Source organism: Mustela lutreola, chromosome 9 (assembly GCF_030435805.1).
Source record: "Mustela lutreola isolate mMusLut2 chromosome 9, mMusLut2.pri, whole genome shotgun sequence".
Lineage (NCBI taxonomy): Eukaryota > Metazoa > Chordata > Mammalia > Carnivora > Mustelidae > Mustela > Mustela lutreola.
In genome coordinates this window covers 38,128,171-38,416,528 of record NC_081298.1, presented here as the reverse complement: position 1 = coordinate 38,416,528, position 288,358 = coordinate 38,128,171, and the positions used below count along the sequence as shown (strand labels likewise).

General features: G+C 41.4%; 2 protein-coding genes and 1 pseudogene across 3 annotated transcripts; 1 reads left to right on the top strand and 2 right to left on the bottom strand.

Annotated features, from left to right (window-relative positions):
- Window positions 1–3,650: 3,650 nt before the first annotated feature.
- ISM1 (isthmin 1) lies at window positions 3,651–77,225 on the bottom strand. 2 transcript variants are annotated; one of them, XM_059134051.1, is made up of 6 exons: window positions 77,005–77,225; window positions 31,311–31,550; window positions 22,196–22,460; window positions 14,455–14,598; window positions 9,689–9,778; window positions 3,651–6,150 (listed from the first exon to the last, which is right to left on the bottom strand). In XM_059134051.1, the coding sequence occupies exons 1-6, from the start codon at window positions 77,140–77,142 to the stop codon at window positions 5,633–5,635; spliced, it is 1,395 nt and encodes a 464-aa protein (XP_058990034.1). In that variant the 5' UTR covers window positions 77,143–77,225; the 3' UTR covers window positions 3,651–5,632. The 2 variants fall into 2 exon arrangements, with proteins under 2 accessions (XP_058990034.1, XP_058990035.1); XM_059134052.1 differs by lacking the exon at window positions 77,005–77,225 and adding an exon at window positions 76,780–76,919.
- Window positions 77,226–88,773: 11,548 nt separating this feature from the next.
- On the top strand, window positions 88,774–88,844 carry LOC131808627 (U4 spliceosomal RNA; annotated as a pseudogene).
- A 32,510-nt stretch (window positions 88,845–121,354) lies between these two features.
- On the bottom strand, window positions 121,355–259,425 carry SPTLC3 (serine palmitoyltransferase long chain base subunit 3). Its single transcript, XM_059134050.1, has 12 exons — window positions 258,982–259,425; window positions 226,396–226,581; window positions 210,411–210,565; window positions 209,630–209,778; window positions 191,872–191,996; window positions 189,811–189,904; window positions 176,394–176,499; window positions 167,916–168,135; window positions 159,729–159,855; window positions 133,512–133,647; window positions 128,457–128,586; window positions 121,355–124,988 (listed from the first exon to the last, which is right to left on the bottom strand). Exons 1-12 carry the CDS (start codon window positions 259,096–259,098, stop codon window positions 124,875–124,877), a joined length of 1,659 nt encoding a protein of 552 aa, XP_058990033.1. The 5' UTR covers window positions 259,099–259,425; the 3' UTR covers window positions 121,355–124,874.
- Window positions 259,426–288,358: the final 28,933 nt, after the last annotated feature.

The following is a 288,358-nucleotide window of genomic DNA, read 5'->3' as shown; positions in this document are numbered from 1 at the left end:
CATGGATGTATGTTCCTGGGTATACCCACCCAGTAATTACCATGGCAAGCCTTTAATTAGTCTGAAATAGTGCAGGCATAATGGTGACAACCCACACATTTTTCCATTGGAAATTGTAAGTGGATGACAAAGGGAGAACCCCATCCCCACACATAACTTCCTGTGAAGCTTTTTCATGATTTTGTATGTCAGGTTGGAATCCCTGCTCATGGGGGTACTGATCAGTGTCAGTCGATTAGAACAGGGCTACTCAACGGGTGGGCTGTGGAGCAGTGCTGGTTTGGAGTCAGCAAGGAGATCAATTAAAAAACGAGGAGAAGGTGTTCAGCAATTTTTAGAGGGATCTGGCAGGGTCATTCTTCTGTCTGTTGAATCTAATTATAAAAACTGGGGACTTATCACTTTGTTTTGTAAAAGCTTGAAAATCTGGTAGAGTGCCAATCTCTGGTTCGAATGAGATTGGATTTTCTTTCTTGGTAGAGCTATCACCAACAGCAAAACCTCCTCTCCACGAGAGCATGATGAAAATAAGAGTGAGCTTATATTTGAATGGCCACTCACTAAGTATCAAAGCATAAACTTATGTCTTGGTTTGGGACTCCCGTGGAAGAAAATCCAGAGAGAACGATCTGAGTAGATAGCACACTGGAGAGATGATCCCAGTGAGCCACAGAAGGGGAGTGGCGGAAGAAACATGGGGATAGAAAGGAAGCCAATAAATGGCGTGTTAGCAAGCAAGTTACCTCTGTGGGTGCCTGGAGCTCAGCCCCTCTGGGAGCTCCGAGGAAAGTGCAAAATATGCTTCAGAATTGCCCTAGTGGAGGGTGAGGAGGCTAGGACATTCATCCACACAGCTCCTTTCAGTCAGCTGTTAAATGTTCCTGAGGGGGACTGTGAACTCCCTGGTACTTCACTCTGTTCCTTGTGCAAGCCAAGGGGCCCCACTGCCCAGAGAAAGTGATGAAGCTAAGGCTTGTCGCAACTTCCAGTTGAGAATTGGGCTGGTGGACACAGATGTTTAGGAAGTGTGGTAAGTGCCAAGCGGGGTACGACAATGAGTAGGTAAGACAGGTGGCCTTATCCAGTTGATAGCTAGTAAACCGACGTCTAGTTTAGCACTATAAAACAATGTGGAAGATAGTGAGGGGCTGGGAAACCCCTCTCTTCTTTGGTCACCTACTTTGGGCCCATCCAGAGTCCCTTGCGCTGGCTCTCATAACCAGGTGGTCTACCTCCGTGGCAGACACTGGCTGAGTGCTCACATAGCCTATCTTGGCTTCCCACACCCCCAATCCCTCAACTAAACTCTATTTCCCCATCATCCTCGTAGAAGAGTGTGGCATGGAACAGAGCCCCAGAGAAGGAGTGGACATGATGTATAGTACATCTCTGCTTGACCTAACCTTTATGCTCATCCTGACCGCTCTCTACTCTTTAAGCAGGCTGGAATAGAAATGACTCCCAGGTCGTCTTAGAGAGTCCCAGCTTGAAGGTGGCCATGCCACATCATGGAAGGAGTCTGGACCCCTGGGTCATCACTTAGAGGAGAGACACTTGGCCAGAAACAAATCCTAGGTTTTACAGTGTTAAGTCGCTGTGATTTTGAGAATTATTACAGCAACTAAGTATTGCAACAAATAATGCAACATACGTGTGTGATCAAATAATTTGTTTCTCTTTATATCACTTAAATCATTATCTCAATACTTATTTATTTTTCGGCTGTCTGCCCTCCAACAGGAAGACATGGATTTGTATACTGTCATATCTCCACGTCCGCTTACAGAATGACAGAGCTGTGCAGAATATGTGGAAATAAAGCCAGGCCCTCTGCGCCCAATATGAGACACTGTAAGGGTTGATGTAGGGACATTTGGCAGATCTGAACAATCTGAGTAAAAGCAGGGTGAGTTAGAGAAAAACAAACAAACAAAAACCAAACTGATCCTGTGAGTGTCGGGAAGACTTGGGAGAAAGGCGTAGAACAAAGAGGAAGGTTACGAATGTTGGCTTGGTGGTTAGAAAGGACTGGCTTCAACCAGCTCTGCCATTTATGGAGCATTATGAGTTTGGGCAAGTTCGTTAACCTTGTTGGGCTTCTTTTTCCTCATCTGTAAAATGAATGTGATGTACTCTGCCTGCCTCCCATGGTGAAGGGAAGAGCACCGAGTCACAAAGTGTGAGCTCAGGAAAGAGTGGCAAGGATAGTACTATTCATTGATCCCTGATGTTAGTGAGGCTGGAGAACTCTAACCTCCTGGCTGCTGAGCTACCCAGGGAGAAACACTGCGAAGACTATAATCATGGTGGACGGTTGTACTGGGGCCAAAGAGAAAGCTCGGTGTGTCCAAGTCCTCTTCCTCAACTTTCCCATGTGCGGCCACTAGAGGGCCTTGGGCATCTCTGTTCTCTCCTATTGGCTCACTTAACGCGGGGGACCCAAGAGGCCCAGTGCATTAGAAAAGGAGCTCTTTTCTTCAGGGAGAATGGAAAGAGCAAAAATTTGATGAGAGGCTTTTGTGGAGTACTTGCTGAGGGGTCATAGGTGCTAAAGGTGAGGGTGCAGGCTCTGCATTCTGCTACAGGCGAAATTGGCCCTTGAGCATGTGATCTATTTGCAAGAAGGGAATTCCTTGGGGTTACCCTGGGCCTGGCTTGAGACCCTGTGCTGAAAATAAGATGAGACTGCATTGTCTTATCAGATACCCAAACAGAGGGGTTCTGGTTTTCTGAGCACCACTCACTGGCTTCAGGACTGAAAACTAACTTATCCTGATAGAGGCAAACCATAGTTCAGCAAATTTCCAGAGGTGTGGCACTAACCTGGTCAGGTATGGGAGACTAGGGATGTATTCAGTAGGCAAAGAGCCCAGGGGCTCTCCCCTGCCCCCAATCCACCTCATCTTCCAACTTTCATATTACTAGGTCAGCAAGGTTTGAGAAGAAAAAGGCAAAGAGCCTGTTGAAAATATTGCTTATATCAGTCATTCTCACTTTAGCAGGAAAGAGCTCTGTTCCTTGATAAATCCTTAATAAAGATACCTTAGATATAACTCCAAAACTTACCACTCTTATTCCTCTGCTCATCACTTTAAATATACTGGCCTTCAGAAAAACCCAAGCTCATTCTTAGTTCCTTGTTTTTATTCTTACTTTTTTCTAACCCATCCACTTCCCCCTCCTGTTCCCTGCTTTATGAAATACCAATCTTCCATTAGTTCCAATAGGTACTTCCTTGATTCCTGCCTGTTTTCCCATAGTACTTTGCACTTATCCTTAAAAAAACATTTATCAGAGGGTGTTATCGCACATTTTTCCCCCTCTCTCTCATCACTCAATTTATCTTCTCATGTGCTTCATCTCATCACTGCTTGAATATCTGTCCCAACAGGGACTCACCACCTCAAAGGCAATGCAATCTGTTGCAACCAACTATCTTTGCAAAAATAGTTTTCTTATTATTAGTAACCAAATCTGCTTCCCTGATACATAGATGTATTCATTCTCTCCCTATCAGTTCATTTGCTTAAAACCCCTTTAGATGTTGATAAGGCTTCTCATGACCTAATTGGAAATGTCTTAAATATAGATATTCTGAGAAGGGAAATACAGGGGTAATTAATTCTAAAGTGTAAATGATTGATAAGAACTTTTCCAAAAGAACAGATTTTATTAGGGGAACTTAAGAGTGGGATCAAGAATACCCAAGACACCACCAGGACATCAACAATTTGATATAGTAGAAAGAGCATTAGGCTAGGAAATGAAAGATAGGTCTAGTGTGATACATTTTTTCCCCTGGGTTTTGGTTTTCTTATCTGGAAAAAGAATAATCTGCATGATGAATAGTTCTGCTTACTTCTATCATTGCACAATTTTGTCTGGAAGCAAAAATCTGGATCGTCCTTTCTTCTTCTTTTTCTTTATTTTATTTTATTTTATTTTATTTTATTTTTTGAAAGGCATAGATGGGGGGAAGGTAGCGGAGGGGCAGAGAAAGGGGGAGAAAGAGAACCTTAGGCAGGCTTCAAGCCCAGCATGGAGCCTGACATGGGGCTCGATCTCATGACCCTGAGATCACGATCTGCGCCAAAATTGAGTTGGATGCTTAACCAACTGAACCACCTAGACATCCCTCCTCTGGACTGTCTTATGCCTTTGCTCTAGTCTGTTTTTCTTAGTTCTTTCTTAGCTCTGAGTGGGCAAAAACTTATCTGTGTGTCAGTGAGTTCAGCCTCCTGAGGACTGGCCTGACATTCTTGGTGCCAAAGGTGTTGTGAGTTTTACCACCCACCATCAAGTCAATCAATGAGCCTTTTATTCCCACCTGGTCTGAACCTCCCTCTCTCCTGCCTCGACGCCCTGGGCTTGTTCTTTACAGTATTTGCATCATAAATATTTTCAGGTAACACATTTATTGCGGGTAACTCATTTTATTATGATTTTATGATATATTCTCTTTTCCTGGAGTTTTGCAAGTAAAGATTGCATAAGAACAAACTCTTTGTTTGTTCTAAGTTCCACACTACATAACCAGGTCATATTACAATTGCTTGATGCACAAGACTCAATGACTCAATAAATACTTTACAAAAATAACGTAGTTTTTTCCCCCTTTCTTAAAACATAAAAAATTAGAAATTTTATAGATTTGATTCCCCCTACTCTTTTTATATGTATTTACTGGTAATATATTGGTGGAGAAAAAAAATTGTTACGACAGTATTAGAATAAAATAGATGAAATGAGGTCCATGTTCTTTTCCCATCTATTTTGCTTTTGTTTTTCCTTCTGCAAAAGTGCTATTACCTATATTTATGTCTGACCTTCCCCCACCTTCTGAACCTCCCACTAAGGCATGAGCAGCACTTCTGCCACTCTGTAGCCTTTTAGTAGAATTAGAGCATTATGCTAACATTGGCCTTTTAGTTTAAAGCCTATTTAAAACCAGTCCTCAGATTTGCCCCTAAAATCCCCATGTGCCCTCCTCCTTCTATCCAATCTTAGGCAAGGATATTCTGGAAGTCAAGACTCCAGCAGGGTGCCTCAGGACTAAAGAACATTTGGTTTAAGGTGGGATTTTCTTGTTTTTCAGACACTTCTGTTGAGTTATTTAGTTTAAAAGAAAAAATTACTCCCAAATTCCCTTCTCTTCCACCTCCTTGAGCCCCTGTCTGAACTCTCACAGAAGTGATTAAACAGTTTCACAACTCCAGCGAAAAGGTTATGCTTAAGTCACATTCATATTAAATAAGTTATATATAAAAACTGCTTATAACGTTTACAACCCCGTCTTTCCCTCTTTGCTCCTCCAGGAAACGCAGGATCTGGGTGTGCACTGAATCCCACCCACGATGGCTTCCAGGTTCTTCTTCTGGCTCCTTTGTCCCCATCCTCCTGCCAACATCACCCCTCGGAGGAATTCCAAGGAGCTCTGTGGGCATTTCGGATGGCAAGGTGGCTTCAGACAGCCGTCACCCGGGGCAGGTGCGCACCCCTAGGGTGATTTATGAAACATACCCTCGTAGTGTATACAAATATCTACGGGATGTGGATAAGTCCGGCCCCACCCTGCCCCGGCGGCAGATCCGCGCACTGCGTTTGTGTCACAAATACCGGAGGGGACATCTCCTTAGTACTCCCTGGCCTCTTGGAACTGCTTGATGTAATCTTCGTCTGAGGGGCTCTCAGTGCACTTCTGTCCGTTGTTGGGAGGCCTGGCCTCGTTGTACCTGCTCCAGTCGCCCTTGCAGATAATCCAGGGGAGGACGTCCACCTTGTAGTGGAGCTCGGCTGAGAACTCGGTGCTGATGAGGTTGGGGGTCCCCGCGCCTTTGCCCCTGGTGATGAGCTGCATGTTGTCGCCATAGCAACAGTGCTGGGCGGCCAGCGTGGTGCTCTCCAGGGACAGCATGGAGCGAATGCAGTACCGGGCCGTGGGCTTGTAGATCTCCAGCTTCTCCTTGGGCCCACTGGCGTCCTTCCAGCGGAAGTCCTTGCGCTTGATGCGGTCGAAGATGTCCGCCGTGCTGTAGGCCACCTCGGTGGGGTAGGAGCAGGGGCAGCTGGGCAGGTCGTTGATGACCTTGTGCATGTACTTCTTTAAGAACTCACTTTTGCAGCCCATCCAACGCTCGCAGCTGTCGGTGTCTGAGAAAGACCAGAGAATCCCTCTCACCATATGCAACAGGGGTGGCAGATTCACACTGACCTCAGCCCCTCCCCTCCCAGGGGGAATCCCTGCGGTCCCCTGGAACCACCAGCCCTCGCTTTGGTCATGCTCACCCCTCTTGGCCTTGGGAAATTTATTTGCAAGGCAACCTCCTCCCCATGTATACCATGAAAAATTTCAGACACAGAAAAGTAGAGAGATGAAACTCCAGCAGTGACTCCCTGTCTGCCATCACCTAGATTTAACCATTACAATTGCTTCGTCTGTCTTATTTCTTGAAAATATATGATATGATTGTCCCTGAATTTTAGGAGGCATCTGAGGAAGAAAGGGAGGTTGCAGGATAACTCTGATAACACCTATAACAAAATGAACACTAATTCAGGGGGCAATTTTGAATCTCCCCTTTAAGTATCAGGTAACAAGGTGGAAAGTGCCTCAAAGGAGAACTGGTAGTGCCTGGTTTTATTTGTGCCACTCACTGACTGGATTAAGCTAGAGCTGGTGGCCTCATCTCTTAACCACAGGCACCAAAGAGTGACAATCCTTGTAAGCAAATCCATATGATGATATGTCTTAAAGAGGAAGGGAGGTGGCCCCTGCTTTTAGGGAACTTAACAGTAAGGCCCAGAGGCCATTGCCCTCTAGGCTTCCAGCAAGAACCTGCCCCTGGAAGTTGTTGTATTTGGGCTTTGTAGTATTAAAATATGTCGGCTTCATTGTCAATTAATTAATTAATCATTGAACTCATTTAAGACTGAGGTGGTTCTAGTTTGTTAATGTGGATTCCTGGCTTTATACGGAAAACCAAGATATGTTTGTGTGGGTCCTGCCCTGCCCATGGGAATGACTGGCCCCAGGAACAGGCCACTCGCATATGCCAAGGTTGAACACAACAAAATTTGCTGGGGTTTTCTGGGACTGGGGAACACGTTTGGTGTCACTGGAACGGAAGCTATAGGGCAGGAAGTCTGTTGGTGTCAGATCGCGGGACTCTTCTGCGCAGTTTAGGCTTGTTCCGAGGGCACTGGGGAACTACTGAAAGTTTTGGAGTGACAGCTACTAGCTGAGTAAGAAGGAAGAGGAAGAAGATCTGAGGAAGAAGATACATTCAGTGCTGGTATCTGTTGCCAGAGTCTGAGTGGGAAAGGACTGAACAGGAGGGATCAAGTGAGCTCAGAGAGTAGGGCTGCTGGGCCTGGGTGGGCTTGAGGGAAAAGGAGGAGAGACATTAGGTGTGACTCCCTGCTCCGACCCAGATGCCTACGAGGCTGGTGGTGTCCTAAGAAGGAATCAAGTGGCCAGGATGGGGGCGGGGTTGAGGGCAGGTTGGAGGAGGGCACAGGCTTCTCTCAGTAGAATGAAGAAGAGAGAGAGGGGGCATCTCTCAAGCACTCAGAAAGGCCTGGCCTAAGAGGAAGAGCGTGGGATCTTGTGTTCAGTTGTCTGTGATCAAAATCTAGCTCTACCGTCTACTAGCACACGCCCTTGTGCAGGTATAGTCTCCCTCCCTGTGCCTCAGTATCCTTCTCTCCAAACTGGGGATGAAAAGGATGCCCATCTCTTAAGGCACAGTGAAGATTAAGCTGGAGGAATGCAGGGAGCCTGCAGGCCCAGGGTCCTGCCAGAGGGGATGTGCCAAGGCTCACTTTGGGCCTGAGCTCTAAGATTCCAGCCCTGTGAGCCCCCGACTGAACAGCAGTGAGAGAATGCAGGCTCCCTCCTGGGAAATGTGTGTCTGCAAAGCCAGGGCAGGCCTCCTCCATTGGACAGGGTGTTCAGAAGCAATATTCAGTGAGGCTCTAGAAAATGGCTTGGTTATCATAATTCATGTACCCACAGAACATACAATGACTTATTTTTATCTGTCAAACTTGGTAGGTGTTCAGTGTGATGGTCACGTTCTAAATGCTCTGCCAATATGAACTCATTTAATTCTACAATAACTCCATAAGGGGGCCCTGTGACCTCCTACCATTCGACAGATCAGCTAACTGAGGTGCTACCAGGTATGGCAAATGACCTTGTGCAGATCAAGCTGTATCCCACCTCAGTGAGGCATCTTCTGTTTGGTCTTCTCTCTTCCCATTCCATGTTTTCCCTCCCCCTGGAAGGTTGTCCTTGTGGACTCTATCGGTGGACCCCTAGATCCCTGACTGCTCTTTGGGTTGAGCCAAAGGGCGGACCTGGTCAGAGACCAGGGCGAGAGAGGAGAGTGAGACAATGTATTTGTCCCCGTGGTTCCTCCTTCACCGTTGCAGGTTGGCTATACCCTTCTGCGAACCCAGAATGGTGGTGGGTAGTAGCTCTCTGCACACAGCTACCCTTGTCCCTTCAGGCCAAGGGGCGGTTAGGGCCCCCCATTGTTCTGTCCAACCCCTTCTTGGTGTCCAATCTACCCTGCTCATCAGACCCTCATTGAATGCTCCTCAATTACCTGATTCCAGTGTGTCGTGTTTGTTCCTGCCCAGAACCTGACTGATACCCATCCCTACTCATCTCTGTGTGTCTTTAGTCCCACCTCAGGTGTGGCTTTGTCCAACTGGACCTATCCTCCGCAAAAAAGCAAGCAGCTGCCTGTCTGTAGGGTATACAATAGGAAGAGACCCGAGAAGCTCTCTGCCCTCAAGAGACAGCTATTGTTGCTCTACCTCTTAGTGTAAATTTCCTGCATTTAGTCTCTAATTTCTTTCAGGGGTATGTGTGGTGGTGGGGGGGGGGGTAGTAAAAGCATTGTGTTTGCAGAAGGCTCCTGCTAAAGGTAGTTTGTGTGTGTGAAGGACTGAAGTGGAAGCCCTGGGTCACAGAGAATTTCAAACTGCCTCCTGTTTGGCCGAGGTCGACGAAGTTTCGAGTGGCACGCGGTAATGTGGTATTAGGAGTCTCACCTCTCTGCAATACAGAATTGCATCCCGAAGCACATGAAGCTATTTTTAAAAAGGAAGTTTTCGCCTTGCACCTAGCTGTCACTTGTCATTTGGCTTGGTTCATGCAGACTGTGTTTGGCCTAGCGCTTTTGAGCAGATGAGTAGCAGAGTATGCCAAAGGTTTACGAAAAAATACATGTGGTAGAGGGAGGCAGGCATAATACGGAGAAAGCTCCTTTTCTCTCCTTCCTTCCTTTTGCTACAGAACCAAGACCAGCATTTCCTCACTTTTTGGGGACACTCCATGAAGGCTGTCAGAAGGGGCGTGAGGCCCCCCTGGAGATTGAATCCATACTGAGGGGAGAGCTGTCCCACTCCTGTCCCACTTATTGTGGAAGCTGGGTGGCAAGCAAGGCAGACACAGAGGGCGCTCTGTCCGGCCCAGCCTGCTGCAGGAGGCCTGGGACGGCTCTCTCTTGCTTAGAGTATATTCGGTGAGCGAGAAATTCGCTGGGAGTACTGGACCCCGTAAGAGGAAAATGAAACACTTAAATGGATCCTAGGACGGGATGGCACTGCAAAAGCAAAAGGAATTTCCAAAATATTAAATCAATATTTGGATAAAAAATGGGGACAAAGGTCTCCTTACCGACTTCAAACAGTTTGGTGGCATTAAACTCCTCGCTTCCCGCCAGCAGACTCACTTCGGTTGCGGCTGTCCTGAAGGTGTCTTCAATTCCTAAACACAGACAGGAGCTCATTTTTCCCTAGTTATATGGAAAAAGTTACCCCCCACCTCCCGAGCAAATCAAGAAACAAATACACCTGAACAAAGCCTTTTTTGTATTCATGACTACTCATGGGCAGGAACTTGCCAGCAGAGGAAAGAGTAAAAAGCAGGTAGTAGAGCATAAAATATATTAAAACCCCAGATACCATTTGCAGCATGAAATCAGATCCAAATGTGCCTGAATGGGTCTTAAGGAACTCATTCACTAGGCCCAGAATGGGGTTTGGGGCAGTAAGGGACACATGTCCATCTGCAAGTCTACCTGTCTGGCGGTGTCTGGGCGACAAACTGGATTAGAAGCAGGGGTTAATATTTTGTCTAGTGGTCCATACCAGTTTTAAGGAATGACTGACAGAGTTCAGATCGTTACTAGCCTGTAACCCTGATCAAGCCACTTAAACCTTCAAGTGCCTCAGCTTTCACATCTGTAAAATGGGGAGATATAAGCACCCCACCTCATAGAGTTAAATGCACTCAAGGAATCATGTGTAAAGAAAGAACTTACAGAACTAAGTGGTAAGTGTTAGCTGATAATTTTCCCAGGATTACTTTGAGGATATAGTAGTCCCGATATAAAGAGCAGATATATCTCACCTTCTAGGATGTCCAGCACCGCCTATGATGCTTCAAAGAGAGTAAGCCGGGCTTGTCATTACTGGCTTGGAGGGGCTGAATCCAGTTTGTCTCATGCTTCCCGGTTCCCCTTTCCTTCCCCAAACTACCACTCCCATCCAGCCTTCCCTTACAAACAGGCATGCTGTGTTAGCTGAGACATCTGAGGAGGCTGGAACATGGAACATGGTAGTCTATGTTGGTGGAGAGCCTTAGTGGCCTGGGAGGCATGACTTGATTTCTTTGAGAGGCGCTCTCTGGCTTTACATGAAGCTCCTTGAACTTATTTATAGGGTTGACCTAGGGGACAGACTTTTACAGTGTAATCACTGCCAGGCCAGGGACACTGCCTGCTCCATGACTCTTTCCAGTAATGCTGAGAATCAACAAAACAAATAAAGAAAGAGATCCTGTTTTTTTTTTTTTAAAAAAAAAAAAAAAAAAAGTCCTTCATGTTCAAAGGAGCCCTGAAAAAGACTGGGAGGCCCAGGAACTGAGAGGCAGAAAGGATGGAAGAAGGGCAAGGTCAGAAGAGAAGAAAATGCAGGAGCAGGCCTGCTGGGCACGTTGCTCTAGGTGGTGAGAGAAAACAAGAAGGCAACATTCAAAATGGTGGCAGAGAAATATTCAGAATGGCGGTCGCCAGTGGGTAGACTTGGATCTGGTATCAGTTCAGAAAAAGAAAACAGCAGCAAGCCCCCAAGCCCAGACACTGAATGCTGTCTGTATCCATGAGTGGCTGAACCCTGTATCTTTCCTCCTGGTGGCAATGGACCAGATTTTTGTTTTTTGTTTTAAACTTTTTTTTTAAGATTTTATTTATTTATTTGACAGAGAGAGAGATCACAAATAGGCAGAGAGACAGACAAGAGAGAGAGATGAGGAGAAGCAGGCTCCCTGCTGAGCAGAGAGCCCAATGCGGGACTTGATCCCAGGCCCCTGGGATCATGACCTGAGCCGAAGGCAGAGGCTTAACCCACTGAGCCACCCAGGCGCCCTGGTAATGGACCAGTTTAATCATTAAGAATATGGATCTTGGAATCAGACTGCCTGAATTCAGATTTAAGACTGACCTCTTGCTGTTTGTGTGACTCATGCAAGTTAACCCTGTGCCTGTTTCTACAGCTGTCGAGTGGGCACAATAATAAACATCCACTTCATGAGGCTATTGCAGGAACTAAATGAAATAAGGTACATGAAGGCCTCAGAAATCTGCTTGATACTTAAGTCCTCAAAAATATCCTATTCTCCATCATCTTATCATCTTTTCTTCTTCTTCATACTGTCTTTCTCTTCCTTCTTCATTGTTTTCTTGTCTTCTTTCTCATCTCTCATATTATTATTATTTATGGGTTTATTTCCACCTATCTAAATCCTATCACGTCAGACATCCAACTCAACTTCATTACGATTAACATGAGAAAGATCTGGAAAATCATCTTGATGGTTGCTCCACTTCCTGAAATCCACCCACATGGCTGACATAGGGCCAAAATTTAACAAATTTGTTAAATTTTGGCCCCATTTTCTATATATGCTGCTTTGCTAACATATGCATGCCTAATCTGATCCTTCCTCTCTACCCCCAGAAACCCTCTGCTCTTTCACTTTTTTTTTTTTTTTTAAAGATTTCACTTATTTATTTGAGAGAGAGAGCCCAAGAAGGGGAGAGGGTCAGAGGGAGAAGCAGATTCTCCACTGAGCAGGGAGCCCGACACAGGACTCGATTCTGAGACTCTAGGATCATGATCTGAGCTGAAGGCAGTCACTCAACTGACTGAGCCACCCAGGTGCCCACCTCCACTTCTTTTTTGTTTCAAATATCAGCTTTATGGTCTAACGACTGAGTTGTAGGAGTAGAAAGAGGAAGTCTGGGGGCATCCGGTTGGCTCAGTCTGTTATGCGCCATACTCCTGATTTTGGCTCAGGTCATGATCTGAGGGTTGTGAGATTGAGCCCCTGAATCAGGTTCTGTGTTGAGTGTGGAGCTTCTTGAGATTCTCTTTTTCCCCCTCTGCCACATTCCACTCACTTGTATTCTCTCTCTCAATCTTAAAATAAAATAAAATAAAATAAAATAAAATAAAATAAAATAGTAAAAAAAAAATAAAAGGAAGTCTGTATCAACCTCAACACCCAAACAACAAATAATCCAAGTCAAGAAATGGGTGGGAGACATGAACAGACACTTCTCCAAAGAAGACATACACATGGCCAACAGACACATGAAAAAATGCTCCATATCACTTGGCATCAGGGAACCACAAATCAAAACCATAATGAGATACCACCTTATACCAGTCAGAATGGCTAAAATTAATAAGACAGGAAACAACAAATGTTGGCAAGGATGTAGAGAAAGGGGAACCTTCTTACTTGGTTGGTGGGAATGCAAGCTGGTACAACCACTCTGGAAAGCAGTACAGAGTTTCCTCAAGGAGTTAAAAATAGAGCTACCTTATGACCCAGCAAACGCACTACTGGGTATTTACCCCAAAGATACAGATGTAGTGAAAAGAAGGGGCACCTGCACTCCAATGTTCATAGCAGCACTGTCCACAATAGCCGAACTGTGTAAGGAGCCCAGATGTCCTTCAACAGATGAGTGGATAAAGGAGATGTGGTATATATATATATATATAATGAAACATTACTCAGCCAACTGAGGACTGTTGGAGGGGTGGTGCTGGGGGGATGGGGTAACTGGGTGATGGGCATTAAGGAGGGCACATGAAGTGATGAGCACTGGGTATTATATGCAACTGATGAATGACTAAACACTACATCAGAAACTAATAATGTACTATACGTTGGCTAACTGAATTTAAATTAAAAAAAAAGAAAGTAAAAGGAAGTTTGGCCGTGTGGGGATCAAACTTTCTGTCTCTGAACTATCTTTCAGATGAGGCCATTCAGAATGTGCTGTTTGTTAGAAGAATCTGAGATCTTATTTTAAGCTGTGTTCTACCTGGTAATGGGAACACATGTAAATGCAAAACCACAGGCCAGGAGTTGGTAAATTGCTTTGTAAAGGGTCAGAGAATAAATATTTTAGGCCTTGTGAGTCACATGTGGTTTTGGTTGCATATTTCTTCCCCCTCCTCCCTTGTCTTTTCCTTCTCCTTTTCCGTTTTCTTGACCCTCTAAAAATGTGTATGCTATAGAACAACAGGGCACACTTTGCTACCCAATTGCTACCGACACAATTATTTTTTACCCCCAATACGGCCTCTCACCAAGTTTACAATTAGTTTAGTTTTCAAAACCCTGACAATGCAGTTTATTTTTTTTTAATTTCATTTTTTGCTTCTGAATCTCTGGATTTTAATGCATTTGCCCAGAGTAGGCAATGCAGTTTAAAGTAATAATTAACTGGTGGCCCTGGGGGGCTCAAGGTGTTAAGGGATTGACTCTTATTTTCAGTGCGGGTCAGCATCTCAGAGTCCTAGGACTGACCCCAGCAGGGAGTCTGCTTTAGGATTCTCTGTCTCCCTCTGCCCCTCCCTCTCTCTCTCTCTCTCTCAAGTAAATAAATAAATCTTTTAAAAAAAATAAAAGTAATAAGCAACTGCCAAGGGTCCTCGGTTTCCTCAGATCCTTCAGTAACTCTCGCTGACAGAGCTACCTGCGAGGTTTTCCCGTAAGCAAGCATCCTGAAGCCTCTCATCCTGGCTTCCTTATCGGACTATGAATGCCTCTCAGCATGTGTCTCTTCAAGGCAAAACAAATCCCGCATCAAAGGCCCAAGTTAACCAGAGTCCCTCCTTGAAATTGCACAAGTACGCTGTGGCACTAAGCTCTACATCATGACTACTGCAATTGTGCCGAAGACTCAGGAAACCCATCCTTTTGCATCCATTCAGCTCATTACTCATCTCTTACTGTTTCAGTTTGGTCAGAATCCTTGTTAGGGAAATGGCTGTCCTTTAAAAAGTGATTTTCTTTAAGGTTTAAATATAAATGAAAAACTCTTGCTTGAACTTGGAGCCACTCCCCTGCATAAATAAACCCACCTGGGCAGTTTGGACGGTCACATGTCCTAGATTCTGTCGCGGTACATGCGTAGCCACAAGACCTGGTCCGTTTCTGGTTGCCGTTCCCACAGGTGACACTGCAGACAGACCAGAGACTCCAGTCGCCCTCGCCATCTGTGGAATCTGGAAGGGAGCCAGGGATATGGTCACCAGCTGCCGCCCAAAGAGTCCCCAAATCCCCCTTGTCAAGCAGTCTTCCAGTTGTCTTATTCCATCGTTCTCGCCATTGGAGGGGACCAGATGCCAGCTGGAGTCAAAAGGCTTGCGGCTCCGGAGTTCATTTTAGGGATTAGCTTGGTGAGAGCAGGGACTCTGTCTGAGGTTTTGAGTACCGTGGTGGTCAGCACGTTGCTGGGGCCTGACCCTTAGAAGGTTCCCAGTAAGTGCCTACTGAGAATGCATGCATTTGTAGAGTATGGGATCATGCAATACTATGTTATGTAGTTTCCAAAGATAACCACCATCACTTCCTTCCCTCCCCATACATACATTCATTGAGAGAGCAAGAGTGAGGGAGCGAGCAAGAGAGTCTATTTCCCCTTCCCTAAAATCTGAGCTGACTTCCGCCCTACGAGCCAGGCAGCTTCCAACATTCACTCTGGGCAATCCAGTCGCTGTGAAAGAAGCTGAGGCTAAACTTGTATATTATGGGTCGCAAGATACTATACATGTGAGTGAAGCCTTGTTGAACCTTCTAGCCCTTTCTAGTAGACAGCTGAATAGATGCATGAGGAGCATAGCAACTGCTTTGTGGGGCCCGATCTCCGGAGCCAAAGAATCATGAGAGATAATAAACTGGTGTTATCTTAAGTCACTGAGTTTTGGGATGGTTTGTTACACAGCAGTAGATAACCACTACATAATGGTAAAGCTAGAAATGACCCTTCAAGGTCATCATTTAATATCTATCCAATGAATATTTATTGGATAGCCCCTATTATATGCCAGGCTTAATTCTAGGTATATGGGAAATACCATTAAATAAAACTTCCAAGATTTTTGTCCTGATGGAACTAATATTTTAGTAAGAAGAGTCACGCAATAATTAAACAAAAAATGAGTAAGTTATACAGTACATTAGAAGCCAATAAATGGTATGGAAAAAAGGAGAAGCAGACCAAGTGAGGCAGGGGGTGGGGGGGCTTGGGAGTGTGAGGGGTGTGAGGAAGGTCGGTATATTATCAAGACTAGTTTCTCTTTTTAAAAGTAAAGAAACTAAGTCCTAGTGTGACTGGTGGTTGGGGGTGGGAGGACTTATCCAACGTAGTAAGGGTAACAGAAAGGAAAGCTGGGGTCCCAGTGCCTAGTCTTTGATCTCTACAGCATGACTGTCTCTGCAGCATCTCTACTCTGTAGTAATTTTCTCCTGGTTTATCCAGATCTTCCTACAGCCTTGAGGCCTCTGCCAGTGCCAAGCTTGGGGCAAGAGGCATGTGCTCTGTTGGAAAGGGGTCCTCTTGGTTTATAACAGGTCGTGGTGATCCTTATTATGTAAGCCCAGCAGGAATGTAGTCCACACATGTTTCTACCTGCAGTGTGGGCTCTGTGCCAGCCTCCCAGGCTGTTGTTTACATGGCGCTCACTCAGAACACTCCTTAGGCAAACACAGAGCTGCTGAGTCTCCTCAGTCCATTAAACAGAGTTGGGGGGGGGGGTAGTGGTTGTTCATGGTTGTGTCCTCAGCCCTAACCCAGAGCAGAGAGTTTGCCCACACCTTGATTGCCCCCAGGGCCCCTGTCCATCTCTTCTCTTTCCCCAGAAGGAATCTTTTTCTATTTTGATCTTCTTTTAAGAAATGGTTTTCCAGCAACACAGCCAAGCCAGATGTTTGAAACGACTGCCTCATGTGAAGGAGTTGGGCCTGTTTGCCCAGTGTGAGTGTCTTCATCTCTCCCATCTCTTAGTAGGCATCAACAGGTAGAACTGGAGAGGCAAGCTACTTCCAGGGGGAGAAGCACTGGGTGCTCCCTCTAAGACATCTGTGGTCTGGTGCCTCTTGGTCATCTCCCCAAGAATGTCAGAGATATGCCTGGAACAACTGTGACATCACACTGTCGTCAGGAAGAACATTCAGGTGCAATGGGTAACAGACATACATGAACACACTCAACCACGTCCTACATATACCACCAAGACTAGCTTTGTTGAAGGGAACAGCAACAACAAAAAGTCACAAATAAAGATTGTAATGTCATTAGACTCATAAGGGGGGTGATGGGCCAGTCAGAATATGTTTACCGAGTACATAGGTAGAGTTCCTGTCACTTTTATGGTGGGTACATAATGCAGTGATGCCAAATGGTGTTCCTGCTTGGCTTAGCAGAAGCAATAGGACTGCAACCATTTAGAAATCTCTTGCAACCTTTCCTTCCTGTGGCAGTAACATGGAGAGAGAGTTTTTGGAAATGTCCTTGAATTTTGAGATTTCAGCATTAACCTGCCATGAGGCTTCTACTGGAATCTTTGCACAAAGTAATTTCTTGTCTTGGTTTCTTGGAACTAAATTACTGAATGTTAATAGTGTGTCAGATTACGTGAAAAATGACTTCTATAATTCCTCTCCTCGTATCTACCCTGTGGTTACTGTCCTCTGCTGACCCCAGCCTGGGCCCTGTGACTTGCCATGGCCAATGGAAAAATAGCAAATATGATGCAAACAAGAGGCTGGAAATGTGTTCGTGCATTAGTGTTTGCCCTCTTGCTGTAGAGAACTCATCCAATACTATGGGAAAAGCCGGGGCTGGCTACCTGGAAGGTGAGGGACAGCTGGAGATAGACCCTAGCCAGCCACCTGTCCAGCTGCGGCCCCATTGCTGAGGGAAGCCATCCTAGACCTCCAGCCCCAGTCAGTCCAGCCCAGAGCTGAAGAAAAGTCCAGGCAAATTGCGGATTCTTAAGAGAGAACCCATTTGTTCTTTTAAGCCACTACATTTGGGGGGTGGTTTCTTGAGCAGCAAAAGTTAACTGTTAAAAATATACCATAAAATTCTCCCTAAAATATGCTTTCTAGATGGCTCGTGGACTCTGGAACAATGAAGGGCTTATTATTCCAATAAGTGGCTTTCTTCAGGCTTTTATTTTAAATGCTCCCAAAGCCCTTTATTTTCCAAACTTAAAATGTGGTCCCTCCAAATCAGGCACCGAACAGTTCCGTCACCACGTGGCTGGTCATTTCTGTTAGGCTAGTGACGAAGGGCTAAGCGTGCATGTCAGCTCACCACCCTGAAGGCTCCATAGCCGACTGTCTTAGACGCATGTCCCAGGAAAGACCCTCCTCTTGGGGAATCTCTATTTGTTTAATGTGTGCGAAGGACAGAAGACTTTGAGGGCAGTGTTCCTTTCTGCTCTAATAAAACAATTCTGTTCTCATTTGCTCACCTGCCAGGGAACATGGCTCAGAGCAGAAAATGAATGTGAGCAGCGGTAATTGCTGAGGTGACAACAACGACAGTAAAAAGCAGTCCTTGTGACATCAAAGAGCTCAGTGAGGGAAGAATACAATGCAGTGTACTGGACTGAGAGCTGGGTTTCAGCCATGTCGTTTGAAATTTTAAGGTAGTGATTAAGCAGTTTGAGCGCACTAGAGACCTGTGGGTCGGTTAGCGTCTGGGCAACTGGGGTGATTTGGTCTTGACTGGGTCACGGGCAAGCCTCCACTGCTAATCTTAGAGGAGAGTGGCTACCAATTACTGAGGGTCTGCTTTAACCAGCTTCTCTGTCTAAACATAATGATTAAGCTCTGATAATAATCCTGTGGGTAGGTGGAAACATCCTTTTTTCATGGATAAGGAAACTGAGGCTCAGAGAGGTTAAGGGTCTTCCTAACATCACACAGCTTAGACCTGGCAGAGCTGGGACGAGAGGTGAGGTCTCTCTGCTTCTGCCCTATGCTCTTTATACCCTGGTACCCCTGCAGCTTTAATTCTGGCCCATATTGGCCTCTCTTTTTTAAGACACCCACTCATGTGGCCATAATTCAACATTACAAAGAAAAAGCCTTGACAAAAATCACTAGGAACTCTATTAACAGAGGCCTCTGACCAGTCAGAGAATTGTAAGGAACAGAGTCCCAAACCCAGGTTACCGTAAGCAATTGCCTATCTGGTTTCATTTTGCAGGTTATTCAGAACAGTTCTGGGAATGGTATACCGCTATTTGACAGAAAAATATTTCTCTGGACTCTTCCTTTGTCCCTGATGATACCTTAAGTATCTCTACAGAAGGCATTTCAAGTGGAGCATCTCAAATACAGTCCAAAGCAGAGCCATTGTGTTCCCACAGTCAGCAATAGGTCTAACCAGCTTCCGTCGTGTGTTTTATAACATATTCTAAAGATGCCATTCTAGTCTATTTTTTTTTCCTACCTGGTTTTTTTTTTTGAAGTACTCTTTGGCCACCAACATTTAAAGTCTGACTAAAGATGCTACCTTTAAAAATCTGAAATCAACATCCTCCACAAAGACCAGTTCCTGTGGCAGGTTTAGCATGCCTGAGAAAAGCCAGCACACCCTTGCAGTGGGTCTGGAACCCCAGGAAGTTTGCGCTGCCGGAACCCTGCCTTTCCAGGCCTTCTCTCCCTGGATCCTTCACAGCACCAGACCTAGGGACAAATACTTAGAAATTGTTTAATAGTTTCTTGTTGATTGCAAAAAAGAGTATTCAGCTTTTCTGATGCTACAGAGAATTCTGGAAACCACATGATCCTTGTGAACCCGTCAGAGAAGCAGCCATTCCTTCACTCACAGGGCCTGCTGCTAAGCATTTGCCACACAGAGTCGTGCTATTCAAAGTGTGGTCCGAAGACCAGCAGTGCCGGCCTCAGCCACTGGATCAGAAGCTACACTAGAAAAGACCTCCAGGTGATTTGCATTCATGTTAAAATCTGAGAAGGATTCCTTTAGGGGTATTATAAGGGACAAGATTTTTTTGATAAAGTAGCTGTCCTGGGATCTACTCCAACGATGAGGGAGTTACTAAGAGATAGTCCTAAACCATAAAAGATGGGAGTTTCTCCATGGCCCTGAGCTGCTGTCAGATCCAGATGCAAGACCTCCACAGGGATTCTAGGCCTAGAAAGTTATGGTAAAGGTAGCTGAGGCAGCCACAGTCATGGTCCCAGTAGAACTGAATTCTATCCTCAAGATAGAAATGGACGATGTTCTTCATGTTCATGAATTCACCAGAGTGTATTCTGTAAGGGCTTTAGATGCAAAAGTTGTTTCTAGTCATGGTCTGCAAACTCTGGTGAGCCTGAGAATCATCAGGGGATGCTGGTTGCAAAAAGAAAGAAACAAAAAAGCAATGAAAGACCGGCTCCAGGTCTCACTCCTGGACATTCTAGTTCAGCAGAAGGATAGCAGTGTCTCTTAAGCTGGGCTTCACGCCCACTTAAGAGCATACTCACAGAGCTCTTAAAACCTGATGCTTGGGCTGTACCCGCCAGAGATCCCAATTTAACTGAACTGAAGTCTGGGCATTGGGATCTAAAAAATTGCTCGGATGAGTATAAGGAACAAGCAAGACTGAGGACCGTCACTCTGGAATAGTGGGCTCAGGGCACCAGAGCCCCCTGGAGGGCTTGTTCTAAGACAGATTTGGGGGATCCAGCCCAGAGTGGCTGGTTCAATAGGCCTGGGGTTGGGGCCTGAAAATTTGCATTCCTATCACAGTCTCGGGCCATGTCGATGCGGCTGATTTGGGGTTCACATCTTGAGGACTATTAGTATAAAGGGAAGGGGCTGAGGCCAGGATTGGTAGCTCTTAATTATGTAGTCAGGGATTCTGATGGGGAGGGTCTGAGCTCTAGTCTTCAAAACAATGTCCCCTGTGTTCTGGGCAAATAATTAAGTCAGAAACTTGTGACATGTTGGCCTGGCACCCAGGGATCCTCTGCGTTTCCCTTGCTTAACACCATAGGACTTTCCTCTCATTTCTGTCTTCCCAGTTAAGCATGCATTTCCATAATCACTCTGCTGTCATAAAGGATATGATTATTTTTGTTCCCCAGAGAGGCAGGATAAAAAAGTGGTTAGGAGAACAGACTCTGGGCTCAGACTGCCTGAGAGGTATCAGACTTGCCTCAAGGTCAAGTTGCTTCGCTTCTCTAGGCTTCAGTTTTCCCATCTGTAAAATGGGGTATCTGCCTCAGAGAGCTGATTAAATAAGTTAATATATGTGAGATGCCATGAAGAGGGACTAGTGCTTGGGAAGTGCTATATAAATGTTGGTAATTATCCCTAGTTCTTTTCTCTTGGAAAATAGGTAAACTCTTACTTCTTCTGGAAAAGGGGAGGTTTTACAAGCCTCCTAGCTAGGAGTGTCGGAGTTCCCTTTCTGCTTCCCTAGCCTGTGATGTGTATTTCTACCCTGGCAGTGTTTTCCTCTATCACTCAACTTTTCTCCCTTGTCCATGGACAAGTGAGATCCCCTTTAAGGAAGACCAGTGTCTTTCTAATTTTTGGATTCCCGGAGCCTAGCATGGTGCCAGCCATAAGACATGCTTTTAGAAAAAGGTCTCCCTGTTTTGGAAGTTGCTTAGTATTGTCTATTAGTGGCAGAAATGACTCTCTAGCACAAAGCTGGTCTTTTTACTGAGAGATGGAGGTAAGGGGGAGAGTATAATGGTGCGAGACAGGTCATTCCCGTCATATAACCATTGTTCCTAAGACTGCTGGTGGTGAAGCCGCAAGAACACTGTCATGATGGAGGCATACATATGACCTCAAATATTCTTATAACACAAGGCAGGCTTCCCGATTCCCCATGAAGCCTTGCCAGGTTTCTTCCTTCTTGCACAACCAGGATGTGTTTCCCAGCTTCCTTTGCATCTTGGTGGGGGCTATATCACTGGTGCCATCAACAGAGTCTGAGTGGATGTGGTGTGTACCATTTCCAGCCCGAGATGGTTAAGAGCATGTGTGCCTTTTCCAGGCTCTACCTGTCTGTCTCCTTGGCTGCCAACCAGATGTAGAGCATTCAGTGCATAACTCAGGCCCTGGAAGTTGGTGGAACTCTAAGAGGGAAGGAGCCTGGATCCCTGAATGATGGATTGGAGTTGAGTTTCCCCCACTCTGTCTCCCATCCCAACTGAAAAACAGTTTTTATTATTTAACTCACTGAATTTGTAAGGTGCTTGTTACCTTCCCTCCCCTTCTCTAAAAACTTGGGAAACTAGAAATCCCAACTTGGCATCTTGAAATTTATTGTCTTGAAGCCTTCCATTGACAGCCTTCCATTAAGCACACGTTCCTGTGGGTTCCCAAGGGCTGCTCTACTGCCCATGTCAAAGTAACATGGCTGCCTGCTCAAAAGAAGGAGCTAGATACCTATCTTTGGACTAAATTGATTTTCAGTATGAATTTTTACACTAAAATACATCAGGAAGTAGATTTGGTGATTTCCTCATTTTTAGAAATAAAACTAAAGCTTCGGGGTGTGTGTGTGTGTGTGAGGCAGAACCTCAAATATCCCTAACTAAAAAAAAAAAAAATTCTCTCCTAGGATAATTGATATGATTTAAAAATTATAGTCTTTCCAGAAAAATGTGGCTGCTGGTGCCTTCTTGGGGCTTCTGTGGAACAAAGTCTTTATGAGGTATGCCTCATAGAAGACCCAAAACCACGTACTGTAAACTGGGTTTTGCTTGGCTCCATGTCCATTAGATCTCAACATCCTCATTTATTCTCCCCACCAATTTTATATCACTGGGTGGTAAACTCACCATATTCTGGCTGCTCTTTGGTTTCAAAAGTCCGGTGGCCTGGGGCTGGACGGTCCCACCCCCTGGGGGGGTTGAGGAAGTTGCTGTCATCTGAGGTACTCTCGTACTTATAGTCTTGGTCCCCGCTGTTGGCCCTCGTCAAGGACAAGGACCTCTGCCACCAGGCCCTCCAGTCGGGGGATGGGACTGACCAGCTGGGCTTATTCTCTGGATGCTGATCCTTATCTGCTTCAGAGTCAGGACCGTCCACCACCTCTATGGTGACCTGAAGAATTCAGAACAGGCCAGAGTCAATGAGGAGTCTATATCCTCCAAACTAGGTACCCTCGGAAGAAATAGGAGAGCAGAGAAAAATGATGGATGTGTCTCTCATGGAGGAATGCTGAGACTACATGGTGATACAGGATGGAAAAAGCCCAGAGATGGCACAATGGGCCCCATGACCAAATAGGACTGATGTACATGGGCCTCAGGCTGGAAGGATACTGGGGTTCCTGATTTACCAATGATTATGTAGCTGGGAAGTCTTCAATTCAAGCAGTAAACATGTACTATATGTGTCCCTGAAGTAACACAAGAGTAATTATAATAAAACCAAACACTTATTGAGCACTAAGTCTGTACTAGGCACTGTTGTAAATGGTCTACATATATTAATTTATTATATGTATTATATGTATAAAGTTGGTACTGTTAATTGGCCCCTATGGTTGACTCTCTGCAAAGATGGCCCCAGTAATTTATCCCATCCTTGCAGGTGTGTGCTACATCTCCCATTAAGAAGGGATTTCCTCTCTCTTTCATTCTGGCCCGGTCTTGTGACTTACTTTGTGCAATAGAATATGGTAGGAGTGACACCATGACAAGGCTTATGAGGTCTTACAGCTTCCATTCTCATTCCATGGGAATGTTCCCACCACTAGGGGTAAGGAAGCCTTAAACATAGAGACCAGGTGAACAGAGAGGCCACCTGGTGGAGAACTGAGGTACCTCAGGCAAGTGGCCCGCTCCAGGGCCCGAGTCATGTGAGCTGGGACCACCTTGGATGCTTTAGCCCAGCTGGGTTACCAAAGCTAATACCATGTGGACCAGAGACCAGCTCTACTGGTGGAGCCCTGTTCAAATTCCTAACCTCCACAACCATGAGCAATCCAATGGTCATGGCTTCAAGCTGTTAAGTTTTGGTAGCTGGGCAGCAACAGGTTAGCTTTTCACAGAGAAGTGAACAATCTGCCTAAGGTCACACAGCTGGTAAGTGGCAGATGTGGATGCCTAGCCCCAGAGCCCATGTTCTTAACAACTGCCACACGGCCTCTCAAAAAGCCACAGAAATACCATCCCCTCATGCAAGCAAGGGCCATGAAGGCCACAGGGGCTGACGGGGGCTGGTGCCACCACATGTGTGGAGGTGTGAGCACAAGGTCCTCAAAGTCCACAGCTGTGACTTTCACTCATCCCATATCCGGACCCCATGAGCACACTCCTCAATCGACCCTCAGGGTCAGAACAGAGAATTCCAAAGCCAAGGTTAGAACTTGCTTTCAGATTCACAGAGCTTCGTTTTGAAGTCACGGGGCTGGAAGAGTGCAGTTTCTTGGCTCCGAGAGACAATCAATGCTGAGAAACTTGTTTAAAAAATATAATAAGAGACTCACTGGGTTCCTTTGGCCATCACATAGCCCTTGCAACACCCCCTGGATGAGTTGTGTGCAAATGAATCAGAAACACGTGCTCTGAGTAATCAGCGCAAGCTGTACTGGGCAGATGCGTTTCCAGTATTGCCCTAGGCCGACATCTGAGAGAGTTGCTGGGATGCTCTGCCAAGTTGCACCAGGCTGTGCCCATCCCTGAGACCAATAGCCCCTTCCTTGTGGGCTAGGAACAGGGAGACTGGAATTCTCCTTGCTTTGACCTTCCAAGGAAGTTGCTGGGCCAATGCTGGGCCTGGGCTGTGGCCTTGTGTAGTCCATATGCAAGGTCAAGATACTGCCATCCATCCCAGAGAGTCCCCGGGCTGCAGCCAGTCACGTGAATCTTTTTTTCTGGTGTGGGATGCCTAGTAGGGCATCCCTGGCTTTATTCCCCACCACCACAATTCTCCCCTCTTGTAAGCATCCCTTGCGTATTTATAAATAATCACGAAACTTTTAGTAATCTTTCAAAAAAGAGAAAAAGGAATCATTGGTCTTGATTCACTGCCATTTGTTGGAATGGCTGGTTGCTGGAAAGTGGCTGGGACCCCCACACAGCTCTGGAAGGACAAGTGTTGCAGGAGTGTGCAGCTGGGTGGTGACAGGGCAATACTGAGCCTTTGGAGACATAATCTTTCTCCTCCGCAGTCCGGTCTCCCTCTGCCTACAGATGGAACAACTGAGAGGCAGCAACCATCTGTAAGGCTATTAAGGGTCTCGGAGGTGAGACGCTGCCAAAGCCAGGCAAGCCTGCAATTATGGTAATGAAATCAGTCTCTGGGTAGAAGATAAGGGGAACATGCCCAGCAGTTTTGGTATTCCATTTGTATTCAGACTGGAGTCAAAGGGATTGCCTAAGCAAGACGTGCCCTACAATTTCTCCAAGCCGGGAATAAAAACAATTTCATGTTTTAAGCTATTACCGTCAATACGATTTCTTTTTCCAAAACCGTTGCTCGGATCCAAACAAAATAGACTTGTTGCCTGGCCAGGCAAGGAGTAGCAAAATACTAATTTACTCCAAAAACTATATCGATGACTAAATCTCAACAGCTCAGAGGTTTTTTTTTTTTTTTTCCCCCTTTAATTTCTGGCCACTGCCCCAATTGAATTAAACACAAAACAAAACAAAACCCGCCAAAAACAAAAAAACACACAAACCTTAGAATCCACCCTTCCCTACAATTAATAATGTGGAAATCTTATACTGATATCAAAAGAAGAACTCTAATCCTGAACCTGAAGTTTTATAGGCATCCAATTAAAGAAACTTAATGAGCATGATCAGTGGCTTCTTGGAAGGCGGGGATTAGTTTTACAGGTCCTGTTGCTCTCATTCTGTTTACATGTTCGTTAGCATCAAAGAATGGGTTGATAAAGATGCCTTAAACAATAATCGATGTGATGAGCTCAAGGTGTGGGAGTGAATACAGCAGATTTCCAAGCCGATAAAGATGCTAGACCTTACCATCTTTTCTCTTCCTTCATACACATAACTAAGGTGTCTCAGCATATTTATTTCTTCTGGACTTTTCCATACCATGAATCAAGATAGCACAAGCAAGAGAATGCTTTCAAAAGACCCGAGTCCAACTTCTGGCAGGATCTTCTCAGTGCCAAAAAAAAAAAAAAAAAAAAAAAAAAAAAAAAAAAAAAAGAGAGAGAGAGAGAGAAAGAGAGTCCAAAATACATGCCAATTGGGGGGAATTCTGTCCAAAATTGGAAATGAGAATAAGATCCTATGAAGTGTTACTAGCTTCCTTCCTTCTCTTGATAGTTAAGACATTTCTTAGAAACAAACTCCTTACACTTAATCTGAAGAGTCTACCGGTTAATCAACTAATGACTTAGAGAAAACAGAAGTCTTAACCTTCTCAGCTCAGGAGAATCTTCTAGAATCTTTTAGCTTGGCCCTCTAAGCCTTGAAAGCTATGGTGACTAGGAAGGCATGGGTCAGTATTTCCCAGACAGGAATGTGAGCCCTAAGGTGAAGTGATTTCCTCAGGAGCGCAGAGCACCCAGGGACAAGAAAACAACCTCCAGTGAAAGGCCAAGATTACGCTCCCCCTTCCTTCCTTGACAATTGCTGCAGAAAGATAATCCCCTCCTCTCAGACTCACTGATGCCCCAGAAACAACTATGGCAACCCAGCTGACGGAGATTAGTGCTCTGGGACTCGCAGCGTGCTGGCCCAGACATTCTTGCTTGTTCTCCACAAGTTATATTTGAAATTTAGGCACAGAAACCGGTGTGGAGAATTTACGTTCCTGAGGTGAAGAGAGCAAGGAAGACACAGAGCTGTCCCAACACAAGTTCTTGTGATTCCCCATTATTTTATACACGTTTCCTCTGTCATCTCAATCCATGGTCATCACCAACCTGCACCTACTTGTTTGGGGAAGCTTCCCATATACCTGTCCCTCTTGCTAGGGGCTTCACATGGATGCTCTTACTTCATCCTCACCACAACCCCCGCTTCTGTGCAGTATTGTAGGACAGAGGTACTCATGTATAGTATTACCATCCCCATTTTACAGACAAGGAAACTGAGGCATAGAGAGGTCCAGTAACTTGCAGGAAGCTGTCTATCATGGCCAAGCCCTCAGGACATTTGATCCCAAGCACAGGTCAGTGGGCTCTGTTGTTCATATTCTGGACAATATACCCCCGTAAGAATCTCCACCATATAGGCTTGTCCCCAGAGTTGTGTGTGAGGTCATGTTTTGGGCACAAAGACTCCCTGGTTCTTGGTTGGTCACAGTTGCCATTCTGAAAGTATTTTAGAGAGAAAGGAGAAAGGGAATAAAAAGTACAAGCACATACATTTGTAGGCCTGGGGCCAAGCCATCTGATTGTATCTTGTGGCCCTCCAGAGGCTGGTGGCCATGTAAATAAGTCTGTGCAAGGGGAAAAAAAAGATCTCTAGGTGACTATTTTAAGTCTCCCTCAGTGGGAAAAGAAGAAATCGGTATATTGGTTGAAATAAATCCTGATCTCGATCCAGGAAAGAAATAATTGGTTGTGAACAGCTACTGTGGTAAGGAATTGATGGAGAAAGCCTAATAATGAGTTTATTTTAGAGACTTTTGTCTTTGTTATCTGACCATCAGCTGCAGACGGAAAACCCAGCCAACAAGTCTCAAGTTCGAGTCTAACTTTTCCTGGGAGAATTTCCTTTCTTTTCTGAATGACTGATTTATTTATTTTTAATGAAATCCGACTTCTACTATTGTTTCAAATTTAATACGGAGATTGGGTTCAGGACTTTGAGGCTGTGTCTTTCTAACTTGTGCCTTGTCTTTTCCCCACTCGCTTCCACGGCCCTAAGCGGGTCCTGCCTGGCTTAGAGGGAAGGGGGGTTTAAAAAAGCCCCCCCCCCCCAAGCTGGGCTTTTTAAAGCACTTCCCTTCCCCAAAGTTAAGAGGTCTAAGAGGGAGGTGACCCCTTGCCCGGGCTTGGCAGTGTCACGTTGGAAAGGTATGGGTTATTTGGCGGGAGGGACAGCAGACCCCAGACCCAGAGCGTGGGAAACTCTTTCAGACACTGGAGGGGATGGGGTGGGGGTGTTCAGAGAGAAGGTATTAAATTCCTGTTCAGCTCCCCAGCTTCAGTGAAGGACAGCTAGGTGGGGGCAAGGGGCAGGTTGCCAAGGGACGGGGGGAGACAAGGCCAGGGGCCCTGGCAGTGGAAGCCCCGTCACCTGTCTTCGCTCTGCTCCCCAGGGAGAGAAAATGCTTTCACGGCCCCGGAGGATCACTGGAGCTGTCTGCTTGGCTGAACCGCCCCGTGTCAAACGAGTGCATTTCAACAAAAGAGCAGTGCTGTAAGGAAGGGGTAAGGGCTGCCAAAACAGAACCCATCACCCCCTTTTAGAAAGCACCTCATCTTTTAAAGGACCACCAGGGAACTGGTTTACTCAAGTGCATTGGTGCATGGGGCTGTGGCGGCCAGTGCTGTGTGTGTGTGTGTGTGTGTGTGTGCGCTTGTATGTAAGCATGCGTTCTTGTGTACGCACACTCACACACACTCACACACTGGCCTAGGCTGTGGCTCTCAGGGAGAGCAGCTGCTTCCTTCTTTCTCTGAACATCTTTCCAAGTGACTTTTGTGGTCTTGCAGAAAGAGAAGGCCAGAAACACAGCTCAATTTTCTTTTCTTTAGGGCCAACAGATCATAAGATCAATAAAACCTAGGCTGCTCCTGCCCCTCTCAATGGCCTGCGGGAGGCTAAACGGCCATGGGGATTGTGCAGAGCAGGAGTGGAGTGGCTTGTCTAGACAGTGGGCAGAAAGGTGGTCGTACCTTAGACTTCATGGGCTTTGCACGATATTCTGATATTTGCAGCTATGGGGAAACCTAAGCTCTTGGGAGCTATGGGGATCTTTGCTGTCCAAAGGCCAACTCAGGAAAGGAACAAGGACATCCAGGAGCGCCCCTGTTCTCTTCCCGCCCTGTGCTCCAAGGTCTCCCTTTCTGAACCTGTACCTGAAGGTGAACTTTTGGTTCCCGTGCTGGGCAGGTGAGGTGGGGTGGTGGTTAGACAGAGTGAGAACAAAGCACTGACTGTTACTTTGCCCCTGTTGTAAGTCTATGTAAACATGTCTCAGAGGGGACACGGCAAAGAATTTCCACTTGTATCATCTCCGCAGTCATGCCTTACTGACAGTGCACAGGGAAGCTGCCTTCGATAAAAGTCCAAGAGGCTTTGCCAGACTTTCGTGTGGGACCTTCTCATAACTCACCTCCATTTAATTTCTGCCCTTTTGGCTCATTCTAGTTCTCTCCATATCCACCAACTCCAACAGCCCCTTGCTCTCAGGAAGCCAGGTGGAACTGTTCCAGAGCATTCTTTACTTCCCATCCAGCTAAACCACACAGATGAGGATGATTTAAAATGACCTGGAACCCTGGGTGCTCTACTGACCTCATGCACAGATTGATCCATTGTGTGGGCTGTAGAAGGCCCAGACTTTACGGGTGCCCTGCCCTTTTTGGAAAAGGAATCTGGGTTTCTTAGGTCTGAGGATCTCAACCACTGTTCTTTCCTGACATTTAGGTCTATGTTTTAAAAAGGCCCAAGTGAGGTCTGGGGATTCCTAGGCTCACAGAATTATCTGGGAGAGAGACAGGGGATTCTGAGAAATTCTGCTCCAAATTTGGTTCTTAGGTAGAGCCCCATGTACTTAGTAACTTTCCAATGAGAGGACACTCCCTGCAACCTTCAGTTCCCCTGCATCCAGGCATTTTCTTGTAACTTTACATAAGAAATTCCTTTTTTTTTTTAAAGGTTGTATTTATTTATTTGACAGTGAGAGAGAGAGAGAACACAAGCAGGGGGAGCAACAGGCAGAAGGAGAAGGAGAGGGAAAAGCAGGCTCCCCACAGAGCAGAGAGCCTCATGCGGGACTCGATCCCAGAACCCTGGGATCATGACCTGAGCTGAAGGCAGACGCTTAATGACTGAACCACCCAGGAGTCCCTACATTCTTAAATCTACTACTTTAATAGCTCAATACTCAGCATTAAATCCCACAGTGACATTTCCCACCTGTGGGGGAAAAATGTGAGCCAGAGCAAGCCTAAAATTGCTTTGGACATGGCCTAAGCTCCCTTGGAGTGAAAGTGGCCTGGTCTCAAAACCATATAATCTATAAAGAAGGGGGGAAAAATCACTTCCTGCAGGTAAAGACCCAAGGGGGAGCACTGTCGAGTAACAGTAAGGAGAGGTCTGCACCTTTTTTTGCCAGTCCGCACCTCCCCCAAGTGGATCCTTTGTTCTTTAGCAGAGAGCCATGTAACCACTTCCTGGAGAAAGAACAGTGGAGTGAAAGGCCTGTTTTTCCATTTAATCAATTAGAACAATGCAAGACTCTCTGGAAATGTTAACAGGTGCATGCAGTGATTTCTGCGCAAGGGTCGTCAAAAAGTGACTTCTGGAACATTTTTCATATCTAGACCCTTACCAGTATCCTGTTCTATTTCTTCCTGTCTATTCATACCTGTTCACAATGGAACAGAGCATTTTTCCCTCCTCTGTCTCCATGTTCCCTTTGGCACTGTCTTGGGTGGTAGCCGGGACCTTCATATCTATGTCATTCTTGGATGGAGAAGGTCATACATTTCTTACCTTCTCATAACCCTAACACAGTATTTTATACACAGTAGGGGCTGGTCAACATTCTAACTGGGGCGTATTCTCAGTGACATTTGTTAGCCGCTATGACACTGGCGTGATGAGCAGAACTCTGACCAACGAAATCTGATCTGGAAGGTGTCATGCAGAGAATGTTAGTCTTGAGAGAGGGAGAGTTAACTTAATTAAGGATCAACTGCTCTGAGGTCAGGTTCAGGAACTTTTGGCCTTGTAAGCTAATTGGAATTTGAAGCAGAGAGGAAGAATGAGAAAATGCTGCCCTTCCCCAAATGCAAAGAATGGAGAAGAAAGTTCAAGGTGGACAGGAGCTACCATAGAGATGAGATTGCCTTGTTGACTAGTCCTCTTCCTTGGCTATCATGGGCACCATCTCTGGGAAGACACAGAGGGAAGTACAAGCAAAATTCAAAATCAAGAGTTTGTCTGTGAAACATGGATTGATAGGGTGAGTATTCTCAGGACGACCAGGAGCCTAGATTTGAACTTCTTAAGTACCTGCTGCATTACTGATTATGGAAAAAGGATGTGGGCTTCATCTCCTTCATGAGGGTGTTTGGAGTCAAACCAGATCAACATTTGCTTTGTAAAGCATATCTATTTCAGCATAGAGGAGGGCTGTTATTTTTAATCCCAGGTACCCTTTTCCCTAACCACCTATTTCCTTCAGCTTCATTCCAGCCCATCTTAGCGGTACAGACTCATGTCTCCCCCAGCTACTTCTGTTCTCACGTCCCTTCCTCTCACCCAACTTTCTGAATCAGACCTTTACATTTTAGAGCAATGAAGTGTTGTCACCTCCTGAAGGAATTGCTGGTGTCCAGGGTAAGCTAAGTGGGATTTGAGAGTGTGCCTTCCCCAGTACCTCTGAAATCATACTGTACTTTGCCAAGTGAGCTTCCATGTTAAATTGGCCCTTCTCTATAGCTACCCTATTTTGTTAATTTCAGGGCATATAATTTTGTTTTGTGTGGGCATATCAACATCTCTGAGAGTAGGATGTATTGTAATCATTGCATTACATTGCATTACATTGCATTCAGTGTCATACTTGAATTATCAGTGTTTTCTTTCTTTAGTAGTGCATCAAATAATGGTGCATCTCCCAATGAAGGCTGTCACACAGATGCAATAAAACACTCGTCCTACAGAGATAATCTGATTGTCAACCAGAATCATAAGGGGCTAAGAATACAAGTGCGGTAAGGCAGTGGTTGCTTTGACATCAGATCAGGACACAAAGAAATAGGTTCTTTCAACTCTCAAGCATTACCTGGATATTTGGATTCTGCCCATTGATGTCAGCTTTGGAAAGATCTGGAAAGTTTGGGAGATCAAGGAGAAAGGATCTGGGGCCATCTCTTTGCAGTGAAGGGTGCCCAGGCTCTTGCCGGAATCGCTGTCTGGGGAAGGGCTGGTGTGCAGCCTGGTGGTCCAGATGTTCCCCGGCTGCTTCTTTGGAGAAAGGAAAGCTCGTTTCTGATGCAGAGTCACTTTCCATGTGGAGGTTATTCTAAAACAAATAAACAAGCAAAGGAACAAATAAACAGGAGGCACGTGATTTGAGAATACCCCCTCCCTTAACAGTCCATTAAATTCAAGAGCAAAGACAATGCTAGTGGCTGGAATTAAACCAGGATGGTATTCCCAATTCATCTTCATTTCCCTTGGTTTAATTACTCCATCTTCAAAAAGCCAAACCATCAGGGAACTTTTCCCAGCCTGCTGCTCTGGAATTTTCTAAGAGCTAAAGTGTTATGGGATATTTATTAAACATTGAAGCACATCAACACAAAAGTGCTATTTTGAAGGAGAATGGGTATTCATTCAGAACTGGAATCAGAGGATGATTTCCTTTTCATAGCTTCAATTAATTAATCACTCTGGCATTAGTTACAGCCTCAATGTCCAGAGTTTGTTTCTGTGGTGCATGTCATGGAACAAAAGATCTGACCAAACTGGATAAAATGTTTGAGCCAAATCATTGACTATAACCAACCAACCATCCATCCATCCATCCATCCATCCATCCATCGGGTCAACAAGTGTCAACCACATTCTAGGCATAGGAGATAGAGCCACGGACAAGACCTGGGCCCTATTCTCTTAATACTTACAACTAATTGAGGGAACAAAATAATAAATATGACAAAATCAGATCAGAAATTGGTGACCAGTAAGAAGAAAGAACATGATGGAGAATGGCCAGGGACGACCTTAGACAGGTTGCTGGGAAAACCTCTTTGGGAAGGCAAGACCTGAACACCTGCTGCAACCTCGGGAGGAACATTTTCACAGAAGAAACAGCAAGTAAGACAGTCCTGAGCTGGGGATGAATTTGGTCCCTTTGTGGGATGGAAAGAAGGCCATTGAGACCGGTATGGAGTGAAGGAGGGAAGATAATATGTGATGAAGGAAAAGACGGGGATAGCCAAAGAAAGAGTGACAAGAAGGCATTTTGAAATTTAATGCCTTTATTCTGAAAAGTTCAAGGCTGTTGTTTTTCCCAGCTAGTAAAAAATGTCTCTATTTAGTTGTCATTCGGGGAAAAATTTTGTAGTGATTGAAGAGTGTAGAAGTTGCTGGACCTTTTTCCCAAACCAGCCCTTCTCCTCCTCTTGTTCTCCCTGGACCTCTCTTTGGAGCTTTCCTCCATCCCTTCAGGGATGGCATTTTCATGTTTACTGGAGAAGGGAGATGTAGAGATAGAATTTCACCAGCGTTTGGGTCAGTGGTTAATGCTCTTGTTATTCTTGGGCATGTTTCGGGGTTTCGGAGTGTATATTCTAGCACACTGTCTCCACATGCACTCCCTGCCCCCACCGCGGTGCCTCTGACCCAGCCAAAGGGTTACATCTAGTATCAAAACACTCCTGACTCCAAGTACCAAAGGTCAAGAACGGCCAGAGAATGAAACACATGCAGTAGATAAATATCTTCTTAGTTAATCTGAAGGCATGGATCTTTCCTATATCCTTTAAACAGAAATGCTGAGGAACAAAAGTGCTGGTGCAGAGACCACCTCCGCTGAAGATGCCAAGAGGGCAAGGGACCACCAGTCTGCACACCAACCCTTCCTCAGCGATTCCAGCAAGAGGCTGGGGCACCCTTCCTGGCAAGTGCAAGACAAAGATAGCCTGTCTGCTCTTTCCTCTTTAAAGCATGCAGTTAGAGAGTTACACGGCGGGGAGAAGCTGAATGTTCGTCATCGTGTTTTTGCTTGCCCTTGGTTTTTGCTAAAGAAATGTGGCCAAGGGCAGTGCCTTTGTTCACCTTTCCAGCCACCTCTCTGCCATGGTTTTTGTCTCCTGGCACATCCTCGTAAAGGGAGTTGCCCTGGCATTCCCTGGGCATTGCTCAACGCAATGAGGGCCAAATGTATTATGCTGAGACTGAGCCCAGCACAGGGAGGGGGGAGGGGAGGAGAGCAGGGGAAGGAGAGAGAGAGAGAAAGGAACATGCTAAATCTTCTCTCAACCTAAGAGTTCTGTCTATCATAGTCCAAGGGGAGAGAACTGAAGGCAATTGCTGTCTTCTTCTTCTTGCTGGATCCCCAACTTTAAAACATCTCCAGCAGCATTAGTGAGCATAGTTGGATTCTCATGGAGAACTTCTTGCAGAGAAATTTGTGAGTGCAACTCTCGGAAGGGGACCAAGGCTTGCTTGCCAATTGCTTCAGGGATTTCCTGCAAATCCAACCCTAACTTCGTTGTAGTAACTGGGACACAATGCTTACCTGGGTTAAAAATGGAGTTCTCCTTCCTTTACCTGTGGTGACATAAACTTTCTACTCTTAAAACTCACATTTTAGGAGAAGAGATAGGAAATGTTATTTGGCATTTTGTTTAGATGGCTGAAAAACCAAAGACAATCTGATTGGTTTCTTGGTCTGACTCTGGAATTTCTCAGTAGGAGATTGACCACCACGGAGTGATCCTGGCTTAGCCATGAACCAAGAAAACCCATTAAACTCTCTGTGGCTCAACAATCCTCCATGTAAAACAGCAGATAATAAGGAGAGTCCCATGTTGTCCCAGCAGGATGGTCAAGACAACTCAGTTGGGTTATCTCTACACATAAAAAAAAAGAGAGAGAGAGAGAGAGAGAGAGAGAGAGAGAAGTGTAGAGTTAGGGCAATCAGCTGGTCAGCTCAGGCCACAAGCTGCTCTGCCGGGAATAGACTGGGGCTAAAGTATGTTTTGGCTTGAGTTCTGCACACAATTGTGGCATTTCTCCATCTTTTCCCAATCCCCCCCACCCATGTCCCAAACAAGCTTTGGGTTCACAAAGCATTTGGAAGATGGGAAGTAATAAAGAAACACTAATCACAATCTCTGAATATCTGAATTCCTCTTGCATCTTTATCAAAACATATTTAACTGGAAACCTTGGCTCCCTGCAGTGGCATGGCCCCAAATTTCCAGAAACTGGACACCCTAGGATAGGGGAAGGATGTCTTACAACATCTCATATAAAATGAAACTCCACTTTATTCAACCAATAACAAGATCTGGGAGTAGCCATTATTTTGAAATCTCGATTTTACATCTTGGGTGATAGGCAGCAGACAGGATCTGCTAACAATGAAGGAGAAAGCCTTTTCTTAATCTTTCTCTTGGAGCACACCAAGGCTTGCTTGCAGAGAATCCCCCTCACCCCCCCTTGCAGAGAATCCCCCTCACCCCCCCCCCCAGGTCTTGGTTGATGGCCATCCCTCCATCTAGATCAACGAGTTCACCCGCCGAGTGTCCTATTTAAGTTATGCTACCAGAGTGAAGATTCTCAGGAAGGGTGGGTCGCAAAACGAAGATCTTCCAATAGTTTGCGTTTTGTTCAGAAAAGTAAATGCCCCTTCTGGAAGGCACTCTTTTGGGAAAGTCCAGGAGCTGAAGACAGGAAACCTCACCATATTTTCTGAGGTGCTGCACAATTCATTTTGTCTCAATTCACATGACATGAGGAGGTCGGCTTAGCTTGAGAAAGCATTTCTTCACCCACCATGTGTGTTTGAGGGGATCATCAATCAGTGCTGCAGCTCTGGCCGCACTGTTCTCTCTGGAGTTGGGATTACCAATAAAAAGAGGAGCCGAAGCACTAACACTGTTCTATGGTTTACATACAAACTCTGCTCAACAGCTGAGGCAGGCATCTACAGTGGCCGAATGATTGAGCTACTGCTTAACACTCCCCATCCTTGTGCGTACAGCCTGTCCCGTCCCTCTGTTATTTTACTACTGTTTTTATCTAAAATGGGGGGGGGGGAGGTAATAATAAAATGTTAGCAACAATGATAAAATAGTAAAATGGGATGGGGCGCCTGGGTGGCTCAGGTCATGATCTCAGGGTCCTACGATGGAGCCCCGCACTGGGCTCTCTGCCTACTTGGGATCTCTCTTTCTCTGTCAAATAAATAAATAAAATCTTTAAAAAAAATAATAAAGTGGGAACCGTGTATTTTGCCTTAGATGGGAGTATTGTGGCAGATATTGCAAATATGCCTACCCAAAATGCAAAAATGCCTACCCAATTCTATTCCCCTATTTTATTTAATTATTTTTACTCGGTATTTGTTTCAGGTGGCAAGGTAGTGGGCTAAAACTACATTTCCCAGCATCCACTGCAGCTGGGAGCGACCACGTGATACAGTTCCACCCAATGAGATGCACATAGACGATGCTGGATGGGACCCCTGAGTGGGAGGTGGTCAGTTTACCTTTTTGGCCTTTCTCTCTCCTACTTTCTCTCACCTGGAGTACAGATACCAGGGCTTCAAGTGAAACGAGGCTGCTGGCATGCGTGAGGTTGAAGGCTAGTCTCTAAAACTGACTGAACGGAAGGATAGGGGAGCCTGGGTCTGGGATGGCATGGTAGAGCCGTCATAGGAATCCTGGACGGGTGACCTCAGAACTTCTTTTACCGAAACCCCAAGTATTAATGTTACCGTTGACAACGCTGCAGCACGAGTGGCAATATTCCCTGTTGTGACTCTAATATTAGAGCTGTGACTACCAATGGAAAGGGAAATGCCCTGTTCAGTGAAGTGACTCAAAGCTGGGCGCTCTGTTCTGGGCAATGAACACAACCCACAGGGCAGGGCAGTTAGTGAGTCAATCATGGCAGACTCGACAGCGGCAGTCAGGTTACATATGCAGCTCTGCCATCTCTGCCCACCCCCAGACCTTTACAGAGTCTTCTCATTGTTTCAGCATCTATGTATTATATTTCTCAAATGTATTACTCCCTGTATAATGTAACATTCCTTTTATTTGTTTAAAACGCTATCATTAAATTTCAAGAAGTTTGCTCTCACTCAAGGAAACCAGAGCTCCTTGGACAAATGGCCAGCTGACTGCAGAGCTTGGGCAGGGAAGTAAGTATACGTGAGTTTGGGATACTTTGATGCACTGGAAGATGGGGACGCTTTAGTGGTGAATGGTGTCCTCTGAAAAGAACACAGGAGCCAGCATGAAGGGTCCTCACTGCACAAAGATTAAACAATTTGGGTGTCAAAACAAAGTTTGTCATTCACAATGCACATAGAATCTATGTAAATCCATGAACTTAGGATGATACTCACAAAAGAAAGCACGAAAAACTATTACAACCATTTGAGGTAGAGATTATAAAACTCCTTACTTGAAACCTTGGTGTTAAAGAAAAAGTTTGCCTGAAGAAATGATGTTTGAGCCGAGACTGTAGAGGCAAGCAAAAGTGAAGTGGGTGAAGCAGGTGCAGAGCACAGAGCAGAGGGGGAGGTGGGTTAGCAGACACCGCAATCCTGGCAAAGCAAATGGGTACAGACTCCCCGGCGCGTGGAGGGGCCTGGCAGAGAGACCCAAAGGGCATCCAAGCTGCCAAGGGACCACTCTACAGTCTCAGTAAGACATTGCGGAATTAAAGAATATAAATGTCAGGTCCAGCACAGAGATCTCAACCCCTTAGCCTTTGGTCTGAAAGCTTTCTGTTATAGTGCTGTGATTTTCCGCCAGGCCACCACTTCCCTGGTGGCATTTTCTGGGTCATTTGGAGGCTTCTGAAGCTATGTGGTGCCGGGATCTGCTCCCTCCTCCCAACTCTCAGCAGCTGGTCCTGAATGCCCCTGGGAAAGTTCTACCAACATGAACGGAGAAGAAAAAATGTCTCTCATCTGTAGACTGGGGACAGTTTCTAAGATGATAAGCCCAGATGCTTTATCATTTGCGTCCTTTCTTCCCAGGACATCACTCCCCCAACCACTGCCTCTGGCCATGGCATGGCAGGAGCCGCTCATTCTGGCCATCCTCGTGATGAACAAGGCTTGTCACAGCCACAACAAGGTCAAAGTGGTCACAACATTCAGAGTTTCCAGCTGGCTATTTGGCACAGGCAGAGGGAGAGGGACACAGAGCAAATGAGGGTGTTCAGCTCAAGGGGAGGCAATCAAGGAGTGGAAATGGGGGATGGGTCCACCTTTGGGAAAAGCCTGCTAAGCATTATTGTCCCAGTCTGTAAATAGGCACCTGCCCTATCCTGCAAACATCTCCCAAAGGCTGGTATGTGGGAGGAAAAATGGCTTATCTGACCATTTCCAGAACTTCCAGAAGAGGCACAAATTGGTGGCTGGCTAGAAGAGTTTTAGTGCTTTTTTTTTTTTTTTTTTTTTCCTCCTTTAAAAGGCTGTGGTAACCATTCCCAGATTAACACAACCAGGCAGACTTCTTGGAGGCAGACGGGATGGCAAATTTCTGGAGGGCAAAGCACACGCATATCTGCGATCTCAAAGCCCACACCCTCCAATTCCACAAGCTCAGGGGGCACCCAATAAGTACCAGTTGATGATAATGATGGCTACGGGCCTAGTTAGATTTCATTTTAATTAGGCTCAGGCTACAGGCCTCATTACCCCTACTGTGGCTTTTATGTGGGATTCTGAAGAAAAAAACAATCTAGGCATCGTCTATTGAAGATATTAAAGAAGATATTATTAGCAATGCTTTTGGTCTCATAGACTTTGAACAACAAACAACAGAGATTATAATTAATGTCGCTGCAGCCTCTCTCCTGAAAACATACTAACAATATAGCTAATTAGCAATATGTCCTCATTTGGGGCTGGACATCTGCATATTATTATCGACAATGCTTGTTTCCTTTTTCCAGATTAAAGGAAGCCATACTGCACCCAGGCACATGGCCATGCTCCTTTCACATGAAAACACTCCGTTTTTCTTCTACCCACGATAAACATACTCAGAGCTTTATCTGCACTAGGCATCGATTTTTGTCTGGAACGCTTCCATGCATCTAAAAATAAGTTCAAGAATGCCACTGGTGGTATTTCAAAGGGAAGAGCAAAAGTTCCCTGTTTGGGGAGATAAAAGAAAAAAAAAGGGCACCGTGATTATCGTTACACATGATTGGGGAGCAAGCGCTTCTAGGAAGAGAAAACCAGAATAAGCAGAACGAGTTTCAGGCAGCGAAGTAGGCTTTCTCAGGGGGGTGCACGTGCTCTTAGAGCTCGGGCAGACCATTGTAGGGGTGGCAGGAGGGGGTGATGGAGGGTCATTCTGTGAAGCGCCGGGAAGAAGTCAGCAGGACCCACGGGTGAAGATGCAGATGACCAGGCTGACCACCTTTCTGCTCTCTCTCTGTTCGGGTGTGATGGTCATCGCTCCCCTTCAGGCAGCAGGAGCAGAGACAACATCAGTGGCTTTCTTTAACAGCAAGCATGAAAAGGGAACTTCCTGGCAAAGGGGAAAGGGCCAGCAGTCTGCTTCATTCTTGGCTGTGGCAGCCTGCAGATGACCCTGGGAGCGAGTGACACAGGTACACCACGTTTCAAGAATGCAGGGGTGTAGCATCTCGGTTGGGAATGGAGCCTTCTGTTGAAAGCCTGACGAATGGCTGAGGAATCTTACATTACAGGGGCAGAATGTATCGCAAGAATGTTTATTTTAGGGCTTGGGAATGACCCAGCCGATGATTTCAGGCGAGGCTTTAGAAAGCATGAAGAACGGTCAACTAGTTGCATTTGAGCAATGGTTCCACGGGGGATGGGGCCATCCACCCACCCCTGTGCTTCTTCCTTAATGGAAGGCTCTTGGGGCTGGCTGGTAAAATGGATGTCAACACCCCACTGGCTTGTCTCCGATACTTGTATAAACAGCTTTGATCTTGGAAATGTGTGTGTTATTTGTGATTTTTCAAGTTGTGTTTTCTCCATTGCTGGCCAAGAAAACAGAGTGGGAACTATCCAGGACCCATTCCCTTTATGTCCTGTGAGGCTAAAGAATGAATAGAAATGAAACACAAATTATTCTTTCAAGTCTAAGAAAACATGTAAGAAGTAGAGCTCAAGGATTTGAAGCCAATTTGCCCAAAAGAAACCTACACCCATCATCTAAAACATCTCTGCGAATGTAGGGGATGGAGAAACTATATTTTCCAGAACCTTCCTCAGAGGGAATGGTGGAACTGTGTAGAAGGCCCACTTTGATGAGTCCCTTTTGGTGTGAGACAAAACCTACTTAAGGCTAAGATAACGGGAGGTTTTATCTGCTGAGAGAGCTGTCGCAATTTGAGGGCAGAGCTAACCTTCTCAGAGCTGCAGAGAACAGGCCAAGGGTGGCCACCAGGGGGCCCTTTGGCCACGTGGGGGCTTAGCTTCCCCTCTGTGTCAAATTTTGAGCAAATTTTTCATAAGTCTGGATTACTGAGGGGTTTTCAAGTTGTGATTTCTCCATTTGTAGCAAAGAAAACAGAGTGGGAAGTGTCCAGGGCCCATGTCCCAGCACCCAATTTGAAGAGGCACCAAATTATTAACGTGCCTAAATGGCCCAACTATCTAAGTCGTCCCTTGACCAAAGTGGGAGGTTGTCAACCAGGACAAGAAGATGCGTGGAACAGGGAGCTTCCAAGGCCCAGGTCAAGGCTGGTGTTCTGCTGTTGAGAGACAGAACCAATGTTAAGAAGCCAGCCTGGGGTTGGAGTGACCCTGGGGACCCTTGCCTAGATTATTATTTTAAGCAAGATGGGTTTCTTTTAACACCCAAAGTCAAGACCCTTCGCTGAACCCTACCATAGATCTCTGCTCCAAGTACCTCCAAAATAGGTTTTAAAGGGAATTGGAACTTTACCTCAAAATCCTGGAAAAGGGTTCATGGTATTGTGGGAGGAGCCTGGGCCTGGAGGTACGAGGCCTGGTTCTGTGTCCTAGCATTGCCCCTATCTGGTTTTGTAAGCTTAGGAAGGTCACTGTACCTTTGTGCCTGTGGTTTGCAAAAATGTCTGCAAATACTTTCTTAATATCCAGGCCTTGGGTAGCTGCTTCCCACACTGTTGTTGTGCGTGGCCACGTGATTTACTTTGGCCAATGAAAAGTGCTTGTGTATTGGGGCTTGTCTATTTTTGTTACTCTTTGTAATCCCAAAACCACCGTGTGAAGAGGCCTGGGCTAAACTGATGATGAGATACATGTGGAATGGAGACAATCCACCCCAATTAGCCAGCCAATGACCAGCCACTCAGATGGAGACTATCCTAGACCACCCAGCCCTAGGTGAGTCAACCCACAGACTCATGAAAAAGCATCACTGTTTGCAGTTTTAGGCTAATGAATTCAGAGTGGCTTGTTATACAGCAAAAGCTAATAATTTAGGGCCTCAGTTATTTCTTCAACAAAGTGGGCATGGTAAGGTAGGGTGGAAACTCCAAAAAAACAAAACAAAACAAAACAAAAACAAAAAACACAATCCTCCATCTATCCAGTTCTGACATCATTGGAATGGAACCCTCAAGAGACACTAGTTCTGGAGAAAAGAATTTTCCAACAATGTAAAACAAACAAACAAACAAACAAACATGTTATACCAAGTGCTTGAAAACATCAAATTGACATGGGCAGATGAAACAAAAATCTGATGGTTTCAAATATCTAAAATGTAACTACTATCTCCAGTTGCTAGAACACCTTCACCTTCTCCACCTGCTGAAGCCAAGCCTGGTGAAATCTGTTGGAAAACAACCCCCTGCCTACTGCTTCCGTCAATTACGTGTGCGGCTTTGTTAACGGGCCTAATGCCAGTTTTTCAAAGATTTGGACCTGAGATTTAACAGTTCTCCCCTCTCACTTTCATGATGCACCTGTATAGCTCTGTGGGCTGCCAGAAACTAGCAAATGTCCATTTATTAGGGAACCCCTACTGACACTATAAAACAATTACAGAGCTATCATAGACCAACTGCAGCCTGAGGTGCAGAGAAAGCTGCACGCCATCAGGACTGGCTCCCTTTCCCACCTGCCCATACAGATTGTTCTTATTTGGGCTGCTGGTCTGTTCTCCCAGGGAAACTGTTTGATCCCTAGGCGGAGAGCTGGCAGACCAGGCGATTGTGGTCCCTCGGCTTAGCTTGGCTAACCTTTCTCTATAAATGGTTGGGGTGTTTGTTCCTTTCGTGGATTTGCTCAAGAACACTTGCTGGGCACCTACTTTGTGCCCGGTACTCTTTGGGCGGTGAGGCAATTCAGTAGCCCATCGCTTGTGAAGGACAAATTATCCAAAGCTTGGAAATAAAGCAAGAGGATGTCTGCAGGTCTCTTGGTTCCTATCAGGGCTCAGTATGACAGGCCCGTTCAAGAAGATCTAATTCTCTAGGCCAAGGTAGCTTTGTTTCACCTATTATTTACTACTGACTAGGGCCCAGACTGAATATTACATGGTAACTTGTACATTTTCACCCTGTAGAAATACAAATAGGTATTTTTGTTTGTTTGTTTTGGGGTGTTTTTTTTTTGGCCCGGTAGAAAGAACTCATTAAAAATTCTCATCATGGGGTGCCTGGGTGGCTGAGTGGGTTAGACCACTGCCTTCGGCTCAGGTTGTGATCTTAGGTCCTGGGATTGAGCCCCACATTGGGCTCTCTGCTCAGCAGGGAGCCTGCTTCCCTTCCTCTCTCTGTCTGCCTCTCTGCCTACTTGTGATCTCTGTCTGTCAAATAAATAAGTGAAATCTTCAAAAAAAAAATAAAAGTTCTCATCATAAGAAAAAAAACTATAACTATGTGAGGTGACGGATATTAACCAAACTTATTGTGGTGATCATTTCACAATATAACCATATATCAAATCATTGTGTTGTGCACTTTCAACTTATGCAATGTTATATGGCAATTGTGTATAAATAAGACTAGCAAAAAAAAAAAAAAAGGAAACAATAACTGAAAGCTGAAAGCTTATTGATTTATTGCCCTATGGGACATTAACCAGTTTTATTTCTAATTTACAAATTTACATCCTTATGATTTTCTTAAGGAATGTTTTAAATATGTTTTCCTCAAGTCCTCTGACCTGGCCTTAGCAACTGACTTCCCTTATTAATTAGTTAAATTAATTTTTGACATGTATTCCTTTCATATTTGTATTGGACTCATGTTTTTAACATTATAAAAACCATATTCAGACAGTCTTATTTCTTCAAGGACTCTAGACTCTATTGGGGAAGTTAAGAAATGCTTATGCACACGCACAGAAATGCAAAGTGGAAGTGGAAAATTCCTTAGGAGTGGAAGCTTTCAATGTGAGGAAGTAAAAGGATCCAGACTCTTACTAAACACTTCAACTCACCATGTATTGACCCTTTTACATCACCATATTATGTTCTTTTACTATCTCTGAAAGACCCATACGGGTCCCATGCAGCAGGAAGCTGAAATGAGTATGGAGAAGCATGGTTTGTGACCAGGACTTCTCTTGGGATTTCTCCTCTGAGGAAGGGCCAGGGACAGAGCGGAGGTGGGGGTGGAGGGTTGGGAGGTGGAGGGGGGTGGGGAGATGGGGATGGGGTGGGGGTGGAAGTTCACGTGCCAATGGGCACCCACACTAATTTCAACCATTTTATTACCTCCCTGCACCCATAAAATTTCCTACTCTGACCCTAGAGAAAGAAGGCAACACCCAATATTGTTCTTGATAAAGACAATTCTCTCAGTAGAATTCACTCAGGGAGGTGAGGTTCAGGAAAAGAGGACAGCAAGGTTCTCAGCTTTCTTTCGGGGGACAGTCATGAAGGGGGCGGTTTGCAACAGAGAACATGCTTCCAGGTTTACTGCCCTCTCCAGTATAAACACCATGATGTATCAGTCTGAATCTGGGCAGGAAATGGATGGCACTGAGATACTGGGTGGCCAGGGAGAGCTTAATATAGGAACAATTTACAGATGTCTGATCAAAGACACTGGAAACCGCCAATGATACTGCAGTACCCAGGGCCAGTAAACCCAGGGTGATCTTATAGCCTCAGGCCTGAAGAGGTGAGGAAAGAGAGAGGTCACCATTATCCAAAGTAGGAGGAAGAGCGTTGTGTGTGGGTGTGTGGGGGCCGACGGGGCTTGCTAAATACGGCCATTTCCCTCTCCTCTTCCCCTCATCCGCTGCCCCAGAGCAAGGGAGCCTGTTGCTGTAATACACGCAGCTCAAGGACCCGAGGCCTAAATTGGGATGGAGGAGGGCAAACCTGGGTCTACAGATAGACGAGAACATATAGGGCACACGGGACATGTCTGGGAAAACCAGGTGATCACTTGTACCAGGCATTGGATGTTAAACTGAATCTTCACAACATCCATTTGAAGTAGCCATGAGTACCCGAATTCCAGAGATGAGGAAGGGGAGTCAGAAAGGTCCCTAGCTGGTAAGTAGGTTCCACAGCCCTGTCCCTCCCACTGACGTTCTGCTGTCCTAATTCTGCAACCCCCTTCCCCAGAAGGTGCTCTGGAGACTAAGAGGCTCTGCAGCCCCTTGAAGTCCCCATCCCCCCCCACTGAGGCTTGTCCAGGGGTAACGAGGGGTAGGGGTTCCCAGGGGGCTGGCTCACAGCTGACCTACAGCACACTATTGATTTCATCCTCAACTCGGCTCCCCCACTTTGTTTGGTGGGGTGTCCTGGACTCCTTTTCTTAGGAAAACTCATACTAGCCCATTGCCCTTTGACTTGGGCAGTCTGATTTTATACATTAAGAGATATGTAATATATACTTATAAATATATATTATGTATAAATTGTATTTCTAAACATGTTAAATATTACATATAAAATTTATATTTATAAATTAAAAATATATTTATAAATATATACATTGATATATAAATAATATTTTATGTATAATATAAATATATTTATAAATATAAACATAATATTTATATTTATATATAATATATTTATATATTTATAAAATAAGATTTATATTTATAAAGAAATATACATATAAATACACACACACATATATACATACACATACACTGCACAAGTTGAGAAAGAATGGGCTAGTATGAGTTTTCCTAGGAAAATAAGTCCAGGACTCCCCCTACTAAACAAAGTATATATTTAAATATATATATATATTCATATATAAAATTATATGTATATATATATATATATAGAGAGAGAGAGAGAGAGAGAGGAGATAAAGTAAGAATGGAAGGCACATGGGGCTCCTGGGTGTCTCAGTCGGTGAAGCATCTGACTCTTGGTTTTGGCTCAGGTCACCACTTCAGGGTTGTGGGATCTGCCTCCCATGTCAGGTTGTGCACTCAGTGGATAGTCAACTTAAGGTTCTCTCACTCTCCCTCCGACCCTCCCCCTTTGCTCTCCTCTCTAAAAAAAAAAAAAAAAAAAAGAGAGAGAGAGAGAGAGAGAGAGAATGGAATGGTGCATGGTACTTTATGCAAACATTGTGGCAGCTCTTCAGGGGGCCAGATGAAGCAAAGAACAGACAAAACAGGTCACCAAGAGCCCAGCCTCAAACATGTGTTGCATTGGATATTAGTGTCTGGTGCCACTGCATTCTTCCTCCTGCCTGCTAAACATTTAGGATGAACTTTGAACGTGGCAGGGGCCCCATGACTGGCCATCCACAGTAGAACGTCTAAGGAAAATGCAGGCATAAAACAGTCACAGAACGAAACACGACAGAAGCAAGAAGAATGAACCGAGTACAGCCATACCTAAGAACATGGATGAAGCTCACAAACATGGTAGCAAGCAAGTCAGATACCAAATACACAAAACATACGATTGTATTTATAGAAAGCTAAAATGCAGGCAGAATGGACTGGTGCTGTTAGAAGTTAGGACAGCTAGTGACCAGAAGGGAGTCCATGCTTTTTGGGGGGATGGGCTATGCTCTACTTCTTGGTCTGGGAGTTGGTCACGCAGTATGTTCACTTTGTGAAAATTGATTGAGATGTGCTCCCGATGTGTGATCTGTGCTCCCTCTGGTGTGTAGGTGACTTAGATGCAAAACTTACATAACCACCAAAAAGCCAAAAGAAAAGAAGACAGAGAAGGAATCATGGGAGAAATGGCCATTGGCAAGATCAAGGATATTTTTTAAAGATGCAGCGCTTCTGTATTATTGCTATTTTCTGAATAATAAAGGGTGCAGGAAAATCCAGCTTTTGCAAAAAGAGGGACTTTGCCTTGCCAGCAAAGTCTTCCTCTTAACACTTCCCTGTGACTCAGTTTTCTCACCTGTGAAATGGGGAGCATCTCTGTGGTAAACACGGGTCTTTTCTCCCCTTCGTGACTCCTTTTCCTCATTAACCTTTCTAGTATCACAGGTATCTATCTTTTCTCTCGATGGTTCCTGCTCAGGCTCAGCTCCTATCTTCCCTAGTTGTAAGCACTCCTCCTCCTCTGCCGCCTTTTCAGCAATGCCTTCTCTGTGCTAGCCTTGTCCAAACAGTCAACTCAGGGCCTCCCAAAGCTCCCCACCAGCTGGGTACAAGCTTTCTGCCTCAACTGTATGGATGAGAAAATGGAGTGGAGAATGTCACCAAAGTCACTTGGCTCATAAAGGGTCCAGCTGGGGCTTACGCACCTGTGAACCCAGCTGAAGGTGTTAATGCTGGATGGTGGACACAGGAGATGGCAGCCTGCTGTTGGCTGAAGCCACGGGGAAGGACATTAACCACCCCGGTGCATAAGGAGACGGATCAGGACACGGAGAGAGAACCTAGAACCTAGAACCAGGCTGCAGCCTCTCCAAAGATGCCTACCCTTCAGAAACAAGGGAGTGGTCTGTCCTTTAGTCTTTTGAATTTTAAAGCCATTTTATCTCCCCAAGCCCCTCTTAACACAGTCTGTCCTGAGAATCATCACACCAGACCTTCCTGGCAAGAGTGGGGCACAAGACAGGTCTGGGGATTTGGCTCCCTGTGTTGATGGAACATGATCCTGGGGATCCTTGGGGAGGAGGTGGCATGTAAAAGGGCTTCTAGCCTGGGCCTAGCGTATGGGATTTCAGACTCCCAGCCTGGGGCTCTTCCTATTCAATTGGCTGCTTCTGTGGCATTGCTCTTGTCCAACACAGTTTTCCATGACAGAATCACAAAAAGTTAGCCTTTTCCTTTAAAACTGCCGTCTTACCAAAAAAATCTGGAAAGAGCCTCTGAATAAGTGGATGGAGGGGTTAGATGGACGGATGAATGAACAGGATGGATTTCAAAGCCCCATAGGCGTGGGCATAGCTGAATCACCCTACCTCCTTGAGAATATGTTATGGTCCTGGGATGTTGGGGGAATGAACAGAGGCTCTGGCAGAGGTGGGGAAAGTTTTCCCTGCCTCAGTTCCTGATTTGGTCTCCACTTGCGAGGCGACCCCGAGTTCTGCCCAACATGACACGGCAGAGGCCCATGCCTCCCAGTGACATCACGAGGAGTGCCTGGCTTTACTCTCTGCCCCAACAGAGAATCTAGACACGGCACTGGAGGGACCAAGGGGGACAGCCACCTGGGCATGACAGAGCCACCATGCAATACCCAGTGAGTGTAGCAAGCAACGTGGGGCAGGAGGGGCTTGGGAAACAGGGACAGAAAGAAGACTGAAGGAGTCTTCAGAGGGGTAGGAGCCCAAGTATTTTGTTCTCCCGCATTCAGTTCTGATTCTGGACAATTTCAGAATCTACTTGCTTCTCTTCAATGTCAAATAAGAAGATGATACATAAGTATGTCTACATATGCACTGATTTGCAGATATACATATTTATTTTTTTAATATTTAATTTTTTAAAGATTTTATTTATTTATTTATTTGACAGACAGAGATCACAAGTAGGCAGAGAGGCAGGCAGAGAGAGAGGGGCTCGATCCCAGGACCCTGAGATCATGACCTGAGACGATGGCAGAGGCTTAACCCACTGATCTACCCAGGCGCCCCAGATACACATATTTATAAGTACGGTTACGTAAGCGTATACACGTGTTCACCAAGCTCACGGAAAGCTGATAATAAGCTGAGTTATCACTTTAACTTACTTGTTCTCAAAGTGTGGTCCCAGGGTTAGCATTACTCATTAACATGAAAAATGCTGAGTCTCAGGCGCCACCCTGCAGAATCAGCCTCTGGTGGGCTGGGGGGTGGGTAGCAGCTTATGTTTTAACTGGCCCTTCCAGTAATTTGGACGCAGGCTGACATCTGAGATCCTTGGCTCTCACCAGGAGAATATGAGGAACAGGTGGCTGAGTAGTAGTTATGGAGCTATTATTCTGACGGTCACTTTAGCAAAGGAAAGACTCTCAGGAAATGAAGGCCTCTCAAATGGCTGGTGTATTTTTCCTGGGGAAATGTAATCAGGTGAGTAGCCAATGAGCCCCAAGGCACCCAGTCCAGCTTGGGGAGACCCTCTGAGCTGTCACCCACTCTTCAGGGTTTTGTCCCCCAAACCCCCAGGGATGACACCCAGTGCAGAGCTCCTCACTCTGCTGGTCGCTGGGTCTCCTGGGTCGGTGAAGAAGCTGCTGCTGAGTCAGGTGACATTAGAAGCCAATACAGGGGTGAAAAGATAGGACCTTGAGGGTGGAGAGTGTCCTGGAAGATTTGACTCGCTTCCCACATATCCCCAGCATCAGTATGTTCTAGCCTTGTCCTGCTTGCTTAGGTAGCACATGTCCCGAATGGGGCAGCACAGGGTTTCTAACGGACATCCTCTTCACTGCGTCTTTATCTCTGAATAAGCTATACGGGTCCACGGGGAGGGACAGGCTTGGGCCCTGACTGGCTACTAGATCAACTTTTCCAGCTCAGAGGGCTGGCAGACTCAACAAGGCCCATGAAGGGGCCCTCAGGAAGGCCAAAGAGAAATTATCCATCAGTATATGAAAGATGAGGGAAGACAGAGGAAAGAATTAGACCAAGAATTTCCTTCAGGTGCCCCAAATGCCAAGGGCCTATTACCGTGGTTTGGGGGTGGCCCCTCTTCAAACCAGAGAGCTCCCCTTTGCCCTAAAAGGGTCACACAACACACCCAACAGCTCGGATAAATCCCAAACTGTCCGACAGCTAACCTGCGATTTTCCAGGAAATTGCAGAAGGACTCAGGTATGAAGTTGGAGAAGCAAATCTATCTGTTCCCATCCTATCCTCAGGAGTCACCATGAAAACCCAAAGTTCCCCATTTCAAAGGGAATCACCCCTGAGGAGCATTCCTTTACCAGCAACCCTGCACACTTAAGGATATTAAGGAATAAGGATATTCCTCCAGGGAGACCTTCTGGAACATAGAAGCCTGATGGATAAATCCAACCCAAGAGGACGCTGTCTTCAGACAACCTCCACAGGCCCCCACCAGAAAGGGCTCATGCAGCAACAAGAGATTTGCTCTCCTCCAGCAAATTTTAACCTCATTCTGTGAAAATGCCATTTGTTGGCTTCAGCTCAGACTCTCACCTTCACTCTCCAAGTCTGCAGATGGAAAGACTGGTTTTTAGGTAGAGCAAAATCCATTTTTAACCAAGTTGTGAGTAGTCAGTCACTAAAAGGCCCACATGCTCGCCCTCCCCAGCAGTCAAAAGAAAAGGCAGACACTACACAGAAACTTGTCCCACAACTTCTGAATGACTTTCAACACCTGACTTTTGAAAGCAGACCCTAGAAGGTCAGAAGATAGACTTTGTGACAAGTGGATCTGTTCATAATCTGACCAAAGGAAATCAGTTTCTTGCTTTTCAGAAGACAAAGAAAGCATCTTATGACCCCTCTCTCCCGCACACCACGGCTGGTTCCCTCACTCCCTGGCTGGGATCTCGGGTCTCAAGCCCAGCTAACAGAAGATCCTGTTCCCTGGAATTCCTGCCCCTCCCCGAGGGAACTGCTTCTGTCCCAGGTCTTGAACAAAGATTCCACGACGCATGTTTGATCTGTTCACGCTCCATTTTCATTAGTCCTTCACACTCTCCATCACTTGGAAAAATACAAACAGCATGGTTCAGTTTTAAGGTTAAGAACTGACAGTCTCCATAAACATTTTTACAATGGAAGCTGACTTATCCACTGCCAGGATTCGGTGTCTGCGGGAGGGGGTGAGGTGGGATGAAGGCACAGTGGGTAGTAGAAGCCTTCAGCGTCCGAACGAGAGAACAAGAACTGTGCATTAAGTGGGTGAAAGGGGCTCTTGTGAATTTGCTGGCAAAGAACTGGGTTATCCATCTCTGCATCATTAAGGCATCTTGGGGAGGGACGGGGAAACCCGAGGTGCAGGATACCCCAGGTATACATTCCTGACTTCCAGAAAATACAAAGCAATCAGCGGTCTTGAGTTGGGACACTATCATGCCATGAATATTAAAAGTGACCTAGGAAGAGCTTCTAAAATCATTCTCAGGATGTCTGAAGAAGAGAGACAGGGGATAATATAGACGGAGGCGAGGAAGACCCAGAACTTAATCCACTCTCCACCCTAAACCACCTCAAGTACTTAAGAGCTGAAATCGTCTGATGAGAGCTGGAATTCACTTCAAATGGCATGTAGGCAGATGAACTTCAGGACTTTTATTCATTTACTCACTCAACATGTAATTATTGAGAGTCAATGACTCGATCCCAAGCACTGGGAATACAATGATGAAAAGACAGACACCATTCTTGCTTTCAGGGAGTTTCCAGTTTCTAGCAGGGTTCCCAAACTTTGCTGCACCTCCCAGTGCCCAAACCGTTTAAATCAGGGTGTCAGGAATGGGACTCGGGTACCTGTACTTTTCAAAGATCTTGGGGTTTCCGTGGTGTCACCAAATTTGGGAATCACTTAGGATTCTTAGCTGTGCTGCCACGATTTGCCTGATCTACGAACACCAAAACGTTGACTATCTCTCGTTCCAGCAGCCCCTGCTCTGCTTTCTGAAGCTCCATATGTCCACAGGACTTCATCCTAATAATGTCTTCCAAACAAGTGCAAAATTCTGTGTCGCTCCCAGGGGAGTTTCTGGACTTCAAGTACAGCCACATTTTTAAACACTGGTAGGAATACCTCCTATTCCAAACCCTAAATCAGAACACATTAGCCAGTACCTAATCTGATAATGGTATAAAGTATATGAGACCCAGGCCATCCCAGAAACTCTAAGTCTCCGGCTACCATATCTACAAGGTCATTTCATGGCATAAATCCTGGGAGTAGATTCCCAGCAGGTTTAAATCACCCGATGTCTTTGTTAAGGTAGAAAAGGAGAACTTGCTTGATAAGCCCTTACCCTCTGTTCTCTCTGAGCTTTTTTATATCCAGTTCCCCTTCAAACGATCAATGGAAATCCATTATAGACTTTCTTGGACCTGCTCCTGGATTTTCATCAATTTAGAAAGGAAACATTACATTAAGTCTTTTTCTGGAAGGCCCCAGGAATGTTCAAAAATGAGAATAAAAGAAAAGAAAAAGGAAAAAGGAGCCTGCTTTGAAGTTGCAATGAATGTGCCAGAAGAAACAAAACAAAACAAAACCAAACTACAAAACAAGACACAAAACACCCAAAACCCAAACGATGGATCCTGAGAAAAATGTTGCAGAAGAAGGACTTCCCCTGCTTCCCGTTGTGCATTCTTAAGGGTGAAGTGGTCCCCACTCCAACCGCCAGAGCCTGCCAGTTGGCCAATGCAGCGGCATTCCACTAGAGAGATTAAAACCAACTTTATGATTGTGGTGCAAATAATAAACAGCCTGGCAGGGTTTCCTTCCAAAATGAAAGCTCATTTATTTTCCGAGGTGTATAATTTGGTTGTAAATGTTTCCTTTGGGCCAAAACATCCCAGATTGGGTTTTTGCCTGGAACGCATCACTGCTTTGCTGGAGAAGAATGGACTCCGTGTGGTCCTAACTCATCCCTCCACTCAGGGCACGGAGGGGCTCAAGTTGGCCTGCTCATGCTTCCCGTCTGGAGGCAGCAGTCTACTGGGCAGAACCAGAGGTGAGGAGGCAGGAGGCCCCGGGGCCCGGACTGGCTGCCCCACCTCTGAAGTCCTGGTCCACCTGTGAGGTGGACAGCTTCGCTGCTGGCTGTCACTCATGCCTGTTTCTGCACCTCTGGATGGTGGCAAGAATGGAAGATTAGGAGCCCTGTTCCCCACAAGTGTTGGCTTTTCTTCCAGGTCTTTGTGTCCTCATTTTATTTATCTTTTCAAAAATCATCCTACAAAAATCCACCCAGCAATGACTAATATTTGGAGAAAGGCAAAGTCAGATTCTTTCCAGGGCTCGTGGGCTGACCACACGTACTTGGGGCCAGAATTTGGCTCGTGGTGCATAGCCAGTCGCACCCAAATGCAAACAGCTTTCTCTTCCTATATAAGCAGCTTCAGAAATAACAGCCTCTTTCTACCAGTTTCGTGCTATCACCTCTCTTCCTTACATCATCTACTTTCACCCTGTCTCCCGGTCGTATCTTCTTAGAAAATTCAAAGCCAGTGCTATGCTTTGTAGATAAAAAGATATTTACTGCACTTCCCCCACCACTGTTCCAAACATCTTGTGGGATCAGAGGAAAGGCATCAAAGCCATCATACGACATAAATTCCTTCAGGATCTCTGAAGTTGTCACTCTCACACAGGGTTCGGAGTACAGGAAGGGGGAAGACGTGTGCCGAAAAGAGCAACAAAATTAGTGCAGTTTGTCCTAGGGGACATGAGAGGAACGCGGTAGAAATTCGTGTTAAGGAACCTGGCTCAAGTGGCGAAGTTCAGTGGTCTCACGTATTATGAAGTCACCTGCTGGGAAATGATGAAGCAAGCTTTGGCTAAACCTAAGACCCTTCTGAGACTGACCCTGAAGCACGATGTCAGGCAAAATGTTACATAAAAAGAGCTTCCTACGAAGTGCAGACACCTCACTGCTAAGATGAATGGCCCACCAACTTGGCAAAATTATATCAAATTTTCTAGTAGAACCTGGCCTGAGTCAGATCATGCACACCAGCCACAGGCAGGTCACACTCAGCTTTTTGGATAATCACCTGCTGCTGGACATCAGGCTGCTAATTCAAGTGGAGAAACAAGAAATGTTTTTAAAGGAGAATCAAGGGATTAAGTGCTAGCCTTCTGACAATCCAAGCACAAAGAAACATAGTAATATGAATGGGGCACGACAGTTTTAGCCTCCAGGAACCCTGTAGCTAATTCCTTCAGCACTTTTTGCTGCTGCCAGCAACTGCATGGCCCACCTGGCACCTGGGAAATCAGGTTCATATGGTCTTTGGAAACCATAATACTGATGCGGTATGGACAAGCCATAGAGAAAATTCTGTCTTTCCTCTGTATCAGACTCACCAAAGCAAGGGATTCCGAAAGGACTGCTGCATGAACGTCACGTTTGCACTGTGGTTAGAGGGCTTTATTCTACGACACATGCATCATACAGAGACAAAGGAGAAACCAAGATCTGACTTTTTGAAAACTCTAATTCTTTCCTACTTCCCTACCTTATGTCAATACATCTGAGCCTCTGGGGCTATAAGTCACTTCCTGTCATGGTCAAGTTACATCTCCTTTATGAAGCTTTCAAGACTTTTCACAGTTCCCAGGTGCAAACATGACTTGTCTGAAAATCATTTTGAATTCAGAATATTGCCTACAGAGGCCTGGACAGTGGGTTTTGAGAGATAATTACCCTTCATGAGGTTCACGCGCGCGCGCACACACACACACACACACACACACACACCATATACAACACTTTCCTGACAGAAATGCCCCTGGTTCCAATGAAGGCATCTGGTGAAAGTGTCCTGGGTCACTAGAAACCTCTTGACCTGCGAGGCTACAAGCTCCATGATAACTTACTTCATCAGATGGTTAGAAGTGAGTCAGGGGACAGCAACACACATACACAAGGTAACATTTAATAGCAGGATGTTTCCTGATGCTACTTTTTTTGGGTAAGCTGGAAAGGTTAATTCACAAAGGAACAGAAAACTGCAGATTCAGGCCCCCCTTCTGCCCCCGACGGTCTTTTATTTATTTATTAAAAAAAAAAAAAATCTCTGTATCTCTGTTCTACTCCCTTTTTTACCCTGGGATGGTTAAAAAAAAAAAAAAAGATCAAAAGAGTGGAACATTTATTACAATGCAGGGGTTGTTGAGTGACTATGAATCACTCCACTAGAAAATCAGGTTAAGTTCAGCAGGTTTACATTTAAAAGAAAAATACAAGGTATGAGTGGAGAAGCCCAAATTAGTCACTCCCTAGTCAGGGTGTTGGAACTCGAGAAACTAATGGGGGCTCTGTCATTGTCAGCTGTCGGCCAGGAGGTCAATTTTCTGGACTCCGTTTTCAAATCTCTACAATGAATGAAGGAATAGCCACTCGTCTTCCCAGGTCTAGTGAAGGCATTTTGGGAAGCACTAACTAACGGAGCACATTTCACTGAGCATGCGCCGTATATATGCAGGGCTTTACACCACATGTACCATGGGGTATAAAAGAGAAGCGCTACCATCTCTGCTCCCAAAACCCTTTCGCTGTTTTGGCAGGCGGGCGGGGGAGGGGGTAGTGGGGATGTCTCACACCCTCCGATAATTATGTATGAGGAACGATGGAATCCTCACTTAGTGGATGCACAATGCTACGAGGGTTCAGAAATGGCCCGTTTCCACCTTGACAGTTCATAGGAAAAAACAGTTTCATGATTCGTCCAGAATTTTCGCAGATGGAAAATGGGAGCAAGGCAGTATTAGCCAAGTGAATGGTCTGAGCAGAGACGCAAAAGAGCATGGGGAGGGCACGAGGAGGAATAGGAGTCCACTTTGGCTGCAAATACAGACTATAAAGCAAAGGGCGAGAAAAGTTGATTAGTTCCAGATACCTCCAGATTCCTCGATACCTGTTCTGAGACAAGTAATAGGAAGGGACTCTGGAGGTTCTTAAGCAAGACAGGACAATCATTTTTAAGGAACTTAATGTATTCTATTTTGAATAGACAAGAGAAACCGGAATTAAAAGTAAGGCGATCTAGGGAAGTGAGGACCCAGTTCACCATGCCTGACAGGGAAGGGGAATGGTCCCCCAGGACAAATCAGAATGGGCAGGGACCCATTTACACGTGGAGCCAAGTACAGAAGGCAGCTTCAGAAGGGTCCTCAATGGTCGCTCTCCTGCAATTCACACTTTCCTGCAATCCCCTTCCTTTGAGTGTGGGATGGAGGAAGGAACTTGCTTCTAACAAACAAGATATGACCAAAGTGACGGGACGTCACAGAGATTAGGTTACAAAGACCATGGATTTCGTCTTGCTCACGCTCTCTTCCTGGCTTTACTCATTTGCTTACTCTGAGGAAGCGAGTTGCCATATTTGAGCTGCCCGATGGACAGGCCCCCATGGCAAGGAGTGCTGGGCGCCCTCTGCTAACAGGCCCGAAGAACCCGAATCTTGCCAGGAAGAAAGCCAGAAACCTGGAAGCCAGTCCTCCCCCAGCCATGCCTTGATATTGTCCTGTCTGATAAACTCGATTGCAACCCAAGCTGTATCCAAATCTCTGACCCACAGAAAATGTGAGATAATAAATTGTCCTTTTTAAAGCCACTAAGTTTTGGAACAAGAGATAACTTGTTATGATATATAATACATCTGTCACATACATATAATACGTACATATTATAGTGTATAATACAGGGAGCAAGATACTTAACTGGCATGGAAATGGTGGGGACAACTGCTCTTTGAGATTAAAATCCCAGCCTCATGGCCCAAAGTTGTGCATACTCTTTTTTTCTAGGCTTTGTTGATTTTAAAACTTTTCATAAAAAGAAACCTCTCCACCACCCCCTTCTTTCACTGTTTCCTAGAGCTGATTAAAGAAACATGACTTGATTTTCAATTTCAAGCAACTCAGGGGGGCATTCCAATAGAAAAACCGGCAGGAAATTAATGCCATACACTCCAGACAAGGCAGATGCTTCTAAATCTGACATTTAGGTAAAACACACCTTTCCTTTTGCCTTCTTTTGATTTTGCACTGGTAGTTTTTTTTTTTTTTTTTTTTAGGAGCCTGGGAAGGGGAAATTATTCTCTCAATATAAAAGGCTGTCACCGCACATTAGTGCCACCAAAACACTCAAATGATAGTTCACAAAAAACTCGGCCAAGGGATGTTGAAGAAACCAAATTATTCCCTCGCTTATGTTTGAATTACTGTAGTATCTGACAAAGCGAATATCATTCCTGTGAACTATGTAATAAACTTCCATGTTAGACCTTCTAAATGTGTGTGTGTGTGTGTTTATGAAATGTGATTACTTGTAATTAAATTCTTTTCACTGGTGTTCTTGTGAGAAAAACAAATTATAAAACTGCCTTACCACAAAGCTTGCAGGACATAAGGACATAAAATGTCCAAACAAGTAACCACATTCTGTTTTTATTAGTTAAGGCTGTATGCTCCCCCCCCCCCCCCAATAATGACATCTTCCAGAGTAGTGGGAAACAGAGACTCTGTACTTGAACTTGACACCTTGGTGAGACCTGTGGTCATCACAGTGGTGAGGGACTGCTACTTGCAAATTGGTTCTAGATGAGCTGTTCTGAGTCAGTTCTCCTGCTCATGCACACTTTTCATTCAAAAGCAAAACAAAACAAAACAAACCCCAAAACCAAAACAAACAAACAAAAATACTATGAGTTCTGCATTTAGTACAAGATTGAGGTATATTTTCTTTCTGTGTCAGTTTACTTCTCCTGTCCGTATGTGAAGGGGCAGACAGCATGCAGTGTGGGTTTGTCCATGGCTGTGACCTTTCTCTTTCTCTCTCTGTCTCTCTCTCTTTCTCTCCCCTACAGGTGGGTCAGCACCTTCTCCACTGCAGCTGGGTAACAAAGGAACATTCCCTTCTGCAAACATCATGAGCACTGAGGCTCATCTCCATTCCACTAAAGGAAACACATTATCTGAAAAAGTAAACACATCATCTGTGAAAGTAAGTCCATCTTCCTTTCAAACATCTATTCCAGGGAAACAGTACCTGCTACTCTAACTGCAGAAATACTGTGAATTCTAAGTCCTGTATTCCTAAACAATGGGTTATAGCAACTTCTACCCAAACTATGTTTTGCTGATTGGTAGCCAGATACATATTCATGGTGCAAAGAGATGCTTAGAGGTGATGAATATGGCTTGAAACTGGGGGCATCCTTTATTTCTTCCTTAGGTTTTGGTGCTGGGGAAGGACTCAGTTTTTTCTTGACTACATGTCCTACATTCTGTGAAGTGATGGGTTTCATGAATTAATGATCAGTTGTCAGTCATGCAATGAGACACAGCTAAAGAGGAGGCAGGAAGAAGACAAAAAGCTGAGAGCACAGGCTCAAGTGTGGTACCCAGAAGTGGATACCGGTAGTCCTGGAAGCAAAAGTAATTTCTATCTCTCATCTGATGCCCTTACATCAAATTAATCAGAGGAACAAGAGCCCAGAGGCCACCATTGAGATTAGAGTGTCACCTCCAGTAAAGAGAAGCTCAAAACCATTCCCATCATGGTTTCTCTAGGTTATCCATGACCATAGGCTCTCCATCCCACACTGCTTTGAAGATCTCTTAAATGGACTCAACCTGACCCTGCCACCCTTCCAAGCCCTCCTTCTAGGACTTTCATTCTATGATAAACCATCTCTTCTAATTTTCAACTTCTTCTCTGACTATTCCTTCAACCTTCTCCTAGATCTTCATGGTTCCCATAGCTGCTTCCTGACCATTTTTCCCCCTGCTTTCTGAAAAAACAAAACCAAAAATGCATAAGCATTTCAAGATGATGACTATCCCAGCTGCTATGTGGTGCCTCTAATCATTCTTCATTTGTTGAAAATGTAACCTTCCGGCTCAGTCTTCTTCACCAATCTCATCTGTCATCCTATTTGGTAATTTCAACATCTATGTAAATGGCTGTCCCAGCTCCTTGACTTCCCACCATCAATACTTTCCTCTACTGCATCTCAGCTCCCCTCTGCCCTAGACCTTCTGTCAGCAAATCTACACAAAGATGCTTTCTGTCCTATTAGCTCATTTCCCTAGATTAACTCACTGAGATCTCTGGTCCTCTGCCATTATCTCACCATCCTGTAGCTTTCTCTTTAATTTTCCTTCTTATTTAGCACATGTTCCTTCGTATAACCATTTCTTTGTAACTCCCCTCAACACTCCTTGCCTCCTTCTCTCCCTATGATCTATTTTACCGGCAAAACTTCCGTTCTGATTGAATCCAGTGATCCAACTTGTCTATGTTAGAAGCCAAGCAGATGGACAATGTGAAAAATAAAATAGCCCAACCTGAAAACCTACTCTGTTTTCCATGTTCTTAAACCTCAAATAAGTACTCAGCACTGTTCCAAAATCAATGGCCCTTCCCTCACAATCTTGTCTTCTCTGGCATCCAAGACGATTATTTCACATCTGCTCCATCCAAATCTCCTACTCTTCCTCATTGTTCTCACTGCATATTGCATTGAAGGAAGAGGAGCCATCCATGGTTAATTCTTCATGACAGTTGTATAGTTGACGTTTGTATTCTCACACTAGTTCTATACTCCCATCTGCATAGCTCCTCCTTCTTCTCAACTATTGCATGGAATGGTCATCCCTGCTTCTATCAAAGGCCAATTTCCACACATGTATTCTTGCTTTCTTGATCAATTTACCTCTCAGCTCTCCCCTCTCAATCTGTCATTATTAATTTTCTCCTTTCTATTGGCTTGATCTCAGCATCAGTGATACCATGGTACCTCTGATCTCAAAACAAATGAACCAAATACTCGCCCTCGACCCCTTGTCCACATGTTTCCCCTTCATATTAAAGCTTCTCTAAGACTTACTTCTTCACCTTCTGTTTGTTACTTCACCCAGCAGAGGTTGTCATCTGTTCCCATAATGCCTCTTAAACTGAATTCAGTATTAAGAATTTCAGCAATGGCCATGCTGCCCAGTTGAATGGGCACTTCTCTGTCTTCATCTTCTTTGCTCTGACAGTAATATTCAAAAGGACTCTTGCCTTAAGGTAGTCTCCTCCCTTGGTGTCCATGACATAACTCTTGGCTCTCCTTCTACCACTTTGATCATGACATCTTAGTCTCAATTCCCAGTGCATTTAACCATTTCCTTGCTCAAAATCTTCACTTGGATGTCCCAATAGGCATCTCAAATTCCATATGTCCAATATAGATCCACTGATATGTATGCCTCCCCCCCCACATAAAACTGGAAGTTATCTCTGACTTGTCAATTTTTCCACTCTGAAATATGATCCATCAGCCCGTCCTATTGGCTCTGTGTCTGCATGGTGTCTTGCAACCATCTACTCCTCCCCACTCTGGTCTATGTCTCTTCTTCTGCTGGATTATTTTATTATAGAAGCTCCTAACATGTTTGCACCCCTCCAGCCCATTCTCCACAAACCAGACAGAGTTATCATCCAAAATCTCTTTAATGGTTCCTTCCTTGCTGATCTCAGAACAGCTACACCCTTTATCACGACCTAGAAGGCTCCACCCTCTTCTGCAAGTTCTCAAACCAGTTTCTCCATTATACTCACTCCTTTTCTCCAGTCTCTTTTCTATCCCTTAGTCAAGCCAAAGTTTCCCACCTCAAGGCTTTGGTGCTCATGATTACATTTGTCTGAATGGCTCTCTCCAACTAGTTTTTGCAAAGATGGCCCTGTCTTATTCTTCAGTTCCAGTCTTCAGTGCCACTTTTCCAGCAAGTCCTTCCCTGGCCATACCCTTTTAGTAGGTATCCCCAGGTATTCTCTATCTTTGCTTCCTGTCCATGTCCATTATAATCCATAATAATTACTTTACTTATTAATTAATTATTTGCAAAACCCTTTTCCAGAGCAGAAGCTTGTACTCTTGAATCTCCAGCATCTAGCACAGTGCCTGCACATAATAGGCAATATGTAAGTGTTAAATAAATGAATGTGTAAGTGTTAAATAAATGAATGGGACCATGGAATGCTTACTGTATAGTTGGGCCATGCTCTATAGTATATGTACATCATGTCCTTTACCTGACTGCAACCTGGTCTCTGAAATAAAACAGCCATAATTCATGGTTATTTAATTTCCTTTCAGTTCTCATAACAACCTAAAAGTAACTGTACTATCAGAGCCTGGGAATTTTAGATGTGCATTTGCTCCAATTCTCTCCAGTAAAACAAAACCATGTTAAGGATGTCCAGGAATGGGAGGCTGTGTGGCTTCACAAAAGAGGACTGGCTTGGGAGTCAGCCAACCTAGAATGAGCAGTCTGGTCTTGAGAGAGTTCTTTCATTTCTCTGGGTTTGGGATTCCTCATGTAAGAAATGAGAAGTTGGGACTCAGTTTTCCAGGTGTCTTGCCAACAACAAAATTCTAGGGTTTGGTGAAAGCCTGTGACCCACCTTCTAAGTAGAGCGCCTCATCTTGGTTGGGGAGTGTGTCCGTGTGTGTGTGGTGTGTGGCACAGAGCTTGGAAGAAGGGCAGGGACCTTGCCTGCACTGGGTGCATATGCAAGCACCAGTCATTTGCCCATGGATCTTGCAGCACAAAAAACACTTCACTTAGATTGTTAGAACCAAGACACAGAACGTTCTGGGGGCATAGCCAGAGCAATTCTCCTGCCAGCATTCACCTTTCCTTGAATCTCAAGGGGAGTCCACAGATGGCTCCCTGACATTGCTCCAGGCTGAACAGTTGGGATTTTGTAGGTGCTGAGTTTTTCTTTTAAAGGGAGTCTATGTGGCCAACAGACAGCCCTGGTCACTTTGGCAAGCTCCATCTCTGGCAAATTTCCATGGCACTTCCACTTCCACTGTAACCTAAGTGGCAGGAAGAACCCCAACCCCAAGAGTAGTAGACACACACAGCAGCCTTCAAAGTAAAGCAAGTTGAGTTAATGGCTTAAGCTATCTTGGAGCAACAAGCATACAGAGACCCAGAGAAGAGCTGCAGGTAGGCTCCTTGATAAGAGGGTAGCTCTTTAAAGCTGTGATTCTGTCTCTTAGTTTTCCCTGTGTTTGCATCCCTGTCCTTCGTTCACTTTAGGAAGGTGGGAACGGTGCTCTTCTTGGCTCCACAACACACACTGGCTTATTTGGGGCCATATCTTTCTGTACTTGAGTTTTCTGGATCTAGGCAGGCCCTCTTCCCTTTTCTTCTTCCCTCCTTTCCCCATTTATGAACACATTAGGGCCAAGGACACTGATGTTCATTTTTGGGTTATCCCAGAGCTTTGCATGGGTCCAGGCCTCGGAGAAAAAGCAGTGGGAGAGGCATGGTGGGCCACAGACACCACACTGGACTGTACTTCAGGGCGACAAGGCCAGTGGCAAGAACTTGGAACAGAAAGGTCACAGGTGCCTTCTGAAAGCCTGGCTCTCATTATTTCCACCTGCGGCTCAACAGTTAGAGTCACTCTCCTTAGGGATGCCATGGCCTTTCCAAATATTTCCAGTTCCTTCCCTCTGATGTTTATTCTTATTTCAGGTGAGATTTACCTCATTTCATAGGTGTCTTGTGAATTGTTTTGCCTCAAAATCTCCCTGGGAAAACTGCAACTGTTTCACATGGTCAGTGTGTCTTCCTGAAGGATGCCAGTAAGCAGAGCAGAAAGAAAGGACCTAGTCAGGAGTTAGCCTTTTTCTAGCCAAGTGTGGCCTGCTGAACCTTTTCAAGAGTAATGCATTAAACAGAAGTGGAAGCTTCAAGCCAGGGGCACTTGGTCACTCCTGAAAATGTGTTATCCCTTCTGGAAAGTTTCACTGCTGTAATAAGTGATCGCAGATTGAAAGGATCGTTCTGGATTGTTTGGTTTTGAGCGAGCTGGCAATTGTGACTGCAGAAGCCTCTTCCTCCACCACTGGAGTCAGACCCCAAGTAACGCCGAAGACATCCTGTACGTTGTCAGTAATTTTACTTGCATACTGGAGAACCGATTTCCCTCTTAGAAAGGTTCTCGTAGTCATAAGAACAACTCTGTTCTTTTCTCACTCAGTTCTAGTATCTGTAGATGCTATTAAGCCCTAAGGGATTTCCACATTTAGGGCTGTGTGAAGGAATGCTGTCCACGTGGGACCTGGAGGGCTGCACAGAACCGACCCAGGCTTATTCTTAAACAAATGTGTACTCCACAAAGGGAAACTTCAAATAAGTTAATGAGTAATGGGATATGGACTTTGCCATTTTGCCTGATTTTGGTGAGGTGGCCCTCTGGTTCAAAGTTGGTCACCCCTCATTAAGGACTTTCCCAAGACCTTGCAGAGCCTAGGGAAAGGGCTGGAGCATAAAAATATAACCCAATTAGTCAAAAAAAAAAAAAAGTCACCACGTTGAATAGAAGGCTGTCAGACCCATGACTAGACTTTTAGGAGTGTTTGGGCACACGTAACCACAGTGATGGAATGTTCATCTCACATGGCTCTCAAAGGTATTCTTTTTCTAAAATTTTAAGTTATTGCTTCTCTTTATTGTACACAGTGTCCTATAAAGAAGATATATGCCCACAATTGAGCTTTGAAAGAGGACCACGGGGCCAGTTCCTTTTAAAGGGAATGAAGTCAAGCAGTAAATTTGCTGGTCATTCTTTTCATATGGACTGTATCTTAGCCAGCAGTTGGTCTTTGATGTCCTAACAATAGCGTGGGGCCATGGAAGCAGGAGAGGATCCCCATTACACCGAAATGCATCCACACTCATTACAATTTGGAGACCAGTCTGCAGGGTACGGCCCATCAGGGAACACAGGGAGTGAGCACTGGGGCTTGTGGGCTGCCCTTCCCATTGAAAAACGGCCATCTCTTCGGTACTGTCCACCTCGCCTGTTGCATTCTTCACTGTATTTTTCACTGAAGTATGATACACATACAGAAAAATGCACACAGATAATGATAGAGCTCTGTGAGATTCCATAAACCGAATGGGTCTGTGTAAACAGCACTCACATTATGAAACAGAACATTAGCAGCACCCAGACAGCCCCTGGTGCCCCCTTCTAGTCATTTCCTTGATCAAGGCAACCAGGGTCCTCTCTTCTGCCAGCACAGATTTGTGTTTCCTGGTTGTTTTCCATAAACAGCATCAGCCAGCACACTCTGTGCCCGGCTTCTTTGAGTCAGCATTACGTGTGTGAAGCTGTACGGCTTCTGTTTGTGCGCTCTCAGTGTGTGCACTTACTGATGATCTGCTCTACTGATGATGGGCATTTCGCTGGTTCCAGTTTGGAGCTATTTAAATAGTACTGCTCTTGGGATGCCTGGGTGGCTCAAGTCGGTTAACCGTCTTGACTTTGGCTCAGGTCATGATCTCAGGGTCCTGGCATCGAGCCCCGCGTCAGGCTCCCTGCTCACCGGGAGTCTGCTTCTCCCTTTGTCCTTCATTCAACTTGTGCTCTCTCTTTCTCTCTCTCAAATAAATAAATAAATCTTAAAAAAAAAATAGTGCTGCTCTGAGCATTCTTTCTCAGATCTTTGAGAGCACGGATGAATACATTTCTGTGGGGTATATATCCAGGCTAGGACAGGTGGGCCAGGGAGTACATACATATTAGTTCAGCAGTTTGGAAAGCCAATTTTCCAAAGTGTTTGTATTAGTTCATATTCCCTATAGATGCTCTCCATTCTTGCCAACATTTGGTGTCATCAGTTGTTTGTTTGTTTCCTTTTAGCCTTTCTGGTGGGATAGTATAGTGATTTCATATCATAGTGATTTCATATTTTCAGTAGTCATGTATTTTTTTTTTTTACCATTAAGCTGTATACCCAATGTTCAATTCTGTGATGATCAACAAATTAATAAACTATTAAGATAGTTGAAAGGAGATTTATCCCAATTCAACATTTGGGATGCAAAGGGAGAAGAAAGAGGTCACTGCAGAACATACTGGACGTATGAGAAACAGCCTACCAAAACCAAAACAAAACAGAGGGTAAAGTAAATATACTGGGAATTCAGGGCAGTAAGGGGCTTGCGAGAAACAACCGAAAAAGATCTGGAACCAGAGTGGCCCACAAACTGACTAGATATTAACAATGTAATACCATAGCTAAAAAAGGGAATCTGATATTACTGTCAACTATGGGAAACATTTTAAAAACTGACTACTTGTTCTTCAGAAGACCTTGAGGAAACGGAATTTGTGACACACTGAAGAGAGGGAAAACTGGATTAGTTGCAAGGAAGAAATTCTTCTGGCCAGCCATAATCACTTAAAAGCAGAATATATAGCTCATGGAGCCTGTGGAAATTCTGTCCTCCAGGCACATCCCGTTTCTCTTGTTATGTCTGGGAAAGGAAGGTAGGAAAGGGTGTCCCTTCTTCAGGGAAGTGGTTGCAGGCTTAAATGGTTAAGGCTCTGTGAGTGATGAAGAACATATTTGCGGGCACGGTTCCATCCCTACCATGGAGCACACGATTTTTAAGCAATGAGACTGCACAAGGAAGGGCATTCAGAAGGAAGGCAGAAAGAGATGGACGTGCGTTGCTTGACTCAGAAACAACCTTTGGTGGGCGGAATCCTGTGCTGACAGAAATCCACAGCCTTTTCCAGTTCTAATTTCTCAGAGGCAGGCTCCTTCGGGCCTGAGGCTGGCCCAGAGCCAGGCTGAGCTGATCCACGCACACAGCCCTAGCTGATGGCTAGGTCCCACTGGAGATGCTCATCACATCCCTCCGGCATCTGCTTTGGGACGTGGCCGCGTGGTGGGTCGGGTGGGGAGGGGGCCTCCGTTGAAGCAGGAGGCCAGCTGTGTTCCCAGTCTCTTCTCTCAAGCTGTCCCTGCTCTTGCTTTCCCTTCCTGTTCCCACATGGGAGAAGAAGCCGAGAATAGCCTTTTCAGAAGCATCACTGATTGGCATGAGGTAGAATGTGTCGGCCACATGGAACGGCCTGGACTGCCTCAGTTCTGTGCGACCTTGCTCTCCACAGGAGGCGCTCTGAGCAACCAGATGTCACACCTTGATTTCCTCACAGCGCTTTGCCTCCGCTTCTTCAGCTGCAAAATAGAAATAGTCCCCATTGGGCCACTTTGCGAATTGAAGGGGTAAAGATATAGTCCTGATGGCAGTGCCTGGCACAGAGGAGAGGCTTCCGGTTAGCTTTTGTATCAACATCACCTGTCCTGAAGATGAAGTCCCGAAGTTAGAATGATCCCATGAGGATGTCTATTCGTTGATAAAGCAAATGAAATGCAGAGAACTAAAGCAACTTACCCTAAATCACACAGCTCTATCATACCAATACGCATGAGTTAAACCATTCTGGGACATCCAGCATGGTCCATGCAACATGATGAGGTCCTAGTGATGGAGCTATTACTATTATCCCATTTTACTGAACAGGATGTGGAGGCATGGGGAAGAGCACAACTTCTGCCTATGGATGCGTATGTTAGTGAAAAGCAGAAGTGGACCTGAAACACATCCAAAGCCTGTGACTTGGGTCACTCTGTCGGGCCTGGTGACGAGTTTGTGCTGAAGGAATGGTGAGGCCCCAACAAGGGCTGAAGCGTGCTTGTTGTCTCTGCCTTACCGAGCATCTTCATCATGAGAGGACAGTGGCAGGTAGGCGGCTGGTTGTAGGAGTATGGGAGACACGTGGAAGACACCCAAACCCAGTCCACAGCTTGGCTCCTGGCCTGCCTAGATCTACTGAGCCCCAGAAGAACTGCAGGGCTGTGAACATGAGAATACATGCTTATTGTCGCAGCCACTGAGTTTGTGGGTGGGGGTCCTCTGTCATGCAACATAATTGGGAAAGAGCTGAATAATGCCTAACCTGTATTCAATGTTTTCTGGGACTTGCAATTTGCAAGATAAGCTTCTAAAATGGTGCTTCTGGAGCGCCTGGGTGGCTCAGTGGGTTAAAGCCTCGGCCTTTGGCTCAGGTCATGATCCCAGGGTCCGGGGATCAAGCCCCACATCAGCTCTCTGTTCCATGGAGAGCCTGCTTCCTCCTCTCTCTCTCTGCCTGCCTCTCTGCCTACTTGTGATCTCTGTCTGCCAAATAAATAAATAAATAAAATCTTTTTTTAAAAAAATGGTGCTTCTTAAACTGTACTGTGTGTATGATTAGCATGGGGCTCTTATTAAAACGGAGGTCCTAACTCTGTTGTTTTGGGGGCGGGCTGAGATTTTTAGTTCCCCGAGGAGATCCCAGGAGATACCACAGCTGTTCTAACACTCTGGGTGCAAAGGCAGAGCCGTCATCCCAAGCCTCTGCTCTGTCTCTGAGCCACAGCTGTGCCTGGTGAACATCAGGGCAGCGGATGGGTGAGGGAGGGCCAGTCCCTGTCCTCCAATGAGCACTCTAAGTGGGTTTCTAACCCTGAGCCCTCGCTCCTAACGTTTAGCATAGCCAGGAGGCCAGCTCATGTTAACATTTCCTTCAGCCCGCTTCATGGGTTAGGGATTAGAATCTCCTAATGAGATCTCCCCTTTTTTACTTTTTGCCCTTTCTACTTCCTGGAATCTGAAGGTTCCCAGCAATAAAACTGGCTTCCAATTCATTTGGGGCTCATAACCAATACCAGATTTCCAAGTCACAATGTAATTGAGTCCCCAGGCAAGAGATAGAAAATCTATTTCTGGTTGTCTTAATTTCTAGTCAGGGAGGGCAAGGGGACAGGAAGATGAAGGGAGCAATGGACAGCAGCTTCCAGAGGAAGACAAGCCTTTTGCTGGGACATCTCTGCAACCTGTTTTTTTTTTTTTTTTTGTCTAGTACCTAACTCTTCTTTCTACCACCATTATCTGGAGAATTGAGCCCTGTGAAATTTTTGTCCTTTGGGCATCCTGGAAAAATAGAAGAGTTCTCTCCAAGGAGACAATATCTTCTCTCCTTTCTTCAACTTTCATCGTGTAGTTGACTCTTGAACAACTGGGGTCCAAACTGCATGGGTCCACTTAACATGGATTTTCCTTGATTTTATTGATAAATACAGTATGATGCTGTAAATGTATTTTCTCTTCCTTAAGATTTTCTTAATGACATTATCTTTTCTCTAGCTTACTTGATTGTAAGGATACAGTATACATTATGTATAACAGACAAAACATGTGTTAATCAACTGCTTATGTTTGCAGTAAGGCTTCTGGTCAACAGCAGGCTATTGGTAGTTAAGTTTCTGGGAAGTCAAAAGTGATACGACTGTGTGGAGAGGGGGGTGGATGTCCCTAACCCCTGCATTGCTTAAGCCTTAACAGTATATTGTAGATCACAATCTACAAATGTTTTAACTGTAGGAAGATCTCATCCTGAGACTCAACTTCCCAATATTCTGAAGGTTTCCAGTGGTGTCTCTGGATTGTTATAGATCTTAAACATGTTTTATGAGTGCCTTAGAAAGATTGCCACAATTTCCTAATTAAGCTAAAGATACACCTATCATGTGACCAACCTGTTTGGCTCCTAAGTATTCACAGGAGAAATGAAAGCATATGTTCATGCAAAGACTTATACCTGAATATTCATAGCATTTTTACTTTAAGAGGCCCAGATTGGAAACAGCCTAAATGTCCTTCAGTGAATGAATGGATAAGCCTATTGTATGCAGACAGTGGAATACTAATTGGCAATAAAAAGGATCAAATGCTTTTGCATAAAACAACATGGATGAGTCTCAAAATCATTTTGGTAAGCAAAGAAGCTTGCTGCATTGTACATCCTGTATGATTCTACTTATATAAAAATCTAGGAAACGTAAAAACCAATCTCTGGTGACAGAAGGCAGCTCAGTAGTCTGGAGACTGCTGGAGAACGCGGGAGGACTCACAAAGGAGCACAAAGAAACTCTTGGAGATGACAGACTTACTCATCATCTTGATGGTTTCACAGGTGTCAAAACTCATCGGATTGTTCCCTTTAAATATGCATGGTTCACTGTACATCTATTACACCTCAATAAAGCTGTATTTTAAAAAATAATAACACAGTTGCCATTCCTCCCCACTCCCCTTCCCCCCATTTTCTCTCCATCCCTATCTCTGAGAGGTAGTTGGGAGCCAAGACATGTTTTTCATTTGTTTTATTGGCACTGGCATGAATATTTTATCTAGATGCCCGTGGGAGTAAGTTAACACCTGGGTGGCCTATGACATCATTTCCAGCTTCCCTGGATCCTTCATATAGATTCTGTCCACACCTTGTTATTTTTGAAAATAGAGATGTGGTGTCCGGGGAGAAGTGGCCTATTGCCTTCACAGTCTGTTTTCCGTGTTCCAGGTCACTTATGTGAACATCTGGGGATTAGGGTGCCCCAAACTGTGAGTCTGGCAGCCCGGGGCCCCAAACATGAAGCCAGAAACTCTCCTTCCTATTCTGTTGGCCCCACAGCACTGTCCCTGCCAGGGGGTCAGGGGATATCACTCTCTTACAGGGGTATATCAGTCACAGACAGGGCTCTGTGCAAGTTGACTTGGTTTACTCAAATGTGCACAGGTCAGGCCAACAGGAAGAAGGAGTAGTTAACCTACTGTTTTTACTTCTACTCAGTTTACAGAAACAACTTTCAGTGATGCATGCTGGTCGGCACTTGGGGAGTTGATGAGCAGCTGCATTTATCAAGGCCCTTGGCATCTGCCTTTTTTAGGCATTAGATGACAATCCTGTGCACCTCTGAGGACTTTCTACCACCGCTTATCCTCCTACCTACAATCGCAACCAAGCAGGGAATCAGGCTCTGAGAAAAAAGACCAATTATCTCTTTAAACGCTAGCAGTCTGAGGGTTCACCTGGCCCTGATCTTCCTCATTCCTACTATTTTGGAATTCCCCTCCTCCCAGCTGCTCTGGGAGCGCATGGCGTAGCCAGATTCTGTTGCTGCCCACAGCATGCGCCTTTCTGAGACTAACAGGCTTCAGCTTTGTTAATGACAGCAAGAAGCAGCAAGTGCCTCATGGAAACTTCCCTGTACACTTCTTATACCATCACTACCGTCCCCATGGCCCAGTGCACGAGTAGTGTTTTGTTTAGTTTGGGTTCTCCCACAAGGAAACTCTGAAACGAAGAGCAAGTAGTATATTTGGGAGATGACCCCAGGAAGCTTTGGTGGGGGAAGAGGAAAGAAGGCAGAGAAGGAAAGAAGCCACAAGGTTACGTGATCAAGCCAGTGATCACAGTGGGCAGTGAGTGGAACACTGGGCACTAGCATGTTGACTTTATTAGCATTGTATTCCATCTAACCTCTGGACTCATCAGCCACAGAAAGAAGTTAAGTTTTATCTTTTATGTTCACAGCCTCTTATGAAGCTTCTATGGAGTACAGAAATGATTTAAATAAAATCCAAAATGAGATCTGTTTCTTAATAGCACACTCCTTTGCAATTTCTTAAACTCACTGGGTATCATCCTGGGTATTCAATCGACACCGCATCGCATCCCCTGAAGAATCTTCTGTCTTTTAGGAAGCGAATACAGACAAAGGAACACTCTTAGCTGTCACCGAATAAAGAGGCTTCCTCACCATTTCTTTTTTTAAAAATCAAAAAGTCCTGAGCCAAGGGTTGCAGAAGAAAGATGTTCTCTGAAGATGAGAGAGAAATAAGAGGACCACAGAAACCATTAAACACTATAAACTAAGACCAATGCAGATAATTGAATCTGGAGAAGATAGAGAAACTATTAAAATAACAGTCTTCAAGGGGCGCCTGGGTGGCTCAGTGGGTTAAAGCCTCTGCCTTCGCTCAGGTCATGATCCCAGGGTCCTGGGATCGAGCCCTGCATTGGGCTCTCTGCTCAGCAGGGAGCCAGCTTCCTCCTCTCTCTCTGCCTGCCTCTCTGCCTACTTGTGATCTCTGTCTGTCAAATAAATAAAATCTTTAAAAAAAATAATAGTCTTCAAGTCCTGCATGAGACACTTTTTTGAAAAGTGAGTGAATGGTGGTAAAAAAATAGCAAACACAAAACTAAGATGTAGCATAAAAGATTTAAAGGACACATCAGATGGACAATATTATAACATTGAAGGTTGTTAAAAGAAATACTTGTATGACATATGGAAGATTGTGGGATTCTTTCTTTTGGAGGCTTTAAAACCAAAATAGACTCTTCTTTACTGAGTGGGTAGTTCTCATGAACTGCACAGGGTATGGTTCCATCTGTATGAAGATCTAGAGTGGACAAACTGATCTATGATGACAGGAGTGAGACACTGGTTGCCTTCAGCAGGAGTGAATTGCCTATGAATATTCACTAGAAGACTTTCTGGGATGATGAAGACATTCTATATCATAATCTTGATGGTGGCTAAATGGGCATATACAATTGTCAAAAATGGAACTGAACTTTTAAGACTCATTTATTTTATTGTATATAAATTATATTCATTATTAAAAAACTAAAAATGCTGAGAGAGAAAAAAGAGAGTGAAGAGGAAGAGGAGGGGAGGAGGAGAGAGGGAGAAGGGAAGAAGAAAAAGAAGGGAAAGGAGAGAAGAGGCAAGGCTATAGAAGCTAGGAGAAAAAGGTGAGAAAAAAACTGATTAAAGAGTGAATAAGCAAGAAATTACTCAACAAGAATTCTTAAGATGAAGAGAAGCATGGAGCTTCAGATTAAAAGTGTCCAGTGGTGCTAACCAGAACTACCTAACTAAAGCCTTAAATCTAAACACAACATGATGACATTTCTGAAAGTTATGAATAAAGTGAAAAATCCTAAAAGCTTCTAGTTAAAACAAAAAAAGTCATCTACAAAGACATAGTATCATGTTTTTGAGTGAAACATGAATAAAATGGGATTTTATCTTCAAAATTCTGAGGAAAAACAACATGGAACACAGCCAACTACCAAATTAACATTTAAGTATGAGAACCAAATAAAGATATGTTAAAGCATTTAGGATCTCAGTGAGTTTAGCCTTTGATAAAACCCTCTCTAAAATAAATTTCTGAGAATGTTTTCTAGCAAAATAAAAGATGAAATATGAGATTTGAGTAGCAGCAAAAACAGATGAAGAAATAAGTAAATTTTACAGTTATATCTAAATAATTATTGGGAACATAAATGAAACTCCTAAGAAATTATTCCTAAGACAGTTATAATGAAAAAGAAAGAAAGAAAGAAAAAAGAAACAGAAAGAAAGAGGAATAATCGGGATTAAATATTCATATAATGTGATTAAAAGTTGAGAGATACATAGAAAGAGAAAAGGCATGCCAGATTCTTATGTGGGGGGGAGATTTAGTTATAAATACGGATTGATTTTCAGCACTGATAGAAAAGTGTAAATTCAAATCTGTTAAAATGTTAAGAGTAACAGCAACAGGATATTTTCAAAACTTGAGCAAAAATGAACATGGTAAATAATATTTAAATACTTATTGAATGTTCATGTGCTAATAAAGTACTTAACATGCATTCAGTGATTTAATTTTTACAACAGCACTAGGAAATAGTTATATATCTAATTTCCAGAGGAGGAAATTAGGATATAGGCTAACTCTCTTGCCAAAGGTGACACAGAAAATTGGAAGGTACAAGGCAAAATGAGAAAAATTATGGAAATTTGAGAATACTACATAAAATGGGAAAAATATCTTCAAATCTACCCATAATCACAGTAAATATAAATGAGTTAAATTTATTGATGTATTGCATGGAAAAAGAAATTTAGCTATTGGTTATTAATAAGAGAGATATTTAAAAGACACTCAACAAATCCCAGGAGGAAAAAAAAAAAGGAAAACAAAAAAGGTATTCAAGACAAAAACTAATAAAATGATAAATAAGGAATTTCATCTTGATAAAATATAACCACCAGAAAGGATATTTTATGTCCCAACATCATGGATTCTAAACAAGTAAAGCAAAAATTAATGGGATTATGAGAAATAGACAAATCCACAACAGTAGGATAAAAATGAAATTAATTTCCTTGAGGAATCAGTAGATAAGTAAAAAATAAATAAATCAAGAGTTGGAGGTTTTTCATAATATAATTAACAATCTTAATCTGATAGGTCTTACAAAGAGATGTAAGATTGTACAGCATAAAAATATACAGTCATGAAATATTTGCAAAATATTTCTATGTACAATATACATAGAAAGCTAGGAGAAATATATTTGTACAATATAATATGTACAAAATATTACTATGTACAAACTTTAAACTGAGAAAGTCTAATTTATCAGTATGTAAAAATATATGATATTCTGGAAAATGTAATTTATCAAAATTGATTAAAGAAAAGTTACATTATTTGAATAGACTACTGACCATGGAATAACATGGAATGTTAATCAGAGATCTCAAGCAAAGAGGTACCAAGGCCAAAAGGGTTTTATGAATAAATTTTAACCATCTCATAATCTTATTTAAAGTGCTAAGGTGAAAAAAAATGAAGATTTTCAACTCATCCCATGATGAATATTGATGAGTATTGAAATAGATACTTCTAGTTTTCATGCACACACCAGGAAAACTAAGTATATACTTTTATAGCTTTCCTAGATTCCAGAACTAACAAATTAGAAACTATAACAATAAGAAATAAAACCTTATCAAAATAGCAATCAAACCTAGGTATGATAGGACAAGTAGTGGCTATTCATTTGGACAAAAAACAGAGTTATATCTTGCTATATCTTTATCTTAAACCTTAAACCCACAATAAATAAGTAAATGGACCTTAAACCCACAAATAACACCAAAGTAAATTGTAGTTCTAAACAACAGCAACATCGACAACAATGAAAACTATAGAACTGTTAGAACAAAATCTGTTTAAAGATTTTGACAATCTCTATTTGAGGAACTCTTTCTTAAGTAAGGCAAGAAAACCAAAAGTCATAGGGGAGATGATTCAGAGTTGTTTATATTTAAAACAGAAAGTTTTTGCATGGCCAAAGGCAGTGGAAACAATATTAAAAGATGAGTGCAAGATTGGTCTAAACATTTACAAACCCTATGAGACAAAAGATCAATATGGTAGAGATTTTGCAAAAGATGGCCACAATAATTCCTCCCAGCCCCATACACGTGCTCCTTTACAATGTTATTTTGTTGGTCTTCCAGTTAAGAAGAGTCTATTTCCCGTCCCCTAGACTCTGAACTAACCCATTGATTTGTTTGGCCAACAGAATGTAGATGAAGTTGTACAAGTTCATCAAGAGGTCTTGTAATTTCTGCTTTTACTCTCTTGTGGCCACCATGTAAAGCCATGAAAGCTAGCTTCCTTGAAGATGAAAGACCTGAGAGAGAGCCTAGGTGACAGCCAGCATCAACCATCAGACATATGAGTGACATCATCTTGGACTATCAAGCTCATGTCAAGCCAACACAAGGCTACAGCCACAGCTATAATTCTGGGTAAGTTCAGTAGAACTACCCTGCTGAGCCCAGAGCAAGTTGCTGACACACAAACCGATGAACTAATAAAATAATGCTCGTTTTTAGCCACTAAACATTGGGGTGGTTTGTTATGTATAATAGCTAAGTGGGACAGTCATCTATAGTTTATAAAGAATTCCAGGGATAAGAGCAAATACCCTGGTTGGAATATGGGCAGGCAAGTCACAAAACAAGAAAGACAATGCTTGTTGACCTGAATCAGAGCTGGGAGTCCTGCTGAGGAACTGGAAAAGGAACGTGGGCTCCACAATCCACCTGCCTGCGTCTGAATCCTGGCCCTGTTCACAGCTGCGTGGCCTTGGGCAAGTTACACAAATCTCTCCAGGCCTCAATTTCCTCACCTATGAAAAGGCTATAGAAAAACTGTCAATCCCACAGAACCATTGCAAGGAAACTTACTTGTATTAAGTACAAATAAATGTGCCTTTTGCTTCTACTGCTATAAATAGCTCAGGTGACCTCTTGCATCAGAAGCAGTGATGCAAGCAGTAGGGATGCCCGGTGCCTCAGAGGGTTAAAAGCCTCTGACTTTGGCTTGGGCCCTGATCCCAGGGAAGCAGGGAGCCTGCTTCTCTCCCTCTCTCTGCCTGCCTCTCTGCCTACTTGTGATCTCTGTCAAATAAATAAATAAAATCTTAAAAAAAAAAAAAAGCAGTGAGAAGCTAAGCTGTTTTATTGAAGGCAAGTAGAGGGATAAAGGAAGAAAGCTCTTAAAGATGGTAGTTAGGATGCAGAGAACAAAGACATTGAATTACATTTCAGAGCTTGGTTTGCCATTATGATATTATAAAAATATCAATTTTGTGGTTTATAATACTTGCTTCTATCTCACTGTCTTAACAAATTTTAGCTTTATTATTTAAAATTGGCAGAAATTCATGGTTTTAAATTTGACTGAGATTAGTAGAGAGGCAGCCATAAAGAGGTATAATAATAATATCATATTATTATTTTATTATATTATATTATAATTATTATTATATTATAGTAATAATTATTATTGTTGTGGATTCTATATTTTAGAATGCTCTATCTTCCAGACTGCTTTCATTATATGTAATTGTTTTATTACTATTATCAATTAAAGACATGAAAGAACTAATCTGAGTTTCTGATTAACATGACACACTCATTTCAATGGAGATAAGATTTTATTCAAAAGTGAAAAAAGTTAAAGTTTTTTGTGCATTTTTATGCAGCTGTTGCAGACAACTGGACAATTTCTTATAAGATATTTTAAAATACTGAAAGCAGTACGCAGACTGACATTGTTTTCATGAGCCACATTATGGCATGCTCAAAGCATTTTACTGCCACCTCCTAACAGCGTACCTACAGTATGGGGATAGTCACAGAGCTAAAAAAAAGAATGTATCCTCTAGTATGTTGAAACTACCCCCCAGATCGTGTTAGATCATGTTTATATATATGTGTGAGTATGTATATATAATGTTATCAATGTATGTGTATATATATATAAATATGTATATTCCTATTTAACACAATAAGACTGTCAAGATGTGTTTGAAAATTTAAATTGTTAAAAGGCCTTCTCTGTCTTACAGCCAGCATGACGACTTTGCTAAGAACTTGGAATACAAATATCTTCAAAGATTTTTCACTATAAAGTAACAAAAACAAATTAAGCAGCTTCTAGCTGTGCACCCCTGGACAAGTTACCTAACATCAATGTTTTCATTTGAATCTGGGATAGCGATAGTGCCTGATTCACAAGACTTTTGTTGATATACGTAAAGTGTTAAGAACAGTGCCTGACACATAAAAGACACTTGAGAAATCTTAGCTATTATTGTTGTTATTCTTACTACTATTTTATTGGGTGTCCTTGATATGTCCAAACCACCAGATCTTAAATAAGGGAGTATCTCTTTTAAAAGATCCCAAATACCCTACTGTTGGGTAAATAAACCAACCATTGTGCATTTCTAACTGCAACCTTGTATTTTAGAATATTTTAAGCGGTAATAACAAATAAATAAGGTAGTATAAGGATTGGTTAACTTCCAGGCTACAAAAAATGAGTTTAGCAACTCAAAATATCACAGAGCCAAAATAAAATAAAATAAAAATTAAATAAAATATCCCAGAGCCAACAAACTCAAATGGGACTTAATATGGGTTAAATATGCCCAATAAACAGGAAGAATATAGTGTCCCCAGTTTTGTTTTTAAATGCACCTGCTAGTAGTGAATTACATTTCCAGGGCTGAAAACAACATACTAATAAATGTCTTTTGCAGACCTTCTCACTTGGTGGAACATACTCTCTTTCTCCATTTGAATCGTAGTATCTTTAGAGAGCCAAAGAAATAACTTTAGTCAGGAAGAATATAAAACTTTTATAATAACAAATTACAAAAGAGAATAAAGTTATGAACCAAACTGTTAAACTCATCATTCTGCCTGGATCAGTGCATAGAGTAGACCAAATAACCAAACACTATTACAAGATAAGCTGAAACGGGGGATTAGCAGCTCCTTGGGACCCAAGATATTCCTAGGACCATTACTCCTTCTAGATCCCCCATTTCTTTTGCCCTCTTGGGGAAGTTCTTCAGCCAAAGGCCCTTTTGAGAATTTAATCCACTTCCCCTTTGCAGTTGCCACTTCCACCAGCTGCTTCTCTCATTACCTTACTGTTCAGGCAGAAAAGGCCAACCCCAGGTTATTCTAATGATAGCAAACACCTCATAAAGAAATCTGCCAAATTTACTTTTCCATAGAACACCATTTTTACAGCTTTTCATGAGCCCATGAGGAAAGAAAGCATCATGTATAAAATATGACTTCCAGAAATCTTGAAAATATTAAGAATGATGTCTACAGTGTTAGACTGCTAGATGTACCATAGTCTAAAGAATAGGCATCTCTTCTCTTCAGTTTCCCCAGAGGAATCCTATCAGCCTGTCATTGTTCCTGTTGGCCCATGGGAATTGACATTTTCAGAAATGTCCCCAATTTTTAAAAGAACTGCAAGCTCTGGGGTGTATGTTTTTCCACTCCTGGTTTGGCATTTGCGTGCAAGGATCACCTTGCTTTAGTCTATGACACCCTGGCAGAGAGAAAACTTGGTATAATTTAATCAAGAATTTGGAGTGTATGAATGTTGGCAAATTTCCTAATCTCTTTTGTGCCTCAGTTTTTGCATCTGCAAAGGGGGCATATTTACAGGATAGAACTTCATTAAATCATTGAAATTCTATAAAGCGCTTAATGCAGTGGCACACAGTAAGCACTATGGAACTATTTAAGTGAATTCTCTCTTTAACAGAACTCTTCACAAAAATTACACAAAACGTAAAAAAAAAGGAATTAGTTGGGGCAATGATTGTAAAGCCCTTGGGAACAATGAATAATACTTATCTGGACATTGCAGAGTAAAGAGTTTTGGAGAGGCTGGTTTGAGGAAGAGATTTTAGGAGTCAGAAAATTCCCACTGCTTCTTGGGAAAATCCTTTTTGATTTCTACCCATGTCCCAAGTTGACAACTGCTAACACCCTTAGACTCAAGGAAAAGCGTCTTCCAAGACAGCGGCAGGAAATTCCTACCTGAGCAATCCTTCATTCGGAAGCGATAATTGACCTTGTGTCTGAAGCCCCTTCTCCCCTCCCTAAAGGCGACCCCCACCTCCTCCACCGTCGCCCTTCCTTGGAGCTGAACGGATCATCAGAATCCCGTTCCTAAAGCGACCCTCAACAGGAGCAGAACGCTGGAAGGCTTTACTAGACATCTGAAAGCCCCAGGTGACCCGGCCCCAAGCACGACAGGTGGCTTGACTCCGCGCCCTCTGAAAGGCTGGGGACGTACACGGGAGGCACGTGGACTGCCTGGGCAGACAGAGGGTGTCTGGCCATTCTCCTCGGGAAATTAGTTCCTGATCTTTGGCGTTACTTTCCCAAAGGGCGGACTCACTGAGGTTCTTCCTCTCAAACCTACGTTGGGGATATTACCCTTAGTTAAGCCTCTCCAACCCTGTCGTCCCCTCTCCCCCAGAGTAACATTAATCAGCCTCTAAAGGGCAACCAGAGACTGGCAGCCCCCTAACGCCAACACACACACACTCCACACCTCCTCTGCGCATCCCAAGCCTCGCCCCCCAGGTACCCGACCTGTGACAGACCTGAAGGAGAGCGTCTGCCAGACCTCGACGCAGGGTTCAGCCTCCAGGCACTTACCCCCGCTCTGCCTCTGCCTGAGACAGGTTGCCCCCGCCCGGCTGCTGCCCAAACATTTGCTCTTTGGTGAGGCGGGGGACCCGCCTCCACGCATGCAGCGGGTGCTAACTCAGCACCCCGCCACCCTGGGCCCCGCAGCCACGCGCGCCCCTCTCTGGCGGCGCACTCACCTGCAGCTGGGTCCGGCTGGCGTTGCCCGCGGCCGCGTCCGGCCCGTCAGCGGCTCCCGAACCGCGCAGCACAGTGATGTGCAGCGTAAGCAGCAGCAGCCCCAGCAGCAGCAGCAGCTCCGCTGCCAGGCGCACCATCCTCTTAAGACGCGCGGCTTTAGGACCCGGCGCGGCGGGCGGCGGCGGCAGCGGCGGCGGCGGCGGCGGCGCCGGGGGAGGAGGAGTTGGAGCCCGGGAGCCCGGCAGCGCGGCTCCCGCCTCGGCCCCTGCCGGGGCCCCGCTCCCCGGGCCCGCGGGGCTGGCGCTAGGCTCAGCGGGGCGCGCCGGGCCGGGGGAGCAGGAGCCACCGCCACCGCCGCCGCCGCCGCCGCCGCCGCACCACGGCGGAGCCACCGCGGGGCCGGGGGCGTCCAAGCCGGCTGCGGAGCAAACCCCGGCGCTCCCCGGTGGCGGCGGCGACGGCGGCGGCGGGGACGGGGGGCAGCCCGGGACCCGGGCTGGGCCGGGGACCACCCTGCGAGCAGGGGGCAGCGGGGGCAGCGGGGGCGGCGGCGGGGCGGGCGCAGCCGAGCCCCCGAGCGCACATGGGCGCCCCAGATGTGGCCGCGGCGCCGCAGCTGGAGCGGGAGCGGCCGCCAGAGGAGCGCGGGGAGGAGGAGGAGGAGGAGAAGGAGGAGGAGGAGGAGAATGAGGAGGAGGGCTTCAGTGGCGGCCCGGAGTTACCTCCACGCTTGGCTCCCCCGCCCTTGCCGCCCGGAGCCACTCACCCGACGAGCCACCTCCCCTCCTCCCCGCGCTCCTTCGGGCCGCGGGCCACGCCGCCCAGCCGCCAAGTCCTAGGGTGAGCCGACTCCAGATGGGGGCCCCGCGTGCACAGGGGCTGTCACTGTTTGGAGGTGACCCGGGTGCCCCTCCGGGGTCGGCGTCCGCCTGCCGGGCTGCGCCAAGTGCGCGCACTGCTGCCGAGGTCGCTGTAGCGGGCGAGGGCAGACCTTGTGCGTACTGAGGCTCGGGGCTGTGGGTGGGTGGGGTGCCTGGGCGAGTTTGGAAATCTTTATTGACAAAGTGGAGTTAGGAGTTGTGGTGATGGAGAACCGAGAGGGTGAAGGACAAGCCAGGTGTCTGCCACTGTGCGCCCCTTGCCAAGAAACTGCCGTGCGTGTGTACGAGGGGAATAATAAAGTGTCGTTCCAGAAGGGTCTTGACACTTGGTCCTGGACTGGGGGCCGCAACTCCCTGAGCAGCTCTTCACGCGCCCGCGGCGCCGGGTAGAGCTTGGGAAGTGAGACGTGGGTGTGGGTCCGGTCGAGCGCGCAGGTGGCTCGGCTGGAAGCTTCTGGAGCCAGGAACGCGCGGCTCAGGCGCGCAGGACGTAGTTGGGGCACTAGGGGTCAATCTCAGCTCAGGCAGTCACGCGTCGAGGGGCTCATCCCGGAGGCGCTGCTCCCGGAGGGGACCTAGGGGCTGCCGTCGCACAGCCGCAGCTCCCGGGCCACCGCCTCATGACCGCGCTGCAGCCTCGGGCTCCCGCGCGCCGTTCATGCCTTGCTGGGGGCCTTGGGCGAGTGGAAGGGCTCCAGGGTTGAGCAGAGGGCGCGGAGTCCTAGCCTCGGATGCGAGATCGAAGTGGGTCCGGTGGCAGGCTCGGATAACCGCAGTGGCAGCGCGCTTTTCCCTCCCTTTCGATCAGGGTCTGGCTCCCGCCTTCCCGAGTGGCTCAGAGTGGTGAGCGCAATGCACGGCTGGGGCCTTTTATATCCCGCTTCCCCCGCCTCCTACCGGGTTTCCTCCTTCCCTCCTTCCCTGTGCCCGCCCAGCCGGTCCCTCCCAGTGTGTGGAGCCCTCCGCCTAGGCGTTCGCACACGTACGTTTTGCAAATTTCCAAACCTACCTCGCTTCTGAGGCTCCGGTTCCCTGGGGCTGATCCTCCCGAATCTAGCTTAGGTGACCAAAATTAAATAAACCTTTTTCGCCCGCACGCCTTTCTCTCCGCCCTACAAACTTAAGATTCTAAAGTCAACTACCTTCCGACTTCACATCTTTACGCAAGGCACGTCAGCGGAGTCTTACCCAAATTAAGACAAGAAACCCTTCATCAGTCCAAAAAGTTCCTCAGGTCACCGTGACATTTTGCAGAATTTAAATAGCAGTGGTCAAGATAGGGTGTAATGGTTGCGTTTTAATCTGTGTCCGGGAAAGGAAGGGCTGAGGCTAGTTGCCGCTTAGGAGATGCTGTGAGCATTTTCAAAATTCTAACCAGCCCTAACATTTTATTAATGAATTGGCAGCTGTTTATAAAGCACTCGGTATCTTTCCCTTTTCTGTACTTTGGGGAAGGGTTGCAGGGGGAGAAAGGGGAGATGTTTGGAGGGAGTGCTTGCTTTGGATTTTTAGGCGACCAGTCCCGTCAGGCATCTCATTGAAATCTCTGGGCTCTGAAATGTCAAATAATTGTCAGCCAAAGCTCTGGGGGAGAATTTGAAACAATAGACCGTCCGCAGTTCAGATGGGAGATCAAAGAGGGGATCCCAGCAGTTTTCAGACCCCACAAGGATCCTCCTGTGTGTTTTCTAATTAGAGTCACTTGGAAAGGGGTGGAGGGCGGGAGAATCAGCACAATGATGAAATATATAAATTAAGATGGCAAACTAGAATCCTGAAGGCAAAGAGAGTTTAAGCCTGGCTCTAAACCCCAGTTGTGCCATATTATATGATGTGGGTGCACAGGGACAAATGACTTTCCTATTGCCTGAGGCAGGCTGGTCTAAATTAGAATCCAGGCTGCTGTGTCCTGTATTTCCATCACATACAGTCCCCACATGTGAGCCTCAATTGCCTCTCCTCTCGTCTAAAATTAACATTTTTGGATCCTAAGGAAAAATAACTTTAAAAAAAATTCTGGAAAGAAATCCTTGCAGTGAGTGTACATTCTTGTAAATTTGTAAAGGGCGAGTTGGAGATCAAAGCCTTTGTGAAATGTTGTAAAAATTGTAAATTGAATTTTGGGGACAGAAGTCTTTATAAAATGTTGAACAAATGTATGAATGAATCCTATTAAAACCCTTTCACGCTGTGAGATCCAAATTCCAGGTGAGTTTATGTTCTAGTAATGGCACATAATCAGTATTGATGAAAGTCCATACTCTGTGACTAAAGTTGCCAAGCCAGGCTGCATTTTAGGGGTTAGGGAAAACTGGATTATAATTTTTGTGGAAAAGGAATTAGAAATTTAATAGCCAAAACAAATTTGGTTGCAAGCACTTTTATGGAATTGGACCAATTGCTAATGAAAGTTTTTAAAAATCCTACCTCCTTTTTCAGAGAACAATTTATTCATATCTTGTTGTTATTATTATTATTACTATTATAATAGATTTTCTTTATTTGAGAGAGAGAAAGAGAGTGTGAGTGGGGGGAAGGACAGATGGAGAGGGAGAGAGAATCTGAAGCAGACTGCGCTGAACAAGAGCCCAACTCGTGGCCTCATCTCACAACCCTGAGATCATGACCTGAGCCAAAATCAGGAGTTGGCTGCTTAACCGACCAAGATACCCCATACCTTTATTATCGATCTACTTTGCCCTAGTAGAATGTGTCTGTTTGCATATCTGCTTTCTCACCAGACCTGGATCACCATCTTTAGTAGAACATTTCAGAGCACATGTCCCCTCCCCACTTCCAGCATACAGTTCTCTTTCTGGGTTCACAGAGAACATGTTCAAGCGACATTGGGTCCAGGTGGGCTGTGAAGAGCTCTGGTATTTCCAGGTCTGGCCCTAGAATGTCTATACACACTCTATTTTTCCTTTCTACATAAAAAAAGGACTCTAGGTGGAAGGAGCCCAAATCTCTGAGTTACTGTTCAAAAGGGAGGTATGGGACCAAAGGTGTCTGCATTTAACTGTGCATAATGAGAAGTAAAACTTTGTTGTTCAAAACCATTGTGACTTAGGGATGTTTGCTATAGCAACTTATATTAGCTGCAAGACAGGGACATCTGTCTCATGATCATTATATTTCCAGACCTGAGCATAATGCTTTGCATGGAGTAGTTGCTCCACCAGTGTTCGTTTAATGACTGTAATAAATGTGGTCTTTATATAGACTTTACTTAATAAGTTCACTCTCCTTAAAGTATTCCTACTATAGGCGGCTGACCTATAAATATGAACTCTTCTGTCTTTTGATTGTACTACTTTCTCATAGATTTCATCTTGTATTCTTGGTCTGTTTCTTTTGCAGACAAGCTTATTTGACTGGAATATTTGGAGAAAATAAGAGAAATCAACAACAAGCCAGAACACCTTGCAAATATTGTTGAGGAGAATCTTGTGGTTTATTGTGACAGGATTTTATTGTTGTTCCTTTTTTTTTTTCCTTACTGAAAACTGTTGCAAGACAGTAAAGAAATGTATTAGTAATTTTTTTTAAAAGAGCTATTTATTTATTTGACAGAGAGAGAGAGAGAGACAGCGAGAGAGGGAACACAAGCTGGGGGGTGTGGGAGAGGGAGAAGCAGGCTTCCCACAGAGCAGGGAACCCAATTTGGGGCTCGATCCCAGGACCCTGGGATCATGACCGGAGCCGAAGGCAGACACTTAACGATTGAGCCACCCAGGCGCCTCTTGTATTAGTAATCTTAAAAATAATGTTTTTCTTAGGGAAAAACTTAAATATATACAAGAGTAAAGAGAATAATACAATGAATCCTTGCATACCCAGAACCCCACTTCAACAAAACTCATGGCCAATCTTATTTCATTTTATATTTTCATGTACTTCGTCCCTCTCAGATTATTCTGAAGCAAATCCATGACACCGTATCATTTCACTGACACTTTACATCTTTCAGTTTGTAGCTCAGAAAGGTAAGGGCTCACTTAAAAAGAAATGAAGCACATGCATACTGAGAGAAGTCAAAACCAGAGACTTACTGGGTGTAAGAATGATTAGCATTTAGGGATTGCAGTGGAAGCTATTAGGTGTTTACCAAAATTGTTTCTTTTCAAATATACCAGTAGACTACATTTCCCACTATCCTCTGGACTCAGATTCAGTCACATGACTGAATTCTGGCCAATAGAATGTGGAAGTGATGTGTGAGCTTCTTCCATGTTTAGCCCATAGAAGTCTCCTATGCAAGATCCTGTCTCTTTTTCCTGGCCTGCTGGCTGAATGTGTCTGCCCAGGATGATCTTAGAATAATGATCAGCCTGGATCCCTGGAGCAGAGCCCTTACCCCACCCCTGACTATGCCCAGAACACCCTGGCTAGGCTTTTATGTGACTGAAAAATAAAATTGAAAAAATGTGTTAAACCACTAAAATATGGGGGTTTGTTACAGGAGTTTTTACTATCTTCACTAATAAAGGGGTGGGGGAAAATCATTCCTTTCAAGGGCTAGATAACAAACTTTGTAGGCTATACGATTTCTGTTGCAACTACTCAAACCTCCTGTTGTAGTAGGAGAGCAGCCAAAGAAAGTCCATGAACAAATGGGTGTGGCTGTGTTTTCGTGAAACTTGGTGCACACAACAGACAGCTGGACCACATGACTTGGTTTGCCAATCCCTGTTATGAGAGATTGGAACATCGCACCACCTCCTCTCAGGTGCTGTTGATGAAGGAATCACAGCAAGGTGGGGGCAGATGGATTCTTCTAGCCGTGTAACCTCTTGGGCAAGTTATTATACTTCCCTGAGTCTCAGTTTCCCTCATCTGTAATTTGGAGCTGAGAATGGCTGCTCTAGGGATGTTGCGAAGTTCAACGATCACTTCCACAGCAGGGCAGGGTGAATAGTCCCAGGTCTCTCTCTCTCCTAGATGAAGGACAGCATATTATGTCCATAAGAGCAGAGAGCTTCTCTGTGTCACTCACTTCCCAATTTACATCACAGATGCTCCATAAATATTTGTTCAATGGATGTAGCTTTTAGAAAACTGCTGAAATTTGTAACTAGCTGAAAGGCTCTGAGGTAAACCCTAAGCTCTCAAGGAAACACAAACAAACGAAAAGTGCAAAGTGTTGTTCCATTAGAGTCCTTTGAACTATGAGGGGGTCACAGTGCTCAAAAGTGAGAAAATCACCACCCTCAGAGGCTCAGAGGGACCCCCAGGGCCTCCACTCCCTGAAGCAACAGCTAGGCTTATGGGACACCTGGACCTCTGGCAACATTCTGCTTCCTGATGCTCCAACACACACACAAGCACGCAAAACATGTCAAGACTGAGGGTATTCTTGTGGCGCTCTCTACTTCACCCCAAGAGCCCCTAAATGTACAAAGAACCTGAGACTACTGAGTGCATGACCTTTTGAGGAAGCCCAGAAACTGCATTCCCAAGTGAGGGCTGTCCTTCCCAGGCATGAGCTAGAGCAGTGGGGAGATTGGATTGGCTTTTTGAAAAGGTTTATGATGGTTCTTCCTTATGTGGCAGGGTCAGTCCTTTATTGCATTCCTAGTGTGCTACTAAAGTATGACATCTTCCGCAAAATAGTGAGCCCTTGTAGCTCTCATCTGTGTTTTTAAAAGACCCATTTATTGCCTTTGCTTTGCTATAATTATTTCTGTGCAAATTCTGGGAGGCAAAATAAAATCTCAGGGACATGCTATACCTGGAAGAGAAAAGGGCTTCAGTATTATAAGGAGGGGTGTGTGTGTGTGTGTGTATTTAATATTTATATCTAATATATACATTATATGTTATATAATATCATATATAATAATATATTTAATAATTTAATATATATTAAATAAATGTTTATTTAAATAAATGTATATTAAATTTATATAATATATATTATATATAAGTTAAATAATATTTAACATATATTATATACAATATATTATTTATTTATAATATATAATATAATATATTTAATAATTTAATATATATTAAATAAATATTTATTTATAAACATTATTTATATAAATATTATGATTTATTATTATTTATATAAATATTATTTATAAATAAATATTTATTTAATATATATTAAATCATTATATTATACTTATAAGTATATACTTATATACTTATAATATATATTAAATTTATATATAATTTATTAATATCTATTATAAATTATATATAAATTTAATATATATTATATTACATATATCATACATATATTACATATATTATATTACATATAATATATATTAAACACATATATTATATATTTAAATATATATAAATTAAATAAGTATATATTAAATAAATAAAAAATAATATAAATAAATAATATAAATATATTTAAATATATTTTTAAATATATATATATATATATATTTAAACTTCTGACAATTTCTGAGCAGGAAGTGAGTGATTCAGAGCTGAATCTCAGAGTCTGGATGTTGGAAGGGGAGCTTAGAATTCAGTATCCAGCTTCCTTTTCTAGATGAGGAAACTGAGGTCCAGAGAATTAAGTAGACATTGTCAATACTGCAAAGAGACTTGGTGGCAGAATTAGGGTCCATGGCCCTAAGACCAATGTTCTGTTTTTCAAAGGAAACTTTAAAAAATGAAAGTATGACATACACATAGAAGAGAGTACATATCCTAAGTGTATAGCTCAGGGGAATTATTACTACCCAGATCAAGAAACAGTCGATTACCAACACCCCAGAGGCTGATTACCCAAATGTTACCAGTGTTCTGACTTTTATCACCATACATTTGAATTGCCTTTGAAACATTAATACAAATTGAATTTTACAACATATTTTCTTTGGGATCTGGCTTCTTGTGCTATCTTCTATCCCTCTCCTCAACTTTTTATTTTGAAAAATTTCAAACGTCTAGAAAAGTTTACATGTATAATTGAATGAACACCAGACATCCATGTGGTAAATTGCACAGATGATCAGTTTTTCCTTCACTGTACCCAGGCCCTTCACAATACGACTTTGTAGCTTCTCCCATCACAATGTGGAGACATCTTCCCTCCACCATGCTGGCCCTGTGATTGGTGTTGAGTAACTAGCAGCTACTGGGGGTGGCGGGGGGGGGGGAGTACGGGGTGGAGGGGTGGTGACAGGTGTTGTGCTAGGTCTCTGGTTGGACCTCAAGAAGACTCATATGCTTCCTCTCTCTTGGTGTCTGTCTTGGAGCTTTATCACTGCCATGTGAAAAAAAAAGGATTAGGCTGCTGGAGGAAAAGAGAAAGGGTCCTAGTCACCCCACCCAACACCCAGCATATCCCCAGAAGCAGAGCCACGTAACTGACCTGTCACTGATCGTACACACACGTAAGGGGACCCAATGAAGATAACAGGAAGCATGCATCTGAGCCCAGCCTAAACAGAATAATGAGCTAAATAAATAGTTGCTGTTGTGTGGCAGTTTTGTAATATAGAAAAAGCTGTCGGACATAATCCTTCACCCTAAACATGTCAGCATATATCTCCTAAAAATGAAGAGATTTTCTGCTACATCATCACAGTATAATTTTGCTTAGGACATTTACCACTGATACAATCATCTTATCTAATTTGCAATCCTTATTCAACATTTTCTTACTGTCCCTACCATATCATTTATACGTTTTTTTTTTTTTTTTTTTTTTTTGATCCAGGATTCAGGTGAGAATTGCTCACTGCATTTCATTGCCATTGTCATGTCTCTTTACATCTGTCTTGAACAGTCCCCAGTCCCCTTTTCTTTTGGTCTTTCGGGTCATTAACACATTTAAAAAGGCTAGGCCAATTGACTTTACCAAATGACCTTCAGTTTATACTTGCCTGATTGGTTTTCAAAAATTAATTTTAGATTATGCACTTTGGGCAGGAAAACTTACCTGGATGGTGTGTTCTTAGCACATTACACCACAGGGCCCATAAAGACCATGAAGCCCATGAAGTGCATTTGCCCAGTTTGGGAATCTCTTCCAAGGTGCAAAGATCTCGAAACAGTTTTGTGAGGTTAAGTGAGATTAATTCTTGACTGAGGATATGTTGGTGGGTTCTATTTTTTTTAATGTGGAAAGAGAGAAAATATACAAATTTATCTGATCTCCCAGGAACCTATGGCATTTGTTCTAAGTTGTTTGTCAGCCTTGTCCAGTCACCACTGGGCAGTGGGCTGCGAACATATTAGAGGGTGACTTTCTTGTATGAATCAGTTATTTTTTTGTTTGGGCTTATCAGAAGTCATTATCAATTCATTTGTAAACGTTTCACTTCAATCTCTTTTGGGGGGAGGGGTGTAGCAAGCCAGACCTGGTGTAAGACAAAAGCAAAATACATTTTTATTACTCACAACTGATTTCAGTGATTTAAAAATAATAAATACATTAACTTTTGTGTCACATTTTTTTTCAAATGCAAAGAGAGGTTAAAAAGAGCTCAGTCATATGAAGAAAAAACCCAACAGGCTAGAAATATACTCTCTCTCTTTTTTTTTTAAACAATTGAGGAGTTTTGGAAATAATCTTTTCAACAATCCCCGGTGAAGTTATACCTGAAAGAAAGTTAAAACTGGTAAATTTGCATTTAGAAAGGAATGAGACAGCTGGTCCTCAGCAGAGAAAGAGCAGACTGACAGCTTTAAGATGCCACATCAGAGATGTCTCCATGCAAAACAGCTTTAAGACCGACTGCTTCTCACATCTTTACTAATAAACACAAGATCTCATCACCAAGGCTTATGGCAAGGATTTCACAATATTTGGGGGTGTGGTGCCTCATTTGTGAGCCAGATGTGTCTAAGCTGAAATCTGAAGATTCTCATTTGGTAAACTCTAAACAGGATGATGAAAGTTAGATGAGAAATAGCCCCTTGGAAGAATAAGCATGAAAGAGCTTGTTTATATATTTCTGGAGCTCAAATTTGGGATGACTGTTATTTTACAAAGGTCGGGATTTTCCTTTATTTACCTGGTGTCTAACTTAGTTCTGAAACTGTAGTTGTCTTATCCACGAGTGATGAACAGAAAGTAGTGTTTGGGAATAAAGATTTTATTTGTTGGGGATGTGACAATCAAATAATACTTTAAAGGGATGTTTTGATTACTCACAAAGCCTGAAGGATAAACTGTTCTCACTCTTTCATGTGTGTGTGTGTGCATGTGTGTGTTTGTAAACAATATGCGATGGTGATATCTGGCACAACAATATTGAAAAATTTCCTATAGATGTATTAGTCAGGGCAAGTAACACCAGCTCCTATAACAAACATTCCCTTCCCTGAAGTTCAGTGACTTAACACAAAAAAAGTGATTGCTTACTTAAACCACAACACTTTGGTATTAAAGAGCAAACTTCCTTTGAGTAAGGGAGTCAGACACCTTCTGTTCAGTGGCTATGCATTTTCTAGAACCTTTATCCAGTGAAAAGAGAAAAGAAAAAATTTATATGGAACTTTGCTCAGAAAGCCATTGGCCAGAGCTCATTCCGGGCCCTACCCAACTGCAAAACAGCTGGGAAATAGAGAACTCCTAGTTTAAAAGGAAAACAAAATGGGTATGTTGAGGATTTAGTGCTGTTTTCACATAGAATTATCTTTGCCAAAATACCACTTGTTTTCAGTAGTATGTAAACAAAAACTTATGGTGTCACAGATGGGCTAGAAAGAGCAGGTATCAATACATTTTTCTATAAAGGGTTAGAGAGTAAACATTTTTCAGCTTTGTGGGACAAGAAGAAAAATTAAGGACATTACATATATACTTTTTTTAAAAAAAAGATTTTATTTATTTATTTGACAGAGAGAGATCACAAGTAGATGGAGAGGCAGGCAGAGAGAGAAAGAGAGAGAAGGAAGCAGGCTCCCTGCTGAGCAGAGAGCCCGATGCTGGACTCGATCCCAGGGACCTGAGATCATGACCTGAGCTGAAGGCAGCAGCTTAACCCACTGAGCCACCCAGGCACCCCAACGTATGTACTTTTAAAATTATTTAAAGTATACCTGTTTAAAAATGTAAAAAACATTCTTAGACAGGGAACATACAAAAAAAGAGAAAGTAGACCAGCCTGGCTGTAATTTGCTAACCCTTGGACTAGAGAGATTTTAAAAGGAAATATTTGGAGCTGAAGGATTTTCTGTTTCTCGGATTCCTTTTTTGCTTGAGATTTTTCAGATGATTTCTTGTGCCAAATTACATGAGAATGTAGGTTTAATTGAGGTCATGAAGATCTTTCTGCATAAGACATTTACATTCTTAGAAGGTAATATTTAAAATAAAAAATATTTACTGTAAGTCGAATAGTAAATAAATATTAGGTCATATTTTGAAACATAGTAAGCCTATATGTCATTATAAAAGAGTTCATTTCTGCAACATAATGCACAATTACAACATGATAAATTATAATATTAATTTTCTAGGTACTTTATAATGATTTATTTATTAAGATTCATCTGGTACTTCTAGTATATCAATGAAGCCCTAAGATATTGCCTTCTCCTTGCTCTTCTTTCTCTCTTGTGTTAGAATGGTTGCTTTTCCTGGTTATTGTACAATTAGATAATAATATTAATGAGAAGCTGGATTCATGGGATAGTCTAGGCAGAATCACATAGGAGGATGTTGGCTTGGCCTGACCATACCAATCCCAACTCATTAGCAGTAGTGGTAGGGGTAAGATTTTATATATCATTTAGGTTAAGTAAATATATTAATTTTTTGAAAGTATTGCAAAAAATGTAATATAAGATTTATATTCTAAGATTTTACTAATGAGTAGATTTGTTACTTTCAATTTTTTATTAAGCACTTTTGTAATTTGAAGAGTCATATATTTTTGCTGTTGAAAATGTGGAAAATTATATAGCTTTGCGCAGTGGCAGTATCGTAGCCAATGAGGTTTATCCGAGGCGCGATTATTGCTAATTGAAAATGTGGAAAATTATAAAAAAGGAAAATCAATTATATACACTTCTATACACTAAATCAATTATATACACTTCTATCACCTAAAAATCACTGTTTGCCTTCTGATACAGTTCTTTCCTGTTTATACACACCAAACACATACATATATATGTACATGCAAACACACATAGCCTACATACCTATTTAGATGCTTTTATATAGTTTGGAGACATAATTGAAACCATGTTTAATATGTCCATTAAAACTCATCTAAAAGAAAACTTTTAATGACTGCAGTGTATTATCTTGTATGATTCTATCAGAATGCACTCAGCCAACCTCTATTCTTGAATACTTATATCACAGAAATACTACTTGAAATATCACTAAGAGAGATACATGCAATAGAATCACAGAAAAACATATGTGTGAAGATATTCATAGCAGCTTTATTCCTAATAGTCCACAGCTGGGAACAATCCAAATGTCTATCAGTTTTAGAATGGGTAAACAGTATTTGAAATAGGCACACAATGGAATATTAATCATCAATGGAAAAGAGCTGATGGCTGCCTGCTGTATGTAACAATAGAGAAACTTTTCACAGACATAATGTTTAATGGAAAAATAGATACCAAAGAGCACGTTCTCTATGATTCTATTCATATGAAACTCAAGAAGAGGTACAACAAATCCAAGGGTCTGGGATGTCAGAATCGTGCCTTGGACAGGGTGTAGACAGGGATGGGGCATGAGGAGAACACCAGCATACTGGAGGTGGTCGATATTTTGGTCTGGTAATTGCATACGACATTAATATGTAAAAATTACTTGAGCTGTATGTTTCATACTTGTGCACTCTGTAAGTTACCCTAATCAGTAAAAATAAGAATAAAAAAATAGTCTGTAGATACAGCTTAGAAAAGGTTTTGACTAGATTTCTTATAAATTCCTCAGTATAATCTTATATGCTCTAAAAAGATGTTATTTTGAACTAAAGAGCATATTATTTTGTAAAAACCTAGGATCTCTTTTCTATTACAGCACTCTCATAAGCTAGACAAAGGACAGCATTTTTTTCAGATAATGCTACTAGTGCTCAGATTTGCCAAAGAGTACTAATAAATCAGTTGGTGGAATTAGGACTAGAACCCTTCTTTAGACTTCATGTAAATCTCAATTTAATCCAGCACTGAATATAAGAAATCTGAATTCAGGAGCACCTCGCTGTCTCAGTTGGAAGACCATGCAATTCTTGATCTTGGGATCATGAGTTCAAGCCCCACACTGGGTGTAGAGATGACTAAAAAACCAATAAATACACTTTAAAAAAACACAAAATCTAAATTCAAAAGTCAGTTTAATTAAAGATGTTGCTCCATGAACTGCATTTTACAAAAAGAATTCAAAATAGGATTCTTTGTCTTGTAAAATTTCCTAGTACTATCCAGTTAGTATATAACTAATAAACAACTGTTTTATGTTTTCAAGGATGTTGCTATTTCATAGAGTAAGATCATAGGTATCCTAGAGTATAATAACTTAGTAACAAATATTTTAATTTACACTGACAAATCTGCAGATCAGCTGTGGTTTCACTGGTCATGGCTGGTCCAGGATGGAGTATTGGTTTTGAGTAAGTTTCTCTCTCTCTTTCTTTCTTTCTTCCTTCCTTCCCTTTCTTTCTGATTTTATTTATTTGACAGAGAGAGAGAGAGAGAGAGAGAGAGAGTATATGTGTGTGTGTGTGTGTGTACAAGCAGGGGGAGCAGCAAGCAGAGGGAGAGGCAGACTCCCCGCTGAGCAGGGAGCCCAATGTGGGACTGAGATCATGACCTGAGCCAAAGGCAAGTCAGGCTGCCTTAACTGGCTGAGCCACACAGGTGCATTCCTTTTTTATTTTTTTTTTTCTTTTTTAAAGATTTTATTGATTTGACAGAGAGAGAGAGAGCACAAGCAGGGGGACCAGGAGTGGGTGAGGAGAAGCAGACTGCCTGCCAAGCAGGGAGCCTGATGTGGGGCTCGATCCCAGGAACCTGGGATCATAACCTGAACCCAAGGCAGAGGCTTAACCAACTGAGCCACCCACGTGCCCCTTGAGTCAGTTTCAAGTCTGTTCCCTACGCCTGTATTCCAGGACTCAAGCCAAAGGAACAAGAAAGTCCTGGCCCTTACATCCACTTACATTCCATTAAACAAGGCACCATGGCCAAGTCCAACATCAGGTATTGGGGAAGGGGAAACACTGGGTTGACTACCGTCCATCTGTATCAGTAAATACTGCTGCCTTGTTAACAACTTCCAAATTCAGTGCCTTAAAAGAATGATTTATTATTTCTCAACAGTCAATGAATTGGTTGAGGTGTTTTTGGTAAGCTGGCGGCTCTCATGCATCGGTGGGCTGAGGACTGGTCCCTCCACGGTCGCCTCAGCAGGGGTAACACAGCTCTCTTCCATGTGGTATCTCATACTTAGCCAGCCTGCTGGAATTTGTGCTTTTAATGTTGACAGGGTCTGAGAAAGAATGGAAGATTCCAAGGCTAGCTCAGCCTTTGGAACTTGTATGGCATCATTTCTGCTGTATTCTGTTATCTACAGTAAGTAACAAGATGGTACAGATTCAGAGTGTGAACAAATAGACTCCAATATCTGATGGGAAGAGCTGCAAAGGCACATTGTGCGGTGTTCTTTTCTCTAACAGAGATGCCACATGAGGGGAAAAAAACCCCACACTGGCTTGCTGATCTTGAGATCCTACTGGGTGCTGTCCAGACCCATGAAGACATCACCAGGTAATGGATATTTTTTTCTCCGCAAAGGGCTTGAGGCTCCCAGAGACCTTGAGGAAGCTGTTTATTAGCACCTTATGAAAGCAGAGGAAGGGGACATATTATATTTGGTCTAATTTGACTCTCTATATGTTCAGCATTTATCATTCGATTAACTGCAGTAAGAAACTACATGATCAGAGGAACTGATAACAGACTAAATTTGGGTAATGAGTAAAATTATGCAAATAAGCTGTGAATTTTATTCTCATCCTCCCCTTCTTTTCTCCCCAGGATCTCTCATTCCTCCTATGGATATCTTTGTGGGGACCCGTGGTGGATTGTACTATTTTTTCCATTTCTTCAGTGGAGTGTATTTTCCTGCCCCATTGATATGAGGCTTAAACATGTGACTTGGTTTGGGGCCTGTGGGTAGAGGCAATGGGATGTCAGTTCTGAAGCTGCATCTTACAAGACACCATTTCTTCTTATGTGTTTTGCTTCTATCCTGGGGCAACTACAGTTCTAAGGAAGATGTGAGATGTACGGAGCAGACGTGGACCTAGTCCACAGCCTCGGCCAAGGCCAACTGAGCCCAGATGAGGTCATCTGACCCCACCTCCTCTGCAGACAGGTGGATAAATTATTATCATTTTAAGCTAATGAGTTTTAGGGTGATTGTGACTTTAGGGTGACTTATAGCATTATTGCAGAATTAGCTAACTGGTTCCTAAAATTCCCAGGGAAATGAGCCAAATCATCTATGTCTAAGGTTCACATTTCACATTTATCCACACAAAACTTGAACAAATTCTTTATAAAATTGTATAGTTGGAAGACACATCCTACATCTGTAATTTGCCACATCTGCACAACTCCTCCCCTATCGTGAACCCAATCTTTCTTTGACTTAATTTGAAATCAGTCATTTAAATCAACATTTCCACCCCTATGCAAGCAATAATATCCATGAAATCAAAAGTCTGGTGTGTTGTTGTATTTTTCCCATCCATCTCTGTATCTCTGTGTATCTGTAGGCACATACGTACCGTGGTAGTGATCATTCTATGTGCGCATCACCAAGCCTCATTTGCTATTTTCCTGGGCACATAGAAAGATCACCTTTCCAAGTTAGGTGGGACCATGTGGCCACATTCTGGACAAGACTGGTTAGATCAAGAATGGTCAGAATCAGTGTAATGATTTACTCATTTCTAGATCTGGTTCCTGAAATCTCCTGTGCTATCTATCCCCCTCTCTCTTTCCTTGTCTACTGGCTAGAGGCAAAGAACACAGTTTAGGACTCCAGGTTCTTTGAAAGTGGCAGAGTCAGTTGAGGGAAGGAGCCTTGATATTTAAATTATCTTATATATCTTATAAATTATCTTATATATCTTATATAAGGACTGAGCCCCTCCTTACCCACCTACACCCCCTCTCTTGACTCCTTCCCTTTTCCTCTCATTTCCTCCCTCATGAGAGGAGGCAGAGAACTTGAGAGAAGACATCTCTGAGGAGCTGGCCTCTAAAGAGAGACCTGAATGTCCTGTGGGGACATGCTAGGACAGTTTCAAGTGAAAAATCACCATTTAAAACATCTCTGGAGGTGGGAGAGGGCTTGACACGTCCAAGGCATAAAAATGAAGCTTGCGTGGCTGCTGCAAGGGGGTGAAGGGCATGTGTGTGTGGCTGGGGTTGGGGGGGGAGGGCTCTTAGAGAGGTGATCATGGGCCAGCTAAGGATTTTTTTTTTTTAAGATTTTATGTATTTATTTAAGAGAGGGAGAGAGAGCATGCATGAGAGCATGAGATGGGGGAGGGTCAGAGGGAGAAGCAGACTCCCTGCTGAACAAAGAACCCCATGTAGGACTTAATCCTGGGACTCCAGGATCATGACCTGAGCCAAAGGCAGTTGCCTAACCAACTGAGACACCCAGGCGCCCCAGGCAAAGGGTCTTAAGCAGAGGAGCCATTCAATCAGATTTGTTTCTGGAGTTCAAGTAATAGACTTTCCCAAGAAAATTCAGGGACTAAGGCATTGGTGCTTTTTGGCAAGAGACAGTATACGTGCTCAATGAGGTTCAGCTGTGAGCTCCATCTTGGAGGGGAGGCCAGGCCTGGTGGAGTCCAGTGTCTCTGTGCATAGTGACCAACGCCTGCCCTCTGCTTTCCCTTTTCACCATGATCTGTTCTGTCTGTTCTTCCTTCCAGTCAGAAAGGTCAGGTAGAGGTGGCCCTGAGCAGAGAGTGTGTGTGTGTGTGTGTGTGTGTGTGTGTGTGTGTGTGAAGATACCCCCACTGCTTTCTAAACTGACATCTTGGGCCCTAGTCTGTCTTCAGCCCTTAAACTACAAGCTACCTCATGCTAAATTCAGAGTGGAGTTAATTCAGCTGGCACGATTAAACAGGCGTTTCCTCCTGCACTTTGCCCCGCGCGGAATAAACATCTTTTTGTACCACAGCCTGTTAAAATTATTAAAGGAGGCTCCAACAATATTTCCATGCCCAGGGGAAGAATTCTATTACAGTGCTGGGCAAACTGGGCCCTTGAAAACTCCAACAAGGGATTCTGGAAATGGCGGGGAAGATTGGGAGCTGTAGATGTAAAGTAAAGGACTAAAAATGGCCCAGACAGGCAGAACAACTCAGCCCGCTGAGGGGAGTCTCTGTCATCCTGTTTCCCTTCAAGGTGGGGAAGTTTGTTGTGAAGGCTAATTAGGTTGTTTGAGACTTGGAACTGAGGGGTCTCAAAATTAAAATAAAACTACGGAAATCCAAAACCAGTCAATGCTCAAAAGACTGATTAAGTCTGTCTTTAAACGTATAGAGGCTTGACTAATATTATTTGAGTTATTATATTCATGAGGATTCTGAGAACCCTTACAGTGTTATTAAGTTTTATGCGAAAGAAAGGATTTTGCTAATCTGTTTTTGGTGGGAACCAAGGTGACAAGCACTTGGATAAACAGTTTTTTTCCTCGGAGAGGCACATGTACTGTGGTTTTAAAATGGATTTAAAGAGTTGGGTCAGAAATTGTTTTAAAAGGTGAGTTTATCCTCGAGGGTTTTACATTTCTTAGTCTGAAGCCCCCAGGCCCCAGCTCCATTCTGAAGTTTAAAAAAATGATTTGATAGTACAAATTACTTTCTTTCTTTGTTTTCCATCTGTAACACAGTTTGTATTTTTTAATAGGCATATATACTATTTTTATAATTTAAATCTCTACAAAACGGGGCAAGAAGAGAAGTAGTCAAGGACTATAAAAATGTGTGATAAGTCTCTGCTAATTAAAAATGCAAGTATTGACCATGTTAACTGAGTCAAGTAATTGTTGTTGTTGTTTTTTTAATACTATCACTTAACTTAATTCTCTTTTTTATCCATAAAGGCTCATCTTATTAAAATAGACTGTTGGGGCGTCTGGGTGGCTCAGTGGGTTAAAGCCTCTGCCTTCAGCTCGGATCATGAGCCCAGGGTCCTGGGATAGAGCCCCACATCGGGCTCTCTGCTCAGCAGGGAGCCTGCTTCCCCTCCCCTCCCCCACCTGCCTCTCTGCCTGCTTGTCATCTCTGTCAAATAAATAAATGCAATTCCTATCAAAGTACCATCCATCTTTTTCAAAGAAATGGAACAAATAATTCTAAAATTTATATGGAACCAGAAAAGACCTCGAATAGCCAAAGGGATATTGAAAAAGAAAGCCAACGTTGGTGGCATCACAATTCCGGACTTCAAGCTCTATTACAAAGCTGTCATCATCAAGACAGCATGGTACTGGCACAAAAACAGACCCATAGATCAATGGAACAGAATAGAGAGCCCAGAAATAGACCCTCAACTCTACAGTCAACTAATCTTCGACAAAGCAGGAAAGAATGTCCAATGGAAAAAAGACAGCCTCTTCAATAAATGGTGCTGGGAAAATTGGACAGCCACATGCAGAAAAATGAAATTGGACCATTTCCTTACACCACACACAAAAATAGACTCAAAATGGATGAAGGACCTCAATGTGCGAAAGGAATCCATCAAAATCCTTGAGGAGAACACAGGCAGCAACCTCTTCGACCTCAGCCGCAGCAACATCTTCCTAGGAACAACGCCAAAGGCAAGGGAAGCAAGGGCAAAAATGAACTATTGGGATTTCATCAAGATCAAAAGCTTTTGCACAGCAAAGGAAACAGTTAACAAAATCAAAAGACAACTGACAGAATGGGAGAAGATATTTGCAAACGACATATCAGATAAAGGACTAGTGTCCAGAATCTATAAAGAACTTAGCAAACTCAACACCCAAAGAACAAATAATCCAATCAAGAAATGGGCAGAGGACATGAACAGACATTTCTGCAAAGAAGACATCCAGATGGCCAACAGACACATGAAAAAGTGCTCCATATCACTCAGCATCAGGGAAATACAAATCAAAACTACAATGAGATATCACCTCACACCAGTCAGAATGGCTAAAATCAACAAGTCAGGAAATGACAGATGCTGGCGAGGATGCGGAGAAAGGGGAACCCTCCTACACTGTTGGTGGGAATGCAAGCTGGTGCAGCCACTCTGGAAAACAGCATGGAGGTTCCTCAAAATGTTGAAAATAGAACTGCCCTATGACCCAGCAATTGCACTATTGGGTATTTACCCTAAAGATACAAACGTAGTGATCCAAAGGGGCACGTGCACCTGAATGTTTATAGCAGCAATGTCCACAATAGCCAAACTATGGAAAGAACCTAGATGTCCATCAACAGATGAATGGATCAAGAAGATGTGGTATATATACACAATGGAATACTATGCAGCCATCAAAAGAAATGAAATCTTGCCATTTGCGACAACATGGATGGAACTAGAGTGTATCATGCTTAGCGAAATAAGTCAAGCAGAGAAAGACAACTATCATATGATCTCCCTGATATGAGGAAGTGGTGATGCAACATGGGGGCTTAAGTGGGTAGGAGAAGAATCAATGAAAGAAGATGGGATTGGGACGGAGACAAACCATAAGTGACTCTTAATCTCACAAAACAAACTGAGGGTTGCTGGGGGGAGGGGGTTTGGGAGAAGGGGGTGGGATTATGGACATTGGGGAGGGTATGTGCTTTGGTGAGTGCTGTGAAGTGTGTAAACCTGGTGATTCACAGACCTGTACCCCTGGGGATAAAAATATATGTTTATAAAAAATAAAAAATTAAAAAAAATCTTAAAAAAAATAATAAAATAAAATAGACTGTTATCTCAAGTGCATGGGGGTCCTTAAAAATACAAAAAAACACTTCCAGTACCTGAACAAGATATGAAAGTTTGACCTGTGGACATAAAGTTGAGTATTTGCAGATGAAAAAGATGCATATTCACATGGCTCTTCCTGGGATTGCTGAAGGAGAGATTTGACTTCATTGTTCCCTCTTTAACTTTAGAGAGAGGGTTCAAATCATTACCTTATCAATCTGCCCACTCTCTGTGCACCAATATTTCTCCAGAAATAGGAATAATAATGCGAGCTACTTGTAGGGCTATTGCAGGTATTAATTCCATTAATAAAGATTCTAGGACAGTGACTGGTGCACAGTAACTTTCCGTACATGATATTTCTTTCCCCTAGTCCCTAGCACCCAGTTATTGAGCATGTAGATAATGCTTAGCAACTACTTCCTAATGAGTATTCTGGTGAGGGAGACCTTTTCTAGAATTGGATTGATAGGACAGATATTCCCATTCGCTCAGGGAGGCCAGTGAAGCTCACTGATCTTCCATCACGAGCCCATATCCTGTGCTACATGGAACCATCAGTGGTGTGCTGAAGAAAGGCAGACAGGCTTATGAGAGCCAAATGTTAAATTTCCGGGAATTCTGTAAGCTGCTTTTAAACATGACCATTATTAAGAATTAAATGACGTAAATGTGCACGTAAATAAATTATACCAAAAGCAAGGTAATACTCAAAATTTAACATTTCCTCATGATTTTCCATTTTACGATGACCTCTGCTCTTGAATTTATTCATATCTGTCATAGTTATGTGGTGGGAAAACTGTATAATGCTGTGTTTTTACACATCTCCTCCTGACTCTGTGTTCAGTGATGGTACTTCACGTTTGTAGATTGAAATCAGGCACGGAGTGAATATTTATACCATAGAAACCAGCAAATGCTACAAATCAGGGCTCCCCTACTTCCCAAGTGCCCCCTTCCCCCACCCCAAGCTACTCTTTATCAGCACACCTCTGACTTTGCTCAGCCTGGAGTGGGGGATGGGGTTGGGGGTGGCAGAGATTAGAAGGGATGGAGATCTTCAAAAAGTTTATCATTTGACAAAACTTACAATTTTTTGCTGCTTCATCCCCAATTTTTCTTCATGTTAAGGTTTTCATGGGTCATTATATCAGAGTGAAAATCTGCATTTTCCTCTTCTCATTTTCTTTCTTTGCACATAAGCATTTAGAGAAGTAACTTTTGGTAGCATAGAAGTAGCAGTTTATGCTACTGCTGGCTCTGTACCCCCAAAATACATTTGGAGTTCACCAAGCTGTCACCCCCAGATCCAGCCATTCAGCCAGGCTTTCTTCAGGCGCCAAGGCCCCTCCAACAGCCTTGACCTTCTCATTGTCACTCTGGTCTTTCAATCTGTTTTTCCACATAGCAGTAGCGAGGATTCCCCGCCCCCCCCAGAATACATTAACTTTACATTTCCCTATTCTTTAAAAAAAAAAAAAATCACTTTATTGGGGTATGCTTGACATACAAAAAGCTGTCTATATTTAATGTATACAAGTTGATGAGTTTGGAGATAACTATACATTTGTGAACCCATTAGCATAATCTATGCCATTAACATACCCATAACCTCCAGAAGTTTTCTCCTGTTCTTTTCATTATTGTTATGATTATTATTATCATTTTTGTGATAGGAAAACTCTTGTGATCTAGGATTTTAGCAAATTTTCAAGTCTATGGTATAATTTAACTGACTATAGGCACTGTTATATAGTAGATCTCTAGGATTTAGTCATAGGAATAATCCATGAGACATGTGAGCCAGGTCACGTCACTCCCATCTGAAAACCTATCCAGAGTTGTGCTCTGCACTTAGGATAAGATGCAAACTCCTTGTCACAGCCCGTAAGCATCTACAAGATCTGGTCTTTGCCTGTTTGCTCACTTTGTCTTCTCATTGTTTCTCTGTCAGTGCCTGGATCATACCCATTTTTTTTTTTTTCTGTGTCTGGGTCTTTGCATAATGGCTCTGCTGTCTGGACCATCCCCGTACTTCCCTGTTCCCTAAAGTCTAGCTGCTTTTTGTCTTTCAGGTTTGAGCTGAAGTGTCACCTCTCAGCGAGGTCTTCTTTGGTCTTACTATATAAAATACAGTAAGACCTCCTCTTATATCTATCTTCACCATGGGTCTGTATCTCTTTCATTTATTGCGTTTTTCATCATTTGTAAATGTGTATTATTAGTTTACTTGCTCTTCTTTTGGCTGGTTCCCCAACAAGACAGGGAGGTTTAAGAACTAGGGCCTGGGTCTGTCTTGTTTCATCAGAGCATGACCAAAGCCTAGCACAGTGTCAGACACAGTTACATTTAATGAATAAAAGATATGAAGATAATCTTACAGCCCAGAGTTAACATTTTGCTACAGCTACTAGTTTCAAATGAAAATAGCACTCATGGGGTGCCTGGGTGCCTCAGTCAGTTAAGAGTCTGCCTTTGGCTCTGGTCATAATCCTGGGGTCCTGGGATTGAGCCACATGTTGGGCTCCCTGCTCAGTGAGGAGTCTGCTTCTCCCTCTCCCTTTGCCCCTCCCCCTGACTTGTTCTCTCCTCTCTCACTCTCAAATAAATAAAAATCTTAAGAAAAAATAGCACTCATTTTGCTTTTTTCTCTTTTGATAGGATAACAAAAAAGTTGTTTCTTAACACTCTTGTGTATTTCTTCTCGCTTTTCTGCCTTTACTTGTCTGTTCCCCCTGCCCCCCATACCTGCTGCCCCTCCGTCCCTTGTTGTCCTTGAGGTCTCATCTCAAAGGCTACTCCCCCAGAGCTTTCCTCTGCTCTTCTTGGATATGCCCTTTATTCAACCTTCTTCCTTCCCTCTTGTGCCTTCCTAAAGGCTCTTACCTTGCTGAATGTCACTGTAAAGGAGACTATAAACTTTTCCAGAACCCATACAAATGCATATCCCCGAGGAACCTAACAGCATGCTTTATAGACAACGCTGTCCTCAGTAAAAGTTGCTCAATTAGTTTATGATGAAAAAAAAAAAAAAAAAAGGAGTTAATTACCCAAATGTTTCCAAATAGGAAAAAAGAAAACTTTGAATGACTGATTAAACATCTTCTTTTTCATCTCTGTGGTTTAGAATTGTTTAAACGCAATCCCATGGTTTGTTTCTTATCAGCTAAGCCATGTTCTCTCCTTTGCTCCAATAGTGCAAATTTGCCTTCGCCTAGTGTTTTCTCTTTAGAAAAAAAAATCTTAAAAAACTTGGAGTTTCCTCTTTAAGGAAAGGCTGAGAAACACTAAAAATACTAATAGGATAATAAATATCATGAGGTGAAATTCCTTTGTGCATTTTGTAGGAAAAGCCAAGGCAGACCTGCTCAAAGTCCTGGCAGTCCCTCTTGCCTGGGATCAAAGGGCAAGTGACCTAGATTCTAGCCTGATGTTTGCAGCATAATGTGTTTGCAGCTTTGCCTCCAAATTCCAAAGAAGGTCACAGTGAAATGGGTGGGGCTGATGGTGACTCCATTTTCTGAACTTAAGAGGCTTAAGAAAGTAATGTGCCACTCATTTGCAAAGTTAATGAAGATCTTGTTTCTACTGTGACCTTGTCCAGATTTATTTTATAACCTAGCTACACAAAATGGAGGATGTGGACTTTCTGGGTGATGTCAATGATCTCTATCTTTATAGGGGTGTGGATTACCCAGGAGCATTTTTGTTAGAATTCCTAGTACCAAGCACTTAAGGCTTGTGTCTTTCTCCCTGTAGATATTAGACCACAATTTTAAAAGGAAAAAGTAAAACGTAAGACATGGGCATTGAAAAACAATCCAAGTAGTACAGAATTGGATAAAGAAAAAGATTCACAATAAAAAAACGACCCAGGCAATCACGACACAATGTGGTTGATGGCCAGCAGTATCCTTCAGCGTCACCTGAGACCTTGTTTAGAAGTGAAGACCCTCAGATGTCACCAGGGCCCTCAGTCAAGGCCCATAGTTTAGCCAGGTGGCCTAGGCCAGTTGTCTCCAGTTAAAGCTTGGGAACCTCTGCCTTGAAAAAAGCTCTTGTGTCTGGGGGCACAGTTATCTTCTCCCCATCGAGGTCCCTTTTACCATCTATGCGGTACTGTTAGCCGGTTTCTTTGATTAAAATCTAGCCATTTCTTACTTTCCCCCACTTTACAGAATCCCCCCCTTTCCTTCCTGTGCCCCCTGCCCCTGCCTGTGCCCGGCAGTGGAAGCTGTCATCCCGATTTTGTTGTTCCTAGCCACACAGTGATTGGGTGAACTGAGCCTAGTGGAAACCACTTAACTTCCCGCATGTCTGTTTATGCTTCTTTACAAAAGACATAATGGCCCTGGACTACTCAGAGCTTAAATTAATTAATGTTTATAGAGCACTTCAAGCCTTGGGGATAAAAGCCTCTTTGAAAGTGTGTGTAATTATTATTATGGCTAATGAAGCTGGCTGCTAGCCCCTCCCCCTCACTGGGGAGGGGTGAGGCGAGGGGAGCTGCTCTGGGTAACAAAATCCAGAGAAGGTGGAAATTTAACTCAAGTGTCATTTTCCTTCTTTGCTTACTCTATTGGTATTTTTAGGGTCTTTCTTTCTTTCTTTCTTTCTTTCTTTCTCCTTTCTTTCTTCATACTGCATTGCGTATAGATGAATTAAGTCAAGTGGGTTTATGATAAAATAAGCAAAACACATTCTAAATACAGCGCTTTTCTCCGGCCTCATACACTGCACTCTTCTTGTTCCCTTGGTAGGGAAGTGAGATCCAAAGAGCCTCAGAGAGAGAGAAGATTTTTACTAGAAGGTGCCTTAGAGTTTATAGTGATGTTTCTCAAGATGTTGAGGTTTATTATTTAGTCTTGGGATTAACCAACTTCTAGGAACATAAAATTTAATGCTAATTGCAGTAATACGAAGACATTCTGCATAGGTCTCTGCTCTAGGAAAATGACAGTTTAAAGTACCGATGCATCTCCAAGAGGAAAATGCAGAGCCCACAGTGTTCCAAGGGAGACCTGTTTACCCAACTCAGATCGTTGCACAAAGGGCATTTGGCTTTGACAATCTCAACTTACTCTTCATTCATTTCTGTGGTGTAAGTCTCAGATTGTCTCTGTTGGCTTGATTTCAGAGATTATGAAAGAAGTAAATGCAAAAAGTCAATAAAGTTGCCCCAGTGCCTTTTGGGGCCTCATTGTACAATGATCTATTATTTGATTTTTAGGAAATCAACTCATATGTATATGTACTATGAGTACATAGTACTTTATCTATTTGGAATCATTTTGAAGCGAGAAACTTCAGTATGAAACGATCTTTTAAAGATAAATTCACGTTTGTTAACTGGGTTTTATCGCAGCTAGATAAAGGTATCCAAGTAAGAGTTCCTGCATCAGTCCTCACAACTGGTCTTGCAGGAGTGAAGTCAACACTGTTGGTTGAGGGAGTTGATCTATAGGAGGGGCCACCATTGGAAGAGGAAGTATCACTGAAACTGAAGTTTAAGCAAAGGCTTGACAGGACTGTCTAGATATGGGTGCCATCTTGGCAGCTTTTTCAGGACAGCCTCCACTCCCTTCACTTCTTTTGTATTCTCCACATTCCCCCCCGCCACCCCAAAGGTTTAAGACCCTGATTGGGAGATGGTGGACAACTATTTACTGAAAACTTGAATCTGAGTCCTATAGGCAAATACACCAAGTCAGTTATGAACATAAATATCAAATTCACTTAGGGGACAGCAGTCAATTAAGAGGCATTCCTGGGAATCTCCTTTGTCCTACAATGTGAAAAGTGTTTCCTGCCTTCAAGGGGCTCGTGAGATACCTATAGAGACAAGCAAAACAGATTTGTATTTGTCTCTTCCTCTGGAGGAGCTTTATGAGGGCTGGACCCGGGTCTGTTTTACTCACTGTTTAAGTTTTGGTTCATAGTAGAAAAGCAATACATGTGTGTGCTTTTTTAAAGGTTTATTTATTTATTCAAGAGAGAGAGAGAGAAGAGGGACGGGCAGAAGGAGAGTGAGAGAATCTTCACGCAGACTGCACTGAGCATGGAGCCCTACCACAGGTTCCATCTCCAGACCCTGAGAGCATGACCTGAGTGGAAATCTAGAGTAGGAGACTTGCTGACTGAGACTCACAGGTGTCCCCCGCCCCCATAGATGATTTTTAAATGCATGGAAGGAGAAGGATGGAAGAAAGGAAGGATGAAATGTAGGAAAGAAGTGAAATAAACTATGCATGTTGCTTATTATTCAAATAGAAGTCAATTACTATGTACAAGTTTCAGGGAGGAGGAAGGCATTGAACAGGGATCCAATCGTAGTAAGGGCTTGGAGAAACATGTGGGAAAAGGAAGACGTTCCAGTGGAGGCAAAGAATGAGAGCAAGGATGAAAATGAGTATATCTGTGGCTTGAGGTGAGAATTAATAGTTTAAAAAAAAAAGGATGAATGGAGAGAGTGGAGACAGCTTATAGGCATTTAGGTATAAGTTAGAAAGACAAAGTTGCTCTTTACCAGGTGATGTGCCCATGATAATGAAAATTGATTAAAAGTAAAAAGTTTAGTTAATAATCCAGGAATTTCCTGAATAAATAACTGAACATTTGTGTTATCTGGAAAAGAGTATTGAAATATGAATTAGGTTTACATTTTCCAGGCTTTTGACAAAGACCAGTAAAGAATCCCAGAAAGACTTTGTTATTTATATATTAATGCTGATGATAAGTTTTTGATTATTTTGGAATAATTTGTGTCTTAGAAAAGGCAAAATTATAATAGTAAATGCATGAAAATGAAGCCTTTCTCTTTTTTTAATGGAAACTAAATTATTTCCCAGACGTATCCAAAATCAGGAAACAGAACAGAAAGGGATTGAAAATTTGTTTAAAACCTTTCTAAATAATTGGCCAGGATACAACTTGAACCCTAGGCTCTCTGGACGTGAGTTGAAAATGACATACTTACTTCGTTCTTTGAAGATAGAGTTTTCTATTCTAAAATAATAAGGGGGGAAAAATACAATTTTTCACATAACTTACAAAGCACCATGATTGCTTAAGCCTAGACTCTTGACATTTTAGACAGAATTGAGCCAATTCAGTGAGTGAAGTATAACTGTGTTTTGACTTGGTCTGGACAAAGTCTTTGAGTGTTCAGACAGGCAAATCTAAGAATAATAGTAATGAGTGGAGTGTGAACTTTCCCATTCATCTTAATGGGGTTGTCAACTATGAAGTTTAATTATATCACTGTTAGCCATTTGATGGCAGTTTTGAGACTCAGAGGCCAGCAATTAGTGGTGACTTCTAGCCCAACGAAGTACCTCCACTTTCTTGATTGTTGTAATGAATGTCCACTAAGGAGAAGGTCAGTTACAGTCTTTTTGATCCCAGTCAATCGCCTTAGTTACTGAGTCATTAGCTGCCTAATAACTGGCAAATCCTTCTGGTCAGCTAGATCTGTCTTAGGTGTGTTGGTCATTCTTGCCAGATGAACCAAATTGTCTTTCATTTCTGATTATGATTTCCTAAAGAAAACCACAAAATATAATTAAGAAATGGCCAGTGAGCAAGTTCTATTTCTTTTGTGTGACTGCCCCTGCTGTCCCTCTAGGGGGATCTAGTCCACCTCATTAACCTGTTGAATACTCAGTGTGGTTGAGTTACAATTGACAGGGGGAGCCTACAAGGAGAAAGAGCTCATGGTCTGTTCATTCCTATATTCTTCTATTTATTCATTTTGTGAAGTATGTTTTCAACTCTACTATGTGCCAGACACTGGTTTAGAGTAAGCTTGGACAACAAGATCTGTAGGGCTTATGGTATACTAGAAAACATTTTGGAATTGACTTGTGTAATTCCAGTACATAGTAAATAGATTAGAATTTATTTTAAGAGTGATAAAGTACTATGAAGACAAGAAAGCAGGGTGCTGCGGGTCATGTGGACATTGCTCTAGATCAGCACTGAACAATAGAAATACCATGTGAGCCAAAATATGAGCAACATATGTCATTTTAAATTTTCCTATAATCACATTAAGAAAAATTTTAAAAAGCACAATTTTAATATGTTTTTTAACTCAATATATCCAAAATAAAATTTCAACATGTAATCAATATAAAAATGATTGAGATGTTTTACATTCTGTTTTTCCCATGCTAAATCTTTGAACTTTAGTGTATATTTTACATATGGAGTACCTCTGAAACGTTCAACACCCACATATGTCTAGTAACTACTATATTGGACAGCACAGCACAGTTTGAGATAGTGGATGGAGAAGGAATTTCCACTACTCTAATAGTGAAAAAGAACCTCCATTGTGAGATATGCCTTCCAGACACAGGGACTGCTAAGTGCAAAGGCACTGAGGCAGGTTAAGTTTTTAACCAAGTTTGAGTTCAACTGTAAAATTAGAAAACAAATATAACTTGACATTCAATTTATAATACTCATATGTAGCCCTGCTAAATGGTCAAAACCAAATTATCTTTTCAAGGTGCTCATATAATCCAACAGGTCATAGTTTCTTATGAGCTTAAATGAAATGACCTGTTCAGCTCAGTTTAATAGCTTGGTTGTAAGAGAAAGAAGTCTGGGTAAAACAAAACTTTTAAAAAAGATAATGGCTAAGTGAAGGCATCTTGAACATATTTTTTTTTTCCTTTTGTCTTTGAACGTGCAAATTCATCACAGTCTAATGTGTATTTTACTGATAAATATGCTAATTGTAGATTCTGGGTTCTAATAGCTTTATCTATCTTCAGGACAGGACTTTGTGAAAAATACATCTGTGTACCATTGCTTGTGTTTTATCTTTCTCTAGAGGCAGGCCGTGTTTGACCCCTCCGTTAGCCCAGCAACATAATGAATCAATTAAAAACAAAGGTTTGCTACATAGAAAATGAGAACTCACACAGAAATCACCCAAAAAGAGTCATGAATGTATTTTAAAAATAAAACGTCTGGAATAAGGTTTTCATGTCAAATAAGCATTCTCATATTTGCCTATTAGTTTGATGTAGGTCTTCATTTGGATTCCTTCAGAACTGACCCCAAGAGAAGGCTATGAATATAAGGACTTTATCTGAGGGGCAATTCAGGATGCAGGGGTAGGCACGGGGAATGAGACAGGGAAGCCAAAACAAGACACATTCAGAAGCCAGGCACCATGGTGGGAGATACTGGAGCCTACTCAAGCAACACTACTCTGAAATTCATGTAGAACATGCTCCAGTATTATTTCCCTTCCGGGCTAATACATTTATTTCCCAACTCTGTCTCCAGGGTTGGGGGAGGAGGACATGAAATCCCTTGTAACCTGACTCCCACGCTCATGGAGAGGGCTCCAGTGCCCAGGGAAAAACCTCAGCGGAGGGATATGGGTGTCAGCAATTAGACGTTGGGAAAGGCCAAGTGAATCTGGTAGATCATGGATGGTAGCCAGCCCATGTGTATAATGGAAGTTCATCCAGAAGTTTACCTTTAGCACTTAATAACTTAAATGTACCTTATTTCATCCAGCACTTTACAGTTTTCAGAGGACCTTCATTTACATGATCTTACTCAGTCCTCACAGGGACCCTGAAGGGTGTGTTGAACAGGGTTTACTTCTCATATGTCGGAGAGGATGGATTCATGGGACCTTAACCATCCCAGATGGTTAAGGAGGAATGCAAGGATTTGGCTTTTGTGGAAATCCTGTTGCCTCCCCATCACCCTCATCTATTGTCTCTCTCCCCTATGCAACTATACTTGGCCCTTGGCACTGGGCATGAGATTGACCCCATCCCCACCTACAGGAATTGGCCTCGATTGGCCAATCAGATCTGTGTGTTCTTACCAATAAGGTGATTGGTGCAGTTCAGTCTGAGCAGAGTGAAGGACTGTACTAAACTAAATAGCTGGGATAAAAGAAAGATATATTTTTATCTCTTTTTTTATTTACAAGTGTATGTGTATGAGACAACAGGTAGCCCTGTAGTTGTTGGCAGTCTTCATGAAAGTGTGAGACAACCCAGTCTTAGGAGGAAGCCAGTGTCACTGATGGCAGAAAAGACAGATGAAGAAAACACACACAAAAAAAACCCCAAAACCAAAAACAGGGTCCTTTGTAATATTGTTGACCCACTGGATAAAATCCTGCTGAAGCTGAGAAAACCCTTTGAATTTTTATGCAAACCATCTGGGGTAGGATTTTCAAATACTTGCAGTTGAGAATATTTTTATCTGACTCCTGACTTGGTGCTTATAACAAATGCCCCACATCCTCCAAGAATGAAGTAACTTGAAGCTCCTATATGCAAAATTTAGAGGATTTTATATGTCATCTCTATGACATGTTCACATAAATTCTATCTTATCATTTGAAGTGTGTGTCAAAATCCATGTGAGCATACAGTCCCGGTTATAGCTTGGAGACCAGCTCCATGTCAGGAATGGCAGCAAAGGTGTTAAGTAGACAAAGAAGAAAGACTTGCTTCAGTTTTAAGTGGACTTGTGGCTAATATAGAGAATATTCTATGAAAAAAAATTTTTTTTTGAGAAATCGTAAATTTAGACAACAAAGGAAGAATAGGTAAAACAAATGATATCTGGAAAATCAGATTGTCTCTTTTTGGGGGTGGGGTATACAACTGTTGCCACTATAAGGGGTTTGTCTACTTTCTTCTCCCTCACCTACCTCACTTCTATAGATTAGAAAAGTGAAATACTCATTTTCTTAGCCCTATCTTGTTGCAGTTATGAATGGCTAAGGAATATAGTTCCAGCCAATAAGATTCAAACAGGTCGTGATCTGGGGAAATTTCAGGGAAAGAATTTGTTTTCCTGATAAAATGGGACATATAATACTATTATGCCTCTTTCTTCTTTCCTTGGTTTGAATGATGATGTGAAGCCCAGAACTACTGTGGGCATTTTGAGGTAATGAGGAGACAGATGGAGTGAAAAGACAGAAATAATCTGGCTGGCCCTGCTGAGCAGTGGAACTCATGCTTCAAACAGATGTCTCTGACCTTTCCTAACTGGTATATGCAACAACCTTAACAGCTTTTTGAATATTTAAGGTTATTTTAGATTTTTGCTTTATTTAGTTTTTTTTTTGTTGTTGTTTTGTTTTGTTTTTAGGTTTTGATGGTTGTAACTTAATTCAGGAGATATTCATATGTCAAACATGTAAGTGACTAAGTCTTTTTAAAAAAAATTATTTAATAAAGGAAACACCCACTTGCTCTGGTAAAGCAGGAGGAGCCTCTATTATGGTTTCAGATAGTTTGGGGAGCATGTCTGAGTTCTTCCCACTAAACACCTCTTTGATTTTTCATCTACTTGGGCAATTTCTCTCATAACTGGTTTGTTTAGGCCTTTCATATTTAAAATGATTATTGATATAATTAGATTATAATTAATCTGCTTGTCTCTCTCCCTCTTCCTCTGCACCTTCCCCAGCTCATGCTCTTTTTCTCTCTCTCAAATAAATAAATAAATTCTTTTAAAAAGAAGTGAATCTAAGTCCATCTTCAAATAACATTATAATACTTAATATGAAGTTTAGGTATCTTTTGGGAATATATTCCCAATTCATCTCTCTTACCCCTTGTGACATTAATGTCCTTTTTTCACTTATCCATATGTATACTCACTGCAATATATTATTAATTATTATTTTGTAAGTTACCATATAAGTTGAAAATAATAAAAATAAAATATTTTGTTTTACCTCTACTTATTCCTTCTCTGGCACTTTTTTTGTTCTTTATGTAGATCAAAGTTTCTGACCTGTATTATTTTTCTTCTGCTTGAAGAACTTCTTTTATCTTCTTGCAGAACAGGTCTACTTGTGATGAATTCCCTCAGTTTTTGTTTGTCAGAGGAAGTCTTTATTTCTCTTTCAACTTTTTAAAAAGATTTTATTGTTCAGTCATCTCTACGCCCACCATGGGGCTTGAACTCACAACCCTAAGATCAAGAGTTGCATGCTTCACTGAATAAGCCAGCCAGGTGCCTCTCTCTTTCCATTTTGAAGGATTATTTCATTGGATATAGAATTCTAGGTTGATGGTTTTTTCTTTAACACTTCAAATATTTTACTTCATTCTCCTTTTACTGGCAGTTTCTGATGAGAAGTCCACTGTAATCCTTTTTCTTATTCTTTAGGGAGGGTGTTATTTCCCTGTGGCTTCTTTCAAGATTTTCTTTTTGTCTTTTTCTGCAGTTTGAATATGATATGTCTAGGGTTTCTGGTTTTCGTTTGTTTGTTTGTTTGTTTATTTATCCTTTTAGGGTTCCCTGAGCCTCCTGGATCTACGATGTTTTCGTACTCATCAGTAGTTTTGGAAAGGTCTCAGCCATTATTACTTCAAACATTTCTTCTGCTTCATCATTTCTTTCTTCTTCTGGTACTCCAATTACTTTTATGTTACACCTTTCAAAATTGACTACAGTTCTTGGATCTTCTGCTCTGGGAAGTTTCTATAGCTTGAAGATAGCTTAAACCTGTCTTTTAGCTATCTCTCCTCTGTCATGTCAAATCTACTGATAAGCCCATCAAAGGAATTCTTCATTTGAATTACAGTGTTTTTTAAATTTTTAACATCCCCTTTTGATTCTTAGAGTTTTTATCTCTCTACTTAACCCCATGTTTTTGCATGTTGTCTACACTTTCCATTAGTTGATTGATATATTAATTATAGTTATCTTAAATTCCTTGTCTTATAATTCAAACTTCAGTTTCATATCTGAGTCAGGTCCTGATGATTGCTTTGTGTCTTCAGACTATATATACTTTTTCTGCTGTATATTGTATGTTGTATTAGGTAATAAGCACTGGGGTAAATAGAATTTATGTTTGTCTGGTTAAGAGTATGCCTTTGTTTTTAACACTTGCTGCAGCTATGGGGGCAGGAATTTAGAATTCCTTAGTGTCCTTGTTTTTTTTTTTTTTTTTTTTTTACTTTGGACTTCCCTATGTATTCCTTATCAGGGAGAATCTGGTCAGCATTTTTAGCTATGGTCCCCTATTGTTATACTGGAGTACTGTTAGTATTATGATAAGATGATGGGGACGGAGTATGCTCTATAGACTTTCAATTAAATCTCTGTTTTGTAAGCCTGTGTCTTTGGGCTGTGACCTTCAGAAGTGGTTCACTGGTAGTTTATAGCTATTTTCTCTTCTGCTCCCTACTTCCTGTCCTGGCTGCAGTGTCCCAATCTATTTCCTTGGAACCTTGTCCCATGTTGACTGTAGTCCCCAATCCCTTCCTCATAAGATGAAACAAGAAGGCTAGAGTGGACTGAACTGGATTGCATGCCCCTTTCCCTGGTGAGATAAGGCTCGGGTAATGTTTTTTTCTTTGGAGAGTATGTATTTCTTATGGAAATATTCTAAACATATTTTTATAAGGTGTACTCCCCTCCTGATCAGGGGCCTCTTCACCATGAGAACTTGATGGATTTCCTGGAGGTAAACCCCATGAGAATTTGCTCCCCACCCCTCTTCCAAGCCCAAGGCCCTAAGGAGTTTCTTACTGTCATGCTAGTTCACACTTAGCTTCCAGAAATTCATCAGAATTATTTTTGAGTGCCCCTATTACTTTATGGCTCTAGCAGCTTCTGTTCTAGGTAAGCAGTCATAACTGTCACTTTTGGATGGCCAAGTATCTCCAAATTTCTAAGCAGTTTTTTGCACACCTCAGTTTTTTGATGGGTCTAAGAAAGTAATTGATTTTTAGTTTGTTTAGTAATTTCTTGCTGTAAGGATGGGAGTGGCACTTTCAAGCTCTTTACACATTAGAACTAAACCCAAAGTCCCCTTACCTCCTCTTTGTCTCTCTCTTTCCTTACCCATAAAAATGCTATTGCATAGCACAAAAATGCAATAGCATAAAAATGCTATTAGCATTATTTTATGAGGCAATAATCTGTGAAAAAGTAATCTAATACCAATAGCAGGTGGTAAATGAAATGCAATTCTATATTTACATTTTACAGGGAATTCCATTATAAAGAAGGGAAGTAGATTTGAATTTGATACATTTACATTGCATGAAATCAAGTTGATGTGCTCAAAACAAAAATTAATAGAGAGAAAATGATTTATTTATTTATTTTAAAGATTTTATTTTATTTATTTATTTGACACAGAGAGATCACAAGTAGGCAGAGAGGCAGGTAGAGAGAGAGAGGAGGAAGCAGGCTCCCTGCTGAGCAGAGAGCCCGATGCAGGACTCAATCCCAGGACCCCTGAGATCATGATCTGAGCCGAAGGCAGCGGCTTAACCCACTGAGCCACCCAGGCGCCCCGAGAGAAAATGAGTAGCTCTTCCTGTCAATCCATAGTAAAGTTATGTCAATTAGCAGAAAAGAGCATTAAAAAGTTGGGGAGTGGGGCTGAGGAGGAGAAGGAATAAAAACTTCCAAGCAGGAGGAATAATGAATGGAAAGTGCCTGGGTCAGGAAGAAGCTAAGAACATTTAAGAAATGTGGGAGTGGAAGAACACCAGAGTGGTGTAGTCAGTTAAATGTCTGACTCTTGGTTTCAGCTCAGGTCCTGATCTCAGGATCATGAGATCAAGCCTCACAAAAGACTCCAGCACAGCACAGTGTCTGCTTGAGATTCTATCTCCCTCTGTCTCCCCCACCATGCTCTATCTCTCTAAAATAAATAAATAAATATTTTAAAAAAGAGAAATATGAGAGGGGAACTGAAGGGGAAGAGAAGTGGAGATAATGCTGGAGGGGAGGCCTAGTGATCATTGCAGAGTGCTTGGACTCTGTTTTAAGAGTACTGGATTCATTTCTCCAAAACTCAGTTTCTATCATTCATTTATTTAATAGGTAGAAAATTAGAAATGGTGCCTTACTATGGATTTATTTTGTATTTCTTTCTATTGCTATCTGAAGTCAATATTCTTCTTTATGTATTTATGTGAAATTTCATGTCTTATTTATATTTAAATTTATTTTTAATTATTATTGGTTCTTTTACTGTTAAAAATTATAAAATATTATTTTTTTAATCTTTCATATTTGGGGGAAAATAATATCCCCAAACTTTTGTTTTTCTTTTATTTTAGTTATTGCCACCTTAAAACATATGGTTCTTCCCATCTGTTAATGTGATATTTCAGTGGCTTATAATGATAACCATTTATTTCTCACTCATGTGTCTGTAGGTTAGCTGAAATTCAGCAGCACTAGACTGGGCCCTATCTACATAGCTGGCGATTTTGTTTTTGTTTTTGTTTGTTTGTTTATTTGCAGGATGATTTTATAAATATATCAATGTTTGGTTTCTTGGAGCAGGTTACAAGAATGCTATAGTTGGGCAAGTTCTTGTGACTCCATTGACTAGAGGCCTCAAGGTTAGATGTTTGTAGGTGAAAGGGAAAGGTGTCTTTTTGCTTGGGTTTAACCAACAGCGGAGCCAGGTATAAGGATTTGGGTGCCAGAAATTAGTATATTTGGGAGATGAGTCCAGAAGCATAGTGAGAGAGTGAGAAAAGGAGACAAGAAATAAAAAACAGTCAGTAAATTGTTCATTGATGAGCAGGTTACCACCATGGGCAGCTGGAGCCCTAACTTGATGAGGACACTTTGAGAAACTACTTAGAACATACCTTCAAATTATACTCCCCAACTTCAAAGAGGTGCACCCACCTGCCAACTTCCATCATTCACTGGGGAGGGCTGCTCCTGGATAGCAATTTTTGCTTTGTGTGAACAGGGGGTTACTAAGTACAGAGAAAACCCTTAGGGTGCAGGAAAATGTCCACCAGGCTGCAGGTAGCCTCCAGGGTGGGCCAAGAGGACATAGGCAGAACATCTGCCAAAAGAAGGTACTGGAATGCAGAGACCAAAATAAGCCTTAGGATCTCATGCCTTTTTCCATTAATTACTACTGCAAACTCAGCTGGCCTTCAGTAAACACTTGTTATATTTAACTAGACCATTGGGTTCATTTACCAGAATGTGAACACCTTGCATGTAGGGACAGAGTGGTTGTCTTCCTTTCCCAACATCTAATTCAGAGCCTGAAATACCATTACTCAACAAATGATGGTGTAGGGAGGCAGTTTAGGAGAGTAGAGGGAGCTTGACCTTTGGGGCTAGACAGAGAGTGTAGGCTCTTGTGGCTTGATGATTTATGTCATTGTATTCCAGTGGGCAAGCTACTTGCTTCTCTTATTCTCTTTCTGCATTTTCAACATTGAAATAATGATACTGGAGTCAAATATTATTGCAAGAAGCAAATGAGTTAAAAGTTCACAGCAGGGGCTGCTCTAGAATTTTTCTAATAGGGGAATTTAGAGCAGACAGCAATCTAGAGGGAAGGGAAAACAGGGCTAGGTACTTTGTAGAAGATTGAGAATATATCATCAGCTGGGCAAGAACTCCATCCAAACACCTGCTTGGTGCTGTCACAGTGTTTGTCAGGTCCTTAGATGAGAGCTTAGCAGGTTACAGGCATTTAACTTAATGAAGATGTTACTATCAGGCTATTGTGCATAAGATTGTCCTTGTTTGGAAATGTTGTTGTGTTGGGAGTATATTGATAGTGTTGATATCTTGTGATACATAACTGTTATTACAATATAATGATGTGACCCCTGAAGTGGAAGCTTATAGTTCAAGGTAGAGGGTATTCTTGAAATTGTCACTTTTTCCTTAGATTTCTCTTGTGTGAGTATCTGAGTCCATGTGAGTGACTGTCCATCTCAGGACAGGTCAGGGTCCATACCCTGAATATTGAGAATGGCCAACTCTTCCCCAAAGAGTATAAACTATGTAGCATAGGGAGCCTTAGTGGGTGGTGATGTTGGGGAAATCAACAAATTCATCCTATACAACAGGATGGGGTCCAACTCTGTCATTTTGCTTACCGTGTTTGCTAGGTAGGCAGTGGGTGGGTGTCTTGAAAAACTTGTAATAGGCTCCTCAGAGTACGTGACTATGGGGGATAAGGGCCATGGTGGCTAGAAGTTGACTCCGAGTGATGAATTCCATATCTGAGATCTAGGTTTCACTCTGCATGGATCCTAAGAGACCTCTCCATTCTTTTGTCTCTGAATGCAGAGCCATAAACCTGTAAGCAGCCTTGACTAGTATCTTGAGGGCCTAGTAACCACAGCAGGGACTTCAAATCAAGATAGGAGAAAAAAAAAAAAAAGAATTGTTAACCCAAAGAGTAATGTTCTGAGCTATTCTAGTATATTGGTACTTTTCCACTAAATTCAGTGTTTTTATTTTCTAATTGTAGAAGATCACACTCCCCCCCATCAAACACTCCTAATCTTTATCCACAGAAAATGGCGTATAGTCTTCCAGATCTTTTCTTAATGCCTTATATAAATACGTTTCAAATGTTTGACTAGTTTTATAAAAAATTTATGCTTCCAATATCAATGGATACATTTTTTCAGTATCATTTAACCTTGAGTTCATTAAACTTAAGTAAATCTTAAAAAAATCTTTAGAAAATTTAATAAATCTCCTATTTATGGACAGTTATGTTATTTCCAACATTTAGATGTTATAAACAATACTTTGATCCTTGTTGCTAAATATTTGTGACATACTTAATTTGTTCTTAAGCTCTCTTTCATATTTATATGTGTGTATATATATACTTATTATTATTTTTTAAATATTTTATTTATTTATTTGACAGAGAGAGAGAGAGATCACAAGTAGGCAGAGAGGCAGGCAGAGAGACAGGGAGGAAGCAGGCTCCTTGCTGAGCAGAGAGCCCGATGCGGGACTCGATCCCAGGACCCTGAGATCATGACCCAAACCGAAGGCAGAGGCTTAACCCACTGAGCCACCCAGGCTCCCCTACTTATTACTTTTTTAATCTCAATCTTGCTGGGTCACATTCTGAAAAGTTTTCTTGCTTACAGTTTATTAATACAGTCTCTTAACCCTTGTCTATTTAACCCTACTATTGAGATTTTATTTTCAATTGTATTTTGACATTCCTAAAAGTTCCTTTTTCCAAATCTGTCCCCTCCTTCTGACATTTTCTGTTCATTTTTCAAAACTGTCTTTCTTTAATCATTTAAACATGATTTTGGGGGGCACCTGGGTGGCTCAGCAGGTTAGGCCTTTGCCTTAGGCTCAAGTCATAGTGGCAGGGTCCTGGGATTGAGATCCGCATTGAGCTTTCTGCTCGGTGGGGAACCTGCTTCTCCCTCTCTCTGCCTGTATCTCTGCCTACTTGTGATATCTCTCTCTGTCAAATAAATAAATAAATAATTCTTTTAAAAAAACATGATTTTTTTTTTTAATGGAGTCTCCTGTCTTTGTTTCTGATATCAACTTCTTGTGCTCTTTTTTATAGTGGATGTTTTCCCCATGAGTTTTGCAGTTTTGGGCCATGAGCTCATCTTCTGTGGGACCTCATTATGAATCCTGGTGTAAGACTATGTCCCTTGAGAGAGATATTACTCTGGTAGCTTCTGCCAGGCACGCAATGGATATTAGAAACTCAGAACATGTTTTATGTTAAGTTATAGACATGAGAATTCTAGTGTAAATCTGAATGCCAAGTCCATGAAGCTGATCAGACCTATGATTATGAATTCTCAAAGTAGACCATTTCTTTTCCTCTATCTAGATCCTAGACAGCAAAACATCATTGTCATCTCTCTCTGCCTTTGGGTGGATTGTTCTAGTTCAACTTCTCACCTCTCACTGATCAGAGTCCTTATCTGTGTTCCCTGCATGGTCCCTGCTTGTGTTTTAAACACAAGCCTTGACGTTATGAGACCAGAAAACGCCCATAGAACTTCTAGAGTTTTAGCTTAGGTGTTACAGCTTAATATCCCAGATTCCTCTTCTTCTTTTTTTCTTTTATGCCAAATGACTTCCTTAACTTCCCTGCAAGGCTCAGATCTGCATCTAAAAGGATTTTACATTTTCCCTGGTATTTCCACATTGTAGTGACAGAGTTTCTGGTTGTTTAGACTGAAATGTTACCAGAAACTAAAGGTCTTCAGTATTTCTGCAGTCTAAATTCTCAGAGGAAGAATTTCAAATTTAAGAGGCATGCACATTTTAAATGTATCTTATACAGTAACATTTGATAAATAATACACAATGCGGAAAACAATTTGACATTGGAATATCTTATGAGTATAACTCAAAAGCACAACGATGAACATGGGACAGCTTTAAAATAAGTTCTTAGCTCTTTCATTAATTCAATCTGTCACCTTGTTTCTCTTTCATATTAAGCATCAAAACTTTATTTTTTTTTCAAGAAGCAAAAAAAGCAAGTGGCCACGTGTGAAACTTGGATTTTTTATTTCTGGTACTTTTCCCCTTTAGTAGAACATTTGTCTCATCATGAACTTTGGAAATAGAAATCCTAAATGCCTGAACAGGAATGCTCATGGAATTCTGATGAACAAAAAGCATGTCCCCAGATTCTTATTTCTGCAAGGTGAAGACCTCCTATATATAAATTCTGTGTTCACATCAGTTACATCTATATATACGGTTGGATGGTTAAAACAGAGGAAGACACTACATAGGGAAGGGGCAGGAATGAATTAGTGCACAAGCCGTTATTTTTAGTGGCTACCTTGCCTAGTCCTTAAACTGTCACTGAAGAGTAGCTTTGAACAAGCTGCACACCCCCTAAAGGTCATAACCCAGGAGAGGAGAGACTCTAGGAACATGCACCAGGGAAGATGCAGATGGATAAACAAGCCATAAAGTGCACCATATTTTCTCTTTCCCAACATTCACTGAAGAGTTGACCTCAGGCTATTACCCTGTGAAAGTGGAATTTTAAGAGTCAACCCCAAACAAACCTGTACCAATCCCTGGGTGGCTGGCTTTCCCCATCGCTAATGAAACCCAGGAGGGTCCCGAAGGAAGGTGTGACAATTTGAGAGGCAGAGTGAAGATCACAGAAGTGAGAAAACTATCACCTCGTTTTCCCCATCCTGAGGAGCATACGGGCCAGACTCAGCATGCCCGAAGTTCTTGTGGCCTGGACAAAGGTCTCCCTGCCTGAGAGCTGCATGGGAATGGACACCCACCCTGAGATAGCCTCTCCTCTAGCTGGCTCAGCTCAGCCTTCTCGAAGGTGCCTTAGCTGAGGAGGGCATTCAGATGTGACAGCCCCTGCGCATGTCATTTTTGAGGAACCAGGTGAATGCATTCACATGGAAGGAGGTGATGAGAACAAAAAATGGTGTAAATGACTGCTTGACCTGTAGGCCAGCTGGCTGTGGGGTCATGACTCTGGCCTCCATCACAGGAGGAGGGATAGAGCTTGTAAGTTCCCATCTATCTGACAGAGGAAAATAGGATGGTGTTGGAGCAGCTGGGTCTCCAGGAGGTGGGGAGGAGGCTGGGTCTATAGGAACTGAGATACCAGGGTGTTATCTGCCTCAAATCTTCTTATTGATCTCCCGATTACTCCCTTGGGTGGTAGAATCAGGCTCCGCCACACTCCTCAGAAGGTGTTGGAAGAGTCAGAGTTAAGTCACTCATCAGACAGTAATAAGAGGTGGGCTTCCTCCACACTCATTTTTCCTTTCTCACTTGTGGAAATCTAGAGCCTCAACCACACATGAAATTATTATCTATGAAATGATTATATCTTAAGACTTTATTGAGCCACAGGTGGTAAAATAGCCTGGGTCCTTGAAACACTGTGTGGAGGAATGTGCTTGCCAACCCCAGACATTAATTTTGACTTATATCTATATGAGCAAAAAAAAAAAAAAAAAAGGAAAAGAAAAGAAAGAAAAAGAAACTCATCACCTCGTGTTAGGAAAGTTTAATGTACTTTAACAAATAAATTATCATTCTGAGACTTCTTTGCATGGTACTCCTAGATAAATTCTGATCTTTTCTGGATGCCATGTCTTCCTCTAGTTTGGAGGTATTTATTTTTGAGGATTAGTCAAATAATTTTTTAAAGAAAGATTACTGAGGAAATAATCTTTCTGGATTTTGGCCTTTCTTAATTAGGTAGATTTTTTTTAGATATAGAATTTTAGATTTAAAGCTATTTTCCCTCTAAATCTGAAGGCATTGCTTCATTGTCTTTTTGAGTCCAGTAATGCTAATAAGACTTCATAATAGAAAAAGTATCAGGGGGTACAAACAACATATGGACAAAAGACCAACATAAATAGCCAATCCACACACAAACTAGAATGAATTACTAGTAAATGGGAATCAGACATTAATGAGAATCCATTTTCTTCCATCAAATTGACAAAGATTATAAAAATGGTAATACTCAGCATGGGCACAGATTAGAAAAATGAGTATTTGTGTACACTACTGATGGATCTGATACTGGAACAAAATTTCTGGAGAACACATTTATTTTTTTATCTTGTTTTTATTTTTTGAAAGAGTGAGAGATAGAGAGAGAGAATGAGCGCTGGAGGTGAGGGGTGGGGTAGAGAGAGGAGTAGAAGGAGAGAGAGAATCCCAAACAGGCTTCACTCCCAGCACAGAGCCTGATGCAGGACTGATCTCATGAACCTGAAATCATGACCTGAGCCAAAATCAAGAGTGGGATGTCCAACTGACTGAGCCACCCAGGCTCCCTGGAGGGCACATTTATAATACTCAGAAATAAAATCATTACTTTTACCTTTGTAGGTGAGGGCTTTTTTTTTGTTGTTTTTTTGTTTTTGTTTTTTTGTTTTTGTTTGTTTTCAGCTGGAAACTTTTTAGTTCTTCTCTTTTATCTTTGGGGTAGCAAAGTTTCATAAACATGTGTTTAGGTGAAAAGCTATTTTTATTTAGCAGCTCAACACTTACTGGGCCATTTCTACCTTTTATTTTGTTTCAGGCTCAGGGAAATAGTTCTTTTATTTCTTTGAATTTTTTCCCCCCTGCCTTTCATTTTCCTGATTTTTTTCTTTCTCAAGTTATTATTAGATGGATATTTCTCCTCTCATATGGGTCTATTATAGCTTTTAAATTTTGCCTCATGTCATTTTTTGTCCTTTGCTTTGTATTCTTTTTTACTCTCTCTCTCTCTCTCTCTCTTTTTTTTTTTTTGCAGGGGCTGAGGTGGGATGCCTGGTCACTCAGTCACTTAAGCATCTGTCTTTGGCTCAGGTCATGATCCCAGGGACCTGGGATCAAGCCCCACATTGGGATCCCTGCTTCCTGGAGAGTCTGCTTCTCCCTCTCCCCCTTCCCCTGTTTGTGTTCCGTCTCTATCTGTGTTTCTGTCAAATAAATAAGTAAAAACTTTAAAAAAAAAGTATATGAAATTGGTATGGACATTATTAAGATAGCTGCATGACTTAACTATAATTATTTACAAAATAGACACATTATGGGAAAAACCATGTATTCTTGGCAAAAAAGATTATTTTTCTTTTTAAAAATACTCCTAGGCTGATTGGCTACATCATTCTGGTAAAAAATTTTCATTCAAAAGATGCCAAGATCTTTTTCCATGATCTCACATTGCTACCCATTCACTTTTCACACACGGAGCCTTGTTCCTGCTGGGGCTCACAGTTAAATTGTAGGCTACATTGATCTCATCACAGTGAAGCCATTACACTTCTGGTCTTCCTTACACATTTGCTCCATGCATGCTTAAAATCTGGGAAAAACATACTCATGGGCTGGTGAAACAAAGAAGCAGCAATTTCCTTGCCTTATTCCTTGGCTTGTGATGAAGTAGAGAGCATGATGTGGTGATTGGAGCCAGACCTAACCCTGACCATGGGCATTGCAGCCGACCCAAACCTAATTAAGAAAGATCCTGAATAAACTTGGGTGAGAGCCAAAATCACTAGCCTCTTCAATCAATATTTTTGATATAAAAATTAGCATCGGGGCTGAGTAAAAGGGAGCACTGTTTCATGTCACAGCAGGAAAAAAAAAAAAACCTCTCCTGCTTCTACCCTGACTTCCTGATGTTGGCTATTTGATTGATTTGTGTCTGTGATAATTTTCAGAGCAGGTGACTTACTCATGTCAAGTTCTGTCCTAAGCTATGTCACAGGAATCAGCCATTTCCAAACAGGTAAGTTGGTCTCACTTGTTCTCTTATTCCTGGAAAGAAATTCCTGGAAAAGAATACAGTATTCTCAGAAAAATAAAGCCAGGCCCTGTTGGAGCTTTGGAAGTCCTCTTTACACACTGCTAATCCCCTTTAACACACTGGCCTTCCAAGATGAGTCTACTCTTAATCTCTACAAGAGTGTCCAGAGGATAATGTATGTCGGAGTTCTTAGTAGAGTGTCTGGCGCATGATAAGTGTCCAAAAAATGATTGACTTGCTGTCATTCAAGACACCACATACCTGCTTTAGAAATAATTCCTAGTCTTGATCCAGGAAATTTGCAGATAGAGTATGAGATAACGAACAAAAAGATTAATATTTGACTCATGTCCATGCCTTTGTTATCCTAAAGACTACTCTTAATGAGGTTGAGACAAATTCAAGGGACCATTGAAGACATATCTACCTTTTAGAGAGATTCAGTGAAATATTTCCCAATAAAATCCAAGATTTCTGGGGCTTACTTTGAAATAAACTCTGAGTGGGGGAAATAGATGAAAATGACTAGCCATGGACAGATAATGTTTGAAGCTAGGTGACAGATGCAATTGGGTTCATTATACTATTTTCTCCTTCTTACTCTATGTTTACAATTTTCCGTTTTAAAACCTTTTTAATGGAGATGGATTAGGAATAGTTATTTTTAAGTGGATGGACTGCTATCAGTTCATAGCTGAGTCCCTCCCACAAGAAGGGCCTTTGGCTGAATGGAATTGTCTTGGCAAGGTAATGCCCTCCCCCACGCTTCTACCTTGGTAACCTGTATCGCATGATTAGTTGATGGCAAAAAGGACATAGAAGCCTGACTCCATTGCTTCACTTTGAGATAATTCTAAAGGGCCTGACTCCATTGCTTCACTTTGAGATAATTCTAAAGGGCCATCTCCCCATGGAGATGACTAAGACCTTTCTATGATGAAATCATAGTTAGGCTTCTTCCTTTTCTAATCCTGTCTCATCACTCTATCTTACCTCTGGTTCCATTGTGTGTGGTCTCAGTGGTGTGCTGGTAAAGGTTTAACAGATGGCTCTTCAGATCCTGAATGTGTAGGGTTTGCCAATATCTGTGGTGTAAATGCTTCCAGCATGGCCAATTTCAAGCTACCAAAGTGATGTTACAGAAGGAGGAGTTGGGAACAGATGAACACAATTGGTTCTTGTGACCGAGTTCAAGCCAGTGCCAGCCACCCTTGCCCATTTTCCTTAATGAAATTCTTAAATCCAAATCTCTGAGTCTCTATTTAGGGTAATCCAAACTAACACAGAGCCATCAATTATTTTTTATATTATCTATTTTGGTGATTTGACTATTAAAGAAACTAATATTTCACAGAAAAAATGAAATGAAATTGGTCACCTCAAATGTTTCAGTGAAACACAGACACACACACACACACACACACACACACACACACACAATACTTGTAAGACAATGTCCCATAATAATTGCTTAGATACATTTTAAAATACAGTCGCCTTTTAATTTCCAAATATTACACAGCTGCATAAAGTGTTCTGAGAAAATAGACTTCAAATATGTTGTTTATATGGAGACCAGGAAAAATGGCCATGAAATCACTAGAGAAGTTTAGAGTATAATTGTTATTACTGCCGTAAATCCAAATACAGGAAAGTTAAGGTTTTCTCATCAAAAATTTTAAGTCAGAGTAAGCCATTTGTACTATTTGCTATCTCTGAAGAAAATACAGAGGAGCACTGCATGTGTGAAGAACCGTTAAGACTTTCACCCTATTTGAGAGCTGTTGTTGGAATAAGTAAACAATCACAGATTATTCTTAATATTCTATTTTGTAAAAAGAGAAGGTACCTCGAAAATGGGAAGAAAATATCCCACTGAGGAGAAAAGGTTGGAATAATTCTCTTTAAGCACTCTTGATTATCAACAGAGAATGAGCACAAAATTTCTGTTATGCTACTAGAGACAATTGAGCTATGCAAATAAAAGCTCCAACAGTGGTTCTCAAATTAGGACATGGATTAGAAGCACCTGAGGAGGCTGTTGAAATGTAAATTTCTAGGCACAACAGCTATTCTTACTCAGTGGAAGTCTGGCTGCAGTCCCCAGGGACCTGCATTTTGATAAGCTTCTAGCAAATTCTCAAGCCCATGGTGTCTGTCAAACCAAAACAGCTGAAAGGCAATATAACCGAACATCCACGATAACACAATTCATAATGGGATTAGGGACATAACTCACCATTTCCCTGTTAAGCAAATATATCCTCCCTACGAATATTAGTCTGAATCCTTTATCTTCTGTTTCACTGAAGGCCACTTTTAAAACATCTCCCATCTAGCTGTTAACCAGCCAGAGTCTCACCTGTGTATCTTTACATTCTTGCTTGCTCTTAAAGGAAGGGTAAAGTGTGTATATGTGTGTGTGCACGCGTGTGCATATGTGCTTGTGCGTGAATGAGGGGAGGGTTGGGGAACATAACAGAGTTTTCTTAGGAAATTCTCTTAACAGAACCCACCGAAGAGACATTTTGAACTGTGGTATATTTATTGAGACTCAATAATCCCTATTGATTTAAAATTGTGGTTTTATAACCTAGCAGTAGGTATTTTCTTATAAAAAGTAAAAATTCTCATGATTACCCTCTTAAACAACCTCATTCTATATATGACATATACTCTTCTATTACCAGCCCTATGAGATCTGGGTCTCTCCTAATGTTCTCAGGAAGCATTGCATTTGGTTTATAGTTGTTCTCCTAAGTGATTCCCTCTGACAGAGATAGTTTTTCATTTTTTTTTTTCATTAAATCTTGCACATGAGAATGTAATAAATTGTTCTAAGACTCTGGGATCTTGATGAAGCAGTAGTAATGCCCCCCCCCCCTGTTCTTCAGGCCAGGTGGATAAATAAATATTTTCCTATCATGAGTTAGACTCAGGATCCCCCATAAAAGTCATAAAGATGGACAAATATAGCAGCTCACAAAGACACCCCTCTAAATGCTTAAAATTGAAAGGGTAGTTGTGAAGGTGTATATGAAGATCATGGACATCTAGAACGGAAGGGGAGGTTTTTTTGCTTGCTATACCTCAGTAAGGTCCTCTTTGTCTACTGTTCCTTTTATAGGACTGAAGACATTTATGCATTTTTGGACAACTAACTAGAATCAATTTCATTTAAATGCACATTTTCAAGAGAAAAGACCTTTTTGGGGACATGGATACCACATGTATTTTCTTTACATAGTTACTGGTGCACCGATGCATTGGAAAGAATTAGAATTTAGTTACCAGAATTAGTCGCTGGAGGGGGAAACTGCATAGTGAGAACTCACTTCCTCTCCTCTTCCATGGATAGTGATCCTTACAAATGTGTGTAAGAAACCTTATTGTTGTGATCTACTTTTAAACTGATATACCTAATAGGGGTTATACTCTCCCTATAAACAGCTTTCCACACTGCTCGCCTTTATCCTTTAATCAGTTGTGAGCATCAGGCGTGTTGCTCTCTTCAACACCAGTGTGCCTGGCTGGGCTTCTGTCTCTGGGTACGGCATGAAAGCTTGGGTCCATCTGTGTCACAAGTCAAGCCTTTCTTGAAATGATTTGTTTATACTGTCATTTGATGGAGTGGAATGTTCTGTAACTCATTCGAACTAGTATAGAAGCTTTGCTAAAAGGTCACAACTGCTCTTTAGAGTTTCCAAATCTGGGAACCATATGGGAGCTTGTTAAAGATAAGGTTTTCCACTGGCTTTTTCCATACCAACCAGAGCCAATTAGCAAAAAGGCACTATTCCAGATAAATTTGTGTTCACATTTAGAAAGACAGACAGACAGACAGACAGACAGAGGAAGAGAGAGAGACAGAGAGAACTCAAGGAAATTACAGTTCTTTGCTCAATAGTGTGTAAGCCCATTTTATACCAAAATTGGATTGCGTGTGCCAGCAGACAGTAAGGACTATTTGATAGGCCTGAATGGGGGTGTCAGTCTTGAACAAGTTGAATAGAATTTGCTTTTAATGTCATTTTTGGATCAATACGTTCAAGTATATTCTTGCGAGTCAACTCTAAAGGAAACTACATCTCACCATTTACTCAAAATTTAATAGGAAAATGACAACTCATTCTTTAAAGTAATAAGGGTTATGTATGCAAGCTAATCATTCACTCACATGGCACCAACAACCTTCCAGTTGTCATAACATTACAGTTTGAATCTAAGCCTACAATTGGCTTGTGTTTGCTTTCTGCCCCCTTCCTTATGAAACAAAAGTCTTGAGTTTTCCAAACCTCAAAAGCTCAGCTGTAAAACTGTAGGAGACCAGCAAGAGGAAAAGGAAAGTTTCCTTCAAAGACGTCTGGAGTCACTGCTGGCCAGTCCTGCTCTCTCCCTCCAAACATTAACTATGGCTTTTGACACTCGTCCTTGGAAAAGGTCCAAATGTGGCAAATGGTAGAAGCAACATTTCTTTACCCTCCTGCCTGGAGCTCCCCACAATACGGAAGAGTTCTAGCGGGGGCATTCATGGGTGAAACAAGGAGGTCAGCTACTGTCTACCACGCTTACTCACGTCTGCAGATGAAATAAATACACCCATAATGAGATCTACTGAATTAAAAATCAAAACCCTCTCATTTGGTTGGAATGCCTGAAAGAGTCTGGACCAGAGAGTCTGCACAGTAGCAGTGAAAACACAGGCTCATTGCCATTAAAAATGTTCTAGGAAGTGTGTGTGTGTGTGATGTATTTGTAGCAGGATACTGGGAAAGGAGAAAATTTTTTAAATCTGGAACCATATTTTTGTCTCTGCCGTCCCAAGCTGGAGACATTAAAAACACAACATTTCCAACATTTCCTTCAGTTCAATTACGCTGGTTTGGAAACCAAAATTGTCCTTAGAAAAGGGGGAGAAATCCATTTATATTCCTTTTGAGGCAAAAAGGGGGGGTTTTCTGGCAAAGTCTTTAGGTACAATTCAGGATCAGGAAACTTAATCATCCAGTTCAAAGCTTGTCTCATCGTAGAGTTCGGGGCGCGCTGACTTCCTGTGCCGAGAATACTTCAGTTGTAGGAGATCACCCATTTCATCCAGGTTTTCCAAAACCTGCAAAAAAATTGCCTTCCATCAGTTATTCTTTAAACCCCCTACACCCCACGGAGATATAATCTTCTATTGCCAACTTCCTTGATTTTAAAGAAAAGGAGAAGATCCAAATCACTAAGGTGTGGCTTATAAACCAGCCCTCGAGGAATGTTATATGCTAATTCATTTTATTTCATATCCTTTAATAGTCTACCCCACATTACAAATATTTAACTTATTTTTGGGGTGTGAGGAGAGGAATAAAAGCATTGGACCCATGCTTACCCTTTCAGGCTTTATTTTAAAGTTTAATGACTTACATATATGTTTTAAAAGATTTTCTTTATTTATTTGATAGAGAGAGAGGGAGAGAGAGACAGTGAGAGAGGGAACCCAAGCAGGGGGGAGTGGGAGAGAAATGGGTTTCCCACAGAGCAGGGATCCTGATGTGGGGCTCAATCCCAGGACCCTGGGATCATGACCTGAGCCCAAGGCAGGCGCTTAACGACTGAGCCACCCAGGTATTCTTAATGACTTATATTTAAACTTGTGGAAGAAAGAGGTAAGGTTGCAGATTATATTTGGGTTTATGTCCTCATGACACAGCAAATCAGTCTGGTCAGGGGCAAAATGGAACATTGCAGCAGCTGGTTAGTGTCCTCTTTTCCCTCCGATACTGCCCCAACCCCAGCGCTTAAACACTCATCTCTATGTTCCATCGAATTGTAGGACTTAAAACCATAAGGGACCGAGAACTCTTCTGTTTCAGTTTTCTCCATTCAGACAGATAAATGTATCCCCAATTTTCCAAAGCAACTACTGAGATGGAGAATAGACAAGTGTTATTTTCCCATCTAGTATATCACTGATCTTATGGTATTAGGCATGCCTTTTAAAACGTGTTAGGCCATCTTGACCTGTCAGATGAGGAGGACAACATTAGGACTTAATGTTTTGAAAAAGGTGCAGATGTCTGTTAATTCTGGAATGAATGACTAGTGGGACTAGTGAGCTTTCCTCTTTGGGAAGTCTTTCAAATGTATCAAGTTTGATATCCACCAACATATGAAGAGTCTTTTCTTTCTGGGTGGTAGCATTATAGGTGGTTAAAATGTTCTTTTACTTCAATGTACTTCTTAACTTTTTACATCAAATCTAAGCACTAAGACAAAGTAACAAAAGTTATATTTAAATTACATCAAACTAGGATAGTGTCTATTGCTCTTGGCTGAAGGTGGGGATGGAGTAGCTCAGAGTGGGGCATCTGCACGCTTGGAGGAGATGAGAGACAACTCATGAAGGTGTGGGAGAACATAGGATTTCTAGTCGTTTTAATTTGTCTTTTTAACTTCCATTTTGGTATCTGCTATAAAATGTACACAATATCTTGACAGTGTTTATACAACTTATAAGTGGATTTATGTTGAAGCCCACTGATCAGATGACCCAGAGGACACCTGTACTCAAAAAAGGCAGGCATGAATTACAGAAGAAGCATCTTAGTAAGAGGGAGCTGGGAAGGGCTTCTTCCCACATTTGAGCTTGTGCTCGAGATGACTTTAAGGAAGCAGGGACCAGTCGGGGTTGATGTTGTTCTGAGTGGGTGAAGTTCAGAGATTGGTCCTATGCAGAATTCTTATGGGGCAGGTGGGATGACTAAGATGAGGTCATTTGTAAAGGAGCAGCCATCACTCATGTTAGAAGAAGGAAATTCTAAGCCATTTTGTGTATGTAGAGTGGCCTCATCTCTGCCTTGGTCCAAACATGGTTATAGAAGGAACTTGTCTACTATATGCATTTTCTGTGAGTGTTATGTTCAGTTAGCTACTTCAACGTCTTGTTTATTCAAGGGTCATCTTACACTTACCCATATGTGCATATTAAGGAATATGCTCACAATTTTTTATTGATATAGGTGCCTGATTTCAAAAGTTTTGAGGCATCTGTCTAGATGATGTCTCCGTGCTCCTTCCTAGCCAACCATTCAACAGGATTAAGAACGTTTGAAGAAAATCCTGAGGTCTGATGTCTCCCGAACTGGGTATCCATGAATACCTCAATGCTGTTGGGGTCACAAAAAATATAAACTCCCCACTGCTGTCTACCCCCTCTTGTCATCTCTGGGAGCATGCTCCCGGTCATGTCCTTTCCTCTCCTATGCCTACTGTCTCTCATTACTTTTTTCCTCTCTTCATGTGTAAACATGCCCAGGTCTTTCAAGGGCTTTTATAAACCTATTTTTCTTTCTTTTGAGGTCAAGCTTCTTGAAATATCTGTCTACTTTTTTTTTTTTTTTTAAAGAAACAACTTGTTAAAACTAATTACTAGAAATATATACACATTTTGGAGAACCTAGACAACATAGAAAGCTATAAGGAACCATGCAACAAAGTTCACCCATCATCTCAAAATCTAGAATTAACTCAGTTATTAGTATGTCATGCAAGAAGTTATTATTATGTATGCACTTTGTAGTGGACACTGGTTTAAGTCCTAAGAATGTAATGGTGAAGCAGAAAGAAAATACACTGTGTATATAATTTATTATTTGAACTCGAAGTATTCACTTTTTTATTCTTTGTATTACTATCTCCTAGTGTATGTATATATACATATATACTACATATACACGCACATACAACAATCCATAATACATGTTATATGTGCATGTATATTACACATATACACATAATTCATTCCATCTTCATGTAGAATAACTCAGTCATATATAATGAATGACTTCATACAATCCCATATATAATTCCCACCTTCATGTTCCACAGTTGTCTATATTTCTTTTCCAAAATGAATTTATATTATCTGTTATCACTAGTCACTTATTTATTAGTATCTCCTCTTAAGAGTTTTTGCCCCTGGGTTTTGCACAATAGTAGACACTCAATATGTTTGCTGAATTGCTTGACACTAGGAGACAGTTCCATTGACTCCAAACTGACTGAGATGGCTTAGTTGTCTTCTCTCACTCATTTCCATAAAGATCAAAACCAAAGGACAATGAAATGTGGTTTTGAAATCATTAAAACCCAGTGTACGTCTGGATGATATGATGGACCTGTCTTTGCCAATATGTTGGTTAGTTGGGTCGTATTTTCATACGATGGGCTTGGTGGCTCTAAAAGGGTCAGTTTGTGAGTGATTGCGGCTAAAATAGCACATCAGATTAGCTTTTGCATTTAAGATCAAGTAAATAGCACAACATATGGCTACTCAGTCAGTCTTTTTTATGAAATCAAAACACTGCCTTGAGTTAAGTTCTGCACTAACCTCATTTTTCTTTCCTATCCACTGAGTTGATCACATTGTTGGGCATTGTTGGCAACCCTTTGTTTTTCCGCAGTGAGTTTTATGAGTGTTGCTTTTCTAAACCACCAATAGAAACTCAGGGAGCCCCAAGCTAGCTCAATAAAAGAAGCTGCTCACAATGCAAAGTGCCAGTACCAGAGGTTCTGTTGGCCTGTGGGTACTCACTGTGTCTAGCATCTCCCGGGTATGTGCTGCTGAAACACAAAACCGAGCCCGAGCTTCTGCGAGGGGAGTAGCTGGAAATCCAACGACCACCACCCCGATTTTTCTATTTAATAGATGCCTTGCAAAAGCCCTACGGGAAAGGTAAAAGAGAAGGTTAGCTGAGAGATGACAAAATTATGTGGCAGGAAAAAGAGTGTGGTTAATCGACTTTTCTGATAACAACAAATAGAAGATGATTAAAATTACTAAACTTCTGTTACGTGTAATTAATTGACAAGGAAATGGGGACAGTGTCTTGATGGCACCCAGAGCTGAGGGTGCATATGATAGGGCCTGGCACACCCATTAGAGCATTGTGAGTACTGAGTCTTTGACACTGAGCAGAAAATGCTGATGTACACGACTCTGGTATAAGGAGTCAGCACTGATATACAAATTCTTTGTCTGCAGGGTTCCTAGGAACAGAAGCCCCAAAGCTAACCAAATGCAATTGCATAAAGAAAGAACGTATAATAAGTGCAAACTTGTATGTTTTAAAAATCCAATACCAATAACAGAGTATGAAAATTTCAAGAAGCCTATACTTAGTGACTCTTATTTAAGTACCAGGATCTGAGGGTCTGCCAGGAGATAGTCCCGAGCTGTATTATCACTCCAGAGCCATATTTTTCCCCCATTAAACCAGAGGTGAAAAATAGTAAGGGTCTCCTCATTTTTTATTGTGTGACTAAATCCACCCCCGTATGTTCAAGGATGATAAACCCATTGACTGAGTTAAAGGGGGAACAGGTAAGAGGGATTCAGGGAAGAAATGTGTACACACAGAGAGGCTGGCCCGTGGATGCAAACTGTAGAATGTAGGTCATAACTATAAAGCTTTCTGATACAGGGTGTTACAGATTAGAGGGTGTAATGTTTCTCCGTGGCGATTCCTTCCCTTTATCTTCTTCTAGACTTTTTCTTATTCAGAGCTAATCTCAGTGACGATTCTGGACTATCAAACTCTCAAAAGTCTAGATTTTTTTTGTGCTAAGATCCAAGGTCAGACAAAAAGGCATGTGCCCCTACGTGAATCTTGCCCCACTTTATGCTCTGTTGCTCTCTGCAGGAAACCTTGCTTACTAAATGTCTCTGCCCATAAGCAAGGTAAATGCCTCAGATCTGTTCTTAGCATTAAGAGGCTCCGGGTGTCCTTTTTAAGGCTGGAAGATGAAAGCAGCACCACAAAAACCTTCCAGTCGTAACTTAGGAAGAATTCTTGAACCAGACATGGAGAACTAGCCTGTCCATTTATTTATTCCTCTTGCCATGGAGCTGTCTGTCTTTTTGGTTGCCTCATGGAGAATGCATGTTATCAATGGAGTGGTGGAGATTGCAAGGTCTAGGGAACACAGTGTCTCTGGCCCTTGGCCCAGCTAAGGCAAGAGTCACCTCTGATTTGGATAGGGAAGATTAACAAGAAGATGAAGCTTTCTGAGAAAGTTAGAAAAACAGAGGCTGTGCTTTTTCTTGTTCACCGTATGGAAGGCTGCCCATGGAAGGGCACACGATGAGAGCTCATAATTATCTGAGAAACAAGGCAAGTGCTTTTATTGCTAAACTACAAACCACCTGACCCATGATCTCAAGCTAATTTTCGGGACTCCCCAAAGACCATTTTCGCTGTCTGCATGTTTCTCTTTGTACCAGAGGAAGTGAGTTTTGCCAAAGAATGTAGAGCAAAATATAGGACTGTTGATTCATTCTAATCTGAGGCCTCCCTGGAGCACTTTCAGCCTTAAAATTTACACTACTAATCCTGGCCTCCTTCGGTTAATGTGTCTGATTGCCCTGATCATTTTATATAATGAGCCTCTGGGTTTGTACTCCCCAAAACAAACGAGAGCCTGTAGTGTGAGCTGAAAGAAGCTGGGCTACATAGATAATAATAATAATAAGTGGTTAGCAATGCATTACGGGCATCATCATTGTACTGCGTATCCTATCATCCTGAAAGAGTATGACGAAGCCCATGGAAGGAGAATGTAAACTCTGTATCAGAGACTAAATATAATATATTCCTGATTATTCAAATGAATGTTTTATGGGTGAAATCACATGATACCAAATGTTGCAGAAGATTCCAGTGGTTGAGTCGCAATGAAACTTTGCTCTAAAAGATACCTTGCTGGAGAGGATATTTCATTTTGCAGTAGACGGACAGGTGGAGACATCACAGTGCTTCAATAATATCAAAGGGTTGAAAATAAGCAAATGAAGGAAGTGCTCATACACTGACTTATACAATTAACTCCTTGTCTCAAAAGCTTTTCTCCATATAAACTTTCTGTTGAAGGAATATCTGAGAAGAAAACAAGGCCAGGGGGCAAAGAAACTTTTGGCAGCAACTCCTGCCAACAAGAGAGGACATTACCTTTGCTCACTGACCTATTCTAAGTTTCCTTAGACAACTCAAGCAACTAGAGTGTTTTGTTTTGTTTTTCCCATTCACTGGGTTTGAGGCCTTTTGATTCATCAAAGATGACATTGAGAGTTAAACTCATACTATGTGTTTGCCTTAATGAGATGTGTTTCCCTCTGCTGTGGACAAAAGCTTCAGAGGCTGTGCTATGCACTGAGAAGAACTCTGGTTCAGGAGGCAAGCAGAACTGGCTCTGAATTCTGGGCTTTGCTGCCTATAAGCTGAGTGACCCTCAGTAAGCAATTTCACTTTTGTAGGTCTTGGTGTCTTTGTTTATAAATTAAGGCCAAGCATCCACCTTTGGTGGGTGATCACTGGATTGGACAGTCTTCCTTAGCATAGAACCAGCATTTAGCCACATCCACTCCTCCTTAAATAACATCATCATTGGAAGGCAATAGATGGTTTGACATATCATCTAGGCTCTAACATGGCATATTTGATTCACACAATAGCAGGATCTCCACCTACTATTTTCCTGAAAGTTCTATTTTTATTAATGCAACCAAAGATTGCAATAATTATTTTTGGAGAGCCATGCAACCACGGTGACTCAATCTTACACTCAGTTGAAACTAATAATAATAATCATTGTACTAGTAGAAGTCCTAGTAGTAGTAATAATAACTACCACTGATGAAGTACTGATAGTATACCAAGTACTATGTTAAGTGCCTTATATACATTAACAATTAAAACTACTAATAATAACAGATCCCACCTAGTAGCTCCTATATGAGACAACAGGCTGCATGCGGACAGACCTCATCTTGTTTAACTGAAAGAACTATGAAATAGGTCTTATTGCATCCTGTCGTAAAAATGAGAAAACTGAGGCTTTAGAAAGTTGGGCAACTTGTCAAAGATCTCCCAGCTAGCAAGAGACAGAGTCAAATTCTTCTTCATTCCGAAATCCTCACTACACCAAGGAACACAATTCTTACACATAACAGCCTCTGATCTCATTTTTTCACATTAGCTTTTGTCCAGTTAGGACTCCCAGCATTTAAAGGAACAGAAGTACTCCCTCTCTCTTTCTGTTATTGCAAAGGTAAATTCCTGAATTCAAATGCGTTTGCTTTAACTCTTCATGTACTCTTCCCACGGCATGGATTCATACTACTTTTCTAGTTCCAGCCTCCCCCACCAAAGTCAGAACTATCCGGCACGCTCCCCACGACCACCCTCCAGCATTGTGCACTTTAGATGATCAATAATAAGACAAATTTATTGTTGATGTCTTCATGTGAGCTAATGATAACATATGAGATGGACATGGGTTAAGTGTGGAATATTTCTTCCAAAACATACCATTTTGCTAACCATTCTGAACAAATGTAGGTTTTCATTTTGCCTCCCCAAATCAGATGTTTAGGATCATATGCTACTTTGAATCCCTGTTGCCAACCCTTCCTGCCCTAAGTACCGAGCAGCATCCTGTGGGACCTCTCTGTAGCTCAGTATCCTCTTGACCACTCCATACACTGTTAGCCTGACCCAGTTTTGTGAACAAAGGGCCCACTGGTGGTAATGGTATGGCCTGCAAATTAACTCCTGTGTGGTTTTAACTGCTTGTTATTTTGCTGTGGTGAAATGATAGAAGAATGTACTCTGAAGAATTAATCAGTTCTATCCACCATGAGTTCTCAACTGATAATCCCAGAATCTCTTCTCTACTCTTGAAATACTCTACCAATCTTTTCACTCTTAGAGAGTCAAGCAGAAATTTCCAACAATGGAGTTATGTTGCAGGAGAGTTAGGACTTCTAGAATCTTATAAATATGTATTAACTATTACTTTCTACTGTGCACATGGTCAGACACCCAAATAAACATTTTATATTTATAAAGGACCCTAATTAACTTCTTTTTAATAACAGAGGTAGTTAGTCTGTGGCAGGTTGGAGAATGGCTCATGTATCAAACTGTCTATGCCATATTGAGGAAAAGTCACTTTCTTTTTATGTAGTTGTTCTCATGCTTAATTTCAGAATTGCAGTCAATGGGAAACAACTCCACATAGGTTTATAGGAGAGGCATTAAAATTTAGTGTTAAGATTGTGAGCCTAAGTTTGGGTTTGCCTCTTGATAGTCTCTTGATTTTATTACTGCTCAACTTGTATGACTTTGGGCAACTATTTAATTGTCTGCAGCCTCAGTTTCCTCCACACTTGAAATAAGGCTGCCTTCTTCTGAGGATGGGCATGAAAGTCAGTGGAGAAAGCACAGAGTCTGGTAATGTTGTTTTCAAATGTTGAGAGATATGGTCTCCAGAAGTTCTCCCGGAAAGAGGCTGTGGGACAGAAGTAGGCATGGATCATCCTTAATTTACAGTTGAAACCTAGATGGTGACACCCAAATTCAAAGGGCTTGAAAGTGGTGGACACTTGATTCTCTTCTTAGAGGACCTGTGAAAAGGCCCAGCTGATGGGCTGGCAGGTGGCTTCCAAGAAGCTGTGCAAGCGAATTCTGAACTCGGCACCCCATTCCAACTACATAAGCATTGCCTATGCAGGAAGAGAGTAGAGTCAGAAGCACTGTCTTAGATCACCCTGGGGCTTCGGGGTTATTCTGAAAGCCCATTGAATACTCACGCTACTTTGGCAGGCATGTAAAGGAGCAGAGGGATGACGGGAGACTCCTCATTGCCATAGATAATGAATCCCATTTCATTCAGTCTCTGTCTGAAGTATCTTGTGTTTTTTGCAAGTTGCCGTACTCTCTGCAACCCTGAAAGGAGACAGACATGAAATACATCAATTCCCACCAGGAAGAGAGAAGCAAAGGTCAAACTGACTTAGCAAGTACCTATGTCTTTCTGCAGGCCTGCATCATTAGCTGGGAGGGGGTCAAAATAGGGTGGGGAAATACCTCTTGGTGAGCAGGTATGGGCACTGATGTCTGAGAGCTGTTCTGAGTCTGGAAGCCAGGATCCAGTGGGGTATGGTGCTGTTAGGTTCTGCTAGCAAGTAAGGGCAGGCTAGCCTATGGGGTGGGGTGGGCAGAGAGCGTGTCTAGTGAGAAGGAAGGAGACAAGCTATCATTTACTAGGTACCTGCTGTGTATGGATCTGTGATAGGTGCTTTATTTTATTTATTTGTCATTCTTTTAATTTTTATTTTTATTATTTTTAAAATTAACATATAATATGTTATTTGTTTCAGAGGTGTGTTAAGTACTTTAAAGACATTAACCCAGGGGAAGGGAATGTGACAAGGAGAGACACACACTCAGACACAGACACACAGACACAGACACAGACACAGACACACACCACACCTGTTGTTGGTAGAAGCTTTTCAGCCACACTGGGCTGGCCCTTTAAGTTGGTTCTCATCCAAGTCTCTAATCGAAGAGCACTTCACCTAACCTGAGCTTGAAGAGGAAACACATCCCTGGACAAAGATAGGGCCTGCTGAGACCAGAACTGTTTTGTGAGGCATTTGGTAGTGGTACAGTAATAGAGGGAAAGGAATTGAGTGAATGGAAGAAGGGGACCTCTGTTTTCCCCAAACTCGAAAAATGACAGCATGGGCTCCAAACAGAAGGTCAAAGAAGGTAACATGTGTCCCTTTCCAGGTTATTGTTGCTTCAGCTCAAAAGCTTACAAAAGCTTAGCCTCTGTCCTCCCTGTATGTCCTGGAGGTAGGTTACACATACGTGATGGCAAAGACAATTAAAGAGTGGAAAGAGTTCTGAAGACATCTGTCTACTCCATTACCATCTCCAGTGAAGCAAGTGAGCAAACCAGCCAAATCCAGAATGTGTGGATTTAACAGAATTGGATGTTTAAGTCCCCTAGAAATCAGTCCAACATTTGCATCTAATGCAAAGTGGCTGTTGAGCAGGAACAGCTGCTATAGCTGACTTCCATTATGATTGGTTGGGGTTTTATTCAAACTGATTAGTCTTTGCTTTACTGGTTTTTCAATATTCAGAACATCACTCCTGGGTGTCTGCAACTCTGCAGATGGAAAATGGTTAACATGTCAGTAAATATGTCAATCACAGTTCTCCAGTTCCTTCTTGGAGAAATGGCCTCAGATTGTGTCTTGACAGAGGGTTGAACAGTGGACATTTCCCGCTCAACATCCTTCCTCCAGGGGGCCATGATGTTCAGACAGAGTTGGGCATGACTTTCCTCTTTTCTACAAGGTTATCATATGACCAAGGCCTAGCCAATTGGAATAATACATCCCTGTAATTATTGGTTCAATAATGATGAACTATAATGTGGGCTTATCAGAGTCTTTCCGATCTGTTGAAGAAGTATATAAGTGAGGTGATCTGAAGCTACATGTTTGTCGTCATATGGAGGAAACCTGCTTGAGAATGATGTTAATGCAGAAAGCCAAGGTATAAGACAGTAAGAGTCCTGATGGCATCATTGTAACCTAAGGCCTAGCCATGCCTAAGTGAGACTGTTTTTTGGACTATCCCAGTATGTTTCTTTTTCTTAAGCTATTCTGAGTTGCATTATACAACCTATAACCAAATGTGTTCTGAGTAACACAGGTGGCCACTTTATTGAATGAGGTTACCTCTAAAGGACAATGCTAATATCAACCACAATAGTACTTGCAACTCACATAATATCACATAAAGCACTTGACAATAATTTATTTAGTCTTCGCAACAACTGTGTTGAACTAGATGCTATATTCTCATTTACACATGAAAAGAAGTCAAGTGACTCACCCAAGTTCACATAGTTGGTAGGTAGCAGAGTCTGAATTTGAATCCAGGTAATTGAGTTCTAGAATCTGTGCCATTTACCTCTACATTATGCCCAAGAGTAGCAATGGATGATGTCTATCCAGGTAATGGATGATAGCCAACTCTTTACTAGAGACTCAATAAAATGTATCTCTTCCAGCTGTTAGAATCATTGTTATACCAAGTTTTTCTAGTAGAGGCAGTTCAGATGTTAAGGACTGAGCAGTCTTTCAACAGCCTCATGTTGTAGAGAAAAGGAGTAGGACATCAAAGACTAGAGGCCTGCCCCAGGGGAAGACTAGCGAACTCCCTTCACTTTAGTTGGGGGGCCTGATGGGCTACTCCTGAAAAGCAAGGGTGAATCAGAAGTAGATAGGTCCCCAAAGGGCACATTCTTCATCCAATCATCTGACATTTTTCAGTAGGCTCTATCACTCCCAAAACACTTCAGCTCTTCCCTGAGAGTTTTGCTTACCAGACCCAAATCTACTTGACTTCTCTGGCATCTTAAATGTGTTAACAATATTTGCAAAAGAACAGAAATTTAGTTGAGGAGAACACCAACCAAGAAGGAGGGGTGTTGAATGATCCAGTTGCCTCTGCTTGTTTTCTGTTACTATACTTCACTTAAGCCCGGTTTTCAAGGAAGACTCCTCTCTGACTCTGCCAGCAGGTTATGATGGAGAAAGCATCTGGATTTCCCTTCAGGAAAGCTGATGTCTCAATTCTACCATGCTGGCCACAGCTAATGGATGCGCGACACTTTTGATTGAAGGCCAGTCTACTTGGGTGTTGGCCAGAGAGCCATGAATTGGTCTATCATGAAAACTTTACCAAATAGATAATAAATATGAATTAAACCAATAAGGTCCTCTTGCTGGTAGAGAAAGAATGTGAAAAATTTAGAGAAAACCAACAATTGGCATTAAGACCTGAAATGGAGAGACACAGAGAGAAAAGCTTATAATCAGAATCTATAAGACACAGGAAGCCGCTGGTCAGTGGCTGTGATGATAAATCATAAAAAAAAGAAGTGGGCAGTGCAAGGTTAGTCAGTAGCAACTGGAAGATAAACAGAAATAGGGAAGAGCATTTAGTCTAGTGGGCAGACAGATATGACATCTACAAATAGATGGAAAATTGCAACTCTAATGAGTGCTGTGAAGAATACTATATGACTAGAAGTCAGTACATGTTTAGTGAGTTGAGACTGAAAGGGTAGACAGATGTTAACAGGCAAAAAACCAGAGGGGAACATTTCAGGTATAGGAAACAGGAGCAGTGGTGTGTGGAAGAAAAGAGTGGTTGAAAACAAGGTAAGATGTGGTTAAATGCGGGGCAAGAAATAGGCTGGAATGATGGGTAGATTTTCTTAAAAAAAAAAAAAAAAGAGGACAGGGATAGAAGAATTCAACATTTTGTGGCTGGGAAGAGAAAGAACTTACAAGGGAGACAAACAGAGCAATTAGTGAGGAAGAAGACAAATCAGGAGATAAAATAGTGTTTACCGAGTTTATCAACATGGCAGTCATTGATAACCTTTATTTTGGGGTCCCTGGTTGGGACTTTGGTTTTCAAGAAACAGGTAGCTGCAAATATGGTTTAGTTTAATGCATATATGCTTTTATTTTCCCGCCCACCTCCTTCAAAAAGGGAAAGATAAGCCCTCAATCCCCAAATTCCAGATTTATATAAATGTTGCTGCATAGAAAAACCTCCTGGGGGCTTAAAAATGAATTGCTTTGTAACATGCCGAAGTGATCCTTGGAAACTTGTATATGTACAGAAAGCACCTCTTTGAAGGCCAGAACTAGAGACAAGGAGGAGAATATTTGTTTTTACTTAAAAAGAAAAAATTTCATCTATACCCCGAAATAAAGAAAATTTCATCTATACCCCGAAACTAGGCATTTAGGGGAGTATAAGGAGTAGGGGGAGATTGTGGAAGAAGAAGGAAAAGAAGAAGAGGGCTGGAGTAAGACTTGTTTTAAAGGTGATTCAAATGAAGTCACAGATCTACATCCCAGCCACCAAAATGTATTCCATATGTCCTGTCGCCTTGTACATTTAGTTCTTTTGTTGATCGTTAGCTGCACAATGAATAGATGACTTCATCAGGCTTGGTCTGATGATTCCTAAATGCTCCCCCTCAAAGACTAGAAGGATTTCCTGGCCCGGAACTGCATGAATGACTTAAATTGTTTTCCCAGTGGCATTATCTATGCGCTTGCCCATAATGACTCATCTATCATTGGGCTGCCCAGCTACTTAATTGGCCCCGTCTGTCCCCTTTGCCTTGATTAACCCAAGTAACTGGATCATCAGCTAATGCCATTACTTTACTGCTTGTAGATTCTTTGGAGAGTTGACCAAATAGATCAGAATATGGATCCCAAGGGTAGCTGACTCTAAAGAATTGCCCTGTCTTTTCTATCTTTGAATCATTTAGCCATTTAGCACAACATGGCTGACAAGCCATTATGATACACTTCGTGGTCACCATGTTTTCTTATATAGATCACTATTAACGCCTTTGAGGTCCTTTGCATCGGCCAAGATACAGCTCCTTTCAATTACTCTATTGCTCACTCTTTAAAATTGGAAACATTCTACTCCTGTAGGGCCTAGGGGAAGAGAGGAATTTATGCAAATAACATGCTACTCATCTAGACAGGATATGGGTGATTTTATTAATTGTGGTGTGCTTTGAGATCCTTGCTTGAAGAGTGCTTTGTAAGTGTAGGAGGAAATTTTTAGCACTTGTCTTTTTGCACAGGGATGGCCAAGTAAGGGTGGCATGGATACCAGGCATTGCTCAATTAGAGACTCTAATTCAACCCTTTCTGGTTCTTCTTTCACACATCATGTAAAAGACAGGGCGGTCTCTGTTCAGATAATTAAGTAAATGAGCTGATCCCTTATGTAGGGTTCCAGAGAGTTTATAGGACTGTTTATTTTGCTATATTGTGGGTTCTCTGTAAAAGGAAGAGTCTTTAGAGTTAAATGGACTAAAAAAACAAAACAAAACAAAACAAAAAAACACCGAACTCCCTCTGGACAATATATTGTTTGATACCTCAGGTTTACCTGTAAAATACAGATAAATAAGCTCAACGCCCGAAAGGTTGGTGGAAATAGAGGGGTTAATGCAGAAACATGCTTCATACTGTGCCTGGCACACAGTAGGTATTTGGAAGTCTAATTACCCTTTTTTCCATAGGGCAGTAGTTCCTAGCAACCTTAATAGCACCTCAGAATCATCTGGAGAGCCTGGCAAAGCCCCGGTCGCACTCCAGATCAACTGAATGAGTATTAAATCAATATAAATCAGGATGGGACAAGGCATGAATTTTGGTTTCCAGGAGGCATAGCCATGGAGACTCGGATGTCTCAGAAACGGCCTCCATTGCCAGTCGAAGCCCACAACCATGCCTGTTGGCAATAAGTGCCTGACTGTGTCCTGGCTGTGTCCTTGGTAGTGGAAAATAGAAGATAGGCATATGTCCTGGCCTCTTCTTTGGCACGATTACCTCCCAGCAGTTAACCAGTGCTTGGATGCGTGAAGAGTATGTTTTGTGGGGCTGACCTACTCCCCTGACAGCTATCTGCTCTGACTCGAGATCACCCCAACTATCAACACCCCCACCGCCCCCCTCTGCCATCCAGGAAGCTGGATAAAAATCCAGCTGACCTGTACGTTGCTGTTCTACCCATTCAGATTTCTAGCTCTGCCAACTTGAGAGATGGTCTAGGTTACCGGAGGCCACAAATACTTTAACCTTCTCTCCAATGCTGTTAAAACAAAAACAGCTGGGGCAGGGGAAGGAAAACAAATAAAACACAAAGCATCCCACTACAAAGCTTTGCAGTCCCCTAATAAAAACAATCGTCTGTGGCGTTTCCAAAAATATGCTTGGGAGAACTCAACCTCCAGAGGGCCAGAAGGCATTGCAGACAGTGGAGACTCCCGGAATGACCTGTCAAAAGCTGAAGAAGGAAAATTTGTTGTCTGCTAAACCGTCGGCATGCAAAAAAACAGAGAGGCATTTCCCTCTGAAGGACTAAGTGGGAGAGGCGGATTTCATGAGCTTGTGAGCCAACCCGGGTGCCGCTCTCTATTTTCTGCAGGTTTGCAAGCTCACTTGTTAATAGAGGAAACATGAATGTGCCCAGATGCCACAGAGGGACTAATTTTATTATTTTCCAGGCTTAAAAGTGCACATAAAGAAATACATGCCGCTATCTTTCCCTAAATTGTTTAGCACGCCGCCATGACAGTCGGAATTCAGACTGGACAACCTCGAAGAGGCTCTTAGGCAGCCTTGCTTGGAAAACGTTGTCTTTTTTTTTTTTTTTTTAGAGATGGGAAGAGCCTTCCCATAAAACATCTCTTAAAATTTAAGAAGTCGATCTTTCTAAAAAATCACATTGATATTAAAGAATACCTAAATGATTTAAGAATGCCTCATCTCCTTGCCTCTTGCCTCTTCTTTGTCCATTCACTCAAGGCTCCTCCCCCTGGCATGGCGGGGCATGGTCTCTGTGGTGAGATGGGGGGTGGGGAGTGGACAGGACGGACCTTGGAGTAAAGTGTCAGTGTGACAGCAGGAACCCAGCGGTCTGTTATTTTAAGCTCTGGAGCTCAGACAGGACATTTTGTTTGCAACACGCTTAGGAGCAAAGTGATCTCAGCTAAGATCAAGAAGCTACAGGGCAGGAAGAATCATAAGAATCACATTAGCAGTGACAAGCTTCCCAGTGGGATGGAGAAAACTGTTTGGAGTGGTTTGCTGAGAGGAACACACATTTTTATCAGGCACTGAAGCTCTCCCTTTTGATGTCTGGATTCCAAGGTTACAGCATGTTTTATAGTCACATACACATGTTCCTGGGACTCTTCAGGCCACTTAGTCACACCCCCGGGGAATGCACATAGGAGCAGGGAGGCCGGACATCCAGGGTGGACAGCTGTTTGCACCCTGCCTCCACCTCCCTACCCGTGACTCACACACACCATCAGGAGTTTCACCCACGAGAAGAGAATGGATAGGTCTTGCGTATCTATTATTATGCACCAGAAACCGTGTTTGGGGGCCCTCTTCACAGATACCGAAACTGAGGCTGGGAGATCATTAATGCGTTACCCAGCTGACCTGGAAACGGGCCGTACCTCCTGGGCTAATCAAAGTCTGCTCTTTGGAGAGAAGCTGGTAAACTTATTTCTGATGAGGTGTGAATTCCATGATTCATGGATTCACAAGTTTTGCAAACGAAAAGCACTCACTATGTTCAGGAGCCAGACCAGCTGGGAAGGTGAAGTAGAAGATGTGAACATTCTGAGACGGTTTGCAAGGAAATGTTTGCATGGAAGACAGGGCAGATAGCAGACAATATACAACTGAGCAGAAGAGACTTAAGAAAGGTGGAGACAGAGTTGGCAGGCTTTTCACACAGTAGGGCTTCCTGAATATTTACAGAACGAATGACAAGATTTAATGGTAATTTGCATTTCAACAGAGAGCAGTGTCTTCGCAAGTCACAAATTGTGGAAGTTTGCACATTTAATGGGGTAATTTGGAAGGCTAGGGGCCATCTGGGAACTTTGTAAATTAGTGATTCTTAAGCACAGGAACACACCAGAGTCTCTTGGGAATCTATCTTTTTCTAGAATACATACAAGAAAGTCCCCCTGTCCCCCACCCCCCACCCCCGGGATTCTGCTCCAGAAAGACTCCTGGGGTAACTGTGTCGCCTCCAGTTGAGAATCATTGCTTGAAGTCATGACTGCTATTGTGGGTGTTGATTCTACAAAGATATTAGGGCTGATCCCAACCGAAGACACCAGAAAGCAATTTCGTTTCGCAATATTTTGTACTCCATCTACAGATCTGTATGTAAGATTCCACCTGCCCTTCCCTTTTTCTTTTTTCTTATTTATTTATTTTTAAATTTTTTTTTATTTTTTAATTTTTTTTAAAGATTTTATTTATTAATTTGACAGAGAGAAATCACAAGTAGACAGAGAGGCAGCCAGAGAAAGAGAGAGAGAGCGAAGCAGGCTCCCTGCTGAGCAGAGAGCCCGATGCGGGACTCGATCCCAGGACCCTGAGATCATGACCTGAGCCGAAGGCAGCGGCTTAACCCACTGAGCCACCCAGGTGCCCCCCTTTTTCTTTTTTAAATGAAGATGAGCAAGTGACTCATCAACTCTGAGCCTTCATTTACTGATCTGTTAAATAGGGAGGATAGCAGTAACTGCCTCACCTACTGGAATGCACCATGGAAGAAATGCTTTGGAATTTTGGAGCAAAGAGCTAGAGGTGGTAAGTGAACATTGTGTGTATCTAAGTTTGGAGGTGGGGAGGCACCTGGAAATGGGTAACTCACTTGCCATAACATTTGCATCACAGTCATGAGAAAGATCAGTGGAGTCAGACCACAGAGAGTTCTGAAGGGCACCCCAGGATTTGGTAGGTTTTGGTGGGTAGTAGGGAGCCATGGCAGCATCATGAGCAAGACATGCCATGTTCTGAGGGGGTTTAGGAAGAGGAAGCACATGGTGTATAGCACATGGTTGACGATGAGGGAAAAAATGGAGTTGGCAAGACAAGTAGGAGGCCAGAGTGGCAGCAAACTCTGAAGCAGGTGAAGGGGTGCACGTCCTCAGCTTATTGGGATCTGTGGCAGGAAGGCAAAGGAGGCAGCAAAGGACAGGTCCTGGGCTAAGCGACTGGGTTCATGGGGTCCCCTGAAAGGTCTCTGTGAGCCCATGCAAGTCAACGTGGCCACCAGGAAGTCCCATCGAGGCAGCTGCCTACATGATTCCACCCTCTGGCTTTGAAAGTGTCCACTGGGAGTGCACGGGTGAAGCCGCAGAGAGGCGGCATGGGGGGACATTGAGGGAACCCTCAGCAGAAGGCTGATCAGACTGCCCTGCCCCCACTACAACAATAGCATCAAGGACAAGAACTCAAAAAGTATGAGCCCCGTTTCCTGGGTCCCATGTCAGCTTTACCGTCTGGGGCAAGGTACTTCATCTTTCTGTAACTCAGGCTCGTCACCTATAAAACGGGACTAATGACAATGTAATAATAATAATATCCATTCCATTCCATTCTGCACATTAAATGTTAAGCACTTGGAAGAGTGTCTGCACACAATAAGTCCCTATGAGTACTGTAAAATTTAAAAACTATTTATATCTGATAATATGGATGCTCATATACATTTCATTTGAAAAAAAATTCTGTAGTTCAAAAATATTGAAAACTATTCATTTGAACCAAAGACCAGACCGACTGACTTGGATTTGCCCTATAGGGCTGTGTCCCTGAGCTCAGTGGAGGTTAGGAGGTTATCTGTGGCACCTGCACCCAATCTGGCTGTTCCTGGTCCCTTCTCAGGTTTTTGTTTTTCTGTTTTTTTGTTTTTTCTTTTGTGGGATTTTTTTCAGTGTCTAGGACATGTCCTCCAATCGCTTCTTACCCACCAGAATCAAATGTTCACTGGGACAATTTTCAGTTTCAGTATTCAAGTTGAAGAATCAGACTATATACAGTCCTCCTATTTTAGAAGAGTAAAATAAATTTTAGGGACATTAACCTATACCTGAGGCCTGATCAGGTGAGCCCTTAGAAGGGACTGGGCTCTCCCTGAAGAAAGAGATTCAGGAAGAGAGGGGGGAGATTCCCAAAGATTCAAGAAGGAGATTCCCCATTGCTGGCTTTGAGGCAGAGGGAGGGGCTGGATGGTAAGAAGTTCCAGCAGTCTCTAGGAGCAGAGAGGGGCCAGCACGCAGCTGGCAAGGAAATGGGGACCTTACCCTTGCACCCCCAAAACTGGATTCTGCCACTAACACGTGAGCTTGGGAGAAGAGCCTGAGCTCCAGAAGAGAAGCCAGCCATAGATACCTTGATTTGGCCTTGAGCTCAGAACAGACTATGCCCAGACTCCCGACCCAAGGAGAGCATGAGATAATAAATGATGTTGTTTTAAGCTGCTTAATTTGTGGTAATTTGTTATGCAGAAATAGAAAACCAATACATTCGTTCTCTCTAGCCCAGAGCACACGCCGGGCTTCTCCAGGCACAAATCCACCTGCTTAATCCTCCCCAGCTGCGGCCTCGTGTAGCTGGTTTTCTCCACAACTTGTCCAGAAAAGAATGGGGCTGGGGCAAGGCACCCATGGCATTTGGGGTTTTTGCTGCTTAGCTGAACATGAACCAGTGATGGGAAAAACACAGGTCAGTATGAAACAGTGGCTTCCCTTCACCCTCTGTGACGCTACAGCTGGAACCGCGTTCTTTCCTTCTCTAGCTGTACTGAGCCAACATGAGTTCCACATGTGTTCCATTACGGACTCGCCCATCTCTGCGTCCCTCGACACAGAGGACAAAAGCCAAGAGGAAGCTTCTGGAGGGACTCATGGTGTAAAAGGATATCTTGTTTGCAGGGCGGTGGACGGAAGTGGCCACACTAACCTTTTGCCCCAGTGCCATCTAAAAGACAAACAGATCCTCTTTACCCTCCTGCTAAGGAAATTTTGTAAGGCCTTAAAGCAAGTGCAGAATTTACGGAGCTGCCCTAAACCTCCACCTTTGCCTAACCCTCACGGCGAAACAAATGAAGGGACGGAACATCTGGCGAGCCAGTTCTGCACAACCAGACCAGCTTCCCCTCCTCGCAGGGGTTCAGTTTGCCGGCTCCTTCTGTGTTTATGGGATAAACCCAAGCCATCCTATGTGCACAGAAATGGCAACAGGGCAGAGAAGCAATGTCTGTCACTCGGCTGGCTCAGCCCTGCCTGCGGTCCACACATACAAAAAAAGAGCCAGGTAGGACTTTCCACCCCCACCCCCCAGCATAGGTGATTAATCACTACGGAGGTAGTCCCTCAGTTGAAAGCCAGCGGAGCGTAGTGCCCGGCCATCTGTTTTGTATTAGCTGTTGCCGAAATGCCAGTGGCCTGAAACCTTTGGAAAGACCACAAAGCCCCGAGCGTCTTTCTCTGCCTCTGTCTGGTCCCCAGCGGGTAGCCAAGCACAGATCTTCAGGAAGAAGCAGCGAATGCCTCCCTCAACAGTGCCTGGGCCCTCACAGGGCCCGATTCAGGTGGGGTGCTCTGTGGACCCCGCTCGTACTCTCTAAGGTACTTCCAAGGGGCAGAACGGAACAGAAAAGAAACTGTAGGAAGCTGATCTTGGATCTGCTCTCTGCCGAGGTAGGTGCTAAGAAACATGAGAACTTTTAAAATCACATATCTATTATTGAGTTTCTTTGCCCCAACCAGGGTTTTTTGGGTGTTCACTGCTTTTTTCCTCCCTTTGCAGAGGACACAGAATTCCCCGGGGGAAGAGTAGATGATGAACAAGGACAGCTCTAGAAAAGCTCAGTGATGCGGATGGATTAAGGTATCTATAGCTCCCACAAGCACTGAAAAAAGGCAACAGCTTCTGAGGGAAGTTTGTGACTGTATCTCATGTCTAATACAAACAGTAAGAAAGTGAGAAAATTCGACTGGAGAGCAAATTGCTGTCACCCTGCGTATTCCTCCCTCATCCCCTCCCCCACCTCAGGCCCTAAATCTTCCCAGTTACTCACTGCTATTTTTAAACCTATCAAACTCAAGTGTAAAAATATGCGTGCCCTGTTCCAGGACCCAGAGCAAAGGTCCAAGGTCACAGCTGGAAGGCACTGGTGCCACTTTCTCCAAGTCCACGTCGGGTTAGAAGCGGGGTCAACACCTCACCTGCCAATCTCATGATAAAAGTTCACAAATGACTGGGATGAATGAAATAATCCATACAAAATGATTTAAAGATGAGGCATGCTTGTATTTTCCAGTTTGAATGAATTATATTTTAAGTCTCACTCTTTTTTTTTTCTTTTACCCTTAGATTTTCTCTCCCGAGGGTTAAAAAAAAAAAAGGAAAATGATGGAGATTCATAAGTTGATGGAAGTTCCTTGAAACACCTTGCCATTGTATTCCGCTCTTTCTCTTAATAACTGAATAAAAAAACAGATTAAGCCTTCAAAAAATCTGTTTGGCAAATCTCAAATACAGCAGGAACGATCTGGAGAGAGCTTGCCCATTTAGGCATAACGGAAACAAACAGTGCTTCTCAAAGTCGATGAAATGCTTCAAGCAATGTGGGGCAGGGTCATAGCTTCATGTGATCTTGATCTTGGCACAAACTCTCGTTTTAGTTCTCTCTCTGGTGCAGAGTGATGAGTCACCTTGACTAATCACCTGCTGGGTGCTGGTGTGATAAACGTCAGAGGTTCAATCCTTGTTCAAGTCTCTTAGCCTCCTTTAAGTCCACGGTCCCCAAAGAACCCAAGGGTGGCTGAATGTGAGGTTTGGGTTGATTCAAAACCAGCCCCTCCATTTCAGATAACTAGCCTAAATGTGCTTGTTTATAAATTGCACGTTTTAAATTGCAATGTTCTATGTTCTGTCCCATCATGTTCCCCCTTCCAGAAAAAAAGTCTGACTTGTCTGAGAGTACACTACTATTTCCAAAATATACGTGCTTCCCTGATCTGGCCTGACTTCTAGAGCTGTCCTAATTTCATGTCATTTTAATGTCTTCTGGAGAAGCATCATGCCCAGGGTCCATTTTTCTGCCTTCAAAGAGTGCACGGTGTTGGGGAATTTAGCAACAAAGCAATGATAATGATCTTAATACCTGCCGTGGCCTAGGACTAGGTTCTGTGCAAAAGAAGCAGAAATGGTTGTAGTAAAATCCAGAGTAGGACCCCCGAGAGTCCCTACAAAAGGAAGAGAGATTTATCTTCAGTCCTTTGGATTTTGTTTTTCGTTTTCTCTTAGCTACTTTTATTCTGTCTCAGGTCAAGAGATTTAATCAGTCAACAGGGCAAAATTGGGAAACTGTCTAAAATATACAGTGTCTTCCTACAGTATACATCCATCAAAAGTCTAGGAAAGAATGTCCCGGACTGAGGTTAAAGACTGTGGCAAAGCCTGGCTAGCTACTCACTGAACCCATTTCCTTCTAGGCAGACAGTTACTTCATTTCCCTGGCTCCTCTGTGGTCAGGTAAGGTCATGGGGCTGAGTTATGGTCAATAGAATGTGGGCAGAAATGAAATGTACCTTTCCAGTTCCAGCCCGTGAAAAGATTGCCTATTTCATCCCCTCTGTTCCTCCTTCCTTCAGTGGCAAGCTTGGAAGCTATATATTGAAGCTTGGAAGTTGAAGCTACAAGTTGGAAGGAGGTTGGATTCCTGGAAGAGAACTGCCTATGCAAAAAGAGCAACCATTCTGGACTTTGTATGACCAAAAAGTATTTTTTTTTATTATGTTAAGTCACTAATAATATATTGTCTGCTACAGCAACTTATAACCTTAACTAATACCAGCCTTATAAGACTGTGTATATCATGAAAACTTTCAAGGGTTTAAAACCCTAATGCCTTTCTATGTTTCATTGGCTAAATGGTATAAAGGGAAACTGTAATTTTTGTGTGAGAATTTTAGTTTCTCAACCTCTCATTACTAGTCACCAAGTAATGTCATGAAAACCTGAAGTTTCTTGATTGAAAAAGATCCTAAGTGCAAATCATCATTAAGATAGAGTAGGGGAGAGAAGAAGGCCCCCCCTCCAGTGTATTTAGTGGGAAATACCATTGTGGATGCCTCAGAATCAACCTATTCTCCTCTATTTTAGATACATACTTTGCCTCGGACAGAGGATTAGCTGGTGGCCAGTCCTTGCTGATTACTGTGTATAAAAAAGTCACATGCACTTTTGGGCTTTGGATGTCTCCATGGGAAACGTTAAGTAAGGGATTCAGCTAACTGCTTAGATAATTAAAGGAAAAACTCCATTTGTGTTCCTGCTATTTGGGTAGCATTGGCTTGAATTACCCAGCTTACTCACCTCTGTATTAGATGGTGTCTAGACAGAGCCTTAGTATATGTGATAATATAAAACCACTCATTTATCAAAAGAATAGGAAAGGGACCCTAGATTTTGGACTGTACAGGTATCAATCAAAGGAAGTGATTCTAACTCCAGTGTTTGAACCAAAATAATTCTCTAGGTAATTTCTAAAGAAACCATAATTGTTTATAGGTAGTGATTAGGTTCTAAGCCTTGTCCAGGAAATCTATTTGGCCCCAAATCTGGTCAGTGAGCATTCATTTACATAGTTGATGCTTAAGACACAATTAATTAACCAAACGCTATCTATTCGGAAGGCTGGGTTGGGGGCCTGTGGCTAACATAGGAGGGATAAATTGAAGGAGATGGAGGAGGGAGGCAGTATTTTCTGAATGCAGTCATTGAGATGGGGCTTCGAAGGCTAAATGGGGATTAGGAGATAGAGAATAGGTATAAATGCAGGGCACCTGGGTAGCTCAGTCAGTTAAAGCATCTGATTTCGGTTTAGGTTATGATCTCAGAGTCTTGGGACCAAGCCTCACATCGGGCTCCATGCTTAGCAGGGAGTCTGCTTGGCACTCTCTCCCTTTCTCCATCTTCCCCTCCTTCTGCCCCTCTCCCCACTCATGTTTGCTCTCTTTCTCCCTCAAATAAATAAATACAATCTTAAGAAAAATAGGTATAAATGGGTTGTGGGAAGAGATGAAGGCCTTCCAGATGGAGGAGATATCCTGAGCATCCATAAGGGAGGGACCAATGCCTGGTGAACAGTTGATGGGATATGGCCAAAGCTCCCGTTGAACGGGGTCATACATCCCATCAACATATATTGCTTGGGGTTGGGGACAGGGTCGTATCCTCACGGTATTTGTATTCTACTGAGGGAGACAGACAATAACCAAGGAAGCAAGTATATAATTCCAGGTGGTGGTGAGTACTGTGAAGAAAAATGGTGCGGAACAGGGGAGTAGAGAGAGTTACCCACAAAGAAATGGGTGATATTTTAGAAAGGGGGTTAGTGTTGGTGGCAGGAGTTAGAAGGGTCATTCCCGCATGAATTCCCATTCTAAGATGTTCTGAGTCCAAAGTTCATCTGGGCCCTGAGTTTGGTTCTGAACCAGTTCTGAGAGATGAGTGGGTGGCAGAAAGTAAAAGGGTATTTGTGTCTGTCTGGGGTCAGGAGCAAGGAAGGTCTTATGTGGGGGTCAAGGGATCAAAACAGGGAAAGGATGCAAGCTTCTGGGGAACCAGAGAAAGTTCTAATTGTTTTCTTTCAATTTGAAGATAGATTCTTTCCTTGTTGATGAGGCTAAGAAAAATTTTATCAGTGCCAATTTTTGAATTATCTGATGATTTTAAACTTGATCACATTTTAAAATTTTATCAGTGCCAATTTTTGAATTATCTGGTGATTTTAAACATGATCTTAACTTGTTCAATGAACAATACATGCCCCCTTCCATTAATTGTTCCGTTTTGCACAGAAACCAGTCATCTTCAGCCCCTCAGATATTCTCAGTGAATAGAATCAGGGATTTTCCAACGATGGGACAGAACACTCAGTTTTAATTTTAGGATAGGCGATGTTGCCGTGAAATAGTGACACCATAATATAAGCAAATTTTGATTTAAAAGAAATCACTTCCTCACTTCAGGGATGGAGAGCCTCTCAGAGGCATAGAGGAGAGGGATCCCATTCCCCGAGAGCCTTCATTCCCCAGCTCTGCCAAAGGCAGCACGGGATGTGTAAACAGAGTTCTGGGGCCCAGGTAAGGAAGGACGTCTTTCCAGATGGAATGTTTTGAGTATTTCCCAAGTCAAGCAGGAAATAAAATCTCAGAAAGATTTAGTGCGAGCAGGCCCTCTGTTGGGGAGTGTGTCTATTTAATACTTCCTCCTCAGATCCTGGCCCATCAGTTTTGATTTGCCAGCAGGCAAAGGAAGCCAGGCTGAGGAAGAATTCCTTGTACTGGCACAATGGCTGAGGGTACTTAGCTTCCATTTGCATACTCAGTTTCCCCATCCGCCCTAAGCTTTCGTGCTCAAGTTCACCAAAACCAAAGTTTCCAGGCTCTCTTAGGCTTGTTAAGCTTTTTCTTCATCTTGAAAGTGGAGAGTTGAGGCAATTATTTGGATAATATCTAAGTTTGATGGGTAATATCTAAAATGACTGAGGAAGGATCCTAGTAATACTGTGCTTATTTGTTTTGTCCTTTGGTAGCAATAATCTCTGCCCACAACCTTCAGAAAACATTAAATTAATAAGATAAAACACCCTATTGTTTCATCCTGTCAAATTGTCCAGCTTTGAGGACCCTTTGTAGTGAATTGCTTTATTTCCAGGAAAAACACAATTCATTATTTCATCTTATTTTTTTAAAAGACTTTTATTTATTTGTCAGAGAGAGAGAGAGAGAGCGCACAAGCAGGTACAGTGGTAGACAGAGGCAGAGAGAGAAGCAGGCACCCTGTTGAGGAAGAATCCCGATGCGGGACTCGATCCCAGGACCCTGGGATCATGACCTGAGCTGAAGGCAGCAGCTTAACCAACTGAGCCACCCAGGTGTCCCCATCATTTCATTTTAATTTTACCTTTAGTTTTTCCTCTATGGCCATAATATCCAGACACATCCCCCACTACTACTCATAAACTCCCTGTTAAAGGGTGAAGAGGGACAAATGTGACTTTGAATAAAAATAGAGGATTTCATTTTTCTTAACTTCATTGCATAAGACTGGGAGACTTTATTAGCAGTGATGAAGGTTTAGGATACTTAAATTGAGTATTATACATTAGGAATTGCAATTCTGTATACATCTTCTCTTGCAAGTACATTCTCACTACTGTTTTCATTTCTAGGGATACTTCTGGCCACTCAATTATAAACATCAAATATTTCCATGCATATGATAGCAAAAAAGAGGCTTTTTTTTTTTTTTAATTAAGAAAGTTGGTGATCATCCCACCAGCCTAGCATGGAAGTGACAAAAGGGAGAAGGATGGTTAAATCACAGATATGATGATTTTTTTAATAAAGCCATTTTGGTAAAATAAGAAATGAGTTAGCCAGTGGAGTCATTCAAATGTAAGTACTGACCTATTAATTATAGTCAGATTTTTTCCAAAGCTATTCCTGTCTCTGATAAAATTTCATTTCTAAAAAAACTGATGTTACACAAAAAAATTAAAAATATCATACGTCCAGGGTACCTGGGTGGCTCAGATGGTTAAACATCTGCCTTCAGCTCAGATCATTATCCCAGGGTCCTGGGATCAAGTCCCACATCGGGCTCCTTGCTTCTTGGGGAGCCTGCTTCTCCCTCTGTCTCTTTCTTTCTCCATCTCTTATGACTAAAGAAATAAAATCTTTAAAAAATTACATGTCCAGATTAAGCTTAGATATTCAAATAAAGGGGTCTGTAGATTGCATGTTGGCAAAGAGGTAAGTGTTTTTTTTTTCCCCCAAGATTTTTTATTTATTCATTTGACAGAGAGAGAGAGAAAGACAGGGAGAGAGGAAACACAAGTAGAGGGAGTGGGAGAGGGAGAAGGCGGCTCCCCACGGAGCAGGGAGCTCAATTCGGAGCTCAATCCCAGGACCCTGGTATCATGATCTGAGCCAAAGGTAGATGCTTAAAGACTGAGCCACCCAGGCGCCCAAGGAGGCAAGTGCTTGGTAAAGTGTATAGTTGCTGTTTCATCCTCATGGGAAATTGAAAGTATTATAAAATCTTAGCATCTGATATTCAAAAGGTGTATTGGATTGAGCAGACCATCTTTTCTAAGAAAAGTGCCAGTGTCATTTCTACACCATATCAACAAAATTGTAACAATCACAGCAGGAAAATGAGTAGCCAATAGGAGGCTGATAATTACAGTGCAAAGTCACGCAGACCCCACACAGTAAACGGAAAAGCCATTCTTCCCAAGTTATGGATATGAAAGACTTGGTTGTAGTTTATTTTAACTTACTCAACTTCCTTCTTCATAATTTAATTTAAACTTAGCAGTTGCCCATTGGGGATCTCCTTTCTCACTGAATGGAGTTCACCTATTACAGATGCTCTGAAAAACTGAAGTATTTATTATACCCTGTCCATCCCAAGAGACACAGGTTACTAGAGAAATGGCAGTCCCTGGGTATGATGTCTCCTTTCAAATCAAATAATATAATCAGTTCTGTGATAATGAACTCCTAATGACTCTCTGTACTTCAAAAAGGTTATATAGAAGGGCAGGTTGAAGGGAGAGGCTGTTGTGAACACAGGTACTTTGTGAGGGTATGGAACATTTGGCTATCAGGCACCTGTGGGCTGTGAATTTCTAATGAATATAGAGACCCATCATGTTCCCATCACCAGTGGTAAGCACAGTGTCTGACACCTAGTAGGTCTCTGATATACATTTTCCAAATTGAATTAAAAAGAAACATTCTAAGTCCCAATTATGCACTGAGTATAATACAGGTACTGATAACATATCTGTTCTGGGCCATCTTTTCCTCCAAAGGATGGAGCAGAACCTCTGAAAACTTAATACTGGCCATCTCAGCATTGAGCTTGGCCACAGTCAACCTCTTTCTTGGGATTCTTGCCCTATGTCTGTGTCTAGTTTTGCTCTTACATTTATATGCTAATTTTAGTGCCACCAATGTCTGAAAAAGTTGCTCACGTGTCCCCAGTCATCACTTCATGTCTCACGGAGTGATGGGAAAACCTGATGGGAGGGAGGAAACTGAAGTGACTACAGATCATCACACACCTGTGATTCTCAGTCTGGTCCCTGGGGCAGCAGCTTCAGCATCACCTGGGAGCTTATGAGATGTGCAACAAGCATTTCTTAGCCCAGAGCTGTCAGCAGCCTGTTTCACCATCCCCCCAGGTGATTCTGATACAGGCTCAAATCTGAGAATCATGTCTCTACATAAGGGAAAGGATAAGGGGTGTATATGTGTGTGTGTGTCGTCGGCGGGGGGCGGGGGGCGGTGTGCCTGTACAGAGGGAATTTGAAAAGGAACCGAAGATCGAATTTTGGTAAGTGCAGGCAGGCATGCAGACCTCACAGAAATGGGGAGTAAGAACAGACAGAAAAGAACCAGAAAAGAAGAGCATCTCCATAATTAAGAGAAGACTTCAAAGAGAGGAAGAGGTGGAGAGGTCAGTCAAATCTAGGACAAGAAGACAGGCAGCAAACGCCACCGTTTCAGGAAAATCTGCAGCCACGGAAGAGACGCAACTCGTTCGTTGGCTGGTTGAAGAGGATGAAGGGGTAAGGGAAAGCTAAAAAGGATGCAGGAAGAGAACAGTTCATCACTGAGAAAAGGGGCTGTGCCTGCAGCAGGTGGGAATGGAGAGAATCAAGCACAGGGCAGTGACGGACAAGGGTCATTTCTTTGTGGAGCAAAGAGGGAAAGAGAAGATTCTGTCTTTCCACAAGCATTTGCTGAGCACCTGTAACTGCCTGGCACTGTTCTCAGTGTAATGAATAAAACAAGACAAAGTGTTTGTTCACCTGGAGTTTACCGTTCTAAGGAAGGAAAACAAAAAGCAAGGCGATATCTACCGCATTTGTCAGGTGCCATGAAGACAAATGCCATGAAGACAAGAGCGAGGTAAGGAGAACGAGAGGGACAAGGAGGGAGCGTGGTTTAATATAGGGCCACTCCCCTAACAGGCTAATGTTAGGTAAAGACGCTAGGGACGCGCGGGAGGGGCCACACAGATACTGGTCAGCAATGCTGAGCTGGAGAGGCCGGCAAGGGCACAGTGCCTCTGCAGGCATCGTTCCCTGCATTCTAGGAAGAGCAAGGAAGCCAGCTTCTTGGAGTAGATGAAGCGAGGGAAAGATGGTGGGAAAACAGAAGACCTTATCATGAGAAGACCTGAAGGCCATGGTCTGGGCTTCACACTCAGCAGGATGGGAAGTGGTGAAACGTTCTGCGAGGGGGGTATTCCGAGTTACACTTTAAAAAAAAAAAAATTACTTTGGCTTCTGTATGGAAAACAAGTCCTATAAAAGAAAAGAGTGGAAGTGGAGAGGCTATCCCGGAGGCCACTCCGGTAACATGCGTGGAGCTGACCCAGGGAGAGCTGAGGCTCGCAAGAAGAGACCAGATTCTGGACCTAAAGCAAAGGACGTGTTGTGGGATTTGCTGGTGGAGCAGGTACAGGTCTGAGAGAAAGGCAGAGCTCTCCAGTGAGTAAAAACTTGACAATCTGGAGAAGGGCAGAAAGCAGATGATTTAAAATAATAGTAATAATGGGGGCACCTGGGTGGCTCAGTCCGTTAAGCGGTTGCCTTTGGCTCAGGTCATGATCCCAGAGTCCTGGGATTGAGCCCCGCATTGGCTTCCTGCTCAGTGGAGAGCCTGATTCGCCCTCTTCCTCTGCCTGCTGCTCTGCCTATTTGAACTCTCTCTGTCAACTAAATAAATAAAATTTTTTCATGGGGTGCCTGGGTGGCTCAGTGGGTTAAAGCCTCTGCCTTCGGATCAGGTCATGATCCCGGGGTCCTGGGATTGAGTCCCGCATCGGGCTCTCTGCTCAGCAGGGAGCCTGCTTCCCCCCCTCTCTCTGCCTGCCTCTCTGCCTACTTGTGATCTCTGTCTGTCAAATAAATAAATAAAATCTTTTTTAAAAATAATAATAATGGTAACTGTTAGGTTTATTGAGTATTTCCTATTTATCAAGTGTCGCACTAAGTCTGTTACCTGTATGATGTCATTTATTCCTACGGACAACCCCCATTAAAATTAAGAGATGGAGGCTAAGCAAGGGTAAGCAGTTTGCCCATCATGGAGCGAAGGCACTTAGGGACTGGGCCCCTTGCCACCTGGCTGCAGAGAACATACCCTTAATCCTCCCTGAGATACAAAAGGGAGAGTGGGGAAGGAAGGTCAAATTGGCATTTCAAAAAGAATATTGACGGATGCATTGAAAAACATGCATGCAAGATTTAAGTAAATAATAACAAGACACCTGTTGCTGGTGCTTTCCTTAGGAGGGTTGCTATGATTTGGGGCCCAGCCCTGTCTTCTGTTTGTGCCAAGTGGAGGCGAAGCAAATGACAGAGCTGCAGTCTTCCTGGACCTCTTCAAAAGTGATGTCAGTTACAGAAGGTCCCCAGTACTAAGTGATCCCTTCAGCTGCCTCATGGGTGTGGAACACACTTCTGGCCTTCACTCCTCTGAGATAAGCATTCCCTTGACCTGGTTTAGCAGAAACTCTGACCTGAAACGGAATAGGCCAGCAAGATGGAAGTTGAATCGTGATGTATTTATTAAGCCGAGCACTGGGTTTGACACTCAGGCACAACAGATTAATTCAAGAAGACACATTTCTTGCCCTTAAGGGGCTTACAGCCCCTTAAGATTTGGCTTAGGGACCATGAGGATGGAGAAACCAAATCTCCACTCTGGGCTCATTGCACTGCATGATGGGACAAGTTGATTAGAAGATTAGAAGGAGATTAGAAGGGCCCTGGTGCACGTGGAATGAATGCCTGCACGGCCCGCAGCTTCTCAGCCTGTGTGCCCGAGCTCCACAAGCAGCCCGGCTGCAGAGGGAAGGTGGCTGTTTGTGCATAAACGTTGTCATTTCACAGAGACTGCTATTTCATCTTTGAACCTTGGCTTCAAAGGAACCCTGACCTTATTCCTGTGGCTTGCCTTTCTTTGAAGCCTATGGCTTTGCATTGCAGATTAAAGTGAAGATATTCATCAAGGGACAGATCTGGCCAACTGCTCTCCAAACTCAACCCGAAACAAAGCCTTGAAAGGCTGCAATCACAGTTGCAGTGGAGTGGGCTAAACATGAAGGCTTGGAGCCGTGCTCTCTTTCTCAGATCCTGTAAGGCAGCTCCGGAATGACACAGTGTGCCCCTTTGAGCTCCAGACAACTTTACCCCGAGAATCCGTATATCTCGGCAGAGACGGGTGAGTTAATGCAATGTTCTCAACCTGTCCTATTCATTTTATTTAAAGCAGAAATTGTCGTCAATGAGACCAGCATGAACACTCATTGGTGCCTTTGAATTCTTCAAAAGATGTGTCAGAGAGAAGCATCTGAAACTTGGCAGATGATTCAGTCAATTTTCTCTTCTACTACTTTCTTTTGTTGGCCCCTTCAAAAAGAAATTGTCCTATCTTTCCCCCGGGTTCGCCCATCTTGACTCTAAGGCAACAGGCTTCATACATTGCCTTCTCTGTTCTTTCTTTCTCTCTTTTCCCTATTAAGATGGCAAGAGGAGGAAAGTGAGAAACTTTAAGTGGGAGGTAAACAAAAAATAATAAGCAAGTCATTCTTTAATTATTAGGTGAAAAGAGAGAACCAAAGGAGATATCGGCCACCTCAGAGGAAGAAAAATGGATGATAGATGACTATCAAAGAATAAATGATCATCTCTTCCAATGTCATTTTTCTGCAGATTTTTAGCTGCGATCAGATAAATGAAGTGAGTTCTGTCTGTGATGAAGTGGGAAACCAATCCAGAGGAGAGAAGGGAATGATTGTCAGGTTGACTCCACATAAATCAACTGCTTCTGACAGCATATACACTAAAGGGCTTAAGAAACCAATGATCCTTGGGGCGCCTGGGTGGCTGAGTGGGTTAAAGCCTCTGCCTTCGGCTTGGGTCATGATCCTGGGGCCTGGGATGGAGCCCCACATTGGGATCTCTGCTCAGCAGCCACCCTGATCCCCCCTCTCTCTCTGCCTGCCTCTCTGCCTACTTGTGATCTCTGTCTGTCAAATAAATAAATAAAATCTTAAAAAAAAAAAAAAAAAAAAGAAACCCGTGATCCTTACTGAGACATAGGCTAATTCTCAGGTAACTTTCCTGGTTATTTTTCTTTAAGATAAGACCAAAAAAAAATTCTGGTCATTGTAGGACAATTCATTTAACTTGTGTTTTAACTTAAATCTTAAATAATCGTTTTCCATTAAGAAAAGTGTGGAGTACAATGAGATACAACCTTATACCAGTTAGGATGACAAAAATTAACAAGACAGGAAACAAGAAATGTTGGCAAGGATGTGGAGAAAGGGCAACCTTCTTACACTGTCAGTGGGAATACAAGCTGGTACAGCCATTCTGAAAAACAGTATGGAGGTTCCTCAAGAAGTTAAAAATGGAGCTACCATACAACCTAGCAATTACACTACTAGATATTTACCCCAAAGATACAGATGTAGTGAAAAGAAGGGGCACAGATACCCCAATGCTCATAGCAGCAATGTCCACAATGGCCAAACTGTGGAAGGACCCAAGATGCCCTTCAACAGATAAATAAATAAAGAAGATGTGGTCCATATATACAATGGAATATTACTCTGCCATCAGAAAGGATGAATACCCACCATTTTCATCGACATGGATGGAACTGGAGGGGATTAGGCTAATTGAAATAAACCAAGCTGAGAAAGAAAATTATCATATGGCTTCACTCATATGTGGAACATAAGGAATAGCACAGAGGACCATAGGGGAAGGGAGAGAAAACTGAAGGGGAAGAAATCAGAGAAGGAGACAAACCATGAAAGATTCTGGACTCTGGGAAACAAACTGAGGGTTACAGAAGGGAGGGGGGAGGAGGGATGAGGTACCAGGTGATGGATATTAAGGAGGGCACCTGTTGTGATGAGCACTGAGTGTTACATGCAATTAATGAATCCTTGAATACTACATCAATCAATTAATGAATCCTTGAATACTACATCAAAAAATAATGATGTACTGTATATTAGTTAATTCAACATTGAAAAAAGAAAAAGAAAAAAAGAAATGCACAAAGTTTAGGGTCCCTGTGTGGCTAAGTGTCTGCCTTCTGTGGGTCATGATCCCAGGGTATGGGCTCCCTGCTCAGTGGGGTCATCTTCTTCTCCCTCTGCCCCTCCCACTGCTCATGCTCTTTCTCAAATAAATAAAATAAAATTTTAAAAAAGGAGAAATGAATAAATTTCAATAAGATCATTAATAATGGCTTTGTGAGCAGCCACTGGTTCCAGACTAATTTTTTCATACAATCAGACAGTTCATGTGGGCACAGATGCAGCTTTATTTCCAGCTTCAGGTTTAACAGGTTGAAAGATTTCTGCTTATCCATATCCACATCCTTTAAGTTACCAGCTCCTCCCACAAATCGGGGTCTGGTCATATGCCTGGTTTTGACCAAAGGACTATAAGCAAGTGGTGTCACTTCCAGTCTGAAGTTTCTCTGTTCCCTGCCACGGGGACCGTAGAGGCTAGAAGTAGGCTTAATTGGTGCTTCTTTGGAGGACAGCTGTGCGGAGAGTTATCTAATTTGTGTTAGACTTGGTGTGAGCAAAATAAAACTCAGTTCTGTTAAGCCATAGAGATTTTCAGGGTTTGTTTGTTATGGTAGCAACTTTGCTTATCCTGACTAATCCAGGGCCTTGGAGGACACCCAGTCTTACCTGACTTCCATCATAAGAATCTTTCCTACAGCATCCCAGAGATGTAGTCCAAATACTTCTTCCCTGAGAACTAAACATCTCAATAATAGTAGCAAATAATGGCAGCAAACAATTATATGATGCTTACTAAATACTTGTTTCCAGACATAATTTTAAGTATTTTGTATAACTTAATTTACTTGATTCTCACAAAAGCATGAGCTCGTCAGTATTATTTTCCTCATTTTATAGCTGGATGAATTGAAGCACAAGGAAGTCACTTGCCCAGAGCTGAACAGATAAGTTAAATCACTTGCCTGGGGCCACAGAGCCATAGGATTCCAGTTTACTTTCAGTTTCTGCTCCTAACCATTGCACCACGTGGCCTCCCTAGATTGGATTTCCATTTCCTTTTCACACCAACTATTCAACAAGAGACAGAATAATAAAACTCCAAAGACGAGGTTGGAAGAGGCTTTGGAAAACCATTAATTACTGTGTTTTACATGAAGGAACAAAATCACTTTGCAAGCCATTTTCCTGCGGTTTTCAAACTGGTGTCCTGGGGGGCGCTAGGCTTCAGGAGAAGGGCCTCAGGGGCTGTCAGTACTGAGGTAGGTGTACATGCTACTTCAAAGAGCCCAGTCCTGTTATAATCTGTCTTAGATAGTAGACTTTTGGATAAAATTTGCATGTGAGTGAAGTATACTGCTGCTTTAATAAAATTGGGAAATGGATCTCCCCACACTTATACTGAAATAGTAGGCTTGGAAGATGGCAGTAAACAGTGGAGGGCTTCCCACAAGCTGGGAGTTCGGGTGGAGTACATAGATTCTATGGTCCCTTCACCAGTCCTGGGGCTGGGAGATTTTGCTACTTCCATAAATGCACATAGATTCTATGGTCCCTTCACCAGTCCTGGGGCTGGGAGATTTTGCTACTTCCATAAATGCACATAGATTCTATGGTCCCTTCACCAGTCCTGGGGCTGGGAGATTTTTGCTACTTCCATAAATGCACATAGATTCTATGGTCCCTTCACCAGTCCTGGGGCTGGGAGATTTTGCTACTTCCATAAATGCACTCTGGAGATTGCACTCTGCAGTGGCAAGACCTGCCTTATTCACCATTGTATCCCCACTGTGACATGTAGTAGAAGTCCTATAAACTACATCTAGAAGATAGAAGGCAAGTTCCAAAAGGCTTCCCTGAAACAATTTTTCAAAAAGATTAAGCTCATTTGGGTTGAACACAGTAGCACACTTTGGCTGTAGTGACCAAATGCAAAAAAAAAAAGGAAATGGAAAAGAAAAGTTATTGTTCGTGTTTTGTCCACCTATCCTCAAATGGGAAGTGGTCCTACTGTGTGCCCAGGGAAACACAAGTGACGGCCCCAAGCAAGTGCAGGCAAATACACATAACTGTTTGCTTCATTTTAACGCAACTGATTACACAAAATTATCCAGATTAGCTGATCACATTAAGGAAATTAGAAAGTTTTCTTTGCTTTAAAAAGGCATTTCTCTCTCTCTCTCTGTGTGTGTGTGTGTGTGTGTGTGTGTGTGTGTGTTGGCAGCAGTTCTAGTACATTTTTGTACTATGTATGATTATATATCATGTACAAATTGGGCTTATATACAAATTGATTAACAAATTGGGTTTCATCAAGAAAAGGTGTATATCTGAGAAGGGGGCAGACTGATGAAGCAGAAGGAAGGTAGAGAGAAGTCTAAGAAAGGATTTGTGGGAGTTGTCGCCCACTGCAGACTCTCTTACCTTGTGTGGTCCCATCCAGTCCCATGATGAATTTCATTGATCTGATGATTTGCTCTGCTACTGGGGGGCTCATGGATGTAGCATAAACAGCACTGTGTGAGTGAACTCGTAAATAATCCACAAGGTCCTTTAATAAAAGAGGAAACCAAAACAGAAAGCAAGTAAGTCTTAGTGTTGGTGGTGAGAATTGTATCTAGTTTCCTCCCATCCACCAATGCACAAGACATTTGATTCTTGAATGTGGTCTACATTTTCAAGGGGCATCACCAAAATGTTTATTTTTTCTATCTCTTCTTCTTAGTATCTCCCTCAAAAACCTAGGAGGTATACAGAAGTGGGATGCTAAGAATTTGGAGTTGAGGTCTGTAAGGCAAAACCATAGGTACAAAGGAGAATGATTTCCCAAATGTTTGTTGAATATCTAGCATGCACAAACACTGGTTTAGTATTTAGGAATATCCAGGAATATAGGATGTGGTTCTTGCCCTTAAGCATCTAACATTAGATTGTGCCTGTGGAAAAGTAATAGGAGGAAAAGTAATAGGATACACAGACCAGTATATGCAACAGGGCTATAAGATTGCAGATGAAGGAGAGGGGTATTGCTGGCTGGAGCAGACAGGGAAGGCATCAGTGAGGAAGTAGAATTGTCTTAAAGAATGAAGACAGATAAAGAGGAAAAGAAAACTTGGGGTGGGGTAGGAAGTGGCAGAAGGGAGAGGTGGGAAATTAAACCAGAGTGCAGGTTAGGACCAAGTAAACTCTGGTTTTGTCTTTGACAGTAGAGAGCTATTGGATTTTTGTGCAGCACTGCTTGGAGTGTTGACTCGCTGCTGGTCTTCGGGTGGTAGGAACGATTCTTCACTTGCATACCTGACTCCCAAGGCCGAATATAAGGTCCCAGGTAAGCCTGCTGAAAACCTTAAGATGTTCCAATAACTCAAGGCCCAGTGGGGAGGGTTGCACTGGAGGTGCTCAGCCATCTACCGGCTGAGCAGACCATCCACTGGCTCACCTGCTCTGGCTCATGGCTTGGGACCCTGGGGACCCTCTGCAGAAAAGCTAATGGGCTAATGCTAGCTCTCTGCGTTAGCAGTGAGTCTATTAAGGATCAGCCACCTTCTCTTCAAGAACAGGGGGACAGTTAAGAATCCCTCTGAGAGGTCTTCTCTGATCATTCCATCTTAAAGCTGACTGGGAGGAGCCTTACTTTGCGCAGGCGCATCTCCTCCTAAACCCCTCTCATTGGCTACCTCCCAGCCTGGGGCTGTGCCCACCCTTCACTTTCCCACGTCTCTTGGGGGAATGGATGGCATGGTCATTCACAAGCATTTTAAACATTCTTAGCTCGTTTTCCTCAGTAAAGTGAATGTTCTGTCTCACAGGTGGTTGGTGATGTGATGCATCTATCTGGCCCACAGAAGGGCCTGGCCAGACCAGGTCCTGACCTCTCTCCCTCCTGCCTCCTTCAATGTGACCTTCATTCTGAATCCCCTCTTCCATGCATTCTTCTTCCCCAACTTCCTTTCTCCCTATTGTCCTTCATTTCACACTCTTCATTTCTTTCTTTTCTTCCTTTTCTTCTACTCTGATTTCCTATTTCCCTCTTTTGTTTCAAATTCATTTAAATATTTTTTTCTCTCCATTCCTAAGCATTTTCTTCTCTTCACCTCCTCTCCCAACCTCCTCCCCTCTCCTCCCTCCGCTTTCCTTCCCTTCTTTCTCTCCCTCTCCTTTTTCTCTTCTCTCCCTACTCCTGGGCCTTCTTCCCTGCTTTCATTTTTTCCTTCCAGCACGTTTGTACAAGGACTTGCTCCAGGCTCTGTTCTAGATGTGGGAGTCTAAGAAGAGAAGGAAAGGCCAGTCCCTGGCGGCCATCATCTACTTACATTAAAATTAAAATTAAATTTCTATCTCTTCATTTGTTTAGTGAATCTCATATAAGCAGTTGGGTGGGTTTTCACTATATCTGAAGCGTATATGCAGGATGATGGCCTGACGTAAGTCACTGGTCACACAGTATTTGGAAAGCTCACTCTGGAGGAGGCAGAGAGGGGAGCACCTAAAGAGAGAACGGCATTTTCCAGAGTAGTTGCAGATAGGCTCTTCTTCCCAGCTCTATGCTCAGTGTTGCTCTAGGAGCAGCAACAAGGGTTTTCTTTGTTTGTTGAGAGTTGATGCCTCCTGATAATGGTGGGGAAGCCAAGTGGAAGAGAGTGAGTAGGACGCCGGTGACACTATGATGGGGGCTCATGCGGACCGGGGCTGGAAAAGGGCTGTTTCAAGGAGGTTATCTGGCCTTGAAGGATGGGAAGATCTGATAAGATGGAGAGGAGGGGAGAGGCATGGACCTGTGCTAAAATTGGGAATGAGGAAGGCATCTTATCATCAAAGAATGGAGGCGTCAATTGGGAGTAGAGCGAGAAGCCAGTACTTCCAAGACAAGGTTATCACCGCGAAGGGAAACGTGACTGAAGAGTTACAGGACAAGCTCTGGAAATGGGCTGCTTGGGTTCAAATCCTGGCTCTCCCACTTACTGATACGTGACCACCGGCAAGTTACTAAACCTTAGAGCTGGGCGCATGGGTTGGGAGGAGGGGACCCAAACACAAAAACTCTTCCAAGTGTCTATGCCAGTCCTCTTGTTTGGCCGAGGGCAATGTTCTAAGTTTAGGGAACTACACATTGGGACACCCAGCAAAACAAAGGTTTTCTGCCCAGCTCTTCCTGCATCCTCATTGGGGTAGTAAAGGATGGAGAAGAAAAGAAAGGAGAAGAGCGTTTTAAAGTAAAGAGAACCCAGATTTGATGACAATTGGCAAGGCCCCGAAAACGTAATAGGGCTCGAACCTAAGACCATAGCTGATATTCCTTGGCCACTTGAGGCGTCAGTGTAAGAATTTTACATGGGTTAATCTGCCCAATCAGTCTATTTTTATCTCCCTTTTATAGTTGGGATGCCTGAATCATGGAACAGATCAGAAAATTATCCAACCAAAGCATGGTTGGCTAACAAGGATTTGGACCCTAAGAGCCTGACTCTGGAGTCCCTGCCCTTAGCACCACACTATAATCCTTCTCCAGCGAGCTGGCTTGGCCTGCGCAGAGGGGGGGGGGGGGGGGGGGGATGGATTGCATCAGTATCAAAATGCTTTGGGGTTATGGCTCTTATTTCTTGAAAGTGAGTGAGACCCCCTTGAGAGCAGGGACGGAGTTACACAGTCTTCTGAAATCCACAGCAGCATGTACCTAGCAGGCTAGCAGGCGCCTGGTAAATACTGATGATCTAATGAAAAGCAGAGGGGTTTTTAGAGACTGAGGAAGGATGGTGAGGGTCCCTGAAGTATATAGAGAACTGCTAAGTTGCATTCTTAGGAACAAGAACAGAAATATTCTCTTAGTCTTGGGGCATCGCTGGCAAAGATCAGACAAAGAAACAAAACAAAGCTTCCTTGGGCTCCTCAAGGGCTCTTCCCAATGTCCCCAACCCGTAATCTTCCTTTCCAAATTGGGAAATTTCATAAAGCCAAGGTCACCTGCATTCTTACTTTGAATAAATGCCTCATCAGGGCAGTTATCCTTCCCTTTTAACATTAAGACTCTCTTGCTCACAGTCTTATCTCTTTTAGATTGGGTCCCCTTCCTCGGAGGGTCTGTTTGTGGACGGGGTTAATTTTTTTGCATGCTTCAGAAGGTGGAGCTCCTTAGGTAACTTCTGCAGAACCCCGATCCTGATTCACTTCTCGCATTCCGCCACTGGGCACTGGGAGCCATGAATTAAGAGTTGGCTTTGGTCTCTTCGAGGCAAGTCTGGGTTATGTCTTCCTTCAGAGTGGGTTAGAGGTCTCCTCCTACTGAGGTTTCCAAGTCCATTTGTAAGTTCAAAACCCTGATTATTTTCTCTACCCATAGGCCTGGAGTTCAAGGGCAAGGGTGGTTTGCTGAGGAAATCAACAGGAGGCTCTTAGAATAAACATCTTGGTGTTCATACCGTGACCCCCATTTACTTCAAAGGGCTGTTAAATGCAGCCGGAGCTGAGGCTGGCTCCTGCGAGGGGCCTGGCTTTGTCTGGCGCCCAAGCTTCTGGGGCTGATGCTCACCCCAAACTTGGCTGCCCTGTCTGACTTCCCTCCTCCAGCATTCCAGCCCCGCGGCCTATCAGTCATGAAGGCTACCTTTGCTCCACTCGTTTGCAGGTCTCTGCTCAGCTTGGGGAGGCTATGAAAGCCAGTGGTTAGCAGCAGGCATGCAAAGGGACATAGGATACATGCCTGAGAAACATTTGGTCTCTGCAAAGCAGGGTCTTTACAAAATACCTTCTCTGCCACTGGACTGACACAAAGTATAAAATAAACATAAATCTAGCTTCATCAATTCAGGTTTCTTCTAAAGAAGACATTCATGGCATGGAGCTCTTGTCAGGTAGAGAGAAGTAATGACCTCAGAGGTCTTGAAAGGACAGAGCGTTCCAAGTTGGGTTGTTCACAGATCATCTACAGTAGCTCCAGACTCAAAGTGAACAAAATTGCAAACTCTTGCTGGCTCTGGAGAGACAGTTTTGCCGGTTTCCCTAAGGTGGGGAGAGAAGGTCAAGGCCAGGGCAATAAATTCCAACAAGCAGAAATGACTTTGTTGGACATTCTGTGACAGGCAGCCCAAGGCCAAGACAAAATCTCTACTCTCTGAGATACTATCTTAGCAAATCAACGTTTTCTCCCCTTGTTTGTTTCTGAACACTTCTCCTTTTGTGACCTGTCTGGTTGTTAATATACACATTCCTGACCTCGACTAGCTCGAGAAGACTTCTAGAGCCTCCTAGAACCTGTTATTAGGAATATAGTTCCTCTACTACTAATGCTAACATTGACATATAAAAAGAGAGCCAGACAGTTTTATCTTTTTCTAGATTTTTGGACCCAAGTAACTATTTTCAAATTTCAAGATTTACTAAGATCTGCATGAACATAGTAAAATTGAAATTATTAGGGTTTCAGGAAAATGTAAAGTCCCAGTGTGTGTGCTTTTACATTTTTATGGTTCATTTTGTTGCTTTTGTACCGATTGGTTAGAATCCTGGATATTTTGCAGTTATCACCCCCCCATCACACAAATTGAGATATACATTCTAAAATAACCAAGAAAAAAATATGATAAAATGATATAAAAACTGTACTCTAAATATTTAAATAATCAAGAAGAAAGATTTCTTTCAAATTAAAACTGTTAGCATTTGTCCAATCCTCTGTCCTTTCAGTGAAAAAGCATAGTTTAAAACAAACTCAAAGTCAAATTTTTTTTTGCAAAAGTAATTCAAAATCCAGGGGAATAAAAACTATGACTTATATGGAAACTACACATAATTTGAAATTAACATAACTTAAAAAGATAAAGGTACAGATGAGCAGATGCAAAAATTCCATTAACTCTTGGGCTTATCAAGTCAGAAGGAAACTCATCAAAACCGTTCCAGATAGGTGTGCATTTGACTGATTTTGAAATCAGGGAACGATGCATATAAACACTTTCCCAAGTGGCCTCCAGTCTCTGGCTCATCCTTCGTGTCTTGAAACTGCCCTATGTTTTCCAGGTTTTGTATCTATCTTGCTGTTTGAGGGCAGTTAAAGCTCTCTTTGGTTAATGGCCCTCTGCCAAAGACTCTAATTCTTGCTGCCATCTAGTGGTAAATTTGGAGACTGCAGCGTAGTATGGAGGGGGAAGAGAAGACAAAGGCTCCTGGAAAGGGAACGGGAGGAGGAGGCGTAGGGATGATGAAGTTCTTTGCATCCAAGCATGTAGAAAATGAATATTTTATTTATTTATTTTTTTTTTTTTAAAGATTTTATTTATTTGACAGAGAGAGATCACAAGTAGGCAGAGAGGCAGGCAGAGAGAGAGGAGGAAGCAGGCACCCTGCTGAGCAAAGAGCCCAATGTGGGACTCGATCCCAGGACCCTGAGATCATGACCTGAGCCGAAGGCAGCGGCTTAACCCACTGAGCCACCCAGGCGCCCCAGAAAATGAATATTTTAAAGAGCAAGGAAATAGATCTACACATTTTTCTGAATTGTGATTAATGTGAGTAATGATTTTCCACGATTGCAGTATCTACCCCAAATGAATACAAGTTACATAGACAAGAATAAATACACTTTTAAAACAGTCCTAGTGTCTTGAGGATGGATAGGAAGAGGGAGCCAGAGTGAGCTGGTCCTAACTTCAGACCAGTCATGAGCCTTTGTTTAAAGTGGATATCCGATGAAGGAACTCCAAGGGGAAAATATGACATGTACCAAATTTGACAACACTTTAAGGATCCGCTCACTTTAGTTTATTCAGGTGCCCTTGGTTCAGGAAACAGAGTTACGCTTGGTTAAAAATTTTGTAGTTTAGAACTGCTGCTAAAGTAATCACAAAACCACAAGCTCACAAAGCCATGTAGCCCGGATAAGGGACCTCCTAAATTTGAGAACCTCTGATCCCTCTGCTTCCACCGCTGAGGAAGGAACATTTAACCTTTCACCAGATTCAGCTTAATTTTGTAGGATCCTAAGCATTCCCGATGTTTTTAGCATTACGCAGCTAATTCCCACAGGCCAGTGGAGGGAGGATGGAAAACAGTGCTTTGAGCTCAGAAGAAAGTAATGCTTGTTGAAGGGTCAAGACCACTGTAAACCCTGAACATTTGAAGCATTTGTGCCTCTCATGGTCACAGTGAAATCTGTTGTTTCAAATCATAGGATTTCAATTGGCCAGACTGTCTCCTGCTGCAGTCCCTGATTTGTCTAACTGGTTTATCAGGAGTCTGAACTCTTGTTCCTGCTGGTAAAAATGAGTAAGGAATCGGGAACTTTGGATAAGCTGTGATGCCACCTGCATGGTGTGGATTTGGGTCTGGTGTGTCTCCTTGGTGGAACCAACATCAGTGTCACAAGTCACTTTGGGACAGGTGTAAATCTGTGTGAGATAGCTATTAGGATTTGGATATAGGGCAGACCACTGGCTTCTTTACCCCTCAAAGCCAGGATTGAATTTTTCATTTTCTTTTTCTCCCTGGCTCTTCCCTCCTTTCTTTAGTTTCTTTTAAACATTTATTGATTTATATGGGCAACCCCTTTGATGATATTGGCTCAAAATGACTGGGACAACACTCAATAGTCTGATCCCATCAGATCAGAATTTTAAGTCCTATAGATGAGATATGAGAGGGGCATCTGGCTGGCTCGGTTGGCCCAGCATGTGATTCTTGATCTCAGGGGTCATGAGTTTGAGCCCTACACTGGGGGGTTGAGATTACTTAAAGGAAGAGAAAGAGAAAGAAAGAAGGAAGGAAGGAAGGAAGGAGGGAAGAAATCTTAAAAAAAGGTATTAGAGGGTGACCCAATTTGATCTATGGCTTATCCAACATGCAGAAAGAATTATTTTGCACAGAAAAACTCTTAAAAGGGCATTTCTGATCTTGCCACGATTTTGATGAAAACTCTTAAAACCCAGAACCTGTAGCAGAGTCAACCTCATTTTTTGCCCACTGTTGCTGTTATCTACTTTATGTTTTTCATGCCCCCAAAACCAAACTACTGACAGCTCGGTAACCTTCCCTTATCATTTCTGGGGTTTGGTATACATTATTACCTCTTTTTAAAATATACCCTCCCTCCATCTTCTGCCTTTGAGAATGATATTTATTCTAAGACTCCTTAGCTACTACCTGCAGAGTTAACTATCTCTCTCCTTGTATCAAGTCTTTGCGTAGGTACACTGCTGGTGTTGTCATTTTATTATAATGTGATTATGTATCACACTCTTCCCTTCGCCATTAGAGGGCGAGTTCTTTGCCATTCTGGACATATTTGGCCTTGGACCCACTGTATCCAGGCTGCCATGATCTACTGAGGTGTGCTGAACTGAGCTGAAGCTCTCAGACTATGTCCCCAGAGCTTTCAGATTTTATTTTATTTTTTAAAAGATTTTTATTTACTTATTTGACAGAGATCACAAGTAGGCGGAGAGGCAGGCAGAGAGGGGCGGAGAAGCAGGCTCCCTGCTGAGCAGAGAACCCGATGCAGGACTCGATCCCAGGATCCTGGGATCATAACCTGAGCCGAAGGCAAAGGCTTTAACCCACTGAGCCACCCAGGCATCCCAAAGCTTTTAAGATTTTAAATAGACACAGGGATCCCTGGCTTACCTTCCTTCCAGCTATGTAACCTCCTGAGGCTCCAAAGCTTTTGGTGAATGTGCCCATAAGCACATCAACATCTCGAGGGTCCAGTCCAAAGAATTCTACAACACCCCGGCCAGTTGGGCCCACGGACCCAATACTGTGAGCTTCGTCTATGTAGAGGTATGCCTTGTATTTCTTCTTTAGAGCCACAATCTGAGGCAGACGCACGATGGAACCTTCCATGCTAGGGCAGAAGGAGAAATGCTTGTCACTTGTGTGCACTTTCCTGGGAAGCCCCGTGATGGTCTTCCTTCCAATCCTTCTCAGACAACCTGTCCTGACACCAGTCAGTGGTGACAGGGACACACAATTCCTTTCTTCCTAAGGCATAACTTAGTTGGTTAAAACAACCCTCTCAATCTTGTAAAGCTGCTCTGGCATTATTTTACTTGGGAAAAAAAAAAAATTACGTTCGATGGATTAAAGTGCTCCAAGTTGTTATAGCTAATTCCCAATGAACAATGACCTTACTGTGTTGTTGATCAATTTATTTGTAAAGTCAACTAGTGTAACTAGACTGACCATTTTGGATTCTAGGTATTTTGCTAGTTTTAATGAAATTGCTTTATGTAATCTGTCTTTGTCAGCCTGCTGTTGTCTATTTGACCAGTTCTATCTGACAGAGACTCATGCTTGAATTGCCAAAGATTAAAGGTAAGAATTAAAAACACACAAAAGAACTTTGCTTAAGACACATAGTATTAGTGAAAGCACAAGAGAAAGTTCTTAGGATCTCTCGTTCACTGCTCATTGGAAGTCAAAGGCTATTTTGAGGCATCTGGTAATGTCCCCTCTTTCTGTTCATTTAGGGGAAATTGTTCTCATTCTTGAGTGAGCATCCAAATCCCCTGGATAGTTTGTTAAAACACAGATTACTGCTTCCCCTCTACCCTGCTCCTGAGTTTTTGATTTGGAAGTTCTGGGCTGGGGTGGGGGGGGGGGTGCTACGAACTTGTATTTCTACCAAGCTCCCCGGAGACATCGTACTGTTGGCTGGGGACAACACTTTGAGAACCACTGCCATAGAGGAACCTTTTTGTTTTAGCCCTGAGTGCTTAATTTTTCATGGTATTGTAAATTGCAAAAACACTTCAAGTCCTCCAAAAAAGGGAAAAATATGAAGGAAATAAATAAGTAAAACTCACATTTACATGGCACCTTTGGAATTCGATGGATTTAAAAGGACTTTCAGCTTTCATCAGTTCTCACAACACTTTGTGGGCTGTGTCTACACCACACACAGTTTTGACTTCCCTGACAGGCGAATTCTATGAAAACACACAGACTCTCACCCTCACCATGTAAAGGAGCTTGTCAGACAGCTCAAGCAGTTTATTTCAAGAACTAATCAATTGACGCCAATTGAACTTTGAACTTCTCCCTTCTTCCTAATTAATTTATTTATTAAATTTAATGCATTATAAAAATAAACTTAAGTGTTAGGTCAATCCAGTCAAAATAGTCCGGCTGGTCGTGCAGTGACTCAGGCCAAGAGGTGTTGGTTTGGAGGGAGCAGACTAGCCAACAGCGTAGCATTTGTATTTTTGGCTTCTTTAAAGGAATTTATTTTAAAAAAAAGGGGGGGGACTTTGTTCTTGAAAGCAGTTTTAAGGTCACTGCAAAACTGAGCAGAAGGTAAAGATTTCCCATATACTCCCTGCCCCACATACACATACACATCATCACCCCTATAACCAACATTCCCAAGAGCAGTCCATTTGTTACAAATGCACCTATACCAACACATCATTGTCACCCAAAGTCCATAGTTACCATGAGGGCTGCCTCTTGGTGATGTGCATTCTATAAGCTTGGACAAATGTATGACAACATGTAGCCATCCTTATGATACCCTACAGACTATTTCTACTGCCCTACAAATCCATTATTCATTCCTCGCCCCACCCAACCCCTGGCAACTACGATCTTTCCATGGTTTCCATAGTTTTGTATTTTCCAGAATGCCATGTAGTTGAAATTATGCACCGTATAGCCTTTTGGGATTGCCTTCTTTCACTTAATAATATGCATTTAGTTTTTTTCCGTGTCTTTTCATGGCTTGAGAGCTCATTTCTTTTTAGTACTGAATAGTGTTCCATCGTCTGGATGCCCCACAGTTTACTTAGTCATTCACTGACTAAAGGATACTTTGGCTGCTTCCAACATTTGGCAATTATGAATGAAGATGCTATAAACATCCATGTGCAGGGTGTTGTGTGGACACAAGTTTTCACCAGTTTGGGGAAATACCAAGGAACATGCTTGCTGGGTTGTATGGTAAGAGTATGTTTAGCTTGGTAAGAAACCACCAAACTGTCCTCCAAAGTGATTGTGTCATTTTGCATTCCCACCACTAATATATGAATCTTTTTTTTTTTTTTTTAAGATTTTATTTATTTATTTGACAGAGAGAGATCACAAGTAGGTAGAGGGGCAGACAGAGAGAGAGAGAGGAGGAAGCAGGCTCCCTGTTGGACAGAGAGCCCAATGTGGGGCTCGATCCCAGGACCCTGAGATCATGACCTAGCAGAAGGCAGAGGCTTTAACCCACTGAGCCACCCAGGCGCCCCCCCAATATATGAATCTTTCTGTTGCTGCATATCCTCTCCAGTCTTCCAGATTTTGGCATCCTAACTGGCATGTGGTGGTATCTTATTGCTTTAATTTACATTTCCCCCATGACATATGATGTGAAACATCTTTCTGTATGTGTATTTCCATTTACATACCTTCTTGGGTGGGGTGTCTGCTAAGGTCTTTTCGATCAGATTGTTAGCTTTCTTACTGTTGAGTTTTAAGAGTTCTTTTGTACATTTTAGATCACAGTCCTTTATCAATGTATCCTTTGCAAATGTTTTCTCCCAGTCTGTAGCTTGTCTTCTTATTCGCTTGGCATGGTCTTCCGCAAAGCCCAAGTTGTTAATTTTAATGAAGTCCAGCTTATTGCCTTTGTGTTTCTCACAAAGTCATTCTGAATGGTTGGTTTCAGATTTTAATGAAATGGAAACCAAAGACACTCATCTTCTCTTATATAAGTTTGTGAGTTAACTCCAGTATTTTCTTAGATTAATTGTTTGTTAACATGGTTTCCAATGAGGGGAGAAGGTACAGCCATCTGACTGGCCTTAGAGTGTAGCCACACCACTTACCAACCGAGGGCTTGGGCAACTTACACGGTGTTCTCTGCCTCCATTTTCTCAGATGTAAAGAAAGCATGATGATGAAACCCTCCTCATAAGGTCTTTCTAGAAATAATGTTTGTAAAGTGTCTGATGCATAACAAGCACTCACTAGGTTGTTCTTTTTCTTAGGAGGAGCATAGGAGGAAATGTTTGGAGTGAGGCCTGACTTGAGAAATGGGGAGCCCTTAACAATGCTCGGTGTTGAATCTTCCAGGAAAGAGGCATATGGGTGTCGTACAGAATAAATGGCTATATGCCCTCAAAATTCTAGGATCTACTTCTCATCTTTAACATGTTAGAAGTTGGTAACACAACTATGCTGAAAACCTGACATGTCACAAATAACCATTCTTTGTTCTGGAACTGAATTTGGCAGGAACCAGAGTTAATGCTGAACAGTTTGCAGACACTCGAGGCAGCTAATTAGCCATCCTTTGCTGGGGCTGGTCTAGCTGATGTTAGGAGTCTGCCCACCTGGTTTATATTTCTTCCTCTAAGATTAATGACTCTACAGTACTGTTGATTTCTGGAGTTACTACAGGGCACGCATGAGTCCTGGGTAGAACTCAACTTTTATAAAGAGTTATATTCACCTGAGCTAAGTTTTCATTTTCTTAATGTGAACACATTTGAATTGAACCCTTTCCTACAGTGGGATATTGAGATTGGTGCATGCGTAGAAAAGGGATTTCTATGTTATTCCTGTAAATTGCTGTCAAAAACACAGTGCCAGAAATGAAAAAGAAAACAAGGATGGTGTTTTATTTTTTTTCTTCCTGAATGGCAAGTTGTGTTTTCTTTTGACTTCAATGAAAGAAAAACAACTAAAATACAACTGTAGGTAGAGATAATTCCATTATTTAATTTGAAGCTCTGTGCAAGAATTTGAATTAGTCTCGAAGCACAAGCTGATGAATAATTTCTTTATATCGTTTCTGTTACATAATGTATTAGCTAAGTGGCAAGACTCTTTTGAAATTTCCCTCTCACCACCTTCCCCTCCACATAGAAAGCATATTATCCGTTGGCAGGACTGGAATTAAACCACTGGTCTGCCAACTTACATGGTGGAAAAAATCTCCTTGGTGGGCCCCAAGTATAATCCAGGGAATAAAAGAGGGTAAAAAGAGAAAAAGAAGAGAGCTAAGACTAATTAAAAATAAAGTACTTTCTTAATCTCACAAAACAAACTGAGGGTTGCTGGGGGGAGGGGGTTTGGGAGAAGGGGGTGGGGTTATGGACATTGGGGAGGGTATGTGCTTTGGTGAGTGCTGTGAAGTGTGTAAACCTGGCGATTCACAGACCAGTACCCCTGGGGATAAAAATATATGTTTATAAAAAATAAAAAATATATATATAAAAATAAAGTGCTTTCTTTTCCTTTTTTCCTGTATGTATTTAAATCATAGGCTAAAGTTCTCAATCCTTAAACTTCCATTATTTTGGGGAGAAGGGTTTACACCCTTAGAGAGAACGGCATTCTGAGATTTAAAGATTTATTTACGTATGTGTTTCTTGGAAGGGCTGGTCACTATTTCTCACTACTTTTGATTTTGAACGTTTGAGCTCTAGTCATGCTGCTTTCATCTCCCAGGCTATTTGGGACCCCCTGCCCTTCTCTAGTATATTTTTGAATAATTTCGAGACTTCTTGACCACCATGAATCCACCAACTAGACTCTTCAGAGACACAAAACTAGAAAAGTCTGACTTTAAAGTAATACTTAAAAGAAAATGCAGATGAGAACACTATAATAGTATGATTGTAATTTTAAGCCCCCGACCATGAACTCACGGAACTTTGGATCTCAAGTCTCACTCTCCCCATTTTTACAGATGAAGAAACTGAGCCCTGAGTAGGTAAATGGTGAAGGCCACCTGGAGGACTGTTACAGTTTCCATGTTTATTTCATGGGATGGGGGCACATGGGTGGAGTCTTCTGTTGATACTGGAGCTCTGTTCCAGTGGGGCTCCCTGGTTTGAACCTTGGCTTTATTTCATCTCAGTTATCTGTCCTGGGTTAAGTGTCTTCCTCTTCACAGTAACCTCAAAGAGAATGGGGAGGTTTCCTCAAGATTACACATGGGAAGCAAGAAGCAGACACAGAGAAAATGCAAGCTTCTTCCCCTGACATCCATCCTTCAGTTGGGTGGAGAAAACAGCTTCACTATGCAGAGAGCTTATTGTTTTCCATGTTGCAACCTCCTCCACTGAAAAGAAATTTAATGATCCAGACAGCTTCCCTTGGTTGTGGGTTTACCACAGACTGGGCTTCTGCCAAGAACGGGGTTCTATGATCTTATTTAATACTTATAAAAGAACCTTATGAAGGGCACAGAACCGTAAGTGACAACACTGGGATTTGAGCCCTGATCCCAGGCCTCTCTCCAGATCCAGGATCCTCCATATTCTCTCTCTATATAATGAGACCAAGACGGTTTATGGATGGTGACCCTATTATTGTTATTATTGTTAGTATAATTATCATTATCATAACTGCTTTTGTGGAACTGATGGATTTCTTAGACTTGGTATTTGCTTTTTCTATCTTGATACCTGCCTGAAACTGTCTGATTAGGCTGACTCTTTTTTTTTAGGAATTATGAAAAATTGATTTATATGAGGCATTTGTGGTGGGGGGTAGGGGGGGACTTTGCCCATGGTGACAAACCACAGCCATAGATTTAAAAAAAAATACAGGAGTGAAAATTCAAAGGAGGCTTTGTGTTGATGTTAACAGGGTATGTGTCCATAGCACTTTGTTAACAAGTAGAAGTGCATTTGTGAACTGTTGATTTCACATTATTAACCTTGGCCTTTTAGAAAATTCTGTGGGAAGTAATTTCATTTTTTGGTGACAGCAACAAATGAGAACATCCACTATGTTCCAGAACTCCAGTTTTGGTTAGCCTTATTCTGAAGATGAGGAAACTGAGGCCCCAGGAAGTACCAAGCCTTTTTTAGAGGTACCCTGTTTCCTAGCTATGTATGGGCCTTTGGAGGTCGCAGTTTCACTTTCACATAAAGACAAGATTCCGTCTGATGAGATAAAAGGAAGCTCTCTATGAAGGAAATCCAAGGAAAGTGGAGGTTTCCTCATACAAATAAATGCAACACCTGTCTCTGCTGTCCTCCTGAGATCATGGTGGTAGGACACAGGCCCAGCCATGAACAAGCCCAGCTGCTGGAGTGAGTTCTCTGTGTAACTGATGGGACTAGTTGACAGTAAAATGCTGGTGGTCCGGTCCACTTAATTTCAGCTATAATCAAAGTACTTCAAACACAACTTTCCTTTAGTGGAACCAAGTTCTGTTTACTTGCCATTGGATTCTGTCAATTCTGGTTAAAGGAGATGCCCAGTCTGCTCTCCCTCAGCTGATCCATGCTCCCACATGTCCAGGCCTGAATGACATGTGTTTAGATAAAGGCTCTCTTCCCAGACTGGCAGCTGGCACAGATCACACCGGGAGAAAGATCTGGGCTTGAGGTTATGACAGCCCAGAGTCAATAAGATTATTTCTGAAAAGTAGCAAGTTCAAGGATAGTGAGTAAACTATTCATAAAATTGAATTATTAATTGAATGACTCTATAGTAGGGTCTTTCAGTCTTGGCACTGTTGACACTTTGAGCAGGTGGATTCTCTGCGGTGGGGGCCTGTCCCATGCATTGTAGGATGCTTAGCAGTATCCCTGGCCTCTGCCTACTAGAGGCCAATAGTACTCTGTGGCTGTTGTGCCAACTGAAAATTGTCCAAATTCTCCAAGATAGGGGCGGGTTGTGGAAGGGAATCACCTTGATTGAGAATACTCCTCCAGGGTGACCCCAAAGACTTCATAAATAGGGTATCATCTGGGGGCTGACCCGAGGAGTTATTGATGGGGATACATAACGTGGGCTGCTGGAAACTGGCAATGCCATCTTTGCAACTCTACAGTAGCACTAGGGACATCCAGAACACCAGGCACTAGGACAGTGAGGCTGAGGGAAAAAAACAAGATAGTACCTGGCTCATTATTATTACTATTACTGTCACTATCATTAATAGTATTATTTTAAATCGAGAGAACGCACTTCTTTTTCCCAAGAAGGGTGGAGACACGTTTCTTCTGCTGCTTGTTATCCATTCATGGAATGGAAATGATGCACACTCCGGCTGAGTGGAAAGTCCCATCAGATCTAAGTCTCCTTTGCGAGCATACCTCTCCTTGTAGGGAGGCTAAGCTTTCAGTCCCTTCCATCTAATATTGTTCACTTTTCCATAATTATAAGAAAAAACTCCCTCAATTCTTTGAATGTGAAGATTGTTTGAGAACTGATTTAAGGAGGGAGCACTCCGAGATGATGTTTCCTTGGCTCAGGGACAAGGGCATTTGACAGAAGAATGGCCTGGAGGCAATTTCCATTTCGGTAGTGATAACCAATTCAGACAGAGAATGAAACCAGTTCCATCACAACGGGCCTTGTACAAGCTCTCAGTGGCTTAGTGGGTGTTTTGTCTGCATGGCTTCAAAGCCGTGGGAAACTGAGCACACCTTCAGATGCTAAGTCTAGCAGCTCCCAGCTCCAGATCAAGAATTGTCTTTGAGATTAGTCTTAACCTTGTGGAAAATGGGCTGGCTTTTTGTATTCTAATGCCAACAACTGGCCCAGTTCAGCAGGCAACTTGTGTTTGGGTGCACTCTCCAATTAGAAGCATTGCCTACCAGCAATGCCATGAAGGCAAGAAGCATTCCTTTTCTCGAGTGGGGGGCTGGAAAGGGACAAAGAGAGAGGGAAAGTAGAGAATCTTAAGCAGGCTCCTTGCTCAGTGTGGAGCTTAATTCAGGGCTCCATCTTGTGACCCTGAGATCATGACCTGAGCAGAAATCAAGAATCTGATGCGTAACCCACTGAGCAACTCACACACCCCAGGCAAGAAGCGTTCTGATGTTGAGTGACCCAGCACCTCTAGGTCTTTGAAATTGTGGGCAGTCAACGGTAGTGGAGAGAATCAATGCAAGTTATCAGTGCTCTGGGAGGAATTTCTGAGGATACCTTCACAAGAATCCAGCCTCTGAAGCGTTCTGTCATATGCAGAGACATTGAAAAGCCAGGTGACCCAAGGCCTGACAGCTCACATGAACAGCTCTGGCTTCAGTCCCTTCATAATACCTTACATCCAATTCATTTTCCCATGGAGCTAGGAGAGGTCAGACTTTCCTCAGTTGTCAGCTCGCTGTGGGCCCCGATGCCTTAACATGTCTCTGGTTATTTCCATACCTGTAGATGCCCTCCACTAGGATGAGAATCTTCTTCCAGGCTCTGCGGATTCGAGGCTGGCCATAGATTACAGCATCTCTCAGGAGCTTCTCAAGGCTTTGCATGTCTTTAAATAATACCAAAAAAGAAACTGAGTCATGAGAAGGTTTTTCTATCCTCCCTCATTTTCTTTTTTAAGACATCGTCAGATTTCTTGGGCTCAGGCTCAGACCTGAGCTTTTCCGCGAGCAAAATTGGAATCAGAGAACATTTGGGGGGGAGAGAAGGGCTTACATTTTAGTACAACTTAACTCTGACAAGATGACTCGTGGGGTTTATATAACAGGCAGAATCAACCCCCACTGGAGGCACATTGTTTCATAAGCTCTTAAAGGCTCTCCTCTCCTGCTTCAACAGAGATAGAAATGCTACATTACATGCATCCCTGGGACTTCAGCTTTGTTACCAGGTTAAAATGAACTCACAGAGATATCATAAACTATAGAGTTAGTTGAGTTTGTACAGAGTGGTGGCCTTGCTGGCAGGTTCTCACTATCTGTACTTTGAGACCTGACCTTCGACATCCTCCATCTTTGGAGGTTTCAGAACTCCAAGTCAGGGGAACCATCCGCACTCCTTGCAAATTACTTGGAAACATCTGGACACATTAATAGGTGCTCCCCATTATTGAGCCCTGTCTGCATTCCAGGTATCCTTCCAGGCGTATTTTTTGTAAGAACTCTTCTAATCCTTACCATGACCCTACAGAGGAGGCACCTTCATTTTATGTTTCAGGAAACCAGGGCACAGGGAAGTCTGGTGAGTCTCCTGAGGTCATGATCACAGCCAGCAAAGCCATTTGAACCCGTGCAGTCTTGTACTATGACCCACATCCGGAACCACTACCTTCGACTGCCTTAAATGAGAGTTGTTGTCCCTTCTTCAAGCCCCATGGTCATGTAGAACAAGGAAGGGTGGATGTCTGTTAGAATATTCTTCTTAACTTGTGGCATCAAATATAATTAATAGTGACTTTTTATTTACCTGCAATCACATGTAGATGACCGGGCTTTGGTTGAGAGAACACTGGGAAAAATGGGTCTACATTTCAGCTGCGTGTATGTGTGTGTGTGTGTGTGTGTGTGTGTGTGTGTGTGTGTTTAACCTGCAAAGCCCAGAGAGACAGATAAAAGGCAGAGGCTTATGGGCTTGTTTTTTTAGACTCCTTGTATTTCTACTGTGTAGTTTTTTTTTTTTTTTTTTTTTGAACCTCTTTGAGCCCTCCCTTTTTGAGAATCTGAAACCAATACCGATGTATCTTAGTCTGGAATCTGATTGTAATTTGGAAAGACGGAGATGCTACTAAACAGCTGACCTGTTACATAATGTCCTCCAGGAATTAGAGACCCCATTAAAAATGCTCATAGAATAAACTTAGTAGAGATAAATCTAAAACGGCACAGTCTCAATATGGGTTTTGGTTACTGCAACAAGAAGCAGATGTGCCAAAGAAACAGCTATTCGTTGGGTTGTCACTGGTCTAAGCTCAAGTTAGCTGAGGTTCTTGGTTTCAATGGAACGCCCTGAAACTTTCCCTTTAGTTCCCAGTCTGTGGATCTGCCTTAGGGCTTCCTTGCAGCGTTCGTCCGAGTGCACAATATTAGTGCCAAATCAATGATCATTCAATCGGTTGCCTTCCCATGGAAAAAGGAAGGAGAATAACACATTGGATCTAAATAGAAGTTATGAGAAAGAATAATTACCTCATGTCTGCAATAATATTTCTTTAATTACCTGTGTTTGGGGGGTTTGTTTTAAAGACAGGCAGACATCTGTCTTCACAGAGGTCATGTGTTTTAGTGACATGACATCATTACCCACTAGATGGCAGCCAAGGAAATGAAAAGCAGCTCTTCGAGAATTTCCAGGATAATAAACCTTCGCCTGTATGGACATTTTTCTTTAGGCTGGGTTCCTAAGATGTTGAAGGAGCCCCTGTGATTGAGGGAGACAGCTCCTTTTTCTATAATCTACTGCAGGCCTCTTAGTCTCTGAACGGAATGAAGAGATGATGAATAAAATCATTCCTGTTTAAAGAGTGTTTTTCCTTCTGGGAGTTGGAATTTATAAGTTTTGTTTGGTACAGAAAGGACACATGATCAGTGTGGTCCCAATGCCATAGTAATAAAAACAAACCCAAGTGAACGAAACTACCAGCCATTTAAAAAATGACTGTTCAAATATATGTTTATTAAAAAAAAAAAAAAAAAAGACTGTTCTGGGGCACCTGGGTGGCTCAGGGGGTTAAAGCCTCTGCCTTCGGTTCAGGTCATGATCTCAGGGTCCTGGGATTGAGCCCCATATCGGGCTCTCTGCTCGGCGGGGAGCCTGCTTCCCCTTCTCTCTCTGCCTGCCTCTCTGCCTACTTGTGATCTCTGTCTGTCAAACAAATAAATAAAATCTTTTAAAAAAATAAAAAAAATAAAAAATGACTATTCTAAGATTTTGAAAAATATGTATAGGCAGAGATTATTCTATTGTTTATGCAATCAAATAGATCCCATACATATTATAGGCTTAGCCTGGGATTAGGTTTAAAATAAACACCACTAAAGAAACACAGAAGGTTCTCCCCATTCTTTTAATAATAAGCAGGACAGAGAACAAGCCTTTCAATGGCCATGAAGTGTTTCATGCATTTTGCTAATGGAAGCGAGAGGAATCATGGTCCCTTCTATGGCAGGGACCTGTTCCACTCGAATAGAGAGTTCCACGGGGCTGGGCTTTGGTGAAACATCACACAGCTGCTGGTGTCCACACACTGGGATTCTTGAGCAGGGTGAAAATCAATAAGCCTTATTTCCCACCTTATTTCCAGTAAGCAGGAACTCACCAGCCCCTTAGAAACAGAGAAGCTGGGCAGAAAAAGGGATGACTTCACTCAGTGTGGGATTCCAGACCCACATTAGTGTCTGGCAGCTTCTCTTTGGTTCTTAGGGTCTTGCTCTATTAATGCTAAGAGCTTGTGTGGGTGACAGACCCGCAGGATTTAGGGCTTTGTGGTTTATGTTCTGCAGGCCTTGTGAGAGTGTACTATTTCATCAAGCCACACGCTAACATCTGCAAGGGATTTTTAAATAATGATGCTTAATAAAGCACTTATATTTGCATTAAGTTAATTCTCATGACACCTCTAAGAAGTCGGAAAGAATGATTAGGTTTTTGCTTTCTCTGATGAACAAACCAATGCCAGAAGGTTTGTAAAACCAATCACCCAAAACCAAACCCAAACAAACCAGTTTCTTGTTGATGTATAAAGAAAGGTCTGAGAGATGGAAAATTAAAATAAAAAATAAATTTGATGCCCTCGAGGCACACACACACAATACTATAATATCGTTCTGAACTTATTGCACACTATGGACTCGTAATTGGACCTCAAGTCTGGGTATCATCAATGCCTTCAGCATCATTCGCCACTGTCTGGCTCACTGAGGTGATTTCCTTTGGTTTGTGAAGGGCTGAGAGGAGCGAGCTGGCATGATGCGGGAGGAACTGTTAGCTATCAAAAAATGAAGGCATGGAGGCCACATTCTGGTGATCCGTGCAAAGCAAGCCCTGGTTTGTCACAGGTATGGTGAATCAGATTACCGAATTGCTAAATACTTGGAATCATCTAGTGATGTGCCAGAAACTACCATCAGGCTTATGTGACAAATACCCTTTGAGGGCTTGTTCCTGAGCCTGTCCTTAAATTCAAAGCCCCGATAATACCAGCACGGCTCTGGGTCCAGGGCCAGTCATGTGGTTGCGATGATTATCAGCTCTGTTTTCCTACGCTGCCCAGTGTGGCTGATGGTTCTTCCCTTGTCCTTCAGAGCTCCATGAAAACCACCTCGAGGTGCATTTAGCTACACCCTCCGCTTCCCTGTTCTGTGGGCTCCTCACCAAAAATATTATCATGCCTACGCGTGACAGGCATTCATCAGCTGTCTCTTAAGTGAAAAGACGGTTGGATGATGAAGGAACACTACTGGTTACTCTAAGTCCTTGCTCTCCATCCGTCCTCCATTCTTCTTGTTCTTTGGGAGATGCTCAGTTTCATCCTTGAACATTGAACTGAAGTGCGAACTGTGAAGCAATATTACTCAAGTGGCTGGGAACAATGATAAATAAATTATATGTACTTTTTAGATGATGATGGGGGACATGTACCTTGTTTAGCCTTTGGGGGAAAGCATAATCATAATGGCTAACTTTGGTAAGCAACGTAAATGTTTTTGAGATTTATGGGGGAATTTCTCATGCTTGGAAAATTTGGTACATTAAGTTTTGCAGTTTGGGTAAATAGTTTGGTTCAGATTTTCTTGATAGCCCTGTGCGTATGTGGAGAGGTGTTGCGGGGCCTTCCGGCAGGCCTGCAAGAAGCAAGGTGATCTCCTTGCAAGGGCACCAAGGCAACTGGGAGTAAAGGATCAAGCTGATTTGAAGGTGAGGCGGGTGCTAGGGGCAGGGCTTGTGTACCAGAGGGGAGGATCGTACAAACAACTTGACCATTGAAGTCAATGCAGGAAGGTCAGATATGACTTGGGAAATGATGTGGGAGCTCAGAAGTCAGTGCTGGGGTCTTGCGTCTCAGGTCAAGGCCAACCAGCGTGAACCGTGGCTGCATCTGCCTAGCCCAACTGCCCTGCTCACGGAGAGTTGCATGGGAGAAGGAGAGGGAGGCTCCTGCCCTTCACCAGCCAGGGAGAGGCAGCTTGAAAAGGAGGTAAAAGTACATTATGCTTAAGAATGGGAACTAGAGTCAGTTCTCCTTGGTGTACATTCCAGCTCTGCTCTTATTAGCTCTGTGTCTCCTTCCCACTTTGTGCCCCTGTTTCTTCGTGTAAAAAAGGGAATAATCCTAGCAGGGGCCTTGTGTTTATGAGGCTCAAATGAGTTAGTACATGTAAAAGGCTCATTACAGCAAAGGTTCAGTACTGTTGGTTGTTGTTAGAGCATATTGAGGCGATCGCTGTATTTATTAATATGGAGCGCATGTATGGCCTGGAGCACTGGGTGTGGTGCATAAACAATGAATTCTGTTACATTGAAAAGAAATTTTTTAAAAATCCAAAAAAAAAAAAAAAAAAAAAAAAAGAAAGAAAGAAAGAAAAAAGAAAACAATCCAGTTCAGGAGTCCAAGTCAGACCTTAAGATCTAAAATGTTGTGGCTCATAAAAAGTAGTCTTGGTGCTGTTTCTAGGTTTGAACTTCCACGGAAACAACACTGTTGAGCCCTCAGAGGCAGAACCCAAGAGTTCCCCCTACAAACATTGCACTCATTCTTCTGTCTCCTCTTTTAAATGCCTTTAGGCAGAACCTTGGTTCTGTTTCTCCACCTTTTCAAAAAAATTAATTAACTAACTAATTAATGTTAATTAATTTATACCGACTTCTCCAAATTCTTGGCGTGCCCAGGGCTCTGACCCCATGGCAACTCTCCTAGCTGAAAAGACTGCTTCTCCTCTCCAAGACTAGTTCAAGAAGCCCTTTGTGATGCCCTTGAGGACAGAGATTACCTTTACTCTTGCTAAGTGTGGTACCACACCAGCACTGTTGGCGTTACCTGGGAGACTGGCAGAAATGCTGAAGCTCAGTCCTCACCCCAGATCTACTGCATCCGTGTCTGTCTTTTAACAAAATCCCTCTAGTGAATTTAGTGTAGGTTAAAATCTAAGAAACATTATTCCAGAATCTAGGTCCCATGTCATTATCAGTAAAGTGAGTAAATTCAGAGAAAAAAAAAAAACACTTCAGTCCCGAGTTTCCAAATCTCTGGAAGAAGTTGTCAGTTTTTCCAGAGAGTTAAAATTTATCCAGGGCTTGATGTCCTGGAAAGCCAGGGTGTTAATTCTCAGCCTGGAGGATGTGTTTACCCAGGGCATCCAAATGCCCCAAGGGGCTGTGGACCACTTCCTCAAAATGTACCAGAATCATGATGGAGAACAGACTTATGGGTCCCGGCTTGGAGCTGACCCTTAGCTTTGGTTATGAAATGTCTGAAGAGTCTGATTTGTGACACCTGAGGAGTCGTGAAGGCAACCTAAAGATTGGCTAGTTCACTGAAGCTGCCCAAAGGAAAAAACAGGAGATATCCTTGGCACTTCCAGAGGAATCCAAATTCCAGAGGAATTTAGAGGTCAAACTTTAGGATTCTGAGTTAAAATTTGGACAACTAACAAGATAAGCTGTCACACTAAACTGATTTTTACACAGAAGCCCTACCTCTCTGTGTCCTACATTCACTCTGCCAGTAGCTGAACTTAACTTAGTGGGTCAGAGCATTAGCAAATGCTGTACAAGCCCTGCCTACATCTCCCAGCCCATCTCTTATTGCAAACACAGGCCATTCTTTGTCCAAGGGCTTTTTTTTTCCCTGACTGTGGGGGCCATACTCAGTCTGAGCAGGAACAGCCTCCAGTTACCCACAAGTGGGAATTGGTGTATAAATAATGCAGCTTCCTCACACCTCAAGTGGGATAACACTGAGGTATGTCTACACTGGCATTAAGAGGTTCTTAGTAGGATTGAGCTTCAGTTGTCTATTGTGGTAGCTTGCTTGACAACATGCCCTTTGTTGACTGCCTTTCCTTCTCTGTCTCCATTCCCTACTCATCTGCTGGTGCTTCCTGGTGTTCTCATCCTAAATCAATCACTTATACTCAAACCCTTGCCTCAGGCTCTGCTCCTGGGAGAAATGAACCAAGAGAAGAGCAACACACTTGGGTTTGAATTTTGACTCTGGCCCTTTATCATATGTGATGTTAGGCAGGTCATTCAATCACTCTGAGAATCAATTTCCTCATAACAATGGAGAGATAATGGAGAAAACTATGAATATGGGATTTTGTTAAAATTAAATGAACTGATTATATAAAGGGCTTAACAGAGAGTTTGGCACCAGGGAATGAAGAATAAATGATAGGTAGGGTCTCAGTAATTGTCCATATTCATTATCTAGGAAGAACTAATCTATTGGTGATAAAGAAATCTGATAGCAACTTTGAATTTAGTACCACTGAAAATGTTCTTTTGAGTCCTTGGAGAGTTTCCTTGGAAACTAGCCTTCGCATGTTCTGATTTTGTTCCCTTTCAGAATTTTCCTTCTGTTTGGTCTCCTTTGATCCTTATTCTGATTTTGTGGGAAATTGAAAGAGAAATGAGGAATAGCTTCAAGTTAGTCATCAAGCTTGTTCAAATAGGATTTGAAGCTTGCAATGGTCTGAACAGGTTTAACTGTTCTTAGGTAGAATTACCCATGCATAATTCAGAAATTCAAGGGTCCAGAATTCTGATTTATACACAGTTGCTATAAATAGCAAAGGGGATTCTCTAGTACTGATTTGTATAAAATAGGACCGCCTCTCCTCCACAAGTCAGGGGAGTATCCTCAACATGTAAGCAGAGGACACAGGCAGAGGAGAGCCCTGGAGAGCAGAAGCAGAGAGTCGTACGAAATCCCATCATCATGGTGTTTAAGAACATTGGGTCGAGGTGGCCATTCTTAAGAACCTGTCTCACAAGTTACTAGCTTTGGTCTGGGCTCATACACACACAGGAAGGCAATTTAGTATCTTCTCCATCTTCTTTACATTATCATTCCAATCTGCGTGGATGCATATTAAGGATTAAAGCATCACCGTTTACTGAGAAATGTAGTGTTCTCCTGGGAATGGCAATGCAAGAAAGACAGCCAGCAGCAACTGAAGCCTTATGTATTGTGACCTCATTTAATTCTTTCCCCTCCATATACCATTCCACTTCTCTCACCTCTCGAGGAACAAGTCATTCAAAGGACCCCAGAGGTACCCCAGCTCCCGGAAGTGGCTGTTTTCGTGCTATGAACACAATAGCTGGGAAAGTACGCCCATTTGCAAAAGTAGTAAGCATGCCAGTGAGTGGGAACAAGGGCTTTGTGTGTCTGGGAATGAAAGTGTATTAGTTTCCTTCTAGGCTGGGAGAAATTAGCACAGACATGGTCAAAAACAACATAGATTTGTTATCTTACAGTTCCGGAGGCCAGAAATCTGAAATCCTCTCCCTGGGCTCAAATCAAGGTATAGGCTGGGTTGCTCTCCTGGAAACTCTAGGGGAAAATCCATTTTCCGGCTTTCAGGGGTTTCTGGCACTGCTTGGTGTGTGACCTTTGCCCACTTCAAAGCCAGCAGCATCTTTCTTACATGGCATCACTCTGACACTCACGCTCCTGCTTCCCTTTCCTACATTTAAGGACCCTTTGATTACACTGGAACTGTGCGGACAATCTCTATGTTAATGTTCACTGTTAAGCAACCTGAATTCCGTCTGCAACTTCAATTCCCCTTTATCACATAATATAATATATTCACAGGCTTTGGGGATTAGGACACAGAACCCTCCCCCACCCCCCCCCCACCCCCGCCAAGTAGGCTCCATACCCAGCATGAAGCCCAACAAAGGTTCCTGAGATCAAGACCTGAGCTGTGGTTCAGACGCTTATTCGAATGAGCCACCCAGCCCGCAGGACATGGACATCTTTAAAGGCCATTATCCTACCTACAACAGAAAAGAGCAACGGCAGCTCATACAGGAGAGAATTTTCATTAGATGATGGAGTTTGAACCCTTGCTGCGCCCAGCTCTCCGTTAGTTGGAAGGGGCGGAATTTACACAGACAGCTTCTGGCTTTCCCCTTGAGCAGTTGTAGGATCTTGGACAAAGCCCACATCTCCTCATTGGTAAATCAGCACCTGCTTCATGGGGTCGTCCATGAGATTAAGTAAGTACATAAGAGAAGGCCACTAGCTCAGCATCTGCCGCAGCGTAAATTCTCAGTGAGTGCTGGTTGCTGATATAAAATAACCACAGTTAACATTCATTATAGAGATGTAAATGAGAGCTATTCTCTCCGTTCTGCGAGGACTAAGGGAAGGCACGAGGAATAAGTTACTAAATGTTTTGAGAGCTTTGTAAAATTGGAAGATAAAATGAAATTCTTGAATTAGAATTTGAGCAAAGGATTAAGGAATTAAAATGGTATTTTGAAAGTAATAGCAAACCTAATAAAAAAAATTGCAAGAATAAGAGTACTACAAAGAACACCTACATACCCTTTGATCTAGATCCATCTATTAACATTTTATTCCATTTAACTGATCACTTTCACCTGTCTATCTATTGATTGATCAACTGATTGATCTATCTATCTATTTTTATCTCATACAGTCTTTTACTGAACTGAGACTACTTTGCATATATAATGGTATTTCTGTAGCGTCTTCCCTAAGAATAAGGGTATATCCTCTTATGAGAATACAGCAAGGGCCAGAAAACTTTTTCTGTAGAGGACCAGAGAGTAATACTTCAGCTTTTGTGGTCACACATTCTTGTCTGTACTTTATACAGTCTTTTAAGAATGTGAAATCTATTCTTGGCTCCCAGGCCACAGCTTGTTTACCCTGGATGACAGAGGAGCTATCGGCTTCAGTACATTTAACATTGATACCATAGTCTTATTTAGTAATATCTAACCCTTGGCAAGTTCCAGTTTTGTGAACGACTCAGGAATGTCCTTCATAGTGCCTCCTTGTCTCTTTCCGAACCCAGAGCCTCACATCGGGCTTCCTTTTCAGTGGGGTGTCTGCTTCTCTCTCTCCCTCTGCCTGCCACTCCCCCTGCTGGTGCTCTCTTCTTTCACTGTGTCAAATAAGCAAATAAGATCTTTTTTAAAAAAGAAAAGAAAAGAAAAAGAAGAACCCAGTCCAGAGTCAGGGACTGTATTTAGTTATCACAGCACTTTGGTATCCTTTAATCTGGATCATCTCCTCAGCCTTTCTTTGTCTTTTACGATATTTGTGTTATGTGGCGAATCCCTTCCTTTTCCACCCCCCCCCCCCCCGGTTTCTTTTCAATAGAACATTTCTACTTTGGTGCTGCATTCTGAAAGGCAATATTCTCATCTGAATACTATGTAAGTCATGTTGAGTCCTTCTCGGGGTATTGTATCTGGGGGATACACACTGTCCCTCTGCCCCTCATCAATGATGTCAGTTTTTACCTGCTGTCCAGATGGTGTCAGATTTCTTCCTGATGTAGTTACTATGCTTCCTTTTGGATGTATTTTCACTGGAATTGTTATCCTGAGCTGGAATCTGAAGTAGAAGATAAGATACAGCTAGCTGCCTAGGGTGTTATGGGCTGGACCAGGAGAAGCCAGTTGAATAATTATGGAGCAGTTGGAACTAATGGAAAGATTCAATCCGTGACTGAACTGCATCACTTATTTGAATATTTAAAATAAGGTTGTCTTATAGTGGTCTGTTTAGAAGTTTTCCCATTATACTGTTTCTGCTAAAGTGTGTGTGTGTGTGTGTGTGTACAAAAATGTGGAAATAATCTTCACTGATGTGTTCCTGTGGTTGGCATCTATTCTATATATGCAAGAATAAGAGCAGTATTTTTTGGTACCTATTTGTGGGACTGGAATACAGGTGATGATTATCCCCTTCTCTTCATATTTCAACCTCAGCCAACAGGCAAAGAATCAATTCAAACCATCCCCTGCCCCACCCCCCTCAAAAGAAGGGTTGTTAACATAGGGGGGTCAGGGCTTGACATTCCTTTGCCATGTGGGCCATAGGAAACTATCTCAAGAAGCATTAGTCAAACCCTAGTTCACTTCCTGACCTATGTCCTATAGGCTTTCAAGTTTCTTGCCTCCATGAAGACCAAGAATAGTTTGTCCTCCAAGTTTTCCCATTTTGGCTTCTTCACCAGTGACGAGGGGTGTAAAGTAGCTGGGTGAAAGGACTCAGGGTCTGCTAAGTCGTTTTAGATTCAGAGGAGGAAGAAGTGGGAAATCATGCATGGGTGTCCAGCTCCTGCCACAGCAATGGTGGTTAGAGAAGCTGTGTTAGTTATCTATGGCTATGTCACAAATTACCCCCAAACAACAAACACCTATTATCCACAGATTCTGTAGGTTAGGAATCTGGGAACCTTAGGTGGGTGTTCTGGCTCAAGAAAGTTGTAAGCTGCAGCCAGGATGTTGGAGCTACAGTCATCTGAAGACTTGAGGGAGGCCAGAGGATCCCCAAAGATATCCCATTCACAGGGCTGGTGGCAAGAGGCCTCAGCTCTTCTGCACAGGCTGCTTAAGTGCGCCCCCTAGTGATCCCAGAGGGAGGAACAGGCAAAAGCCGTAATGCCTCTAAAAAACTAGCCTTAAGAATGACATATCATCACTTCTACTGTGTTCTTTTGACTACATAAGCCAACCCTGAGACAATGATGGAAGGGGCTACCCAAAAGCATAAATGCCGGGAGGTGGGGAAGTCACTGGAGAACCACAACCGTAGGTCCTAGGTTGGAGAGTAGGAAATTCTTTTTTTTATTTTTTTTTTAAATCTATTTATTTGACAGAGAAAGACACAGTGCGAGAGAGTGAACACAAGCAGGGGGAGTGGGAGAAGGAGAAGCAGGCTTCCTGCTCAGCAGGGAGCCCGATGTGGGGCTCGATCCCAGGACCCTGGTAGAGAGAATGGTAGAGTTTGGGCTAAATTCCATATAACAACACACAGAGAAGGTGTACAACAACTGTTCTGGGGACAGCTGACCTTCACTCTCCATACGCATATTGTCTTTTCCACCTGATTCTGTTCAAAGCTTTAACTTAACTCAAAGCTTGTATCTCTGTTTTCACTGCCACTAGACATGGTGGTGGGGGGGGGAGGTTACTAAATGCTTTGAGCAAATACTGTTCATCCAGAGAACAGCACAGAATGAAGCAGAACTATCCGAACACTTTTTGTTGCTTCTTCAAGTACATATATCTTAGTTTGTATATATATTTTAGTGGCTCTACCCTAACTGGCTAGGACCTTTTTTTCAGGCTCTTCTCCAGTAGTTCAGCTTCACGCTAGAGCTTTTGCTGCTCTTAACACACTCCAGATTATTCTATTTGAAATACCCTTTCCCTTATCTCTGATCAGAATTCTCTTAATCCTCCAAAGTCTTTGGCAGATACTATCATTTTCATGCAATCCCCAAAGTGAATCCCCTGTGCATTCCCTCTGCATTCTTCTGGGTCTTCATAATGTTTTCTACAGTCCTCTAGTGGCACTGGCAATGAAAATGATGAGGATAATAATAACCTAAAAACAGCAGATACAAGCAACTCAGAAGTTTCCATTGCCAGGCTTCATATTAAGCAAGAAGTTTATGTGCCTTTTCCAACATATTGTGAAACAGGCATTGTAATTACCCTCATTTTTGTAACAGGTAAATTGAGATCTGAGAAGTTTAAGTAATTTGCCAAGGATCACATGCTAATAAGCTATAGACCAAGGACACAGATGCTTGGGCCAAAGCCTATATGTTTTTCTTTTCAATACCAAAGATATTGTATGATAACAATTATATTTTAGGAAAACTTATTTACAAGGAAAGTGACAGAGTTTAAATGTAGAATTCAATGAATTTTAATAAGAATGTACACATCAATCCAATCAAAATAACAAACATTTCTATCATCCCAGAAAGTTCCTTTATTCCTCTTCTCTCCAAGTTCCTCCCCCAAAATCAGGGGAAAACATCGTTATGATTTCTATCACCATAGATCAGTTTTACCTAAAAGTTTCTTTTATTTACTACAAATAAACTCATATAGTATATACCGTTTTATGTCAGTTTATTTCATTAAAAATAATTTTTCTTGAGAATCATCCATGGTGTGTGTATCAGTAATGTATTTCTTTTTTTATCAGAGGGTCATATTTTATTACATAAATACCGCACAGATCTTTTCCATTCTCCTGCTGATAGAAATTTGGGTTGTTTCCAGTCTTGGCTATAATGACTAAAGCTTCTATGGACATTCTTGTACAAGCCTTTGGGTGGACATACACTGGAAATTCCAAGATGAGGAATTTATGGGTCATAGTATAGGGACATATCTGCTTCTCTTACTAGATTGTAAGCATGTGCTGGGTGGGGAGAGTGAAAGCAGGCATTATTTTAAGGAAGAGCATAACTTTTTTACCTGACTGTAGCATAGAACTTAAGTCTTAAAACTTTCCAAAGGCAGAATTATAGAAAAGGAAGAGTTATAACACTTCTGATCATCGAACGTCAGTCTCCTACGAGATCAGTCATGTCTACAGAGGCTACATTGCAAGGCCACTAATAACAGTGACATTAATGTGTTTGGGTTACACTTAGCAATCTGGGTGTTTAAAGCACTTCAACCATTTGTTTCAGGTCAGCAGAGGTTAACAAGCCAGTAGTGAATATAAACATAATTGTGTTTCATGAGGCTAAATTCCCAGTTGGAAGAGCAAGGACAAAGCCCCATCAATAATCTTTACTATCCTCTAGAAGCAAGCAGTAAATGTTGGGATAAATTGATTGATACTCACTGTTGTGTTTGAAGATCCTTATGGTTGCACCTGAGAGTCGGGCCCCAAGTACAAGAGATGCATGATTTAACTCATCACTTAAAATGAGGCATCCCTGTTCAGAAAGCAAGCACACAAAACACACAAAAAAGTAAATAAAATTAAAGAAAAACAACATGTGGGAACAGAAAGAAACTTAAAGACCTGTAACATACATCCACCAAATCCTCTTTAATTTTAAAAGGACAAGTTTCGCCTGATGTCTATGTGTATAACAGCCTGTAGACAATTAGCTGATAAAGATGGGGATTATTTTAAGGGATTACATCTTTAACCATTTGCATTTGAAAAGATCGTTCAAGACCTTGGTTAAATGCCAGTTACCATTTTCTAAAGAGTTGATCTTTGACGGGAGAGTGGATATACTTTGGGTGGGTTATGGTTTGCTGGGGTTCTTCCATGTTGTGTTGGATTATTTGAGACAGTTTTGGTGTATTCCCTCTGGAGGGCAGGGGTCCTTTCTGCAAGGCCTTTCAAGCCCTTGTTTTCCTATTCTCATTCTCTTCTGTATTGACATCCTTGTAGACAAAAGCGTCACTGCTTTCCAGCTAAAAAGTTGCATTTGGAAAAGTGTGGATGGCAACTCAGTCTGGGGTGAGTGATAAAGATCAATCGAATTTACTGCATATAAATTATAATCATGAAATTCATTTTCTTTTTTAAATTTGAATATTTCTAAATTTTAAAATTGCTCAAGTGAACCAAAAAGGCAGAGACAAATTCTGGTGGCCATTTGTGGCCACCCAGAATCTTTGAGGTCTTGCTCATATTTTGGAAACTTCACACGTGACATGTTTTAAGTTTGGGGGGCAAGAGTCAGCAATATTCTCATACCTCCATACTCTAGATGTGTGTGTGTGAGTATTTAAAATTTTTTTAGTGAGCATTTGACAGTTATTTGTAAACCTCATGATACCTCACCCCTAAATTCTTCATCATGTATTTACTAAGAACAAGGACATTCTCTGGCTAAATCACGGTACAATGATCATACCCAAGAAATCCAAAATTCATAAAGTGCTATCACCTAAGATACAGCCTGAATTCACATTTCTCCCACTGTCCTAATGGTGTCAGTGTCTTATTTTATAGATGTTTTATTTCCTTCTATTTTTCTTCAATGCAGAATCTAATCCAAGATCATATATTGCATTTAGTTGTCATAAATCAGATTTTTTTAAACCTAAATCTGGTTCTGACACTTGCTTACTTAAACTGAGCCAACCAAATTCCCACTTTTCCTCAGAAAGAATTTCCAGTACTCAAGCATGACTATATATGAGGCGTTTTCCAACTTGCCTTCATCTCTGGTCTCTTCCTCATCGACAACCTTGCATTTTAGTTCGTCCAAAGCTCAGTGCTTCATGCATGCTGCTCCCTCTTCCTTATCTTACAGTAAAAACTCAACAGGTGAGTAACAGATTCAGTCTCATGTCACGCACTTTGCACAGGCATCTCAGCCTTTCGCAAGAAGAGCTTGGAAGCAACTCTTTTGCCCTTCTCAATGGATGCGCATGGCTTTTCTGTGGTATTCATCCCATTTTATTTGGTGCATTGTTTCCCCCATTAGACTGTAAATGACATACATCTATAAGGCACAGGTCTTATTCATCTTTTTATGCCCTGTATCTTGCTTTATATGTGGACAAAGTTGTTTCTCAATAAGTGATCTGTTAAATCAATAAATGGAATGAGTGGCATGTGCAAAATGTTCAAATAAATGCCCGATAAGCATTTTCTACATTGTAAGTGAGGACATGAGAGCCTTAAAATCTCATTGATCTTGCTGAACAATCATCAAAGATGACATTTGACCCATATCTAGGACTGTCATTCTATAAACAGAATATCATTATAAACAGATTTGTTGGACTAAGCTGCTACATTAATTTAAAAAGCTGGACATTCAATCAGCTTTTCCTAGAAAAAGGACCTTCGCCATACTTCTAATGAAGGACTTGCTCGGAGTTGTAATTCTTAGGGGTAACACAGCAGAAGACAATTATATTGACAGATTCTCACCTTTCCGACTAATGCAGGGATATTCATTGAGTTAGTTGCAAATCCCATCCCAAAGACCATAGCTGCTTCTACATTCAGGAACTTAGCCACAAGGTTCTCCAATTCTTCATGCTTATCCAAGGTTCCTGCATGTGAAGTCATGGGATGAGTGAGTCTTCTCTTCTCAACAAGTTTGGAAACTCAAAATCCAGTGAATACCCATCTCCAAAAGACGTGTAAGAGTGTATGGAGCAGATATATTTGCCACAGCTGCCATCAAGAAACAACCCACATGTCCACATACTGTAGAATGGACAAACTAAATACCTTGTGGAGGTATTTACACAGTGGCATTAAACACTGTAGTGAAAAGGAAGAGTCTATTACACTATACAACAAAATGAAAAAAAATCTCACAAATATGTTGTTGAGTGCAAGAAGTCAGACACTTATACACTCATATAGGCTGGGTCCATTTATATTAAGTTTATAAATGGACAAACCTACCCTATAGTGTTAGCCACCAGTATGGTTAATTTTAAGTTAATTTTGTTGCGAGCACAATGAGAGCTTTGAGATTCTCTCAATGTTTTGTTTCTAGATTTGGGTGCTGGTTACACAGGTATGTTTGCTTTGTGAAAATCTTTTGAGCTGTATAGTTAGGATTGGCATGTTTTTCTATGTAAATACTGATAAATGCAATAAAGTCTACCAAAAATACTATAATTTATCTCTCCTCTCATCCTACCTCCCTCAGGTGATTAATTAAATTATAACCCCTTCCGAGGGGTCCTGTACATAAATCCAAACAGATCCCATGATTTCTATAGATATTAGTAAATTTAGTTACAACTTAGCAAACCTTTGGAATGTGCTAGATTTCAAAGCCCACTATTTAGGTTATCTCATTTAATCTTAAAAGCGCCATAAAGCAGATATCATTACTTTACAGATTAGAGAGCTGAGGTATAAAGAGGTCACCGATGAAAACCAACAGAGATAATCTGGTCTAACTCCAAAGTTCATGTTTTTACCACTCTGCTACCTTTTATATGCTTATGCTCTGATTCCTTCTCATACATTACCTCTATGCCTTACTAAGAGTAAATGTTAATGAGCCTCATATTTTTCTTTTGGTCATCACTTTAACTTCTAAATCTGCTGTGTCCAATATAGTAGCCAATAGCTACATCTGGTTAGTGCAAGAGTTTTAAATTGCATTTAATTTTAGTTAACTTTATTTAAGCTTACAAATGGAAGCACTGTGGGGTGCCTGGGTGGCTTAAGTGGGTTAAGCCTCTGCCTTCAACTCAGGTCATGATCTCAGGGTCCTGGGATCGAGTCCCACGTTGGGCTCCCTGCTCAGCAGGGACCTTGCTTCCCACTTGCCTCTCTGCCTACTTGTGATCTCTGTCTGTCAAATAAATAAATAAAATTTTTAAAAAGAAATGGAAGTACTGTAAAATATTTTCCACTGAGCACAACTTTATTATTCACGTAGGATTATATTCTACTTATTTCACTTTAAACAATGAAAATTTAGTGTCCGAATTGAGATATCCAGTAAGAGTAAAATATACATTATTTTTTGAATGCTTAGTACAACAACAACAATAAAATAATGTAAAACAGTTCATCAATATTTTTATATTGATTACTTCTTATTTTATATTAATTTTTAAATTTATTTGATAGACAGATCACAAGCAGACAGAGAGGCAGGCAGAGAGAAGAGGAAGCAGGCTCTCCGCTGAGCAGAGAGCCCGATGCAGAGCTCGATCCCAGGACCCTGGGATCATGACCTGAGCCGAAGGCAAAGGTTTTAACCCACTAAGCCACCCAGGTGCCCTATATTGATTACTTCTTTAAATGATACCATTTTGGATATTTTAGGTCAAACAAAACATATTATGAAATTAAGTTTACCTCTTTTCTTTAAATTTTTTTTAATGTGGCTACTAGAAATTTTATTTATTATTTATTATTTATTTTATTTTTTAAAAAGATCTTATTTATTTATTTATTTGACAGAAAGAAAGATCACAAGTAGGCAGAGAGGCAGGAAGAGAGAGAGAGAGAGGGAGAAGCAGGTTCCCTGCTGAGCAGAGAGTCCAATGCGGGGCTCAGTTCGAGGACCCTAAGATCATGACCTGAGCTAAATGCAGAGGCCTAACCCACTGAGCCATCCAGGTGCCCCAGCTACTAGAAATTTTACATTCCACATGTGTCTTGCATTATACTTTTATTGGACAGTGCTGCTTTACATGATACACTTGACAGAACATAAAAATGTACAAGTGGAAAGATGTTGTAATTTGCAACCACAGAACGTAGAAGCAGATTTAACTCAGATTTAAGTTAGAGGAATATTGTTAGCATATTTGGGCCTACTATAAACTTGCTTTATTCAGCCTAAGGATCAACATATTTTACTATACACAGTGTGATACCAGAATTTTATTAAATTGGTAAATTATCTTGCTTACTGTGCTAACATGGTGAAGAGTTAAACTTAAGAAGGCATGGATTAGTGAGTTCAGAGTTATTTTGCATTTAATATGAAAGAGGACATTTCATGGATCATCTCTGTCCTTCCTGAATGGTCACATTGTCATACAACAGATGGCTGATGGCCTCTTCTTGATCTAAAATTCATTTACCCCCAAATTGTCAGAAACCATAGTAAAACAACTATTCTAGCAGAATCAATTTTGGGGAGTAGGGAGTTAAAAATCCAAACTGTCATTTAAAACTTTATTAACAAAGATACAGAGAGAAAAGAAATACTAAAATTTAAAGATAAAACATGGGCACATAATCATCAGATTTGTTTTTATCTAAGGGATACTGTATCTCAAGGGAAATGGCCCCAAAGATATGTAGTGAAAAGACCATTGGTCTGGGCATGAGAGCCTCGGGTTCTGGCTTAAGCTCTTCCACACTAAAATGTTGAGTGGCCTCTGGTTACCTCTCCTCGAAATTTCCAGAGAGGTTGGGAGAGGTGCTGTTTTAGGCTTCCCTGATGTTGGGAATGATCTTTCCTCCACATAATGGTCTTCTTGTAGATCCCACTCATTATTTGATGTCCACCACATATGATGTCTTTTCTTGGATGCTGTTCTTAGTTTCCCTAGGCAAATTTGGTCATTTTCTTCTGAGATCACATAAGTTTCATCACATAATGATTATAGCACTAACTAAGTTGAACATTCATGAGTTCATCTTCTCTACTACAGAAAGAGCCATTGGGTGCCAATACTGTGTGTTGAATGTTCATCTTGGCAGCCACAGAGTACTGACACAGTATAGTACAGCACTGGTACATAGTAGGAGCTTGTTGAATTGCATGCTGTCTTTTGATGGAGAATAACCCCAGAATAGGGGATGTCACAGGGAAGAAGGTCAAGAGGACACATGATGCTAGGGCAACAAGGTGATGAGGTAATGAGCTCCACCTTGAAAACAACCATAACCGAAGAAGGCCTCCAGCAAGGATGGAGGGTGCCCAAACATTGCCACCTTGGTAAATTTCCCCTTTCCTTTCTAGAGAGTCAGGTGACAACTGTGTCCCGGCCCAGTAACCCAGAAATAATGAGTAGAACTTCACGGTGAGTCTCTGTGATGTCTTCCTCCACTTTCATCTTCCCCAAGTCTGCCATCCAGGGGTTTATAACAGATGCATCACTGGAAGTCCTTAGGATAATGTTGAATGTTTTGTAAGCAATGAAACAGCCAAGCAACTACTAAAAGTGGGTATATCCAAGAACATCCTGAGAAAGTGCCCTCTGTGAGTCTTCATCATTAGCCCTGGCTTGTGCAGAGGAAGAAGAGAGGAAATGCAAGTATCCATATTAGGTCTCCAGATCCCATCTTCTTGTGGATTTCCAGTGATCAAGCAGAGAGTAAACTAATATTCAAATATACCTATTCTTATGACCACATGTCTCACAGCTGAGTTACAAGTGGTTTTGCATTTAGGGGCTTACCTTCATTTGTGGAAAATAACAATTTCCACTCCCAATTCCCATTTTTATAGAATATCTCTGTTTGGTGCTCACAGATCAAACTTAATAAACAATTATAAGAGAGTCTCAGAATGTCTGGATGTTTTCTACATCAGGAAGCCATGTCTCTCAAAGTTAGGCTGGGCTGTCTGGATGGGGTGTTCATTAAGGAATACTGAAAGAATGGCTCATGTGTATTAATCGAGTGCTGCTTTCCTCCTGCTCTTCACAATGAAGAACTAAAATGTAAGAAGACCTTGGGGAAACAAAGCAGTCACAAAAACTGGATGAGCTTGCTTCCTGCAAACATTCAGACCAGATCCTGATTGGGTGGAGATGTCTGAGTCATGTCAAGTTGAAGTTGGTGGTCTGAGTACTTGAGCGGTTCTAATAATTATAGTCAACATTTTGTCTTTGTTATGTAAATATAGGAAGTGTTTTTAACCCCTGAAAGTAGGGCTTACCCAAGGTACAGATAAATTCATGGTGATTTTTATTTCTTTCTCTCTGACTTTAGTGTTTTTTTAGTCTCTGTAGGTCAACCACAGTCACAAATTGGCAATGGATCTCCAAATTGCTATGTTGTGCATATATTGACACTTGTTCTCATCCTGAAGGTTTATTTGCCCAATGGGATACTGAAAGCCTGCTTTGTGAATAAAAGAATAAATACAAGTTGGATGTCTCCTCTTCCCAGCTCTCTCAATGGTATCTCCATGTGCCAAACACTGGGCTTGCCGCCATCAGTCAAATCAATAAAAATCAGACACAGGAGAAAATACCAGTATTATGTTTATGGACAGTGTACTTCTGCTGGATTTTTACTGATACTGACTGGCTCATACTTTTTAGTCAGAACATAAAGACTGCTGGCTTTTAAACGGATGCTGAGTAATAGTAAAGAGTGTGGGTGTTATTAATAAGCCTATTTCACCACCACCAATTCTTCCTGTGCAGTACATATGAAGACTATTTCCCAAACTGAGTGTAGTCCCTTTTTGTCCTGTTTGTAGATTGTTTCTTAGACTTGATTTAGAAGAAAGTTGGCCTTTGTCGTGACAACCTGTCAGCAGGCTCACCTGGCTGTTCCAAATGTGCCATGGATATCATCCCAATCTGAGCCGCTGCACTTGAACTGGGGATATGGATGTGGGAAGTTAGGGGCAGATATTGACAATGCCTTTGGTCTTCCTCAAGTTGGTATCAGTGGTTATAAAGGATATACATAGGTGCTGATGTCAATGAAAGATAATCTGTATCCTCAATGTATTTGGATGTAACAGGATTTCTTGTCTAAATGAAGTAAAAAGAGACAAACTTTGATGTACATTGATGTGCCTTGGATTTGGAAATCTGGACAATTGTTAATAAATCTAGAGGATTCTTCTTCCCAAGTTGCCATGAGGGCAGGTGCTTATCTACAACAGCAAACATGTTATGGAGGGCCAGAGAGAAAATAGTTTGGACTTTGTGGGCCAGATGGTCTCTGTTACAACTATTCCACCCTGTTATTGTAAAGTGCAAGCACCCATAGACAATACACAAAGGAATGACTTTGGGTGTGTACCAATAAAACTTTATTTGTGGATACCAAAATTTGAATTCTATGTAATTTCACAAGTTGCAAAATAGTATTTTTATTTTTTCAACCACTTAAAAGCATAAAAACTACTTGTGACCTGCAGGCAATACAAAAGCAGGAGGCAGCTAGAATAGTCTGGTGACTCTCAATGCAGATGGTCTCCGATTTTAGCTATGAACAGTATGGGGTAGTGTCAAGAGTTCTTCAGTGGGACTCAGGAGAACTGGTCTCTACTTTTGACTTTCAACCTACCGACCGCAAGAACATTGATTGGCAGCCTATTAAAAAACCCTAGGCTTCATGTATCTCATTTTATGTTATTTGTGTGGGTGGAGAGAAGATGGTGAAAAAGCCACATATTCTGAAATTCTATGAGTTTCAACTTTGTTCAGTCAACCCAGGTATTACCTCTCTGGCAAGTATTTTACTTACATAAAATTATTGGGATATCTTGTTGAGTTGTTACGCCTGCCTGGCTTTGTTGACTTAAAAAGCCAAATCTACACTTGCAGAAAAATCTTTGCTAGTTGCAATTTGGTTGTGCTGTTATTTCTGTCATTGTCAAGAGAAGGGCAATTACCTTGTCAGAACTATAACAGGTATCAGGAAATTGCCCAAAGACTTTCAGAAACCAAGAGATACTTTCATTTTCCTACTCTCAAACAATTCCTCCGAGAGTCTGTTTCCAGTTACAAATACTCTTAAAGGAAAATAAAGAGGCTTGAGAGAAATAGAATGAAATCTCATTAATCAGAATTTACAATAACTTCATCAGAGAGGAATCGGCACTGTTTATGAAGAAGAGTTTTGCTGTTGTAAATTAAGAAGCTGAAACTCATTGATGTGGGGATGTTTACAGCTTATTTAATCAAATGCACAGTTTTAGAGCATTGGTTTGCGTAAAACTGTGTTAATTACAATTGCTTTTTTTTTTTTTTTTTAAAAGAAAACAAAATCTCTACTTGGTAGCAATTTGTTAGAAGCTGCTTATTTGCATAGGAACTTGAAGGCCATAAGATGATATTTATTTGAAATTGATTTAATTTAGACAGTGTACACACTCAGGCTGGCCCCTTTTTCAATAGTTCAGACTAATGAGACATTTCCTGGATCTAGACACAAATATTTGAGAAAGAAACACAGAAAGAGCCTTGCAAATTTGAATGAGATGCTAGCAGAAAGCTTTAGGAAGATAAAGAGGGAGACGAACTATCAAGGGATTTAGGACCATGTTCTCAAGCTGAGAAATAGAAATTTCAGCAAGTTGGTACATTACAACTAGCATAAAAATCACACGTCAAACTTGAAAATGAAAAGTGATTTCCCAATATAGCCAGTCATATTGATTCCTGAGTTAATGCGTCCTCTCTGGTGTCTTTAAGATGAAAATATTTGAAGGCTACTTCTTAAAAGTTGTAACTATAATTTGAATGAATATTCTCCACCAAGCAGTTTTGAGGTGTACTTAGTCTTCAAGTTTCCCTGTTGAGCTGAATCAAGCACAAGGCTTTCCTTCTCAAAGGAAGAAGTCTCCTAGCAGAGATGAGCGTTCCTTGTGGCATTCCACGAATTTGTTTTCTTAGAAGGAACCTTTGACTACCAGTTGCTCCAGCACAAAGGATTTACAGAACATAGACTTCCAAATAATATTCTGTTACAAAGTATCTGCTCTTAACCAGGGAAAGAAAGACCAAGAAACTAAATACCCTTGTAGAATAAAAGTGGGGGTAGGCAGAAGAAAGGAAACAAAAGTTTCTGTTCAGTTTGCCAGACTTTAACCTTTCCTGGATTTGGAAATCTAGAGCAGCAGTGTGTGGCACAATGTCCTCAGCTATCGAAACTAACTTGCTGCATTGATTTTCTGGCTTGTCTTTTACCTACTTTCCAGTTTTTATTTATAGACCTCATCCCCCGGCCACGTGTGGTACTCTACTCCACATAAAGTAAAAGACCTTTGCATTCTGGAAGAGATTTGACTAATTTGGTCAAGAAAGTCAGCCATGCTAGATAGTATCCATTGATTCCCAAAGTGTAGTCTCCAGAGCAGCAACATGGGCAATGCCTGGGAAGTCATTGGAAATGTGAGATCTTGGGTTCTACTCCAACAGGGCTAAACCAGAAACTCTGTAGGTAGGGCCAATAACCTGTATTTTTCCAAGCCTTGCAGGTGATATCTGATGTAAGCTAAAGCTTAAGAACCACTGGCATAAACTCAAGAATCCACACAGCCCATAGTGGGGTCCCTTCAGGAGACTGGGACATTTGGTCAGTCTGATTCAGTGGGCAAGTCTTGGAAATGCCAGAACGATTTTCATAAGTCTGGGCCTTCATTTTAGACTCCTGTTGACTTTTTAGGAAATCATTAACTGGGGAAATGTGAGCTCATTGTGGAAAAATCAGGAGATACTACAAAATAAAATATAATCATCTTTATCAATGCAAATATTCAAGTAAAATATATGTTTAAAGATGGATTCATAGTAAACATACTCTTCTGTAACTTGTTTTATTCTCTTAACAATGTATTTTCTGTTTTCAGAATATTGAGGACTGGGAAGTCATAGAGTTTATCTCAGGCCCTAGCTGGTTAAAACGGAGAATGAGGATTTGAATCCAAGCAAACTAATTCCAAAGCCTTTGCTCGCAACCACCCTGCTAAGAAACTGCATTGTAATTTTGCATGGTTAAATAGCATTATGTTCAACAGATCTTTGAAGTATATTTAATCAATTTCCTATTGTTGGAAACTCACTTATTTCCCCCAAATTTTACTATTATTAAGCATATTACATTGATTATTCTAGATCACACATCTTAGAACACTTATTCAAAAAATTTAAGGCAAATTTTCTTGAAACAAAATTGCTGAGTTAAATGGCTTTCTGTTGAAATATTTTTAAATTGCCTTCCAATGTACTCTATCGACAGTATGTAAGGGTGTCCTTTTCTTTATTCCTTTGAAACTATGGGATATTATTATTTTTTAAAGATTTTATTTATTTATTTGAGTGAGAGAGAGAGCACCAGGAGGGGAGGGACCAAAGAAGAAGGAGAAGCAGATTCCTTCCTGAGCAGGGATCCTGATGCAGGGCTGTAACTCAGGACCCTGGGATCATCACCTGAGCCTAAGGCAGACGCTTAACCGACTAAGCCACCCAGGTGGCTCTAATGGGATATTACCTTTTTTTTTTTTTTAACTTTTGTCAATTATGTGGAAAATGGTAACTCTGTCTTAATCAGTCTTTGACTATTAATGGGACAGAGTATTTTCCACACTTTCATTGGCTACTTATATTTCCTTTTTTCCTTAATTGCCATTTTGTGTACTGGATCTGCTTTTTAATGTAAAATTTTCATTACACTATAACATACTTGTAGAAAAGAAAACGAATTTTAAGTATCAAGCCCTATGAGGTTTCAAAAAGTGAACACACACATATTACTGCATAAAAAATCCTCAAAAATGGTATAGACTGCACCCAAGAAGTCCCATCGTGCCCCCTTCTGGTCACCATCTACTTCCCCTGAAGGGTAATTACTATCCTATGCATTGTCAACAGCTATGAAATTGGTCCCAAAGGGTTGACAATCTGTTCTTGGAGGAAGGACAGATAACTTACTCTATGTATAAGGCGCAGATATCCATGACCTATATTGCAGATATACTATATCTGCAATAATATACTAATATATACTAATATTACAGATATAGTATATCTGATATATTAAAATATCAGAAGAGAGAGTGATAAAAAAATCTTGAGAAACATTACAGAATTTGGACTGCGCATGTTTTACCTCTTGACTTTTCCAAAATCTTGGCCCACTTTTTTTTTTTTTTTACATTAACATATAATGTATTATTTGCTTCTGGGGTACAGGTCTGTGAATCATCAGGCTTACACAATTCACAGCACTCACCATAGCAATACCCTCCCCAATGTCCATAACCCAGCCACCCTATCCCTACCATCACCCCCCCCCAACACCCCACAACTCTGTTTGTTTCCTGAGATTTAGAGTCTCTTATGGTTTGTCTCCCTCCCTGGTCCCATCTTGATTCATTTTTTTTCTCCTCCCTTCCCCCCATGACCTCCTGCCCTGCCTCTCAACTTCCTCATATCAGAGAGATCATATGATAATTGTCTTTCTCTGACTGACTTAATTTGCTTAGCATAATATCCTCTAGTTCCATCCACATCGCTGCAAATTCTTAGGCCACTTCTTAAGTTGGGATGTTCCTTTTCTTCTGATTTGTAAGTCTTTCGTGTTAAGAATATTAACACTTTGTCTTATATTTTGCATAACCTTTTCTAATTTCGTTCCTTGACTTTCAACTTTGTTGCCATGTTTTTTATGTAGAGAAGTTTAAATGCTTCGTTTTGTTGGCTCTTTCCCCCATGATTTCGGGATGTGCTTTCTTTGGTTCTCTGGAGCATTAGGACACAGGAGACTACTGTCTGAATGAGGTTTGACAAGTCTGAAGGGAAAGTAGTTGTGTCTAGAGGCTGGGGTGGGAGCAAGCTGTCTTTTCTCTAGCAAGAAGAGTGCTTGTTTTCTACAGACAAGGGTGGCCTGTGTTGCATGGAGTCAGCCTGGAAGTCACTTCAGATGGATCCCTCCCACTAAGAGGACATACTGCCAGGTAGGGTGAGTTAGGTAGGGTGAGTTCCACTGGAGGTCATTATGGGTTACAGAATCGAAGGGCGATTACAAGCGACAGGTCTAGAGCTGAGGCTGCTGTGGATGAATGTTTATATCTCTCCAAAATTGGAAACCTAATGGCCAAAATGATGGTAATAAGAGGTGGGGCCTTTGGGAAGTGATTAGGTCATAGAGGTGGAGCCTTCGTAAATAGGATTAGTGTCCTTATAAAAGAGGTTCAGACCTCCAGCTGGCACCTCCCTTCCACCACGTGAGGGTACAACCAGAAGTTTGCACCATGGAAAAGGGACCTCACCTGACCATGCTGACAACCTCCAGAACTGTGAGAAATGAACTTTGTTGTTTACAAGCCACCAGGCTGTGATATTTTGTCACAGCAGGCTGAAGGGATTTCGACAGGGAGGTTGCACTCATCAAAGGAATGACAGCCTGACAATCTTAGCAGGGCCCTAACCAAGCAAGGAAAGCATACAAGCGCATTTTGTATTTGAATTGTTGAGGTCCTTTTGCTCTGTTCATTTGTTCATTCATTCATCACTTCCGTTATCCATTCAGTTTCTATTTTACTTATGTAGTTATTTCTGGTGGTGGTGGTTCTTATTTTTTATATTTCAATCTCAAATGCATTTGCAATTTACACAAGCAGAATTTACTGAGATATAGTATGTGAGGTAGGATCTAACTTATTTCCTTCTGTGATCAGCTAGTTATCATAATACTAGATATGACATAATTGGTCTTTTTCCAACTGATTTCAAAATTGTTCTCATTGTATACAAATGAGTATTCCAAGTTGTGTCTGCCTCTAGACTTCCATTTAGTCTCCACAACTCTTCTCCCCATCTATTAATGTCATTGGGATGGTGTTCATTTCACATATCCATTTGGAGAAGTACTGATAGAAATGTAACACCAGTTCATTCCCTTGTAGGATTTGTTATTTCAATTTTTTTGAATCTTCTTTTAAGTCTTTTATAAAAGTTTTATAGTTTTCTTCAAAGAGTTTCTAAATATTTTCAACAGAATTCCCTAGGTGTTTGCTAGTTTTGCTCATGTTTATTAATAATATAATTTCTCCAATATATTTTCTGATTGTTAATTACTGACTTTATGAATTTTAAAAGTTGGTCTACATGCAATAAGTCTTTATTGAGTTTTTATTGGATATTTATTATTTCTAATAAATTTTTGATTATTCAGATTTGTAAATTGGAAGAAAGTAGACCCAAACTCTTGTCGTTTCTGCCCAGCTCCCTCTCACATTGATGGTGGCCCCATGATGAGAACCTGCAGAGGTTCCCTTTGCTCCTCACAGATCACAGCTTGAAAACCAGAGAGGTGAGCAATCAGATCATCTACAAATAATGGTTTACCTCTTACTATACCCATACTTCTTTTTCTATCACATGGTAGGCCTTCAATAAATCTGTATTGACTTAAAGAATGAAAAATGAAATTATGTTGTCTAGTTCTTTCCCAGGTTAATAAAAATGGTAGATAAACACATCTTCCTCTTTTTTCTGACTCTAAAGTGAAAGTTTCTAGTGTCTCATCACAAAATACAGTACAGTCTCTTTGTTTGAAGTAGGTGTTTTTTATTGCATTCTGGATCTCCTATTTTTATTCTATTAAAATTTGTATTGGGGGGTGCCTGGGTGGCTCAGTGAGTTATGCCTTTGCCTTTGGCTCAGGTCATGATCTCAGAATCCTGGGATTGAGCCCCACATCAGGCTCTCTGCTCACTGGGGAGACTTGCTTCCTCTTCTCTCTCTCTGCCTTCCTCTCTGCTTACTTGTGATCTCTGTCTGTCAAATAAATAAATAAAATCTTTAAAAAAATTGTATTAGGAACAGATACTGAATTTTATAAATGTTTTAGTGTCACCTATCAAGATAATCGTATGTTTTCTTCTAGGATTTTTCAATCTTATGAATTGTTTTATTATTCAGTTAACTATCCTCATAGTTCCCTCAAAGAACTACTTGATCATGGTATCTTGTTATTTGACTATACTCTTGGATTTACAGTGTTAATTCCTTACATACTTTTTTTTTTTTTTTTTTTTTTTTGTTAAGTGCTTCTTTGTCAAATTTTGTTCAGAGGTTGCCTACTCTGGTTGCCGCTCAACAAAATCACCTCTAGCGACTTATTAAAACACAGATGCCTCAGCCTGATAGAAATTTTTCTTCTCTAATTCTTAAGTTTCTGTTTTTATTTTTAATAATTCAACACTTTTGCTTACCTTTTATTCCTTACTGCATGGATAGCTGAGTTTACAAGCTTCAATCTTTCTTCTTTAGTAAAGTAAGACTATATATTTTTCTCTGAGTACACACCTGATGGTGTTCTCAGAGTTGTTAGTTTCTGTATATGACGCAAATGTAATTTCATTTCCCTTTTGATATAGAGTCTCTTAGGAAAGGGCTTTAAAACCTTCCAGAGATTTTTTTTTAAAAGGATTTGTTTCTATTTTATTATTTATTTTTAGCTTTATTTCACCATGATCCAAGAATGTGACCTAGGTCGATTCCACTTTTTGGGATCTAATGAACTTTTCTTGGTGGCAAAAAATATAGCAAATTTTCGTGAAAATTTACTAAGTATTTAAAAAGAAGAAGTATACTGGCAACATGTTTAAAGGCTTATAATTTAATACATAAATATTAAATGAAAGTCAGTAGTTACTGTTGGTGTCCTTTATGTTCCATGTCCTCCTGTCCTCCACTTCCTTCCTCCTGCCTTCCCTCCTGCCTTCATTCTCTCTTCCCTCCTTCCCTCCTTCCTGCCCTCTCCCATGCCTTATTTCCCTCCCTCCCTTCCTTCTTCCTTCCCCTCCTTTCCTTCTCTCCTTTCTTCCCTCATTCTTTTCTCTCTTTCTTTCCTTTCTCCTTCCTTCCTTCCTCCCCATCTCCATCCGTCCTTCCCTCCCTCTTCCTCTCTCCCTCCCTCTCCCTCCCTTCTTTCCTTTCTTACTTTTCAAGGACTGAGAGGTACTTTGTGTTCACCTAGCACTCTTTTCTGTGCCTTGTTTTTGTTTCTAATCAGCTTGTGGAATGTTAAATGGACCGACATGATTTTCAAAGCCTCTCACCATTCATTTTCCTGATTTCCGGGTGGACGGAAAGATAGGCAGCCATCTTGTCTGCACTGTGTTAATCGAGGCATAGAAAATATAGGAGTCGAATCTGTCTACATTACGGATGCTCCACATAATTTTTATTAGGTGAGTCTCTTCTTCTTCTTCTTTTTTTTTTTTTTTAAGATTTTATTTATTTATTTGACAGACCGTGATCACATGTAGGCAAAGAGGCAGGCAGAAAGGGACCCCGGTGAGTCTCTCCTTATGTTTAATAACAACTAATAACCTTAAGCTAATCTTCGGCTTTCCTTTGTGTTTGCATTCATACCACACATTTAGGTTGTTTATTTATTTATTTTTTTAAAGTTTCAGCTTGTTCTTTACTCTTTCGCTTTATATGAAAGAACAAGCAATTATACATTTACTTTGCCTCGGGGGCTGCTGCATTACATTTTTCATTGTGAAACCAACATATTCAGACAAACGCCTTCCAGGTACTGAAAAATTAAATAGTTCTTTCCAATGAAGAAGCTCAAAGGACAAATGTGGAAATATCTTGCCTAATGGAGCTATTACTGCATACTGTTTGATGTTAATATTCAGACGTCATGAACAATTCTCAATCCTGGTGCTGAAAATCTAAAAATCCAGGTAATTTTAGAATCTGTAAACAGTTATTCAAGTGACTTTTCAGCTGAAAGTCTGGAGGCAAGCCACCTGAAGAAGAGGATGTTGAGCAGCAGTCTCTTCAACTTTTGGTAAAATGTTCGGTCTACAACACAATGTAATATCACACACAACAATTCTCAAGAATTTCTAATCTTTCACAGTACATTAAGAAAGTTCTTAGGAGGGGTGCCTGGGTGGCTCAGTGGATTAAGCCTCTGCCTTTGGCTCAGGTCATGGTCTCAGGGTCATGGAATCGAGTCCCACACTGGGCTCTCTGCTCAGTGGGGAGCCTGTTTCCCCCTCTCTCCCGGCCTGCCTCTCTCCTTGTGATCTCTCTCTCTCTGTCAAATAGATAAAATTAAATAAAAATAAAAAAAGAAAGAAAGTTCTTAGGAAAAAATAAATAAATTTAAAAAAAAAGGAAAATTCTTAGGAAAAACTAGGCTGTAATTACCAAAGATATGACATAGGACACACAATTTGAAGGAGATCTCCCAGATCAAGAAGAATGCTAATAAAAAGGCCCCCATGAATATAGACGGTAAGAAATAAAAATGTGTCAGGCATTTCAAATGCTTGATGATGACTCCTAATTGCCATTTCACTCTGCCTCGTATTTAGGATATCAGAAAAAGGTGCCAACACTTCCATCAGCCTATGGAAAGTTAAATTGACCACAAGACAGTCAAAGCCTCCCTTGATTCTGCATGCCAATGTATTTTAGTTGTACATGAAAATAAACAGCAGTGCATCATTCCACATGTTAAACACAGCATTTGCAATTTGTACATCTGTGTCTGGAAATGTTTCATTCCTTACAGATCAGCTGTATTTCAGGCTCAGTCCTAGCACTTGTAGATGCAAACTGGACACACAGCTTTGCTCTTGGGCTCTTTGCTGTGCTTTTTATAGAACTGACCTCCCTCTCGGGTACTGAGTGCATGTTGGTGGTTACAGCAGGGAGGAGAGAACCAGGTGTCTGGTTGGGACTTCTCTTTCTACTTTTCACCCTTAGGAACAATTTAAATTTACTTTTATTTGTTTGTGATTATAGCACATAGTTGAGTTTGGGTTTTTGGCAAAATCTCAGTCCTTTTCTTTTAGTGGGAAAATATGCTCTTCTCACATACTTTTGGCCAAGATACTGTGTGTGGTCTCCTATCCTTTTACTGTGCTTTAAATACTTCCTCTTGATTTCTTTTTTAATTTCCTATTTTGTAATATGATTTTTTTTTTTTTTTGTGGGCTTTTCCCTCCAGAACATTGGAAACTACTTTTAAAAGCTCTGGGAAGGTACTCAAGTGATTAAATGTTCCTAAACATTTACTTTGGGCTCCTCAAGAAGCATTTTTGGTTGCTAAATTGGTAAGCCTCTATATTCCCACATTTTCATTGACAATCCACAGGCACTGTTAAACATTTTCTTAAGACTAGATAGCTTAGGCTTTCTGAAAGTTATTTGCCTTTCTTGAAATAAGTGGCATTCAAAACGATGTTAGTAATTCTTGCGTGCTATGCTAACGTTACAGCTTCTGTTGCACAATACTGAAATGAAGCCCGTTTACTTCTTTATTTTCCGACTGCTCATATCCACCCTTGTTATCAAGTCTTCTGTTTGCTTAAAATTAGTGCGGGTGGCTTCTATTTTTGCTTTCTCACCATTTCCTTGAGAACTGTTAAAATCTTCTTCCTAGAGCTTGAGCCAGAGACCAAGTGAAGCAGATAAACAATCAAAGTCTAGCCATTCAGAAGGCTGAGAAGAAGTGGAGAAAGACCTTAGGCTGCAGACAGTCCAAACTATGATCTTTATCTCTGCCTGGCTTCTCCGATTCATTGAATCTGCCAATTCGGGAACTCCTATTCCATATCTGGCTTCCACAGGAAAGAGGCCATTGACTATGCCAAGTTTAGCTTCTGCTGGCTGTGAGTGGGGAGTGTTCTGTATCAGTGAGTTGGGGGGGCGTGGTCATCATCCTCAGGAAAAGTATTTTCTGTCTCTTTGATTAACAATCTTGGTGTTAAGTGTGAGCAGCACCAGAGGAAATATCCACAAAGCTTACTTACTGACTCCATGTCTTTTATGACCGAGGGTAACCTTCCAGTCTCTGCCCCATCCCAAATGAGGTATCATGGGTCACCTAGTTCTGCTTTCTGTCTAGTTCATTAACAATCCTGGTGTTGGATGTCACCAGCACCAGAGGAAATATCCACAAAGCTTACTGACTCCACGTCTTTTATGACTGAGGGTAACCTTCCAGATTCTGCCCCATCCCAAATGGGATATCATGGGTCACCTAATTCTGCTACGTGAAGTAGAAGCTTCCTTCTGCATTCTGCTTATATCTGCAGCCCTCCTACCTCAAAATGAAGAAAAGATGTCTTTCTTAAAAAATTTGGGCAACCGCTTATAAACTCTGGAGCTTTGCTAAATGTTTAATGAATGTATGGATTAAAAAATTACTTTGTTCAACTTGAATTGTTCTTTGTTGCATGGGTTTTTAATGATCTTCTGTCGACTGGATTCTAAGAGGAGCAGATGGCTCATTTGTCATTAATGGTAAATCCCCTTTTAGTAGGTTTACCTTAGGTCCGTAGAATGGCCTGAAACTGACATGGTAAACCATGCATATATCATTCTGGATGGGAAACTGCTGTCAGAAGAAGCTAGCTAGACTGGGAGTTAGTATGATTAATAAGCCAGTGGTGGGACATTGGTTAGTCACTATGATCCTCTTTGCTCCTCTAGAAGATGAAATAACGTCACCGGTGCTGCCTCCTTGAGCAGAGGACTTTGGTGAGTAATAAATGAGATGATATATAAGAAAAAACCGTGTCAAGAATAGTAGGAGGAAGCTTGCCTCACTCTTTCTCCCTGAGGTGGGGAGGACCAGAAGTTTCCTTCTCACAGATTTCACTCTTTTGAAAAGAGCAAAATGTTTCAGCTAAAAGAGAAACATCTGTTCCACCTTCATTCATTCATTCATTTATTCATTCATTCATCATTCACTCACTCATTCAACACAATGGACCACAAGGCCAATTCTATCCTTCCCTTCATGAAACTTACGTTTTAGTAGCAGCAATGGGCAATATCCAAATACAAAAGCAAGATCAGGGACGGACATCGTTAAGAAAGAGCAAAATCTAAACAAAAAGTTGTTCGACGGATATACAATTTCAGTCACGCAAGATGAGTACGTTCTAGAGAGATGTACAGCATTGTGTCTATAATTAATACTGCACAGTGCACTTTAAAAATTTGTTGAAATGGTAGATCTCATGTGAAGTGTTCTTACCACAAAAAGTGGGGACACAAAGAAACTTTCCAAGGTGGTGGACATGTTTATTACCTCGATTGCAGTGGTGGTTTCAGCGTGTTTTTATATATCAAAACCTATCAAATTGTATAAATTAAGTAAGTATAATTTTTAACAATATCAGTTATACTTCACTAAGGCTGTTTTAAAAAAAGAAAAGGAGAGGGAAGGATCCTGAAACGGATCAAATGGAAGAGGCACAAGAGTTGTTATTTTAGATAATGTGGTCTAATGAAAGATCCATTTTCATTTTTTCTGGAAAATTTAAACCTGTAATTAATAAACTGTCTGACAAGAACATAATGTTTGGAATTTCCCAAAAGACCTTCAGGTACCTTTCTCATTTTGCAATTTATAACAGCTTTTTGAGGTATACCGTCTAGATGCGATCTAGGTTTGAGAAATTGCCACAGGGAATCTGAGGCCCAACTGGACAAAATTTCAAAATGGTGAACATACATACCCATTTCATGTCTGGTGCTGGCCACACCTAAGCCATACTCCTCTAAAACATCCTTTACTGTCCTCATAGATTCATCGTAACTGGCAGCCAGGCCAAGGAAGTTGTACGAGCCCATGTTGATGACATCTTTGATGATTCTTCCAGTGAACCTGCAGAGAGAAGACCACAAAGGGCTTTCTCATTTAACATCATCCTAGTGCCCCACAGAAGACTCATCCAAGGATATCTTGGGTCTGGCCCCAATCATATATTTTGTTTTTCCTTTCTGGTGTGCATTGCTGTCAATACAAAATGGTATGCCCTTGGAGGATAGTAATGCCAAAATGAAGTTGGGCAGAGTATTGGGAAAAAAGGTATCACAAGCCATGGAGTATCATTTAGCCCTGGTTTTCCTTGGCTGCTCACTTCCGTGACACCTGTGCTCTTGTTTAAATTCCAGCAAGAACTTTGTAGGTGAGAAAGAGCCCTGGTCATCACTGCTTCCTTCAGCAAGAAGTAGGGGGGTAAAATTGTCAGTAGGGCTGAAAAGGCTCTTCGTGGCTAGCTCTGTGTAGACGGCACTTTCTGACACAGGCTTTATTTTAATCTAACACAGCCACCCTTGGCAACTGAATAACTATGACTTCCCCCACTGGAATTACCAGGGCTTGCAAAAGGCTCAATGATGGAAGGACAGCAACTTCCATGGTTTGATGTTTATCAGCTCTGTAATTTAATGCCCATGCTAGGATTTCCTGGGAAGAATTTCTTTCAACCAAGACCCTCCAGAAGGCTGCCTCACCTAAATGTCCAGTTGTAGTCATCCGACACCCTCTCCATCACATCGAACCGAGACCCCGGGGCACTGCAGATGGGCCGGTTCCAGTTGTCTCTGATTCTCATGTACAGGTTCCGCGTGTAAAAATTCTCAAAGTTTTGATAAAGCGGCACAAAATCCTGTTACAACAGAGGCAGCAGTTTACCTTTGGTCTCCTGCTTTTTGTATTTTCTTAGCAATTGAAAACTGGAAGAGCTGTGAACATAGTCCACTGCACATAGTTTTGGAGCAAGGGCCTATCGGTAAGGGGACAGGTGGGTCCACAGAGAACACTGTGAGGCCTCCATCCCTAAACAATTTACATTTTAGTGGAAGGAAGTAAGAAAAACGTGGCACAGAAAGGTAGCAAAGATGATAGTGCAACATGAGGTAAGTCCCCAAATGAGTGGTGGACACAAGGAATCTTTGCAGGATACCGTCTGAAAAGTAACAATAGATGTTTATATCAAAGGAGTTTGGGAGAGAAAAGTGGTGAGATGATAACCTGGTCCTAAATTTTTTGAACATGAATTTCCCCACTCACGTTTTCAGAAATGTGGATGAACTTGATCATAACCTATTGGCAAAACTCTTGGCAGCTGGCTGCCTGTCACATAGCCGAGGGCCTGGAAACTGAGTTGATGAGATTGTGGAGGCACCTGGCTTCTCTCACAGTTGCAGTGACAGCACCGTTTTTGCTCTATAAAAGGTAAGCCATGCTTGAGGGGTTGACAGTCCAGCTGAAGCTCAAAGCAAAATATATCTAACTTTTGGTCATCTAACTCCTCATAGTACAAGGCAGAAATTACAAAACGTTGGTCTAAGCCAAGTACTTTGGGCAATTTGTAAGATTAGAATGAGAGGGAGAGTCACATCTTGCTGGAGCAATCAAGGTAGTTTACGTGGGAGGGATCTTGAAGCTGGGCACCGAAGGTGGAATGAAATTGCTTTGGACATGGATGCTTGGCGAGTGCACTCAGGATGAATGGGTCTGCGTTAGAAGTGCAGGGTGTTTTTGAGAATGAATGAAAATAAAACATATGACAGTTCTTGTCACTCCTGCCTGATCTATAATGGCTCCCACCTCACTTAGGGTCAAAGCCAACGTTCTGAGCCATCTGCTCCCTGTTATCTTCCTAATCCCATCCACTATTATTCCCTGTGGTGTGTTAAGGTGGCAAAACCAGTGGGGCACAGAAAGTGGGACCTTTTAGTGTCTGGATGAAGAACTCACGCATTATCTTGGAGTCAATGAGGAACCACTGAATAACCAAGAGGGAGCTTTCCTATTCTCCTATCCTTTCTGAGTTCTTTTCTCTCCCTCCCATTATGGAATAGAGGTAATTTCCTGAGGGAACAAGGAGGACTAGGGCTAAGGCTTTGTGGAAGACCTTCTTGTGCTACTGGTTTGGCTACTCATCTCTTGAGCTGATCCATTACAGGGAAAAATATATAGTATCTGCATGCTTTGATGGCTGGTGGTTGCACCCAAGCCACAGTCTGGTTTGCAACATCATTAGGTTTTTTAGTGGCACGGCATCATTTCCGGGGAGGGAGTTGTGATTGCCTATAAGAAAGAATGTTTATAACCACAACCCCAGCACATGATGGGGACTATCTACTATATGCAAATTTGGAGGATGAAAATGACAACTTTACTGGTTACATCTGTAAGTTGACAATTTCATACCAAATGCATGTGTCCTTTAAATTCTAAGTATCCTGATAGAAATTTTAAGATTCAAAGCTACAAAGTTATGATAATTATACCCATTTATGTTCTAACAGGGAAATTGACATTTTTAAAAAAATATTTTTATTAACATATAATATATTATTTGACCCAGTGGTACAGGTCTGTGAATTATCAGGCTTACACATTTCACAGCACTCATCATAGCACATACCCTGACATATTTTTGAGAGAAAAGGAGATTGTATAATTTCAGGAAAATCTTTTCCAAACAATTTCTTCTTTTTTTAAACTGTTCACTGACTTATAGATTATTCCATATCCCCAAATGTTGTGTCCTTCTATTTCTAATTTTTTATTCCTTAATTGAAATGACATTATATACATTCATACCATCAAGAGAAAATAGAGAAGTAGGTCTGTAAGTCTTATTTTTAGACTCCAAATGGAATTATAGTTTTAGATTTTTTGAGAAATCTTACTCAAAATAAAGTTAATAGTTCGTTTAGGAAAACACTTGGCTTTAGGTAGGAAAAACAATAATTATGTCTATAATATTAAAACAAAATTAATTTCTATTTTTCTTAAAGATTTTATTTATTTATTTATTTGAGAGAGAGTGAGAATGAGGGAATGGCAGAGGGAAAGGGAGAAGCAGGTTCCTCACTGAGCAGAGAGCCTGATACAAGGTTTGATCCCAGGACCTTGGGATCATGAGCTGAGCTGAAGACAGATGCCTAACTGACTGAGCCACTCAGGTGCACCAAAAACAAAATTAATTTCAGTGCAGAATGACAAGATGCACAGGATACCAGGGCAGGGGGTACATAGAAACTGTAGATTTCAAGCACCCATTTGACCCATGTGAGGAAAATTAGACCCAGCAAGGTGAGTAGCTAAACTCTAGTCAGCCTCTGGCTTCGGTCACCTTCTCAGCAGTCACTTCAGAGTGACTTCAGGCTGGCACCTTCCCCACTTGTGCAAGCTTCCCTCCAAAACCCCAGTTAAAAAAAAAACAAAAACCATGACCCATGATATGGAAAGTTAGTGCCAACAGTTTGCCAGACCATGGAGGAGTGTCCGCTCATCTTAAGGAACTTGGCATTTACTTCAGGAAACAACTTAGGGCATTTCATCATCGAGCCTCATAAAGATATGCTATCACAGCCTCTCGAGGGATGGTGAAAAATACTCTATCTTGCCCAAACTTTCTGACCCAGACATCCAGATTTTCTATCTACAAGGAAATGGGTAGCCAGTTTTTTATTGAGACAAATACTTTGAGGGCAAGATCCAGGGATTCTAACCTATTCTGTGGGATCAGAGAAGACTTTGTAGTAGGGAATGATCTTCATATTTCTTAGTAATTAGAATAGAATTTGGCAGAAACTTCTCTGCCAAAGGGATAAGCTAGTTTTTTGTTTGTTTGTTTGTTTTTTGTGTTTTGTTTAGCCATGGAGAGCCATTTCTTTGTGAGTTGTGTGAGATCTGAAACACAAGCTCAGCAGTCTATGTGTCCCTGAGAGGGAACTACTTAGATTTCAAGGTCTGGTTTGGGTAAGAACTGCCTTCTTTTGTGGCATTGTCTTGCTCTTACTCTGCACCTGTAAGCTTCCTGCGTCTGCATGGGTGTATGTTCACCCCACCCCATTCCTTTGAGCACCAGTGAGGTTTCTTCAGGAGCAGTCAACACCTTCCAAAGGTCAATGTCCTCTAATCTCAGGTAAGCCTCCCACAGCATTTTCGCTATACCAGAAAATGAAACTGGGCTAGATATTGCAAAGACAGAAGCATTGCAAGAGGACCTGTAACCATCTGTAGATGTAACTTGTCACTGGCCTACTCACTATCTTTCTTTTTCTTCCTGACACAAATGGCTAGATGTGACAGTGAAATTTGGGCCATAAGGACAGAATTGTTTGGGGGGGGGGGTAGGGTATAGGAGGGTTGAGCAAAATCTAAAAATGCAGCCACAAAAATGTCTTTGTTTCTACTGCAATATGATAATCTTTTTTCACCTTTAAGCTTGTAGGATACTTTATAATTTTCCAAGTGTTATACATATTTCTGTCCAATGTTTATAGACAAATCAGTGGAAAGCCAGAAAATCTGAGTGGACAAATTGGGAATTAGAGTTCTAAAACCAGTGTTCTTTTCAATAATCATGCTACAGGGCTAGGTGTTTATAAGGAAGTGAAGAGAACATATCCATGGCCCATTGTGAAAAAAACTGCCAAATTTGGAAGCATGCTTCTTATTTGATTTAACACCTGCTTATTCAGTATGAAATAAAACCATGAATTTGTAGAGAGATAAAATCATTATCAAACATCAATTATGAATTTTTGCCCACATGGACACTTTGTTTTCACCTACACTTCTGCTCTAACCTAATATTTCATTTTATGTCATTATTTCCTTTTGGGAAACAGCCATTTCTCCTACCAAAGTCAAGCTCTGGATAATAAAAAAAATTTCATTTTTTTCTTTGTTGTTGGAAAGGACATTGTATCATAAACAGTTCTTTGAAGTATGAGAAGCATAAAGTCAAGATGGCTAAGTTTAATTCTATTAAGGAATTAGAGGGAGATTTGAATAAAAATGGTAGACTCAGTGCTTGTAACTATTCTACTACTCATCTAAAGGTCCTCTGAAGTGACAAAAGATGTTTAAGAAACAAAATAAATTTATAAATGCCTAGAAAGACAATCAAGAGTATCATTACTAAATCGGAAATACTGAAGCATCACAAAAGATGGAACACATATAAGATCTGACCAATGGAGAAGTAAAACCATAGGAAACCATAGTTCTTTTTTAAAAAAATTATTTTATTTATTTATTCGACAGAGATCACAAGTAGGCAGAGAGGCAGGCAGAGAGAGAAGGGGGGACGTAGGCTCCCTGCTGAGCAGAGAGCCCGATGCGGGGCTCCATCCCAGGATTCTGGGATCGTGACCTGAGCCGAAGGCAGAGGCTTAACCCACTGAGCCACCCAGGTGTCCCAGGAAACCATAGTTTTAAAACATATGCTGAGAAGATTGGTTTGGACATAAGCTAACTGTAGGGGAGTTTAAAGTTAAAAGTAAATAACCTTAAGAAATGGATAGTCAGGGCACCAGAGCCTGGGGATGGAGTCCTGCATCGGGCTCCCAGCTCCACGGGGAGTCAGCATCTCCCTCTGATCATCTCACCTCTCATGCCCTCTCTTACTGTCTCCCTCTCAAATAGATAAATAAAATATCTTTTTTTTTTTTAAAGAAATTGATAGGGTGATTAAGTGGGAAGCTAGATCTCTTTGTCTTCTTTTTATGGGTTAATAAGTAAGAAGCGGTTGTGATGTCCACAGGACAAATCTCCTTGCTAGGTACCAGAAGCGGAATGGAAGAGCAATGCCCCAATGTAGAGAGATTAGGAGTCCACACTGCAAGAATAGCAGCTATTGGTCCTGGCAACTCCTTCCATTTCCCTTCTCTGGTCACTCAAGATAGGGAAATATGTAGGAAAATAAGGATTCTTTAATAAGAAAAGAAATGAACATAGACAAAGTGTCAGTGCTATTTAAGGAAAACTAGCATTAGAGGTACCACATTCAGTAAGCAGAACAACTAGCGAAAAGACTTAACAGAACAAACAGAGAAAGAATTTAAAATATATTCATCTTTTGAGAAAAACAGCAGAACAATGCATGCTTTAAAAAGATCAACAGTTCAAAAGTAAAATGGACACCTGAAAAGCAAATTAATAAGCTAGAATAACAAGTTGGTTAAGTTTTCCAGGACATGATGAAAAAGGATAGAGAAGAAAATATGAAGCAAGTCAAGAGAAATGTAAGACAGATTGAGAAGATCCAATTCTCTCTAATGGGAGTTGCAAGATTGAAAAAAAGGAGGATAAGAAGAAGTGCAAGAGGAGGAAAAAAAGGTAAAAAAAGATGGAGGAGGAGAGGCAGGGGGAAATTATAGAAAGGAAGAAAGATTTGAATCTTAAGGTGTAAATGATCTGCTGGGTACTGATTAAATTTCAGTCTCCAGGGATAGTGAGGAAAACCTCAAGTATTTTTAGAGAAGGAAGAAAGGCAGTTTATATACAAGGGAACAAGAAATGGATTGCTTCAGACTTTTATAGGTGACAAGGGAAAAAAAGATTATGAACGAAAATGATTTTGAACTTAGAATCTTATACTCAGCCAAGCCAGCAATCAAATGAGAGAGCCAAATACAAACATTCCAATATATGTAAGGAGTCATGAGTTTAACTCCCACAGACCTTTTCTGTAATAATTGAGTATATACCTCAACAAAACAATGAAATAACTAAGGAGGAAGAGAAGATGCCTGGAAGAGTAGTGAGTGAAGAAATTAATGGACTATGGTTTAACCCAAGTAGTTTTGTATATGAGGTATAAAGAAACAGAATCTATAAATTAATAAATAAATGATACTCTGGAAAAATGGGTATGTGGGAGAAAGAAATTCTTCTCCTGGTCTGTGGAAGATTCTTGTCACTAACCGTATCATATATATATATATATATATATATATATATATATATATATACACACACACACACATATGTGTATACACACACACACACACACACACACACACACACACACATATATATACACAGAGAGAGAGAGAGAGAGAGAGAAACATTAAACAAATAGCAGGGAGAAATACTATATACAATTCCTAACAGTGACAAGGAGAAAAAGAGTGGCAGAACAAATAAAATTTAATCAAATATATCAAAGGTATGAAAGGAAAAGTACTTAAAATAAAAAAAAAAAAAGAAAATGTAAGCGTCAAATATAAAGGTGGCAGGAATAAGTTCAAACACACGAGTAATTAAAGTATTAGGTTTAACCACAAGGAGTCGCCAATGTTTGTTTTTGACCTATAAGAACAGCAATTTCATATGGTTCAAGAAAGTAATTGTTCATAACCTACATTATTTTATTAAAACACAAAAGCTCTCACATTTGATTTAAAATAAATTGATATGCTACTTATAAGAGGGCTACATTTTCTGAAAGTGATAAAGACGGAAATAAAGAGATGACTGTTGAAGAAAAAGCAGATGTATAAATATTCATATCAGACATAACAGAGTGCAAAGTAAAGTAAGATAAAAGAAAGAAACCCACCAAGAATTGTAGGAGCCGTAACTCATGTATCTTAGAGTTACACTGAAATACATAAGAAAAAGAGAAACTAACAAATCCATAATCACAGTGGAAGACATTAACACACGTTTCTCAGAAATTATAAGTGTGAGAAGACAAAAAATAAGTAAGTCTAGAGGATCCAAGTTACATACTTAGCAAGTTTGTTCTAATAGACTTAAAAAGACAGTGTTCAGTTTTTCATGGCACGCATGGAAAACTGCAAGACATTCCAATACAACTATCTGAGAAGCTGTGGCACCTGAAGAGAGATATTCATTAAGGTGGTAGCATCTGGAATTAAAATATGAAAATATCAATAGCTTTCCTATATGCCATCAATAACTAATTAGAATATGAGATAGAGAAAAAAATAATATTCAAATACCACCACCATCAAAAATTCATATCCAAATAATGATCATAAGAGGAAATATCAGACCTTAGAATAAAGAAATAAAATTTTATTAAAGGACATGAGAAATACCTAAATAAATGGAGAGACATATCATTTTCTAAATGTTCCATATCATTTAGAAAATATCAGTTTCTAAATGGGAAGACTAAATGTTATTAAATGCCAAACTTTCCAAAGTTAACCTATACCTATAGATTTAATAATATATTACCAATTAAATGGCAACAGTTTCTTTAAAAAAAAAATTCAATGCCTGACAAGCTAATTCTAAAGTATATACAAAGAAAAGATCTTTAAGAATTACCTAAAAACTTCCAAATTTACCGAAAAAATAGACAAATAGATCAATAATTCAAATCAGTGGGTAAAAATTTCAATTAAAGACAATTTAAAACACTCTTAAAAAATAAAGTCCTCCTCACATGAAAAGATGCTCAACATTATTCTTCTTCAGGGAACTACAAATCAAAACCACAATGAGATTGCACCCATCAGAATGGCTAAAATTAATGAGTCAAGAAACAACAGATGTTGGTGAGCATGCAGAAAAAGGGGAACCCTCTTATACAGTTGGTGGGAACGCAAACTGGTGCAGCCACGCTGGACAACAGTATGGAGGTTCCTGAGAAAGTTAAAAATAGAACTACCCTGTGACCCAGCAATTGCATTACTAGGTATTTACCCCAAAGATACAAATATACTGACTGGAAGGGGCATACTCACCCTGATGATTACAACAGCATTATCAACAATAGTCAAATTATGGAAAGAGCCTAAATGTCCATCAACAGATGAATGGATAAAGAAGATGTGTTACACATTCTCTCTCTCTCTCTCTCTCTCTCTCTCTCTGGAATATTACTCAGTCATCAAAAAGAATGAAAACTTGCCATTTGCAATGACATGGATGGAGCTAGAGTGCACTATGCTAAACGAAATAAGTCAGTCAGAGTTAGACAAATACCATCCAGTTCACTCATATGTGGAATTTAAGAAACAAAATAGATAAACATAGGAGAAAGGAAATAAAAAAGAGAGGAAGATAAACCACAACAGACTCAACTGAAGAAAAAACTGAGCGTTGCTGAGGGGAGGTGGGCAGGGGAGTGGCTAAACAGGTGATGAATACTAAGGAAGGCACCTGTGTTGAGCACTGAGTATTATATGTAAGTCATGAATCATTAAATTCAATGCCAGTAACTAATATTACATTAGATGTTAACTAACTAGAATTTAAATAATTTTTTTAAAAGTCCTCTCTCTCTCCCCAAAGAGCAAAAACTAACAACAAGGAAAACAAAAGAAAATGTCTGAGACATACGACTTAAAAATTAAAAATGTAAATATGGCTAAAAAGAACATAGAAAAAATTAAGAGCCAAGAAACAGAATTTAAAAAATACCTGAAATCACTTAATAGATAAATTATTCATATATGGATATATACAAAAGTCTCTTCGAAATCAATGAGAAAAAACCAATTTAATAAAATCAAGAGCAAGGGATAAAAATAGGCAATTCAAGAAGATTAAGTATAAAGTACTAACAATCATGAGAAAAGCTCAGTCTCACTATTAATCAAGAAAATGCAAATTAAGACAAGAACAAAAAATGTTCACCTATCAGACTGGCCAAAGTAAAAAACACATTGATCATATCAACATATCAAAGGCTGGTAAGGAAGCAAGCACTCCTAGGAACTGCTCACTAGAGTCTACCTGGGCAAGCTCTTTTGAAAGGCAATTTGCCAATCTCTCAGAAGTTGAAATATACATTCCTTGAACCCAGAAAGCCACTTCTAGGAATCATCCTCAAATAAATGCACGTACTGCTCATTGAGGAATTATCTGAAGTAATAAAATAATAAAAAATGATAATACAAATAATCATATACCCACATTGGGGAATACCATCATGCAAAGTATTAAAAGGAATGGGGTAAACTTGTATTGGCATGTGATGGTCTTCAGACTTAGTTAGGGGAGAAAAAAGTGAATTACACAGAAGTCTGTATGATGCAATCCCATTTATGCTAAGGAAAAGAATGGGTGCAAATGAACCTATGTGTAATTAAGTGCACAAAAAACACAGGAAGAAGGATTTTGCTCGTTATTTCTGTAACAAAGAGGAAAGGGAAAAAAGATTTCAGGGGTTCTTCATTAGGACTTGTCATAATCCACCCATATCACACATTGGTTAGTACCATTGGTGTACATAGCAAAGTTCTGCCTTATCAGTGTGGTTTCACTTATATGTTTAACCAAGGGGAAAGGAGGGAAAACTGAATGGGAAGAAATCAGAGAGGGAGACAAACCATAAGAGACTCTGGACTCCAGGAAACAAACTGAGAGTTACAGAAGGAAGGGGGATGGAGGGATGGGGTAACTGTGTGATGGGTATTTAAGGAGGGCATGTGTTGTGATGAGCACTGAGTGTTATATGAAACTAATGAATCGTTGAACACTACATCAAAAACAAATGATGTACTACATGGTGGCTAATTGAACAATAAATAAACAAATAAATATTTGGTAGAATTAAAAAAAATCAGTGAACTCTGCTTTCCTCCTATTTGTAGCTTCCTTCTTGCAAAGGGAAGCAAAGTCTATACTGTAAAAGCACTAAAAAATGATTAAACTAACATTTTAATGACACAGCAGAAGTTATATGTGTGTGTATAACATGTATATACGTGTATTTATTTGGATGTTCACAAATAAATACTGACCTGAGTATTCACTATGTTGAGGCTGTGATCTGATTTTACCGATGTGGTCTTACTTCACAAAATATTTCTAGAACTATGATTTTAGAGTTAGTGTTCCAACCTATGGCACATATTTCTCTCCTAGAAGCAATAGTGGAAAATATTCAGCCCTTGTGAGGGTACATTTGCTTTTTAGAAGCATCTGGGATGTATTTGGAATGAAGTCTGGTTGGGGAGACTGGGGATTTCACTGGCCAGCAATTTCTGCTGCATTTAAAGCTATTGATTTCTTTGTAGATAGGTAAGTCAAGGAAGTGAGGGAGTGACCCTTTGTGCCCCCAGGAAAGTTCAAGAAGCATTGTTCTAAAACACTGGCCTCTAACTCTCTGCATATGGAATCACCTGGGAAGCTTTTATGAACCTCACCAAGGGTATACCACAGACAAATTAAATTAGAATATTTGTGGGTAAAGCTCAGGTATTAGTAGCTTTTAAAACTTCTTAGGTGATTCCAATGTACAGCCGAGGCTGAGAATCACTGGTCTAATATTACCATCTCACCAGCTGCTGGCTAGTATGTTAAGTTTCCAAGGAAACCCCAGTGAAAGCTCTCTGACTTTGGACTCACCCAGGTCCAAACAGGAAGACCAGTGCTTGGGCCATCTGTTTGCTTTGGACAAAACTCATACCCCGTGACCCTAATGGAACTCATCCTTCAAATTACTCAGAAGAAAGTCTCTCTGGGTGAATCTTGTTATCGTAGCAGGGTGCAAAATGTACATACAAAAGGGCAATTTTTAATTCAGGCACATATTTGGAGATCTGTCTTAAAATTCTTTACAGTTACAACTTGCTGAACCCTCTTTGTTTCATGTGGGAGTAAAAATCTCTGGGGATGGGCCAGAAATGTCTGGGATGTACTTGTAGAGGAGCTACAGGGACTCTCTGGGTCTAGAGTGAACATGGACTTAAACTGCTATGTTTTCTAACAGGCTGATGCCCTGTGGAGCAGGTCTTGCTTAACCTGTTATCAAACTACAGGGATTGAGAAATGGGACTGTGCTTGGAGGTTTCAAGTCTCTGATGATGCTTGACATTCATGTGATTATTCTATTTGCTGACATCTTCTGAATTTTGCAAAATTAAGTCGTCTAATTATTCTATTTGCTGACATCTTCTGGATTTTGCAAAGTTAACTCAAAGTTAAGAAAGTGATTTATCGAGAGGTCTTTAATGAATTGCAATTCATCGCTGCAGTGGCCTTGGATTTTAAATAAAAGATACATGTGTCCCCAAAATTAAGCATTAAAAGGAGAATTTAAACAAGAATATTTAGGGCGCCTGGGTGGCTCAGTGGGTTAAGCCGCTGCCTTCGGCTCAGGTCATGATCTCAGGGTCCTGGGATCGAGTCCCACATCGGGCTCTCTGCTCAGCAGAGAGCCTGTTTCCCTCTCTCTCTCTCTCTGCCTGCCTCTCCATCTACTTGTGATTTCTCTCTGTCAAATAAATAAATAAAATCTTAAAAAAAAAAAATTTAAACAAGAATATTTAAACTTGTACATGTCTGTATTGTCCTATTGTTTGCCAGTGTCTTCTGATTGCTAGTGGAGTCGATCTGATATGCCCGATGTCCTAGGCCTGTGATTTTTTTGAAATTTTCTTCTGGACGAAGATTTTGATTTTTTTTTTTTTTTCTGTTCACTTAGTTTATACTAAGTGAATCAGAAATACTAAGTGAATCAGTCACCAAGTGATGTAGATAAGAGGACTGTCAGACCCTTTATGTTTTGGAGTCAGCTTCAGGGTATTGGGGCTAGAAATAAAAAAGAAGAATGCAAAAGGATTCTAAATTTGGGGCAACATTTTAGTTTGAATGGATGGTTTGATTATGAGAGGAGTCATCCCAGTAAGGGAGAAAATAGGAAAATTGAGTTAATAAATTCTTGTATTTGAAAAACAGGAAAGAAATGAGGAAGGGGACATGTCAGTTAGCTTCACGGCAACCATCATTTTTATCTGTAATGATATCTGTATATTTTTATCAAAATATCATGCTGTAAACTTAAATGCAACTTTTATTAAAAATAAAAAGAATGCACATGGAGTAGAAGAGTATAATCAGAATCAGCATCTCTTCATGATCTTTTTGAAAAAAATAATTGCTCTTTTGGATGTACTTTTTTCCCGGTGTCACTTGGCTCTTGGCTGGTTTGTCTAAAGCGACAATTCACCCTCAGTAACCACGCTTTTAGAATAGTATATAGGGTGCCTGGGTGCTCGATTGGTTAAGCAACTGCCTACGGCTCAGGTTATGATCCTGGAGTCCTGGGATCAAGTCCCCCTTCAGGCTCCCTGCTCAGTGGGGAGTCTGCTTCTCCTGCTGACCTCTCTTCTCTCATGCTTTCTCTCTCTCTCATTCTCTCTCTTTCTCTCTCTCTCAAATAACTAAAATCTTTTAAAAAAAGAATAGAATATAGTGCTCATTTCTGTTAAGAGAACCAGGAGTCACTGGGAAGCAGTGTGTTTCCAGCAAGAGACTTTAAGACATGGCTCAAGTAGCTTATTAACACAAAGCAAGGGTACTGTCAGAGGGACGGAGCTGGGGAAAAATAGTAAAAGTCTAAAGGTCAGCCTGAAGATGGGTTTCTCATGACCAAGTCCCATCAAAAAGGACATAGCAGCTGTAGCCACTGCAATTTATTAAAACCAGTTACACTGGGAGATTATAAATGTCTAAAGGGGCTCCACAGGAAGGAACGTGTAACAAAATGTGCCATGTGAAAGGTATGACCACCAAGGTGAATTAGTTGATTGACTGGTGCTCTCTACCTCACAGAGATCAACCAGGAGGAAAAGAATTTATTTTGTCAAGAAGTACAGGGCATTCATTTTTCTGATGCAATGTCTTCCTGCTGGGAGGTGGTTTGAGTCATGCTTGCAGCTGTAGTGACAGGTGCTGCCATGCAGGCTGCTAAGACCAGATGACTCATTGTTGGGGACCAGGCACCCCTTCCCCCAGTGCCAGGAGTGTTGGAGGCAGACAGCTTGCTGAAGGGGGCTGCCTGGCCCGGGATCACATCCCTCTACGGTGGTAGTCCCCCATCTATCATCACTAGAGACTCCACACCCTGCCATCCCTGAGGAAGGCTTCTGGAAGGCCCTTCCATCTCCAAAGCTCCCTGTGGGATCCACTGGGGCCTTGGCTCGGACTGCATCACAATTCACCTGTCTCATCTTGCTCCCTTTGCTCCCTTGCAGGTGTACGGGTGTTGCTTCCAGGAGTGCACCCCAGAAACCTTTCTGCCCTCACGCCTCCATCTCAGAGTCTGCTTCCCTGGAAACCAGTTTGCCTATATATAACGATGTTCTGCTTGAAATGTAAGACATGCTTTGGAAAGACCAAAGTGACTAGCCCTGTTGGGTTGCTCGAGCAAGAACATTGGCACAGGGTAGGAATAGATGGCAGAGTTGAAGCCGAAGCTTGCTAAGGGATGCCACACCCGAGAAATCTACATTTGACTCACCCTCTGTCCCATTAAATATTCTAAAATGTGCTGATCTATTGGGCACTGGTTACCTACACCTGGGGAGCAGGTAGATTGGTGATAAGAGAGCTTCGAGCTGGTGTCAGGGAGGGGCTGTGGGATCCTTGTGAGAATGGCCAGGAAGAACTTGCTTTCCTTATCCCAGTCTCCCATTTCATTACCAGCTCCTACCAGATTCAACTGTTTCTATATCCTTTGCCACTTACAGACCTGTACATACTCAAAACTGTATCTGTGCTCATAATTTTGTTAATACGAAACTTTGCCATTGCGATGGGTGTGCCACCACCACTGACCAAAGCAAAAAGTTGGGATTACTTTGGTTTCTTCCCTTTATCATATTTTCTATATCTACCTCCTAAATATCTCTATAATTCCCTTTTCTTCATTCCATCTACCTCTTTCCCAGTTTAAGGACAAATCTCTCTTTCCTAAACTATTTTAAGTCTTTTTAAATTGTCACTTTGCTCCTAGTCTTGAATTGAAATTCCATCTCCTACAGCTATTAAATTCTCTAAACTTCTTCATTCTCATCTCTCCCTTCCTCTTTTTACTCTATAGACCTTCCTTGGGAGATCTCATCTACTTCTGTGGCTTTGATTAACACTGATATGCTTAAGATATGCTAAAGATGCCACAATATCCATCAGGGATGTTCCTCCAGGGATCCAAACCTTTCTACCTAACTGCCAGTTCTCAACTTGTCAAAAAAAGAATTGACCATTTTGTCCTCCAATTGACTCTTCCTCCTTTATTTTCCATTTTAAAAATGCCACAGCCTTCTTCCTGCCCAGCTACCCAAGGCATAGACTTGGATGTGGTCTTTCATTTGTCCATCTCCCTAATTCCCCAAGTCAAGCCAACCATCGTTAACTCCATCTTCTTTAGCATCTCTTGGCCTTATCTCTTATCACCACCCCTATTATAACTACCCTGGTCTTACCCCAAGATTTCACCCAGCTTTTTTTATTTTTCAGCTAGATTTCTGCATCAGTCTCTTAACTGTTTTTTAAGTCTGTGCTGTCCTGCAATCCTTTCTTCATAGGCTAGTGAACATAGTCTTTCTAATCTGTAAATCCGCATTCTTCTGCCTGAATTCCTTCAATGCCTACCCATTGTTCTTATAATAAATACCTTTGGCTTATAAAAACCCATTATAATCTGGTCCCTACTTGCCTCTCAAACAATCTTTCTCCCCACATACTCCCACTGTCACTCACAATAGTCCAGTCATTGGAATTCCTTGGTTTCTTGAATGTACAATGCTTTCTCTTACCTCTTTCACACCATGTTTTCTTTCCCTATTTTCTTTGCTTAGATGTGTTCGAGACTCCCTCATGTGGAACAATCCTTGCCCATAATCATCGTAGTATTTCAAAAAAATTTTTAGAAAGAAGGAATTCAGGGCATCATAAGTCATATGAACCAATTTGGAGAACATGTTAGGAAAATGCAGACTTTCTGCAGAATATTTGCCAGGTTGTCCTAGTAGGTCTATGTGAAAAGAGGATGATATAAACTTGTATGGGTTAACTCTCAAAAGTATCTATATTAGTGGTTCTAAATTGGGGTTTTTTGAACTTCATGATACCATTTGAAAATGTTGGGAGAAATGTATGATTGTCACAAGTGTGTGGTAGAACGCTAACTCACTGATATGAATGGAGGCCAGTGATGCAGTTAAAAACTTTATAGTGCATAGGAAAGCCTTCCTTCCATGTCAAAGAATTAACCAATTCAAAATGTCAATGGTACCAGAGTTGAGAAATCATGAACTATATAAAATTAAAATTCCATGTTTCACTCAGGCACACTTTTCTATTCTAGGGTAGAACATAAATAATATTCATCTTGCAACAAGAAGACCAGAGTCCAGTCCTATCCAAAAGCCCTTGTTCTTATATTTTGATTTTTCATCTTTAAAATGGCATTTTACTTATTTTTTTTTAAAGATTTTTATTTACTTGACAGAGAGAGATCACAAGCAGGCAGAGAGGCAGGCAGAGAGAGGAAGCAGGCTCCCCGCTGAGCAGAGAGAGCCCAATGTGGGGCTCGATCCCAGGACCCTGAGATCATGACCTGAGCCAAAGGCAGCAGCTTAACCCACTGAGCCCCCCAGGCGCCCCTTTAAAATGGCATTTTAATACCTGTCACATGGTATTGTTATAAAAATTAAATATGATGATGTATGAGAAAACCCTTAGTTCAGTGTCTAGAGAACAGTAGTTTCTTAATAAAATATTTGTTAAAAACAAAACAAAACAAAAACAAGTCCGACACGTGGAAGATGGTGTTTATGGGGCAGAGATGAATAGAATTTACCCTGAGTGGTTTCTGCGTGTCTCACTCTTTTATAGGACCTGTACATGCATCACAACTTCTGAGAACACTTAAGAGAAGAATATGCATTGACAAAGATCCAAGGAGGTACACATACATACTTTTTGTTCTTCTCGCTCTATGGCTGCGTTACATTTTTCTATTCCACAGCTCCTCAAAAAGTCTCTGAGATAGCCAAATAGGGTTCCAAGTCCATATCCCAAGTAGGTGAAAACCATCACGTGAAGAGGTGCTTCCTCAAAGGATTCAACAAGTGGCTTATCGTAAACATGTGGCCACCCATTTTGCTGAAAACACAAAAGGAAACAGAAGGTTAGTTCTCTTCCATGACAATAAAACATATATTTAAAAATTTTTGGACTTTGAAGCTTTTAACTTTCAAAGAACACTAAGATCATAAAAAGTGCTCAGAGAAAAATGGAAGTTGGTCATGAATGAGGGCAATCAGAAAGGTGCATTTTATTTTACAACCCCCTAATAAAATACTGGATTCAGGCAAAAATTCTCAACAGGCGCTAAATCCATCAAGTGAAAGGTTAATGAGGAACACAGTTTTTGTAAGATGTCAAAGTTATCACTCCCATCAGTTACTCCCTAATCACAAATCTGAGGTCATTACCTTGACCGGGTGATCAAATTCCTTCCCCAATGTTGGAATAAGATCACTTGTGCTCTTATCAGAGTGTAAGATTCAATACACTAATGATGCATTTAGCCTGAATTTAGTCAAGTTTTCATATCCAACTTCCACTTCACCAGAAACATCAAAAGAAGGGGAGGTGACAAAGGACTTCATCAGGAAACAATCAGATAACCCACAATGTGCACAGCAAAGGAAATTATCAACAAAATGAAAAGGCAACAGATGGAATGGGCAGAAATATTTGCAAACCAAATCTCAAATGAAGAACTCATACAACTAAAAACCCCTCATGTAACCTGATTTTAAAATGAGCAAAGTCCTAAATATTTTCCCAAAGAAGACCTACAAATGGCCAATAAGTATATGAAAAAGTACTCAACATCATTAATCTTCAGGGAAATGCAAATGAAAACCACAATGAGATACCATCTAACACCTATTAGGGTATGGGTATTATCGAAAAGGTAAATGATAACAAGTGTGGGTGAGGATGTGGAGAAAAGGCAATCCTTGTACACTACTGGTAGGAATACAAGTTCATACAACCATTATGAAAATGTACAACCCATATGAGGTTTCTCAAAAAATTTAAAAAACAGAACTACCACATGATTCAGTCATCCCAGGTCTGGGTATAGATCTATAGGAAGTGAAATCCGTGTCTTGAAGAGAGCTGTACCTCCAAGTTCATTGCATCATTATTTATGATAAGCAAAATACAGAAATAATCTAAGTATCTGTAGATGGATGAATGGATAAAGAATATAAAATACTGTAGAATATTATTTAGCCACAAAAAAGAGGGAAATCATGCCATTTCCAACAATATAAATAAATCTGGGCTACATTATGCTAAATGAAATAAGCCAGGCACAGAAAGACGGATACTGCATGAACTTATTTATATGTAGAATCTAAGAAATCTGACCTCACAGAAGCAGAAAGTAGAATGGTGGTGACCAGGGGCAGGAAATAGGGGAAATGAGGAGATATTGGCCAAAGTATGTAAGTCTTCAGTTATAAGATGAATAAGTTCTGGGATCTAATGTACAGCATAGTTACTACGGTTAATAACATTGTATAGTGTACTTGAAATTTGATAAGACAATATATCTAAAGTGTTCTCACCACACACACACGAAAAAGGTAATGAGGTGAGATGATGGATGTATTAATTAGCTTGGATGTGGTAATAATTTCACAATGTTTACATATATTGTACACCTTGAATATAAACATTTTTATTTCTTAATTATACCTCAATAAAACTGGAGAGCAGAAGCAAAAAAGAGGGGTGGCGGAAGAAAATTAAAAGACACAACCCAATGCAGTGTGTTTTCCTTCATTGGATACTGTTTTGTTGTTGTAAAAACCTGGTTAAAAAAATCCATATTTTGAACAATTGCATAGGTCCAAATGTGGACCTAGGTTATTATAGGACCTATATTATTCCAAATCTTATTAAGGAATTGTTAATTTTGTTAGGAGTGGTAGTAGTATTACAGTTATGTGAGGAAATACTTCAGGGCATGCTGAAGTATTAGGGGAATTAAATGTTATGACACCTATAATTTTTTTAAATGGTCCATCAAAAATTGAACATATATATGGTACAATTTGGGGAAAATGTTAATAACTGTTGAGTCTATTGGGTGCCTGGGTGGCTCAAGTCGGTTAAGCATCCAATTCTCAATTTTGGCTCAGGTCATGGTGTCAGGATTGTGAGACTGAGCCCATGTCAATCTCTGTGCTGAGTGTGGAGCCTGCTTAGGTTTCTTTCCTGCTGGCCCCTCCCAACCCCAAATCTTTCTATTGCTCTCTTTAAAAAAAGTTACTGTTGGGTCTAGGTGGAGGTCATGTGAATGTTGGTTAAATTATTTTTCCACTTTTGAGTGTGTTTGAAATTTTTTATAACAGAAAGTTAGAGGAAGTATTTCTTCATATTAGGTGTCAAAATTCCAGTGGAAGTAACTTTTAGTACCGAGCCATTCTGATTCCTGTTTAACTGAATTGCATGTTATAACACAATCAATATTGGCTTAGAGGATTAATGAGTAAATTATTCCTAAGGCTAAGATTTAATTAAGTTTTAGTCTTTAACAAGTATTCATACATTCATTCATTATTTCACTCAACAAATGTAATGCAATGCCCAGATTCTGCTTTTCTCAATGAGCAAGTATATGGACCACGTGGAATATATAACTTTTAGTGACTTACAGGAAATTGTCAAATGTCTACTCGTATTTAATGCATTAATTTAATTTACACATATATATTTAGAATGATGAATTATATAAAGTCTTATTAAATAGAAGCATTGTTTTTGCTACTGTCATAATCTTTGTTGCCACAACAAACACTGTTTGATTCTATCATCACAGCTTTTCAAAATATGTCACCTTCATTTCCTATGTTGTTTAAGTGGCAATATTTTAGAAATCTCTATGTGACCTAGTCACTGCAAGTTTTATCCCAAGCCCCAAAATATATGACAATCAAAAAAATCTGTCTGTAGATGAGTATTTTTTTATTTCTACATCACTTGTTTTGAAGTCATTTTTTTAAAAGCCCTTTTATGATGACATTGAACACTTGAGTTGTGAAGCAAAACCCTCATGAGATGCCACTAAATCTTATTAAAATTCCTTGCCTTCTTATTTATGCATTCTGTCAAGTTACTTCTCTAGATTCTCCAAACTAACATGGATGGATGGAGGTTGCTCTTGTCTCATATGACTTCCCCAAACATTACCTGGTGTCTCAAGTAATGACAGTGAGAGCGCATTGCTTAATATGAGGTCTTGAATGAGAGGTTATAGCCATTGCTTTGTATTTGGATTATAGGGAATGCAATGTGTGCCTTCTGTGAGCTATGGGCAAGGTTCTGGAGATTCGACGATGAACAAAACAGACCGGGTCCCTGGTTCCTGTCTTCTTGACCTCCTTCTCACTATGTCCTCCCACCTATCCTGTAGGTCTGATGGAGAGCTGATCTCAGTATTCTGATGCCAGCTCTGATCCTTAGCTCTGTCCTGTGCTTAACCTTTGGATGACTTCTATGTTCTGCATCAAGTGACCTCCTAACCCAGTTAGGAACCATCTCCTGGATCCTTTCACATCATGGGGACACATCATTAGTGTCCTTCTTTCCTCAATTTGTCAGATTCCAGGAAGGGACTTTGAGAGCTTCATGAAGGAGGAGTGGATGAACTTTTGTGACTGCTAACCAGTACCTAACTTGTACCTAATGTACAAGAGCAAGGAAGAGGGAAATGGAAAGTATCTGCAAGGAGAATTTTGTTATTGTTGATAAGAAGACAGGGAATTAGAAAGGGGGCTGCTTATGGGGGGGAAGACTGAATTGGAGGTGGTTACGGCTCACAGAAGTGGGACCATTTGTCAGGCAGCGAGAGATGCAGGAAGTGAGAGCCCCTGGCTGAAATGGAGTCAACTGCTACAAGGCACAGTCTAAGCCACAGTTAAAGGTGAATGTGATAAAGGACAAATTATAAAGAGAGAAGAACAGTGGGTTTGAGATAGAATTGGGGAACCCACTGATTTTAAGGGCATCATAGAGGAGGAGGAGTGAGTGAAAGGGGCTCAATACAGGTGACGTCACACACAAATTAACTGCTTTAGATGACCAAGAAGATGGCTAAGTTATGAAGCCACATGTAACGAGATACACTTCCAGGCCATCCTATGACAATCAGCTGAAGATTTTCCCTTTTTTCCCTTTCTGGCTTGTATCCATTTCTGAGCTCTGTATGTGGCCCAATCAAGCACCACATTTCCCTGAAATCCATGGGAACTTCCTGCTTGAAATGGCTCTGCAGCAAACCTGTACTGCACAGAACAGATACCTAGATGCAAGTAATACTGTCAGTGGGGTGCACAGCCTAGACTACGGTGACTTTTTTTTTTTTTTTTTTTTTTTTGCCCCTTTTGCTTGTGCTGGAAGAAAGTTATAACATAAAGAAGAAATTATCAACAAGGTCCGTCAGTTCAGACCAAATCTACTTTCTCTCATAAAACTTCATTTGTTTATTTTAATTTAATTTAATGTAATTTTATTTGGCTGAGAGAAAATGAGATATCTTGATGGAGAATAAAGTTACTGGGAAATATATAGGTCTTTCTTAACAGATGGAAAGTGACTCATTAACAACATCCCTTTATTTATTTATTTATTATATATTTCTAAAGATTTTATTTATTTATTTGACAGACAGAGATCACAAGTAAACAGAGAGGCAGGCGGGGGTGGGGTGTAGGGCTCGATTGCAGGACCCTGAGATCATGACCTGAGCCTAAGGCAGAGGTTTAACCCACTGAGCCACCCAGGCACCCCTACATCCCTTTCTTTAAAATTGAAGTCCATCATAACCTCTTGGGAAAGGTTTCTCAATCTGGGGTTGGATAGTTATTCTTAAATATGAGATTTGTCTCTCCAAAATGAGTGAAGCATTAAAATCTTACTTAATAAGTTTGCTGGTCAAAGGCTGACAGACAAAGCATGGGAGTCCATAATGTGCTTTCTTTCTCTGCTCTACCTTTTCTTTCACAGCCTTGAAAATAAACAGACCCTGAGCCACCTGGCCTAGAGTGCCTGCTCATTTGCAGCTCTGAGACACCCTGAGGTTTGTTCACTTCCTGGATTCCTGTCACATCTGGAAATTATCAGGGTGTTGGGCATGCTGGGAGGACCCACTTTTATAGGGGACGAGTCTTCCATTCAAATTAGTAGGTCTTCTGCTGGCTGAAGACAGTCCTATGCTAACATTAGAAGGGATATGAAATCAATAAATACAGTCCCTTTCTCCCAGGATTGATAATGTTACGGTGTATGTGGGAGGTGGGGGGGGGGAGGGAAGGGAGTGAAAATGACCATAACATTGAGTAAAAAATAAATTTCATAAGGTGCCACGAATGGAGGGACCATATCACACTAGGGGGTCAGGAGAGGCTTCCTGAAGGAGGTAGAATTTGAGCCCAGTCCTAAAGAGCTAAATGGTGGAGAGCTCTTTGGCAGCCATGAGACTATCTGGGTTCAAATCCTGGCACTTTCATTTGCTGACTGGATGCCCTTGGCAAGATCCTTAATTTTTCTTGCCCTCAAATGCCACAAGTATACAGTGGAGCTAATAAGAGTTGTCTCCTGCCACCCAAGATTTATTTTTTAAAGAGAGAGTGTGAGAGTGAGCATGAGGGGGGTAGAAGCAGAGGGAGAGAATATCCAGCAGACTTCCAATGACCAGCACAGGTCACAGGGCTCCATTTCTGGACCCTGAGATCATGATCTGTGCCAAAACCAAGAATCGGATGGCCAATGAACTTAGCCACCCAGGCGCTCTGAAGGTTTATTTGAAAATTAAACAAGATAATATATGCAAAGTACCAGCCAGAGTAAGTACTCATGAAATGTTATGATTTTCATGAAATATTCTGAATAGAGAAGACAGATTAAAGAGTTACACTAAAATATTTGGGAAGAAAGGGAAAGAATATGTGTGGAGCCCTGGTGGGTACCTAGACACAGGGAGAAGCAGAAGGAGAATCCATTGGGAGGCAGCAAATGTGAGGGAAGAAGTAGTGGGAGGTTTAAGGGGGAGAAAGTCAGAGGGTTGGGACACTGGAGCTGAGGAAGAACATTGCATATGGGACGCTCACAAGGCAACTTCAGCAAGTGATTTTATCTGCTGGTTTCCTGAGTGGTTTTATGGACAGCAGGATTTAAGGAGAAAGGGGATGTAGAGGCAACAGACCTTGGAATGGTGACTACTCACTGAAGAAGTGTGCTGGTGAAGGATGGGACAGGCAGGAGGTGGTGGCTTTAGGTACTAATAGTGAAAGGAGCTGCTTCTTTGTGAATAAAGAAATATCATATTGAGGAATTGAGGAAAGTACCCAATAGATTAAGGACAAACTGGAGATAAAAGGAAGAGATGGTATAATTCCCAGAACAGTGTTCCTGAGGGGGTGGGAGGGAGAGCACAAGTGACTATCTTGACCAAAAGGACATGAACAGTTTCAGTAGAATTTTTCCTCTCAGAATTTTGAAAAACAAACAAATCCCAAACAGGCTGCTGGCCTTTGCTCTGCTGTAGTCCTTAGAGTGGGATAAAAAGGGATGAGCAAATCTGGAATCAAGTTAATTCTGTAGATTAGCCACTCACTCACAAGGAAGGTTTTGTTTTCAGACTGAGGCAGCCCTTGGAACATGGCACATTTCATTGCACCGCTGGGTTGGTCCATGGAAAGAAGAAACAGGATGAGAATGAAGAAACTGTCAGGTTTGGGTCACTATGAGGGTAGGAAGTCTAAGAATAAGATTGTCTCCAGGATGACAAAAATGCTGAAGGGAAGTTAGAGCACTGGGGATAAGGAGAGGGCCATCTTCCTTTCTGAAGTGGAATAATGCAGAATTTTCCACATTATGAGAATGGGGTAAACCTCCTCTGAGGTCTTCTGGGTAGAACAGAAACTTCTGAGAATACTGGCATTTTGAGAATGACTGTCTACCTACATTGTAGTTGCTAGGTTTTGAGCAGAGAAACAGAACCTCTCTGAATGATATCGAATAAGAGACTTCTTCCAGTGATTAAGCTGCACTCAAATGTGGGAGTTGATTAAAAATCCACAGGAGGGGAGACTGTTTCCACCATGGTGCCATGAAGACCCTCCATGGACCGTCTTAGCAGTAAAACAAGCATAACTGGTAAAAACTATAAAAATACAGCCATGTAGCTAGAAATTGTCTTAAGGACATACAGCAAATGAGGAAACATTTATTTATTGCTTGTGTGTGTGTATGTGTGTGTATGGCTAGTATTTATATATATTTTTTCTTTTTTAAAAAAAAATTATCATCCCTAAGGTAGTAAAATTCAAAGCAGCTCTTTCTTCAGTAGAATTCTTACTTTTACTCTAACATATTTGTCTTATTGATTCCCACATTACCATTTATTTCTCTTCCAAAATACTTTGAAATGTCAATTATATACAAATGATACAGCCTGAAAACTCATAAAAGTGGAATGATACAAGAATATGAGAATAGGGCGCCTGGGTGGCTCAGTGGGTTAAGCTGCTGCCTTCGGCTCAGGTCATGATCTCAGGGTCCTGGGATCGAGTCCCACATCGGGCTCTCTGCTCAGCAGGGAGCCTGCTTCCTCCTCCTCTCTCTCTCTCTCTGCCTGCCTCTCTGCCTACTTGTGGTCTCTCTCTGTCAAATAAACAAATAAAATCTTAAAAAAAAAAAAAGAATGAGAATACACAATTCTACTTTATTTGGAAGGACTTCAGTTGACAACCTGCAAGTTGTCTGGGGTTATTAATAAATGCATACTTTAACCACAGCCTTATCTCATGTGTTTGGTAGATATAAATGTTTAGAGATGCTTTATAAAACTCTTATGTCTCAGTTTAGTCTAAGTCCTATCATCCTGTCACAAATAGGTGAGACACTTGGGCTCAGAGTGGATCATTTAATTCTATATGTTTACAGTCATGTTTAATTTGGACATAAGCACCTTACAAATTTTATTCTGGACTTCTACAGTCACCTGGTATAACTAATCATTGACTACTGGAAACCTCTTCTCTAGGGTATTCCAGGAGGATAGTAAAAGAAACATTTGCTCAGCCAACTCAAATTGCTCAGGCCATGGAGATACATGAACATATGACAACTTAGGTTAAAACTTTTTTTTTTCCCCCAGCCTCAAATGTGCCTGAAAGATTTCATTATTATTGTTTTTTTTTTTTTTTCCTATTTCACCACTAAACCAAGCCTTACTGTGCCCATGTTACCAAATGCTCTGCAGAAGCATCTGTCAGGATGTGCCCACAGACTACAGGCTGACAGCTATGACCAGAGAGAGATGATCAGGGTTCCATGGGAACTGGGAGAAGGTTTTATCTAACCCTGGCTGGAAAAGGTAGGGGAGGCTTCATGAATGAGAATACCGTTGACTAAGGGCTTGGAAGATGCAGGCAGGAAGGATAAGGGCAATAGGAATGGATGGAGAGAAAGATCCCCAACTTAGAACTGAAAGCATCAGAGGAGATGCCCATCAACCCATCTCCAGGGCCAATGCAATCACCCTCTCGCCTCCTGGATACTCTCCTTATTCCATCCTGACTCTTCAGATCTGCAGCTGCTTAAGTAACTTTAGCTGTAAAATCCATTTATCACAGCATTTCCAAAACTCTCCCTAGAGAAGGCCACTAACAGAAAGCATTTTTGGAAAGGCTATATACTTCTGTGTCTCTTGGGTATTTGCAGTGTACAGAAGGTAGAATATATGAGCCATCTTTCTTGTTCTTCACTGTTACTCCCTATTGCTAGCACACAGCTTCCCATAGGTAGGTGTTGAATAAATACTTGCTCAATGAATCAGCTTATTGAATGCTATTAAAATAATAAGAATGAAACACCATTTAACTTTGGGAAATCCAATACTCTGGTTTCTCTTCAGATCGCATAAATCTTTCGCCTTTTAACTTTGGGAAATCCAGCACATGTATCAAATGTATTTTTCACCTTTCATATATATCCACCTAGACCATGACAAAAGACTCTCTTGGGGAAGTGCTAGTTTTCAACATAAAGCTAAGTTTCTTAGCATAGACCTGACTTGCCTCAAGATCTCCCATTTCCTGCCTTATGTTTGTTGCTTAAGTAACATTAAATTTTCTTTTCACACCTTGATTTATCTCCTTCACAACTTTTCTCTGGCTGCCACTCTCCTGTAATTTCTTCAGTTTCTACTCCTTTCCCAAACTGTCTTCTGCTGCTACCCCACCCTCTTTTCCGTACAACACACACACACACCCTTTGCCTGCCTAATAGCCCCTGTTTAAGACCAGCTCTGGCTGCTTCACTTCATAAGAAGATCCAGGCTTGATGGTCTCATGGCGTAACACCATCATTATACTCACCACAATGTGTTACAATAATATTTTTAGAAGACAAGGCATTTAATAAAAGGACAAAAATAAAGGATTACTTGCAAAATAATAGCTTTCATTATCTTGCATTCAGGCCTTTCAAGTATTTCAAATATTTTAACCCGGTTGTTTGTCCAGTGTGGTGAAGACTGGCTAATCACCAAACCCAGTTCTCTTTCCTCTTCCTCCCAGCTGGGCTACATTTCCCTCCTCCCTTGCAGGCAGATGTGGCCACGTGACCGCCTGTGGACCAACATGAAATGGGTAGAAGGGAAATGTGCTGCTTTCATGCCTGGCCCATAAAAAAAGCCTCTCTTGTGATCCACTTCTTTCTCTCTTTCCCCTGTTGCCCTCTAAATGCTGATAGCCAAGGTGACCTTGGAAGCCACACATTAAAGATGGCAGAACTCTTGTGAGCCTGATTCTCTGAATAACTGTGTGAGCAAAGTCCTCACCACTTTATCCTCCAGCTTCCTATCACTGTCAATTAGACTTACTATGGGTGAGAAATAAACTTCTGTTGGGTTATGCCATTGAGATTTGGTGGCTCACTTACTATGACACCTATTATTATGTAAATGAATACATTCTATAGGGATTCTGTTAAAATGTTTTTGTTTTTAACCCTTGCTTAGATGTGTTTGGGAGAAGTCTAAGAACTGAGTCATGTCCCCAAGGCAACATGTGTATCAGGCCCCTTCTGGGCTGACCAAAATTCAAATATAAATCTGGGAATTTTATGCCAGAAAGTTAACTGAGACAAAGATTCAATTCTTGATTCATTGAGCATCTCTGTATGTTGAGCAGTGCATAGTAGATAAAAGGATATCCCACAATTTAGGCTTCAGTGACCAGAGACATCAGAGAGAAAGAGAGACAAGATTATAACATAGAATTTTTCAGGGGATAAGGTCTTTATATATTAGCTACTTCAGTCCTTTTTTTTTTCTTTTCTTTTCTTATTGATGAACAAGTTTAGTTCTTCTGAGATTAAGTTTGTTTCCCATTATCTTGGCTTTCCTCTTCACCATGTGAAAAAGTAGTCAATAGGTCAGGGCAGGCCATGAAGAAAGCCATAGGTTTCCACAGGACACACCCAGATTGGGAAATGAAGGATTCAAAATAAAGGGCAGGAATGCTCGGAGAGATGAAAAGAGTCCCTAGCAGAATGCCCCATGAATATCTGTTGTAGGAATGAGCAAATGAGAGGGAGAGAGCCACACTTGGGAAAGGCTGGGAGAGGTGAGCAGGGCCTTCTAGGACAGGAAGACCAGCATGGGCACTTGTTGCTGGGTGGAAACAGAACTTTGCTTGGGCCTCTGGCTGGACCTTAATTACCTGCTTGGAGATGAGATATATGGAGTGCACAGGTACTGAATGAGCCTTCTGTGGCAAGGTAAGCTAGACCTTCTGTTTCAGATAGTAGTGAAGGAAAGGTATGCCTTCAATTGGGATGCCTGTTTATCAGAACTGCAGGAGGATGGGTATAGGGCAGGAAGATTTGAAGGATCCTTAGATCTTACCTGGGATGACAGCTGGAGGGTAGGCTCTAAAGTCAATTTGACATAATTCAAACAAAATGGCTGTCCTTCACCACCCTCCAATGATTGTATTCTTCTGATATTATTTACAACCAGCTAGCTTACTTGAGGAACACAGAGCTTTTACTGAGTTATCCTGATAAATCAAAGAAAACAATGTACCAATAATTAAATATCACTGAGAAGCACTACCATCTATTATCTTTTTGATCAGCTATAATGTGCCATGCAAGAAGAGTACCTCTCTCTGAGGTGTTTGAAGGCATATGACCATGTTCTTATTTATTTACAGGACATTCCTAAGAAGTAGGCAGTGGAAAAATAATAATATTAGATAATAGATATTATCTATTAATAGATATTATCTAATGATATTAGAATTATCTTTGCTTAATAAGAGAGACATAGGGCATTAAGCAACTTCCCTAAGGTTGCTTGGGGAAGGCAGAATAGGTCAGGGAAAAGTTGAATTTCTCAATTTTACAACAGCAATATTGAAGCAGAAAAGCTTGAATTTAGACTTTTGGGATGGATTGAAACATATTTTAGAAATAAAATAGCTATAGGGTTGAATCTTTTCCCTTTCCAGGTAAGTACGGGTAACTGCAAACACTTTGTGGGAAGGCTGGCTACCAAGGGGATATTCCTGTACTGGGCACTGGGGGAATCATCCAGGGAGTCTCTCTTATAGCCCCATCTTTATAGAGCTCATGGGCTCATGGGGAGATAAAATATGCATACAAAAATATAGTATTTCAGGACCAGAGAATAAGAAGCATTCAGTGGCAACATCGCATCAAGTATATAGCAGTGGTAAAAAGCAAACAGGAAGTTTGCTAAGTCATCCCATCCTTATACATTTGTTCATTCATTCATTCATTCATTCAGCAAGTAAATATTGAGTACCGACCCTGTGCCACTGCTGTGCTAGGTCCAAGTGACATGGTGGTGACCAAGGGGGTTCCAGCCTCTGACCTCATGGTCTGTGTGTGTGCTCTCCAATAAAATAATCACCAGCCACATGTGGCTATTTACATTTAAAGTTAAAGAGTTACAATTAAATAAACTAAGAGACTTAGATTCTCAGTTCCACTAACCACATTACAAGTGCTTGATAACCACATGTGGCTGGTGACTACCTTATGAAAGGGAACAGATCTACAACATTTCCATTACCACAGGAAATTCTGTTGTTCAGAGGTCAGCCAATTGCAGCCTGTAGACCAGATAGGGCCCACCACTTGCTTTTATAAATAAGGTTTTATTGGACTACAGATACATTTGTTTATGTATTGTCTTTGACTGCTTTTAAGCTATAATGGCAGAACTGAATGGTTGTGACAGAGGCTATATGGCCCACAGAGCTGAAAAAAAATTATTATCTGGCCCTTTAGAGAAAAAATTTGCCAGCCTCTGGTCTAGATGGAAATACAGGTTCATAAAAAATACTTACAAAAAGGGAAATGATGTATAAATAAGAATGTTATGGGATGCAGGGCGCCTGGGTGGCTCAGTGAGTTAAAGCCCCTGGCTTGGACAGATTTCGGATCTGATCTAGTTTAGGAAAAGAGAAAGACCTTCCTAAAAAAGACAGTGTATAAAATGAGATCTGAATAATCAGTAGGAGTTTACCAGGCACAATGTTTTCAGCAGAAGGAAGAGCCTGAAGAACTATGGGAAGCAGAGAGAGGGCACAGTGTTTGGTAGGCATGGACAGTAAAAGGGCAGGCATGGTCAAGGGTCATTTCTGGAGGAGGGGAGGGAGTCCATCCACTCTGTCTATTGCTACTATATCAGTAGTATAGTATATATCAGCATAGAATGATGTCTGATACGTAGTAGCTATCCAATAAATATTTAATGAATGAATGACTGAGTGAATAGTCCATGGAGGTTATGCTGAGCTCATAAACCAAGTTTAGGATTTCAGCCTTGATCCTAACAAGGTAGCTACTGATGAGTTTGAGAAAAATCTGTAGCTTAAGAATGTGATCAGATATGTGCTTTCAAAGGGCCCTTGGAAGCTGGGTGAAGAAAAGATCTTTGGGAATAACCACATTCAATGATTCACAGTGATCTGTGGCTGATCATCTGCTTGGTAATTTCAAAGTCTTTCCTATATCCACCCTGGAAGAAGATCTAATGAAGCAAACTTATTCTGGTGATCCTGAAATTTTGAATTTACAATCCCAAATCAAAAGGATTTGATTAAACTGTAACTATATGGAAATGAGCCAACAGCAGAGGTGTGCTTGGACACTAGGTGAGGTGTGCACTGTGGCATTTCTTTAACACGCCAGGAAGCCAGTGACTCATAGGTAAATTACAACACGGGTGGGGCTCTTGGAAGAGCACAGAATGTGGTTCTGGGAGTCATTTGGCTGAGCTCAGTGGACTGAACTTGGATTACAAACAATGGTTTTTCTCTTTGGATCAAACTGAATCTATTTTTTTCTTGCACCTCAGTGATGCCGAACTACATACTTGGGCCGCACCCAAAACTTCCTGTTCTGTGAAGCTAGGCCAAACAGTGCCTGACTTTCAGCAACATGAAGAAGCAGAAGGCCCTGCTACCTAGAAAGAGAGAAACTGCCAAGGATCTAGTTGCTGTTTCTTCTCTATGTGTTTCTTAGTATTTGGTCCATAGTTGTACATACCTATTCTCCTTGCTTTTCTCCTCCCTTTCTCTGACTGTCACTCTATAAAACCACACACATTGCATGCATGTCAAGAGCAGCATAGGAACCTATAACCTGGTTCATATTTTGCTTGCCTTCAAAGACAGAATGTAAGAGAGTGTGTGTGTGTGTGTGTGTGTGTGAGAGAGAGAGAGTGAGCATGCCCAACAGATGGGGGGAGGGCAAATGGGCAGGGACAGACAGAGAAGGAAAGAGAGAATAGTAAGCAGGATCCATGCCCAGCACGGAGCCCAACTCAGGGCCCGATCCCATGACCCTGTGATCATGATCTGTGTCAAAATCAAGAGTCGGAGGCTTAACCGACTGAGTCACCCAGGCACCCCCAGAATGTGTCCTTAAAGAGATTAGTTGAACATTGCTAGCATTTCCTCACTGAAATTTTTTGTTTCTGGGGAAGGGAGCACTATTTTATGTTCCATGAAAACATTTTTTTCCTTGGAAAAATGTGTATACTGTCTCCAAAGAACCCATTCACCAAGAATGTGATACTGTAACAAATTATTTCTTTGCTTCCAAAAAATCCGATAATTTCCATGGTCATAGCTATAATTATCAGGTTAATTTTTCTTATCATGTGACATATACTGTAGAAAAAAGTAACTTCTCCAAGAGCAAGGTTAATTTTGACTAGTTCTTATCTGTACTCCTACATTAACCAACTAAGTAGATTCAGGCATTTTTAGCCATCAGTTTCTGAGCCCTAAGTAATGAATGGGTGCAGGGTCTGAGTTGTCTGATTGGTGTAAAGATTAATTACACTTAACAACAACAACAAAAAACTCCTCTGTTCATGACCTGATTTCTTTCAGGCTTTCTGTCATTTTTTCAGGCCACCATGCAGAGTACTTTTGTTTTTAGTCTGTAGGCACTTCAATCAGTGTGGTCTTGCTAAGAGCTTATCAGTGGTAGGGCACCTGGTTGGCTCAGTCAGTAGAGCATGTGATTAATCTCGGGGTTCAGGAGTTCAAACCCAACTTTGGGCATAGAATTTATTTAAGAAAAAAAAGAAATAAAAAGAATTGACCAAGTGGCAAGCATGGCCCTTTAAAGAAAATGTCACCCCCTTTTGCATAACTGACAAACCAAATCCTGGGGTACATCAGTTGTAGGACTGTTCCCGGCATCCTAAATTATTTGCATGAGTTGGCAAAAAGTGTTTGTGCCAAAAGCTCCTCTGGGGTTTGTTTCGGTTCTATGATGTGAAAGACAGTGATATGTAGTGGTGCTAGAAACTGGCAGCGGACATAGGTGTGTCTTTCTCTGGATTGGCCATTTTGAGGTCTTGGGCAAGCGATGACACCTATTCAAGTCTCAGTTGCCTATTGAGAAATGTGTCAATAAGATCTAGAAAATGAGATAACGTGCTTCTCTGAGATTTGAGATCAGTTCTGCCATCATTGTTCAAGTGTTTGAGATGATCTGGAGCCTAGTTTCTTTAGGAATAATGATTAAGTAGGCGACTAAGAAACATGCTATATAGCAAGAACCCTGGAACTCCTACCATGTCATCATCAACGTCATTGCCTTGGGCAAACTCAGAAAAGGAACCAAGAACTGAACTGATTAGAAGCAAGTGTTCACGATAGTAAGTGTTTGAAAATGAACTTGAGGTTGATAAAGGGCTCAAGAAAAGGTACTTTACATAGGCTATATAACATAACAATGGGAAAACAAAGGCAAACGATTTTAAAAGAAAGATTTATAGAAAGTTGTGCTAGCGCTGCAGTGTGACTAGGGACAGGTAGGGTAGAAATTAACATTTTTCAAGGCTTTTAGAATCTCATGGATTTTTGTTTTTTTAATTTACTAAGACTGACCCCCAAAGCTGTTCTTCTGAGTAAGTTTAATACCAAAAATAGCTCTCTTCTTCTCGTGAATTATACCACTGAAGGAAAGATGCCTTGGTTATTTTCACTTCCCACGTGTTCTTGCTAGGAGCAGTTGATGGAGTTATGTGCTGAATAAGGGCTGGATTAATGTGTGCTGCAGTCAGGCCTTTGAGACCTCTTGGAACTTTAGAGTCCGAATGTCTGAGACTGTTGTTCCGCTCTGTCCCCATCATCCATGTGGCTTTGGCCTCATTCTTTTTCTTTTTCTTTTTTTTTAAATCTTTTTATTTTTTTATAAACATATAATGTATTATTAGCCCCAGGGGTACAGGTCTGTGAATCACCAGGTTTACACACTTCACAGCACTCACCACAGTACATACCCTCCCCAATGTCCATAACCCCACCACCCTCTCCCTACCTCCCTCCCCTCAGCAACCCCAAGTTTGTTTTGTGACATTAAGCCATCTCTTATGGTTTGTCTCCCTGCCAATCCCATCTTGTTTCATTTATTCTTTTCCTGCCCCCCAACCCCACCACATTGCATCTCCACTTCCTCATATCAGGGAGATCATATGATAGTTGTCTTTCTCCGATTGACTTACTTCACTAAGCATAATACCCTCTAGCTCCATCCACGTCATCATAAATGGCAAGATTTCATTTCTTTTGATTGGCCTCATTATTTTTCTAAGCCCTGGTTTTTTCATCCATAAAATGGGCCAATAACAGTCATTCTATCTGTTGTATGAGTCCAGTAAGATCCTGGATATAGGCTGATGGTACAGCTATAAGGATCTGGGTACTTGATGCTGAGAGTTGAAAGGGCAAAGAATTGTTACGTTTTTAAGAAATCATTGTCTTAATTTTGGGTTCCCCAGAAGCAGACCCTGAGGAAAAGACTTAAATGCGAGTTGCTTATCTAGAAAGTGACCCCAGGAAGCACTGGTAGAGAGGGAGAATGAGATAAGGAAGGGAAGGAAACTAGGGAAGAGTGTGCTGTCAAGTCATTTACTACTGTGGGCAACTGACCCTCCCTTCCAGATGGGGAAACTGAGGCATAAAGGGATTGTGCCACTTGCTCAAGATCATAGAGCTACCAATGTGAAGCTGGAATTCAAGTCTACACAGGGCCAATGATGACATTAGGAGTCAGATGATCATGGTTCCACTACTTACTAGCCATGTGAGTGACTGTCCGACCTTTTCAAACCTTGGATCCTTATGTGTGAAATTCGAAAACCCATGGTGAGGATAAACAATATTATTTCAAAAAGCATAAAATCATGTCGTTGCAATCATTCACTCTAATTAATATTGATTTTTCTGACATTCTGTTCTCAGATATGCAAAAAAAAAAAAAAAAAAAGCTTTCCACATGCAGTTTTTATTTTGGGAAGTAGGAAAGGAAATGCTTTACTTCTTACATGAGACAAATGCAATTTTGAGATTTTAATTTCAAAAGGGAAAGCTAATGAATTTGAAAGAACAGATACCATTTTGAGTCTTTGGATATTGTGGTCCCTAGCTATTTGCTTTAACCCTATGTGGCTGGGGAGGGGGTCTTCACACTGGTGTCACCTTGGAGGTAATCAGTTAGCTTTGTTGACCTTCATTCCTCCATCTGTAAGAAGACAAAGGATGGAGTGGAATTGTAAGGATTTCTAAACTGAAGTCTCTTTCTTCCAGATGGATTATACTAAGGTCAAAAAAGGAAAATGGCCCTTAGTCCCTTTGGAATTCTATGTGTGCAGAGGGAAGTTTCTCTAGACAAACCTTCTGTTGAGCCTTCTTTTAACTCAGGAGATGCCAATTTACACATTACTCTCTTCTTTTTGAAGCCCACATCCATCTTGCTAGTTCAAATGGAAGAATGAACATAGGGGTCATATCATTTCTAGGCATGAATGGACTAGCCAGGGGACGTATAGATCCAAGCTCAAGAGATAAGAATGCTTCTTTGAAATTCAAAGAAACATACAGAAATGCAAATTCATTAGCTTATGCATGTACAAGTAGTTTGAATACATGCAGGCAGTACTATCCAGAACGAAAAAGAACCAGATACACCTAACAGAATATCTAACACGAAGAACAAAGGTATTTTTCAGATTCCAAGTCTTTTGAGAGGCAATAGACCTCCATAGGACCAGACAGAGGGGCACCAGAAGCAACTAGGTAACATCTATTAACATGTCTTCATGGGCCTCGGATCAACAGTGTCCACCTTCTCAGAAGACACCCACCCCCAATTTTGTTCTTAAAAACCCTGACTTTGTGCACCACTGGGGAGTTTGGGATTTTTGAGCGTTAGCTCCCTGTTCTCCTGGGTGACATCACCCAATAAATAGCCCATCTTCCTTCACAGCCAAAGCTCTGTGTCCATTTTTCTTGGCTTGCTGCATACTGGGTGGATGAACTCTCATTTGGTTTGGTTATTACATTGTGTCCAGAGATTGAACTCTCCGATGTTAAGTGGAGAGCTTTATAAGATCTTTCCAGAGTCAAAACTATATTATGAAACTTTTCCTGATAAGGTTTCTTGATAGGTCAAAATTTACTGAGTGGTGGAATTCAGATTTGTGCATTTTATTATATGTAGATTTTACCTCAAAAGAAGGGGAAAGAAAAGAACTGTAGACAACTATTGAAACCACATGATATTCATGCAGAAAGATTTGGGGTGAAGTGTACTGATTCTACAAATTTCTTTGGAATGCATAAAACAGAAGGATTGATAAGTGGATAAAAGAATGGATAGATGGATAGATATGTAATAAAATAAAAATAGTAAAATGTTAATTGGAGAATCTAGGTGGTAGGTATATGAATATTTACTATAGAACAGCTTTAATTTTTATGTGATTTTGTAAATATTCACAATAAGACATTTGAGAAAAAGGCATTTTTTTTTTTTTCTTCCTAGTGATAAAAACATAGAACTTGGGCCCAGCCCAGCACTACTAACTAGAGTTTACTCTTAGGCAAATTTACTTAATTTTTATATGTTCAGTTGACTCATCTAAGAAATGGGATAGAGTAAGAGTATCAAACTCACATAGTTGTTATGAGGAACAGTGAGTTAGTAGTATTTGTAAGGTTCTTAGCATGTTGTGTGATGTAAACATTTGTTAAATGATATTTTAAAAATCATTTTGTTTACAGGGACATTCATGGGAGAACAGATTGTACTGACTTTATTTGGACATTCAACCCTAAGAATGCAGAGTTTTATTAAAACCAGATGACAGGCTTATATACCCTGAGGTATGTGTCATTTTCTCTCTAATCCAGGTGTGTTTCATCTCCTACTAAGAAACAAGAATCATCAGGATGGGTCAGAGATATTTAATTTCTATTTTCATTTACTTCAAAAAGTTCCACTTGCTTAAAGCATGTTCCCTGACCTCATACCTAGAGTATATATAATATCTGGATAGCAGTATAAAAGCATGTAGCTACCTGGTCTTAAAAAATAATCTAGTGGTTTGGTAATTTTTAAAAAGAGGACAGTGAAGAGTGGCCATGTTCTCCAACAAAGGTTAGGAGCCCAATAATTTAATCAGTAAGAGGTTTTACACTTTGAAATTTACAAAGAAACCTGTATATCATATTAAGTGGGTCTTTCCCCATATTTTAAAGAATAAGGCATATGGAAAGCAAATGGCAATTTAAGATTTTTTTTTTTTTTTTTTTTTTTTTTTGAGAGAGAGAGATCACAAGTAGGCAGAGAGGCAGGCAGAGAGAGAGCGAGAGAGAGGAGGAAGCAGGCTCCCTGTTGAGCAGAGAGCCCGATGCGGGACTCGATCCCAGGACCCTGAGATCATGACCTGAGCCGAAGGCAGTGGCTTAACCCACTGAGCCACCCAGGCACCCCAGCAAATGGCAATTTAAATAGCAAACAAAATAAGCTGAAATGGAATTCTTACAAACAACAGATTAACACAAATAGATGGTTGTAGAATCAGTACACTTCACACTTCTACAGATATTATCAAGCACCTACTATGTACAGGCTCCGGTCTAAGTGTTGTAAATAAGACAGAAATCCCTGCCCACATGGTACTTATATTCTAGAAGATGAAGCAGGCAAGAGATTGGAAATCTGTGTGTGTGTGTGTGTGTGTGTGTGTGTGTGTACATAGTGTTAAGGACAAATGAAAACAATCAGGAAGGGAAAGGAAGGGGTGAGAAGGTTTACAATTTTTGATAGGGTTGTTAGCTTACATCTCACAGAGACAGTAACATTTGAGTGACAACTTGAGAGCAGGAAGGATGCAGGTATGAGGACATCTAGGAAGTACATACAGGAGAGGAAGTGTGAATGTCCCTAGATGAGAGGATGTGTACCGCCTGCTTGCTCTAGTGTTGCTGAAACAGATTAAGCACTGGGAAAAAGAGCAGGACACGAGTCGAAGAGGACAAATCCATGGGGCCTTATTAGATCATTGTAAGGATTTTGTTTTTGAGTAAAATGGGAGCCATGAAAGGATTTGATCAGAAGAGTGACATCTCTGGATTCCATTTCAACCAGATCCCTCTAGCTGTTCTGTTGAAAACAGTCTTTCTGGTGATGGTAGATGGGAAGGCAGAGGTAAAAGCAGAATACAGTGGTTTTAAAATCTGTCTATGAATTCTTTGATATTCTTCCCATTAGGAAATTGGGGTGAGGGGAGGCCCCTTTCCCCTTGAACCATGTGGGCTCGCTTGTCACTATCTCAAGCTATAGAGTAGGGTAGAAGTCAAGCTGACCTCTGAGGCTAGGTCACAAAAGTCCGTGATATTTCTACTCTATTTGCTAGAAAACACTCTTAAAGACCTTCTTCTAGAGAGGCCACATTGGTAAACCCTACTTGTCTTTTCTTTTAGCCATTCCAACCTTGCTGCCAGATATGGGAGTAAGGAGGCCATTTTGGAAACAGATCCTTCTGGCCCAGCTGTTCCAGATCTAGCCAACAGAGTCATCCCAGTTGAGGCCCCAGATATCATGGAACAGAACAGGAGTTGTCCGGATGTGTCTTTTCTGAATTCCTGACCATCAGGATCTATGAGCACAATAAAATGATTATTTTTTAATGCCACTATGTGTTGGGATAGTTGGTTATGCCAGCAATAGGTACCTAGAAACAGAGAGAAGAGGTGAACCTCCTGTAACAATCCAGGTGAGAGGCAATGGTGGCCGAGACTGGGATGGCTGCTGTGTGAAGGTGAGAAATAGATTCTGGATATACTGTGGAAGTAGGATCATGAATATGCTGACGGACTGAATGTCAAAGTAAGGCACAGAGCTGGGACTCAAAAAACCAGCTCTATGTGGTATTGAATATTGGTCTTCCTGCTATCCATTCCTCCTTACGTGATTTCCTGGGAAATCCTGAGGGTTGCTGGGGTGTGAAAAGCCACCAGAAAAGAAAATACCTTTTAACTTTGAGTTCAGTTTTACCCAAGGTTTTAAATGGAGGATTTAAAAGTAGTTTTATAGTTAAAGAAATATGACTACATTGTAGAGTTTCAGAAGGCAAAATTCTAACATAAATTTTCTAAATAAATAAATAAATAAATAACACATGTAGGGCTTGTCACCTGAATGGCTTTGAGTTAAGTGTGTTTTTCTCCTGGTGAATCAACTTGTGAATCCCTTACCCTATCTTCTCTGCAGAGGTTGACTTGCTGGTTTTTCTGGTTGGGTTGAGAGCAGATGTAGCCTAATTAGTAAAGGCACTCCAGAGCTGAGGTTCTTAACCTGGGGATCTGAGAAAATCAGGGTTGGCATGAATTCTCTACATGGAAAGCCCTGTGATTCATGGACACACTCATCTTTCCATAGGAAGTATCTATCACCTTCTCAAGAGGATCCTTGACTTCTAAGAGGCTAAGCCCCACAAGGCAGAGAAAGAACAGTCAGGTATAACTTGTAGTTACGAGGATGATCATGACTTGCCCAAAGCCTTTTTTAAGGCAACTTCTAAAGGCCCAGTTATAGCATATATAGAGAACAGTAACAGTGACCAGGCCTTATGATTGCATTATCTATGCAAGGTTTGTATGTCACTTCATATGAAGCTTGAAGATGAGATTTGACCAATAAAATATTGTCAGTTCTAAGATATTTCAACAAATGGGACCTAATATTTGGTCAGGGAAATCAAGTATGTGTAGTTGGTCATACTTTTTCCTCAGACTTATACATCTTAGGATCAAATGTTAATATAAAAACTCAAGAAAATGAAGATGTGAGACTCATCTATTGCTTTCTAAAATATAAAGTCAAAGTTAAGAAGACCCAAATTCCCTGAACAATTTTCATATAAAATATTTCAATTAATGACCTTTTAGTTTCCCCATCCTATATGCTTATAGCTCAGAGGTTATAGATTTGTGGCTGGCAGCAATGTATCCTTGAAATCCACACTATTTGGATTTTTAAAGATTATATGCCAATACTTAAAAATCAGGATAGTTTTCTCTCTGGCACCTCTTCCTACCCGATTTGGGTTTCCAGCTTCTTTGGAAAATCATAAGGTCTGTCACCCAATCTGGTAAAACTCTTGAGGCTGCAATCTTCAGATTGGCAGTATGATGAATAAGGTAGATTGTGGAGAACAATTTTGAATACTTCTCAGAGCTATGCTTACAGTGTTGTGTTTTGTTTTGTTTTGTTTTTTTAATGGTTAGTCTAATTTAATTTGTTTCTAATTTGGTGGCAACAGCTCCTTCTCACATGAATTTATGGGTTGGTATACTTCAGAATTCCAGAAAAACTACATTAGTTCAGGTCCACTGAGACAAATGTGACAATACATAATAAAAGGATTAAGTGTATTTTGGGGTGCCTGGGTGGCTCAGTGGGTTAAAGCCTCTGCCTTCGGCTCAGGTCATGATCACAAGGTCCTGGGATCGAGCCCCACATCGGGCTCTCTGCCTGCCTCTCTGCCTACTTGTGATCTCTGTGAAGTAAATAAATAAATAAATCTATTAAAAAAAAAAAGGTTAAGTGTATTTAAAAATAAATGTAGTTGATTTCTCACAAGTAATTAGATTAATATCAATCTAACTTTAGCAGTACTTCCAAAGGGAAAGTTGTTCTAGGAAACTTTAACAAATAGATAAAATTAGTATTTAATTGGTTGATATTAATATATTAATTAAAAACATGTATTCTTTCAATTAATAAAAACATCTGCACCTGAACACACACATACTTCTGAGTCAGCTCTTTCTTCATAGATAATGCAGTGAATTACCTCCTCCGGTTGAATAATTACACATCAAATTTGATAGCGTTCAAATGATGGTGTTTTTGCACTGGTGATATTTGCATTTCTCGTATTTGGTATTTGGATATATCCACCAGACCCTCATCTTAAAGCATACCTGTTCTTATTTCAAAACACAAGCAAAACAAAATAAAAGTGTACAGCTTTGGGAAAGACATCTTTGCCACAGGTTAAATGCAAATGGATGGCCCAAACAAACTCTTCCCTCAAAATGCAAATGTTAGCACTAAAAATGGTTATTAAGTGAGATTGCAGAGGGATTTTTCTGGGCATTTCAAAGAAAGAGAATATCCACCCGCTCTTTTATCTCCTGCAGTTTAACAAACCACTGCAACCGTTAAAACATCATTTGTTTGCTCAGGAGTCTATAATTTGAGCAGGGCTCAGTGGGGACAACACATCTCTACCGCATGAAGTATCAATAGAAGCAGATAGACACTGGAGCTGGAGGACCTACTTCCTGGTAACTTACTCACACAGTCTACATTGGTGCTGCATCTTAGACAGGGACACAGCAAGGACATGTTTGGGATTCTCTTTGGGACTGCTTGGGTTTCTCCAAGCATGGTGGCTGGGTTCCAAGAGGGAGTGTTCTAAGAGGACTAGATTCAAGCTACAAGGCTTCCGGTCACTTAGTATCAGAAGTTCCAGATTATCCCCTCTGTCTCAAGCTGTTGGCCAAGTAAGTCATTAGGTCCAGCCCAGATTCAATGGGAGTGGAATAGATTCCATCTCTCAATGGGAATACCCCAAAGAATTTGCACACTATCCTTCATATATCACATCACATGTCCAAGATGTCACTATAACCAGGAAATTCTGTGCTAATTTAACTGCCTATTCAGGGTGGCCATGTCCCCTTAAAGAAGCTTCTAAAAACTGAATATCTCCAGACCTACATCTGGGGCTCAGTGTGAATCCATATGACTTAGAATTATGTGGGTCTATTTTCTTTAAGTTCAGAGTTGTTTAAAGTGAAGAGTGGGGTGGGGGATGGCCAGTGCATCGATGTAGTTTGTCCACGAGTGGACTATGTTTCGTATTGAAAGCTGTGGTATGTGACAGGTTGGTGCTAAGCTAAATTTTCATTAAGAACAATAAAGAAAACAAAATAATCCACAATACCTTTAACCCACACTAAGTCTGCCCTTCAAGGCTGAGTTCAGTTTGTCCCTTCCCTGTGGAAGATGGTATGAATCCTATTTCTATTAATATCTTGTGGTTAGAGAAGCAGTGCAGACTAAGGACCTTGGTTCTAGAATTAGACAAACCTAGTTTCCAAACCCAGAGTTGATACTTGTGAGCTGAGGACCACGGTTAACTTACCTAAACTTTCTGTTCCTTCTATCAGATGAGTCTGATAGGGCTGCCTGGGTGGCTCAGTAAGTTAAGGATATGACTTGATCTCAGCTCAAGTCATGATCTCAGGGTCATGGGAGGGAGTCCTCCTGGGCTCCAAGCTCAGTGAGGAGTCTCCTTGCCCCCCCCCCGATTCCCACCTTTCCCATCCCTGTATGCTTTCTCTCTCTCTCTCTCAAATAAATAAATACATACAATCATAAAATAAAACAAAGTAAAATAAAATAAAATAAAATGGGTCTGCTAATAAGAGTGTCTACCTCAGAGAAATGTTGCAGATGATGAATTCAAAGCACTTAGAATGCCTGGCATTTAGAAAGACTCAATACATGTTGGAGATTATTATAGTTATTATTTTCTTGATTACCTCCCAAGGTTCTTAACTATAGGCCAACATGTATTAGGAGTGGGAGCATAAACTATTTGTGGTCACAATGAAAGCACAAGACTCTTTCTTTTCTTTGATAACTGAGGCAACTGAAATTAACTTCAGTTCTTAAAGTAAAGGTTTCTAGGCTTAGTTTTAATTGAAAGAAGATAATATCATGGGGTCTAGGGCAAAGTGTTGGAGTAAAAAGAAATTGGCTAAGGGGTAAGATGTAGAGTTTATGTCCCAGTTTTCTTCTAGCTGTGTGACTTTGGGAACTTATTTATGTTATTAGAGCCTCAATTTCCTCATCTATACAAACATGGCTCATAATATCCATCTGGCAGTATTGTTATGATAATTAAATGAGGCAAATTTTATAAAAGGACTTGGTAGGGAGCAATTACCAATAATGTTATTTATTGACCTTATTATTATAATTGAAGTGACCAAAATAATTAGATTATACCAATTAAGTTTCAACTTGCCTTTTTTTTTTTTCAAAGATTTTATTTGTTTATTTGACAGAGATAGAGATCACAAGTAGGCAGAGCAGCAGGCAGAGAGAGAGGGGGGAAAGCAGGCTCCCCATCGAGCGGAGAGCCTGACACAGGGCTCAATCCCAGGATCTTGAGACCATGACCTGAGCTGAAGGCAGAGGCTTAACCCACTGAGCCACCCAGGCACCCCTCAACTTGCTTTTATATCATACAGACACAACATGAAATACAATCTTTTCTTTCCCTTCTCATGGAAAACTGATTCTAGTATATTTCTTTCCTTCCCTGTTCTCACTTCCCTGATCTTTTTCCATTTCTTACCTTTTGTATTTCCACTTGGACTTTCTTCATATCTTTCCCTATATTTTTTGCTTTGGGTTTGTACATTTTTTTGTATTGGTTTCTGAAAGTTTATATATATATATATATATATATATATATATATATATATATATAACATTTCATGATATGAATTGCAAACATTTTTCCTAGTCTGTAATTTACCTTCTGATTATTTTATAGTGTTATTTTTGTTTTCTTGCCATGCAGAAAGAAATATTTGATTTTTTTAAAGATTTTATTTATTTATTTGACATACAGAGATCACAAGTAGGCAGAAAGACAAGCAGAGAAAGAGGAGGAAGCAGGACCCCCGCCGAGTGGAGATCCTTACATGGGGCTCGATCCCAGGACCCTGGTATCATGACCTGAGCTGAAGGTAGAGATTTCAACCCACTGAGCCACCCAGGTGCCCCAAGAAATTTTTGATTTTTATGTAATCAAATTTTCAATGTTTTTTTTATGGCTCCTATTATAGTTCCTACATGCAACTATTATTAAAAATTTATATTTTAGCACTATTATGGATTAATTTTAACAATTAATACAATATTTATCTGTGTGTTCCATGTGCTACTATAAAACTACTCTAATTCATACACTGCATAACATGGTTTATTAGTTGATAGTGCTGGTTCCCTCTTAATATAATTCTTTTTCATAAACTTTCTGTTTATCCTTGTTTGTTAATTTTTCCACATTATTTTTAAAAGTCATTCCATCTGGCTCAAAAAAATGATGTTATTTCCTTTATTGGGCTCACATGAAATTTATGGATTAATTTAGGTAGAATTAACATAGATTTTATCTTGAGTCTTCCTATCCATGAAGATTGTATGCCTTTAAACTTATTCCAGTTTGCTTTTATGTCCCTCAACAGCATTTAAATGCTGCTCTTCAAAACTGATTTTCTCTTCAAATTGATTTTTCACTTCTTACATTCATTCCCAAGTAAAACATGTTTCTGATGCTAGCGTAAATGGAGCTTTTATTTCAATTACTTTTTCCAATTGATTTTTGTTCATTGTTCTTTATGTTTTTTTCCATACAGAGTTTTAGATTTTTATGTAGATAAAGTCCACCACATTTTTCTTTACAATTTCTACTTTTTCAATTTCTTTGAATGCAAAAGGATAAAATCATGTTAATGATATTTAACTCTGACATACTGCTTTTGTTTTCTCCATTGCCAGCTACAGTAGTAGGAGGTTCTGTTTATGTTGCTTAATAGCATAATCTAGTCTTCCATAATGACTAGTCCAGTAGGCCAAAGATAATCCACAATGCCATGTTCTAAAAGTCACCAGAGATAAAACCCACACAGCCTGAGAAACCACATTTGATCATGTCAATTCTCTTCTCAAAACTCCCTCATTACAAATATACATGGTTAAACACTTTTGTTGCTATCCAGATCTCCTGGCATTCTAATGATTTCTTACTATAAGCACTTATATCTCAGTTTGAGGGCTATCTCTGGTCCTATGTAGTCAGGCTATTGTTAATGTTCCTGGGAGACTCCCTCAACTGATGAAGGACAGGTGTTAGTTACATATATCTCTTTTTCTTGTGACTTAGTCGGAATAACTTTGAGGCACATTCTACACTATAATCGAGTTGCCTGCCCCTGCCCCCACTAAATAAAAGAAAACCTGAGCCCTAGTTGTCAACAGTGGTAACCTGTTCATGAATGTATTGACTTTCTTTTCTTCTGTGTCTCACTTCTCCATTCCCTTAATACTTGGGTTCACCTCCCAAATAAGTTTCTTGTCTCAAATCCTTATGTCTGAGTCTGTTTCTTGGGGGAATGTAAACTAAGGAAAAGGTATTTTATGAGCTTATCCCACCTACTTTTACAGGCTTATTACCTGCTTATCTCCATTAAACATCCAAAACTTAGTCCCATTTGCTCAGCATCCAATGACCAAACACATCATGTCTTGATGTTTTGTATCTTTCTAAGAGTGTTTCCTGTTTAAGATGCCTTTCCATGACCTATGCCTGGTTACTCTGCCTTTAAAAGTCAGACCACGAGTGACTTCTTTACCTTCCTATCCTGGATCAGTTGCTCCCTTCCTTCTGTGTATTTCCAAATATGGTTCATAGATCTCTGCTGTGATGGACTGTTTCCAAAGATGGTCACAATAGTTCCTCTGATCCCTCACAGTATTTTGTAATGTGACTTTGCAAGCTTGCTTCATTAAGAAGCAGAGCCCATTTCTCTTCCCCTTGCATCTTGTGACTAGCTTTGACAAAAGAATGAGGTAGAAGTGAGCCTAAGCCTTAAGAGGAGTGTGGTTTCCATTTTCACTCTCTTAGAAGCTAACCTTCATTTAAAGAAGCTCGAGCTCCTCTATTGATACTGAGAGACCACATGGTAAGGGTATCCCCATGAAGGAGATACAAGGTTCCCCAGACAACAGCCAGCACCACGGTCTCAGTGGGTCCATACAGGATGCTCATTAAACATCATATGGAGCACAGACAGCCATCCCTACCAAGACTTGCCTGAATTGATAGCCCACAGAAATAATCAGCAACTGTTTAAAACTATTGAATTTTGGGGGTACTGGAGTAGTTGTTATACAGTAATAAATAATTGCAACATCTATTATAGAACTTGTCATTAAATATTATAGTTATTTATTTACTTATCTGCCACATTGATGAGCTACTATTAATAAAGATGGAATATTTTTATCTGAATGGCTATAGCATCTAATGTATGGGAATGTTTTAGAATGATGAACCCATGAAAAAATGAGACTCTTTAAGGAGCTCTCAGAGAAACATTGTCACGTTGAGGATATGTTAAAGGAAATGAGAACCAAAACACAAAAGCTAGTAGAAAATGATTGCAGGAGACAAGAGTGGATGAGCATTCAGAGCAATTGCAAGGAATCTCCAAAACTTGTAGTTTATGAGTTCTCTTTATAATTGGTGAGATTATTGACCACTGTCTCCAGTGTGCAGATTAGACGACCCCCACAGACATGAATATTTGGTATGGATGGAGGTGTAACAAGGGCCTGTCAGGTAGCTACCACTATGTGCAATTAAACTGTAAGTCATGATTCTCACTATCCAGAAGTTTATACTGTAACAGAGAAGCGGATGTACCAGGACATTGTAGGCTTCAAAAGGATATGAAAAAGTAAGGAGAACAGGGGCTCATATTCAATGGTTACAGAACTAGGAAGGATTTCCAAAAATCTGCCTATTCTTTCCCCTTCAGGGAACGTTTATTGAGTACCAACTGGGCATGACCTTTTCTCTTATGCTGAAGCTTCACCAAATTGAGAGAAGTGTCTCAAATGTTCTGCACTCTGTCATGCCTCACAGCCTTTGCTTTTTCCCCCCTTCCTTTCTGGAATGATTTATGACCTCTGTTCTCCTGCCCCTCACCTAGCAATGCTTACATTCATCTCTGGGGTTCCTCTCTCTTGTTTTCTTTATTTGGCCCCCAGGAATAAATGCCTTTTTTGCTTTGCCGTTTTAAATGTCTCCAAATTCAGTCTGAATCCTCCCTGCTCTACAAAGCCATCATGGGCCACCCCAACCTGGGGCTTCTCAGAATATAGTAGAGAGGGAACTGGCTTTGGAGCAATATGGATTTGGGTTCAAATCCTGGCTATGGGGCTTGTAACTCTGCACAGGTTTCTTAATCGCTTATGTTTTTTCATCTGTAAATTGGACATGATGCTACCACTTCACGGGGTTGGAAGGAGAGCCCAGGAGATTGCTATGTAAAGTGTTTAGTTAAGTCCTGGTATGTGGCATCTCACTGATATAGGCCATTATTTTCCTTCTCTCTGAACTTCCGGTATTTAATAGCTGTACCACTCATTTGTCCTTCAATCATAGTTGCTTTTTGACAGCTCTTGTCCTGTACCATCATTTAACTTAATGCATTTATTGCTCAATTTGCATATAAGCTTTTTCCTAATAGCTAAATAGTCCTATTTTGTATATCTTTATATGTCCCAAGGACAAGAGATTCTTAATAAATATCGGTTCCTGAACAAATAAACGGTAGAATGAGCAACTACCTCTCAGGTCTGTCTATACTACATTTTGTAAAGTATAACATTCAGGGTCAAAACCTCAGTGAATTAGAATACTCTAATGTTGGGACATTTTTGTTTTCTAGGGAAGGAGTGATTAGGGAGAAGTTAAACAGTTTTTCTTGATCCTATAGGATCAGGGTAACAAGGGGAAAATGCAGACCCCATCCCATGAAAAGGTAACTTGGAGGCAATGCAGTATTTAGAACAAAGAAGACACTAGGACTACCTCCCCAGCTTCAAGCTTTCTTAATATGAATGTACAGCCAGGTGAGGATTAATGAGTGGAATTGAAAAAGCAATTATGTGAATAGAAATCCCCAGTTAATTTTATGGGTATTAAGTCAATCAATAGGAAATAACAAGTTTGAGTTAAGATATTAAGGGCTCTTTGGGGCGCCTGGGTGGCTCAGTGGGTTAAAGCCTCTGTCTTCTGCTCAGGTCATGGTCTCAGGGTCCTGGGATCGAGCCCTACATTGGGCTCTCTGCTCAGCGGGGAGCCTGCTTCCTCCTCTCTCTCTCTGCCCATCTTTCTGCCTACTTGTGATCTCTATCTGTCAAATAAATAAAAAAAATCTAAAAAAAAAAGATATTAAGGGCCCTTCCATCATTTATATGGATACGCTCATGAGCAGAGAGAATAAATCCTTTAGGACAAGAGTGTTCTGTTACTCACTGAGGCTCTATCTGTCAGAAGTCGGAGTGGATGACATATTACAAGTGAAGAAATAAAGGGACTTAATCAGTGATGAAAACCAAGAATCAGTGCATCCTCAGGTCATGTGGGGTTTAAAGAGAAAACAACACACAACAGGGTCAAGCTCCAAAAAATTCCAGAAAGGAACTAGAAGTTTTCCAGAGAGAAGGAGTCTGCTCCCTTGCTCAACTTGATATCGGGGTAGTGAGCTGGGCTCTCCCACAAGAGTGTTGAAACCAGGCTACACTGGGACAAAGAGAAGGAAGGTTCTAAGGAGAGAGTGATTAACAATGATTTGCATACTCTTTTTTGTGCCAAACAACCCTTTGTTCAGAGTCCCACAGGGTCCAGTAACACATAAAAGAAACAGAGGTATTGCTATATGATTGCAAAGAAGCAGGAAGAGAAAGCATGAGGGGATCTTGGGAGAAGCTGGTAGAATCTTGGATTCTACTTCCTACAACCTTAAGCCTGGCAGAACGTATTGGGAAGACCACGGGTCCAGGAGATCTGTAAGCCTTTATGAATTGCTCTTGTCAACTGTCAAGGGTTTGGGTTAAGATCTGTTGGTCGAAGGTCTCTAAAGCAAAATGTACTAAAACTAGTGACAACGATCATGTAGTCAAGATGACTACCTCCTCCTCAAGGGGGAAAACAGGCCCTTGTCTGTCTTCCTGCACCAAGATCTCAGCCGGGTTTATCCTTTCTGGAAAATATTTTTCAAGTCATAACTGAGGCTTTCAGTGGAAGCCAATTCCAACTTAGGTACACCTAAATATATCTGAAACAACAGGTTCTGGATGGCCCTTCAGAGGGAGCTCTGGAAAAGGCAACAGCAGTCCTCCTGTTTCCTTCTGCTTGGAGACAGGCTTTGATGTCCAAGGGTATTTTCTATCTTACAGGAGTACTTAGTAATGAATCTCGAGGATCTTGTGTTTCATCTTTACTTAGGAGTGGTTGTAACCATTGAGCTAAGTTTCAAGCCTCAGACACAAGAAGATGGTTACAAAACCAAGATAAACTAAAGAGACAGAGGAACAGCTTTGAAGGCCTTTCTGCTCAAACGAGAGGCCTCAGGGTCAGACTGGATGAGAGGGTGAGCGAGTGTGTGGCCGGTGTTTCCAGCATGTCAAGGGATAGGAGCATCTTGGGTGGTTAGCCCTCTGAATCAACACTGACAGACGGAGGGTGGATATTATTAGGCTTGCCCTCTGGGGAAGTTAGGGGTTGAATGTTTTCTCTTCACATTGTGATAGGTTTCAGATACTCTTCTGGGTCAGTGGACACGTCCAAGCGTAGGGTAATGCCTATTGTTAAGAGGGGAACACATTTTGGGAGCCCCCCGCCCCAAGCTCCAGAGTGCCCCTCCCCAACCACCTTTTTGAACTGGAAGCACAAATTCAATTCACTGAGTGCTGGGCCAGGCTCCAGCCAGCAATGCCTGTCCTGTGATCTTAGATCAATCTGACCTTCTTCCTGGGTGGGTGCTGGCTCCTCGGAGACGGATGTGTAATGCAGGACTGCACAAGTTCCCTGCCCAGCTGTGCATTTCCCAAGAGTGAAGCCACCTGTTTGGCTATGCTAATTTGCTCCTGAAGCAGGTGAGCTCACCTGTGCTGCTTTAGCAGAGGGCATTACATGAGAAGGAGGGCACTGCCTTTTCATAGGTGCCTCGTACACCCGGGCTCCCTCTTTGAATACACTGACAACATTTCTGAAGTTTCTCCTCCTCCCCGGCACATCACCATCCAACATTCTGTCAGCCCCAAGAGCCAAGAAAGACAAAAAAGTATCAAATGGGAAAACAATGAAAAGCCTGTTTAGTTCCTGTGTGCAGCGTGAACAATAAGCCACCCTTTCTGAAGTGTCTCAGAAAGGAATGCCTGTGATGTCCTTTCAAAGAAGGGCTCTGGCCCCAAATCAAGCTGTAAGCTATGACAATACTCCACTAAACAGGGCAAAGAATTCGCCTTTCAGCCAGAGAGGCATTTCTCCTGCACTGGGGAAAAATGCCACCCACACCACACCACCTCAGCACATTTACTATCTCTGCTCTTTTCCCTCCCAAGCCTGAGGAGGGTAGCCTGCTGTGATTGTTTGATGCACGGAAATGCAGGGGACCAGTCTGAACAGTCAGCACTTTGCCCCCCCAAATGCTCACAACAAATTAGAAGTCGAGTAGGTATGTTCGTATTGGGGGGAAGTTTAAGGCTCTCGGGTCTGTGTACAGAGACATGCTCCCCCTACATCCACGGCTCAAGTTTTTTGTAGCCAAGCATTTGAAATTAGCTGAAGTGTCAAAACACATAAAACACTTCAGAGGAAGGACTTTCAGAGTGGCAGCTCCAAACAGCTTCAGAGTGAAGCAGGGAGAGAGGTCCAAGTCATTCAGACTACAGGGAGTTCTCATCTCTTACCTGGGCTTCTTTTACTATCCCATTCTTCGCGCAGTTTCCACTGGCTGAGCCGTCGCTCTGTTTCCCGCGATTGTGCAGATTCCCGTTGCAAATAGCACCACCTCCAGGATTAGCCATTTGTGCAAAATGCTAGAATCCAGCAGGTTTCCTTCCAGAGGTTCTTGGCAAGCTTTGGTTTGGAAGTTGGAGAGGGGATGGGAGGAAGCACTTTGGGCTGAGCCCCTGAAGGAATCCTACCGATCAGGCTTTCCAGGAGAGCCGCAGCCTATCTTTGGGGCAGATCTTTGAAAGGAAAAACAAGTGGTTACCTTTATACTCCCCAGTTCAGAATGCAACCTTCAGGGCAACAGACCCGCTCCTGAAACTACAAAGGAGATTGCCCATGCTGGCTCCTTGGGGGGCAAGAGGAAATCGGGAGACTGCAAAACTCCAGTGGCAAATTGCAAGGAGGCGGGCTGGGAGGTGGAGCATCTTTTAAAGACACACACACACACACACACACACACACACACACACACACACAGCACAGTCAAGGTCTCCTACATGTAGTCAGTTCTGAATTTACGTCTACCCCACCCTCTCCCTTCTGTATCTAATTACAACTACTGGCTGTAAACTGCTCTTTATTTTTTTTTTTCCCCCTGTGAAAAAAACACTTCACAGTGGCTGCCAGGACTGCCCAGAGGAAGAGGAGAAGAAGAAGTTACTGCTTCAAGGGCACAGAGTTTCAGCTGGTTCCGTGGGTGACTGTGATGGCTGCACAACTATGTGACCATACTTCACGCCACTGTGGTTAAAGTGGGAAATTTTGTGTCATGTGGATTTTACCATAATCCAAAAATGCCCCCCCCAAAAGTAATACTATTCAGAACCCACCCGATGTTAAAACCAGGGATATAACGAGAGGTATTAACCCATCAAGGATTCCAGGAGCGCACAAATCTGGGAGACAGAAAGTTCAGTTTCTTGTGAAGTTTGCATTATCACGTGACTTTGGGAGCGCCATTTACTCTCCTTTTGCCTCTGTTTCTTCAGCTAAGAAGGGAAAAAACATTTCTGGTGGGCTAACGTCCAGTGGGATAGCAAGGAAAGATATGTGTGGCTTGGGTTTGTTCCTGACACAGGTGTTGTGAGGCAGGTGGCGACTGCCGTGTCCCAGTCCTGAACACCTGTGGTTTACTCATTAACTCTTACTCTCTCAGTGCATTAGGCATCTGCGTTCTATCACCAGCAGATGGCATTGTGCTTTTTGGACAGTGTCAGTCATTTACAGCCTGTTTTGTCCTCCCAAGCCCACCGTTACGGTTCCCCTGAATGAGACTTTTTAACATCAGGCAAGGGGAATAAAAACCCCAGCCATATATTGGGCCAATGGACAAAAACAGAGACACACACATCAGCAAAAAACAAGAACAGAAAAATAGAGATGGCCCCTGTAGTCAGAGCCTCATTTCTTGGTTCTCAGCTCTCCTGGATAGGATTTGTTTTCCCTCCAGAAAGATGTGGCTTATGGCGCAGGTGATGATAAAACCTTTTCTAACCATGATTTGCATAGGAGGGTGGCCATCTTTTCTGCCCCAGGGAGAGTGAAAGGAATAAGATAAGGTCTTGGGCTAAATGATGGGATGGGGCTAATCCCACGTGTGCCCACCCCTTGGCGTCTCAAACTCAGAATTTTTATTACATTTTTCCAACTTTGTCATCAGAGAAGAACTAGCTTTTTACTGGTCTCTCTCTTCCATGGTTGTTATGCTGGGAGTCAGAGGCTAAATCTGTGTTGGATATTTCCTTCCAGACTTATACAAAATGTCAGAGGGGTGCCTGGGTGGCTCAGTTGTTAAGTGTTAAGTATCTGCCTTCAGCTAAGGTCATGATCCCGGGGTCCTGGGATTGAGTTCTACCTTGGGCTCCCTGCACAACGGAAAGCCTGCTTCTCCCTCTCCCACACCCCCTGCTTCTGTTCCCTCTTTCTCTGTGTTTTTCCCTGTCAAATAAATAAAATCTTAAAAAAAAAAAAAAGAAAATGTAGGAGGCACACTGATAACCGCTGGCCCGACTGCCCCAGCTTACTTAGGAAGACAAGTTGAAGACACAGTGTTATTTTGACTCAGCTCTAATGACCCATACAAGATTATTTTTGGAAAAAAGATTTCGAGATAACTAATTCTGAACACCACCTTCTTTTCTTTTCTTCTCCTTTCTCCTTCCCTTTTGTATTTCAGATTTCCACTTTTTCCTTTTTTCCTACCCTTCTGTCTCCTCCTCCTCCTTCTCTTTTTATTTTTCTTTATTTTCCTCTTACACGGGGACAAAAACTGTATGTAAAGAAAACATCTTAAAACAAACTGAAATCTGCATCATTTTGTTTCCCCTCATCCCAATTACCAACATTAAGTAACCATTCATCAACCTTCGGGAAATACCTACTACATGTTCTTACCCTTGAAACTTTTCTACTTTACTTGCCGTGTTGACATATGTGAATTGTTATATGCACAAAATCATCTCAACATATCAACCATTTAACATCAGGTACTATGCATACGTGTAATCATGGTGACTCATCGTTTCTCCAGTCAAAAGAAGTGTGGCGATCTTTTTGAGTTGAGTTCTAGCTTTGATTTTAAGGACATTGATTGCTATGGTCTGAATCTTTGTGTCCCCCTAAATTTACAGGCTGAAATTACGATCACCAAAGTGATGGTATTAGAAATTGAGGCAGTTGGGAGGTGATTAGTTCTTGTTGGGGGACTCCTTGTAAATGAGATTAGAGCTCCCTTGCCTCTTCAGCCAGGTGAGGTGACAGTGAAAAGATAACCATTTAAGAAGTAGGCTCAACTCTATCAGAAAGGATGAATACCCAACTTTTGTATCAACATGGACGGGACTGGAAGAGATTATGCTAAGTGAAATAAGTCAAGCAGAGAGAGTCAATTATCATATGGTTTCACTTATTTGTGGAGCATAACAAATAACATGGAGGACATAGCGAGATGGAGAGGAGAAGGGAGTTGAGGGAAATTGGAGGGGGGTGGGGATGAACCACGAGAGACTATGGACCTTGAAAGGTGGTGGATATTATGGAGGGCACATAATGTATGGAGCACTGGGTGTGGTGCATAAACAATGAATTCTGTTATGCTGAAAAGAAATTTAAAAAAAAAAAAAAGAAGAAGAAGAAGCAGTAGGCTCAAATCTTCTAGTTCCTTGATCTTGGACTTCTAGCCTCCAGAACCATCAGAAATAAATTTCTGTTGGTTATAAGCTACCCAGTATAGGGTATGTTGTTATAGCAGCTTGAACATACTAAGACATCAAGCAACACTTAAACACCAACTAAATATTGGGTATGATTTGATGTCTCTGAATAATGAAACACACCAGATTAACCAATAAACTTAATAAATATTCAAATAATTGTGATGTATTACGTATTCACTAAGCTTTTCCATACAACAATGAACAGGACAAGCACAGACTCCACCCCCCAAAACCAAGAGTTAGAAGCACCTTCATATCTTCTACTTAAGATACCCCACTAGTGAAAGTAAAAAGAAACCTGTCCATTCGTGTACTAAAGGCAAAGATGAAATTAGTTAACCATGGCCTTCTGGTGTTCTCTGAAGGGAATTTTTGGCCCAGATGCCTGCTTATAGAAGTAGGCAAGAAAGAGATGTTCAGAGGCTTGATAATATGTTCCAAAAACATTGGCAGGAAAGGGAGGAAATGAACAAAATAAATGGGGTGAGAGCTCAAGCTAGAATCTCTGGGTCCGGAGCAAGTCCCTTTTCCACATATCATGGTAGCTCTCCTTCAGACAACCATCGACCACTACAAAGAGAAATAACAGAAGGTGTTATGGTTTAGGACATTTTATTGAATTAGCAAAATAAGAAATCAATTTTTATTTTGCCTCCTGATCCCTGAAAGTCTTATGTCTATTAAATAAATGCAAACATCAAACAATACCTCCATTTCTCCTGGGATTGGATAGTCTGGGATTCCTCTACAGAGGAGTATTTAAATTCCCTAAAGAATTCAGTCTAGAAAATTTTCAGTGTCGAAATAATTCAGATCAAAAGGGTTTCTTATCAATAGTTTGTAAACACTATAACCTCAGGAGGTCAGATACCAATGCTACAGATGTCAGGCGTCAGATTTTTTTTTTTTCTTTCGAAACATTGGCCACGAGAAAGGCAATGCTATTTGAAGTTAGAAAAAACCCTGTTATTGATGACTCTTACCCAAAGTCAGCAGCAGTGAAGTGATTTTGTTTTTCTTCATTTATAATCATCCTCCGGGAGTGGTGTGCCTGAGTCTTTGGGGCAGCAGTTACCTTCAGAATGCCCTCAGCAAAGCCTATGGATGTCTGGACTCTTCAGCTGTTGAATGGCATCTCTTAAAAGAAAACTCCAAACTTACTATGCAAAGTGGAGTAAATCAGAAAGAGAAACACAAATATCATATCATATCACTTGTATGTGGAACCCCCCAAATAAAACAAATGAATATACAAAAAGCAGAAATAACCCCATTAATACAGAAAACAATCCGGTGGTTGCCAGAGGGGAGGGGGGTTGGGGAAAGGGAAAAATGGGTGAAAGGGAGTGGGAGGTACAGGCTTCCCTGAATAAGTCATGGGGATGAAAGACACAGCATAGAGAACATAGTCAACGTTATTATAACAGCATTGTGTGGTGATAGCTGTAGTACACTTGTGGTGAGAATAGCATAATATATAAAGATGTTGAATCTCTATGTTGCATACCTGAAACTAATGTAACGTTGTAGTGTTAACATTGTGTGTCAACTACACTTCAACAACCATCTCCTCCCTGCCCCTCCTCCCCCAGATTTTCAGGGTTGAGAGTCTGAAAACATAAAATTAGGTACTTCTCAGAAGTACTCCAGAGCCTCTCCTATAACCCAGCTGTTCCAGATGTTTGGGGATGAACTCCTCATGAAACCTACCTAGTTTTGTTCATCAGAAAATTTTATTTTTGTCACTAGAGTTTCTTAGTTCCTTTAAGGAATTCTTAGCACAAAGCAATGATGATTTACTTAAGTGGGTTTTAAATTAATATTTGGCATATTAAATTAAAAAGTGAAAACCTAGTTAAGTTCAATCTATAAATCTTTTTTCCCTCAATCTACAAATGTCGTTATGACTTTTGTATGAAATAAGAAAACTGTGCTAGTGATTATGAATCCACTAATATTTGACTGATATGTGTTGAGTAGGCTAAATTCTCCTGAAACAAACAGTGCCATTTATAAACTGAGTTATTGCACTGCTTTAAAATATGCAACATTTAATTAAATCCTTTTAAAATTTGAAACATAACAACACTTGTATTTTATGTTCTTTTAAGAACTTCAAAAGGCTACTGGAGAAACTTCTAGCCTTAATAAGCAAAACCTTGCCAAGTAAAAAAATGGCGGCTTATATAACTCTTTTTAAAATTTATTATTAATAGTTTATTTATTATGAACCAGTCATGGTAGTATGTGCTTTATAAATATTACCTCTAATTTATTTTTTTATTTTAAATTTTTAAATTTACTTTTTTATCTTCTTTTTAGTGTACCACAATTCATTGTTTATGTACCACACCCAATCCTCCATGCAATACATGCCCTCCATAATACCCACCACCAGGCTCACCCAACTCCCACCCCCTACCCCTCCCAAACCCTCAAATTGTTTTTCAGAGTCCATAGTCTCTCATGGTTCATCTCCCCCTCCAATTTCCCCCAACTCCCTTCTCCTCTCCATCTCCCCATGTCCTCCGTGTTATTTCTTATGCTCCACAAATAGGGGAAACCATATGATAATTGACTCCCTCTGCTTGACTTATTTCACTCACCATAATCTCTTCCAGTCCCCTCCATGTTGATATAAAAGTTGGGTATTCATCCTTTCTGATGAAGGCATGATACTCTATAGTGTATTATGGACCACATCTTCCTTATCCATTGGTCTGTGGAAGGGCATCTTGGTTTTTTCCACAGTTTGGCGACTGTGACCATTGCTGCTATGAACATTGAGGTACAGATGGCCCTTCTTTTCACTATATCTGTATCTTTGGGATAAATAGCCAGTAGTGCAATTGGAGGGTCATAGGGAAGCTTTATTTTTAATTTCTTGAGGAATCTCCACACTGTTTTCCAAAGTGGCTGTATATAACTTTAATAAATTTAAATATGCTGAGGGCAAATCCAAGTTCTCCTTGATATTCCAAGGAATTAGTGTTCTATTAGTTGTCTCAACTTAAACTTACAAAACTGCTATGTGAAAGCACCTTAAATATTACAGATTTTTTTAATGTCATTCACACACAGACATTATTCCTAAATTTAATAAGCAAACATTAATACTATGAATTTGATTTTCTTTATTACCTCCTTATTAATTTCAACATTCCCAGGATTCAAAATACAATTACCCAACTTTAAGGAATAGGTGTACCCTACTAGTGAGGTTGAGGTCCCTAACAATGTAACTAGATTGAATAGAAACCAAATGTGGGTCATAATCTGGATTTAAAAAATTATGTCTCTGAGATAAGTTTATTTTAATTACATTTGCTTCTTTATTATGCAAGTAGAATATTATAAGCAAATTACTGGAGACTTGAATTCTCAAATTCTGTTGACTTGAATTCTTGATAAAGCTTTACTTTGTTATCTCTTTAATGGTTGAAATGGATAATTAGATGTGAAAACCCATTCATCCCAGATAACTCTGACATAGTCCTGCTCTTGAAGAACTGTAGGCAAGAGGGACACACGGAGAGCTCTAAACTAATGTGAGAGGAGAATCGAGAACTAGGGAGCATATGTGAGGAACAAACAATTTTGCCTGCTGTGGAAAACCACACGTCAGAAGCAGGATTTGAACCAGACCTTGGTACATGAATAGGCAAGTTATCAGCAGACAAGATGGGGAAAGAATGTTTCAGGCAGAGAGAGTAGTGTGAAAGCATTAATGTGAGGCTTGAGTGGGAAAATATGTGACAAAAGAGTCACGTAACAGTGAGGAGAGACAGATCAACTTCTCTAAGTGAGGAGGTAAATCTGAAGTCTTTTCCCAATGGTGGGAGGGATATGTAGAGCTAGAGGGGTGTGTGGAAAGGATGTAGACAGGTGGTTGTAGGAAACTTCCCAGCCCCGTTGATTGACCCTGGCCCCCAAGTAGGTGGCAGGAAATGCAGCCATTTTAGTGGGATCCAAGCAAGACTGGAAAGTGATCTTGAGGATGAGATAGACTACTCGAGGCTACCAGGAAATCACAGAGCTGTCAGTGGATACATGGAAGGATACGGAGAGATACCTGTTGTGTCTTAGTGACACTGGTCAGCACTGAGCAGCCTAGTAGCGTGGTGAATTGTGCCACAGACCACCCAGGTCTGGGGTGGTGCCATGACTCACTGTTGCCGAGAGCAAGACTGGATGCATTACACTGTGGAAAGACTATGCAAACCCAGCAGAGCAGAATTGTGGCCCCTCACTTTCTACTCCCTTCATAGCAGACTTCTATGTGGGCAACCCCCAGAATGGGAAAGAGAGAGGCAAAGGGAAAACATACTACACGTGACTGAGCATTACATCTGAATTGGCAAAGAAGTTATTTCAATTCTCTGAGAAAACCCAGAGAGCGACCAGGCCAGTTTGTCTGCTATGGGGTACTAATTGTTACTCTTAATGAAGTTAGTGTTCACATCTCTGGATTTTGTGCACAATTGTGATTGGGAAAGTCATAAATAATTCATTATTTATAGTTTTTCTCACCACAGGCCTTTGTCTGGAAGTATATCAAATCCACTGAGGCAGAGACAGTGGTGCCTCATTCATATCCTCTTGGTGTCCCCTGGGAACCCTGACAGCCCATTCTCATGTGCCGGCTGCTCCCTGTGTCTCTCTACATTGCATGGGTTCTTCAGTCATTGGGTGTGCTCTGCTTGTGCATCGTGGCTAGTCAAGCTGGGGACACACACTCCTAGGAGCAACCACCAACCAACGAAAGGCAAGAGCTGGTGCATATATGCCTGTTGTCTTCTTCTCTACAGGACCCGTCTGAGGTGTGGCCATTGTCTCTCAAGTCTTCGCAGTGGGACTGAGTCCCTGTTACCGTCAGCAATAAGCTTCTTAGTAAAACACCTGTTACTAGCTTTCCTTCCTTCATTGTTCTACTTTTCCAGTCTTCCTGGAGATACCCTCCAAATACATGCTTGTATCCAAATTCTTGTCTCAGATTCTGTTTGGGGGAACCTAAACAAGGACAAATGAAGCCCAGTTAGTCCACCAATCTGTTGATCAGAGAGCTAATTTTATCTTTTGAATGATTAATATTGGATTACCCTGAAGATGAAGAGAGGCAGTTTATGGACAAACTAAATGTGGTTATTGAGTAAAACCTCAATAAACTTGGAAGAGAAGCAGGAAAGCTGCACCCTTCTGTCTCTGATAGGAAAGGTTTGTGGGACATGTATAGAACGAGAGTCTCTACAATCCTAGCTGGGGAAAGTCATGAATTTGAGTTATAGCATCATAAAAGCATCATAAAAGCACTAAGCATGTGAATGAAGAAAAGGTTCAGAAAACGTGTTTTATCTGCATAAAAAGTAAAATTAATCTATCCTTTCTCTAAAGCTTTGATGGGAAAAAAATCCTTTTGTATCTGGCTAACCAGGGAAGATAAATGGAAATTATATGTTCATTATCCCTGCTAGTTTTCTACTACTGTGGTAACAAATTTTCTAAACTTGTCTGTAACAACACAAATTTATCATTTTACAGTTCTGTAAGTCAAGAGCCCAACCTGCGTCCTACTCAGATAAAATCAAGAGCAGAGATGAGATGAGCAGAGATGCATTCTTTCCTGGAGGCTTTAGGGAAGAAGCTGTTTCCTTGGCTTTTCTACCTTCTCGAGGCCACCCCCATTCCTGGTTTATGGCCTCCGTCCTCCATCCTCAAAGCCAGCAATTTTGCATCTCTCTCATCTTTCTTTGGTTGTACATCAATGCTGACCACACCTGGGAAATGTTGCCTGCTTTCCAGGAATCATATGATTGGATTGTGACTGTCTGGATAGATAATCTCAGGATAACCTCAATCACATCTGAAAAATCGCTTTTGCTATGTAAGGTAACATATTCACAGTTTTCAGCAATTAGGGTATGGACATCTTTGGAAAATCATTATTCTGCCTGCCTATTACTAATAATCCAAAATATATGAAGAGTCATAGAAGGTCACTTAATTTAGTTTATTATTTAAAAAAAAGAATATAGTAAATGTGTGTTTGTAAAGGGTTTCATGGCTTTATTCAAGTTGAACATACCAAACCTTTTTACAGAAATTTTTAAAAAAGTTTTATTTGTTTATTTGAGAGAAAGAGAGGGAGTGAGAGAGAGCTGTGTGAGAGGCAGAGGGAGAAGCAGATTCCCCTCTGATCAATGAGCTCCCTACGGGGCTCAATCCCAGGACTCCAGGATCATAACCTGAGCCAAAGGTTTTGCTTATTTTAACAGTTAAGCAGATGCTTAACTGATGCAACCATCCAGGCGCCCCTTGATAGCAATTTTTTATCGCAGTCTAATTACTTAGACAAAAAAACACTATGTGTACAACTCAATGGATTTTCAAGAAGGGAACACATCTAGGAATCATCACCCAGATGGAGAAATAGGACAGCTTAGCCTACAGAACCTTCTCGTGCCCTGCTCCATTCATTACTCTCTTCTCCCCAAAAGAACATACCATGTGATTTTTACCACCATAGATCAGTTCTGCTTCTTGATTTTTACCAAACAGAATTATACAGTATAGATTCATTTATGTGTGGCTTCTTTCATTCAATTATTGCATTTAAGAGAGTTTTCCATGTTGCAGTGTGTCGTGCCAACCTGTTCAACCTGAGTGGTATGTAGTATTTCATTTTACAAACATCCTATCATTTATCCATTCTATTGTAGACATCAAGTTGTTTCTAGTTTTTAGCTATTAATATGATTACTACCATGAATTTTATATAGAGATAAATATAGCTTTTGGTAATCATATATATACATCAATTTTGATGATGTATCTAGGAATGCAATCACTGGGACATAAAGTATCCTCCTAAGCTGTGTTCAGCTTAGGAAGATATTGACAAATGGTTTCCCAAGTGTTTGTACCATGAACATTCCACATCCTCACTAACACTTGGTATACTTGGTATGGTCAGGCTTTTAAAAATTTATACATTCTGGTGTGTAGTTGTATCTCATGGTGGTTTGTGGTTTCCTTTTTATTTTAAAGGTGGAATTTACATATAGTGAAATGCACAAATCCTAAAGGTACAATTGAATGAATTTTGTCAAACCTCAAGCTTGTTTTAACTTTAAGGTTCCAAGCTGTTTAGTGGGGAATTTACCTATCAAGATTTAGGGGGAATTAAAAATCACTGTGGCCAAAGAGGGAAAACTATATTTACGACACGCTCCTAAAGCATTCCTTCTCGTGTCAGGCATAATTTTGCCTAAATATTTTTAGGCAAAGACAGGAACTCAGTTGGGTCTGTGGATTGTTGGATTGACTTGAGTTAGTATGTGGATTGATTGAGGTAGTACGTGTTGCTGACCTGAGAAGCCATTTATCTACCTACCCAGGGGAGACTTGTCCAGGAAAAGGAAGGGCAGAGCCTCAGTCTCTGACTCTCAGTAACATGACTTAGTAGTCTAGCATCAAGAGAGTTTGCCTGCTTGGCTCCAGGCTCTTGCTGCTGATCCTAAACCACAAGTTTGTGATAAGACTGAAGCTAAGTGCATTCTGACTTCAAAATATTTTTTTTTCTTTCTTTTTTTAATTTTGGCTCTTGTCACATTCCTTTATGAGTCATGTACAGCTAGGTGTTTATGTCATGGTTAAGACATAGTCTTCATTCTCCTGGCACACACAGGTCCTGATGCTTCATACTTAACTTGCTGCAGGAAACGTGCCATGTAGTTTTAATTTGTTTGCAAGTAAAGAAGGTGAAAAGACAAACAAACAAACAAACAAAAACAAGTGGGCTTGTAAAAAGATGGTGGCTTGGATATTCTCTGTCAAATGAAACAGCCTAGAAAAAAAGAAAGAAAGAAAGGAAGAAACAGCCTCACGTTTTATTTCAATAACATGTGTCTCATGAAGGCTCGGTGGTATGAATAACTGATCCTGCTGGTATTGGGCAAATGAGTTTTTCTGAAGCTTATTTATTTCCATATATAAAAGATAGTAACAGACTCTGAAGGCTCTCATAAACATTATATGAGAGAACATCGGAAAGCACATTGTATGAACTTTAGAGTCTCTCTTCCTCCTTTATCCATGAATATTGTTAGTAATGATGTAATGACATCTATGGAGCTAGGAACAATGGTTCAAAATCCCAAGTTGTAAATTTGATTGACATAAGAGCACCCAACAAGAAAGTTCAGTAGGAAGGACTACAACTCCAAATCATCCTTATCCTCTTAGAACTTCTACCCAAGAAAGCAGGGGGTTGTGGGGGGAAGGAGGGGAGTGGGCAGGTAGACACTGACAAGGATTACATTACCCAGTTCCAGTGTGATGTCCACACTGAAATGATTGAGGCTCTGTCATCTCAGACCATGTCTTCCAAAACCACTATGGTTATCACGTTTCCCCGGACAAAGGAGAAAAGTCATAGAGCCATGCCTGAGGGAGGATTTTGTGGTCTGAGTGTGGAAGTGGAACATATCACTTCTTCCTATTTCTATTGCTGCAACTTAGTCACCTGACCACCCTTTCTTTTAAAGGATGCTGGGAAATGCCTTCTAGCCATATGTCTGGGAAGAAGAGAAGAATGTAGATTTTGAAAAATCATTAAGCCACCTCAGCCACAGATGGACGATAGCTTGACCCAGCATAACCTTTCCCATGTTCATGAGAATATAACTGTAGCCACATCACTGTGGAAGCAATGTAGGAAAAAACAAGAGGCTGTCAAAAATATTCATAAAGTGCTTTATCCCTGTTGTTTAAAACCTATTTCTAAGTTTCTTAAATGCAAAGGATCAGTGGGAGGCATTTCTATAGCTTGTCTCTCAATTTGCTAGACAGTTTATTTGGATTCTTAAGAGTGACTGAATCACTTTATACCCTTACTGTCCAAAGTATAATTTAAAAAACCCACCTCCTTCCAAATACTTGAAGGATAAACCCATCCTGGAGTGGTCTGACCCTGGAGGTAAAACCTAGTAACTTGGGATAGAAAAGTTTTCTAAATGTCCAAGGGGCTTATGGCTCGGCCTTTCTGATATTGACAAGAGGTTCAATATTATGGATCCTACTTGATGAGGAGCACTGGAGGTGCCAGAGGGCTGAATCTTTCTAAGTACACCATCTTAAATTCAACACACATAAATCATAGCCCACAACTCAGCTGTGCAAATAATAATAATGATAATAATAATAATAATAATAATAATAAAGTAATTCTTCTACGAATCTAACCTTGAGGACTGACTCCCATTCCATTAGGTGGTTGAAGTAGTCCACTAGTCTAGTTACGGGGGGGGGGGGTGTTCATGAACTCAGATTATTCTAGAAACAGAAAGCTTGAGGAATGACAATAACTTGGTCATTGATATATGCTACAGAGCATCTTCTCATTCTGCACTTCTGCCCCTTTCAGTTCCAATGGATTTCTCTGTGTTTTCTCTGTGCCATATGGGAAGGTAAAGGAGCCTAAAAAGAAGAAAGAAGAAAGAAGGTAAACTCCTTTTTCCTTGCCAGGTTAGAAATCAGGGATCCCGACAAGTTTGCCTGTGGTCCTATCCACCTAGATTCTCTCTGTAGCTATTCTCTCTCCAGGAACTTCCCTCTTCTACAGAGCACTGCCTTGGGAGGAGGGCAAGATCCTCCCACTGTCTTCAACTTGTGTCTCTACTCTCACTACTTCCCTTCTGATTTCCCTTTTCCCGACTTGGAAGCATCTCTTTTCTAGTGCCTCAGGACATCCCTCTCTTTTCAGTCCTGCTGCCATCACTCATCTGAGTCTTTTGTGCTCCCTAGGTCTTCCCTTTTGGAGCACAGAAGTCTAGAGCAAGTTATTTTTATTCCTCTCTATATTGTTCTGTAATAACCTCCTCCTGGCTCAATGAGAATGGAGTAGCTGAACAGGTGGGAGGAGACTGTGCCCATCAGTTACCATATTAGAATCATATTCTACAACAATAATTCACCTACCTGCCTGTCTTCCTTATGACATATAGGCACACATATACAAAGAAAGAAAGCAAACTTGTTGTCCCACGATAGCATTTGAAATGAATGTGCATGAGCTTAGACATTTCAAATTGTTTCCATTCAGCTCCATACACATATACATATTTACACGTACAGACACGTATGCACATACAGACACATACACATATACATGTACACTACAGACACTCTACACGTGCACTATAGATACGTGTACAACTTGAAAATGGACAAAAGAAATAACAAAATGCCATTTCAAGTTGGAGTGTAGGACATGACATAGTCCAGTGAACTCTGGGGGGTTATCTGATTCTGTAATAACATGCACATTTTGAATGATTTTCTGTTGACTATTTCACAGTTCTGGAGGGTTAAAAATAGTGTGTAGAAAACTGATATAAATGCTAATGATTCTTGTGAAAAGCAATGCAAATGAATTTTCCCTGGTAAAGATACAATTGATTCTGCCAATCCGAAAAGATATCCCCAAACATTAATTGCATTGTCTTAGAGGACACCACCCATTTTATATTTATTAGAATATTAATGTCTGCATTCTTGTTTTTCTCTATCTGTCTACATCTAAATATATCTGTCTGTTCTTCAAATTCTCCTTTGGCCCAGTTTTAGCATATTACTGTTGATGAATTAACTAAAAAAGTGCATAAAACCTTTCATGTGTTTATTTTATATTTAAAAGTCAGGTTTTTTACATTTTGAAAATTACACTTCAAGCATTTGCAGTATAAGCTGTTTTTTTGGCATCAAAATTTGCCACTGCAGTGTTAGATCTATCAGCAGTCTTCCAAATAGTTTCTCAGGACTTGTTCACATTTCATGTGGTCTTCAAAATAATCTTCACAATGATAGAACATCAAATTTCTATTTTACACATTAAAAACGGAGGCTCAGAGAATAACTTATTTCATTTTAGGTCTCAGATTGTTAAAAAGTACTATATAATAGAGTTGTGTTTTTAATAAATATCGAGTTGCTTTAAACCCCTTTATCCTACATTATTTTGATCCATTTTAAAGTGAAAATAGGTCAGGACTATACAGTCCCCCCATAAAATTAAAAATATTGGAAGACATTATGGTCCTCATTTTAAGCTTTTTCAAAAACACAAAAACAAAAACAAAAATACAAAATGTTAGCTTTGGAGGTTTAAATTCAAAGCAACATTTGGTGAGATGCAAAAATGGATCAGCCAATAACTTTTGCATCCTTGATTTACAGGGGGTGGTGGCCTGTAGGACATCGGATAACAGCCATCAGCTGCACCAAGGAATCTATGATTCGAGTATCATATGGCTGACAGTGGCTAACAATCACCAATCCATCATAGATGTATAAAATGAAGAGTCAAAAATATGCTTAAGATTAAAAGGTCTAAGCAACAGTTTCCAGAAAAGTAAAAGTTGAGGCATCATGATTAATAAGTAATTTGAGACCAAATCAATCATTCCTTCCCTTGGTGGGAAGAGAGCATGGGAAATAATGTTTTACAAGGAAATGTCATTTGCAACAACACAGATGAACCTGTGCAAAAGTGAAATCAGATAGAGAAAGACAAATACTGTGTGATTTTACTTAATTGTGGAATCTAATCTAAACAAACAAAATCCCAAACTTATCAAAAAAGAGATCACATTTGTGGTTATCAGAAATTGTGGTGGGCTGAGGAATTAAAGAAAGGTGATTAAAATGTTCAAACTTCCAGTTATAGGATAAATAAACAGTAAGAATGTAATGTACAACATGATGATTATAGTGTCACTGTTGTATGATATACAGGAAAGTTGTTAATAGAATAGATCCTATGACTTTTTATCAAAGGAAAATTTTTTTTCTCCTTTTTCTTTTCATTGTATCTCCAGGAGACAATAGATGTTAATAACAATTATTATAGTCATCATTTCACAATATATGTAATTCAAACCCTTTTGCTGTATACCATAAGATTATATGGTGATATATATTAATTATATCTCAATAAAACTGAGGGCGGGGAAATATATTGTTTTCTATCATCTTGCTGGCTTCTCTTGATTTTTTTCTCCCCTGCCCTGAACTCATGATTCATGATACTTTGCAAAGCTGCCATCGACATTTTTTCTTGAATATTCAGAGTAAATACGAGTACAACTAAGAACAAGACGAACCACCTACTTTGCAGGCTTAATGCAAAATGGCAATGTGGACCTATTGTTAAAACAAGAAAGAGGACATTACCAACACCCCAGAATCTTACTCATGCTCCCCCAACCAAGACTTTCCCAAAGGGAACCACTACCCTTACTTTCAACAGCACAGATTAGTTTGGCCTCTTTCTGACTTTGCATTAGTGGAATCATGAGAAATGTATTCCTTTGTGTCTAACTTCTTTTTCTAAGCATTGGGATTGTGAGATTTTCCCATTTCATTGCATGTAACTGTAATTTTTTTGCTTTTATTTCTTGACAGCGTTCATTTAAAGAACCTTAAAATGGTTACCACCAGTCAGAATACGTTTCCTTTTGCTCCAGATCTTTTCTCCGACATGGACACACCTGCACACACACATCATGATGAATTCACTCTGCTCTAAATGGAGGTGGGAGTACTGGGTGTGGTGAAAAAATAATGAACACTGTTTTTCTGAAAATAAATAAATCAATTTAATTTTTAAAAAAGAGAAAAAAAAAGAAAAAATCTTTAAAATAAGTAAATAAGGGGCACCTGGGTGGCTCAGTGGGTTAAAGCCTCTGCTTTCGGCTCAGGTCATGGTCCCAGGGTCCTGGGATCGAGCCCCGCATCGGGCTCTCTGCTCAGCAGGGAGCCTGCTTCCCTTCCTCTCTCTGCCTGCCTCTCTGCCTACTTATGATCTGTCAAATAAATAAATAAAAAATCTTTAAAAAAAATAAAATAAGTAAATAAATAAATAAAAATAAAAATACATGCATACTGCCAAAATAAATAAATAAATAAATAAATAAATAAATGGAGGTGGGAAAGGTGGAGGTTTTGACCTCTGCATAGTGTGTTGTTTGCCCAGTAACCACGTGTTAAGTCTCCAGAAGATATTGGCTTACGCATTTAAGCACACCATCTTCTTTTCTTTTTTTTTTAAAGATTTTATTTATTTTATTTGATAGAGAGAGAGATCACAAGTAGGCAGAGAGGCAGGCAAAGAGAGAAAGAGAGAGGAGGGGAAGCAGGCTCCCCAGGCAGAGAGCCGGATGCTGGGCTGACCTGAGCCGAAGGCCGAGGCTTAACCCACTGAGCCACCCAGGTGCCCCATCACCATCTTCTTTTCTAAATGGCTAATGTTTTTCTTCTTGTGGGTGAGCTAGTGCACGAAACTTCAGCTGGTGACATACCAAATCTATATTCAACCTGTTTTTCCAGTTCTGGGAACCTGACAACTTTCCCTCTTTCCATTTCCAAAGTGTTGGTTTCTAGTTCTTGCCGTATTCGTGTGATTATATGAAGAGATCACGCATACATAATGACAGGTGGAAAAATTCCCAGAAACGGATCACAAATGAGATGTGTGTCAATTCCAACTTAACTTGTTTTGAATGCAGTAATAGGTCATCATATATTGTCTTCCAATGTTTTTGAAGTTTCCAAGACTGATCTTTTTTTTTTCTTTGCTGAGCAGTGTTATTGATAGATAATTCACATACCATATAAATCACTCATTTAAAGGATAGAATTCAATAATTTTTACTATACTTAGAGTTGTGCTATCACCACCACAACTTCAGAACATTTTCATTATCTTAAAAGGAAACCCTATACCATTAGCAGTCACTCTTCATGGTCCCCCATCTCCTTCTTCCCCCTGTTTGTCCTCAGGTAGACAAGCACTAAAGCACTAATCTACCCTTTGTTCCTATTGTTTTACCTTTTATGGACATTTCATATAAATAGAATCACATACTATATGTCCTTTTGTCACTGGGTTCTTTCACTATTTCATTCTTTTTTATGGCTGAGTAATATTCCATTATATATACATATATGTGTATATATATATACACACTACATTTTGCTTATCCATTCATCAGTTAGTGGATAATTTGATTATTTATGTTTTTTTATTATTATGAGTAATGTTGCTGTGATCATTTGTGTATAAGTTTTCATATAAAAATATGTTTTTATTTCCCTTAGGTGTATATGTAGTGTGGAATTGCTGGGCCATATGTTAACTCTGTTTAATCATTTTTCACAACCACCAGATTATTTTCTAAAAACCCTCTTACCTTACAACCAACAATATAGAAGGTTTCAATTTCTGCACATCTTCACCATCACTTGTTATTACCTGTCTTTTTGGTTACAGTTATTCTAGTTATTCTAAATTTCAATTTGCATTTCCATGATGGCTGATATCAAACATCTTTTAATGTGTTTATTGACCATGTGTATGTTTTCTTTGGAGAAATATCTTTTCTGATCATTTGCCCATTTTGTAATTGGGTTATTTGTCTTTTTATTGTTAAGTTGTAGGAGTTCTTTATATATTCTAGATATAAGTCCCTTCTCATAAGTATGATTTGCAAATATTTTCTCCCATTTTGCAGATTGTCTCTTTACTTTTGTTATGGTATCCTTTGAAGCACAAAAGTTTCTCTTTTTTATTGAAGTATAGCTGACACACAATGTTATATTATTTCAGGTGTACAATGTAGTGATTGGACAATCCTATATACTATATACTTCTATATACTATGTATTATATACTATATATTCTATATACTCAGTGCTCATCACAGTAAATATAGTCATCATGTATCACCAAAAGTTATTAACTTTGATGAAGTCTAATTTGTCTGTTTTTCTTTTTCATTTGTGATTTCGTACCATTGAAATTCATTCTTCAATAGGATTTCGAAGCACTTTTGAATTGTTAACGCTTAAAAATTTATTTTATTTTTTTTCCTGGAACTTGATATGTTTACCATAATTTTAAGGAAGAATTTCTTTCTTTTTTTTTTAAGATTTTATTTATTTATTCATTTGACAGACAGAGATCGCAAGAAGGCAGAGAGGCAGGAGAGAGAGAGGGAAGCAGGCTCCCGGCTGAGCAGAGAGCCCGATGCAGGGCTTGATCCCAGGACCCTGGCAGAGGCTTTAACCCACTGAGCCACCTGGGCACCCCAAGGAAGAATTTCTAATGTCAAACCACTCAGTGTTTTTCTATATGTTTTGGGGAGGTTGGGATTCCCTCTTTTTGCCTAGTCTAGAGGGAGGGAAAAAAACCCTTTTCTTAAAATAAAATGGAATTTTTTTCCTAACAGAGGAAATGAGGGTGACCAGAAGTTGAATGACCTTGGAATCAGCCACAGGATAAGAATGCTTGGTGACTAGTTGGCATCTGGTTAACCTGAAAGCCAAGATGAGAAGATCCTAAGGTAATCAGTCTAATAATATGTACTTAGTGATTCTGGGCCCCAGGCTGGGCTAATCAGTATGGGAGTCTGTTACAAGCAGGCTGAGCTCTATTCTGGGTAAGATCTTATAAACTAGATAGAACAGATAGATCTAACACAGGAAGCAATTATGAACAATCTCTCTAATTCCCAGAGTATCCAATTTAATGCTCCACAAGTAAGTCTTCAATAAATATTTATGTAATTACTTAAAAGCTAATGTTGAATCAGGGATTAAATCATATGGTATGAATTATAATTATGGTGTGACTTTGGGCGAGTCACTTCACCTTTTTAAGCTTTCATTTATCATCTGTAATGGGGCACAAAAGTAATGCTTAGTTCGAGAGGTTGTAAGGAAGTGCAAAGGAGACATGCCTAAGGCAAACACGCACATAACTATCAAGACTCAAAAATGCTATGAATGCAAGAACAGAGGCAGCAAGGAGGACTGGTTTAGATAAAGGGTTTGGAATTAAACAGAACTAGGTGAAAAGTTTGTATCTATGTGCCTTCAAATAAGCCTTTGTTTGTAAGACCTACTTTTTGTGATCATTGTGTGGAATATTTTAAATAAGGTCATGTATACAAAGAACTGAACAAAGGAGGATCTTTAAGGTGAAGAAAGCAACAGGTGCAAAGCATAAAAAAAATAGTTTTCCCAGGATAAGAATATGTTAAAAAAAAAAAGTTCTAGAAAAGCAGAGTCTGGGCGAAGAATGAAATACAGAATCAGAGGAAATACAGAATCATAGCAGGTCCCATGGAAAACCAGAGAAAGATTTTAATCAACAACTGTTTTGTCTGATACTTGTCTGAGGCTGGAGAGAAGGCAACCTGTTGCATTGGGAAAAGCCCTACTATTAGAGGCCTGGGTTCAGTTCTATCTCTGCCACTAGTTAACTGTGGCTCTCAAATCAATCACAACTTCCCTGGGCCCTGACCAGCTGGCTTTCTCAAAGTTTATTTTGAGCAACACTAAGCTCCAGGTTGACATAGTTTTCCCAACATTGCTGAAATTTAGAAAACAAAGAATGTTTGATCATCTGGGACTTGGAGCAATTTTACAACACCCATAGACTTGGGGCTTTGGAAAATCATTGATGGTTTATAGCAAAATATGTGAGCATATTTAGAAACCCAATTTCAGTCCAAACTGGTAGGTGGTATGTTCCAGATTATTCATATGTCTTTCTGCAGCACAACAGATAGTCCCATGAAATTGCCACATAAGGGACGCCTGGGTAGCTCAGTCGGTTGGGCGTCTGCCTTCAGCTCCCAGCTCTTTGTATACACGACCTTATTTAAAATATTCCACACAACAATTCCATAAAGTAGGTCTTACAAACAAGGGCTTATTTGAAGACACACAGGATCCCGACATCCTGGGATTGAGAGCCCTGTGTTGGGCTCCTTGCTCAGTGGGAAGCCTGCTTCTCCCTCTCCCACTCTCCCTGCTTGTATTCCCTCTTACCCTGTATCTCTCTCTGTCAAATAAACGAATAATAACTTTAAAAAGAAAGAAAGAAAGAAAGAAATTGCTGCAACAAGCTTCTTGAATATTTACTATAACATACATAGAGAAAGTGCTCAAATCCAAAGTGTACTGCACTTCCGGTTTTCACAAACTAAACATGTCTGACTCATTAGTTCTCACAACAAGAAAAAACATAACCAGGTCCCACTTGCTCCCTCTTCCAGTCATTACGTTCCCCAAGGATAAGATAGCCAATATATCTTAAAAGCATAGAGTGCTTTAAAAACATCAAAAAGCTCATTAAAAATAAGGATTGCAAGCTCTTTATTTAGAAATCTTTAAATGTCATGCATAAGGGTAATGTGCCTGAATAAACAGATAACCATACTTTTGGAAAATAATTTGGTTCTATATCTCAAGAACTGTTAGCATGTTTGTTCCATTCTGTTCTTGGAATTTTACCCAAGGAAAATATGCTTATAAGGTATTTTTGTATATTCTTGAATGTTTTCTCTTCAGTTGTCTGTAAATTATTAGACCAGAAATAGCTTTGTGGATGCCAGACCCTCAATTACAGATGAAGCATTAATTGATGCATATAGATACAAACTGTAGAAGAGCAAGCAGCTGTTAAAAGGGAAGATTCTATATGAATAGGGAAAGTATTTATCTTATAATGTATAGTAAAAATTGAAGGAGTACAATTGCAGTATACAGAATCTTGTCTTCATAAGACTCAAAAGCACATGGACTAAAATGGAAAAATAGTTATGAAGTGATGTTGGTTGCTTTCTATATCTGTTATGTTGTAAAATTGTTACTGTAATAAAAATCCAACGGCAAAATAAGAATGTGTGAGCCTTTTCTATTTAAAATGAACATTTTATAACAGTACAGTCAGGACTTTTAGAGTACAAAAAGAAATCACAAACTTCTTCTTTTTATTTTTAATCTAAATGTCACCCAACAGCTATGAAAATGACAACGTTAAAGTATAGCAACCTCCAAAGTTGGCGATGCTTCAAAGAAATGAGTACTTTCATACATTAATGGTAGGTATAAAACTGCTACAACCTCTGAAAACAAGCAAAGCAATCATTAACAGTAAAATAAAAATACATGTGTCCTTGACCAACATCTTGCTTGTAGAAATCTACCCCATGTAAATAAAAGTACCAGGACTCAAAGATATGTGTATCAAATGTATCAATTTGTCACAGCCTTGTTTGTAGTAGAAAAACAAGCAAGCAAGCAGGCAAGCAAAGCAAACTAACCTGGGAACAACCTGAATGCTAATTAGCTATGCAAAGATTGGACATATTGTGGTACATCCATAAATGAAAGGTTTGAAGCTATATAAAAGGAATGATTAGGATATCTAAGATTGACTTAGAGGCACACTCATGAATGGTTGCTTAAGTGAGAAGAAAAAATTGAAGACTAATGTGAATAATACACATTTATCCTATAAAAGTATTATAAAACATCATACATGGGACGCCTGGGTGGCTCAGTTGGTTAGACGACTGCCTTCGGCTCAGGTCATGATCCTGGAGTCCCGGGATCGAGTCCCACATCGGGGTCCCAGCTCCACCAGGAGTCTGCTTCTCTCTCTGACCTTCTCCTCGCTCATGATCTCTCTCACTGTCTCTCTCTCAAATAAATAAATAAAAAATCTTAAAAAAAAAATAAAAAAAATAAAACATCACACACACTTATGGGGCATTCAGAATTATGTGAAATTATTCTGGTTACCTGAGCAAATATTAGCTTTTTCACAAAGTATCTTTACATCTGTGAATTTGAGATGTGATTACATAATTTCTGAAAAGGAACTTAATAAAAAAAATTTTTTTAAGTCAATGATTCTCCCAAAGCACTTAAATTTGAATACTCATCAGTAAGTTTTCTGACATAACAAACTATTAGGTATAGAATTATTACTAATGAGCCTGTTTCATCTAAAACCAAATGGCATTTAGAGTCTACGTATGATTCCTGTTGTTCAGTTCCATGAATACAAACACTTCTAAAAAAATAAGGGGAAAACCAATTATGAATATTCATTTCATAGAATGCTCATTTATGTGCTTATGAGAACTATTTTTAATGTTTCATTTTTTTTAAAAACTAGAATTTACAGCATCCTTAATTTTTTCACTAAATATGACATTTTCCTAAATGCTATCCAAGAACAACATTATGGGATAAAGTGAGAGTGAGAAGCATCTCTTGACTTCTGATATCCACAAATATCTGATCCTCGCCCTCAGTTGGTAAAATGCTGGCACTCCTTCGTTTACTTAGAATGGGGTGGGGCAGAAACTTGGACCAGTATCCAGATGTGACCTCTGGCATTCCCCAATTCCCAACCCTGTTCATATTGTCCAAACTTGTTTTTTTTGAAGAGGCGGGGCTCCCATCAGCATTGTCCCCAGAAACCATCTACTTCGTGGTGAAAGATGCTATAAGATCAATTAGTCCTCCAGCAAGTACAGTATAGAGACTATTAAGAGAACAGAGAGAGCACTTTGGCCCCCAGAGTCTATTGCCAGCAATGGTCCTAAGATTCACTTGTTCCTCTTGCCAAAAGATTGTCTGACCAAGGATTGCATGTAGTCAGCCAAGTGGGCTGGGGAGCATTGTTGATGCACCAGGCAAATTGTTACCTATGGACCCAAACTTGGCTGATTTTTTCTTAACCTGCAATTCATTTTCAGTATTTATTATTCAGGTGAGAAAATTCTGACATGATCTCTGCCTCTTCATCCTCCAAACCACAGGACATGGACTTAGGTTGTACATAACACTGAGTTATGAAGTGCCCAAATTACAGAAAAAAGGAGTTACTGCCTTCGGTCTCAGGGAACATCTGACCTAAACTTCCTCCTCCTGTTCTCCCAAATATCCCACACAGGTTATCTTTAACTCATGATAAAGCTTAGCTCTCAAAGTTTATTTACCAATCACTTTGGAATTTGGCATTCCAGTATTTTAGGTTGTAAGAGAGAATTGATCTAAAAGGACTCATGCTTAATACATTTTTTATTGTGATAAGAACAGATAGGATGAGATCTACTCTCTTAATAAATTTTTAAGTGTACACTATATTATTGTTAATTTTAAGTACAATGTTGTACTGCAGATATCTTGAACTTACTCATCTTGCTTCACTGAAACTATATACCCATTGAATAGTAACTCCCCACTTTGTACCTCCCCTCCTAGCCCATGGAAACCACCATTATACTGTCTTTGAGTTTGACTCTTCTAGATTTCCCATCTAAGTGGAATCACGCAGTATCTGTTCTTCTGTGATTGGCTTATTTTCCTTAGCGTAGTGTTCTTGAGGTTTATCCATATTGTTGCCTATGGCAAGATTTCCTTCTTTTTTATGGCTGAATAATATCCCTTTATCCATAGATATGTAGTTGTTTCCACACCTTGGCTATTGTGAATCATGCCACAGTGAACATAAGGATGCATAAACTTCTTTGAGATTTGGATACCCTTTGGATAAATACCCTGAAGGGAGATTATTGGATCATACAGTAATTCTATTTTTAATTTCTGAGGAAGCCACATACTGTTTTATCACCATTTCATCACTTTATAGTCCTGCCAACATTGTACAAGGTTTCCAATTTCTTCATATTCTTGTCAACACTGGTTATCGGTTTTTTGTTTTTTAAGATAGCCATTCTACAAGTTGTGTTTATCTTGAGTACTGTAACATCTTAATATAATCTAGACCTCTCAGAAAAGTACTTGGGTTCATGTATCAATTTTATGTCTGTTTTCGTAGGGGATCAAAAATTGGGACTTCCTATTCCGCCATCTTACTCACCAAGGTTTACAAGGACCACTTTACTTTAAATGATAATTTCTTTTTTCTTTTTTCTTTTTTTTTTTTAAGATTATTTATTTATTTATTTGACAGAGAAAGATCACAAGTAGGCAGAGAGGCAGGCAGAGAGAGAGAGGGGGAAGCAGGCTCCCCTCTAAGCAGAGAGCCCAATGCGGGACTTGATCCCAGGACCCTGAGATCATGATCTGAGCCGAAGGCAGAGGCTTAACCCACTGAGCCACCCAGGTGCCCCGATAATTTATTTTTTTTAAGAAATAAAAATATTTATGTTTTTAAAAAATAAAAAGCTAATTGTCGGGTGCTTGGGTGGCTCAGTCAGTTAAGCATCCACTCTTGATTTCGGCTCAAGACGTGATCTCAAGGTTGTGAGATCAAGCCCTGGGTCAGGCTCTGTCGAGCCTGCTTGAGATTCTTTCTTTGTCCCCGCCTACCAACCCCATCCTGCCCCACCACCTCATGCCCTCTCTATCTTTCTAAAAAAAAAAAAAAAAGAAAGAAAGAAAAAGAAAGAAAAAGAGGGCACCTGGGTGGCTCAGTGGGTTAAGCCGCTGCCTTCGGCTCAGGTCGTGATCTCAGGGTCCTGGGATGGAGTCCTGCATCCGGCTCCCTGCTCAGCGGGGAGCCTATTTCCTCCTCTCTCTCTGCCTGCCTCTCTGCCTACTTGTGATCTCTCTCTGTCAAATAAATAAATAAAATCTTAAAAAAAATAAAAAAGAAAGAAAAAGAAATAAGAAAAAAAAGTGAAGGTAATTGAAATAAAACAAAAAAAATCTATATTGTAATTTTCTATTTTATGTGATAGAACAGTCTTATGAGGGACAGACAGGCGGATATTTTTATTTTTTATTTTATGACTCAGAAAATTGCATCCAAAGAGGTTAACCGTAGTATCCAAGGACTTACTTTTTGAATGAAGGTATATGGACAGGTTTATCTGGGAGTGTGAGAAGCAATCTCCCCTATTCAAGTAAGTATATGGGGAAAAGGATGATAGTTCTGAACACTAATCAGTTGTGAATTTTATCTTCCTAAAGCCCAGAACCTCCCTAGTTGGGTAACTCCATTGTTGTCCTGAATAAGAGCAAGAAGGTGTGGCATTCCACACCCAAACTCTCTGTTTCTTATTCAGATGTATGGGTGCTAGTGGAGTAGTTTGTGTTGGAAACTGAGTGCATAAATAAACACACTCACCAGTGAAAGAAAATAAATGGAAATACATATGTGGCATACACTAACCTAAACATATACACATTTACCGTCATGTAAAAGCTAATCAGGGTTGTAGTAAAGGCAATAATCATAAAGATAATTTTTAAGGAGAATGCTTAAGGGCAGCAGATAGGTTTTGACCTAAACAGAATAAATTATGCGGCTTCTTTAATGATGCATCAAAGCAATAGAAATGTAGTTACCCTCTTTACAGAATCCATGACGTTGTATTACTCAAAGAAATTATTGTTCTCATTCAGACTGCTGCTTTTTTGTGAGAAAGTTCATGTGACAATACTTGGAGGAGATGCAGGAGGAAACCAAGAGGAAGAAAAGGCTAGAAAAAACATTCCATAATTTATCAAGCTTGAGAATTCCCAGTTACACCTTTTACTAAAGAAAAAAAAAAGCACCAATTTTTTTTCTTTTTTTCTTTTTCTTTCTTGATTTGTATTTCAATGCTACATATTTACATAGGAATAAATAATGTACATGGCAGTAGTCACTAAACAGTGCTTTTCTAGCTCCATTTCCCATGTCTCTGCAAGAATGACAACTTCTTTCAAATTCCTCCTGAGTCTTTCTTAAGTGTGTTCTGCAGATAAATCCTCTTGTCTTGAGGAAGGACATCCCCATCTCCTCTCAGTGCTTTGATTCTTGGTGCTAATCACTCCCCATTCTGACCTGAGGCATTGCTACTGCTCCAGGGCTGGGGCGGCTGGTCTCAGAGGCAGGAAGGAGATCCATGATAAAAGGGCGCCAACATTTACACTGAAGGTGCCAATTCCTGGTCTTGCTGGACCTGGTGCTGTTGTCTAATTATTCTCTTAGTCTTGTGGAGAATATACCTGAAGTGACTTTATACGTTTCCACTTCCTCTTTTACCAAAGTCTTTACCCTTGGGCCTCCAGTATACTCTGGGGCTATGCTCAAGTGCCTCTACCACACCAGCACTGTTCTATAAACCTGTTCCATTATTTTCAAACCAAAGCTGTGGTTTGGACCTTGGGAGATGTCTATTCCAATCTGTCTTGGTGGTCCCAACTTTTTTTTTTTTTTTTTTTTTAAGATTTTATTTATTTGACAGAGAGCGACAGGAAGAGAAACAGGTTTCCCGCCAAGCAGGAGTCCAATGCAGGGCTTGAACCCAGGATCCTGGGATCATGACCCGAGTGGAAGGCAGACGCTAAACGTCTGAGCCACCCAGATGCCCTTTGGCGGCCTGATCTTAAAAGCACGTCGAATATGTCAGATATACTAGAGTCCTTAGAACATATACAGTTTGGACTCAGACGGGACCCTGTCTACACAGACTGGCTTCTCAGTCACTAGAAGCATCCCAGTTCCAAAGGCAACCTTCTTGAAGCCCTAAATAATCCAGAGGAGAAGTTGCCCAGGTTGAAAGCATCTATTCCCCTAGAGTTAATAGTGAGCAGGCTTTGGAGGGATAAACAATGGCAATTTAGTCTCCTTAGGATCTTTTTCTTCCTGAGGAGTAAATTGGATCTGCCTAGAGGCCAGGGGTTCCCTAGAAGAATCAGTGATCTTGGGAATCCCTCTCCGAGTCATTCCTCGAACAAGCATGGGAGGTTTTCATTATAACCATTAGTACTCTCTGTTCTTATTGTGGGTTTGCTGGTGAGAAGGTGATAGAGGAGAGGGTTTGCTTTTATTTATTTTTTTTTTCCATTTGACCTCTCAGTTTTCCCAAGGAGGTCAGATTTCATTTGTAATTCCCTATCTATTAGATTTCACTTGCAGACTAGGGTGGAGAAAGATGTGAGTCTGCGTAGCAACTGTTGCCACCCGGAAGTTACTATCTGTTGTCTGAAGGCTAGAGAGCTTACTGTGCCCCCACCCTTTGGATACCATATACCCCAAAGTCTGTCTTTTTCTGAAAAGACTTTGTCAAATGCTGAATTGTTCCTTGGGGTCATATCCCTCAACTTAGGTAACATTGCTTTCAAGTCTTTCTTTGAAGTCCTCAGATATAAATATTTAAAACCTTTCCCCAGATTTCCTTCCCTTGATGCTCACTGAGTTTGCATTCATCCTGCCTCCTACCTTTAGCACCTTTATAAATAATGCCAGATGTGTGCTGCCTCATTTAAATCTTAAGTATTCTGATCGCCATTGCTCCAGTTGTCCTACATGTGGCATGGAGCTGTGAGTGTCCTTGGGCAATAGTTGGACTTGTCTGAGCTGATTCATCGTTTTCTCACCCATTATTCTGAATCCTGTGAAAGGTATACAATACGTGTTGGACAAAGGTGTACTGAATAAATGAGTCTCAGTCTATTCAACTGTGAAGCAAGGTTAGAATAACCTGTTATAAGCTCTCATCCAGTCCAAACATTTGAACACTCTGTAGGTGTAGCTCAGTGTAGCTGTTCAGAGTACTGTGCCATATGTTGTATAAACAAGGTAGAAGTGACAGCACCCTACAGTTAGCTTTCTACTTTAAGCAGAGGACATTGATATGCACATTTACTTAATGTCCTGGAATGAAGACATGTTCATTATACGCAGAATGGGCTTTAGGGTAAAAAGTTTTTGTTTGAAAAGTATACAGGTATTTTCAGAAAATTCTCTCAACAAGTAATGATGTGCTCTGTGTTAGCTAACTGATCATAATACAAAAAAAGAAAAGAAAAATTCTGAAAAGATAATGAAAACTTTTCATCTTAAAGTGATCAAGCCTCAGTTAGACTCTTCCATCGTGTATCAAAAGTGTCCAGACCACTTTATCCAGTCTCCTTCAAAGTGGGCTCTTTAGAATCTTGGATTGTTATTTGTAAGCTTTCAATGAGAAACATTACATAAATATGTTTGGGAGCTGGTTCTGATTTGAGATACTTATACCTAATGGAAAACAAGCTGCATACCTTTGGAGGCAGACCAACATGGGCTTGAATTTTGGGTCTGATCTGCTCATACAAACTCCAAGCTTTTAGCAATTCTGAGACTTAATTTTCCTACCTGTAGAATGTACAACAGATATACAATTTCTCCTATGTTTCCAGACTCTCTGGCATATTTACTGTACTTTTTGCAAACTAACAAACCCATTGTTTCACATTTAATGCCCATTAGTTGATAATAAAGCTGACATACTCTTTTAAAATAAGGTTGTCATATGGTTTCCACCTTCTCAGATACCCTATAAATGCATGAGGTTTCCATTTATGATGTGAAATGCGTGATAATGGGATATAAAATAGTGTCCTCAGAGAGAGGACTCAGACCCTACAGACTGACCCACAAACACTCCCATGAACTATGAGTGTTTAATCTTTCTTAAATCAGAAAACAGGTCATTGAGGAAAAAGTGCAGAAAATGTTGGTTGGTTTTTTTTCCATTGGGGTTGACCTCTTGTGAGGATTCAGCGGCATGGAAACAGAACCCCAATCTGTCCATCTTCTACTTGTTTACATGGGTCAGTTCAGGGTAGCTCAGCCTTCCCAGTTAGACTGCCATATGGGATCTTAATGTTGATGTAGTAGAACCCTCGCCTTTTACAATTGAGGAAACCACGGCCCAGAAGAGTTGTGTGACTTGGGCAGAAAAAGCATATGTGGCTAATGGCAGAGCTAGGGTAAGAACCTGTTTCTCCTGACCCTGAGTCCAGTACTCTTTTCACAGGACTGTGCTTCTTCTGTGCAGAATATAACTCTATAAAGAGGCATGATTTAAATACTCCTCCATTTTCTTAAAAGGAAATCAATTTCATGTATCTGGTAGCAATAACATTGGGAGAAGTCTTTCTATGAATGGGTCTAGAGCCAAAGGGTTGATACCCTGAAGTTCCAAGGAGAGGTCTAGTGCCATAAATAACAAAAACAAGAGGCTGCCTGGTGGGAGACCAGCTGTGAGTATGTACTGGCTTTGATAGTAATTCAAGAAGCTAGTCTGAGTCAGAGCAATTGCAGCTGAGATAAGCTGTAGCCTAATGAAAACTTGTGCGGAGTGTCTCATGCCATTTCCTGTGCTGTTTATGTTTTTGACTTGTGCAATCCACAAACTATGTTAAATACTCTTTTTGTGATGTAGCCAGGTAGATGTCACATGTCCAGTATTCCCTCAGGGGGAAAAAAAAAAGGCTGGAAGCTTAGTACTTTTAGGAGGAAGACTGACTTTTTTTTTTT

What these genes read in the sequence shown, in the direction of transcription:
- ISM1 (XM_059134051.1), bottom strand. Translation starts at nt 77,142, where the DNA reads ATGGTGCGCCTGGCAGCGGAGCTGCTGCTGCTGCTGGGGCTGCTGCTG. An exon ending in GGCAGAATCCAAATATCCAG is followed by an intron (nt 22,461 to 31,310) that starts GTAATGCTTGAG and finishes TGAATTCTTCAG; the next exon opens with GTCACCATAGAGGTGGTGGA. An exon ending in CAAAGAGCAGCCAGAATATG is followed by an intron (nt 14,599 to 22,195) that starts GTGAGTTTACCA and finishes GCTCCCTTCCAG; the next exon opens with ATTCCACAGATGGCGAGGGC.
- SPTLC3 (XM_059134050.1), bottom strand. Translation starts at nt 259,098, where the DNA reads ATGGCTAATCCTGGAGGTGGTGCTATTTGCAACGGGAATCTGCACAAT. An exon ending in GACTACAACTGGACATTTAG is followed by an intron (nt 209,779 to 210,410) that starts GTGAGGCAGCCT and finishes TTCTCTCTGCAG; the next exon opens with GTTCACTGGAAGAATCATCA. An exon ending in CCCGGGAGATGCTAGACACA is followed by an intron (nt 124,989 to 128,456) that starts GTGAGTACCCAC and finishes ATTTTTTTGCAG; the next exon opens with GTTTTGGAAAACCTGGATGA.